This window comes from Staurois parvus, unplaced genomic scaffold, assembly GCF_062004578.1.
Source record: "Staurois parvus isolate SC_StPar_1 unplaced genomic scaffold, SC_StPar_1.0 ptg000102l, whole genome shotgun sequence".
Lineage (NCBI taxonomy): Eukaryota > Metazoa > Chordata > Amphibia > Anura > Ranidae > Staurois > Staurois parvus.
In genome coordinates this window covers 1,152,678-1,441,035 of record NW_028317898.1, presented here as the reverse complement: position 1 = coordinate 1,441,035, position 288,358 = coordinate 1,152,678, and the positions used below count along the sequence as shown (strand labels likewise).

The 288,358-nt window shown below is 44.0% G+C and overlaps 1 protein-coding gene, 4 long non-coding RNA genes, 1 other non-coding gene and 2 pseudogenes across 10 annotated transcripts; 4 read left to right on the top strand and 4 right to left on the bottom strand.

Moving 5' to 3' along the window:
- Positions 1–9,116: 9,116 nt before the first annotated feature.
- Positions 9,117–44,209, bottom strand: LOC149467743 (uncharacterized). The gene is made up of 3 exons (XR_016311848.1): positions 44,034–44,209; positions 31,296–31,368; positions 9,117–9,314 (listed from the first exon to the last, which is right to left on the bottom strand). It is a non-coding gene; the product is annotated as an uncharacterized LOC149467743 (long non-coding RNA).
- Positions 44,210–87,069: 42,860 nt separating this feature from the next.
- On the top strand, positions 87,070–165,308 carry LOC149467739 (uncharacterized). Of its 3 annotated transcripts, XR_016311846.1 has the most exons (7): positions 87,070–87,358; positions 91,622–91,674; positions 110,129–110,205; positions 145,430–145,635; positions 147,575–147,862; positions 162,222–162,299; positions 164,073–165,308. It is a non-coding gene; the product is annotated as an uncharacterized LOC149467739 (long non-coding RNA). The 3 variants fall into 3 exon arrangements; XR_016311847.1 differs by lacking the exon at positions 110,129–110,205 and having other exon boundaries at positions 87,072–87,358; XR_016311845.1 differs by lacking the exons at positions 87,070–87,358; positions 91,622–91,674; positions 110,129–110,205; positions 145,430–145,635; positions 147,575–147,862 and adding an exon at positions 161,587–161,703.
- On the bottom strand, positions 129,450–129,515 carry LOC149467742 (small nucleolar RNA SNORD82). The gene has a single exon (XR_016311870.1). It is a non-coding gene; the product is annotated as a small nucleolar RNA SNORD82 (small nucleolar RNA).
- On the top strand, positions 130,426–130,708 carry LOC149467741 (Nuclear RNase P; annotated as a pseudogene).
- On the bottom strand, positions 150,572–152,499 carry LOC149467740 (uncharacterized). The gene has a single exon (XM_089671256.1). The coding sequence runs from the start codon at positions 152,378–152,380 to the stop codon at positions 150,572–150,574; it is 1,809 nt and encodes a 602-aa protein (XP_089527382.1). The 5' UTR covers positions 152,381–152,499.
- Positions 162,433–256,791, bottom strand: LOC149467738 (uncharacterized). 2 transcript variants are annotated; one of them, XR_016311850.1, is made up of 3 exons: positions 256,461–256,791; positions 187,446–187,518; positions 162,433–162,630 (listed from the first exon to the last, which is right to left on the bottom strand). It is a non-coding gene; the product is annotated as an uncharacterized LOC149467738 (long non-coding RNA). The 2 variants fall into 2 exon arrangements; XR_016311849.1 differs by lacking the exon at positions 256,461–256,791 and adding an exon at positions 199,709–199,794.
- LOC149467737 (uncharacterized) lies at positions 239,463–257,935 on the top strand. Its single transcript, XR_016311851.1, has 3 exons — positions 239,463–239,529; positions 243,825–243,877; positions 257,725–257,935. It is a non-coding gene; the product is annotated as an uncharacterized LOC149467737 (long non-coding RNA).
- Positions 257,936–280,488: 22,553 nt separating this feature from the next.
- On the top strand, positions 280,489–284,330 carry LOC149467736 (uncharacterized; annotated as a pseudogene). Its single transcript, XR_016311844.1, has 4 exons — positions 280,489–280,704; positions 281,567–281,674; positions 282,207–282,284; positions 284,052–284,330. The product of XR_016311844.1 is annotated as an uncharacterized LOC149467736 (transcript).
- The last annotated feature ends 4,028 nt before the right edge of the window (positions 284,331–288,358 follow it).

Sequence of the window (288,358 nt, the reverse complement as noted above, 5' to 3'; positions counted from 1 at the left end):
AATCGCGAACGTTCCTACTGAGTATCTTCAAGTACAAGAAAAAAGAAAAGAAGACGCATTTTCTGCTTTCAAACATGACACTGTGCTAGGAATTCAGTGTGTTTACACAGTTGGCTTTACTTAGCATTTTGTGTCTTCCAATGATCTATATATCTTTGTAGATGGCTTTATTCCATTTGTGCTGCTGCTTGCTTTAGGCTATGGGTGTATGTACTTTTATATGTACTAATATTTGTCCATCCCACCCTTATTTGTGAAATTATTTTGCACAATTAAAGTAAACACCACAAACAAATTACCACACAGAAACTCAATTTATAAAAGTTTTCCTTGTGCTTTTATTAAAGTTGAACTGAAGTCTTCAGCTGAAAACACAGATGAAATAAATATAGGAGAGCTTTTTTACCCACCAAAAGGATTTGTTTTATTTGTCAATCCAGCCCTGCAATTTAAACAGCTCTGCCATACAGCAGAGCCCTAACTAACAAGGAAGGAAAACAAACCTTTCTCTGCTGTAGTTTTACTTTAATGTACAGCTCCCCTTCTCACTTCCGTTTATATCAGTTTATCCTCTGTTCTGTATTTTTAACATACTTAAATAAAATCTGGTCATTGTATGCACCCCTTTCAGTTTGAAATGGTTTTTCTCAACCCTGCAACTGCTACAACTAGTTGCATGCAACTAGTTCTGTTGAAAAACAACAAACCTACTGGCAGGATCACTAGGTGAAAATAAAATAAAACATACATCCATCACATCTAAGAATTGGTAAGCTGCAATATAATAAATGTTTGCTTTTGAGGTTAATAACACTTTAAATACTGAAATATTGGAACTTGGTAAAGTTGATCCAGGGAATATCCGACTGCCTTTCGGGGGATCAGAAAGGAATTTTTTTCCCCAGCAGGAGCAAATTGGATCATGCTTTGCTGGGTTTTTTTGCCTTCCTCTGGATCAACTGTGGGTGTAGGATTATAACTTTTTTTTTCTCTATGGTTGAACTGGATGGACTTTTGTCTTTTTTCAGCCAGACTAACTATGTAACTATGTGTTAGTACAATATTAATGTAGTAGTGCACCAAACATTTCTTTTTTATGTTTATGTTAAAATAATTGCTTTTACATCAGTTCTATATATCAGTTTGAAAGTTTAGCAGTTTACTCATTTTACATAATTAAGCCTTTCAAATTAAGTTTGATAGAAATAGTGGAGAACACTATAATCACGTTCATATACCAGATGACATCTGACCATAGTCATTCCAAATTGTTTGTAGGTTGGCTGTAAAGGGGAAGTAAAAGTACACAGCACCGTTTCTGTTTTATGAAATATATTTAGTGGTCTAGTAGAGTAAGGCTGCTTTCACAGTGATCCATTTTTATTCTGCTTTTGCATTAAAAAAGCAGAAGAAAAACGTGACCATGTAATCCCAGGGAACTCTTCACACTGATCCCGTTGCGGGTCCTCTGCATTTTTTAAAATCCTGCTGGCTGCATTTTTGGTGCAATAAAAAAAGCACCAAAAACACACCTCCTCTTTGAAATGAATGGCAAAAATGTATCAAAAACACATCTGCGTTGTTTTTTGGTGCGGTTTTTGAGTCACATGTCCTTTAAAAAATGCACCGCAGGCACTGTAAAAACACAGCTAAAACGCATATGCGTTTTTGCTATGGATTGCTTTGAAAGTAACCTTAGGCCCTTTTCACATGTACGGACCAGTTGTCCATTTTTCATCCATCTGTTGATAGATAAAAAATGGATATCAATCCATTTCTGTAGAAAAACAGATATAAATGAATGATCATCCGTTTACATCTGCATCCGTCAATATCCTTTTTTTTAATTCTTCAAAACCCTATTTTTGTTCCATTTAAAAAAAAAATAAAAACGGACAAACAATACATTTTTGCATTGGTAGTGGAATGTAATAAACTGATGGAAAAACTGCTGGAAACTTCATCCGTTTTTTATTTGAAAAAACATAACTGAACTAAGGAAACATACAGTCTACATGTGTTAAAGGGGCCTAAGAAGACTGACCAAACTGTACTGGAGTGAGAGAATATATGCCATTTTATCACATTATTACCCCAATGGGTTTTGTTCTGTCTCTCCAATCTAAGCATTGAAAGTGTGATCTCTGTAACTTACAGTTGTGATGAGATAGCGATAACTTCAACCTCAGTTGGATACCACAGTCAGTGACTCAATCAGAATGATATCTTGGAGATCTTGTGACGTTTATTCCATAAACTAAGAGAATCTTACAACAATGAACGTTCGATAGGTCAAAAGATCATACTGTTTCCTGCTCCATGCCATGAGGCTAGAGCTGAAATGCATTTCTGGGAAAGGGGGAGGGCTATCTAATACAGCATTAACTAAACCAAAGGAAAGGGAGGATCAGAGACAAGATATAGAAAACACTTAAAGGCATACGACAGTCAATATGACAGTCATGTGAAACATGACACTCCCCGTCGAAATCTATTATTTCTATTATAATAAACTTTAGTTCAAGTCCAATATAAATAATAAAGATTCTTTCTGGGAACATCTGCAAAACAAGAGGGAAGGGAAGAACAAAGGAAAACAATGCAAACATTTAGCATAATCCTTGCAGATGTTGGTCTCGAAAGTCCATGCTGAGACATGGAAATCCATATTCAGAGGGGAAGGCAGCAACATGCACGATTCCTTCTTACCTCCCTTTAAATCAGGTTGATGACTTGTCTTCCTCTTTGGGCAAAAGAAGTACTATTTCCATTATAGGACTGAAGTAAAGGTGTACAGAACCTTATTTCATGGTGGATATAGCCAAGATGTGTCCAGAAATGTAGTAGTAGGTACTGCACAACTGCCGCAGTCAGCAGGGTTAAGGCTAGGGAACATAGTACCATTGTTCAGTCGTAAAGAAGACATGACTCTCTCTTCTGGTGGCATTCTTTAAGGATGCTTGGGTGTAAGAGCGTGGTATCTGGAGTTGTTCTAATGCTTTTAGAGACGGTTTCCAGGATTCCCACCTTTGTTGTTTCTCCTTGGGTAAGGGGGTATCCCAGTTTGAGCTTTCAGAAGTAAGTTGTCTCAGCAGTATCTTACCCTGAATGGTGAGAGATGTAATGAATAGAGAGAAAACAGGTGGCGCACACACCTAGTGCATTGTCCAAGGTTTATTGTAGGAGTGAAAGAATAATAAAAACATACTCACAGACGAAGCATGTACCTAAAAAGCATAGAAAAATGACATAAATGATGAATGGAAAGTAGGAGCCTTGCTGTTGAGGCATCAACAGCAAGGCTCCTACTTTCCATTCATCATACATCTGCATCAGAGGCTGGTCATCAGCTCTGAGGAAAGGGATTCGTCCCCGAAACGCGTCAGTTTTTGACCGCACTGACAGTGAGAACACCTTGCCTGCCGTTGTGGCCATTGTCATTTTTCTATGCTTTTTAGATACATGCTTCGTCTGTATGTTTTTATTATTCTTTCACTCCTACAATAAACCTTGGATAATGCACTAGGTGTGTGCGCCACCTGTTTTCTCTCTATCTAGTGGCTAATTTCCCCGTCTGAGGAGGGCTGCACCCTCCTTGGTTGTCACTGTCCTGGTACCCTTGGCTTCCCTTTTGGCTGTGCATATCCTGAGGCGCTGGAGAGTACATACGATATCCTGTTAGAGATGTAATGAAACCTAACGGATCATAAATGCTGTTTACTGTAGACAATACTCCTGAGATTTGCAGTGGCAAGCATGTTCTGGGTGACCATTTCAAACCAACCAGAGTGAATCCTGCTATGACCTCAGAAAAATACATTCTTATTGGTTAAACTGAAGACTCTGCACTCTTCACTGAATTACTCTGAATGCACAAATAAACTTTACTTTTTTCTTTCTAACAGTCCTTTAAACACAATTTTTAAAGGAAACCCATACTGAGAGAGGTGCTGGGTATGCAATAGTTGTCTTCTACTTTTGTAAATTCTAGTTCCCTGGCTATCATGCTTGATCTGGTGGCTTTGATATTTTTTTAAGCCACTGACCTGGAACAAGTATGCAAATCAGGATTTTGCTGACTATAACCTGCTACATGCTCAATACTTGTTTTTATGTCAGTGACTTAGAAATGTTGAAAACAGAGACAACTAGACATACAGTAAAGCATTTATGAAAGAGTTCAGCAATGGCAGTCTCTCTTAGAACAGTATTTTTTCATGCCTAGTACTTTAACCGCCTCCCGCCCCCCATATAAGGAAATGACGGGCGCAAGGTGGTTCTCTCGTTCTAGGAGGATGTCATTTGACGTCCTCGCACTCGATCGGTGGTGCGCTGTGTTCCTGGGACACAGCGGATCACCGATCAGCAGAAAGAGCCAATGACTTCGGCTCTGTCATGTGATCAGCTGTGTCCAATCACAGCTGATCGCATGTAAATAAGGAAATGCCAGTTATCGGAATTTCTCTCCTCTTGAGCTGTCACGCTGACAGCTCGAGAGGAGAGGAGAGCCGGTAATCAGCATTCCTCAGAGGGGACATCTACACTGATCATCAGGGCACTGATGATCAGTGCCCTGATGATCAGTGTAGCCCCATCAGTGCCACCTGTCAGTGTCCATCAATGCCACCTGTCAGTGCCCATTAGTGTACATCAATGCCACATATCGGTGCCCATCTGAGCTGCCTTTCAGTGCCACCTATCAGTGCCAGTCAGTTCCTCCTATCAGTGCCTGTCAGTGCTGCCTATCAGTGCCATATATGAGTACTGCCTTTCAGTGCCCATCAGTGATGTATGTGAATGTGCACCAGTGATGCCTATCAATGCCACCTACCAGTGACTCCTGATCAGTGCCGCCTATCAGTGCAGCCTCCTTAGCGCACATCAGTGAAGGAGAAAAATTACTCATTTACAAAATTTTATAACAGAAACTAAGAAAACAATTTCAGTTGATTTTGGTTTGTTTATCAAAAAATAAAAAAAAACCCAGTGGTGATTAAATACCACCAAAAGAAAGCTTTATCTGTCTCCAAAAAATGATACATATTTCATATGGGTACAGTGTTACATGACCGCGCAATTGTCATTCAAAGTGTGACAGAGCTGAAAGCTGAAAATTGGCCTGGGCAGGGTGGGACGTGATGGGTATACACAGAGTAGGATGGGAGGCCTTAGCTGTAGGAAGGGTGTGATAGGTGTAAGCAGGAATAGTAGGGTGGGATATGTGGTGAGTGGTGCTGGCAGGGTATGTTGGGGTGTGATAGGTGTAATGGGGAGTGTTGGGTGGTGTCAGGTCTCTGCAGGGAGTGGATGGCTTTACATTGGTCTGTAGGGTATCAGGTGTAATGGGTGTGTGCAAGGTATGATGAGTGTATACAGGGTATGGTGGGATGCTGAGACACATGATGTTGCTTCCTCTATATTGCAACAGTCAGTATCTGCACGGTTTATTTGTATTTCTGGATAACCCTGAGCTGCATTAGTAAAGGGTTACATGCTGTACAAGGATGTTACTCATATATCTAAATATGCTGTAAGAGAACAATTACAATATTCCTTAATGGTACACAATAAATGCTTAGTGGCCCCCACTCAGGCTAACAAGGTCCGATGAATTGGACTCCACTGACTAGTGAAGGTGCAGGCTGGGGAAAAGTTCGTCCAGACCCAAAGCATGCTGTAGAAATAAGAAAAGTTTGCCCGGAGGCCACACACCTTGCCTGGCATGAATGGTTAGCAGATAAAAGAAGCCTCAACTTGATTCATCCAAGCCATGCCCCCAACATGTTTCACTCCACCCCTGGGGGGGGATGTTACCAGCTAATTACACGGGTTGGCTCAGGTGTGCTCCCGCCGGACTATCTCTTCCTATATCTACAGAATTCTTTAATGGCATTTAAAAAAATAATCTCTATACAGCAAAAGATGAAGACACCCAGTCTATTCTCAACAAAAGCAAATTTCAGGGCAATTTCAACCAGATTTCAACTGTACAGTTAGGTTCATATATATTTGCACACAATTTTATTTTTTTTCAGGTATTTACCAAAACATATTCAAGCTATAGTTATATAATAAGAGCAGGGCCCTCGAACCCCTCGTGTATTGTTTTGTTACTGTATTGTCCCATGTACTGTCCCCCACTACAATGTACAGCACTGAGCAAACCTTTTGGCGCTATATAAATACTGTATAATAATAATCATAATGGAAAGCCCGAAAAATAGAAAAGCCAGATTAGATTTTGCCAAAAAACATCTAAAAAAGCCAGATGGGAGCAGCAACCGGTCCTTTCATAACATGTTACACCCTGAATATAGGTGTAACATGTAGCATGTTACAAAAGGTGAATTTATTCTTTAAGGCCACTTGGCGTATACAACATGCTATATGCAGTAACAGTAATGCATTTAATAAAATTACCTTTTTGCAACGTATCCAAATGACTGGTTTGTGTCTTTGGAAGAGCCAATAACACTTATTGCATTGGGAGCATTTCTCCACCTTCTCTCCCTGCCAGGTCCCTCCACTCACTGCCTATTTGTGCCAGCCAAGTGTTGTTTGTTTATGGTGTCATCTGTTTTCACAAGTTGCCTTGTGTTGATGTAGGTGCTACTGCCATTGATGAAAACTGGTGACTCTTCCTTACCTCCTCCTAGAAACAACAGGAGGAGTTCTTCACTGCCAAATAATAGGATAATGTAGCATTCAACAGTGGGAACAGATCAGCATTGGCAAAACTGTAAAAGGGACCTAACTCCACTATGGAAGCTATTATTATATTAAAAAAATAAAATTTGAGTTACACTACCAGTGACACCAGTTTTGTACCTAAATTCTCAACTCTGCTTACCCACCAGAGCCATTATCAGGAGGTTCCCTGTTCACCTGTGGAATATTCCATTTATACTTTATATACCGTTGAATGCAGCAGAAGTGGTGAGACTTAGTGGAGGGGGGAAAACTGGGATCTGTAAAGAGGAGATTTTGCCCTTGCTGTCAATAAAAAATGTAATAAACCAGCAAGTTGGTTAAATTGACCTTTTATCATCATCAACATTACCATTATCAATGTTTCTGTGATGGCCAGCTCTGCAACAATTATTCTTTCTTTTGTTTTATCTTCAGCTATTCAGTGCTATAGAAAAAGATTGGTCATCTTTGGTTTCACCTGTAAGTGCTGAAGCTGTAATAACTGCATGGAAATACCAGCATCATTTCCTTCTGCCTTTGTAAAGTTCCTCTTTTTGGGTCTATAAAAGAAGATGGCTCCATGTGGCTATCAGTACTCAGCAGCTCTGCATACAGGAGAAGACAAGAGCCCTAAAGGTCAAAGATACCCCAACATCATGTGCTCCATGAAGACCATGCTGTGTATGGCACTCCTTGCAGTTGCAGTAGTCACCGTATCTGCTGGTAAGTGGCGACAGAAGAACACACAGTAAGCAGATAGATAATATGCAGGTGGAAGGATGTATGGTTACATGTGAACTGATTTATGGAACAAGTGGGTCAGTAAAGATTTTTCCTACATAAACTAGTGAGTTTTTTACTTCAGCCTCTAATATGCACAAGGAAACTAAGCAAGGACAATGGGAGGAATCTGTGAGAAAATCTCCCAATTTGTATCACTTTTTATAAAATGACTTAAATGTTTGGCACGGTTTAAGGAGAAAGAAGAGTAGAAGACAATACAGTGTTATAACTATTTATTGGGCAATATTTTCCCTATTTGTTTCTGCATCCCATCTTTTATTAATAGATTTTTTGCAACACTGAATGTATTTAATCATGCAGCCATAAAATGACGATTTTCATATGACTGACTGGTAAAGACTACTCAGGACCTCTTCTGAAGATTTTTATATACAGATCCTTCACCATTTTTTTTTTAAAAGGCAATCTTGCCATTAGTAAAATATTCCCTCTAAATTCTCAATTTGGACCAATTGGCAAAGCCATTATCCACTAACTAAATTGATGTGTCATGTTTTGTAGCAGATTCCTCATTTGAAAGAACAAACAAATATCTTGGGAATCTGGATGTAAGAAAGTGATACCTTTTATAGGCTTGCTGTTGTAGACTAAGGCACAAAAGCAAGCAAGCAACCAACCCAAAAGCTGAATTGGTGGGGATTTCTTCATTTTGGTGGAGATATTCCTTTATGAAATATCAAATGGTATGCATATGAAATGCAGTTTGCTGTCACCTTACATTTTGTTTTAATAACATAGAATTTCACGTGATGGTTAATTCTCTACACTTGTTATTATTTGCAGACACTGATAAATTTAGCACCTGCTGAACCAAGGTCTCCTCAGCTAAATCCAAAGTTCATATAGTGGACTTCCTCCTACAGCAGCTCCTCCTTGTGTTGAAGCATTAAGATTAGAATTTATTTACTATTTGTTACAGGTACTTGTATAGGGTCCTCAATTTACGCAGCGCTTTACATTTATATTGTACATTCACACCAGCCCCTGCCCTGAAAGAGCTTACGCAGGCACAGGGAGAACATGCAAACTCTATGCAGATAGTGTCATGGTTGGGATTCAAACCAACGACCCTAGTGCTGCCAGGCAGGAGTGCTAATTACTTAGCCACTGAGCTGGAAGAGAATGGAAGTGGGGCAAAAATACCCATTATTGGGGATAATTGCACCCCATGTGATTGTACTGGATCCTGGTGATGGGCTGCTGAGGTCCTAAGTGCTGCATTGTGGGGAGGGTAGGTGCTGTGCTTTGTGCTATATTCATACAGTATATTTGTAGAATTAACTTTTAACAAATGTTTACATTGATATGAGCAAAAACTAGCCAGTTTCTGATTATATGCATATCTGCTGTTTATATCTTAATGCTAATAAACACTTATGAAGTGTTCTCAAATACAATGTATTTCTTCCAGGTTTATCACAAAAGAAGGCAAGATTCTTTACTCCAGACCTAACTTGCCCTGGGTTATTCAGAAGGTGAAGGAGATTGGGTAAGTTAAGACGATTTAAACCTCAGATTCAAATGCTTAGATTCCAACTTAAAGTGGAACTGCACTGCATCTGAGCACCACAAACCAAAAATGCTATACAATTCATTTTTAATATTCAAAACAAACTCCTCCATCCATTCATGTCTCCATGCTTTATTTTGCTAAGAAAACATTTTGAAAAACACCTCCTGGCATTTCTGGCAGTGGTCATCTTGAGTAAGGGCAGATGTTTCACATAGCAGTTACTTCCTGGAATCCATCTGTCCTTCGCTCAGGCATTGGCTGAGCTCCTTCCCCTCCTGAAGACTCCTGGGATGCATGACATCATTTCCTTAGGCACGGAAACCAGGAAGTTAATGAAGGAATACAAAAAAAGAAAAGGTTAAAACAAGTAAATATGATATACTTTACTAATGCTAGCAGCATAAGGATTAGAAATAGTCCATGCTGATTGAGAGAGTGAAGTTTCGCTTTAAGTATTTAAAAAGCCTCTTGTACGTGCAGATGATCACAGGGAACGCTCATTTTAGGCCCTCTGTCTTTAACTGGTCTATTTGTAGGCTAATGACTGCTTTTCCAGGGCAAGAGCTTGCCACGCAGATACAGAACTGTCTGAATAAATTATTTATGGTTAGAGGGCATCCAGAAACGTCTGAACAAATGTAGACTCTTGGTAGCCTCCTGGCTTGTCTACATCTACCTAACTTGGCCATTGCCATGAATGGCCAGATTTGTTACACACTGAGTACCTGTAGCCTAGACGAAAGTCAAGTGGTTCATTATGTATGCTAGCCAAAGTGTTGCCCTAATTCATGTCTTACACCAATGCCAAGGCTTCTGTAGTGAGAGAAAATAGAATAGAACAGGGGTGTCTAACCGCATCAGCATGTCTAGCTGCATCAGCATTATGGTTGCCCTCAAAGGGCCAGTTGTACCTGTAAGACTAGATGTGCAGAGCTCCCCACCCTCCCTTACATCAGATGTCAAGAGTCCCCCACCATCAGAAGTCAAGAGTCCCCCACTCTCCTTTGCATTACAGTGCACCCCCCTTACTGCTGCTGCAGGGAATAAACTTGGGGCAGAGCTTGGAAGCAGAAAGGGTAGGGTCTGGAGAAGGACTGGAGTCTGCTGAATGCTGAGACCAGGAGAGGCAGAAACGTGGGAATGCTGCAACTGCACAGAGAGGCACAGCATATGTAGGAGATCTGTCATCCTCTCTACTGTGGACTGCTGAGATGGGAAAGGGGGTACAGAGACGATCCTGTCCATGGCTGCATGGAGAAATGCAGGATCTGGCAAAGAAGGTCTGTACTCCTCTCTGCTGCTGAATGCTGGGACAGGAAAGGGGGTGGGGGGTGGAGATGGCCTGTCCTAAGCTGCAAAGAGAGACACAGGATCTGTAGGAGGAGTTCAATCCTCTTCTTTGCTACTGACTGCTGAGACAGGAGAGGAGGGGATGGAGATGAGCCTGTCCCTGGCTGCACAGAGTGACGGAGGATCTGGCTGAGGGGTTCTGTCTCCCTTCCAGTTACTGACTGCTCAGGCAAGGTGGGGGCAAAGACTAGGGGGGTGCTGCAGCTGACGGCCACATGAAATGACCTGGAGGGATGGATTCGGCACATGTGGAATAGAAGTTGGGGCTTATTTAGACTGTGTCACACACACTGCAATTATAAATATGATTCAAACATGGCCTTTACAAACAAGTCTCCCAAGATGCATTATGTCATATTTATAGTTTAACCTTTGGTTTTTTTTTTTTTAAAGGTAAAGAAAAGAAGCACAACAAAATAAAGAAAATGATGAACCTCAATGACAAAAGCGATGTCTCTAGTTGAACTATGTGGCGTTCAATTAATAGGTATTTAACTTTAATTCTAGTAATATATTTGTGTGATTTAAATGAGTGCAAAATTAATTGTATGTACGTGTAGTTAGAGTTGTGATTTATGAATGTGTATTATTTTTACAATATCATGTACTGTAAAATAGTTTAGCTCTGAAACCACTTATAATGGTCCTCGTGTATAAAAATGTGTATGTCACGCAGAGCAATTTGACATATTTTTCTTTCAGCGGTACTGAAATATGAAAATATTTTTTTTACCATAATTCAGACCCTTGTACTTTCATTTTTTTTTTACTTTTTCTCCTGGTTTAATGTAATTTTTCCTTAGTATTTTGCTCATCATAATTAGCAAATGAATCTGTTAATTTAATTGTGAAATGTATTTAGTTGCAGCAAGATATGAATAGTGCTATGCCTTCCTGAGCATGTCACTTATTAGGGTAATATCCCAACAACCAGACTGCTGTAGTGATGGTAAGAGGATGCCAATACTTTGTAAGCATTGCCGTCCTAGCTCATGGTATGCTGTCCTGCCCTCGGTGCCTCTAGCAGTTAGTAATGTTTCCAATGGAATTGGGAGGGGCCAAAGCGTAATAATTAATTTATCACCTAGCACTTTGCACATTCCCCTCGCCATCATAGCTAAGTTAGTTCAGCATTCTTTAATCACTAATGTAGATCACTTCATATGACACTTTTATGAAGTTGTTTTACATCATTTTACCATTTTGTGTACCGAAACATCTTTATTTTTATTGAAACTACCATTTTGTCTGTTTTAAGACATGAAAAATCAACTGGAGAATCAGCACACAGGAAGTTGATATTGTTACAACCAATTATGATTTTTGTTAATTTGTTATTCTCTCTATTTAACTCCACCATTGATTTTACCCAGCTTAATTACAACTCAAAACAGGTTCAAAGTATCTCTTGACAATAGCCTCTGTATGGCAGTTGTCAGAATTCCCCTTGCATTTATTGTTTAATTCCCCTTGCCTGAATAGTTTAATTGTCAATCTATTGTGATGGGCTGTTTTATAATCCTAGTAAAAATTACAAGGCAGTTGAGAAAGCCAATCACAATTTAGTAAGCAAGATATACACGTGTTGGCAGTCAACATGTATGAATCAATTTGCTGCAACATAGATGCATTCATTTTTTTGCACTGTGGTAAAAAAAAGGTATTGTCATTTGAATGCATGCTGGGATTGTATCTGTACTGCAATGCAAATGTAATTCCTTACTCGATTTTTTGAGTTTGTTTTTGTTAATGAATGTATGTATTTTGTCATATTTATGAAGACAATACCTTATTCACTGGTTCAAGATAAAACTGGATGATTTATTAATACTTTACTTAATACTTCAGTACTTTAATGGAAAGTACAGAGAAAAAAATGATGTTTTGTTATTTCAGTATTTCATTCTATAAGATGAATTGTTATATGCAGTGATGTACTTTGGTTTTGTGTTGCCCTAGGCAAGACTAAAATTGGGCGTCCCCTCCTTCCCCAGAAAGACTAAAATCGGGCAACCCCCACCATCTGAATTTGTCCCACTCCAGCCATGGTATACCATTTGGTGCCAAATTATGGTACCTAAAAATTTCCATAGGCAAAATTTAAAAGCCTTTACAAGTTACCTGTTTAGAGTTACACAGGAGCTCTGGTGCTAGAACTCTCACTCTGATTTTCATGGCAGTACCTCACATGTGTGGTGCAAACTCCATTTACATATGCGTGAGCAGGGTGGATTTGATTTGAATCAAACTGATTTAAATCACGATTTAAATCACTAGTCAGGCTTGATTTAAATCATAGTTTTCTACATAAAGACTAATTCTTGCTGGTATAACTTTAATATGCAAGTAGATGAAGATTTTTAGAATAACAACTTTTCATATTAGTTTTTTTATCCCCAGTTTAATAGGTTAATCATTCATATTTGGACAACTTTTCTGTTGTACTTAGGAAGGAGAAAAATAATCATTACCTTAATAATAACAATTTAAATAGATTTATTCAACTGAAACAATAACATTCCAGCATATGTTATTTGCTTAAACAAACATCCATGTTTGGTAACTAATTTGGCTAAACAAAATATATATATTTTAAGAAATGTAGACTGTCAGCCCCTTCCTCCTCACACTTTCACTTTCTTCTTGTGCAGATCTATTCCACTCCAAACAATCAGAAAAATATTGTTTCTATTCTATTCACTGAACTTCTTGAAATTTAGCACTGAAGGGGTTGATTCTGTATTCATAGGTTTGTAGAAGTTAGGATTAAGGTCTTTTTCTTAACTCTGTTCATGTTATAACATTTTTGCTGTGAAGAAGAGGCATGTGATCTCCGCTGAGTCAAATTCAGTTTTGAGAACTGCAAAAGTAAACCAAGCATCTGTGATAATATCTTGTAGGCAGAGAAACTGCCCAATAATCTTACAAAAACCTCTGTAAGAGCATGACATTGTGAATGGATTCATGGAATTTATTTACCAAAAAAATTAAACATATACAGCCTTATTCTACATAATTAAAAAAATAATCTTTATTTCATGATGGAATAACCTTTGGATGGTAATATATTTTCCCCAAAAAGCATTTTATTTACAAAAATCCGATTTAAATTAAAAAAAATCAGATTTTTTTGATTTTTTAAAAAAAATCATTGATTTTTATCCACCCTGTGCATGAGGAACCTACGTGCCTGTGAGCATGGGGGAACGGGGGTGCTTTCATTTTTTTTTTTATTATTATTATTTATTTACATTTTTTTTGTACACTGTACCTTTTAACTTTTTTTTGATCAACTTTATTTCTTTTACAAGGGATGAACAACATCCCTTGTGATAGCATACGCCATGACAGTTCCTGTTTATGGAGATATCTAAAGTCTATTAGACCCCAAATCTCTCCTCTGGCCTCCCAATGCATGCGATCAGACACAGATCAGTCTGATCGTTTGCATTGGGACTGCATGGTAGAGCCTGGTAAAGGTGTCGGTGGCAGGAGGGGGAGGGACACCCTTCCGCCGCCTGTAAAAGTAATCCAGAGGCTTGTTATTATTATTATACAGTATTTATAAAGCGCCAATAGTTCGCTCAGCGCTGTACATTACAAAGGGGGACAGAACATGTGACAGAACAATACCAGTACAATGTGATACACGAGGGGTTCGAGGGCCCTGCTCTTTCGAGCTTACCCAGACTACTTTTATCTTGTGCAAAATGAGAGAGAGGAGAAGAGAGAGGAGAAGAGAGAGAGGGAGGGAGGGAGCGACAGGGAGAGAGAGGGGGGAAGAAAGGGGGAAACAGGGAGAGAGAGAGGGGGGAGAGGGGGGGGGAGAACAGAGAGGGGAGGAGAGAGAGAGGGGGAGAATCTCTTTGACAAGTAAAGGGGCCCTTACCTGGGGTCTGTGGTGTCTGCGGCTGCACTGATACCTGCCATGCAGCGATGGTCTCCTCTTCTGCACCACCTCTGCACGGTCAGCTGACCTCTAGGCTCCGCCCTCTGGCCCTATGCAGTGAATGGAATAGACAGCCGGCTGGCTGCAGAGAGGCCGGGTAAGCGGAGCATAGCTGCAATGGTCAGCCCAGCTCTGGGCTTCTTGCCGGATCGTAATGATGGCAGTGGGTACAACAGGGAATCAGAGCTCCGGGAAGGCACAGAGAGGGTAAGACAGCTGGCTTGCCATTAACTCAAGATGGCATAAGCCGAGCCCACCTTCCCCTGCTCAAAACTTGCTGAGCCCGCCCCCCTGTCTAAACCCTGCCTTCCACCTGAGCCTGCCTCCCGCCCGAGCCCTGCCAAGCTCTCCTAACCTGCCAAGCCCTGGTCCCTTGTCCCTTCTGCCTGGGGGCAGGGCCGCCCCCTGGAAACTGCCGCCCTAGGCAAACGCCTTGTTTGCCTTGCGGCAGATATGCCCCTGGTTATCTGCAGTAAAACAACACAAGCTTTTGAGGTTTCTGTCCTAACATCCTGCTAGACTAACCTTTTTATTCAATAAACCAACGCAAGAAGCAAAGAAATAAATACAATTGCCAACTGATAACCGATCAGAATCTAGCTTATGTTGGCCCTACTTTAGTCATTTTAATTTTAATGAGTTGAGTTGTTATAGGTTGCTGTGTTTTGTAGTTTATTTCTTGAACTCTTTATTTCTTTTTTGAGACTGCTGGCCTTTATTATAAAACTTTTTAAAGAAATCTTAAGGCTTGCTTTACTCATACAATAAAATACAGAGGGAAGTAATATTCCAGATGTGGTTTTCTGGGCTGGTTGGTACATTCAGAGAGGATCTGTTTTTGCATTCTGAAGCAGAAACACTTACTACTTAGTCACTGGTTATCAGACTTACACACCTGTATAATGACACAGTACAGCTAGCTGCTCTGAGTGTTCTAATATACAGGTCTTAAAACCTCAAAAGATCTTAAATCACTCTCCGCTTTATTTAGGTACAGTAGCTGGTATAAGCAAAATCCCCCTCCACTAAAGCTAGCAATACACATTTAGATTTTTCTCATTCATTCCATAGATTGAATGAGAGAAAAGCAATAGATTTCTACTTCCACACTACATGCCAAGCATTGTATTCAGACAGCCACAGCAACAGCGGCTGTCTGAATACCTGAATAGGGCATGCATCTGATAGGATGCAGTCACTCTTTGAGGGAATATTTTCCACCTAACTCAGTTGATTTGATCAACCTGGGTGGTGTTGTCAGGGCCATTCACAGCCTAAATTTAGACTGATTCAGCCCGTCCATGTATGCCTACCTTAATAATAATAGTCAGCATTTACAGCACTCTTCAGTCTGCACCAAATCAGCACCTCTTTGTTTCCCATTAGAATCAATAGTCCCTGGGTTTTCAAAAGAAGCCCCTCAGGTGCTAGTAATGGTTGTAATAGTAATAAAGTCCAATCATGGGCACTAAGACACTCTATGCAGGCTTTTTACTAACAGTTTCTGGAAATTGGAACTTAAACGGTGGCTATAAAATTAAAAATTAATAATCATCTTTTCTTTCTCCTTAAAATGATTCTAGAGGCTGAAGGTCTTTTTTTAACCTAATGCCTTTACTGCATAAAGGTAAAAATCAACCTTCCGAGTGCAGCTCCCCCCCAACATGCTTACCTAAGTCCAATCTCGATCCAGCACTGAGGCTCTCTCCCTCAGAGACAGTAGCAGGAGCCATTGGCAACTGTCAATCGCAGCCAGTGCGGAGAGAGCAGGGGGCAGAGCCGAGCAACACTCTACTCTGTGTGTCAATGGACACAAAGATGTGTCTTAGGAGTGAGCCTGCATGAGTGCCCCCATAGCATTCGGCTTGCTATGGGGGGCACTTGGCAGAGGGGACCCCAGAAAAGTAGGATTGGGGCTACTCTGTGCAAAATGATTGCACAGAGCAGGTAAGTTGGTGGCATGTTTTTATTTAAAAAAATATAGGTTTCCAGTCACTTTTAAGTGATCACTTTAATTGTTGGCTGGACCTGGGTATACAGCGGGGAATACAATTATTTGATCCCCTGCAGATTTTGTAAGTTTTCCCACTTACAAAGAAATGAAGGGTCTATCATTTTTTATCATAGGTATATTTTAAATGATAGAGACAGAATATCAACCAAAAATCCAGAAAAAAAAATATGCTTTAAATTGAGTTGCAGTTCAGTGAGTAAAATAAGTGTTTGATTCCCTACCAACCAACAATAATTCTGGCTCCTACAGACTGGCTATGCACTCATGTGGGCCACAGATTAGTCCTGTCAATTTAAGAAGGTGCTCCTAAAGACACCTGTGCACAGAATCTCTTTCTTCCATTCAAACCTCACCATCATTATGGGCAAATGACCAAAGAGCTGTCAAAGGACATCAGGGACAAGATTGTAGACCTGCACATGGCTGAAATTGGCTATAAGACCATCAGCAAGAAGCTTGGTGAGAAGGAGACAACTGTTGGAGTGATTATTCGCAAATGGAAGAAATACAAAATAACCATCAATTGCCCTCGGTCTAGAGATCCAAGCAAGATTTCGCCTCATGGGGTAAGGATGATGAGACAAATGAGGGATCAACCCAGAATTACTTGGGAGTAGTTTGTGAATGAGCTCAAGGCAGTTATGACCACAGTCACCAAATAAACCATTGGTAACACAATATGCCTCCATGGATTGAAATCCTGCAGCGCCCGCAAGGTCCCCCTCCTCAAGAAGGCACATGTAAATGTGAAAGTCTGACGTTTGCCAGTAAACATCTAAATGATTCAGAGAAGGAGTGGGAGAAAGTGTTGTGGTCAGATGGGCAGCTGAAAAAGTGTACTTACACGAAACGCGTCAGGAAGGTGCCCCCACACAGTGACCTTAGCCCGCACGGTCCTTATGAACGACCGGTGGCCATCTTGATATTTTATGTAAGTTGTTTACCTGTTTTTATATTACATCCTTTAATAAAAATACTACACTATCGGATACCTCTCTTCTGGGCTTGTTTGTCCTGCGAGCCCCCCCTAAGGTGATTCCTGACATATGAGAGCGGCTTAACATTCCTCTGGTGGCTGATGACGGAATACCTGATGATGAGCTTTCTACCTTTGGACGCATAGTACCTGAATGCTGGTGACCTGGTGACGAGCCACGTTGCAGTGCTCCAGATCCAGATGACCAGGAGTAGGTCCTATTTACTCCAATGCGCAATAATTGCACTATCTGGTTAGTGCAATCAACATTCACTTTCTAAGCCACAGATGTCACGGATTGTTTTTATCATTTTGCAATACGACCGAATAGACTGGCTTTGGCACTATTGTCACTATATGCACCTTTTTTCTTCAGGATATTTGAGATTGCTTTTCATCATTGGTTTCAGCACTAAGTTATGTTGCTCATTTGCACACGTATATCATGTACATTTTATTATCTATTTTATTATCCAATTTTTAGTGCTGCATATTTTATGTTCATGTATTACTGGAGAGGACTGAGTGAGTAATCCTACACCCCCTGGGCCTGATAAGGGGAGAGAGCATTCTGGTGGGAAACCTGACTAGCTCCTCATCTGGGACTGCTTTCATCTAAAGTGGCAGCTTCTTGTATTCTTGCCCAGGGATTCCCTCAGGCAGCTGGGTGAAGAAAAGAATTAATCTTGGGTCTGGGGTGATACACCAGGAGAACTCTCCAAGAAGAGATTTTGCTGTATAGAGACTTGTACATAGTTGCTAAGGAGTTTGTCCTCAAGTTGTAGTTCCTTGGGCATCCCATACACCTCTCAACTCCATCGAAGTTCAAACCCCTTAATAAAACCTAAAAACCAAGCTCAAAGACTGTTTAACTCCAGTGTGCAAGGTCTGAAGAAAATGCGTGTTGCCTGGCTGTGCAGGACTATAGGGGGACCCAAATCTTTAGCAACTCCTAAGAGGGTAGTGCTACATTCTATTACATCACTTCTGAATTTTTATTCAAGAATTTTCGTAACTTTAGTAACCTCTTCACTTTCGATATGATACTAGCATGCAAAAAAAAAAGGACGATCATTCGTTCGATATTTTCAGCGTGTATACAGGGCTTTACTTAGCTCGAAACTAAGATCTAGTGACCTATACAATAAGCAGTCATTCTCTCTAGTCCAAGCGCTTAAAAATACAGGGAATGATTAGTCATCATTAAATGCTTGGGGAGTGTCACATTCAGTGCTTTGCCAATATGTCCCTAAGAGCTCATTCACACCATTGAGGTGTCACAGTGCACATGTCTAAATGTGTGGTGCATTAAGGCAGTCCATTCATTGAAATGGGTGGCCTAACACACCAAACCAAACAAGGTGCTTGACAGACAGGCACTGCCCTTTGACAAGGTGCATCGGGGTGCCATTCAGAATGAATGACTACCTAACACACAATGTGACATTCATTGAGAATTTACAGGTAGTTAATTATTCCATGTAAAATGGGATGCTATTCAAGACTAAATAACTTTCTTTTGCATAATGTGACATGCACCATGCATTTATAAAAGGTTAATGTAGAACTATAGGCACAACTTTTTTTTCATACTGGATGGAGCAAGGGAGGAATAACCTCTGCCAGATTTTTTTTTTCCGACATCTGTGTCCCATTGCAAAGATTTACCTTCACTTCCTGTCCCATAGCTAAACAGGAAGTAAAAGGAAATCCATGCAAATTAAGGGAATTCCTTTGGGACCCCCAGGTAACCAGAACTAGTGTCCCTATTGGAAGATTTCCCCTCTTCTACTTTTCTGGAGACAACCCAAAATTTGGGATTTTCTATTATTTTCACTTTCAATGATAATGATTAACAGCAAAAATAAAGAGGGTGAATCTCTTTAACGGGGGCACAGGCAGCAATAGAAAGTGATAAGTGTTCTAATCCATCTCCACTCTATCTAAAACTAAAGAAAACATTTTGCCTTTAGTTATACTTTAATTAGTCCATATGTTTTAAAACACATGCACTAGGAAGATTCACTGCTTTATTCAGAATGAATGGCACCACATTGCACCAACACAGATAATTGTGCATTACTGAGCGTTAACACAACGCACTAATGTGAATGGGCTCTGAGTGTTGACAAAGAGGTTGCTCTATGAATTTGCACAGTGATACCTGTAACAATTGTGAGCAATAAAGACATGGAAGTTGTACTCAAAAGCCATCGTGTGAAGGTCACATGAGCAGTGTTCCTACTGCCTCCCCCCCCTTTGCAAACTATGGAATTTGTAGCTTAAACTTTTAACAAACTTCAAAAGAACCTCTTTTCTTAATTAAAACACAAAAAAATGCAGTGTCCAGACCTGACCAGAGCTGTAAACAGCTAATTAGTCTTGGCAGGATGTCTATTTCCACAAACCATGAAAAACACTTTCCACTGCCCTATCGTAAAACCATAATAACTCAGTCAAGCCGTCACATGTGACCTTTAAGGCTCTAGGAATACAGAGCATGCCATAAAACGTCTATCCCACAACGTAACAATTCCACATACAATTAATAGAATTCAACAGGAACAGGGCACATTAATTTTAGGTACCGTATTTTTCGCCGTATAAGACGCACCTGACCATAAGACGCACCTAGGTTTTAGAGGCAGAAAACAGGAAAAAAAAATTCTGAACTAATGGACTGCAGACTCAGTACAGGAGATGACCAGAGACTGCGGACAGCACAGGGATGACCAGAGACTGCGGACAGCACAGGGATGACCAGAGACTGCGGACAGCACAGGGATGACCAGAGACTGCGGACAGTACAGGAGTTGACCAGAGACTGCGGACAGCACAGGGATGACCAGAGACTGCGGACAGCACAGGGATGACCAGAGACTGCGGACAGCACAGGGATGACCAGAGACTGCGGACAGCACAGGGATGACCAGAGACTACGGACAGCACAGGGATGACCAGAGACTGCGGACAGCACAGGGATGACCAGAGACTGCGGACAGTACAGATGACTGCTGACCTTTGGGGAGGTGGGGAGCGGGTACCTGAATTTGACAGGTACCCGCTCTTACTTCCGCAGAGTTTTTGTTTGATCTTACCTGTTCCTCGATCCAGCCGCGTGCTGTCTTCCCGGCTTCTGTAATGGCGCTCGGCATGACAGCCGGGTGCCCAGTGCGCATGAGCGAGAAGCACTTGCGCTTTGTGATTCGTCCGGCGGCTTCTGGGATCTGTCATGTGTCCCAGGTACCGCCTTACCATTCACAAAGCGCACCGCTTCTCGCGCATGCGCACTGGGCACCCGGCTGTCATGCCCAGTGCCCACACTACAGAAGCCGGGAAGACAACACGCCGCTGGATAGAGGAACAGGTAAGGTCCCGCTGCAGAGCTGAGCGGCCGGCCCGGTATTCTGACACGGCCGCGGTGGAAATACCGGACCGGCCGCTCCATATTCGCCTTATAAGACGCACTGACATTTCCCCCCCAGTTTTGGGGAAGAAAAAGTGCATCTTATACGGCGAAAAATACGGTATATATTTGAATGGGGAATATCATACTGAACAAATTAAGGTCATAAATGACTATGGTAGCACATAGGGAAGGGGAGAAAGCAGTCTCCTCCCTCCTGGGTGACAAAGGTATGCTGTGCTGTGTTTGGTATCCCTGGGATCTAAATATAATTCTGAATAATAATCTGCCAGTTGCTAGAATACCACCTGCATGTATTGGAAGTTGTTAATATTAGTATGAAACTGTAGTTGGAACTTGGTAATAAATTTGGTGACCTCCTAGCACCCATCCCCTAAACCGGATGATTGGTCAGTTGTTCTCAGGCAACACCTCTTTGATATCATAGAAAAGGGACTGACCAGATCTAGTAGGGGAGCTCTCATTTACCTTCAACCAAGAAACACCCAAGAGAGCCACGGCACGTTATTTGCTTGGACAATTGGACTCTGCTAAAACCAAGGACTTTGCAAGTATTCTGCTTTCTTACCTCCTTTCCTTTTTCTCTGTTACTTTATTGTTCTCTTTATTTCTTTGTAACATCTTTTTATGTAAATAATTTAATTGCACCATTTGACTTCTTCATTAATAAACTCTATTTTGAAAAGTGTTAAAATTATCTCTAAGACTATTAATGCAAACTAAAGAATCCCTGTCTCTTGAAAAGTGCTACTGTATATAATAATCCTCTTAATATACCTGTCTCTGGTGACAGTGTGTGTTACAGACATTTATTGTTCACATTTGTTCTTGCTAACATTGTGAAGGGTTGATAGTCCCAAAGCTATCTGGTGGCAGTTTGGAGTTTGAAGGGTTAATTGCATAATTAACTTAACCCAGTGGCCATCGCTCTGAGGCTGCTGGCACCTAGGTTGTGGTCAGGGGCGGACTGACCATTTGGAAACTCGGGCACTGCCCGAGGGCCCGAGGTCAGTAGGGGGCCCCATGAGATGCCCCTGGTACCTTTTTCATAGGCTTTTTTGAGTTTGGGCAAGGACACAGGGGCCCCATGATACCCCATTTCCCGGGGGCCCCATGAGTTGTCAGTCCGCCTCTGGTTGTGGTCCTGCGAGCTGGAAAATCTTTGTGCAGGGTGCAGCTGAGAGTGGCATTGTTACGCAAGTGACAGCGTGGTGTGAGATCGGCTGGTCCTTTGTCACAAGTTGGTGAGAAGGGCAGGGGTCGGGCACCGCGTTCGTCACAATACTCACTGAATGAGAAGATGATTTTCAGCAGCCTAATACACATACAAAATGGGTGAAAAGCCTTGGTGAAACATATTGCACTGTATAAAGTAGTTCAGAAAATCAGTGCTGGCATTGATGAAAAAAGGAAAGATCGCAATAATTATCAGCCAAACATTTTTACTGTTATTGTGGGTTATGAATTTCAAATAATGCCATGGATTATAAAGTTGTGGGTACCAATGGTATAACAATAGCCATGTTAGCCCATGCTGCTGATATGGGGCCTGGGAGTAAAAGGGGACCTATTAGGGGGGTCCTTAAGTCAAATTCAACATTAAAAATTGGTGTATATGTGAAGATACCACAAACCCAGTACTTTATTATTAAGGATTGCAGAGGTTTCTGTTGACACCGACTCTGTATCCCCTGTGATGTCTCCAGTTAAAAGAGCTGACATCAGACACACAGGAGGAGATTTAAGCATTATTGTTGCTAGTAACAAATCCCCCTTTGCAGGCTGTGCAGTAAGGAGAAACCGGGTCAGCAGGGGCGTCCTAGGGTTGGTGTCACCCGGTGCGATAACACTTGGTGAGATCCCCTCCGACGATCTCCACAGAATGGATCGGATCTGCGGATTGAGCATAATGGTTCGGACTCCAATCCATTATGCTCCCCGATCCGCAGATCCGATCCATCCTGTGGGGATCATCGGCTTTCTTTACAACTTACCTTTTCGTGGAGCGGGTCTGGTGTCACCCCGTATAAGTTGCATGCCGACGATCCCCGCAAGATGGTTTGGATCTGTGGATTGAGCATAATGGATCGGAGTCCTATCCATTATGCTCCCCAATCCTCAGATCCGATCTATCCTGTGGGGATTGTCGACTTGCTTTACAACTTACCTTTTCATGGAGCGGGTCCGGTGTCACCCTATGCGGTAGGTGTCACCTGGTGTGGCGCGCACCCCCCGCACCTGCCTCGGGACGCCACTGCGGGTCAGCACTGTAATTAACTCTTTATGTCTAAAGCAAGCATTCCAGAGTGTCTCCTCAGGAAAAAACTGACAAGATGTGCAGATAAATGACAACCATCCCAATCTATAACTAGCCTTTACAGTAAGGAGCACATGGAAGGTGCTTTGCACATTACAAACAGAAAATTTCCAGCACACTTACCAGCTAGCCTGCAACAAAACCAATTTAGCCCTGTCCAACAGTTTGCACGGAAAGAGAAGCTTTTTTTGCACACACTTGCAAATGTATGTGAAAGCCGCAGTGCCAAACCTCTTCTGAGGTGGTTGCCATTTATCTGCACAAATGAATTTAATGCGGGGACACATTGAATGCTTTCAGCTGCCATTGTGCGCTTGCTGGGTGTCTGATGTGTTCCTGTACCTTTAAGGAGTTGGCTCCCTCCAGGCAAACCTACCCTTCATTTTTTCATTGCTATATTTGTTCCAACTCGGAACCTCAAAATGATGAGTTAAGACCACAGTATACAGGGGAGCCTTGGCAAGGCACTGTGGCTTTCACATATACAGTATTTGCAAATGTGTGTAGTGTGATTTAATACCAACAATTATGCCATAATATAGAATATTATAATGGTCATTAGTGTTGCTACTACAAATCTTGTTTTTTAGATTTGTTTTTTTACTTACTAGTAGGCCTTCTCTTTCAGCACTTGCTTGTTGTGGTGGTGGAAGGGTTACAAGGGCTTAAAATTTACACTGAGGCCCTGAGATCTGAGATACTGAAAAAGACTAGTGAGCTGCTGCATTCAGGATAGTTGGCTGAAAAATGAAAGTTAAAAGTTAAAGCAGAACTCCTAAAAAGAAGTTCCACTTTTATGCCTCCTCCTGCCCTCCTCACCTTTCAGACACTTTCCTTTTTTTAGGGGCTGTGGGGACTTGGTTTTAACACTTCCCCCTTCAGCTTCCCACCCTCTCTGCATGCAACCTTTTGGAATACATCACAGGTCCCAAAAGGCTGCAGGACCATTTCTAGGGCATAGCATGGCACAAGCATGTGTAGTGGGGAGCTGCCTGTAAAGCTGCAGAGTCACACCCGGCTTCCCACAGTTAGCATGGAGGTGCCTGGGGCCCAAAGACTGGTGAAGAACCAGCCAGAGTTTAATAAGCCAGGGACTTACTTAAAGTCAGCAGCTACAGTATTTGTAATTGATGACATTTATTTTTTTTGGTCTGGGACTGAAGGACCTCTTTAATTTTATGTACTGATACCCCTCTTACCTGACAACATCTGTCCACAGAACTGGTCCCTAGTCCTACTACCCCCCTTCAATATAGACATACTTTATTTTAAAGTGAAACTAAAGGCTTGTTTTTTTTGTACATACAGTATATATTTAATAAAATACTTACATGCTCTACTCAGTGGTTTTGCACAGAGCAGCTCTGATCCTCCTCTTCCTGGGTTCCCTGTTGGCACTTCTGGCTCTCCCCACCTGAGAAGTGCCACCACAGCAAGCTGTTTGCTATAGGGGCTCTTGTACAAGCTCGCTCCCCAGCCCCACTCTCTGCGTTCATGAGTGTAGCACTACATCCTCAGGGGCTGCTGAGTTTTGGGTCCCGTAAGCTTTGCACGGTCAGGCAACATGCATTTTTCCCACATCTTCACATGCACAGAGTTAGTAATTCAGTCTTTGAGCTTGTTTTTAATTGTTTTTTATTAAGGACTGAACAACTTGGATAGGGTCTAGGGGTATATTGGATGCCCAAGGAACTGCAAACTTGAGGACAAATGTCTTAACAACGTGTACACTGTACAAAAGCTGTACATCCAAAAATAGCACTGTCTCTGTTAAGGAGCACTGAAGTCCCCTTGGTGTACCTCCTCAGACCCCAGATGAGTCCCCCTCTTGACCCAGCTCCACTGAGGGTATCCCTGGGCAAGATTCCAAGATCTAGCAGCACAGTGGGTAAATGGTTAGTACTTCCGCCTGGCAGTATTAGGGTCGTTGGGGCCAAATCCCAACCACGGCACCACCTGCCTGGGGTTTTCATGTTCTCCCTGTGCCTGCGTGGGTTTCCTCTGGGTACTCCAGTTTCCTGCCACACTACAAAGACATGCTGGTAGGTTAATTGGCTCCTGTTTCTGCTTGTGCCCACCTATTTCCTCTGGATCCTTAAAGAGCATCTACACACTGAAAAATGCTGCTGACCTTTATTTTCCCAATGCAACGCAGGTGTTCAGTGATGTTCAGTGTTATGGTGCATTTTTTAGTGTGTGGAGACACAACATGAGCCCTTTAGAAATTAACTGATGTACCTCTAAAATGCATGCACAAGCTGCCTACTGAGTAACACCACAAATATGTGGCTAAATGGTTAGAACTTCTGCCTGGCAGTACTAGGGTCATTGGTTCAAATCCCAACCACGGCAGCACCTGCCTGGAGTTTGCATGTTCTCCCTGTGCCTGCGTGGGTTTCCTCTGGGTACTCCAGTTTCCTGCCACACTCCAAAGACATGCTGGTAGGTTAATTGGCTCCTGTCTAAATTGGCCTTAGTATGTGTATGTATGAATCTCAGGGATTTTAGATTGTACACTCCTTGAGGGTTAGAGACTGATGTGAGTGTACAATATATATATATATATATGTAAAGCGCTGCGTAAATTGATGGTGCTATATAAGTACTTGCAATAAATAAATAAACTGACTAACTAGTTGGGTCTTGCACCTGACCACTCTCTCCTTTTATCTAGCCCAGGGGGTGTAAAAGTACTCACACTGTCCTGTCAGTTTGATGAGTTAAAGCTGCTTTCAGGCCTTACCCTGGGCTGGCTGCTTCCCAGCTGACAGGTTGTCCTCCCTCGGAGATGGTGGAGTGGAGATACTTTTGTCCAGCAAACAACCTGTAGGTAGGCTCCCCTCCCTGGGGCCCCCTCCCAGGATTCACACTCCCACCTTCCTCTCCATCCATCAAACACACTACTGCTGCACAAACTCTGCCACATTTAAGGGTTGTCCATGGTCACTTTGCCTGGCCTTCTGCCAGGAGATTAGCCAAGTTCCCCTAAACATGCAGACCTAGGCCTCCTCCACCCCTCTTCCAGAAACTTCTATAAGTTTCTGGAATGGTGGGAGGGCTCCAGAAGCCCTGACCTGTAGTGCCTCCCAGCCTGTCCTGAGGTGAACTCACTACCTCACTCCCAGGCTGACTCATCCCAGGCTGCTACCCAGCCTCTGTCTTACAGAAATAACAACCTAGCTACTTAGAGGGCGCTACATCAGACACAGCAGAGCGGGACTCAGCCGAACCCCCCGCTCCCTCCTCACAAGCTGTGATTGACAATGGCTCCCACTGCTGTGTCTCAGCCAATGAGGATGGAGAGGCCCAGGAAAGCTGAGTCTCCTATGCACATCGCTATACAGAGATCGGGCTCAGGTGAACATTAGGGGAGCTGGGAGGCTGCTGCACAATGAAGGGTTTTTAGCTTCATGCATACAATACAAGAAGGTAAAAAACCTTAAGCCTTTAGAACAACTTTAAGATCAACAATAGCAGGGAGGCCACCAGGGTGCTGCATCAAAATTCTACATTCACCATGATCTGCAGTTACACACCTGATAGATACCATTAAAGTCCCGTTTTTCTAAAACTGAGTGAAGTAATATGACATTTAGGTAAATGTGTCATCAAAATATACAGAGAACTTTTGGAGAAAGTGGTGAGCAAAAGTAAAATGTAGTAACTTTTGTGTAACCTTTGAAGAAATCAAATTAACTATTTTAAAAGAGAAGTATGGACTTTGTAAAAAAAAATATACACCCCTCACATTTTGTAAATATTTTTTATATCTTTTTCATGTGACAACACTGAAGAAGTGACACTTTGCTACAATGTAAGTGTACAGCTTGTATAACAGTGTAAATTTGCCCTCCCCTCAAAATAACTCAGCACATAGCCATTAATGTCTAAACTGCTGGCAACAAAAGTGAGTACACCCCTAAGTGAAAATGTCCAAATTGGGCCCAAAGTGTCAATATTTTGTGTGGCCACCATTATTTCACAGCACTGCCTTAACCCTTTTGGATAAGGAGTTAAGCAGAGCTTCACAGGTTGCCACTGGAGTCCTCTTCCACTCCTCCATGACGACATCACGAAGCTGGTGGATGTTAGAGACCTTGCACTCCTCCACCTTCCATTTGAGGATGCCCCACAGATGCTCAATAGGGTGACGTCCTCCCACTCTACTTGCGCATGCACGCCCTCGGGATGGACACAGTGGATCACCGATCACTGTAAAGAGCAGATAACGTCGGCTCTGTCATGTGATCAGCTGTGTTACACTACGCTAACCTACTCAATGCTAGTCATCGTAATTTTAGTGCTAGATGCCTGTTTGTAATAAGCCTCAACCTAGAACCTGCAAAAAAAAGAAGAAAAAAGACCGCACACCTAAAAAACTAACCTCAAATAAAATTTATTATGCACCATAAACAGTAATAGGCCATCGGAGACATGATAATCCTGCATGACAGAGGACTCTACCCCCCGAGATATCAAGAGGGAACCATCAGGGATGGACAAAGGATGGAGTCGGTCCACTGGAACTAACCTGACCCAACCCTCCAACACCCAATCCCTGACCCAAACCACCCCACCAATCCTAACCAACCCCCCAATACCCCCACAAGGAACTCCTCCCCTAGATAGAGGACCCTCACATCCCACCATCGCACTCACAAAAGAGAGAGGAGAAGCTGAGGGAGATAGTACCAGCCCACTGACACCCCCAACCCCCCAAAACCCACTAGATGGAGAGTAAGCCTACTGCACACACCGGGGGTTCCTGGAAGTGCCAACCAAATAGATATATTACACAGCTAAACAACAAACATCAATGCATAAACAGATAGCATTAGAATATATAGCAATATGCAAAGGCCAGTGTGGACATGGCTGTTGGCCAAAGAGGATCACAAGGTATAAAGTCACTGTACAGGGCAAAAGCCTCAAAGTCCATGCAATACGTGGTATAAATAAACTCTTGTGTGACCAGAACCAGATGGATGGAGGCCGTAATGAAGGTAAGGCAATGGAAGGTATTGCATGAGAAAAATGGATGAAACCTGCTGAAATCAATCAGCTGATAGCCAGAGAAGGAATGACAGCCATGGAGTGAGGATGGTCAGCTTGTAACTGGGAGTTCAGTACTATAGTACACAGTAGCCAGCCTATGTGATAGAGGATATTGTAGGAGTAAATAAGCAACATGAACTCGTATGACCAGTCCAGCCCGTGATCTGTACAACTGATATGATTAAAGTAGCATCACAAATCGCTATAACTCACAGTCTGATAGGACCCCTGGGTCCTGTGATTATAAAGGCTGAAATAACAATGGAACGTCCAAGTCCAGCAAAAAATCTGCCTGCACTCCCGTGGATGGTGGCCAGTCCTCAAGTTCAAGCCTAGCAAACGGCTCAAGAATAGATGTATGGCTGTGAAAGGTCTACATATGAACCACAGCATGTGGAGATGGCATGTGGATGTCAGAGAGAGTGGGTAGGCACGTGTCAGCTTACGCATTTTGTCCCGCCCACTTTGGGGACTTCTTCAGAACTATAGCTGTCTGTATCTTTTTTTCTAGAAATATAGACATATAACTATTTTTTTCTAGTCTGTTCTGGTCTGGTCTTAACCAAAAGATGACAAGCCTGCCCACCACGACATGGTAGACTCTTTTAGGGCAGGGCCTACACTAAACTACACTACTCTAACCTACTCCATGCTAGTCATCGTATTTTTAGTGTTAGATGCCTGTATGTAATATGCCTCAACCTAGAACCTGCCATCTTCCTTTCCAGACTTGTTTACAAAGAACAATCCTTTTCATTCACAAAACAGAGAACAGTCTTGAAATGGCTGTTGCTGGTATTATATGACGGGTGATGCAGTGGTCAGCAATGGTAACCTGTAATGGCACATTTCCCCTTCTTTGATGAATTCTGAGCTCTCTTCCACATACATACATCCACATTAGCCTGCAATAAGGCAGGTGAAGTGTACAAGATGGGAGACTCCCCAAGATGTGTCTATTACCTGATTAGACTTGGAAAGACACTGGGGGTATTGTCCCCAATCTCCCACACATATTCATATCTCTAGCATACTGAAATAGAATAAAACAAAGTGTCCACTTTTTCCTTCACGTTTTAATGTACACACCATTGTGTAATGAACCACACTTCACTCTCTGACCAAGCATCAATGTCTGTACAAAACACTAATTGAAAATAATTGACCTTCAGTCTGAAAGGTCTAAAGCAGTTTAACCGCTTGCCGACCCCCCGCAGTGTTTTTACTGCGGCAGGGCGGCACCTGTACGCACAGCGCCATCTTTTAACGTCGCTGTGCAAAACAGGTAGGGGTAGCGCGCGAGGCACGTGCCCGCCCTACCCGTCCCACCGATCATGGCAACGGGTGTCCATCACCGGCTCCCGACGGGTCATTTCCTGCCGGGTGCCGGCGATTACAAGTAATCACTTACAGATAGCATGGCTGCAGTGTTTACATTGCAGCTCTGCTATCTGTCAGTTCCCAGCACCTCAACCTGAGAGAAGACTTTATCTCTCAGGATCAGCGTGTTCCTGTGAAGTACACACCCCCGCCCCCTAGTAAAACACTCCCCTCACACATTTAACCCTTTCTTTACCTAATAAAGGTTAACCCCTTCCTCCCCAGTGCCATTAATACAGTGTCAGTGTTTTTTTTTTTTGGTGTCATTGGGGATGTCAGTGACCCTAGTCAGTTCCCCCCCCCAGTGTCAAAATGTCCACCGCAGTCCCGCCATAAGTCGCTGATTACTGTCATAAATCGCTGATCACCACCATAAGTCTCTGATGGCCGCCATTATTAGTATAATAAAAAAAAAATCCCAGTATCTTTCCCGCCATTTGTAGACGCTATAACTTTCACGTAAACCAATTGATTTACACGTATTAGGATTTTTTTTAAGCAAAGACATGTCGCAGAATACATTTTGGCAGAAATTTATGACTAAATTTGGTTTTTACATTTTTTTTACTGGACATGTTTTATAGCAAAAAGTCCAAAATATTGTTTTTTTTTTTTGTCAAAATAGTCAGCCTTTTTTTTTTTATAGCGCAAAAAAAAAAAACGTACAGGGGATAAAATACCACCGAAAGAAAGCTCAATTTGTGGGAAAAAAAAGATGAAAATTTCATTTATATACCGTATTGCATGACCGTGCAATTGTCCATTAAACTAGCACAGCGCTGTATAGCAAAAAATGGCGTTAATTGCAGTATCTATACCATAGTTTGTAGACGCTATAACTTTCACACAAAGCAATCAATATACTGGGATTTTTTTACCAAAAACATGTAGCAGAATACATTTTGGCCTAAATTTATAACTAACTTTGAGTTTACTATATATTTTTTATAGCTGAAAGTAAAAAACATTGTTTTTCTTCAAAATTTTTGGTCTATTTTTGTTTATAGCGTGAAAAATAAAAAGCGCACAGGTGATCAAATACCACCAAAAGAAAGCTCTATTTGTGTGGAAAAAAAGGAAACAAATTTCGTTTGGGAGCAGCATTGCATGACCGCGCAATTATCAGTTGAATTAGTGCAGCGCCGAGTAGCAAAAAGAGGCCTGCTGACCGGAAGGGGGGTAAATCCTCAGGAGGGCAAGTGGTTAATTATAGTGAAGTTTGTTCACAGAGAACTGCCTTTGTCGCCCTCCTCATCTCACCAGTCCCCAGTTTTACTGACAAAGAAAAATGCTCACAATAGTGTATTACAATAAATAATTGGATGTTAAATTAAAAAAAGTTTTTTTTAGAAATAAAATTCCAAAACATCTGAACAGAGCCCATGGCAGCAACAGGGGAAATGACAACCCTCAGGGTACTGTGGTCAACCCCTGAAGGAGGACACCCCACCCATATTCCACCTATCAGGCCATGCACAACACCCCAGTTATCCCACCAGACCGCACCCAACTGGGAGGAGGTGCAATCAACCCTGAACTTCGTGAACCCAACAGGAAGGCCGAGACTTCCTCAGAGTTATGCGCCACCAACATTCCTGTCCTGCCGCAGTTTCAGAGCTCCCCAAGAATTAGCCTCACTCCATTCCTCCAGATGAAGAGTGTCTACTCTCCGCTTAAAAAACCTGTGCTAATACACTATTACAAGCATTATTTCTATGTTGGTAACACTGAGGACTGATCAGAGGAGAAGAATGACCAAGGCAGTCCTATGACAGCAGACCTAACAGCATGAGGACCCAAAGAGAAAGCTGCCACCCTACCTGGACACCTGATCAACATCCGTGGGTCAGCAGAGAAATCTCCAGAGTCGTGTCGTGGCCAGAGAGTATACCCCTGTAAACATTAGATCAGAGAAATGTTGCCGGCATGAAATAGAAGGAATAAACGTGTAACATTAAAAATGCTGATAACATACAAAGCCACTTTAAAATAGTTTGTACAGATTACTGTCTGCATCTTTTTTTCTCTATAGACATATAACTATTTTTTTCTGGTCTGTCTATATGAAATCTAGGAGTCTTTTAGTTGAATCCCATGGTCAAAAATGAAACTGCCCAGAGACAATACATTCTTTCTCCAGTTTTGACATTTGTAACCAAAAGATGACAAGCCTGCCCACCACGACAAGGTAGACTCTTTCAGGGCAGGACCTACACTAAACTACACTACACTAACCTACTCCATGCTAGTCATCGTATTCTTAGTGTTAGATGCCTGATTGTAATAAGCCTCATCCTAGAACCTTCCATCTTCCTCTCCAGACTTGTTTACTAAGATCTACATAAGAACAACCCTTTTCATTCACAAAACAGAGAACAGACTTGACATGGTTGTTGCTGTTCTCTTATGGTGGGTGATGCAGTGGTCAGCAATGATCACCTGTAATGTCTCTACATATCTCCTTTTCTTTGATCAATGTTTCTTCTCTAAAATACAACGTGAAGGAGAAGAACTGAACAAAACACGGACACGTTGGGGTTGATTTACTAAAGTTAAATAGCATGTGCACTTTGCAAGTTCTATTGCTCGAGAGCTTAGTAAATGAAATAAAGCTGCAGCTGGTAAAGAATACCCAATCACATGCATGAACATGAAAAAGAACAACATTTGTTCTCGCACTTAATGGGGTGATGGATGTCAGCAGTGCTTCCCCGTATTTAGTAAGCTGTGGAGCAACTGCAATTGCAAAGTGGACAGTCTATTGATGAATAATAGAGTCACCCCTTGGTTTTATTTTGTTGTATTACATTTTATGATGCTACAGATTTCCTTATGAATTCACCGAGACACTTTCACTAATGTGTTGATAATGATTTCGGTGGACTCGTTTGGATTATAACACTGTTCAACAAATTTTTATTTTTTGCCAGTTTTGGAAACAAAAGGATCCATTTCTTAATGAATTTCACATTCTGAGTTCAAATATAACAATGAAATTTGTCAATTGGCTCTAGTTTTTCTGTAAACGGAAAGTTTTCTACTATAGGCGTAATGACTACATAATGCACAATAATTATATAGATAGATGTCTTTCCACAAATATAAAGCAAGTGATATTGACTACATAACAAAGCCTAAATGGCATAATATATTGCATAGGATTACCAAGAAAAATTATAGCCATAAGCTAAGTTGAATCATTTTAATACTTAGGATTCTCACTAGTTTTGTCTTCAGTTTGTGTCGGTTTTGCTTCTCTTGGCTTTTCTCTTGTATTCGAGGAAAGGGCTATCTCTTACAACTCCACGTGACTACACGCTTCAGGTTCTTCCTCACTTGACTCAACCACGAAGGATTCTGGTGCTTTAGGAATTGGTAGCCCCTCTCCATGAGGAACTGGACGTATTGCCGATGGAATATTTGGATAGTGCACAGATAACTTTTTCTTCTTATTTAGCCCTTTTACAATTGGAGGCACCATACAAAAGTAACAATTACTAACATGATCTGTTGGCTCTCTCCAAATCATTGGCACAGCGAAAGGCATAGATGCCTTTTTTTGCATTTAACCATTGCTCCAGTGCCGTCCCACAAGAATTGCAGCATATATGTGGTGCCCAGCTCTTGTCCTGGTCTCCTATCTTGCAGCCAAAATACAAGTTGGAGGCTTTCTTAATCATTCCTGTTATCCTCCTTTTTTGTGAGATAAAAGTTATTTCACCGCAGATATAGCAGAAATTATCGGCTTTATTCACACAAGTTCGAGGCATTACTGAGTAGCCTATATAAGCATAAAACGAAATGTAAAGACGCTGTCGAACTAAAATCAGCTACAGATACTGCAGCTTTTATGCAGTGAAGTGATGCAATTAAAGGCTAATATTGCATCATCTCAGTATACATGCAATTTTCTATTGGTCACCAGTATCAATTGCGCAATATGCAGCTGAAGTTGCATCATAATTTTGAATGGCTTACGTCATTAGATGGGTGAATATATCATGGAAACTAGAGCCAATCAACATTTTTTAGGGTCATTTTCGTTTTCAGCACCCCAAAATTATGTAAGATTAGCTAATTTTATGCCCAAAACTTTTTACCTGTTGAACAGTGTAATCTGAAGAATCGTGGCCAGAAAGTTCCCCCTTCACATATCGGATACTTAGTTCCAACATCTTCCAGACATCAGCCTTCTGATAAGAAAACAATGTTATAGGGGGACACAGATTTATACATTGATATTACGGGGGGCTGTGGTAATGTTGGTGACAGGCTGTATCATATAGTTATGTATGATATGTACCATTTCTGTAGATAATAAAAGATTAAAAAAAGTCAGAGGGGCCATGATGTCACCATTGTGTGTGAGTGACTGACAGCTGTTCACACTGTGCGCTAGAGACACAGAGAACCAGTATTCCCTCTTCACACTTCTGTCCCACCAGACATGACCCGGGATCCACTAGTCTGTATTAGACTGTCATTAGGATGAATAAACAGAACCAACACCCCTTATATCAGGTCTCCCCATCACTGCGCCCCATTATATCAGGTCTCCTCATCACTGTGCCCCCTTATATCAGGTCTCCCCATCACTGTGCCCCATTATATCAGGTCTCCCCATCACTGCTCCCCATTGTATCAGGTCTCCCCATCACTGTGCCCCATTATATCAGGTCTCCCCATCACTGTGCCCCATTATATCAGGTCTCCCCATCACTGCGCCCCATTATATCAGGTCTACCCATCACTGTGCCCCATTATATCAGGTCTCCCCATCACTGTGCCCCCTTATATCAGGTCTCCCCATTAGTGTGCCCCATTATATCAGGTCTCCCCATCACTGTGCCCCATTATATCAGGTCTCCTCATCTCTGCGCCCCATTATATCAGGTCTCCCCATCACTGTGCCCCATTATATCGGGTCTCCCCATCGCTGCGCCCCATTATATCGGGTCTCCCCATCGCTGCGCCCCATTATATCGGGTCTCCCCATCGCTGCGCCCCATTATATCGGGTCTCCCCATCACTGCGCCCCATTATATCGGGTCTCCCCATCACTGCACCCCTTATATCGGGTCTCCCCATCACTGCGCCCCATTATATCGGGTCTCCCCATCACTGCGCCCCTTATATCGGGTCTCCCCATCACTGCGCCCCATTATATCAGGTCTCCCCATCACTGCGTCCCATTATCTCAGGTCTCCCCATCACTGCGCCCCATTATATCAGGTCTCCCCATCACTGCGTCCCATTATATCAGGTCTCCTCATCACTGCGCCCCGTTATATCAGGTCTCCCCATCACTGTGCCCCTTATATCAGGTCTCCCCATCACTGTGCTCCATTATATCAGGTCTCCCCATCACTGCGCCCCATTATATCAGAAGTCCTCATTAAGGTCCCCCTTACATCAGACATCCTTATCACAGTCCCCCTTACATGGATTGTCCCCATCGGAGTTCCGTCTTTTATCAGGAGTAATCCACAAAGGCCCTCTTTATATCAGATTCTCCAAGTGTCCCCTTAAATCAGTTGTCCTCATCAGAATTCCCATTTCATGGACTGTCCTTAGTGGAGTGCCCCTTTACATGGGCTGTCTCCATCCGAGTGCCCCCTTACAAGGTCTGTTCCTTTTGGAGTGCCCCTTTACATGGACTGTCCCCATCATGGTGGTTCCTTATATCAGGAGTCCTCATCAAAGTTCCTCTTACACCAGATGTCCCTACAGAGTCTCCCTTACCTGGATTAACCCCATCAGAGTGCCCTTTTATATCAGGGTCCCCAATACAGTTCCTCCTTACATCAGTTGTCCTCATCGGAGTGCCCCCTTATATGGACTATCCTAATCTCAGTACGCACTCACATGGACTGTTCCCATCAGAGAACCCCTTTACATGGATTGTTCCCATCAGAGTGCCCCCTTACATGAACTGTTCCCATCAGAGAGCCCCCTTTAATGGACTGTTCCCATCAGAGTGCCCCTTACGTGGACTGTTCCCATCAGAGTGCCCCCTTACATGACCTGTTCCCATCAGAGTGCCCCCTTATATGGACTGTTCCCATTGGAGAGCCCCCTTACATGGACTGTTCCCATCGGAGAGCCCCCTTACATGGACTGTTCCCATCGGAGTGCCCCCTTACATGGACTGTTCCCATCGGAGTGCCCCCTTACATGGACTGTTCCCATCGGAGTGCCCCCTTACATGGACTGTTCCCATCAAAGTGCCCCCTTACATAGACTGTTCCCATCGGAGTGCCCCCTTACATGAACTGTTCCCATCGGAGTGCCCCCTAACATGCAGTGTTCTCATCGGAGTGCCCCCTTACATGCAGTGTTCCCATCGGAGTCACCACTTACATGGACTGATCCTATCGGAATGCCCCCTTACATGGACTGATACCATCAGAGTGCTCCCTTACATGGACTGATCCCATCGGAGTGCCCCCTTACATGGAATATTCACATCTGGGTGCCCCCTTACATGGACTGTTCCCATCAGAATGCCCCCTTACAAGGACTGTTCCCATCGGAGTGCCCCCTTACTTGGACTGTTCCCATCGGAGTGCCCCCTTACATGGACTGTTCCCATCGGAGTGCCCCCTTACATGGACTGTTCCCATCGGAAAGCCCCCTTACATGCACTGTTCCCATCGGAGAGCCCCCTTACATGGAACGTTCCCATCGGAGTGCCCCCTTACATGGACTGTTCCCATCGGAGTGCCACCTTACATGGACTGTTCCCATCGGAGTGCCCCCTTACATGGACTGTTCCCATTGGAGTGCCCCCTTACATGCAGTGTTCTCATCGGAGTGTCCCCTTAAGTGCAGTGTTCCCATCGGAGTGCCCCCTTACATGGACTGATCCCATCGGAGTGCCCCCTTACATGGACTATTCCCATCTGGGTGCCCCCTTACATGGACTGTTCCCATCAGAATGCCCCCTTACAAGGACTGTTCCCATCGGAATGCCCCCTTACTTGGACTGTTCCCATCAAAGTGCCACCTTACATGGACTGTTCCCATCGGAGTGCCCCCTTACATGCAGTGTTCCCATCGGAGTGCCCCCTTACATGGACTGTTCCCATCGGAGTGCCCCCTTACATGAACTGTTCCCATCAGAGTGCCCCCTAACATGCAGTGTTCTCATCGGAGTGTCCCCTTACATGCAGTGTTCCCATCGGAGTGCCCCCTTACATGGACTGATCCCATCGGAGTGCCCCCTTACATGGACTGATCCCATCGGAGTGCCCCCTTACATGGACTGTTCCCATCGGAGTGCCCCCTCACATGGACTGTTCCCATCGGAGTGCCCCCTCACATGGACTAATCCCATCGGAGTGCCCCCTCACATGGACTGTTCCCATCGGAGTGCCCCCTCACATGGACTGATCCCATCGGAGTGCCCCCTTTACATGGACTGTTCTAATCGGAGTGCCCCATGCATGTATTGTTCTCATCGGAGTGTCCCTTTATGTCACCTGCCCCCCCTTCCCCCCCCGGACTGAACCCATCGGAGTGCCCCCTTACATGGACTGTTCCCATCGGAGTGCCCCCTCACATGGACTGATCCCATAGGAGTGCCCCCTCACATGGACTGTTCCCATCGGAGTGCCCCCTTACATGGACTGTTCCCATCTGGGTGCCCTCTTACATGGACTGTTCCCATCAGAGTGCCCCCTAACATGCAGTGTTCTCATCGGAGTGTCCCCTTACATGCAGTGTTTCCATCGGAGTGCCCTCTTACAAAGACTGTTCCCATCGGAGTGCCCCCTAACATGCAGTGTTCTCATCGGAGTGCCCCCTTACATGCAGTGTTCCCATCGGATTGCCCCTTTACATGCAGTGTTCCCATAGCCCCCCCTTCCCCACCCCGGACTGATCCCATCGGAGTGCCCCCTTACATGGACTGTTCCCATCGGAGTGCCCCCTTACAAGGACTGTTCCCATCGGAGTGCCCCCTTACAAGGACTGTTCCCATCGGAGTGCCCCCTTACATGGACTGTTCCCATCGGAGTGCCCTCTTACAAAGACTGTTCCCATCGTAGTGCCCCCTTACATGGACTGTTCCCATCGGAGTGCCCCCTAACATGCAGTGTTCTCATCGGAGTGCCCCCTTACATGCAGTGTTCCCATCGGATTGCCCCTTTACATGCAGTGTTCCCATTGGAGTGCCCCCTCACATGGACTGTTCCCATCGGAGTGCCCCCTCACATGGACTGATCCCATCGGAGTGCCCCCTCACATGGACTGTTCCCATCGGAGTGCCCCCTCACATGGACTGATCCCATCGGAGTGCCCCCTTTACATGGACTGTTCTCATCGGAGTGCCCCATGCATGTATTGTTCTCATCGGAGTGTCCCTTTATGTCACCGCCCCCCCCCCCCCCCAGTCTGTCCCAGAGATGATTGGACGGTCCTCTCCAGAGTGTCCTTGCTTTCTGAGCAGAGCTTCCTCACAGTCTAGACTCCTCCCCCTTTGGAAACGTCCAAAGGGGGCGCTGCGGTACGATTAGCCAGGAGGCGGGGCTGAGGAGCGCGCGGGTAGGATCGTAGACTACATAGGTTGCTAGGAGACCGACGCTGTGCCTTCCAGGAGATGAGTGGAGGGGAGGGGCCTAGCAGCAAAATGGAGCTCCACTCTAGATAGGACATGTGGCCTGCACTCCATCTTTAGTTCAGGTCTCCTTTTTTTTCTTTTTGTTTATTGAACTTTAATTCAATAAACAACCAACAACCGCAGCTCAATGAAGTGGATGTCACATATGTCCTGTGTAGATTTGTACAGAAACTGACAAGTCTGGCTGCAGAATGGAACTCCATTTTGGAGGTCACATGTTTCCTGTCTAGTGGAGCTCCACTCTTTAGCCTCTGAATATTTGTTAGTTCATTAAAGTTCATTAAAAAAGGGGCGGAGTGCAGGTCATGTGTTTCCTCTCAAATTCTGCAGCCAGCTTGTCTGAATAGAGCCCCGCCTCAGTCTAGTCTCCTCCCTCCAATGATGCAGTAAGAAAGGGGCGGAGCAACTTTGAGCAGCTAGGAGGCGGAGCTGAGGAGCGTGAAAAAGAAATGTGTGTGATCTGTTCTGTAGTGTTTACATCGGTTGCTAGGAGACCGGCGCTGTGCTTGGAGCAGCTGCCTGCACGGTGCTGATGGTGATGGGAACAGTCCATGTAAAGGGGCACTCCGATGGGAACAGTCCATGTAAGGGGGCACTCCGATGGGAACAGTCCATGTAAGGGGGCACTCCGATGGGATCAGTCCATGTAAAGGGGCACTCCGATGGGAACAGTCCATGTAAGGGGGCACTCCGATGGGAACAGTGCATGTAATGGGGCACTCCGATGGGAACAGTCCATGTAAGGGGGCACTCCGATGGGAACAGTCCATGTAAGGGGGCACTCCGATGGGAACAGTACATGTAAGGGGGCACTCCGATGGGATCAGTCCATGTAAGGGGCACTCCGATGGAATCAGTGCATGTAAAGGGGGCACTCCGATGGGAACAGTCCATGTAAGGGGGCACTCCGATGGGAACAGTCCATGTAAGGGGGCACTCCGATGGGAACAGTCCATGTAATGGGGCACTCCGATGGGAACAGTCCATGTAATGGGACACTCCGATGGGATCAGTGCATGTGAGGGGGCACTCCGATGGGATCAGTGCATGTGAGGGGGCACTCCGATGGGATCAGTGCATGTGAGGGGGCACTCCGATGGGATCAGTGCATGTGAGGGGGCAATACGATGGGAACACTGCATGTAAGGGGGCACTCCGATGAGAACACTGCATGTTAGGGGGCACTCCGATGGGAACAGTCCATGTAAGGGGGCACTACGATGGGAACAGTCTTTGTAAGAGGGCACTCCGATGGGAACAGTCCATGTAAGGGGGCACTCCGATGGGAACAGTCCATGTAAAGGGGCACTCCGATGGGATCAGTGCATGTAAGGGGGCACTCCGATGGGAACAGTCCATGTAAGGGGGGCACTCCGATGGGATCAGTGCATGTAAGGGGGCACTCCGATGGGAACAGTCCATGTAAGGGGGCACTCCGATGGGAACAGTCCATGTAAGGGGGTACTCCGATGGGATCAGTGCATGTAAGGGGGAACTCCGATGGGATCAGTGCATGTAAGGGGACACTCCGATGGGAACAGTCCATGTAAAGGGGGCACTTCGATGGGATCAGTGAATGTAAGGGGGCAAGCCGATGGGATCAGTGCATGTAAGGGGACACTACGATGGAAACAGTCCATGTAAAGGGGGCACTCCGATGTGAACAGTCCATGTAAAGGGGGCACTCCGATGGGATCAGTGCATGTAAGGGGACACTTTGATGGGAACAGTCCATGTAAAGGGGCACTCCGATGGGATCAGTGCATGTAAGGGGGCACTCCGATGGGAACAGTCCATGTAAGGGGGGCACTCCGATGGGATCAGTGCATGTAAGGGGGCACTCCCATGGGAACAGTCCATGTAAGGGGGCACTCCAATGGGAACAGTCCATGTAAGGGGGCACTCCCATGGGAACAGTCCATGTAAAGTGGGCACTCCGATGGGATCAGTGCATGTAAGGGGACACTCCAATGGGAACAGTCCATGTAAAGGGGGCACTCCGATGTGAACAGTCCATGTAAAGGGGCACTCCGATGGGAACAGTCAATGTAAAGGGGCACTCCGATGGGATCAATGCATGTAACGGGGCACTCCGATGGGAACAGTCCATGTAAGGGGTAGAGGCGGCTTCATATCGGTCAATCAGATAACAAATGGCTGAGGGTCCGGGCAGTCTGTGTTCTTTATCAGAGGGGTCACCTCTATGCTGCAGATTCAAAGCAGGGAGCCGGCCTCTGCAGATTGCCAGTGACCTCTGACCCCCAGGTCCCATTAAGGGAACCTGCCAACAATACAGCCGCCATTACTAGGTGGTCCAGGATGTAATAGAAAGGTCAAATTGTGGAGGATTGTATGAGCACAGCACACATTGTCAGATCAGATTGGTGGAGATCGCTCTTCAATCATTTCTGACTTTCGCCCCACACCAGGATGGTCAAATGATTGCTTGGGTGGGCGCTAACGATGGCGGATCCTCATACAACTCACCGTTTATGTCTTACAGAGCCCCTCCCCCATGCTGGCAATCTGATTGGACGTGAAGTACCGTCAGCCTCATAGTGGAAGAGCCGTGAGCCGCCAACATGGACACCAAATGCGTAGAGGTGGCGGAACGATGTCGGCAAGTGAAGGGCGAGGGGACGGACATGAAGTATCAGATGATGGGTGCAGTGAGCAGCAGGCGCTGTCAGTACTTCATCCAGAAGACAGGTAGGTGGGTGAGGATGGGAGCAAAGGGGTCCTCACTGGGGGAAGGAATGGTGTGTCACCCATATACAGAGAGGGCTCCCCATACCCATGTATGAGCTGGAAGTGGCAGGAGATCAGTGCTGGTAGTATCCATCACAGACAACACTGACCCATCCTCCCATCCACCACATACTGACCCATCCCTGCGATCCCCACATACTGACCCATCCCTGCGATCCCCACATACTGACCCATCCCTGCGATCCCCACATACTGACCCATCCCTGCAATCCCCACATACTGACCCATCCCTGCAATCCCCACATACTGACCCATCCCTGCAATCCCCACATACTGACCCATCCTCCTATCCACCACATACTGACCCTTCCCTGCAATCCCCACATACTGACCCATCCTCCCATCCACCACATACTGACCCATCCCTGCAATCCCCACATACTGACCCATCCCTGCAATCCCCACATACTGACCCATCCCTGCAATCCCCACATACTGACCCATCCTCCCATCCACCACATACTGACCCATCCCTGCAATCCCCACATACTGACCCTTCCCTGCGATCCCCACATACTGACCCATCCCTGCGATCCCCACATACTGACCCATCCCTGCGATCCCCACATACTGACCCATCCCTGCGATCCCCACATACTGACCCATCCCTGCGATCCCCACATACTGACCCTTCCCTGCGATCCCCACATACTGACCCATCCCTGCGATCCCCACATACTGACCCATCCCTGCGATCCCCACATACTGACCCATCCCTGCAATCCCCACATACTGACCCATCCTCCCATCCACCACATACTGACCCATCCCTGCGATCCCCACATACTGACCCATCCCTGCGATCCCCACATACTGACCCTTCCCTGCGATCCCCACATACTGACCCTTCCCTGCGATCCCCACATACTGACCCATCCCTGCAATCCCCACATACTGACCCATCCCTGCAATCCCCACATACTGACCCTTCCCTGCAATCCCCACATACTGACCCATCCCTGCGATCCCCACATACTGACCCATCCCTGCAATCCCCACATACTGACCCATCCTCCCATCCACCACATACTGACCCATCCCTGCAATCCCCACATACTGACCCATCCTCCCATCCACCACATACTGACCCATCCCTGCGATCCCCACATACTGACCCATCCCTGCGATCCCCACATACTGACCCATCCCTGCGATCCCCACATACTGACCCATCCCTGCGATCCCCACATACTGACCCATCCCTGCAATGCCCACATACTGACCCTTCCCTGCAATCCCCACATACTGACCCATCCCTGCAATCCCCACATACTGACCCATCCCTGCAATCCCCACATACTGACCCATCTCTGCAATCCCAGCACTGATCCTCCTCACCAACCCAACACTGCCTCACTCTCCCATCCACCACATACTGACCCATCCCTGCAATCCCCACATACTGACCCATCCCTGCAATCCCCACATACTGACCCATCCCTGCAATCCCCAAATACTGACCCATCCCTGCAGTCCCCACATACTGACCCATCCCTGCGATCCCCACATACTGACCCTTCCCTGCGATCCCCACATACTGACCCATCCCTGCGATCCCCACATACTGACCCATCCCTGCGATCCCCACATACTGACCCATCCCTGCGATCCCCACATACTGACCCATCCCTGCAATCCCCACATACTGACCCATCCCTGCAATGCCCACATACTGAACCTTCCCTGCAATCCCCACATACTGACCCATCCCTGCAATCCCCACATACTGACCCATCCCTGCAATCCCCACATACTGACCCATCCCTGCAGTCCCCACATACTGACCCATCCCTGCAATGCCCACATACTGAACCTTCCCTGCAATCCCCACATACTGACCCATCCCTGCAATCCCCACATACTGACCCATCCCTGCAGTCCCCACATACTGACCCATCCCTGCAGTCCCAGCATCGACCCTCCGCACAGTAGTGTATTTTACTTTTTTGCTGCCCTAGGCAAGACTAAAATTGAGCACCCCCCATCTACATTTATCTCTCCCCTTGCTGTTTAAGATCCACCTCTTCAGTACAAGAGCATGATGGAGGGCAGTGTGACATGGCAGGGGGGGGTCGTGGGACAGGAGGGGGTCAGCGTGATGGGGGGCAGCAGGACAGGAAGGGGGCAGCAGGAGAGGAGGGGGGCAGCAGGAAGGGGGAGTAGGCCATTGAGACAGGTAGGAGGGTAGCAGGACAAGAGGGAGGCATCATGACAGGGGGAGGGCAGCATGATGGGGGGTAGCATGGTGGGGGCAGAGGGACAGGAGAAGTACAGTGGGACAGGAGGAGGAGCACAGAGGGACAGATGGGGGGCATGGAACAGGATCGGGGCAGCGGGACAGGAAGAGCGCAGTGGAACAGGTGAGGGGCAGTGAGACAGGAGGAGCGCAGAGGGACAGGTGAGGGGCAGCGTGACGGGGGGCATGGGACAGGATCGGGACAGGAGGAGGAGTGCAGAGGGACAGGAGGAGCGCAGAAGGACAGGTGAGGGGTAGTGGGACAGGAGGAGCTCAAAAGGAGAGGTGGGGGCCAGCGTGATACGGGGCATGGAACAGGATCGGGGCAGCGGGACAGGAGGAGCGCAGAGGGACAGGTGAGTGGCAGTGGGACAGGAGGAGCACAGAGGGACAGGTGAGGGGCAGCATGACGGGGCATGGGACAGGATCGGGGCAGCGCGACAGGAGGAGCGCAGAGGGACAGGTGAGGGGCAGTGGGAAAGGAGGAGCGCAGAGGGAAAGGTGAGTGGCAGTGGGACAGGAGGAGCTCAGAGGGACAGGTGGGGGGCAGCGTGACAGGGGGCATGGGACAGGATCGGGGCAGCGGGACAGGAGGAGCGCAGAGGGACAGGTGGGGGGCAGCGTGACAGGAGGCATGGGACAGCATCGGGGCAGTGGGACAGGAGGAGCGCAGAGGGACAGGTGAGGGGTAGTGGGACAGGAGGAGCACAGAGGGACAGGTGAGGGGCAGTGGGGACAGATGGGGGGTAGTGGGACAATGTGGGGGGACAGGAGGGGGGAAGTGGAACAGGTGTGGGAAAGGGTGACAGGAGGGGGCAGCGTTACAGGGGGCAGTGTGACAGAGAGGGGGCAATGGTACGGGGGAGGGAAGTGGTGGGGGGCTGTGTGTCGGGGGGACAGGAGTGGGGAAGCACCAGTCCTCCAAGCTCTTACCTGTCCAGCAGGGGCTCCTCCAGACAGTGTCAGGATCACTCCAGGAGGGACGCTTGTGTCCCATATCCCTCAGGATCTCCGGCGGCGGCTGCAAAAGAGCGGGGGGCTCCTACACCCTGACCTCGTTCTTTTCTTTTTCCTCCTCCGCTGGCACCTTCTGGCCATCCTGCACGTCCCAGCGCACACTGACAGTGGGCCCCGCCCTCACACGCTCCGAGCGCACACCAGGGATCCGCCCACCACTCTTCTCTCCTCTGCAGCCAGTCCCTTAGCCCGGGTGACCCTCCTTGTGTGTCGGCTTGGCTGTACACTCATCCATGGCAGCACTGTTGCTGACACACACAGTGTCCCTTCTGCCTGGGGGGCGTGCCGCCCCCTGTAAACTGCCACCCTAGACAAACGCCTTGTTTGCCTCATGGCAGATACACCCCTGCCTCCTCACCACCCCCCAACACGAACACAGTCCCATCCCTGCAACCAAAATCAGAACATTAACCCTCCTGGAGCCTTTGCCAGGAAATTCCCTCGTAGACATTCCTCACCAGAACACGTAACCTGTATGCATAGCCAAAACTTTTTTTTCTGTTCTTGGTTAAGTGGGAAGGATCGGCGCCCCTGTTGTGTTTTATTGTTTTTTTTTTCGCACTGGGGAGAGTCTCTATTTTTCTTGATGGCTGTTGTCACTGAAGCAGAACATTATGAGAAATGTAAAATTGTAAAGCTGTTCCCAGAAAAGGAATAGAGAAGTCCTCCAATGCAGACATTTGTTCTACTCTATCCAAAAGTGAAAACGATTTGGCTATAGATACAGTTAACTCCATTTAATCCCTCATTATATGTCACTTACTGTTACCAGGACATAGAAGGTGAATCTCCCCAGGGGGAACACAGATCGCAATAACAATTTCATAGGGAATCTAACCCATGACTTGCTTCCATTGTGAGGATCTTTTAAGAGATCAATAGGAAGGATTTTCCCAACAAAGCTTGAATGATGATCCACCAGGCCAGAGAAAACCTATAGCGTTTGGCATGTGTTGGTCCGGCGTTTGCGGAGTGTTTTTTAACGCTCGGAAAATGCCGCATGCGCGGTTTAGCGGCGGTTGCTAGGTGTTTTCCGAGCATTAAAAATGCCCCACAAACGCCTATAATGAAGTTTGAATGGTATTACCGCTCCGCAAACACCCCGCAACCGCACCGCAAATGCCAGTCGCGCGTTTGCGGAGCGGCACCATAGACTAGAATAGGAGGCTTCAACGTCTGTTTTGCCTCGATGCTAATGCTCCCGTTAGAACAGCACCATGTGCTGCAATGTGCAGAATTGTCCGAGGCGTTTGGGAAGCGGTAAAAACGCTTCCCAAACGCCTCTCTTCTGCCTGCACACAACGCTAGTGTGAACGTAGCCTTACTGGCAATTTTTCCACTGACATCCATGTGTGTGAAAAATATTACCAAAGGGATGCTCACATAAGGGGAATTATTTTCCCACTGACACCAATGTAATTATTTTTTTTTTTGCACACTGTCACTGGTATGTTGGTGGGGAATAGTTTTCCCATTGACACCAGTATAAAGGGCATTATTTTACAATCTTTACCAATTTAAAGTAGCAGTAAACTTGTTATATACACGCACGCACACGCACACACGTGTTAAAGGGAGTTCTTCATTGCTGTGCTGTCAGTGTGTGGTGATTTCATGTGATCTTCCTTCCAATGTGAGGTTTCCCATCCACACCAAATAAACCCCTTCCCACCGGCTGTACACTTATGTAGCAACACACTGACACCAGTGAAACAGGAATTATTTTCCCATCTACAGCAACTTGAGAGCATTATATTCCCAGTGACATTGATGTAAGTCACATGTACAAGCAGGCATTATATTTTAACCGACATCAATGTATGAGGAATTATTTTCCCACTGACATCAATGTTAGGCACATTGGGGAGATCCAGATTGCCTTTAAAACATCTGCACATAATTAAGGAAAGCCTCGTAAAGTTCCAAAACATGCAACAGACTTGGGTAGTTCCTATTTTGGGAATTTTCAAATGTAAGAATTACTGACAGTTTGTAGATAACGTAACAGGAGGTAATTAAAACCACCTCCAATTTGGTGTACAGAGACAGGCCAGACCATGTTTGCGCTGCAAAGCTGTTGTGGATGTTACGCTTCCTCCTTAGGGCTTGCTGGTTGCTAGAATGCTGGAGGCTGCTGCTATCCTAGCAACCAAGGATGCATCTCTGGCTCCATTCAGCTGACAACCAGGAGATTCTCCAGGTGACAGCTGATTGTAAATGAAGGGGCTAAGAATGCCGGCTGATGTAATAAACCAAATATGGCTATGGCACTTTTTGAACAATGACATCAGTCAGCATCCCCAGCACCCCAACCCTTTGTTTACATTCAATTGTAGGCTGGGGAACATTACAATCATCAACTGAATGGGGCGAGGGATGCGTAATTATTTGCTAAGGCACTGCCTACTGCACACCTAACAGCATCTTACCAACCAATGGCACTGTGCGGCTCAGGAGCTCAGTATGGACTGAGGACAGGGTGTCCGCAGTTTGTACACTGTGGCCTCATTGCTGCACCCCTCACCATGCCTCTATGTGACACATTGTTGTGCCTGTTTCTTACGTTAACAAAAATGGCAACTGTCCCATTTTATAGCTAGTTTTAAAGGATAAGTTCACCTCAAAAAAAAAAAAAATAAATAATACATGTACATCTTTTTGCAGGTAAGAAAATGTGCATTTATTAGAAAGCATCGCTCCTGCAATCAGCAGATCGCGGGTGCTATGCAGGACTTCTGCAGACTTGTCAGTGTATGTGTGCTTTTACTCCGTACGGGCAAGCAGATACACACTGACGGGAAGAGACAACGAACTATCACAGTGCTCAACAGTGCTGTGGTAATTCACTGAGGACTACAAGCCGAGAGTGTAGTTTCCCATTCACAGAATTCTGTGACTGAATGACACTGCCGGGCGGGTGAGCAATAGGTATCCTGTGCCTATTATGTGGTATAGGTATCCTAATTAAGGAAGCTGCTTACACCAAAAAACGTGTATCTCCTCTCAACTGAAGGATCAACAGTTATTAAAGCTAAAATCAGTGCTACCCATAAATCAGCATAATTAACAATGTGTCTCATTAATAAAATCATACAAGTTAGGCCTCGTTCACACTATACGTGCAGAAAAACTGATGGAAAAGATTTCACTCGCAGAGCACAAGTTTACATCTGTTTTCATACGCATATCAGTGAGTTTTATACAGGGAATAGGGCACATAGAGAACTATTGTTTTCTTTGTACCCTTGCAGAACGTATGCAGAAAAACTCAGAAAGGTATACAGAAACAAATGGCATGAACAAGGCCTTAGGTTCTATGACTATTCGTAACAATGTAACATGACAATATAAATACATGCAATAAAGGAAAAAAATAAATTAAGATTAAAATGATAAAAAAAACTTTAAAATATATATATTAATAATATATTTTTTAATTATTATTTTTATTTTCATTTTTAGTAATTTTTTTTTCTTTATTGCATTTATTCACATTGTAACATTACAGTTTTACAAATAGTCACAGAACTTTATTGTTGTATGATTTTATAAATGAGACACATTGTTAATTATGTTCATTTATGGGTGGTGCTGCACTTGCTTAATTTTGGGGATTTGCTGTTTTTGCCGCCCTTCGTCAGACCCCTGGTCACAATTTTTTCTGGTCTGCCTATATGAAATCTTAGGAGTCTTTTAGTTGAATCCCATGGTCAAAAATGAAACTGCCCAGAGACAATACATTCTTTCTCCAGTTTTGACATTTGTAACCAAAAGATGACAAGCCTGCCCACCACGACAAGGTAGACTCTTTCAGGGCAGGACCTACACTAAACTACACTACGCTAACCTACTCCATGCTAGTCATCGTATTCTTAGTGTTAGATGCCTGATTGTAATAAGCCTCATCCTAGAACCTGCCATCTTCCTCTCCAGACTTGTTTACTAAGATCTACATAAGAACAACCCTTTTCATTCACAAAACAGAGAACAGACTTGAAATGGTTGTTGCTGTTCTCTTATGGTGGGTGATGCAGTGGTCAGCAATGATCACCTGTAATGTCCCGACACATTTCCCCTTCTTTAATCAATGCAGAGCTCTCTTCCACATAGATGCCTTCAGTCTGAAAGGTCTAAAGCCATTTCATTGTAGTGAAGTTTGTTCACAGAGAACTGCCTTTGTCGCCCTCCTCATCCTACCAGTCCTCAGTTTTACTGACATAGAAAAATGCTCACAATAGTGTGTTACAATAAATAATTGGATGTTAAATAAAAAATTAGTTTTTTTTTAGAATTACAATTCCAAAACATCTGAATAGAGCCCATGGCAGCAACAGGGGGAATGACAACCCTCAGGGTACTGTGGTCACCCCCTGAAGGAGGACACCCCACCCATATTCCACCTATCAGGCCATGCACAACACCCCAGTTATCCCACCAGACCACACCCAACTGGGAGGAGGTGCAATCAATCCTGAACTTCGTGAACCCAACAGGAAGGCCGAGACTTCCTCAGAGCTATGCGCCACCAACATTCCTGTCCTGCCACAGTTTCAGAGCTTCCCCGAGAGGTAGCCTCACTCCATTCCTTCAGGCACAGAGTGTCTACACTCCGCCTAAAAAAAAACCTGTGCTAATACACTATTATGAGCATTATTTCTCTGTTTTTTAAGGGTATATTTGCATTTTTAATTATATTAATAAAAGGTAATTTTATTTTGGTTTATTCACATATATTATGGATTGGCAATATGAGATTATTAGTATACAGTATTTGATTAAGGGTTTTGTATATTAAAATATTTTTTATATACATGTACTTATTTTTTATATACATATAATTCTGTATACTAATTTTTATATTAATGGCATCGGGTTGGTATCACCCGTTTTTTTTTGAGGATTAGGGGGTGAGTTTTTTTATTTTTTTATCTAGTGTATTTTTATCAAATTTATAATTATTTAGATTATTAAAGGTTTTTTGAGGCTGTCCAATTTATACTGTCCAATAATGATGTTGGGAGCCATTAAGGGATATATACTATATAGTGCCATTAAGAAGTACTGCCCTGTGATCTATAGGGTCTGTGGAAAACAGGCTTCTTTTCACTGCGAGTCCGACGGTAGGGTTGCCTAGTTACCGTTCGGACTACGCTAGTATGGCAGTGGTTGTCCCGCCCAGCGGTCTGATTGGCAGATCTTCAGCCTATAAAATGGAGTTCTGTCTACCAATCACGCAGTCCTGAAGAAGTCAATTGCATTCCTGTTCAAAATGCATGCTATTCTTTGCTGTGCAATTTGCGTCCTTACATTTTGTATGAACACCAATGGCATAGCAAAGTATCGGTAATTGGTAACGGCGAGTACTTGAGCGACAGTATCGATATCACACTTGCATCCCTAGTTAGGATATGACAGTGCTGTATCTGATGAATGTTAGACAATGTGGCCAGTAGATTAGATCCATCAGCATTTAGAGCCCGGAATTCAAATGTTGGAATTGTGTCCCTGGTGGTGGGTGTTTATTGGCTAGAATAGTTTTCTCACACCTTTATTTCCACAATCTACCTGACTCACTTCACTCCTGATGCTGCTGACAACCGCCAATAATCCAGACGGTACGGCTTTATTCTTTCATGCACAAATCTGAGACCGCAGAACTGAAAGCAAATGCTGCACAAAAAATAGATGACTGGAGTGTTAACTAGTGGATGTGTATTTCTTATTTCTGAAAGATAAAGATCTCATGTAGGGCCAGTTCACACCACAAAACGCACTCTCCATGCATTCCGGATACGTTTTTGCTTACAGTTCACACCACACTCTGTTGTGGTGCAGTTTTGATGCAGTTTGCCATGTTCCAGTATGGTTCTGTTTAGAACAAAATGCAGCATTTTCTCTTTTTTTCCTGCACCAGAAGCTGAAATAGTCTGTGGGATTTGCAGTGTGCATAGAACAGTGCGTATGATCACAACTAGTGCGCATGCTTGTTTCAAACAAACAAGTGGTGGGGGGGGGGGGAGCATAGGTGTGGGAGCTCATGGAGGATGTAACAAGGAAGCAGAAAAACACAGTAAGAAATTATTTCATAAAAAATAGATTATTACAGGGCTATGAACTAGCGGATGTGTTTTTGGATTTTTTTCTGAATAATAAGGATATTGTTTGTTTAGTGTCACAAAATAAAATCCGTCTTCCTCCTTCCCTTTATAGCCGGCCAATCCTCTGCTTTTTTGTAAGATGTTAAAAATGTGATACTAAGCTTTGGAGTAAAAAAAATGTGTTAACCTTAAAAATGTGTTTTTACTGCTTCAAATCTCCATTTGTTTTTTGTGATTGGGCCGTGGGCTGTGTAGTGTGTGTAGAGCAGCGTACATGGCCATAACTAATATTCACTGCTATTTTCACTATGAATAGAAGTCTGGGGGATAGGAGACATTCAGGAGTTTAATGGCGGATGTCACAAGAAGGCAGATACACAGTAAGAAGCAATTTAATGGAAAATAGATTATGGGAGCATTAACTAGTGGATGTTTAATCTATATATATATATATTTTTTTTTTGTGGAAAATAAAGATATCATTTAGTGTCACAAAAAAAACAGGCCCCTCCCCTCCTTATAGCCGGCCAATCACGCTCCTTCCTTGGGAGATGTTAAAGTGACAGTCCTGAGATGGGCTATGGGATTTGCAGTGTGCATAGAACAATGCACATGATCGCAACTAGTGTGCATGCTTGTTTCAAAGAAACCGGTGAGGAGGAAAAGCATAGGTGTGGGAGCTCATGAAGGATTGGGGAAAACCTCCTGCGCTCAATCCTACTAAACTAATAATAAGCTGCTACACCTGCACCTTATTACCGAAAGTGAAAAACCAAAATATAACAAACAATAAGTGTAGCGCTCTGGTGAAAACTAACTAAATCTCAACATAAACAACATGTGATATAATGGTGGAACAAACCGTGAATCTTAATGAGAATGAATGCTAAAACAGTGCAACATCACAGGATATTGTGCATATGGTGGACATGACTAATATTAAGCCCCCTAATACAGGGATATACCCTATAAAACAAGTGCTCTGTGTCAACACACTTTATTCATACCATAGATAAACCGCTGAAATCAGAAAATATATATATATATATACAGCAAGTGAATATAAATGAACACATCACTGAAAGTAATATCTCATAAACAAAACGTGCCACCAGTGTCCACAACAATAAATGCAATCATGCAGGTGAATCTTGTGCGTTTGTAGGCTCTGGTGATGACTCCACACACAGCTAGATTAGCTCCTCACCTCCTTGCTGTGACCCTAAAAGGGCCTAAATGCCTTATGGATCACTCCTGGATCCCCCTTGGGTTAAAGCGTATCCTCTAGGAATATCCTAAATGGCTGTTATTCAGAAAAATCATCTCCCACATGGTCCACAAAGAGAAAAGCCTCCATAGTGTTTTATCATTTATTAACACAGTAATTAAAATAATATACACAGGACACTCACATGATACATCTTCTTCTATACAGCATTTTGAACCTGATGTATGGGTGTACTTGCATGGGTTCTTTAGGGAGTCCAAAGATGGCGTCCGCGCCAAAAATGACGTCACCTATGCCTTGCATCACCTCTCACGTGACTTCCTCAGGGACCCTGACACCATTATGTCACATGTTGTTTATATTGAGATTTAGTTAGTTTTCACCAGAGCGCTACACTTATTGATTGTTCTAGCTCATGAAGGATGTTACAAGGAAGCAGAAAAACACAGTAAGAAATGATTTTATGAAAAATAGATTATTACATTAACTAGCTGATGTGTATTGGATTTTTTTCTGAATAAGGATATTGTTTAGTGTCACAAAAAAAATCTGGCCTCCTCCTTCCCCTTATAGCCAGCCAATCCTCTCCTTTTTTGTTAGATGTTAAAGAAGTGACACTAAACTTTGGTTTAAAAAATGTGTTGTTAACCCAAAAAGTAGTTTTTACTGCTTCAAATCCCAATTTTTGTTTTTTTTGTGAGTGGGCTGTGCAGTGTATGTAGAGCAGTGTACATGGCCATAACTTATATTCACTGCTCTTTCCAAATAAACAGAAGTGAGGGGGATAGGAGACATTTGGGAGTCAATGGCGGATATCACAATGATACACAGTAAGACACAATTTCTTGAAAAATAATTGTTTTTTTTTTTTTTCGTTAAATCAAGATATCATTTAGTTTCAGAAAAAAAAAAATCTGACCTCCTCCCCTAATAGCCAGTCTATCACGTTCTTTTCTTGCAAGATGTTAAAGTGGCACTCCAGTGTGCATAGAACAGGCGTATGATCACAACTAGTGTGCTCATTTCAAACAAACAAGTGGGGGGGGAAAGCATAGGTGTGGGAGCTCATGAAGGATGTTACAAGGAAGCAGAAAGACACAGTAATAAATTGTTTAATGAAAAATAGTTTATTACAGGGCCATTAATTAGTGGATGTGTACAATTATAAACAACAAATTCTCGCACAGTCACAGATGCTACTAAAAATATTCCCTTCTTGTGTCAAATACAAAACTATATATCAGAAAGCAGCTCACACTAACACATACTCATGATGTGCGTGGATTCTAATACATAAAACACTCTCTTTTAGTATGTGAGAGCAAACAAATTATGTTATAAAACAGTGAACATATGTGAAAAAAGTCTCTAAGTATAAAGTTTTCTTCAACTTGAAACAAACTTCACAATTTCATATCTTCATGCAATATAAATCCTCCACCACAAACGCCAGATGTGCCCTCACCAGGGGTTTTTGACCTCACATATAGTTTGTTCAAAAACCGCTTGTGTTCCTTGAGGTGGACATAAATGGTCAGATGTATCCTGAAAATGGAATCTTCCTCCAAAGATTAAAGGGATCGGTGATCTTTCCTCTTCCATTTAGCATACATGTCAAAAAACGAGTAAAACACAATAGTGCGTTATCCTTTAAAACACATTACTTTATTAAAAGCATAAAAAGTGGCCAGTCACATGGTACAGGTGCTAGATCGCACCAGATATATGCACAATTAAAACCTGCAATACTCTTGTATGAGCAATCAAAGGAAACTCCACTCCTGAAATGTAACAATGTGGTTGTAACGATGAAGGGGGGGCTTGGTGACGTCATGAAGCTCGCTGTTCATCGTTACAACCACATTGTTACATTTGAGGAGTGGAGTTTCCTTTGATTGCTCATACAAGAGTATTGCAGGTTTTAATTGCGCATATATCTGGTGCGATCTAGTACCTGTATTATGTGACTGGCCACTTTTTATGCTTTTAGTAAAGTAATGTGTTTTAAAGGATAACGCACTATTGTGCTTTACTCGTTTTTTTATCATGTATGCTGAATGGAGGAGGAAAGATTAAAGGGATCGGTGATCTTTGGAGGAAGATTCCATTTTCAGGATACATCTGACCATTTATGTCCACCTCGAGGGACACATGCGTTTTTTGACCAAACTATATGCGAGATCAAAAACCCTGTTGAGGGCACATCTGGCGTTTGTGGTGGAGGATTGATATTGCATGAAGATATGAAATTGTGAAGTTTGTTTCAAGTTGAAGAAAAACATTATACTTGGAGACTTTTATTCACATAGGTTCACTTTTTCTTTTTTCACATATGTTCACTGTATTATAACATAATTTGTTTGCTATCACATACTAAAAGCGCGGCACTGTATGTTTTATGAACTAGTGGATGTGTATTGGATTTTTCTGAATGATAAGGATATTGTTTAGTGTCACAAAAAAATCCGGCCTCCTCCTTCCCCTTACAGCCGACCAATCCTCTCCTTTTTAGTAAGATGTTAAAGAAGTGACACTAAACTCTGGTTTAAAAAATATATCCAACTCAAATATGTGTTCTTAAGCCAAAAAAAAGTCATTGGTGCTCTCAAACCCTCCAAATCTCCATTTTTACTTTTTTTAATTTGTGATCCAACTTCCTGATATGGGCCCTGGGCGATGGGTGATGGGGCGTGCAATGTGTATAGAGCAGTGTACATGGCTACAACTAATATTCACTGCTGTTTTCAAACAAAGAGAAGTGGGGAAAAGGAGAGGTTTGGGAGTTAATGTAGGATGTCACAAGGAGTTTAATTTTCAAAAAGAAGTTGGAGGTAAGGTGTGGAATCTCATGGAGGATGTTACAAAGAAGTAGAAAAACACAGTAAGAAATTATTTCCAGAAAAATAGATTACAGGGACAGTAACTAGCTGATGTGTTTGGGTTTTTTTTCTGAATAATAGGGATATTGTTTAGTGTCACAAAAATAAAAAAAATCTGGCCTCCTCCACCCCTATAGCCAGCCAATCCTCTCCTTTTTTGTAAGATGTTAACGTTAAGATGTTCTAAAAATGTATACAATAACCCAAAAAAGTGACTTTTTCTGATCCAGATCTCCATTTTTTGTAATCCAACTGCCAGCTGTGGGTGACAGGTGGTGGGTTTTGCAGTTTATATACATAAAATATAATATTATATATAACATTTTCTTTTTTAAACAGAAATGAGAAGAAAAGGAGAGGTTCAAGGGTTAAAGAGGATGTTACATGAAGTCAGAAACACACCATAATATCTTATATTAACTTACCACTATTTTATCTATGTTAAAAACTAAAATCTATTTTTTTTTTTTTTTTGTATTTTTTTTTTTTTTTTTGTAATTTTTTTTTTTTCCAAACAAAGTGAGAAGAAAAGGACAGATTCAGGAGACAGGGAAGATGTCAGAATCAGAAACATACAGTCTAGAGAGAGCTATGGCTAAAAAATGGACTTTTTTTCCCCTTTAAGCCAGTAATTAGGGGGAGGTAAGAGAGATGGGCTGTAAACATAAAAAACCCATAATTGCCTGATGTTACTTACCTCATTCGGCCCTTACCTGATGGTACTTACCTCATTCGGCCCTGGGTCTTTTGGCTCCTTGAGGCTTGCTGTACGCTGCCTTTCTTTTGGGCTCTTTGGCGTTCAGGGCATCCAGGAGACCTTCAGCTACCAGCTCTTTGTATTTAGCCCCTTTGCTTGCTCGGGAAGAGCATCGCTGGGTGCTGGTTGTAGGCTCCTGGGATGCCAAGCTGGTGGTGATGTCCCTCCTCTTCACCTTGAGGGCCTTTCCATCTTCAGCCCTCTTCCCAGATGTCTTTGGGAACCTCACTGGATAGTGGAAGATGGGAGCCATGGTGAAGCTAGTAGCCATGTCCAGAAGCTGTCCCAGGGCCTCAGTCTTCTCAGCCTTTCCTCCCTGCAGGTAAGTCACAGCGGCCATGATGTTCTCCTCTCTGTCCTTCCCGGTGCAGTCCGACGATGCGAATCCCAGAAGCAGAAGAGGGTCCGCTGATCCCCAGTCGAAGTCTCCGGCCATCATAATAGCAGAAATGCTGAAAACTTGCTGAAATCCACAGAAATCCACAGAAATCCTGGAGCTACAGGTGTCTGTGTCCTCTCAGAAGCACAGCTATCAACAGCGATCAACTGTCACTTTTGGTGTGAGGTTGTTTACTCAAATCCCCCCCCCTCCCCCCCCCCCCCTCCAACCGACCTGATGCTTAGAAATTCACCTGTTAGCCCATTTGTTTAACACATAAAACCTTATTTTACCCCAAATACTACCAGAAATATTGTTCTATAGACACACACATTAATATTACCATACATTTAGACTAGGAGCATTTAACCCTTTTTCTGCCAGAGACGTTTTTAGGGGTTTTTTTTACACATATTTTAAAAATGAATTTAAGGTGATTGCTGAAGATTACAGAAAACCCCCAAACATGATATATTTTCTTGCAGCAGAGACCCTGGCAATTCAAATATCAAAAATTATATCAAAAATTAGACAATTTATGTCACATAATATGTGTGCAATGGTTTTTCAAGCTCAAATTTTTAGTAAAAAATGTCACTAGAGTTCATTTTAGGGCACACAAACACAATATATTCCCCAAATGTTTGGTAAAATATAAAAGATGAAGTTGCACCAGGTAAATAGATGCCCAATATGTGAAGCTTTAAAACTGAGCGTGCCCATAATACAAACATGTACTTCAGCACCCTATATTTTCTCCAAGGGGACACATTAAAAGCCCCTCCAGGTCATTAGGTTGGAAGTAACTCTGTATAACAGCCCTAAAATGATTGCTGTCACTCTGGCATGTGCAGCAATGCACAACACGTGTAGCACCAGCAATGTTTTCATATGTGGGTGCCATGACCGGTGTGCTCAGGTTGGTATGTACATAGAGGCGGGGGGGGACCTTTTGGAGGTTTAAGTGCTTGGGTGTACGTTTATTTGTTGACACTTTTTATTGATATCACAGAGAGGACACCGTCTCCTATGTGATGTAATGCCTTTGTGACAGGTGCTGCTTCTTCACACATCAGGAGTCTATTTCAGCAGCAAGCCCACAGACAACTTGTGATACATTGTTACATACAACACACTCCCAGCTCCTGGTGTGTACCCCCCCCCCCCCCGGCAGTGAGAGGGTTAATGATGCCGTAACAGATGTTGGTGTTTCTGGGGGTTGGAGGGGCATTAGGGGCCTCTTACTATATGGCTGATTCATGATTTGGCTGCCTTGTCTTGGCAGTGTGTATTTCCCTCCTGGGATCCAGTTTGTGTTTTTCTGCTCCTGATAGTTGTCTGTGAGTATGGCTGGGGAAGACAGGAATGGAGGGCACTCACACTCTATTAGTTTCACTGCAGGCAGGTGAGATGTCGGGTCTTTTAGACCCCTGTCACCAGCTACTGTGAGCAGGGAAAGGGCCACGCTCGAAATGCGTTGTCATGGTGACAGTGGAAGCCTCCATCTTGTTTGGTCCAGCTTGCACTCCACCTTGATCCCCGGATCCAGTTAACTTCCTTTGTTGATGTCACTTCTGGTGCACCGCATCCGAGCCCACGCAGGTTACCGAGTGACTCCCAGAATCCTAGTGGACCCAGCCGGAGACCCATTGATGGTGGATCCTTACTAGCGGAGTCGCTAGTGGTTATAAAACAGTCCTGTTTGCTGACATGGGCTCACCGCTGACACTCCTGAAGCTCTGTGAGCTTCTATCTCCCTGGAAGGCTTTCCTTTAATGTGCAATGTTGCTGTTTTTATTGAAGTTCATCCTCTCTTGTTCTGACTGGTATATTACCATTGATCAAGCAAGAGAGCACGTGTTTTATCTGCCATAAATATGCTTGTGCCTTGTTATAAACGTTTAGTGCCACAGTGACAGAATTGTTGTTCTGATTTTTGATTTGACATGGTGACTCCTTTATACAAGTCACTTTCCTCGAATCGCTTTTGGGACATTTGGTTTCATGTTTGCTTTTTTCACCACTCTTGGTGATTTTCATGCGAAGCAGCTGAGGACTAGCAGCCACTTTAGACAATCATTCTATGTATACCTCACTGCCCAGCCTTAGCGCTTAAACTTCAGGATATATATCCAAATTTATTCTGCAGAAGGGCAATGACCCCAAACATACATCCAATGTCATTATAACCATCTTTACTGTAAAGAAGAACAAGGAGTCCTGGAAGTGATGGTTTGGCCCCCACAGAGCCCTGATCTCAACCTCATCAAGTCTGTTTGGGATTACATGAAGAGTCAGAAGGATAAATGGCAGCCTACATCCACAGAAGATATGTGGTTAGTTCTCCAATCTGTTTGGAACAACCTACCTGCCGAGTTCCTTCAAAAACTGTACAAGTGTACCTAGAATTGATGCTGTTTTGAAGGCAAAGGATGGTCACACCAAATATTGATTTAATTTGGATTTCTCTTTGGTTCATTTACCTTCCATTTTGTTATTTGATAAAAATAAACTATTAACACTTCTATGCCTGAAAGAATCCATAGTATAAGTAAACCCTCATCTTGTAAAACAGCCCATTCGGTTTGAAATAGAAATGAAAGGCAAAACATTTATGTATACTGTGGGAACTCGCTTCAACGTGGTAGAGCTTTTAAACGCAAACAGCTACTCTCTTTCTTTTTCAAGGGCCTTTTTAGCCCACTTTTATTTAAATGAAAGTTCAAACATAATGCTTCCCACACAGGGGTATCCACCAACAAAATCAGCCTCCTGGCTTACACACAGTTCAATGTCAGTCTCCTGCAGACTCTTCCCAAATTTTAGCCACTAGCACACAGCTAGTCTGGCTTCCACCTGACTCCAAGGCAGAGACCTCCCATCTGACTCCTATCTGCTGGGGTGGAGCCCTGCTGACTCCTAGCTGCCGGGGTGGAGCCCTGCTGACTCCTAGCTGCCGGGGTGGAGCCCAGAACCCTGGTCCTGACTCTCTCTAAAGGCCTGCACACACCTGTGCAATCAGTCTCCTGGCCTATCCCAAACCCTGGTCCCAGGATTGGAGATTTCATCCCTCCCAGATCTCTTTGAAATCTCCAGGCTCCAGATCCCAAAACAGACCTTACAAACAAAGGAGGAAAGTGAAAAGCCACTTTCCTCCGTATCAAACACTTACCCTGGAGCCCCTCAACCTGCCTAGTTGAGAATCCTGGGTGACAGATCGTCACACTGACACAATACATATAGAAAAAGTGAAAATATATCTTCTGTTCTCAGCTTCATATGGAACTCAGGGAGGAGAAACAGCAGCACACTGGTCTTCCCAGTGAAAGGCTGTGAAGGAAGCATGTCAGCACAGTTTAATCCATGGAGGAGAACAGGCTGAGTTGTCAGCAGAACCAGAAAACTGGCCACGCTGTGCTCTCATGCCTGGTGTGGTCAGTTTTTAATAGGAAAGCAGAGGAACTGGCAGGAACACCAACAATTTCACACAAAGCAAGCAATTCAAGGAGAACAGGATACTTTTTTTTTTTGGTACAAGCACGTGCTACAACAGTTGTATGTCAGGAGTATGCAATGTTGGGCTTACATATTTAATTTACAGCATTTTTTACACCGGCCTAAAATGTTTGCACAGCAGTGTGTGTAAATAAGTGTATGTGTACGTGTGTGTGTTTATAAAAATATATTTTAAAAAATTGTACTATCCCCGAAATAAAATTCCCAACAATGTTTTTAATGGTAGTTGGATGTTTTGGATATGTTCTATTGGTGTAAGACTTGTGAATGTTACCCCTCCCTATCCTAAAACAGGACATTCAGAATAAAGGCAGTCGGTTACTTTGGAATTGAATGCATGAATGGATTTCCTTCTCTGAAAACTTTCAGCCAGAGTCTGGAGTGGTTGGGACATTGATATAGATGTAAAGCTGGGTTGGGTGAAGATCTGCTATTTGTGCCTCTAATGATTTTCTCCTTGTTTTTTTTTCACTTTTTTGATCATTCATTTTATCTTGGAGATCCACATCTGTAATAACACATTCACCTGCTATTTATCTTGTTTTTCTAGCTCACCACTTTAGCAGTTAAACAGAGAAAGGGAAATCAACATGGGGGATGAAAGTGAATGGTTGAAACGTCCTGTTGACCAGAAGTGTGAGCACAAGGTAAATTGTGATTTATGATGTTTAAATATGATCCACGTCATCATGCATGCCTAAAGGAGAACTTGAACTCCCTTTCCCACTTCCAGACCGGACACTTTTTTACCCTCGTCCTGTCCAGGCCAATTTTCAGCTTTCAGTGCTATCACAGTTTGAATGACAATTGCGCAGTCATGCAACACTGTACCCATATGAATTTTTTAGCATTTTTTTTAGACAGATAAAGCTTTATTTTGGTGGTATTTATTCACCACTGGGATTTTTATTTTTTTTGCTATGTAAATGAAAAAGTCCAAAAATTTAGAAAAAAAGTGTTTTTCTTATAAAAGTTTGGAAATAAATAGTATTTCAGTATAAATCTTGGCCAAAATGTATTCTGTTATCTTTTTAGAAAAAAAAAATAACCCAAATTAGTTTATAACCAAAAATTAAAAGTTTTAAACATTTTTTTTTTTTTTTACATATTGTCACCCTAGCAGTACAGTGTCACCATGGTGACACTGTACTACATGTGAGGGGTGATGAAGATTTTTTTTTTTTTTTACACTGATTGCTTTTACACCCGTAAAGACTGTAAAAGCAATGATTTCTCCTTCTCACTAGCTGCATTCTTGCAGCCATTGAGAACTACTGTGTGAGCTGTGATTGTTTACAGCTTGTCACAGGGTACAAGGCTGTTGTGAATAGCCTTGTACCATGTGATCTCTGTGATCATTAACAGATTTCACACGTAGTAAGCAATGTCAAAAGTGACATCTTGCTTACTACTCTGCATGTGATCACTGATTGGCCAATCAGTGATCACATGATCGGGACGTCACACAGAGGTCCTGTCCGACGATCAGTGTTTCACTGTGTCCGGAGGCGGATTGCGGTGCTGCGTGCTCCCAGGGAGCGCGCACAAGCAGGGTGCAGGAAGGCTGTTTAAAAACGGCCACCCGACCCTGCACTGCCACTGTCCGGCCGTTTATATACAACAGCCAGATGGGAGGTGGTTATTGGCACTTTTTGGTTAATGGCTGGGAGGTGGCACAGCTTCACTATCATGAGCCCACTAAAGTTGGTTGTCACAGTGGATACATGATTGGGAACCCATCCCACAGGCTGCTTGTCAAAAGCTGTGACTGAGAGCTGTCTTTGACGGCTCAGTTAATGTGCAGTGAGCTTGCTAATTGCTGTTGTGGGTGCATATGTGCCGACGCAGGGTGCTGAGGCCCACTTTTTCTTGCTATTGCAGATATGGGCTACATGGTTGGCAAAAGGTTACGTGAAGGGAGGATGATTATAGTACATGCTCAGTTTTGCTACCAATGTGAACCTCCTTCAGCCCTACTTCGGGATCTTCACTGTGTAGCCCTACCTGGCACTGCAGAGCCTTTGCCTCAGTTTTTACTTGACTAGAAGGATAAAATGTGTCTGACGGAAATCCAATACATCTCACCATCCAAATACCACCGTTCCTACAGTAAAGCATGGAGGTGGTAATATCCTGTTCTGGGGGGCTTCTGTGCAGCAGGGATTGGAGCACTTGTCAGGATAGAAGGAAAGATGGAAGGGGTGAAAAACCATCAAATTCTTGAGGAAAATGTGCTGCCTTCTGCCAGAAAGTTGTCAGTGAGAAGGTTTACCTTCCAACATGATAATGACCCAAAGCACACAGCAAAAATGGCCACACAGTGGTTAGAGGAGAAAAAGGTGAACGTCCTTGCATGGCCTAGTCAGAGCCCAGACTTAAACCCCTTTGAAACTCTGTGGAATGATTTAAGACTGCAGTCCACAAACAGTCACCGTCAAATTAAAGTGAACTTGAGCAGTTCTGCAAAGAAGAACGGGCAAATATTGCCAAGTCTAGATGTGCAAAGTTAGTGGAGACCTATCCCAACAGACTAATGGCTTTAAATATCCGCCCCATAGCAGATATACTGCTACAGGGCAGCTTTGCAAAATCATGTAAATATATGTGATTTTGTAGTTCCAGGTAGGGGGTTTTCGTGTGCGGTGCCCTACCCGTTCTGCTATTGGCTCCTGAGGATGTCAATCACCAGGTCCTGGCTGGTGATTTTTGGCCAGGACTAGGTGATCATCTGCAAAGCTGAGAGGGGAGAGACCTATGTGTAAACAACACAGATCTCTCTCCTGTCAGCATTGACATGCTGCACAGCACAGATCTAGAAAGCAGCAGGTTTGCTTAGTAAAACACAACATAGTACACAAAAAAATCACTCCCTAACCCACAGTTAACCCTTTGATCGCCCCAGATGTTAACTCCTTCCTGCCCAGTGTCATTAGTACAGTGTCAGTGCTTTTGATTAGCCCTGATCACTGTATTAGTGTCACTGGTCAGTGGCAGTTAGTCTCCCCCAGTGTTAGATTGCCCACTGCAGTCCCGCTATAAGTCGCTGATCACCGCCATTACTAGTATATATAAAAAAAAATCATTATACGTATGTGCCGCCATTTTGTAGATGCTATAACTTTCACGTAAACCAATTAATATACACTTATTGGGATTTTTTTTTAGCAAGACATTTAGCAGAATACATTTTGGCCTAAATTTATGATGAAATGTATTTATTTTTTTGTAATTAATATGTTTTATAGCAAAGAGTCAAAAATATTGTTGTTTTGCTTTTTCAAAATTGTCAGTATTTTGTTTTCTTTATAGCACAAAATATGAAAACCGCAGAGGTGATCAAATACCTATTTGTGGGGAAAAAAATGACATAAATTTAATTTATGTTCAGCGTTGCATGACTGCACAATTGCCAGTTAAAATAACGCAGAGCTGTATCGTAAAAAATGGCCTGCTTAGGAAGGGGGGTAAATCTTCTGGAAGGCAAGTGGTTAAAGCAAAATTTGATTCAACAAAACACTGACACAAGCGGGTGATCCTTTTTCCAACTCGGTGAATCTGTTTTTGACTTTTTCAATTCTTTTTCTGACCTGTTGGTGTTCTATCTTTCACTTGGATGTTGTAACAAAAAATCTTTTTACTTTCTATGCCTCGATCACATGGGTGTGCTGCAGTGTATACCTGTGAGAGGGCCATGTATGACCACAGGGGGATGCCCAGGTGTTCAGGTGGGTGCCATGCAGATGCAGGGGTGCAGTCCGAAATGCAGAAGTGTGCGTTTGGGGCTGTACACCCACACAGCTGTCAGATTGAGAGCAGTGGCTGTGTCCATGCAGCTCTGTGTCCCAATTGACATGAATGGGACTGCCCGCATGGGGATGCATGAACACCTGTGGCTAAAAGCGGCAGTACGCCGGTGTGAACGAAGTCTAAATCTTTATTTATTTATTATCGATCCTATTTATTCACATGTGTTATTGAAAGATCGGTCCACCCGTAAAGTTTGGGTTTATGCTAAAGAGAGATCACCTGGCGGTTCTGTGTATCTCTTAAAGTATACCTACAGGCAAAACTTTGTAGTTTTCAATTGGGTGGAGAGGGTTTAGAACACCTGTCAGGTTTTTATTGCTGTCTGTGTCTCCCAGGGGCGGACTGACCATTTGAAAACGCGGGCACTGCCCGAGGGTCCGGGGTCAGTAGGGGGCCCCATGAGATGCCACTGGTACCTTTTTCATAGGCTTTTTTGAGTTTGGGCAAGGACACAGGGGCCCCATGATCCCCTATTGCCCGGGGACACCATGAGTTGTCAGTCCACCCCTGGTGTCCCCTTTAGGGAGATTCACCCTCTCTATTTGCCCGGTTTACTATTATCACCGAAAGTAAAAGAAAATCACAAATTTAGTTTTGTGACCAGAACAGGAATAGAGGGGAAATCTTCCAAGAGGGACACTAGTTTTGATGACAGCCACGGATTCCTTCACTTTGGATGGGTTTCCTTTCACTTCCTTTTTTGGCCATGGGATAGGAAATGAAAGGAAATCTCCCCAATGGGACACAGATGACCAAAATAAAACTGACAAGTGTTAAAACCCTCCTTTCCCCTATTGGAAATTAAAAAAAAAAAGCTTTGCCTTTATTTCTACTTTAAGGGCTCTAAAGATGAGACCTCTGAAGTCCTGGGTCTATACTCTGCAGTGCCCATTATGAGGGGTCCCCACTTTTCTATTTTATACTATGGGAAATGTAACAGAAGGAGCAGGAACACCCATAAAATAAATATACGAGGCCAGGGGCTGATTCATGCAACACGGCTCAACCCACAACAACAATATCACCCTTGGGTGGACTGACCTTATGGGTTATGGCATCTTCAGTCATTTCTACAGGCTTTACTCATCTGTTTATGTCTCCTATATACTTAAAATTGGTCTAAAATGTGTAATTTACTTATCTGCAGCATGTTCTACATTTGCAGTCAAATTTGTGAAACCCCCACTATATGTTTACTATGGGTTCCCAATTACAAAGCAAATCTAAAACTCTTGTTTAAAAAAAAAAAGATCTTACTATTTAGATGTTTGGTCTTTGGGCAGACTGCAAGCTATTCTGAACAATTTTAGCCCTTTCACTGCCAGAACCGTTTTTGCATTTTTTTGCACACGTTTACAAAATCATTTTAGGCCTGAAGATTACACAAAACCCCCAAACATTATACATTTTTTGAAAGCAGACACCCTAAAGAATGAAATAGGGGTAGTTCCAATTTGTTATGTCGCACAATATTACCACAAAGGTCTAGGAAATGCAAAATTTCATGAAGAAACTCACTAAGCTGAATTTTAAGGCAAACAAATGCAACAAATTACAAACAAATTTTTTGTAAAATATAAAAGAGGAGGGTGCGCTGAGTATATAGATACCTAGCATGTCAAACATTAAATTTACATGTACCTGTGAAATGGCGACAAACGTCAGTACCTTATATTTTCTATAGGCAAAACTTCAAAAGCCTCTACAGGTCATCAGTTAAGTGTTACAGAGGGGGCACTCCGATGGGATCAGTCCATGTAAGGGGACACTCCGATGGGATCAGTCCATGTGAGAGGACACTCCGATGGGATCAGTCCATGTGAGAGGACACTCCGATGGGATCAGTCCATGTGAGAGGACACTCCGATGGGATCAGTCCATGTGAGAGTACATTCCGATGGGATCAATCCATGTGAGGGGGCACTCCGATGGGATCAGTCCATGTGAGGGGACACTCAGATGGGATCAGTCCATGTGAGAGGACACTCAGATGGGATCAGTCCATGTGAGAGGACACTCAGATGGGATCAGTCCATGTGAGAGGACACTCCGATGGGATCAGTCCATGTGAGGGGACACTCCGATGGGATCAGTCCATGTGAGGGGGCACTCCGATGGGATCAGTCCATGTGGGAGGACACTCCGATGGGATCAGTCCATGTGGGAGGACACTCCGATGGGATCAGTCCATGTGAGGGGGCACTCCGATGGGATCAGTCCATGTGAGAGTACATTCCGATGGGATCACTCCATGTAAGGGGGCACTCCGATGGGATTAGTCCATGTAAGGGGACACTCTGATGGGATCACTCCATGTAAGGGGATACTCTGATGGGATCAGTCCATGTAAGGGGACACTCTGATGGGATCAGTCCATGTGAGAGGACATTCCGATGGGATCAGTCTATGTAAGGGGACACTCTGATGGGATAAGTCCATGTGTCAGGGATCACCACGGCGCTGGTCCCGGCGCAGGTGCATTGCGCCGCCTTGTGCAGGGACGTGGGCACTAGGTCCAGGCCGGCCGCGGCGTCCGAACTCGCACATGCGCAGTGGGAGCCGCGGGCGTGCGCCTGGCACCAATGACAGCGCAGGGCGCGATATTTAAATGGCCCTGAACTGTCATTGAGTGCCTTCTGGTCTTACCTGCATTCCTGAACCTGTGAACCTGTATCCTGTAAGTTGCTGACCCGGATTGTACCTGACCACGCTGTATTCTCCTGCTCTGACCCTTGGCTTGCCTGACCTCTCTCCTGGATGCCCCCTATTGGATCTGTTCTTCTGTTACTGACCTGGCGTGTGACCCGACTATTTTCTGCTTTGTACCGCACCGTCCCCACGGCTACCGACCCGGCTTGTCTGACCTCGCACCTGCTCAGCCATCCATCCATCCCGTCGGGGTCGCCCGACCTCCTCATATCAGGCTCTCCCCTGTGGGAGCCCCTGGCGAACACCCCTACCACTGACAGGTATACTCAGTAGTCACGACCTGGTCTCAGGGTGCTCCAAGTCCATCCCCACCATCAGGGGCCCTGGTGAACAAGTACTCTGGGGCTTATATTCCGTGCTCTGGGGATGCCTGATCAGTGGAGTGCTAGTGGTGCCGCCAGGCGGTCCCTTACAGTACCAGAAGGCCATGACTGAGCCTAGGAGAGGGGGACGAGTGGAAGACAGTGTTCCGTACTCGTTTTGGGCACTTTGAATATCTAGTCATGCCATTTTGGCTGTGCAATGCCCCAGCCACGTTCCAGCATTTTGTGAGCGATATATTCAGGGACTACCTTGATGTTTTTGTAATCGTCTACTTGGATGACATACTGATCTTTTCACCCTCACTTAAGGCTCACAGGATTCATGTGGCAAAGGTATTAGGGCGGTTGCGCCTGCATGGGCTATATGCCAAAGCTGACAAGTGCAGCTTTGAGCAGCCCAGTATTACTTTTTTGGGTCTGATTATCTCCACCACGGGGGTCGCGATGGACCCTCAGAAGGTCTCAGCAATTCTGGATTGGCCAGTTCCCACAGATAAAAAGGGCATCCAACGTTTTATTGGGTTTTCGAACTTTTACAGAAAGTTTATTAGGAACTTCTCAGGTCTGGTCTCCCCCATAACTCAGTTGACCAAACAAGGAACCCGCTTCAGATGGACACCAGAGGCCCAGGAAGCCTTTGAGGCCCTGAAAAAATTGTTCACCACAGCACCCATTCTCGGCCATCCAGACGCTTCCCTGCCTTACATACTGGAAGTAGATGCGTCTGAGAATGCGGTAGGATCCATCCTGTCCCAGCGAAAAGGCACCCTGTAGCATTCTTTCCAAGGAAGCTTACTCCGGCCGAGAAGAACTATGATATTGGCGATCGAGAACTGTTGGCCATTAAAATGGCATTAGAGGAATGGAGGTACCTGCTGGAAGGAGCCACGCATCCAATCTTGATCTTCAACGATCATAAAAACCTAGAGTATCTGAGAACGGCTAAACGGTTACGCCCGCGACAGGCGAGATGGGCACTCTTTTTCTCCAGGTTCTCCTTTCATATAACATACAGACCTGGTTCCAAGAACACGAAGCCCGACACACTGTCACGCATGTTTGAGGACCCCAAGGAAGAACCAGTACCCAATACCATTCTGTCCTCGGAACTTCTTGGCCCTCCAAACGGAGCTTCGGTCGAAACTCCTGGACGCATCCACAGCAATGTCAGCCCCATCTGGGGCGTCCCTGCAGAACAAGGGAGGACTCCTATGGAAGGAGGGGTTGATCGCGGTACCTGAAGAAGTCCGAACTTTAGTCTTGGGACATTGTCATGATCACCCGATGGCAGGACACTTTGTCCTAACAAAAACCCTGGATCTTCTCCAACGCTCATTTTGGTGGCCGAGCATGGCTAAGGACTGCAAACATTACGTTAAATCCTGCGCCGTCTGTCAAAGAAACAAACCTTCAAGAAACAAGGCTTGGGGACTGCTGCGCCCACTGCCGATACCTGAACGACCATGGCAAAGGATCGCAATGGACTTTATAGTCGAGCTCCCTCCGTCCCAGGGCCACACCGCGATCCTTGTGGTCATCGATCGACTATCTAAGATGGCCCACTTCTTACCCTTGAAAAATACTCCGTCGGCATCCGAGACTGCACGAATCTTCATTCAGGAAATAGTAAGATTACACAGAGTTCCAGAAAACATCGTCTCGGATCGAGGAGTCCAATTCACTTCTAAATTTTGGAGGGCTCTATGCAAGGCATTGGATATCAAACTGTCCCTCTCCTCCGCGTTCCACCCACAGACCAATGGGCAAACAGAGAGGACTAACCAGTTCCTGGAGCAATACCTGCGATGCTACACGTCCTTCCTACAGGATAATTGGCTGACGCTCTTACCCTTGGCAGAATTTGCCTACAACAATGCAAATCATTCAGCAACGGGGCAATCCCCGCTTTTTTTCAAACTATGGATTTTACCCTGTTTTCCTTCCTGATCTGGTCCCCGAGTGTCCAGTTACGGCCACACAAGACGCGCTTACTTTTTTCTCCACCAACAACAAATTAATTCAGGAGGCCATCTCTCGGGCCCAGGAGGATAACAAGAAGGCTTTTGATAAGAAGCGAAGGGGGGACCTGGTGCTGCAACCTGGGGATAAGGTCTGGTTGGCGACAACGAATTTGAAAATGTTGTGTCCTTCAAGGAAATTGGGACCGAAGTTTGTAGGCCCTTTCTGTGTGAAGCGAATGATTAACAAAGTGGCATACGAGCTCATCCTCCCTGAGACGTTCAAGATCCACCCAGTATTCCACGTGTCCCTGTTGAAACCAGTGGTCCCAGATCCCTTTCCAGATCGAGAGTCCAGACCTCTGGAGGCCATAACTGTCGAAGAGCAAGAAGAATTTGAGGTAGAAGCAATCCTGAAGTGCCGAAGGAGGGGGGGTCAGACCCAGTTCTTAATTAAATGGAAGGGCTATGGTCCGGAGGACAATTCCTGGGAACCGGCCCAAAATGTTCATGCACCTAGGCTTGTCCGGGGGTTTCTTCGTGATCACCCGTGGTGGAGAGATCGGGTGGGCATCCAGAGGTTGCCCGTAGGGGGGGCAATGTCAGGGATCACCACGGCGCTAGTACCGGCGCAGGCGCAGTGCGCCGCCTTGTGCAGGGACGCGGGCACTAGGTCCAGGACAGCCGCGGCGTCCGAACTCGCGCATGCGCACTAGTAGCCGCGCACGTGCGCCTGGCACCAATGACAGCGCAGGGCGCGATATTTAAATGGCTCTGAACTGTCATTGAGTGCCTTCTGGTCTTACCTGCATTCCTGAACCTGTGAACCTGTATCCTGTAAGTTGCTGACCCGGATTGTACCTGACCACGCTGTATTCTCCTGCTCTGACCCTTGGCTTGCCTGCCCTCTCTCCCAGATGCCCCCTATTGGATCTGATCTTCTGTTACTGACCTGGCGTGTGACCCGACTATTCTCTGCCCGCTGCTTTGTACCGCACCGTCCCCACGGCTACCGACCCGGCTTGTCTGACCTCGCACCTGCTCAGCCATCCATCCATCCCGTCGAGGTCACCCAACCTCCTCTTATCAGGCTCTCCCCTGTGGGAGCCCCTGGCGAACACCCCTACCACTGACAGGTATACTCAGTAGTCACGACCTGGTCTCAGGGTGCTCCAAGTCCATCCCCACCATCAGGGGCCCTGGTGAACAAGTACTCTGGGGCTTAGATTCCGTGCTCTGGGGACGCCTGATCAGTGCAGTGCTAGTGGTGCCGCCAGGCGGTCCCTTACACCATGTAAGGGGACACTCTGATGGGATCAGTCCATGTAACGGGACATTCCAATGGAATCAGTCCATGTGAGGGGGCACTCCGATGAGAACAGTCCATGCAGAGGGGAAACCCATAGGAACAATGCATGTAAGGGGGCGCTCTGATGGGATCAATCCATGTAAGGGGGCACTCCAAACTACAAAACAATAATAAGCTAATGCAGTTTGATACAACAACAAAAACAACTTACAGGAATCAAAACGATGAATGCGACTCTTTGGTGGTCAAGGCCACCCCTAAGGACCTATATATCTAGTACAGTACCCACCACTGGCCTACATTTTTCTTCTGTTTGTAGACAGAAATAGAGACAATCACTTTGTTGTACACATAAGAGATATTCTTGTCTAAGTAGCCATCCACAATGGTCAAGGTCAACATAAAGAAACTGACAATACAATTCACACCATGTCCGGAGAAGAATCACACAGGAATGCGTGTTGCTTTCCTGTGCAATTCACATACGGTTGTTCAGTGCAGTGCAATTTCATGCCCATTCATTCCCGCACTGTAACCTGATCACATGTTACAAAAGTACCATGCAATCCAATGTGGGAAAAGCACTTTGTTTGCAACCTGCAGTTGGCGTGACATTACATTTTTATTGACACCCACTACAGATGACAAAAGCAGTGCGTTTTACATGAGGTTGAGTCACACAGGAATGCACAGTGCGTTCCTGTGCGATGCAGATGCTGGCATGGTGTGAACCAGCACTAAATGTACATAGAAAAGGAAACTAGAACAGTCATTCTGGACTAATGAGCATTTTTCAGCCTGGGTTCACATACATGCGGTGCAGTATATTGCATGTGATTCACACAGGAACCGCACCGCATTCCTGTGCAAATCACATACGATTTGTGTGCGGTGCGATTGGAGCCATACATTTTGTATGGCTCTAATCGCACCACACCAGAAAGGTGCAGGACCCTTTTTCTGGGTCCACAATAGAATCAGATCACATGGGTATTCACACCTATGCGATCCGATTCTGCACATTGCACCGCATTTTTCAGACCGCTTTCGGGCTGTTGTTAACATACACACATGCAGCTGTTCGCATGAACAGGGTGCGTTTCTGAAGCGGTGCTGAATTCTCACAGAAAACGCAGCAAATTCTGCACTGCATCAGTGTGAGCCAGGGTTCAGTGTCATTATTCACTGAGAAGGGAATCTGAATGTAACGTAAACAGCTGAGAATTTTCTGATTCAGTTTTTATTTTCCTTTAAAGAATTTCCTTTCAGTGCTGCAACTTGTACTCGGCCTCTTAGAAGGCGGAGGGGAGAACTGGAATCCAATGTGTACTGAACTATATATGACAACGTAGCCTTGTCTACAGGTCCATGTGTCAGTGGTCAGTGCAGCAAGATGCTCCCACACAGCTCAGTGCGCAATGTATTGCTGCTTGTGGTTACCTGTCTTATCTATGGAGTGTTGTGCTCAAAGGAAACTCACATTGACTGTAAGTATCACATTGCTGTCTTTATCATTCCTGATGGAGTTTTCTAGGAATCACATTGTAAGGGACAATGTGAAAAGAGCAGTGACTTTTACTCGATTTTCTAAAATTTAGTGAGGTGAAATCAACGTTTGTTGTCCACTATAGCCATGAACAAATTTTTAAGGAATAAGATGGATAATTTGTCTTGAACAAACAAATTTCCACTTATGTGTAGTTTACATTTGATAAATGACATTCATTCCTAAATCAAATGATAAAGTTGTAGTAAACTCCGCTTGGTCAATTGTACCTACAGGTATGCTTATAATAAATCTTACCTGTAGGCAGGGGTGGACTGACAACTCATGGGGCCCCCGGGCAATAGGGGATCATGGGGCCCCTGTGTCCTTGCCCAAACTCAAAAAAGCCTTTGAAAGAAGGAACCAGGGGCATCTCATGGGGCCCCCTACTGACCCCGGGCCCTCAGGCAGTGCCCGAGTTTCCAAATGGTCAGTCCTCCCCTGCCTGTAGGCACAATGAATTTCTCCTAAACATGCGCTATTAACCACTTCCCGTCCGGCCGTTTATATACATGGGCCGGACGGGAGCAGTGTAGGGGTGAGTTGCCGTTCATAAACGCCGCCCCCCATTTTAGCCTGTGCACGCTCCCCGGGAGCACACAGCACCATGATACGGTGCCCGCTCTGTCCGGATCGCACTGATCGCTGTACAGGACCTCTGTGTGAGGTCCAGATCATGTGATCACTGATTGGCCAATCAGCGATCACATGAATAGTAGTTAGCAAGATGTCACTTCTGACATCATTGCTTACTACGTGTGAAATCTGTCAGTGATCTTGGAGGTCACATGGTACAAGGCTATTCACAACAGCCTTGTACCCTGTGACAAGCTGTGACCAATCACAGCTCACAGAGTATTTCTCAATGGCTGCAACTAATTTGGGTTATTTTGTTTTTTACTAAAAAGATAACTGAATAAATTTTGGCCAAGATTTATGAAGAAAGATTAGTTATTTGCAAAATTTCATAAGAAAAACACTTTTTTTCATTTATATAGCAAAAAAAAATAAAAATCCCAGTGGTGAATAAATACCATCAAAATATAGTTTTATCTGTCTCAAAACAATGCTAAAAAATTCATATGGGTACAGTGTTGCTCGACCGCGCAATTGTCATTCAAAGTGTGACAGCACTGAAAGCTGACAATTGGCCTGGACAGGAAGGAAGTGAAAGTGTCCGAACTTGAAGTGGTTAAGGAGATATTCACAATTTCTGCAGTTAATGACATCACCAGCACATGAGCTCTGAACTGAGGGCACACTGAATGTGCTGTCAATCCAGGGTGCTGTGCCGCGATGGTGACTCCTACGTGCTTTAACTAGAGCTCTGCTGAAGTCACAAGACTATTTAAATTAAGTGTATTTAAATATTTAACTTAAGCTTAAGTGTTTGCATTACCTACCATCACTTTACACTAAAATGGACTTTAATAATGAACTAAAATGATACTTTTTAAAATACCGTAAAATGAATGAATGTAACACTGACCATCACTCATGCAGTCTTGGTCTATTTCTTTTAATCACCCAAAGGACTCTCCATGGGGTTTTCAGGAAAACTGAAAAAAAACCAATTTGTTTAGAAGCTATTTAAATTATAGCTAAAAAAGTATTTAAAACCCCCTTTTTTCCCGGTTAGGGATTAGAACATCTGTCAGGTTTTTACTGATATCTGTGCCTACATTAAGAGGGTTTACCCTTTCTATTTCTCCTCATATTTATGGTTATCACTGAAAGGGAAAGAGTTGTCCCCAGAACATAGTAGAGGGGCATATTTTAAAGGGGAAGCCAGTTCTGGTGGCAACCAGGGAATCCCTTAATTTTGGAGATATTTCTTTTCATTCCTGTTTTGGCTATGGGACGGAGTGAAGGGAAATCTCCCCAATTGGACAATGATGGCAAAACAATCTGAAAGGGATTATAACCCTCCCTTACCCTATCCAAAATGTATAAAAACAAATGTTTTGCCTTAATAACTTAGAGCCCCTCCCCCCGAAATGTAAGGTTCGTAGTATTGTGTTAATTGCACTTGGAAACACAATCACTGGATATTTGTATCTTTGTTTTTATTTGTGCAGGTAGAAGCACCCTGTGGTTCCAGTGACGTGGGGTGCAGTTTCAGGATGGGGGGGTTGGAGAATGTGACCATGTGTTATGGTACACCTTAACAGCTTGCCGACCCGCCGCAGTGTTGTTACTGCGGCAGTGCAGCACCAGTGCACACAGAACCGTCTTTTAACATCGCTGTGCAAAACAGGTATGGGCCGTGCGAGAGGCGTCCGTCATTTCCCGCCGGGTGCCGGCGATTACAAGTAATCACTGACAAATAGCAGAGCTGCAATGTAAACAATGCAGCCATGCTATCTGTCAGTTCAGAGCACGCTGAACCTGGGAGAAGACTTTATTTCTCGGGATCAGCGTGTTCCTGTGAAGTACACACCCCGGTCCCCTAGTAAAACACTCCCCTCACACAGTTAACCCTTTCTTTCCCTAATAAAAGTTAACCCCTTCCTCCCCAGTGCCATTAGTACAATGTCAGTGTTTTTTTTTTTTTGCACTGATCACTGTATTGGTGTCACTGATGATGTCAGTGACCCCAAGTCATTTTCCCCCCCAGTGTCAAAATGTCCGCCGCAGTTCCGCCATAAGTCGCTGATCACTGTCATAAATTGCTGATCACTGCCATAAGTCGCTGATTGCCGCCAATTATTAGTATAATAAAAAAAAAATCCCAGTATCTTTCCTGCCATTTGTAGACGCTATAACTTTCACGTAAACCAATTAATTTACACGTATTGGGATTTTATTTAAGCAAAGACATGTCGCAGAATACATTTTGGCAGAAATTTATGACTAAATTTGAGTTTTATATTTTTTACTGGACATGTTTTATAGCAAAAAGTCCAAAATATTGTTTTTTTTTCTCAAAATTGTCAGGCTTTTCTTTTATAGCGCAAAAAATAAAAAATGCACAGGCAATCAAATACCACCGAAAGAAAGCTCAATTTGTGGGAAAAAAAGGATGTAAATTTAATTTATGTACCGTATTACTATATATTTTTTATAGCTGAAAGTAAAAAATATAGTTTTTCTTCAAACGTTTTGGTCTTTGTTTGTTTATAGCGTGAAAAATTAAAAGCGCACAAGTGATCGAATACCACCAAAAGAAAGCTCTATTCGCGTGAAAAGAAGGACGTAAATTATTTTGGATGCAGCATTGCATGACCGCTCATTTATCAGTTGGATTAGTGCAGCGCCGAGTAGCAAAAAGAGGCCTGGTCATTAAGGGGGGTAAATCCTCAGGAGGGCAAGTGGTTAAATATAGTTGTAATATGAAATCTGGTCAGAAAGGTGAACGTAGCCTTTTAGGACTTTATTGAATCCTATTGCTTCCACTGATGTATGGCATATGTCTGCAGCAGCAGAGGGTTTTACACAGTTTCCCAGGTGCTGTAGCATGTATCTTTAACAAGTCGAATTTCAGGTGGAAGCGATCTGGTGGATGTACAGCTGATGGATCACTTTCATGGGCCCCCGTTAATGCACCATCCAATTCCCCTACCACCTCCCACTATGTTTCCCGGGTTCCAGTTTTCCACCTTTGAACCTCTGACTCGCACTGCGTGATCTGCGCTTCATTGGCTTCAGTGAAGGGCAGGGGAGACATCAGGGGTCTAATTGCCAGGTGTCTTTTGCAGGTAACCATCCCTAAATATTTTAAGATGATGAGAAAGATGACGGCATTGAGTGGTTATAAGAATGCGTATGAGTAACTGCTTTTGTATTGGTGGAATGGGAATGCTTTGTTAGTCTTTATTTTATGACCTGGCTGTGTTCTTTCTGTTCGCAGAATCGCTCCATAGACCATCGTGTTGATCTGTATTCTCTGCAGCTCTATTGCTGGGATTATTCTGATCTGTGCCAGTAGTAAGTAAGCTTTTATTTTTCATTTATTGCTGTATAAATACTTGTGTGTTGGCTATAGGCAATACATGGTACACAATCCTTCCATGTCCACATCTTCATTAGTCACTGGCATCCTCTGTTGGCTCTGGCACAGTAATAAACGAGACGGATTTTCGGTGAATCTTCAAACAAAATCATTTTTCTATTGTTTTTGCAAGTAGAAGTGTTAGGACATCTGTTGAGTTTCTATTGACATTTATCAAGGAAATTTCACTTAACCCACAAAGGAAATGAGGAGAGTAAAGCAGGGTATATGCGTATTGAAATTCTTCCTATCCAGCAGGAACTGCCCATATCTCGGTACGTGTGTATCCCTCACTTGTGTGCATGTGGGACTTGGGAAGTTGGTTTTTGGTTTTTTTTTTCCTTTTCTTTTTTTTTCCCATTCAACCAGCTGGTTGCTTCAAAAAAGACTGTGTATACCCAGCTAACGTTTATACTATATGAAAGGCAAGAAAAAAAATCACAGAGGTTCTAACACTTCCCCTTCTATGAATAAAGTGGTTTTATTTGCTGATGCGTACCTAGAGAGATTCCGTTCACTTCCTGTTCCTTTGAACATGTATTGTGGAGGAATCTCCCCTGCAGTGGGCACAGACAGAGATCCTAACTGCATCCCACCTTCTTTGGAAAAAAGTTTTGGCAGGAATAACACTTTTTCCTAGTTTAAAATAGTTAAATAGTAAAAAAAAGATTCTGGTAAATGCCTTTTAACCACTTCAAGTCTGGACACTTTTACCCCCTTCCTGTCCAGGCCAATTTTCAGCTTTCAGTGCTATCACACTTTGAATGACAATTGCGCGGTCATGCAACACTGTACCCATATGAATTTTTTAGCATTTTTTTAAACGAATAAAACTTTTTATTTTGGTGGTGTTTATTCACCACTGGGATTTTTATTTTTTTTGCTATATAAATGAAAAAGTCCAAAATTTTGAAAAAATAAATAATCTTTCTCCATAAATCTTGGCCAAAATTTATTCAGTTATCTTTTTAGTAAAAAAAAAAAATAACCAAAATTAGTTTATAACCAAAAATTATTATAAATTTTCAAAACTTTTTTTTACATTTTTTTTTTTTTAATTTTTTTTTTGTTTTTTTATCAACATACTGTCACCAGAGCAGTAAAAAAAAAAATCTTCATCACCCCCCCCCCCCCCAAGTACTACAGTGTCACTATGGTACTACTGTACTACTTGTGGGGGGTGGTGAAGATTTTTTTTTTTTTACACTGATTGCTTTTTTACCTATAAAGGCTGTAAAAGCAATAAAGGCTGTAAAAGCATTCTTGCAGCCATTGAGAAATACTGTGTGAGCTGTGATCGGTCACAGCTTGTCACATGGTACAAGGCTGTTGTGAATAGCCTTATGCTATGTGACCTCTGTGATCATTAACAGATTTCACACGTAGTAAGCAATGATGTCAGAAGTATACTCAGTGATCACATGATCGGGACCTCACACAGACGTCCCGTACAACTACCGCGGTGCTGCGAGCACACAAGCAGGAAGCGGGGAGGATGATTATAATCCGCCACCCGCCCATGCACTGCTCCCGTCTGGCCATCTATATACATGGGCCGCACGGGAAGTGATTAATTACCTTCCTAGTTCCTGTCTACCTCCCATATCCACACCAGTGAAAATCCCAGTACTTCCAGGTATAAAAACACATGGCTATACCCCCTGCCTTCCCACAATGCATTATTTGCTATCATGAGCGAGTCACCATTCTCAAATCCTGTTACATGGAGGCAATCCTGGCAGACCTGGATTTGCATAGGGTCTGCAGTGCAAAACACAACGGCAAACTGGATCAGAGAGCCATCCTCTGTGTGACCTCCTGTAGGTGGTGGTGGGAAGGAGGTGCAGAGTGGCCACGGTTCTAGAATGACAGGCAAACTTCCCTGAAGGTGGTGGGTTGGCAGGGAGATATTAGAGAGAATATAGAGGGTGTATGGGGCATGGAGGGAGATGCTAGAGAGTATATAGAGGGTGTAGGTGGCACGAAGGGAGATACTAGAGGGGCTATAATCTGTAGCTGGCAGGCAGGGAGACTGTAAAGGGGCCATAGACTGTATGAAGGTTGCAGGGGAGATGCTAGAGGTACTGCAATGGTAAAATATTTACTGGGTATATCTGTCAAAAGACACAGGTAACGTTTGCCTTTTAACTCTTATTTTATTTGTTAAAAAGTGGGATATTTCCAGTAACTGGAGTTGAAAACCCTGTAGTGCAGTCCATGGTTGAAGGTAGAACTGCCTCTTCTGCCTGTCCTTGGATTTTATTTGAAATACCAGAAGCAAAGCCTCTGGAGGTGTTTTCTACATCCTGGGATGTCTGGGGACATTTGACTTTTATCTAATCCCTCCAATGAATAACACATCTCTGCTGTAAAGTTGTATTTATTTTATTATCTATTATTGCTTACTTTTTAAGGATCCTGTATGTCACCATATTTGTGAATTTTGCTTTTGCCTTTTTTGAGAAGCTCTCATCTCTAACTGTAACATCAAACGTGCGTTACCGCAAAGCAGCCTGGGAGCCACCCTGAAGACTGAAGGAAAGTGTGGAATTTGTGAGTTTTCTTATATTTATTACTGACCTTTCTGTACAGGTAATAACCATTACTGTCCGGCTGACCTAGAATTTATACGTATTTTACACCAAAAACAGGCTATTAAGGCCGGTTCTCACATGCCCACATCTGAATCACGCAGGAGCGTGCTGTGCTTTCCTTTGCAGTTAAACCTAGATGCAAAACATACAGCTTTTGCAATCTGCAGCGGGTGTCAATAGAAATTTAATGACACCCCAAGTGTCGGTCGCAAATGCAGTGCGTTTGCCCGCACCAGATTGCATGGTACTTTTGTACCATGTGATCTGGTTACAGTGGGGCTTATTTATTATAGCTGGGGAGTGCAAAATCAGGCTGACTTCTGCATAGAAACCAGTCTGCTTCCAGGTTTTTAGTGGGCGCACAGTTGTGGCATGGGTGCTACAAGGTTCAATCTACGTGCATGTGCAGTGTTCTGTCTCATTTTCTAGTTGCAGCAGCTGAGTTCAGGCATTAAAGTAGTTCTAAATCCTCAAGGGTTTTTAACTTAATGGATTTTATGCATTAAAGTGGAGTTCCTCTCACCCTGTCCAAAAATAAGTCAGCAGCTACAAAGACTATAGCTGCTGACTTTTAAAAAACAGCCACTTACCTGTCCCTCGGTCCCACAGTGTGTCCTCCGCAGCCCATTTCACTGGCCATCCTGTGTTCCAGGTGCCGCCATCTTCAGTGTGGGAACCCGGCTGTGACAGCTTGTGGTTTCACAGCCGGGTACCCGCTGCACATTTGCGAGTAGCGCTGTGCTTCATGAATGGACCTGTAATCTTCTGGGACCTGTCACATGTCCCAAAAGACTACAGGGAGGAAGGACACCTTCCGCTTCCGATCGCCTAGGCGATCGGACTGGAAGTGGGAACTGGTACCTGTCAAATTCGGGTACTGACCCCCCCACAAAGCTGCCAAACCTTAATGAGGAACAGGGGAGCAGTCCTTAAAGCGGGACTTCCCCTTTTAGGTGGAGCTCCGCTTTAAGGTAAAAAACCTTTTGTGTAACAGACTGTCACCTTCCCTTATACTTACCTGATCCCCGTTGTGATCCAGCATTGTGCATAAGAGCTGTGGCTCTCCTTTCTTTGTCCCTCTTCACTGGGCAGATTGGTAGCAGCGGGAGCCATTGACTCTTGCTCCTGTCAGTCAACTCATGTGATGAGGGAGTGTGGGGCCAGGTTCTGCTGTCTGTGCCAATGGACACAGCAGCGGGACTCGAAAGTAAGCCTGTGAGCGCCCCCATGGAAATCTGCTTTCTATTGGGGTCACCAGCAAGAGAGCAGGCTCCTGGAGCACCGGTGGGGAACCCGAGAAGGGAGGATCGGGGCCGCTTTGTGGAATTCTATTGCACAGAGCAGATAAGTATAGACATGTTTGTTTCATTGGGAATTTCATTGGGCCTGTTAGGTCAAAAGAGCATGCGGAAGGTCAGGTAGTGATGTTGGATGAGAAGACCAAGCTCACAATTACCATTACAGTTCATCCTCAAGGTGTTCAGTCAGGGCTCTATAAAGGACACTCCAGGGTGTCTCCACAGCAAACTCATCACACCAGGCCTTCATGGAGCTGACTTTGTACACAGGGCCACAGTCTTTCTGGAACCGAAAGGGCCTTCCTCAAACTGTTATCACAAAGCTGGAAGCACACCATTGTCTAAAATGTCTTTGTATGCTGGAACGTTAAAGCCGAATTAAACTTTTTTTCACTTTCACCCACCAGCAAGCTTCTGTTCACCTAATGTAAACAGGGCTCATATTCTACACAGCGCTCCCATATTTACTATACAATCCTGCTCCGGGTCCGTCCACCTCTCTCTGCCCAAAATCCCAGCTGCTAATCCAGTTCTCCACTGTAAACTTGAGGCATGGAGAAAATCAGATGACTGCATGACCGGTAAACAACATTAACTTTGATTGTAGACTCTTCATAAATGAATTACAATGCAGCAGGATGAACAAGACTACTCTAGCTTGCTTCACGCCAACCAACGCTTACTCATAGAGCGCTGGTTGGCATAAAACATGTTAGGGGTAGTCTTTCATCCTGCTGCACTGTCATTGATTTTACAAAGAGTATACAATAAAGGAGGTCATTGGCTGCTGGATATGTCAATCACTGGTTCCCAACCGGCGATTCCTAGCCGGGACTTGGTGATTGTCGGCAGGGCTGAGAGGGGAGAGATCTGTGTGTAAACACAGATCTCTCTCTTGTCAATATGGACATGCTGCTTTGTATCTCTCTGCACAGCAGAGAGATACAAAGCAGCATGTTTCCCAAGTAAAAAACACAGCATACGTAGTAAAACACACACAGCACACAGTTAACCATTTGATCGCCCCAGATGTTAACCCCTTCCTGCCCAGTGTCATTAGTACAGTGTCAGTGCTTTTTATTAGCACTGTTCACTGTATTAGTGTCACTGGAGATGTCAGTGGCAGTTATTCAGTTCCCACCCGTATCAGAATGCCCACCGAAGTCCCGCTATAAGTCACCTATCGCCGCCATTACTAGCATAAAAAAAATATAAATTCCAGCATATATATACCATCGTTTGTAGATGCTATAACTTCCACGTAAACCAAATATACAGTTATTGGGATTTTATTTAGTAAAGACGTAGCAGAATACATTTTGGCCTAAATTTATGAAGAAATTTTATTTTTTAATTTTTTTTTATTGGGTATGTTTTATAGCAAAAAGTAAAAGATCAAATACCACCGAAAGAAAGCTCAATTTGTGGGGGAAAAAAGGACATACATTTCATTTGGGTGCAGTGTTGCATAACTGCGCAATTGTCAGTTAAAGCAACGCAGCGCCGTATCGTTAAAAATTGCCTGGTCAGGAAGGGGGGTAAATCCCCTGGAGGGCAAGTGGTTAAACAACACGTCATGTTCAATGGGGTCAGACCACAACTGTGTGCCCTCACCTTCACCTAGCAAAAATTTAAAAATATTGCTTTTTTTGTTTTTCTTTAAATTGTCAGTCTTTTTTTTTTTTATAGCGCAAAAATAAAAAAATGCAAATACCACCAAAAAATATCTCTAGCAGCGGTGCGCAAAATCATGTGTGTGTATGTATGTATTTATTTCAGGTACTTATATAGCGTCAATTTACGCAGCGCTTTACATATATATTGTACATGCACATCAGTCCCTAACCCTCAAGGGGCGTACAATCTAAGGTCCCTAACTCACAATCATACATACACATACTAAGGCCAATTTAGACAGGGTCCAATTCACCTACACACGTACATACATATATATATATATATATTGTGTGTGTATATGTATGTGTGACTTTGCATTTCTGGGTAGAGGACGTGCGCCCCTACCCTCGCCACTATTTGCAGCCTCGGCTGTCGATCACTGGGTCCCAGTCAGTGATTACAGCACCCAGTGATCGCCGAGCATTACCGACTGGGGAGAGAACTGTATTGTATGTAAACAATACAGTTCTCTCCCCTGTCAGCTCCTGTACACTGCTTTGTATGGCCAAATAGCGTGATACCGTTATGACTTTCAATCCCAATACCCTAAAACCAGACCACTCACATTTATAAGGATAATAACCAGCATTTTATTGTTATAATAACGATTTTCCATAAATCTTCCAATAAGACCCCACAGCCAGGTAACCCAGCAGGATGACAGACCTCAGAATCAGCTTCCTCCACTAGGCAAGATGGCCCCTGGAACGCACCGTTCAGCGTGCGTTCCACTTCACCGGAAATGACGTCGGACGCCGGGACGGCCAGCCGGAAATACGTCAACGTGTTTCGCCCCACCCACAGGACGCTCTTTACCTTTGCTAGGCCGCTTTTAAAGCAATGGGAGATCCCTCCCCCTCATTACCCTGGAAACAAAATAACAAAAAGACTCTGCCTACCTCTATAGCCTGTCATCCCCCTGTCTACGCACCGTGAGGTCCCTTCACAATTAAGCAAACCAACAATTCAATCAACCTTACCCAAATCATATAAAAACATATTTCTTTTATATTCTCCCTATAATTAGTTATGAATACCAACTTTCATTTATTTTTCCAGTACATAATACTTAATTTAAATAAATGAATAAGAAAAAATATATTAAAAAATATATATATAAATAAATAAAAAATAATAATAAAAATTAAATAACAATTGAAAATAAAAATGAACATAAAATTTAAAATATAAATAAAAATAAAAAAGATAAAATTAAAAATAAAAATAAAAAAAATAAAAATAAATATAAATATTAAAATAAAAATAAATAAAAATAAAATTAAAAATAAAAAATAAATAAAAATAATAATAAAAATAAAATAAATCAGTCTAAATACTAGAAAATATATATTTCATAAAAAATATATAAATATATATTTTGTTTTTTACATCATCTTCTTTACCACAATATTCTTTTAGTTTTAATTTTTAATTTATTATATGTACCCTATAACCATAAGGATAGGAAAAAAAACAAAAAACAAAATTTAAATCCTTAAAAATAAAAATAAAATTAAAATATCCCCTAATCATGAAAACAGCATTCCGGATATTACTACATATAGTCTACCAGTTTGACAAGAAGCACTTTATATCTATATCTGCGTTTAACCCATTAGGATTCAATGTCCCCATCTGATATATCCATTTCGTTTCGTTATGAGAAACACTTTTTACCATATTACCCCCTCTCCAAGGAATCTCTACTCTATCTATCCCACAAAAGTTTAACGATGCCGGATCCCTACTATGGTGTGTTCTAAAATGATACGACAAACTATGATGTTTAAATCCCTTCTTAATGTTTCTAATATGTTCTCCCAACCTAACAGAGAGTTTTCTTGTTGTTCTCCCTATATACTGGAGTTTGCAAGAGCACTCCAGCAAATAGGTGACATGCGTACTATCACATGATATAAATGTATTAATTTTATAGGATGCACCATTATAACAGGATTGAAAATCCTCATAGTATCTTTTATTATCTCCCTTAAGAGATTTACAAGCTATACACCTCCTACATTTGAAAAAACCTACCCTATCAAGAAAAGTTGCCACTTTCCTAGGTACATCTGGAACATTTTTCACAAGCCGTGTTCTTAAAGTCGGTGGCTTTCTATAAATAAATATCGGCTTCACAGGTAGCACTTTTCCCAGGGTTTCATCCCTTTTTAAAATTGTCCAATATTTTTTAATGATATCCTCAACCAATTTGTAGTGCTTTGAATACCCCGTAATAAAAGCCAGATCACCTAGCTTTTTCACATTGTCTTTTTTCTTTAAGAGATCTTCTCTATTCATATTTTTAACCTGCTCCAGTGAAACAGCCAGATTTTCTTCTCCATACCCCTTTTCCCTAAATCTTTGCAACAACAACTCAGATTGTTCCAAAAAAATATATTCATCATCACAGTTACGTTTTATTCTAATCAACTGACTCTTCGGGATGGATCTCAGCCAGTTTCTATGACGACAACTATAATTTGGAATGTACCCATTCCTGTCAACTTGTTTGAAATGTGTTTTAGTACAAAACCTATCAACTTCCTTATATATTGTCAAATCCAAAAAATCCACTGTTTCTTCACTAATATTCTTAGTAAATGATATATTAGTAAGACAAAATTTCTTGAAAAATAGATTGTTTTTTTTTTGTTAAATCAAGATATCATTTAGTTTAACAAAAAAATATCTGACCTCCTCCTCCCCTAATAACCAGTCTATCACGTTCTTTTCTTGCAAGATGTTAAAGTGACACTCCAGTGTGCATAGAACAGGCGTATGATCACAACTAGTGTGCTCATTTCAAACAAACAAGTGGGGGGGGGGGGAGCATAAGTGTGGGAGCTGAAGGATGTTACCAGGAAGGAGAAAAACACAGTAATAAATTGTTTCATGAAAAATAGTTTATTACAGGGCCATTAATTAGTGAATGTGTACAATTATAAACAACAAATTCTCACACAGTCACAAATGCTACTAAAAATATTCCCTTCTTGTGTCAAATACAAAACTATATATCAGAAAGCAGCTCACACTAACACATACTCATGATGTGCGTGGATTCTAATACATAAAACACACAGTGCCGCGCTCTCTTGTAGTATGTGAGAGCAAATTATGTTATAAAACAGTGAACATATGTGAAAAAAAGTATAAAGTTTTTCTTCAACTTGAAACAAACTTCACAATTTCATATCTTCATGCAATATCAATCCTCCACCACGAATGCCAGATGTGCCCTCACCAGGGGTTTTCAACCTCACATATAGTTTGTTCAAAAACCGCTTGTGTTCCTTGAGGTGGACATAAATGGTCAGATGTATCCTGAAAATGGAATCTTCCTCCAAAGATTAAAGGGATCGGTGATCTTTCCTCTTCCATTCAGCATACATGTCAAAAAACGAGTAAAACACAATAGTGCGTTATCCTTTAAAACACATTACTTTATTAAAAGCATAAAAACTGGCCAGTCACATAATACAGGTACTAGATCGCACCAGATATATGCGCATTTAAAACCTGCAATACTCTTGTATGAGCAATTATTATTATTATTATTATTATTATTATTACTACGAGTTTATATAGCGCCAAAGGGTTTGCTCAGCGCTGTACAATAGGGGAGCAATCAAAGGAAACTCCACTCCTCAAATGTAACAATGTGGTTGTAAGGACGAGTTTCCTTTGTTATGCTTTTAATAAAGTAATGTGTTTTAAAGGATAAAGCACTATTGTGTTTTACTTGTTTTTTTATCATGTATCCTGAATTGAGGAGGAAAGATTAAAGGGATCGGTGATCTTTGGAGGAAGATTCCATTTTCAGGATACATCTGACCATTTATGTCCACCTCGAGGGACACATGCGTTTTTTGACCAAACTATATGTGAGGTGAAAAACCCTGTTGAGGGCACATCTGGCGTTTGTGGTGGAGGATTGATATTGCATGAAGATATGAAATTGTGAAGTTTGTTTCAAGTTGAAGAAAAACATTATACTTGGAGACTTTTTTTCACATAGGTTCACTTTTTCTTTTTTCACATATGTTCACTGTTTTATAACATAATTTGTTTGCTATCACATACTAAAAGAAAGCGCGGCACTGTATGTTTTATGAACTAGTGGATGTGTATTGGATTTTATCTGAATGATAAGGATATTGTTTAGTGTCACAAAAAAATCCGGCCTCCTCCTTCCCCTTACAGCCGACCAATCCTCTCCTTTTTAGCAAGATGTTAAAGAAATGACACTAAACTCTGGTTGAAAAAATATATCCAATTCAAATATGTGTTCTTAAGCCAAAAAAAGTCATTAGTGCTCCCAGACCCTCCAAATCTCCATTTTTACTTTTTTTAATTTGTGATCCAACTTCCTGATATGGGCCCTGGGCGATGGGTGATGGGGCGTGCAAAGTGTATAGAGCAGTGTACATGGCTACAACTAATATTCACTGCTGTTTTCAAACAAAGAGAGGTGGGGAAAAGGAGAGGTTTGGGAGTTAATGTAGGATGTCACAAGGAGTTTCATTTTCAAATAGAAGTTGGAGGGAAGGTGTGGAATCTCATGGAGGATGTTACAAGGAAGTAGAAAAACACAGTAAGAAATTACTTCCTGAAAAATAGATTACAGGGACAGTAACTAGCTGATGTGTTTTGGGTTTTTTTTCTGAATAATAGGGATATTGTTTAGTGTCACAAACATAAAAAAAAATCTGGCCTCCTCCACCCCTATAGCCAGCCAATCCTCTCCTTTTTTGTAAGATGTTAAAGTTAAGATGTTCTAAAAAAAAATCTATACAATAACCCAAAAAAGTAACTTTTTCTGCTCCAGATCTCCATTTTTTGTAATCCAACTGCCAGCTGTGGGTGACAGGTGGTGGGTTTCGCAGTTTGTATACATAAAATATAATATTATATATATAATTTTTTTTTTAAACAGAAATGAGCAGAAAAGGAGAGGTTCAAGGGTTAAAGAGGATGTTACATGAAGTCAGAAACACACCATAATATCTTACATTAACTTACCACTATTTTATCTATGTTTAAAAACTAAAATCTAATTTGTTTTTTTTTTGTAATTTTTAAAAAAAAATTTGTAATTTTTAAAAAAATTTTTTCCAAACAAAGTGAGGAGAAAAGGACAGATTCAGGAGACAGGGAAGATGTCAGATAGAATCGGAAACACACAGTCTAGAGGTAGCTATGGGTAATAAGGGACTTTTTTTTTTTACCTTTTAAGCCAGTAATTAGGGGGAGGTAAGAGAAATGGGCTGTAAACATAAAAAACCCATAATTGCCTGATGTTACTTACCTCATTCGGCCCTTACCTGATGTTACTTACCTCATTCGGCCCTGGGTCTTTTGGCTCCTTGAGGCTTGCTGTACGCTGCCTTTCTTTTGGGCTCTTTGGAGTTCAGGGCATCCAGGAGACCTTCAGCTACCAGCTCTTTGTATTTAGCCCCTTTGCTTGCTTGGGAAGAGTATCGCTGGGTGCTGGTTGTAGGCTCCTGGGATGCCAAGCTGGTGGTGATGTCCCTCCTCTTCACCTTGAGGGCCTTTCCATCTTCAGCCCTCTTCCCAGATGTCTTTGTCTACCTGATGTTACTTACCTCATTCGGCCCTGGGTCTTTTGGCTCCTTGAGGCTTGCTGTACGCTGCCTTTCTTTTGGGCTCTTTGGAGTTCAGGGCATCCAGGAGACCTTCAGCTACCAGCTCTTTGTATTTAGCCCCTTTGCTTGCTCGGGAAGAGCATCGCTGGGTGCTGGTTGTAGGCTCCTGGGATGCCAAGCTGGTGGTGATGTCCCTCCTCTTCACCTTGAGGGCCTTTCCATCTTCAGCCCTCTTCCCAGATGTCTTTGGGAACCTCACTGGATAGTGGAAGATGGGAGCCATGGTGAAGCTAGTAGCCATGTCCAGAAGCTGTCCCAGGGCCTCAGTCTTCTCAGCCTTTCCTCCCTGCAGGTAAGTCACAGCGGCCATGATGTCCTCCTCTCTATCCTTCCCGGTGGAGTCCGATGATGCAAATCCCAGAAGCAGAAGAGGGTCTGCTGATCCCCAGTCGAAGTCTTTGGCCATCATGATAGCAGAAACGCTGAAAACTTGCTGAAATCCACAGAAATCCACAGAGATCCTGGAGCTACAGGTGTCTGTGTCCTCTCAGCAGCACAGCTATCAACAGCCTGGTGCAGGTCTACAATTTTGTTTCTGGTGTCCTTCAACAGCTTTTTGGTCTTCACCATAGTGGAGTTTGGAGTGTGACTGTTTGAGGTTGTGGACAGGTGTCTTTTATACTGATAACAAGTTCAAACAGGTGCCATTGATATAGGTAATGAGTGCAGGACAGAGGAGCCTCTTAAAGAAGAAGGTACAGGTCTGTGAGAGACAGAAATCTTTCTTGGTTGTAGGTGACCAAATACTTATTTTCCACCATAATTTGCAAATAAATTCTTTCCAAATCAGCCAATGTGATTGGATTTTTTTTCTCATTTAGTCTCTCATAGTTGAGGTCTACCTATGATGCCAATTACAGGCCTCTTTCAACTTTTTAAGTGGGAGAACTTGCTCAATTGGTGGCTGACTAAATACTTTTTTCCCCCACTGTAATTTACAGCATTTTTTACACCGGCCTAAAATGTTTGCACAGCAGTGTGTGTAAATAAGTGTATGTGTACGTGTGTGTGTTTATAAAAATATATTTAAAAAAATTGTATTATCCCCGGAATAAAATTTGCAACAATGTTTTTAATGGTAGTTGGATGTTTTGGATATGTTCTATTGGTGTAAGACTTGTGAATGTTACCCCTTCCTATCCTAAAACAGGACATTCAGAATAAAGGCAGTCGCTTACTTTGGAATTGAATGCATGAATGGATTTCCTTCTCTGAAAACTTTCAGCCAGAGTCTGGAGTGGTTGGGACATTGATATAGATGTAAAGCTGGGTTGGGTGAAGATCTGCTATTTGTGCCTCTAATGATTTTCTCCTTGTTTTTTTTTCACTTTTTTGATCATTCATTTTATCTTGGAGATCCACATCTGTTATAACACATTCACCTGCTATTTATCTTGTTTTTCTAGCTCACCATTTTAGCACTTAAACAGAGAAAGGGAAATCAACATGGGGGATGAAAGTGAATGGTTGAAACGTCCTGTTGACTAGAAGTGTGAGCACAAGGTAAGTTGTGATTTATGATGTTTAAATATGATCCACGTCATCATGCATGCCTAAAGGAGAACTTGAACTCCCTTTCCCACTTCCAGTCTGGACACTTTTACCCCCGTCCTGTCCAGGCCAATTTTCAGCTTTCAGTGCTATCACACTTTGAATGACAATTGCGCAGTCATGCAACACTGTACTCATATGAATTTTTTAGCATTTTTTTGAGACAGATAAAGCTTTATTTTGGTGGTATTTATTCACCACTGGGATTTTTATTTTTTTTGCTATGTAAATGAAAAAGTCCAAAAATTTAGAAAAACAGTGTTTTTCTTATAAAATTTTGGAAATAAATAGTATTTCAGTATAAATCTTGGCCAAAATGTATTCTGTTATCTTTTTAGTAAAAAAAAAAATAACCCAAATTAGTTTAAAGCTAAAAATTATAAATTTAAACTTTTTTTACTTTTTTTTTTTTTACATACTGTCACCCTAGCAGTACAGTGTCACCATGGTGGGGGGTGATGAAAATTTTTTTTTTTACACTGATTGCCTTTACACCCGTAAAGACTGTAAAAGCAATCATTTCTCCTTCTCACTAGCTGCATTCTTGCAGCCATTAAGAACTACTGTGTGAGCTGTGATTGGTCACAGCTTGTCACAGGGTACAAGGCTGTTGTGAATAGCCTTGTACCATGTGACCTCTGTGATCATTCACAGATTTCACACGTAGTAAGCAATGATGTCAAAAGTGACATCTTGCTTACTATTCTGCATGTGATCACTGACTGGCCAATCAGTGATCACATGATCGGGACCTCACACAGAGGTCCCGTCCGACGATCGGTGTTTCACTGTGTCCGGAGGACACAGCGGGCACTGGATTGTGGTCCTGCGTGCTGCCAGGGAGCGCGCACAAGCAGGGTGCGGGGAGGCTGTTTAAAAACGGCCACCCGACCCTGCACTGCCACTGTCCGGCCGTTTATATACAACAGCCAGATGGGAGGTGGTTAATGGCACTTTTTGGTTAATGGCTGGGAGGTGGCACAGCTTCACTATCATGAGCCCACTAAAGTTGGTTGTCACAGTGGATACATGATTGGGAACCCATCCCACTGGCTCCTTGTCAAAAGCTGTGACTGAGAGCTGTCTTTGACGGCTCAGGTAATGTGCAGTGAGCTTGCTAATTGCTGTTGTGGGTGCATATGTGCCGACGCGGGGTGCTGAGGCCCACTTTTTCTTGCTATTGCATATATGGGCTACATGGTTGGCAAAAGGTTACGTGAAGGGAACCTCCTTCAGCCCTACTTCGGGATCTTCACTGTGTAGCCCTACCTGGCACCGCAGAGCCTTTGCCTCAGTTTTTACTTGACTAGAAGGATAAAATGTGTCTGACGGAAATCCAATACATCTCACCATACAAATACCACCGTTCCTACAGTAAAGCATGGAGGTGGTAATATCCTGTTATGGGGGACTTCTGTGCAGCAGGGATTGGAGCACTTGTCAGGATAGAAGGAAAGATGGATGGGGTGAAAAACCATCACATTCTTGAGGAAAATGTGCTGCCTTCTGCCAGAAAGTTGTCAGTGAGAAGGTTTACCTTCCAACATGATAATGACCCAAAGCACACAGCAAAAATGGGCACACAGTGGTTGGAGGAGAAAAAGGTGAACGTCCTTGCATGGCCTAGTCAGAGCCCAGACTTAAACCCCTTTGAAACTCTGTGGAATGATTTAAGACTGCAGTCCACAAACAGTCACCGTCAAATTAAAGTGAACTTGAGTAGTTCTGCAAAGAAGAGCGGGCAAATATTGGCAAGTCTAGATGTGCAAAGTTAGTGGAGACCTATCCCAACAGACTAATGGCTTTAATTATCCGCTTGCCTGCCGCCCCATAGCAGATACACTACTATCACGTAAATATATGTGATTTTGTAGTTCCAGGTAGGGGGCTTTCGTGTGCGGTGCCCTACCCGTTCTGCTATTGGCTCCTGAGGATGTCAATCACCAGGTCCTGGCTGGTGATTTTTGACCAGGACTAGGTGATCATCTGCAAAGCTGAGAGGGGAGAGACCTATGTGTAAACAACACAGATCTCTCTCCTGTCAGCATTGACATGCTGCACAGCAGAGATCTAGAAAGCAGCAGGTTTGCTTAGTAAAACACAACATAGTACACAAAAAAATCACTCCCATCCCACAGTTAACCCTTTGATCGCCCCAGATGTTAACCCCTTCCTGCCCAGTGTCATTAGTACAGTGTCAGTGCTTTATATTAGCACTGATCACTGTATTAGTGTCACTGGTCAGTGGCAGTTAGTCTCCCCCAGTGTTAGATTGCCCAATGCAGTCCCACAGTTCCGCTATAAGTCGCTGATCACCGCCCTTACCAACATATAAAAAAAATTAATTATACGTATGTGCCGCCATTTTGTAGATGCTATAACTTTCACGTAAACCAATTAATATACACTTATTGGGATTTTTTTTTAGCAAGACATGTAGCAGAATACATTTTGGCCTAAATTTATGATGAAATGTATTTATATTTTTGTAATAATATGTTTTATAGCAAAAAGTCAAAAATATTGTTGTTTTGCTTTTTCAAAATTGTCAGTATTTTGTTTTCTTTATAGCACAAAAAATAAAAACCGCAGAGGTGATCAAATACCTATTTGTGGGGAAAAAAATGACATAAATTTCATTTATGTTCAGCGTTGCATGACTGCACAATTGCCAGTTAAAATAACGCAGCGCTGTATCGTAAAAAATGGCCTGCTTAGGAAGGGGGGTTAATCTTCTGGAAGGCGAGTGATTAAAGCAAAAATTGATTCAACAAAACACTGACACAAGCGGGTGATCCTTTTTCCAACTCGGTGATTCTGTTTTTGACTTTGTCAATTCTTTTTCTGACCTGTTGGTGTTCTATCTTTCACTTGGATGTTGTAACAAAAAATCTTTTTACTTTCTATGCCTCGTTCACATGGGTGTGCTGCAGTGTATACCTGTGAGAGGGCCATGTATGACCACAGGGGGATGCCCAGGTGTTCAGGTGGGTGCCATGCAGATGCGGGGGTGCAGTCCGAAATGCAGAAGTGTGCGTTTGGGGCTGTACACCCTCACAGCTGTCAGATTGAGAGCAGTGGCTGTGTCCATGCAGCTCTGTGTCCCAATTGACATGAATGGGACTGCCCCCATGGGGATGCATGAACACCTGTGGCTAAAAGCGGCAGTACGCCTGTGTGAACGAAGTCTACATCTTTATTTATTTATTATCGATCCTATTTATTCACATGTGTTATTGAAAGATCTTTCCACCCGTAAAGTTTGGGTTTATACTAAAGAGAGATCACCTGGCGGTTCTGTGTATCTCTTAAAGTATACCTACAGGCAAAACTTTGTAGTTTTGAATTGGGTGGAGAGGGTTTAGAACACCTGTCAGGTTTTTATTGCTGTCTGTGTCCCCCAGGGGCGGACTGACCATTTGGAAACTCGGGCACTGCCCGAGGGCCCGGGGTCAGTAGGGGGCCCCCTGAGATGCCTCTGGTACCTTTTTCATAGGCTTTTTTGAGTTTGGGCAAGGACACAGGGGCCCCATGATCCCCTATTGCCCGGGGACACCATGAGTTGTCAGTCCGCCCCTCTGTCCCCTTTAGGGAGATTCACCCTCTCTATTTGACCGGTTTACTATTATCACCGAAAGTAAAAGAAAATTCCAAATTTAGTTTTGTGACCAGAACAGGAACAGAGGGGAAATCTTCCAAGGGGGACACTAGTTTTGATGACAGCCAGGGATTCCTTCACTTTGGATGGGTTTCCTTTCACTTCCTTTTTTGGCCATGGGATAGGAAATGAAAGGAAATCTCCCCAATGGGACACAGATGACCAAAATAAAACTGACAAGTGTTAAAACCCTCCTTTACCCTATTGGAAATTAAAAAAAAAAAGCTTTGCCTTTATTTCTACTTTAAGGGCTCTAAAGATGAGACCTCTGAAGTCCTGGGTCTATACCCTGCAGTGCCCATTATGAGGGGTCTCCACTTTTCTATTTTATACTATGGAAAATGTAACAGAAGGAGCAGGAACACCCATAAAATAAATATACGAGGCCAGGGGCTGATTCATGCAACAAGGCTCAACCCATAACAACAATATCACCCTTGGGTGGACTGACCTTATGGGTTATGGCATCTTCAGTCATTTCTACAGGCTTTACTCATCTGTTTATGTCTCCTATGTACTTAAAATTGGTCTAAAATGTGTAATTTACTTATCTGCAGCATGTCACCCAGAGAATGAGCCACCTAGGGAGGCACTGCTTGCCTTCTGCAAGGTAAGACCCTCTGTCACTATTTTCTGTCTATTACCTGCATGCTTGTAATTAAGAAAAAAGTCTAAGAGACTCATACAGAACTATGACCCTGCTGAGGCCCAGCTTAGTCCCAGATCCAGTACTGGTTGCCTATCTTGTCCTCCATAGCCACCATACTTTAATGTTTTTAGAACTGAATTGCTGACTTGTATACAGTACATACAGTCCCAGTATGCAGATGTTTTAGCTTCGAGGGCCGAAAGGGCAGTGAGCGCCCAGAGACGAATGCTCGTAACGCGGACTGCTTGCAGCGAGGTTGGACAGTGCACCTCTGAAACCTGTCGACACCTAAACACAGAAGCCTCATACACTGGGGCTAATCACCAAGTTTGCATGAGGTCTAAAGTCTAGTTCTACATTTGCAGTCACATTTGTGAAACCCCCACTATATGTTTACTATGGGTTCCCAATGACAAAGCAAATCTAAAACCCTTGTTTAAAACAAAAAATAAATCTTACTATTTTTTAGATGTTTGTTTGGTCTTTGGGCAGACTGCAAGCTATTCTGAACAATTTTAGCCCTTTTGCTGCCAGAACCGTTTTTGCATTTTTTTGAACAAGTTTACAAAATCATTTTAGGCCTGAAGATTACACAAAACCTCCAAACATTATACATTTTTTGAAAGCAGACACCCTAAAGAATGAAATAGGGGTAGTTCAAATTCTTTATGTCGCACAATATTACCACAAAGGTCTAGGAAATGCAAAATTTCCAAGTGAGAGGACACTCTGATGGGATCAGTCCATGTGAGAGTACATTCCGATGGGATCAGTCCATGTGAGAGGACACTCCGATGGGATCAGTCCACGTGAGAGGACACTCCGATGGGATCAGTCCATGTAAGGGGGCACTCCGATGGGATCAGTCCATGTGAGGGGACACTCCGATGGGATCGGTCCATGTGAGAGGACACTCCGATGGGATCAGTCCATGTGAGGGGGCACTCCGATGGGATCAGTCCATGTAAAGGGGCACTCCGATGAGAACAGTCCATGCAGAGGCGCAAACCGATGGGAACAATGCATGTAAGGGGGCACTCCGATGGGATGAGTCCATGTAAAAAGGCACTCCAATCGAAACAGTCCATGTAAGGGGGCACTCCGATGGGATCAGTCCATGTGAGGGGGCACTCCGATGGGATCAGTCCATGTGAAGGGGCACTCCGATGCGATCAGTCCATGTAAGGGGCCACTCCGATGGGATCAGTCCATGTGAGAGGACACTCCGATGGGATCAGTCCATGTGAGAGGACACTCCGATGGGATCAGTCCATTAGAGGGGGCACTCCGATGGGATCAGTCCATGTAAGGGGACACTCTGATGGGATCAGTCCATGTGAGGGGGCACTCCGAAGAGAACAGTCCATGCAGAGGCGCAAACCGATGGGAACAATGCATGTAAGGGGGCACTCCGATGGGATCAGTCCATGCGAGGGGGCACTCCGATGGGATCAGTCCATGTAAGGGGGCACTCTGATGGGATCAGTCCATGTAAGGGGGCACTCTGATGGGATCAGTCCATGTAAGGGGACACTGATGGGATCAGTCCATGTGAGAGGACATTCCGATGGGATCAGTCCATGTAAGGGGGCACTCTGATGGGAACAATCCATGTAAGGGGACACTCTGATGGGATCAGTTCATGTAAGGGGGCACTCTGATGGGATCAGTTCATGTAAGGGGGCACTCTGATGTGATCAGTTCATGTAAGGGGGCACTCTGATGGGATCAGTTCATGTAAGGGGACACTCTGATGGGATCAGTTCATGTAAGGGGGCACTCTGATGTGATCAGTTCATGTAAGGGGGCACTCTGATGGGATCAGTTCATGTAAGGGGACACTCTGATGGGATCAGTCCATGTGAGAGTACATTCCGATGGGATCAGTCCATGTGAGAGGACACTCCGATGGGATCAGTCCACGTGAGAGGACACTCCGATGGGATCAGTCCATGTAAGGGGGCACTCCGATGGGATCAGTCCATGTGAGGGGACACTCCGATGGGATCGGTCCATGTGAGAGGACACTCCGATGGGATCAGTCCATGTGAGGGGGCACTCCGATGGGATCAGTCCATGTAAAGGGGCACTCCGATGAGAACAGTCCATGCAGAGGCGCAAACCGATGGGAACAATGCATGTAAGGGGGCACTCCGATGGAATGAGTCCATGTAAAAAGGCACTCCAATCGAAACAGTCCATGTAAGGGGGCACTCCGATGGGATCAGTCCATGTGAGGGGGCACTCCGATGGGATCAGTCCATGTGAAGGGGCACTCCGATGCGATCAGTCCATGTAAGGGGCCACTCCGATGTGATCAGTCCATGTGAGAGGACACTCCGATGGGATCAGTCCATGTGAGAGGACACTCCGATGGGATCAGTCCATGAGAGGGGGCACTCCGATGGGATCAGTCCATGTAAGGGGACATTCTGATGGGATCAGTCCATGTGAGGGGGCACTCCGAAGAGAACAGTCCATGCAGAGGCGCAAACTGATGGGAACAATGCATGTAAGGGGGCACTCCGATGGGATCAGTCCATGCGAGGGGGCCACTCCGATGGGATCAGTCCATGTAAGGGGGCACTCTGATGGGATCAGTCCATGTAAGGGGGCACTCTGATGGGATCAGTCCATGTAAGGGGGCACTCTGATGGGATCAGTCCATGTAAGGGGACACTGATGGGATCAGTCCATGTGAGAGGACATTCCGATGGGATCAGTCCATGTAAGGGGGCACTCTGATGGGAACAGTCCATGTAAGGGGGCACTCTGATGGGATCAGTTCATGTAAGGGGGCACTCTGATGGGATCAGTTCATGTAAGGGGGCACTCTGATGTGATCAGTTCATGTAAGGGGGCACTCTGATGGGATCAGTTCATGTAAGGGGACACTCTGATGGGATCAGTTCATGTGAGAGGACATTCCGATGGGATCAGTCCATGTAAGGGGGCACTCTGAAGGGAACAGTCCATATAAGGGGACATTCCGATGGGATCAGTCCATGTAAGGGGACACTCCGATGGGATCAGTCCATGTAAGGGGACACTCCGATGGGATCAGTCCATGTAAGGGGACACTCCGATGGGATCAGTCCATGTAAGGGGACACTCTGATGGGATCAGTCCATGTAAGGGGACATTCCGATGGGATCAGTCCATGTTAGGGGGCACTCTGATGGGATCAGTCCATGTTAGGGGGCACTTTGATGGGATCAGTCCATGTGAGATGACACTCCGATGGGATCAGTCCATGTAAGGGGGCACTCCGATGGGATCAGTCCATGTAAGGGGGCACTCCGATGGGATCAGTCCATGTAAGGGGGCACTCCGATGGGATCAATCCATTTAAGGGGGCACTCCGATGAGAACAGTCCATGCAGAAGGGCAAACCGATAGGCACAGTGCATGTAAGGGGGCACTCCGATGGGATCAGTCCATGTAAGGGAGCACTCCGATGGGATCAATCCATGTAAGGGGGCACTCCGATGAGAACAGTCCATGCAGAAGGGCAAACCGATAGGCACAGTGCCTGTAAGGGGGCACTCCAAACTACAAAAAAATAATAATAAGCTAATGCAGTTTGATACAACAACAAAAACAACTTTCAGGAATCAAAACGATGAATGCGACTCTTTGGTTGTCAAGGCCATCCCTAAGGACCTCTGTATTTAGTACAGTACCCACCACTGGCCTACATTTTTCTTCCGTTTGTAGACAGAAATAGAGACAATCACTTTGTTGTACACATAAGAGATATTCTTGTCTAAGTAGCCATCCACAATGGTCAAGGTCAACATAAAGAAATTGACAATACAATTCACACCATGTCCAGAGATGAATCACACAGGAATGCGTGTTGCTTTCCTATGCGATTCACATACGGTTGTTCAGTGCTGTGCAATTTCATTCCCAATCATTCATTCCCGCACTGTAACCTGATCACATGTTACAAAAGTACCATGCAATCCAGTGTGGGAAAAGCACTTAGATTGCAACCTGCAGTTGGCGTGTCATTACATTTTTATTGACATGCACTATAGATCGCAAAAGCAGTGCGTTTTACATGAGGTTGAGTCACACAGGAATGCACAGTGAGTTCCTGTGCGATGCAGATGCTGGCATGGTGTGAACCAGCACTAAATGTACATAGAAAAGGAAACTAGAACAGTCATTCTGGACTAATGAGCATTTTTGAGCCTGGGTTCACATACATGCAGTGCGGTATATTGCATGTGATTCACACAGGAACCGCACTGCATTCCTGTGCAAATCACATACAATTTGTGTGCGGTGCGATTGGAGCCATACATTTTGTATGGCTCTAATCGCGCCGCACCAGAAAGGTGCAGGACCCTTTTTCTGGGTCCACAATAGAATCAGATCACATGAGTATTCACACCTATGCGATCCGATTCTGCACATTATAACACAAAAATCCTTTTGCGCTCTTATGAAGACAAAAACCAATTATATCTGGCATACACCAAATATTCTGCAGCTGCTAACATCCAATCCTATACCGAGCAGAGAATAATAACATACATGTAAATAAATGATGTAGCGCTTAAGCATAAATACAATATATTATAGTGATCACCAAGTGGGATAACTAAATGCTCATTACTGACATAGGCCTAAATGGTGAGGAAATCAGCATGTGCACAGCAAAATGTATAGAGTCCTTAATGCACACACAACACTGCAACCGATACACACAGGAAAGTCCAGTGATCCATGTCACATTCCTCTTAGGCATGCAAGATAGGGGAATGTGTATAAACCCACACACCCTCGAATGTGATCCAAGAATGGCTAGAATGGCCTCTCACCTCCAGCCTGCGACCCTGCAGGGCCACAGCGCATTGAGTAAAATACCACCACAAGGACTAGGGTGCACTCCTCTCGATACTGTATCTTGGGGATATATCTACAGCTTCCACCTCTCCTCTGATGTCCTTGCGGGCCAGTAAGCCAGATGAATCCCAGTTCAGATCCCCATAAAACAAAAAAACATATCCTCCATAGTGCAAACTGTTTATTCAAGTATTAAAAAGAAACAAAGAACACACTCACATGGGCATCTGGATAAGACTATGTCGAAGCTATGCCAAACTAAGCTGCAACCAAACAGTAAATGCCCCGAATACTGGAAACTGTATGCCAAACCCCCCAAAAAAAGAATCCTCATTGTGTATATTGATACCAACCCAGTACCACTTATAAAAAAACAATTTATTATTAAAACCTAAATGGTGTATAAAACACCATATATAGTATGTCATAATACTATGATCAGTCATTGAAACCCAAAATGAGATCAATAGGATATATCTAGGTCAAAAGTATATATATATAGTTCCAACCAACCATAAAAATGGCATTTACATATAAAACACATAAACAATAAAAAACTATAAAAAATAAAATATAAAATTAAAATATCAATAAAACTGATTGACCACCTTTAGGCGTATGCTCATCACCCCTCATATTTACAGATAATATACCAGAAAATATAATAGTACTCAAAATATACGAAAGGTCAAAATTACATGGATAATACAGATATAATGTCAACATTGAAACAATAAATAAATTCAAAAATCGCTGATAAAACAATTTAAATCAAATTCAATATTGAGTCCTTTCGGTACCTGTGTATCCATATTAAAAATCCACTTTGACTCTGTTTGACTCAATATCCTGACCTTGTGACTCCCTCTCCAGTGTCTACGGTATTTCTCCACTCCCCAAAAGGAGAGACTTGCCGGATCTTTATTATGATATTGCAAAAAATGTTTGGAGACACTGTGTTTCGGAAAACCTTTTCGGATGTTTTGGACATGTTCTTTAAGTCTGACCCACAATGGCCTTTTTGTCCGTCCTACGTATTGGAGGCCGCAACCGCATTGCAACACGTATACCACCCCCTCCGTCCTACAGGATATAAAATCCTTAATCTGGAATTCTTTTTGGTTACTGGTGGAGATGAAGGACTTACGTCTGGGGTTAGGGACTTTGATAGCTCGACATGCGTAGCACGTTTTACAAGGGAAAAACCCCTTTTGATCCAAAAACGTACCTTTCTTGTTATTACTAGGTGGATCCAAAACATTATGTACTAATGTGGATCTCAATGTGGGTGCTTTCCTATATATAAATTTTGGGGCTGATGGTAACATTTTACACAATACAGGGTCAGTGAGTAGAATCGACCAGTGTTTTTTAAAAACATTCTCTATTTTCCTATAATTAACCGTAAAATCTAACACAATAGCCAATTGGTTATCAAATTCCGTGGTCTTTTGCTTGTCCACTAGAAGACGACTCCTATCCATATCACCTACTTCGGTGATTTTATTTTGTATAATATCTCGTTGGTATCCTTTATCCACAAACCTCTTTTCCATAATTTCAGCCTGCTTCATGTACTCTTCTTTTACAGTACAATTCCTCCTTAGTCTAATCAGCTGACCTTTTGGGATGTTCAGAAGCCATGGGGGGTAATGGCAACTATCCAATGGGATGTAACCATTACAATCTACTTTCTTAAAGAAAGTTTTTGTACACAACTTCCCCTCATGTGTATAAACACATAGGTCCAAAAAATTTATAGATAGCTGATTAACCTCCCATGAGAATTTGATATTCCGGTTATTACCATTCAGCTGATTAAGAAATGACAATAGGTCATCTTCTGTACCATCCCAGACGATAAAAACATCGTCGATGTATCTTTTGTACAGAATTAATTGTTGTGGGGATTGATGGTATACTGCCTCCTCCTCCCAGTGGGCCATAAAGAGATTGGCCACACTGGGAGCGAATCTAGCCCCCATAGCAACACCCCTGGTTTGCTTATAGAATACATTTTTATACCAAGAATAATTGTGAGATAGGCAATAGTCCAAACATTCTGTAATATATCTCCTCTGCGTCCAATTGAATTGACTAAACTCTCTTAGACCCCAATTGACTGAGTTGACTGCATCCTCATGGTTAATTATTGTATATAAGGCCGATACATCAGCACTCGCAAAAACCAATTGATTACTCCCCTTTATATTATCCAGCACCTGAATGAGATGCTTGGTATCTCTCAAACAGGCTTTAGTATTGCTGACTAAAGGTTGGAGGAAAAAATCCACATACTGTCCCATTCTTGACATTACGGAATCTATCCCATTCACTATGGGCCTCCCTGGTGGATTCTCCGAATCCTTATGAATCTTAGGTATCATATATATGACTGGTATTCTGCATACTTCTGGATTTAAATATTGTGCCTCTTTTTTATTTAATAGTTTCTTATCTTTTCCTTTTTTAATAAGCTTCATAAGGTCTTTTTTGTATACATTAGTCGGATTCTTAGGTAGGGCTAAGTAAGTGGTCACATCACTTAGGTGCGTATCCATTTCTTTTTCGTAGTACTCTTTAGTCAGTATCACTATTCCCCCACCTTTATCCGCCGGCCTGATAATTATATAATTTCTCTTCTTTAGTCTATTAATGCCAATTGACAAGGCTCTATTTTGTGTTCCTTTCGTAAGTTTTAATTTCTTCATGTCCATATCTATCATTTTTTTAAAAACCTCAACCTGACTATTGCTATTCATCTGAGGGTTGAATAAAGATTTGTTTCTCAATCCTGAATGAACAATATCATTGGCAGGCACATTAGATATCGTATTTTTCGCTCCCGGTAATCCCGAGAAGAACTTTTTGATATTTAATTTTCTGGCATATCTAAGAGTGTCAACATAAATATTGAACCCATTACCTGTTTTAGGGGGTGCATATTTGAGTCCCTTATCTAGGACTAATAATTCCTCAGAAGCCCCAACAGAGGAGGGGATGTAGAGGAGGCCGCCAGATCCAAAAGAAAAAGAGAGTCATAGGAAAGGGAGTTTTTAATCTGAGTAAGATCAAATTGACCACTGAGGAATTATTAGTTTGGTATAATAATGTATTCTATAAGCAAACCAGGGGTGTTGCTATGGGGGCTAGATTCGCTCCCAGTGTGGCCAATCTCTTTATGGCCCACTGGGAGGAGGAGGCAGTATACCATCAATCCCCACAACAATTAATTCTGTACAAAAGATACATCGACGATGTTTTTATCGTCTGGGATGGTACAGAAGATGACCTATTGTCATTTCTTAATCAGCTGAATGGTAATATCAAATTCTCATGGGAGGTTAATCAGCTATCTATAAATTTTTTGGACCTATGTGTTTATACACATGAGGGGAAGTTGTGTACAAAAACTTTCTTTAAGAAAGTAGATTGTAATGGTTACATCCCATTGGATAGTTGCCATTACCCCCCATGGCTTCTGAACATCCCAAAAGGTCAGCTGATTAAACTAAGGAGGAATTGTACTGTAAAAGAAGAGTACATGAAGCAGGCTGAAATTATGGAAAAGAGGTTTGTGGATAAAGGATACCAACGAGATATTATACAAAATAAAATCACCGAAGTAGGTGATATGGATAGGAGTCGTCTTCTAGTGGACAAGCAAAAGACCACGGAATTTGATAACCAATTGGCTATTGTGTTAGATTTTACGGTTAATTATAGGAAAATAGAGAATGTTTTTAAAAAACACTGGTCGATTCTACTCACTGACCCTGTATTGTGTAAAATGTTACCATCAGCCCCAAAATTTATATATAGGAAAGCACCCACATTGAGACCCACATTAGTACATAATGTTTTGGATCCACCTAGTAATAACAAGAAAGGTACGTTTTTGGATCAAAAGGGGTTTTTCCCTTGTAAAACGTGCTACGCATGTCGAGCTATCAAAGTCCCTAACCCCAGACGTAAGTCCTTCATCTCCACCAGTAACCAAAAAAGAATTCCAGATTAAGGATTTTATATCCTGTAGGACGGAGGGGGTGGTATACGTGTTGCAATGCGGTTGCGGCCTCCAATACGTAGGACTGACAAAAAGGCCATTGTGGGTCAGACTTAGAGAACATGTCCAAAACATCCGAAAAGGTTTTCCGAAACACAGTGTCTCCAAACATTTTTTGCAATATCATAATAAAGATCCGGCAAGTCTCTCCTTTTGGGGAGTGGAGAAATACCGTAGACACTGGAGAGGGAGTCACAAGGTCAGGGTATTGAGTCAAACAGAGTCAAAGTGGATTTTTAATATGGATACACAGGTACCGAAAGGACTCAATATTGAATTTGATTTAAATTGTTTTATCAGCGATTTTTGAATTTATTTATTGTTTCAATGTTGACATTATATCTGTATTATCCATGTAATTTTGACCTTTCGTATATTTTGAGTACTATTATATTTTCTGGTATATTATCTGTAAATATGAGGGGTGATGAGCATACGCTTAAAGGTGGTCAATCAGTTTTATTGATATTTTAATTTTATATTTTATTTTTTATAGTTTTTTATTGTTTATGTGTTTTATATGTAAATGCCATTTTTATGGTTGGTTGGAACTATATATATATACTTTTGACCTAGATATATCCTATTGATCTCATTTTGGGTTTCAATGACTGATCATAGTATTATGACATACTATATATGGTGTTTTATACACCATTTAGGTTTTAATAATAAATTGTTTTTTTATAAGTGGTACTGGGTTGGTATCAATATACACAATGAGGATTCTTTTTTTGGGGGGTTTGGCATACAGTTTCCAGTATTCGGGGCATTTACTGTTTGGTTGCAGCTTAGTTTGGCATAGCTTCGACATAGTCTTATCCAGTCCCGGGTATTTTATGTCCTGGATCCTGTGTGTTGCGGTTGTTAACAACGGGCTACAGGAATATGGCCGCCGCGATCCCGCCCAATGGACTCTCATTGATGCTAATACAGACCTATTTAAGGAAGTGCGATAGGCCAATCACGTTAGTCCTGATGAAGTCACGAGGTCACGTGACGCAACGCGTCGACGGCTTGACGTGGTGACGCACTTCCGGCGTGGCGCCATCTTGGAACACCTTTTGAGGTCTATGCTTACACCCAGCATATGGGGAAAACGCTGGATGTGACTCTGCCCATGTGAGTGTGTTCTTCGTTTCTTTTTAATACTTGAATAAACAGTTTGCACTATGGAGGATATGTTTTTTTGTTTTATGGGGATCTGAGCTGGGATTCATCTGGCTTACTGGCCCGCAAGGACATCAGAGGAGAGGTGGAAGCTGTAGATATATCCCCAAGATACAGTATCGAGAGGAGTGCACCCTAGTCCTTGTGGTGGTATTTTACTCAATGCGCTGTGGCCCTGCAGGGTCGCAGGCTGGAGGTGAGAGGCCATTCTAGCCATTCTTGGATCACATTCGAGGGTGTGTGGGTTTATACACATTCCCCTATCTTGCATGCCTAAGAGGAATGTGACACGGATCACTGGACTTTCCTGTGTGTATCGGTTGCAGTGTTGTGTGTGCATTAAGGACTCTATACATTTTGCTGTGCACATGCTGATTTCCTCACCATTTAGGCCTATGTCAGTAATGAGCATTTAGTTATCCCACTTGGTGATCACGATTCTGCACATTGCACTGCGTTTTTCAGACCGCTTCCGGGCTGTTGTTAACATACACACACGCAGCGGTTCGCATGAACAGGGTGCGTTTCTGAAGCGGTGCGGAATTCTCACAGAAAACGCAGCAAATTCTGCACTGTATCAGTGTGAGCCAGGGTTCAGTGTCATTATTCACTGAGAAGGGAATCTGAATGTGACGTAAACAGCTGAGAATTTTCTGATTCAGTTTTTATTTTCCTTTAAAGAATTTCCTTTCAGTGCTGCAACTTGTACTCGGCCTCTTAGAAGGCGGAGGGGAGAACTGGAATCCAATGTGTACTGAACTATATATGACAACGTAGCCTTGTCTACAGGTCCATGTGTCAGTGGTCAGTGCAGCAAGATGCTCCCACACAGCTCAGTGCGCAATGTATTGCTGCTTGTGGTTACCTGTCTTATCTATGGAGTGTTGTGTTCAAAGGAAACTCACATTGACTGTAAGTATCACATTGCTGTCTTTATCATTCCTGATGGAAGCGTAAAGAAAAGAACAACTCATTTTTTTTTTCTTTATTTGAGTTTTCTAGGAATCACATTGTAAGGGACAATGTGAAAAGAGCAGTGACTTTTACTCAATTTTCTAAAATTTAGTGAGGTGAAATCAACGTTGGTTGTCAACTATAGCCATGAACAAATTTTTAAGGAATAAGATGGATAATTTGTCTTGAACAAACAAATTTCCACTTATGTGTAGTTTACATTTGATAAATGACATTCATTCCTAAATCAAATGATAAAGTTGTAGTAAACTCCGCTTGGTCAATTGTACCTACAGGTATGCTTATAATAAATCTTACCTGTAGGCAGGGGTGGACTGACAACTCATGGGGCCCCCGGGCAATGGGGGATCATGGGGCCCCTGTGTCCTTGCCCAAACTCAAGCCTCTGAAAAAGGTACCAGGGGCATCTCATGGGGCCCCCTGCTGACCCCGGGCCCTCGGGCAGTGCCCGACTTTCCAAATGGTCAGTCCTCCCCTGCCTGTAGGCACAATGAATTTCTCCTAAACATGCACTTTTAAATACTTCCCGTCCGGCCGTTTATATACATGGGCCGGACGGGAGCAGTGTAGGGGTGAGTTGCCGTTCATGAACGCCGCCCACCATTTTAGCCTGTGCACGCTCCCCGGGAGCGCGCGGCACCGCTATACTCTGGACACAGCGGAATACCGATCGCTGTACAGGACCTCTGTGTGAGGTCCAGATCATGTGATCACTGATTGGCCAATCAGTGGTCACATGAATAGTAGTTAGCAAGATGTCACTTCTGACATCATTGCTTACTACGTGTGAAATCTGTGAATGATCACAGAGGTCACATGGTACAAGGCTATTCACAACAGCCTTGTACCATGTGACAAGCTGTGACCAATCACAGCTCACACAGTATTTCTCAATGGCTGCAACTAATTTGGGTTATTTTGTTTTTTATTAAAAAGATAACTGAATAAATTTTGGCCAAGATTTATGAAAATCCCAGTGGTGAATAATTACTATCAAAATAAAGTTTTATCTGTCTCAAAACAATGCTAAAAAATTCATAAGGGTACAGTGTTGCTCGACCGCGCAATTGTCATTCAAGGTGTGACAGCACTGAAAGCTGACAATTGGCCTGGACAGGAAGGAAGTGAAAGTGTCCGGACTTGACGTGGTTAAGGAGATATTCACAATTTCTGCAGTTAATGACATCACCAGCGCATGAGCTCTGAACTGAGGGCACACTGAATGTGCTGTCAATCCAGGGTGCTGTGCCGCGATGGTGACTCCCGTGTGCATGTGCGGGTGTAACATCCTCATGGCTCAGCCATTCAAATGGCCGGCTGAAGATGGAAGCCCTGTCAGCAGTGACAGAGCACCGCTGGAGGGATCCCTTTTACAGGTAAGTCTGTCATAATGTGCTAGTACAGTATGTGGTACATACTAGCACATTATGCCTTTATCTTGCCGGGGGACTTTTTTTTTAATGATTTCTCTACCGCTGTAAAAGCAAATTAAATATTCATTTAAAGTGTTACTAAACCCAGAAGTGTAAAATCAGTCTGTATATGCAGTAAAGCATGCTTGTTATACTCACTGTGGAACCTAAGGGGTTAATCCTCTGCATTGTGTAAAAATGCTGTTTGAGCCTGACTTCTCTGCCCCTCCTCTTGTTGAAATAACCACCTGATACAGATTGAATCCATAGTCACATGCACATGCTCAGTTTGGTGTGTATTGCTAGAGGTTTTTTTTTTTTTTATCTTTAGAGAATGCATGTGATCAGCACAGGGCCAATCAGCACTGTCCAGACAGAGGGTCAGAACTTTCACATCCTCCTAGAGCAGAAAGAAAACTCCCACGTGCTTTAACTAGAGCTCTGCTGAAGTCACAAGACTGCTATATACTGCTGATAAGGAAATGTATTTAGCAGTTTTATATTTACTAAAATAATTGCATTTCCATGTTGTGTGTACTGTGGGAGACCAGATAAAGTGTTACTAAACCCAGGACCCTGCATTCCCTATAAGTAATAGACCACAAAGGGTGGTTCATGTGGAGACCTGTACATGCATAAACAGTGCCATGTCCTAATTCAAGAGCATTAATACCAAAAAATGGATAGAAGTCCTCACATGGACTTTTTAGGCACTCAGCACTTGCTGATAACTCAAACAATTTTATTGATACATAATTGGAAATCCACTAGTGTATGGCCAGCTTAACTAGAAAGGTTTGAAAGTGTTTATTCATAGGATACACAATGTTCCTAATAGAAGGCTCGTATACACAAGAGTTCACCTGACAGCCACAGGTTCTGTCTTTCTCCAGCTCTACCTGCAACAAGTATAATGAGCTCCCGGCAGGTGCATGAAGGGCTTGTTGAACCTTAAAGGGATTGTGCACACATTTGCTTGAAAACAGAAGCTGATACACAAGACAGAGCATTGCCAAAAGTAGTCATTGGGATCTTCAGGCTCCTTATGCTCCACTCTGTTTTTACAAAGAAGGAGATGGATGGGTGAGCTGTAATTCCCCATCTACCTGGGTCCTCTGGGGCTTTTACACTCAGATACGTAACCCTTGGTGTATGGTTCTTTTTGCTACAACCTAGAAAGTGTTCATTAACACCAGCTGTAGAAACATTGTTTGAAATTTATTTTGGTTAAATATATAAGTTAAGTGTATTTAAATATTTAACTTACCGTATTTTCCGGCGTATAAGACGACTTTTCAACCCCTGAAAATCTTCTGAAAAGTCGGGGGTCGGGGGCCAGCACTGGAAAGGCACACAGGCGACCAATCACCCGCGAGGAGGCGGAGCCGAGCGGCCCTGCGAAAATCGAGCGGCCGAACTGGAAGAAGGAGCAGCTGCTTCTCTCGCCCACTGACACTAACGATGGGGCACTATTCCTCCTCCACACTGACACCAACGATGAGGCACTGTTCCTCCCCCACTGACACCAATGATGAGGCACTGTTCTACCCCACTGACACCAATGATGAGGCGCTGTTCTCCCCCACTGACACCAACGATGAGGCACTGTTCCTCCCCCACTGACACCAACGATGAGGCGCTGTTCTCCCCACTGATACCAATGATGGGGCACTATTCCTCCTCCCCACTGACACCAATGATGGGGCACTATTCCTCCCACTGATACCAACGATGGAGCACTATTCTCCCCACTGATACCAATGATGGGGCACTTTTCCTCCCCCACTGACACCAATGATGGGGCACTATTCTCCCCACTGATACCAATGATGGGGCACTTTTCCTCCCCCACTGACACCAATGATGGGGCACTATTCTTCCCACTGATACCAACGATGGGGCACTATTCTCCCCACTGATACCAATGATGGGGAACTATTCCTTCCCCACTGACACCAATGATGGGGCACTATTCCTCCCACTGATACCAACGATGGGGCACTATTCTCCCCACTGATACCAACGATGGGGCACTATTCCTCCCCCACTGACACCAATGATGGGGCACTATTCCTCCCACTGATACCAACGATGGGGCACTATTCTCCCCACTGATACCAATGATGGGGCACTTTTCCTCCCCCACTGACACCAATGATGGGGCACTATTCCTCCCCCACTGACACCAACGATGGGGCACTATTCCTCCCACTGACACCAATGATGGGGCACTATTCCTCCCACTGATACCAACGATGGGGCACTATTCCTCCCACTGATACCAACGATGGGGCACTATTCCTCCCACTGATACCAACGATGGGGCACTATTCTCCCCCCCACTGACACCAACGATGGGGCACTATTCCTCCTCCCCACTGACACCAACGATGGGGCACTATTCTCCCCACTGACACCAATGATGGGGCACTATTCTCCCCACTGATACCAATGATGGGGCGCAATTCCTCCCACTGACACCAATGATGGGGCGCAATTCCTCCCACTGACACCAATGATGGGGCGCAATTCCTCCCACTGACACCAATGATGGGGCGCAATTCCTGCCACTGATACCAATCATGGGGCGCTATTCCTCCCACTGACACCAATGATGGGGCGCTATTCCTCCCACTGACACCAATGATGGGGCGCTATTCCTCCCACTGACACCAATGATGGGGTGCTATTCCTCCCACTGATACCAATGATGGGCCGCTATTCCTCCCACTGACACCAATGATGGAGCACTATTCCTCCCACTGACACCAATGATGGGACACTATTCCTCCCACTGACACTAATGATGGGACGCTATTCCTCCCACTGACACCAATGATGGGGCGCTATTCCTCCCACTGACACCAATGATGGGGCGCTATTCCTCCCACTGACACCAATGATGGGGTGCTATTCCTCCCACTGATACCAATGATGGGCCGCTATTCCTCCCACTGACACCAATGATGGAGCACTATTCCTCCTTTTTGGCTAGGACCAGGGCAATTTTGCTACAGGCCTCAGGGCCTGGTCTGTGCACAATTTGGCATGGCCACTTTTTTATTTTCTTTATTTATTTAATTTATTTACACTCCCACGTTTTGTCACTTTTTCTTACTTTTGTGTGTGTTTTCCACAGGATGGAGGGTGTGGGTCCTCAGGCCTGCCCTGAAGTCTAGGGGGAGGATGTGTGGCCTTTTGGTTCCTTCCTCCCCTGATCCCTAGGGGGTTTTCTCTTCGGGAGAGCCCCCTGACCAAGTACTGGGTGTCTAGCTTCAGCTGGACACAAGGAACGGTGGTCCACCAGGCCTTTTGGCCAGGAGGACCAAATGGGAACCTTGTCCCTGTCAGGAGCTTCGTGCCCCGGGGGATCAGGGTAGCGGTCCAGCCCCTTTAGGGGTAGGACAAAAGCACACCCCTAAGTGCACTTTTTCGTGTGGTGTTTTGCACTTGCACTTTTTTTGTGAACACTTACGGGTTTTTTTCGTTATAGTTGCACATTTGCAGACTTAAAAAAAAAAAAAAAGTGGTTAGGGATTAGAACACCTGTCAGGTTTTTACTGACATCTGTGCCTACATTAAGAGGGTTTACCCTTTCTATTTATCCTCATGTTTATGGTTATCACTGAAAGGGAAAGAGTTGTCCCCAGAACATAGTAGAGGGGCATATTTTAAAGGGGAAGCCAGTTCTGGTGGCAACCAGGGAATCCCTTAATTTTGGAGATATTTCTTTTCATTCCTGTTTTGGCTATGGGACAGGGAGTGAAGGGAAATCTCCCCAATTGGACAATGATGGCAAAACAATCTGAAAGGGATTATAACCCTCCCTTACCCTATCCAAAATGTATAAAAACAAATGTTTTGCCTTAATAACTTAGAGCCCCTCCCCCCGAAATGTAAGGTGCGTAGTATTGTGTTAATTGCGCTTGGAAACACAATCACTGGATATTTGTATCTTTGTTTTTATTTGTGCAGGTAGAAGCACCCTGTGGTTCCAGTGACGTGGGGTGCAGTTTCAGGATGGGGGGGCTGGAGAATGTGACCATGTGTTATGTTACACCTTAACCGCTTGCCGACCCGCCGCAGTGTTTTTACTGCGGCAGGGCGGCACCTGTGCGCACAGCACCGTCTTTTAACGTCGCTGTGCAAAACAGGTAGGGGGCGCACGCGAGGCGCGTGCCCGCCCTACCGATCGTCACCGGTGTCCGTCACCGGCTCCCGGCGGGTGCAGTAGTCACTGTGAGATAGCAGAACTGCAATGTAAACAATGCAGCCTTGCTATCTGTCAGTTCAGAGCACGCTGAACTTGAGAGAAGACTTTATCTCTGGGGATCAGCGTGTTCCTGTGAAGTACACACCCCCGCCCCCTAGTAAAACTCTCCCCCCACACAGTTAACCCTTTCTTTACCTAATAAAAGTTAACCCCTTCCTCCCCAGTGTTTTTTTTTTTGCACTGATCACTGTATTGGTGTCACTGATGATGTCAGTGACCCCAAGTCAGTTCCCCCCAGTGTCAAAATGTCCGCCGCAGTCCCGCCATAAGTCGCTGATCACTGTCATAAATCTCTGATCACCGCCATAAGTCGCTGATTACCGCCATTATTAGTATAATAAAAAAAAAAATCCCAGTATCTTTCCTGCCATTTGTAGATGCCATAACTTTCACGTAAACCAATTAATTTACACGTATTGGGATTTTTTTTTAAGCAAAGACATTTTGGCAGAAATTTATGACTAAATTTGATTTTACATTTTTTTTACTGAACATGTTTTATAGCAAAAAGTCCAAAATATTGTTTTTTTTCTCAAAATTGTCAGCCTTTTTCTTTTATAGCGCAAAAAATAAAAAATGCACAGGCAATCAAATACCACCGAAAGAAAGCTCAATTTGTGGGAAAAAAAGGATGTAAATTTCATTTATGTACCGTATTGCATGACCGCGCAATTGTCCGCTAAACTAGCACAGCTTTGTATAGCAACAAAATGGCGTAAATTGCAGTATCTATACCATAGTTTGTAGACGCTATAACCTTCACACAAAGCAATCAATATACACTTATTGGTTTTTTTTTTACCAAAAACATGTAGCAGAATACATTTTGGCCTAAATTTGTAACTAACTTTGAGTTTACTATATATTTTTTATAGCTGAAAGTAAAAAATATTGTTTTTCTTCAAAATTTTTGGTCTTTTTTTGTCTTATAGCGTGGAAAATAAAAAGCGCACAGGTGATCAAATACCACCGAAAGAAAGCTCTATTTGTGCGAAAAAAAGGACGTAAATTTTGTTTGGGTGCAGCATTGCATGACCGCGCAATTATGAGTTTAATTAGTGCAGCTCCGAGTAGCAAAAAGAGGCCTGGTCAGGAAGGGGGGTAAATCCTCAGGAGGGCAAGTGGTTAAATATAGTTGTAATATGAAATCTGGTGAGAAAGGTGAACGTAGCCTTTTAGGACTTTATTGAATCCTATTGCTTCCACTGATGTATGGCATATGTCTGCAGCAGCAGAGGGTTTTACACACAGTTTCCCAGGTGCTGTAGCATGTATCTTTAACAAGTCGAATTTCAGGTGGAAGCGATCTGGTGGATGTACAGCTGATGGATCACTTTCATGGGCCCCCGTTAATGCACCATCCAATTCCCCTACCACCTCCCACTATGTTTCCCGGGTTCCAGTTTTCCACCTTTGAACCTCTGACTCGCACTGCGTGATCTGCGCTTCATTGGCTTCAGTGAAGGGCAGGGGAGACATCAGGGATCTAATTGCCAGGTGTCTTTTGCAGGTAACCATCCCTAAATATTTTAAGATGATGAGAAAGATGACGGCATTGAGTGGTTATAAGAATGCGTATGAGTAACTGCTTTTGTATTGGTGGAATGGGAATGCTTTGTTAGTCTTTATTTTATGACCTGGCTGTGTTCTTTCTGTTCGCAGAATCGCTCCATAGACCATCGTGTTGATCTGTATTCTCTGCAGCTCTATTGCTGGGATTATTCTGATCTGTGCCAGTAGTAAGTAAGCTTTTATTTTTCATTTATTGCTGTATAAATACTTGTGTGTTGGCTATAGGCAATACATGGTACACAATCCTTCCATGTCCACATCTCCATTAGTCACTGGCATCCTCTGTGGGCTGTGGGTTCCGGCACAGTAATAAATGAGATGGATTTTAGATGAATCTTCAACAAAATCATTTTTTCTATTGTTTTTGCAAGTGGAAGTGTTAGGACATCTGTTGAGTTTCTATTGACATTTATCAAGGAAATTTCACTTAACCCACATAGGAAATGAGGAGAGTAAAGCAGGGTATATGCGTATTGAAATTCCTCCTGTCCAGCAGGAACTGCCCATATCTCAGTACGTGTGTATCCCTCACTTGTGTGCATGTGGGATTTGGGAAGTTGGTTTTTGGCTTTTGGTTTTCCTTTTGTTTGTTTGTTTTTTCCCATTAAACCAGCTGGTTGCTTAAAAAAAAAATGTGTGTACCCAGCTAACGTTTATACTATATGAAGGGCAAGAGAAAAAAAAATCACAGAGGTTCTAACACTTCCCCTTCTATGAATAAAGTTGTTTTATTTGCTGATGCGTACCTAGAGAGATTCCGTTCACTTCCTGTTCCTTTGAACATGTATTGTGGAGGAATCTCCCCTGCAGTGGGCACAGACAGAGATCCTAACTGCATCCCACCTTCTTTGGAAAAAAGGTTTTGGCAGGAGTAACACTTTTTCCTAGTTTAAAATAGTTAAATAGTAAAAAAAAATTCTGGTAAATGCCTTTTAACCACTTCAAGTCTGGACACTTTTACCCCCTTCCTGTCCAGGCCAATTTTAAGCTTTCAGTGCTATCACACTTTGAATGACAATTGCGCGGTCATGCAACACTGTACCCATATGAATTTTTTAGTTTTTTTTGAGACAAATAAAAATTTATTTTGGTGGTGTTTTTTCACCACTGGGATTTTTATTTTTTTTGCTATATAAATGAAAAAGTCCAAAAATTTTGAAAAAATAAATAATCTTTCTTCATTAATCTTGGCCAAAATGTATTCAGTTTTCTTTTTAGTAAAAAAAAAATAAAAATTATTATACCTTTTTAAAAAACATTTTTTACATTTTTATGTTATTTTTTTATATTTATTATGTATGTTTTTTTTGTTTTTTTTCAACATACTGTCACCCTAGCAGTAAAAAAAAAAATCTTCATCACCCTCCACAAATAGTACAAATAGTACAGTGTCACTATGGTGACACTGTACTACTTGTGGGGGGGGGGGGGGGGTGAAAAATTGAATTTTTTTTTTTTTTTTTACACGGATTGCTTTTACACCCATAAAGGCTGTAAAAGCAATCATTTCTACTCTTCTCTGGCTGCATTCTTGCAGCCATTGAGAAATACTGTGTGAGCTGTGATTGGTCACAGCTTGTCACATGGTACAAGGCTGTTGTGAATAGCCTTGTGCCATGTGACCTCTGTGATCATTCACAGATTTTACACATAGTAAGCAGTGATGTCAAAGTAAGCAATGATGTCAGAAGTGGCCAATCAGTGATCACATGATCGGGACCTCACACAGATGTCCCGTACAAAGATCGCGGTGCTGCGTGCACACAAGCAGGGAGCGGGGAGGACGTTTATAATCGGCCACCCACCCCTGCACTGCTCCCGTCTGGCCATTTATATACATGGGCCGGTACAGGAAGTGGTTAATTACCTTCCTTGTTCCTGTCCACCTCCCATATCCACACCAGTGAAAATCCCAGTACTTCCAGGTATAAAAACACATGGCTATACCCCCTGCCTTCCCACAAGGCATTATTTGCTATCATGAGCGAGTCACCATTCTCAAATCCTGTTACATGGAGGCAATCCTGGCAGACCTGGATTTGCATAGGGTCTGCAGTGCAAAACACAACGGCAAACTGGATCAGAGAGCCATCCTCTGTGTGACCTCCTGTAGGTGGTGGTGGGAAGGAGGTGCAGAGTGGCCCGGGTTTAAAATGACAGGCAAACTTCCCTGAAGGTGGTGGGTTGGCAGGGAGATGCTAGAGAGTATATAGAGGGTGTATGGAGCATGGAGGGAGATGCTAGAGAGTATATAGGGGTGTAGGTGGCACGAAGGGAGATACTAGAGGGGCTATAATCTGTGGGTGGCAGGCAGGGAGACTCTAAAGGGGCTACAGACTGTATGAAGGTTGCAGGGGAGATGCTAGAGGTACTGCAATGGTAAAATATTTACTGGGTATATCTGTCAAAAGACACAGGTAACGTTTGCCTTTTAACTCTTATTTTATTTGATAAAAAGTGGGATATTTCCAGTAACTGGAGTTGAAATCCCTGTAGTGCAGTCCATGGTTGAAGGTAGAACTGCCTCTTCTGCCTGTCCTTGGATTTTATTTGAAATACCAGAAGCAAAGCCTCTGGAGGTGTTTTCTACATCCTGGGATGTCTGGGGACATTTGACTTTTATCTAATCCCTCCAATGAATAACACATCTCTGCTGTAAAGTTGTATTTCTTTATTTTATTATCTATTATTACTTACTTTTTAAGGATCCCGTATGTCACCATATTTGTGAATTTTGCTTTTGCCTTTTTTGAGAAGCCCTCATCTCTAACTGTAACATCAAACGTGCGTTACAGCACTGACCTTTCTGTACAGGTAATAACCATTACTGTCCGGCTGACCTAGAATTTATACATATTATACACCAAAAACAGGCTATTATATTCTCACATGCCCACATCTGAATCACGCAGGAGCGTGCTGTGCTTTCCTTTGCAATTAAACCTAGATGCAAAACATACATCTTTTGCAATCTGCAGCGGGTGTCAATAGAAATTTAATGACACCCCAAGTGCCAGTCGCAAATGAAGTGCGTTTGCGCGCACCAGATTGCATGGTACGTTTGTACCATGTGATCTGGTTACAGTGGGGCTTATTTATTAAAGCTGGGGAGTGCAAAATCAGGCTCACTTCTGCATAAAAACCAGTCTGCTTCCAGGTTTTAATGCCAAACCTTAATTTAACAATCTGAGGTTAGAAGCTGATTGGTTTCTATGCAGAAGTGAGCCTGATTTTGCACTCCCAAGCTTTAGTAAATATACCCCAGTGTGGCACAGTGCAAGGCGACTTTAGCCCATTCACAATTCATGGCCTTGAATTCACACCGCACAGGAATGCAGAGCGCTTTCTTGTGCAATTCAGCTCTGGGCATGGTGTAAACCTGTCATTGTAAGAGTTGTAGAAAATAGGCAGCCCCATAAAATTTAAATCCAAAGCCTAATACCTAATATAACAGTAATCTATCTTTGTCAATAGAAGATATTCGTGATTGAATTTTTATTGTATCATCACAAGAGGGCAGAACTACTTCCTGTTATAATAGGAAGACACAGAAGTGGGAACTAAAAGTCTATCTATTTGTTTCCAGCAGGACAGTGATTACAGTGAACAGATTATTATTTTATTATTATTATTATTATTATACAGTATTTATAAAGCGCCGATAGTTCACTCAGCGCTGTACATTACAAAGGGGGACAGAACCTGTGACAGAACAATACCAATACGTTGCAAAACATGAGGGGATCGAGGGCCCTGCTCTTTCGAGCTTACAATCTAGAAGGGACGGGATAGTGGTACAGGAGGAGATAGCTGTGGGGGATGGAGTGGTAGGAAGAGTGGAGGAGGTCGGTCAAGTTAGCAGGGGGTAGGCTTCCCTGAAGAGATGGGTTTTCAGGGTGCGCCTAAAGGAGAGGAGGTGATAATCTGATGGGTTGGGGAAGGGAGTTCCAGAGGATGGGTGACACCCTGGAGAAGTCCTGGAGGCGGGCATGAGAGGAGGAGACCAGGGAACTAGAGAGAAGGAGGTCTTGTGAGGAGCGGAGTGTGCGTGCTGGGCGGTACTTGGATATTAGGTCGGTGATGTAGTTCGGGGCAGTATGGTGGACAGCTTTGTACGTCAGTGTTAGGATTTTAAATTTGATCCGTTGCGCAATCGGAAGCCAGTGGAGGGATTGGCAGAGGGGGGTGGCGGAAACGGAGCGGTTGGAAAGGTGAATGAGTCTGGCAGCCGTATTCAGGATCGACTGAAGCGGGGATAGCCAGCGGCAAGGCAGGCCAGTGAGGAGGGAGTTGCAGTAGTCGAGTCGTGATATGATGAGGGAGTGGATGAGCTGTTTAGTGGTTTCTGGGGTTAGGAACGTGCGTATTTTGGCGATGTTGCGGAGGTGGAGTCTGCACGAGTTTGTTAAAGATTGGACTTGGGGCTGGAAGGATAGGTTGGAGTCCAGAATGACACCAAGTACAGTGGCCTGCAGGGCGGGTTTGATATTGGCGTTGTTGGATGTGATGGAGAAGTCAATGGGGGGTGGGGTTCGGGCGGGGGGGGAAGACAAGAAACTCGGTTTTGGAGAGATTCAGTTTAAGGAAGTGGAGTGACATCCAATCTGATATGTCGCTCAGTAGGTGTGTGATTCGGGCAGAGACCGAGGGGGTGAGGTGGGGGGTTGAGAGATAGATTTGTGTGTCGTCGGCATAGAAGGGGCCCAAGGACAGAGCCTTGAGGGACCCCAACAGAGAGGGGGAGTGAGGGGGAGGTGGTAGCATTATAGGTAACGCTGAAAGAGCGTTGTGACAGGTAGGATGAGAGCCAGGAGAGAGCAGAATCTCTGAGGCCGAGGGAGTGTAGTATTTTGAGGAGGAGGGGGTGGTCAACTGTGTCGAAGGCCGCAGAGAGGTCAAGGAGTAGGAGCACTGAATAGTGGCCATTAGCTTTGGTGGTTAGAAGGTCGTTGGAGAGTTTGAGTAAGGCGGTTTCGGTGGAGTGTAGGGGACGGAAGCCAGACTGTAGGGGATCGAGGAGGTTGTTGTCGTTGAGGTGAGAGCATAGGCGGGTGTAGACAAGGCGCTCGAGGAGTTTAGATGTAAGTGGGAGCAGGGAGATGGGTCTGAGGTTGTTCGGTTCATTGGGGTCCAGGGAGGGCTTTTTAAGTATGGGGGTGATGTGTGCATGCTTCAGTGGGGAGGGGAAAGTGCCGGAGGAGAGGGAGAGATTAAAGATGTGGGTGAGGGAGCGTAGGATGGAGGGGGAGGGAGGTCGTAGGAATTGTGAGGGGATAGGGTCGAGGGGGCAGGTGGTGAGGCGGGCATCAGAGAGGATCTTGGAGACTTCCTCGATGGTAGTAAGGTCAAAGGTGTGGATTGTTGGGGGAGCTTCAGTATGAGGAATGTAGGGTGGGGTGGAAATGGAGGTCAGAGCAGTGGTGGGGCCGTGGGAGAGGGGTGATGAGGGGGTAGCTGAGTGAGGGGGAACGGGGTTGGAGGGAGTTTGAGCAGTGACGAAGTCCCTGCGGGTAATGTCGAGGGGGAGGGGGGATGAGGGGGTAGCTGTGTGAGAGGGGACGGGTTGAGAGGGCGTGTGAGTTGTGGCAATGTCCTTGCGAATTGTGTCAATCTTGTTTTTGAAGTGATTGGCAATCTCAAGGGCGGTGAGTGAGGTGCTGGGTGGAGGTGGGGGTGGAGAGAGTAGAGAGTTGAAGGTGGAGAAGAGTCGGCGAGGATTGGAGGAGAGGGCCTTGATGAGGGTCAGGAAGTAGGCTTGTTTGGCAGCATGGAGGGAGGAGGTGTAGGTGTGGAAGGCAGATTTGTAGCGGGTGAAGGCTTGTTGAGATTTGGTTTTGCGCCATAGTCGCTTCAGGGCACGACTGTCGTTTGAGGGTTTTGGTGTGATCAGTCTGCCAGGGCTGGAGCGGTCGGGGTCTGATGTTGCGTGTGGTTAAAGGCGCTAGTGAGTCAAGGGCTGTTGAGAGCGCGTTCTTGTAGGCGGTCATAGCCAAGTCGGGGCAGGACAGGGGGAGGATGCGGTCGTGGAGTTGATCAGCTGCAGAGTGGAGGGAGGCAGGGTTAAGGTTGCGGAGGTCACGGCTGGTAGTAATGTGACATTTGGAGGGGTAGGCGTTGGAGGACGAGGAGATAGAGAAGGTAATCAGGTTGTGGTCAGAGAGAGGGAAGGGGTGTTAGTGAGGTTGTGGGGAGCGCAGCGGTTGGAGAAGACAAGATCAAGGATATTACCGTCAGAGTGGGTGGCGGATTGTATGCACTGTGCAAGTGCAAAGGAGGAGGTTAAGTGGAGGAGACGGGCTGTGTCCGGGTTGTCGAGGTTGACAGGGATGTTGAAATCCCCAAGGATGATGGTGGGTAGCTCAGAGGAGAGGAAGAAGGGTAGCCAAGAGGAGAAGTCATCCAGGAAGCGGGGTATGGATCCAGGAGGCCGGTATATCACAGCAATCTTCAGGGCGGTTGGGGAGAATAGTCGGACGCAGTGGGCCTCAAAGGAGAAGAAGGATAGGGAGGGGGGTTTGGGAGGACTCGGAAGGTGCTCAGCAGTGACAGGAGCAGACCAACCCCACCACCTTTACGACCGTTGGGCCTGGGTGAGTGGGTCCAGGTGAGACCTCCGTAGGAGAGTGCAGCAGGGGAGGTAGAGTCAGTGGGCTGGATCCAGGTTTCCGTAATCGCTAGGAGGATGAGGGAGCGGGAAGCAAAGAGGTCGTGGATGGCGGTAAGCTTGTTGCACACCGATCGGGCGTTCAGGAGTGCACATGAAAACGGGGGGAGATTTTAGGGAGCAGGGGGACAGATACTAAGTTGCGGGGGTTGCGGCGGGACGTGGAGGCGGGAGGGTGTTGTGCGGGTGAGGGAGGTGGTGGAGGGCCAGGATTCGGGGAGATGTCCCCCCGCGGTTATGAGGAGGAGAAGGGTGAGAAAGGTGGCATGGGTGCGGGATGTGCAGGAGCGTGAGAAACTGCTAGTGGAGGTGTTCGGGTCAGTGTGAGAGTGGAGTAATAGGAGGAGGTGGTGGGTGCCGTAGAGGGGTGAAGGAAGCAGTGAAGACACAATATAAAATTGTTTGGGAGGGGCAGAGGGATATAGTGAATAGATTTTGGGAATGGAGGAGAGGAAAATGAGAAGGAGGAGTGGAAGAGGCATTTTGGGGAGGTGATGAGAGCAATAGTAGGGAGATGATAGCAATGAGGGGGAGATGTACAAGTTTTGGGGTGGAGCAGAGGGGTAAAGAAATGAGATTTGGGAACAGAGGATAGTAATATGGAAAGGAGTAGAGGGGATGTATTGTATAAAAGGTACTCGGAGTGGGTCTCAGGTATGTAAGAGATGTTTCCCAGGGTGTTTGCTTGCAGTCTGTCCAGCATGCAGTAGAGTTTCCTGCTGTTTTTGTGTCTTCCTGCTGCTTAAGTTCTCCTGCTTTAGTTCAACTGCTGTGTTTAACTGCTTCGCACTCGTTCAAAGCCGCACTCAATCATAAGCAGCACCCCCATCAGTGATCTCCCCCCATGAGCTGATCTAAATTTATAGGGAGATGCTCAAATGAGCATTCAACTCCGCCCTAATTAGAAGCTGATAAGGCTCACATGAATAGTGGGGGATGTTTCTTAGGAACCAGGCTACAGTTGTAAACCTGAGTGCACCTAGGAGGTGAGGACTGGTCAACATATACACAAATATAAATACACCATTTGTTCAGAATTTAACAGGAGTCAATGCGTTTTTCTGGTTAAGAGCGGAGGTAGGAGATAGATGCAGTTACCTGTGAAAGTAGAGAAGGCATAATTAAAGTGCTGTGTTTAACTGCTTCGCACTCATTCAAAGCCGCACTCAATCATAAGCAGCACCCCCATCAGAGACTTGCCCCCCATCAGATAAACAGCGCAATGTTAAAAATATTAAATGTTTAAGTCCCCATAAAACCTTTTTATTTTTAAAATATTCCTAATATCCACCTCTGATTTAAATAAGCTTTTGGTTCAATTTGTTTTCAATATCTGGACAAGTAGATTGTCATGAGGGACAAGTAGATTGGGACACCGATTTAGTCCCTTGGACAAGTAGGTTTTTCAAAAAATGTCCACACCCCTGGAATATGTCCCATAGGAAATCATGTTAAATGGACTGCTGTGCATTTCTGCACAAAGCAAAACACTTAGGTGTGAACCTAGACTAAAGGGTTAAAAACAGGGTGAGGAAGCAACAATGCTGCCTGCTTTAACCCCATTTGCTGTACTGGTCAAGGTTGCAGGGCAATTGCAGAGCAGCCTCATTCACTTGAATGGGTCATGCTTGACAGATGCTACACCCACCAACCATGACCACTTATAACTCCTGCTGCCACATGTGCACACCCCTTGCCATTGCCGCTAAAGGGGGTGCAGTTAGGGCAGGGGGAAAAAAGATAAAAAACAAAAAAAACACTACACCCCAACTGCAGGTTTTCAACTACAAATTTAAATGGACCTTTATCGTTCTGGGCACCCTAGAAGGCTGCTTTCACACTGATGTGCTGTGGTTTACATGCACTGCGGTGCAAAGCATCTGTAACTTTCCTGGGTTAACTGCACTTTTCTATAAACTTCTATTATATCTTGCAGGTCTGGTGTGCTTTCTGAAATCCTGCATTCAGGAGTTTTGGTGTGCTTTCAGAAAGTAGGATTGAATAAAAGTATGTGGCCAAGTGCAGCAAACCCACAGGCAAGCTGCAGGTCCACTGCACCAGTGTGGGTAAACTGCAGTGCATCAGTACAGAAGCAACCCTATACTATTATGCCCAGTATATTGCTTCACAGTGACTTCAAGATCTCTTTCCTGCTGCTGACACCACTCTGGAGACAGCTGGCCAGGGTAAGAGGTGGAGTGCATTTGGTATCACTTCACATTGGACAGAAGCCAGCACACAGGCGGCATTGGCTTATGCAGCTCTGGATCCCTACTACAGCTCCAACTCCACAAGTAGCCCCTCTGCATTGCACTCTGTAAGCAAGTCCAGACTGCCATCTTCCAGTCACCTGGCCGCGATCTATGGGTTGCTGATCCCCAGGTTAATGCATGAGAATAGTGGTGTACCACATTGCAGCCAAATACAAAAAACAAGCTTACACTCTACTCGACTCATTAACAACTTAAACTCCGGAAGATTTTACATCCTGCATGACTAAGCCATTTGATGCTATACTGAATGACACGTTACTGTAACTGGTAAATGCACGGTCAACAACGCTCAGCCCAAGAGAAATTTATATACAATTTTTTGTAAACAAATATTTTTTAGTGGCATTCAATCACCACTGCGTTTTTTTTTTGCAATATAAATCAAAAGACCAAAAGTTTATTTTTTTCCCTTTCTGCTATTATATGCATATCCAATGAAAATAGTAAAAAAAAAAAAAAAAAAAAAGATAACTTTTGGCCAAAATGTATTGTGCTACATGTCTGATGGAAAAGTGTATATTGATAGATTGTAGGTGCTATAACTTTTAAGCAAACCTAGGTTACATATACACACTAACATTTTTATTTATTTTTGTTCCAATGGCAGTGATCAGCAACTTGGGGATTGCAATAGTGTGGCAATCTTGACACTGACACTGGGGGGAACTGACCAACTGCCACTGACATTAATACAGTGATATTATACACTGTCACTGTACTAATGACACTGGATGGAAGGGGGAGGGGTTACCATCTAGGGCGATCAAGGGGTGTGCCCAACTATGTGTAACGTGTGCTTCTTTTACTACTAGATCTCCAAGTTTCTCATCCTGGATGAGAAACAGATAGATCCCTCTGTTGATAGTCAACACAGTTCTGGGCTGTGATTGTACACTGGTGATCAGCAGGTCCCAGCTGGGATTTGCTCACAGGCTCCCGCTGTGTAAAATCACAGAGGGTGCTGGCCAGGGGATGCCATGCACATGCCCAAAACTCAGAAGTAGGCAGCGATGTACGGTTATGTTGCTTTGCCTACAGTGGCTGCCTGTCTGCAGTACATTATGGGTGGGCACCAAGTGGTTAACTGAGGCCAAGTAGGATTGTAGACAAGTTGTCTACAAAGAAAGGTCGATGAAATACCCTTTGGCATGGTTAAAATTGTAAATCCGAACCATTTAGGCAGACCTGTGATACCAGCCTCTTCATTACAGCTACATTATTCTCACCTGCTTATATATGCAGTGGGGCAAAAAAGTAGTCAGCCACCAATTGAGCAAGTTCTCCCACTTAAAAAGATGAGAGAGGCCTGTAATTGGCATCATAGGTAGACCTCAACTATGAGAGACAAAATGAGTAAAACAAAATCCAGACAATCACATTGGCTGATTTGGAAAGAAATTATTTGCAAATTATGGTGGAAAATAAGTATTTGGTCACCTACAAACAAGATTTCTGGCTCACACAGACCTGTACCTTCTTCTTTAAGAGGCTCCTCTGTCCTGCACTCATTACCTGTATCAATGGCACCTGTTTGAACTTGTTATCAGTATAAAAGACACCTGTCCACAACCTCAAACAGTCACACTCCAAACTCCACTATGGTGAAGACCAAAGAGCTGTCGAAGGACACCAGAAACAAAATTGTAGACCTGCACCAGGCTGGGAAGACTGAATCTGCAATAGGCAAGCAGCTTGGTGTGAACAAATCAACTGTGGGAGCAATAATTAGAAAATTAAAGAGATACAAGACCACTGATAATCTCCCTCGATCTGGGGCTCCACGCTAGATCTCACCCCGTGGGGTCAAAATGATCACAAGAACGGTGAGCAAAAATCCCAGGACCACACAGAGGGACCTAGTGAATGACCTGCAGAGAGCTGGGACCAACGTAACAAAGGCTACCATCAGTAACACACTACGTTGTCAGGGACTCAGATCCTGCAGTGCCAGACGTGTCCCCCTGCTTAAGCCAGTACATGTCCGGGCCCGTCTGAAGTTTGCTAGAGAGCATTTGGATGATCCAGAAGAGGATTGGGAGAATATCATATGGTCAGATGAAACCAAAATAGAACTGTTTGGTAGAAACACAACTCGTCGTGTTTGGAGGAGAGTGAATGCCGAGTTGCATCCAAAGAACACCATACCTACTGTGAAGCATGGGGGTGGCAACATCATGCTTTGGGGCTGTTTCTCCGCAAAGGGACCAGGACGACTGATCCATGTACAGGGCAGAAAGAATGGGGCCATGTATCGTGAGATTTTGAGTGCAAACCTCCTTCCATCAGCAAGGGCATTGAAGATGAAACGTGGCTGAGTCTTCCAACATGACAATGATCCCAAACATACCGCCAGGGCAACGAAGGAGTGGCTTCGTAAGAAGCATTTCAAAGTCCTGGAGTGGCCTAGCCAGTCTGCAGATCTCAACCCCCTAGAAAACCTTTGGAGGGAGTTGAAAGTCCGTGTTGCCCAGCGACAGCCCCAAAACATCACTGCTCTAGAGGAGATCTGCATGAAGGAATGGGCCAACATACCAGCAACAATGTGTGCCAACCTTGTGAAGACTTACAGGAAACGTTTGACCTCTGTCATTGCCAACAAAGGATATATAACAAAGTATTGAGATGAACTTTTGATATTGACCAAATACTTATTTTCCACCATAATTTGCAAATAAATTCTTTCCAAATCAGCCAATGAGATTGTCTGGATTTTTTTTTCTCATTTTGTCTCTCATAGTTGAGGTCTACCTATGATGCCAATTACAGGCCTCTCTCATCTTTTTACGTGGGAGAACTTGCACACTTGGTGGCTAAATACTTTTTTGCCCCACTGTAAATCCATCTTATGCACAGGAGACCAGTATCTTCTATGACCTTTACTGTACACAATAGAATTTCAGAAAGACAGATAGGGTATGACCAGAACCCCGATTGTTCTCCAATATATTTAAAAGAAGCTGGCGTAGGTCTCTAGATGCATTGGCATTACCAACAGTCCCAAAAAGTCCTTGCTAGCCTGTAGTCCAAGCAGGCCAAATAATGGAATATTGCAGTCAGTAGAAAATGTAAGCGCTTTATAAGCACTAGTAACATTAAACTGTATAATCAAAAGAAAGCCTGGAGACTGCCTCTAAAGGAATGAAGATATTCTCACATATTAACATGATATACATGTATAGAGAACCATGCCACAGCTGAATATATTCAAGAAACAGAATTCAAAGATCATTTTACTACACATATACAGTTGTGTTCAAAATAATAGCAGTGTGTTGAAAAAAGTGAATAAAGCTCAACATCCTTCTAATAGCTTTTATTTCCATACAAACAAATGCATTGGGAACACAACACATTCAAAATCAAATCAAAACATGAAGAAAAATATATCAAATTTTTGTTGTTCCGCTTAAAAAAAATTGAAGAAAAGTGAATATTAGACGGTTCAAAAAAATAGCAGTGTTTGTATTCTTCTTTACAAGCTCAAACATTCACTATATAAACTGAAAAATGTTTGAAGATTTTGCTTTCCTTTGAATCACTTAATGAATATTTAGTTGTATAAGCACTGTTTCTGAGAACTGCTGTACATCTGTGTTGCATGGAGTCAACCAACTTCTGGCACCTGTGATCAGGTATTCCAGCCCAGGATGATTGGACTACATTCCACAGTTCTTCTCTATTTCTTGGTTTTGCCTCAGAAACTGCATTTTTGATGTCACCCCACAAGTTTTCTATTGGATTAAGATCCGGGGATTGGGCTGGCCACTCCATAACATCAATCTTGTTGGTCTGGAACCAAGATGTTGCACGTTTACTGGTGTGTTTGGGGTCGTTGTCTTGTTGGAACACCCATTTCAAGGGCATTTCCTCTTCAGCATAAAGCAGCATGACCTCTTCAAGTATTCTGATGTATTCACACTAACCCATGATCCCTGGTATGCGATAAATAGGCCCAACACCGTAGTATGAGAAACATCCCCATATCATGATGCTTGCACAACCATGCTTCACTGTCTTCACAGTGTACTGTGGCTTGAATTCAGTGATTCAGTGTTTGGGGGTCGTCTGACAAACGGTCTCCGGCCACTAGACCCAAAAAGAACAATCTTACTTTCATCAGTCCACAAAATGTTGCGCCATTTCTCTTTAGGCCAGTCTATGTGCTCTTTGGCAAATTGTAACCTCTTCAGCACATATCTTTTTTTCAACAGTGGGACTTTGCGGGGGCTTCTTGCAGATAGCTTGGCTTCACATGGCGTCTTCTAATTGTAACAGTACTCACAGGGAACTTTACACCTTCTTTGATCTTCCTGGAGCTGATTGTTGGCTGAGTCCTTGCCATTTTGGCTATTCTTCTATCCATTCGAATGGTAGTTTTTCGCTTTCTTCCACGTCTTTCAGGTTTTGGTTGCCATTTTAAAGCATTTGCGATCATTTTAGCTGAGCAGCCTATCATTTTCTGCACTTCTTTATATGTTTTCCCCTATCCAATCAACTTTTTAATCAAGGTACGCTGTTCTTCTGAACAATGTCTGGAACGACCCATTTTCCTCAGAATTTCAGAGAGAAATGCACTGTAAACAGCATGTACAACATTTGCTGCCTTCCTTCCTTAAATAAGGGCAATAATTGCCACCTGTTTTTCAAAGAATGAATGACCTCACTAATAGAACTCCACAGTGCTATGATTTTGAACCAAAAACAGTGATTGATCAGGTTAGCAATGTCTGACTGCTATTATTTTGAACACAACTGTATGTATTTTGTAGTGCACTGTATTAAATTCTTGTGCAATTCTAAAGTCTGCTACCACACACTGGCAGTAATAAATGGGCAACTCAATGCAATAAAACGCGAGTAAATCCATTTAATCTCATTAAAGTGGTAGTGAACTTGGTTTTTTTTTAACTTTTACCTACAGGTAAGCTTATAAGCCTTCCCTGTAGATGAAATGATATGTCCTAAACGTGCACTGTTTAGAAGATATCCATTTTTAAAGCCGACGCATGCGCTCTGAACGGCATACCCATGCCAATCCTTCGGAGTACTGTGCCGTAGCCCGGGACTCCCACACGCATGAGTGACACCATCATGGCCCGGCCTATCAGACGGAACCTGGAAAGGAAGACCAGGTGAAGACAGAAGCCTCTGCAGCAGTGACAGTGCCCCACCGGAGGGCTTAGTTTTAAGATAAGCTTTACATAATGTGCTAGTATGCAGTGCATATTATGACATTAACTTGCAGGGATCACTTTTCTCCTGCGGTTTACTAACACTTTAAAATGTGCAAATTCTTTTGCAGGCAGTCAAAGACAGCATGGATCTACTTACCCTTTACTAGCACCATCTTTTGAAGTTGGAAGACGGATGTCTTTGGCATTTTCAAAAATCTCTTGCAATTCCTCTGAAGTTGTGCTATAGGGGATGTTCTTAACAAACAGAGTTCGTGCATCTCTCTCTAAGATTAGAAGCGAGTCTTATGAAGTTACACACATTTCATTTAAGTATTAAAAATATTTTCATTAAAATTAAAATTTTGTTCAGATAACCCATCTGGAAAAATAAGCAGCTCCAGGACCACCACCTTGGAGTTCTGCTAGATTCAGTTTAGACCAGCCCCACTTTGAAAATTCAACGATTTTCACTGCAAAATATAATGCAGGTATAGCTCTAGAAAACTACTGAAATGCAACGTTTATTTAAACTCACAGAACAAACCTTTTGTGAAGGGCTAACTGAACACATCAGGCCTACATTTCTACGACTTTGGAACATGCACCACGACGAAGCTACTATTGTCTTCCTCTAGTACTGCAAACTTTACCTATGAGGAAACTGAAGCTATTGTTGAAACAAGGATGCAAATATAGGCTTGACTGAACCCCAACCTTCCTTATCTGCTCACTTTATTAAAACTGGTGAGTAAGTATTAAAAACAGTGTGTCAGCATAACAACCAGGCTGCCAACATCTTTTTGGTCCCCCCAATAACAGCATCACTATAAAGGGAACAAAGAGTGAGCAGTAATTGACTTTAATTTACAGAGAGTTTCACAATCCATGCCTTAAAGTCAATTAGAATGCAAAAGATACACAGGACCTATTCTTGCTATTAGGCTAGATGTGTACATTTAATATATAATCATATTATGAAAATGTAAAAACTAGCCAACGGATCAATTTAAAAACAAAAGTACTATATGGGAGGACAAACAGATCCTATCTTATGTTCTCTGCATTTTTTGTTTTCTCTGCAGGAGTGTTTGCCTTCTCTACTTTCATCGCAAAACAAAGAACCTTCTTTCCATTTAATTTCAGGGCTTTTTCCACTTCCTCCGCAGTAGCAAACTCCACATAGCCAAACCTCCTGCAGTAGAGATGGAAAAGTGAAGGAGCTGCAGCACAACAAACAAACAAGAGATCCCTGTGCTCAAATCCCAACCGCTAGTGCATGCATTTATCTATCAGGTGCTAAAGGGGTGTAACCACATATTAACACTAGAAATTCTGAGGACCCTCTGCACACTGGTATATACCCTTTCCAGCAGACTATGCAATAAATAGGGATATTTAGTTCACACATTGCAATACATGCTTAAGCTGGCCAACTGCGTCAAAGTAATCCCTCTATGGCCAGTCCTACTCTGCTCTGCCTACGCAAATGTTACTGTGGACACAATGCTAGCATAGGGGAAAAGACACAATGGGGGGAGCTACAAGGTTCAGGTCTGGCTACTGACCCACAATACAACAAACAAGATCTACCTGTGCTGAAATCCCAATAGCTAGTACATGCATTTATCCATCAGGTGCTAAAGGGGTGTAATTAATATTAATATGTGGTTACATCCCTTTTAGCACCTGATGGATAAATGCATGTACAAGCTATTGGGATTTAAGCACAGGTATATATATTTTTGGAAAGGGTCAGGGACATTTTTTTTTAACACAAAGTTGAGTTTTCGGTTCTATAGTCTTCAATGGAGACAATGCGGAAAAGCATGTAGTGCATTTTTTTTAATGCATTTTTTTGGTTTAATCTTCCTAGCAACTAGAAAAAAACCGTATGTACAAAAACACACCGCAAAAAGCACTGCAGAAACGCAAACTGCATAGGTGTGAACCTAGCCGTAGACCCAGCAGAAGCATGCAGTTGCAGAGCAAGTGAAGGAGCTGCAGCACAGGGCGCCTATTCAGCACGTTATCTTAACCATTTCAATACCGTGCAATTTTACACCTTCCTGCCCAGGCCAGTTTTCAGGTTTCAGCGCTCTCACACTTTGAATGACAATTGTGCGGTCATACAACATTGTACCCAAACTAAAATTTTATCATTTTCTTCACACAACTAGAGCTTTCTTTTGGTGGTATTTAATCACCGTCAGGGTTTTTATTTTTTGCTAAATTAACAAAAAAAAAACAAAAATTTTTTAAAAAAAAAACATTTTTCTTTGTTTCTGTTATAAAAGTTTACAAATAAATAATTGTTCTTCATAAATTTAGGCCGAGATGTATTCTGCTACATGTCTTTGGTGAAAATAACCCAAATTAGGATGTATTTTTTAGTTTGTAGGAAAGTTATAGAGTTCACAATCTATGGTATAGATCTGAAAATTGATCAATCCTGAAGTACTGACAGCCAATCTAATTTCTTGAGGTCCAAGAATGTCAGAACAGTACAGATATCCCACAAATGACCCCTTTTTGCAGAGTAGACAGTCCGACGTACTTCATAAGAGGCATGGCGAGTTTTTTGAAGTTGTATTTTTATGTCATAATTTTTTGGAAAATGAAAAAATTAAAACAATTATTTTCACTATTTTTTTTTTTACATACTGTCACCAGTGCAGTACAGCGTCATCATATAACTGGCATGACGGTGAACAGCGACACTGACTGGTGAGAGTATGAAAAAAAAATATATATATATTTTTTTTTTTTTTTTATTATATTTAATTTTTTATTACATTTTTTTTATTTTTTTTAAGATTTTTTTTCCATATTTTACTATGACCAAAGTAGTACAATGTTACCATAGTAACACTGTACTACTTTGGGGAAGTAATCAGTATTTTTTTTTTTTTTTACACAATTTGCTTATAGCAAAGAATTACTTTGCTATAAGCAAGCATTTACCTGAATGAAATCGATTCATTCAGTTTTTTTTTTTTTTTTGTGCTTAGCTGTGATTTGGTCACAGCTAATCACATGACATGTGCATGTGATTAGCTGTGACCATTCACAGCTAGGCACTAGTATACAATGGATGGCATCATGAATGAAGCCATCCATTGTATACAACTGTCATGTGACCTGCTGTGATTGGTCACAGCAGGTCACATGGTACCAGCAACGGGAGCCGGTACTCGGATCTGTCATCGGCCGTGTCCAAGGTGCACGGCCCGTGACAGATCCCGCTGCTGCGCCGCTCTGCATTACCGCAAATGGCGTGCACCCGGAATGAAGAGGCACATCTGAAGCCGCCAAACGACCATTGGCCGGGCGGCTAATGGTTAATAAATACTTACTTGGAGGCTCCAATCTGAACATCCTGCACTGGCAAGTTCTTCTTACAAAAAAAACTCCCTCAGAGCATTTTTAAGTTCATCATAATCTATTGCAGAATTCAGATTTGCAACAAATACTGACAAATCTAACAAAAGGAGTAAAAAAAAAAAAAAAGATTTTAACCAGAAATACCAAATACACATTAGCAAATATGGCATGAACTTTGAAATGATGGCCAACATTGAATAGAATTAGCATGTAAAGCAGGAATTTCAGCTTCATTATCTGTCCCAGAGACCCAAGGGAACGCTATTATGCTACTATACGAACACAACTTAAAGCAGAGATATACACACACCGATTTAACAGTTTCACATAAATGACATTCAGAGCATCCCATGAGAACAACTGTCACAGTTACCTGCATCTTTCAACTAAACTGTCAAGCCATTTAATGGTTGGTGTTCTAACCAATCACACGCGCAGCACCATGGCAACTGCAGAACAGAGGCTAAAGCTGGCCATACATTACACAACTTTCCTATTCAATTTCCTTTAGATTTACCTTCAACTAAGACACGCAAGAGCCTTCCTGACTGCATACAAACTGAAAGTTTAGGTTTGACCGCATATGTTTTGGAAAATCTAAAGGAAATTGACACTTGCAGACTTAATACTACTGACAAGAGAAAACTCAACTGAAATGTTCTTGACACTTGTACCCCAGAAGGGCCATTATATTGCCAGGTGAGAATTCTCAGATTTTCTCAACTGGAATGCACACAGCCAACATGGATTTCCTGACATTTTCGTTAATCTCTGCATCTGGATATGCATAGTACACGACAAAGGTCTATAGGTGCCAGAAAACCAAGAGTCCAGCATACATCCAGCGCCCCGAATAACGTTTCCTAAACACATCACTTCCAGAGCCAATTTTTTTAAATTTTGTGCACATTTGTACATAAAAATGCACATGAAACCCTGAAAATATTTTAAGAAGGTAAAAAAAAAATTTTAATGTATGAACTTTTTTTTTTTTTTAAATATTTTTCAGCAAAAAACTAATGAAAACAAATGCTCAATTTCCTGGTAAAGTATAAAAAAAAAAAAAAGTAGTGTCACCATGGTGACACTCCACTCCTAGAGTGACAGTATGTAAAACAACAAATATAAAAAAATAAAATAGTTAAAAAAAAAATGTTTAAAAATTATAATTTTGGTTATAAACTAATTTGGGATTTTTTTTTTACTAGAAAGATAACGGAATACATTTTGGCCAAGATTTATGATGAAATATATATTTGCAAAATTTTATAAGAAAAACACTTTTTTTCAAAATTTTTGGACTTTCATTTACATAGCAAAAAATAAAAATCCCGGTGGTGAATAAATACCACCAAAATAAAGCTTTATCTGTCTAAAAAAAAGGCTAAAAAATTCATATGGGTACAGTGTTGCATGACCGCGCAATTGTCATTCAAAGTGTGATAGCACTGAAAGCTGAAGATTGGCCTGGACCAGGAAGGGGGTAAAAGTGTCCAGACTTGAAGTGGTTAAATATGGCAATGCAGTTAAGTAGAGCAAAAAGGCTTTTTTTTCCCCTTTTTAAATATGTTGGATAGAAGAGGAGAGGGTTCCATTTATTGACCATCTGTGTCAGAGAATTCCCTTCACTTCCTTCAATGTTGCCTCAACATGAAGAGGAGATATCTTTCCAATGTGAAGGATATCCTCTCAGACAGTTGTCACAGGAAAAAGTGCCCCCATTAGAAAAAGGTCTCCTGCATTCATGTTTTGGTGGCAACAAAATGTTGAATCTTTACAACGGGGACACAGACGGCAAAAAAAAAAAAAAAAAAAATCTGACAAAAGGTTTTCTTTCATTACACAAGTAAAAAAAAAATAAAAGTTCCAGTAAAAAGAGATCTCCATTGCATGTTAAAAACAAAGTTATCACATTTATGGCACATCAGCAAACATCAGTCATCAAAGATCAGTATTAAGTCCCAAAATTGTTCATCATTTGTGCCAACAATTCACAAGACAGCAGGCAGCTTACCCTCCTCTTCAGACCCCTCCTTTACAGCTTTCTTCCCTTGAGGCATTTTGGCAGGAGCTTTCTTGGCAACAGGTTTTTTCTCTTCTTCAATTCCATTAACACACCAAAGCAAATTTCAGTGACACCATCTCTCTATTAGATATCTAGTATTGTAAGAGTGGGAGGAGCCATCCACTATGTCCATGTCTCCTTCCCCTGTAATCCCAGGGCGTTGCCATGGAAACAGAGGTGACCCGGAAGTAGAAAAGAGGGCAGCCTGTCACTTCAGGTGTCCTCAACCCACAGAGCGCCGCCTCTTTCTCTATGATTTGCCTCCTGTTCTCCTCCCCCTAGGTGGAGACCCGCCCCTTCCATCACGGCAGATGAGGATTCTGACCCCGCCTCTTCTCCGCCCCCTCAAAGAGTTCTACACCATACTCCTCCCCCCAGGCGGAGTTTCGGTCTTTTCCCCACTCTCATTTAGAGAGGTACCACGCCCCCACATTTATGGAGGTGAAAGCCACCCCCTCTAAAAAGTTCAATGGGAGGACATAGAGATGCCGCCCCAAAGCTTTGTCGCCCCGCCCCCATGCTCTGATGCCACGCCCCCGTTTTCTGAGTGGTAGGTGGCAAAGTCCCCGCCCCTCTCATTTGCATAAACGTTGCAGAGGATTGTGGGTATGTCGGTGTGTGATCCGGGGATGGGGGCTGAGCGGTTGTGTGTAATGTATGAGTACGGTATTCGGTGTAGGAGGTATACATTATTAATAATAATACATCCACACATACATCACAGCAGACACGTCTAGGAATAAAGGGAATGAGATGGACGGGCTCTCCATGATGTGACCCTCACAGATCCTGGAAGGGTTTATATAGAACAGGACACACCATAGTAATTAGGTGAAGGAAGGCTCGCTACCAAGGCTATGTGCACACCTTGGGGGGCTGTGAGGCCAGAACCAATCAGTGGTGAGTCCACCCAGACCACATGACATGAGAAGAGCAACAATCGAACAGTGAAGAAAAAGAAGAGATGTTGTCATGTGGGACATTGGAAGGAGACTCCTGATTGGCTGGCAGAGCAAGTCTGATGTGTGAGATGGAGGCACCCCACTGAAGAGTGAAGAAATGTGTGCGTGTGGGCGCTACCAGAACCCGATTCAGACTACTCTCCCTTCCGTCACCGATTTTTTACTTCACCACAGCATGTGAGGGTGCTGCACGACCCGATTCAGACTACTTTCCCCTCCCCCACCCTCATTATTCATCACGGCATGTGGGTGCGCTACATGACCCGATTCAGACTACTCTCCCCTCCCCCACCATCATTACACTCCACCACGGCATGTGGGGGCGCTACACCACCCGATTCAGACTACTCTCCCCTCCCACACCATCATTACACTCCGCCACGGCATGTGGGGGCGCTACATGACCCAATTCAGACTACTCTCCCACCCTTATTACACTCCGCCACGGCATGTGGGGGCGCTACACCACCCGATTCAGACTACTCTCCCACCCTCATTACACTCCGCCACGGCATGTGGGGGCGCTACATGACCCAATTCAGACTACTCTCCCACCCTCATTACACTCCGCCACGGCTTGTGTGGGCGCCACACGACCCAATTCAGACTACTCTCCCCTCCCCCACCCTCATTATACTCCTCCACAGCCCGTGGGGGTGCCACACGACCCGATTCAGACTACTCTCCCACCCTCATTACACTCCGCCACGGCTTGTGGGGGCGCTACAGAACCCAATTCAGGCTACTCTCCCCTCCCCCACCCTCATTAAACAGCGGTTGCACCATGCATGTGAGGTATTGCCGTGAACGTCAGATCAAGGGCAGTAATTCTAACACTAGACCTCCTCTGTAAATCTAAAATGGTAGCTTTTAAAGGCTTTTAAAGTGTTGCCTATGGATATTAAAAATGTTTGCAGTTTGTCGCCATTGCACGGGGAATGCGCAGTTTTAAAGCATGTCATGTTTGGTATCTGTTTACTCAGAATACCATTTTTAGATCTTTTATATTTTACCAAAGAGTTGGCCAATATATTGTGTTTTTGTGCATTAAAAGTAAAAAAAGTGTATTTTTTTTTTATTTGCATTTGAAAAATCGCTGCGCGAGTACTATGTGCCATAATAAATTGTAGTACCACCATTTTATTCACTAGGTTGTCTGCTTTAAAATAATATATACTGTTTAAATTAATTTCCTAGCAAAAAATACTGATTTTTTTTCATGTGAACAAAAAGTGTCAGAAAAGGTTTGGTCTTCAGGTGGTTAGAAGAGTGAGTGATGTGTGGCATAAACTTCTAATGCTGGGCATAGAATGCCCCCACCCCCCAAAACGACCCCCAAAATGAATTTTTGGAAAGTAGACACCCCAAACTATTTGCTGAGAAGCATATTGAATCAATAGAAGAATTTATTTTTTTATCTCAAGTTTTTGGAAAATGACAAAAAATTTTTTTTTTTTTTTACACAAAATTGTCACTTAAATGATTTACAGCTCACACATGCCATGGGTATATGTGGAATTACTCCCCAAAATACATTTTGCTACTTCTCCCGAGTATGGGGGTACCACAAGTGAGAGAAGTTTTGGCAGTCTAGCCAAGTACAGGACCCCAAAATCCAATAAGCACCTTCAGGCTTTTAAAGGGCTTTATTTCCTCATTACACTTCCAGACTACCTATCACAGTTTCGGAGGTCCTGAAATGCCAGGATAGCACCTAACCCCCCCAAATGACCCCTTTTTGGAAAGTAGACACCCCAAGGAATTTGATAAAAAGCATGGTAAGTATTTTGCAGATCACATTTGTTGCCACAAGTTTTTGGAAAATGAAGAAAAAAAACAATATATTTTTTCTATTCTTTTTTTATACTTCAATATTTTTATTGAAAGATGGGTATAGAACAGTATCCATAGAAATATAGACAACACTCACCGACATGGTGAGATGGAGTACATCAGCATATTCTTAGAACATAGCAGATCACAAGAAATATAGGAAACATATCCCTAGTCAACCACATTGTGTACAAAGGACACCATCACCACCAGACGGGAAACCTTACATCTATCAGTGAATATAGGCAAGGATCTTATAGATTTACCAAAAGTATCAAAGATCAGGTCAGAGAAGGAAAAGAAATAAGGATGAAGACTAGAAAAGTCATAAAAAGGTCTAAGGTAAGAGAGAAAGATTAGAGAGAGAAAAAGGGGGGGGGGGGGGGGTTTGAGCGGTAGCACCATTAACTAACAGAAATATATCTGATCCATAGTTCCCACGTCACCTCAAATCTGGCCACATCATTTAATGGGGCACTCCGATGGGAACAGTCCATGTAAAGGGGGCACTCCGATGGGAACAGTCCATCTAAAGGGGGCACTCCGATGGGAACAGTCCATGTAAAGGGGGCACTCCGATGGGAACAGTCCATGTAAAGGGGGCACTCCGATGGGAACAGTCCATGTAAAGGGGCACTCCGATGGGAACAGTCCATGTAAAGGGGCACTCCGATGGGAACAGTCCATGTAAAGGGGGCACTCCGATGGGAACAGTCCATGTAAAGGGGCACTCCAATGGGAACAGTCCATGTAAAGGGGGCACTCCGATGGGAACAGTCCATGTAAAGGGGCACTCTGATGGGAACAGTCCATGTAATGGGGCACTCTGATGGGAACAGTCCATCTAAAGGGGGCACTCCGATGGGAACAGTCCATGTAAAGGGGCACTCCGATGGGATCAGTGCATGTAAAGGGGGCACTCCGATGGGAACAGTCCATGTAAAGGGGCACTCTGATGGGATCAGTCCATGTAAAGGGGCACTCCGATGGGAACAGTCCATCTAAAGGGGGCACTCCGATGGAAACAGTCCATGTCAAGGGGGCACTCCGATGGGAACAGTCCATGTAAAGGGGCACTCTGATGGGAACAGTCCATGTAAAGGGGCACTCCGATGGGAACAGTCCATGTAAAGGGGGCACTCCGATGGGATCAGTCCATGTAATGGGGCACTCTGATGGGAACAGTCCATGTAATGGGGCACTCTGATGGGATCAGTGCATGTAAAGGGGCACTCCGATGGGAACAGTCCATGTAAAGGGGCACTCCGATGGGAACAGTCCATGTAAAGGGGGCACTCCGATGGGAACAGTTCATGTAAGGGGGCACTCCGATGGGAACAGTCCATGCAGAGAAGCAAACCGATGGGAACAATGCATGTAAGGGGGCACTCCGATGGGAACAGTCCATGTGAGGGGGCACTCCGATGGGAACACTGCATGTAAAGGGGCACTCCGATGGGAACACTGCATGTAAAGGGGCACTCCGATGGGATCAGTCCATGTAAGGGGACACTCCGATGGGATCAGTGCATGTAAAAGGACACTCCGATGGGAACAGTCCATGTAAAGGGGGCACTCCGATGGGAACAGTCCATGTAAAGGGGGCACTCCAATGGGAACAGTCCATGTAAGGGGGCACTCCGATGGGAACAGTCCATGTAAAGTGGGCACTCCGATGGGATCAGTGCATGTAAGGGGGCACTCTGATGGGATCAGTCCATGTAAAGGGGCACTCCGATGGGATCAGTCCATGTAAAGGGGCACTCCGATGGGATCAGTGCATGTAAAGGGGGCACTCCGATGGGAACAGTCCATGTAAAGGGGGTACTCCGATGGGAACAGTTCATGTAAGGGGGCACTCCGATGAGAACTGTCCATGCAGAGGAGCAAACCGATGGGAACAATGCATGTAAGGGGGCACTCCGATGGGAACAGTCCATGTAATGGGGCACTCCGATGGGAAAAGTCCATGTAAAGTGGGCACTCCGAAGGGATCAGTGCATGTAAAGGGGCACTCCGATGGGATCAGTGCATGTAAGGGGGCACTCCGATGGGATCAGTGCATGTAATGGGGCACTCTGATGGGAACAGTCCATGTAATGGGGCACTCCGATGGGAACAGTTCATGTAAGGGGGCACTCCGATGGGATCAGTGCATGTAATGGGGCACTCCGATGGGAACAGTTCATGTAATGGGACACTCTGATGGGAACAGTCCATGTAAGGGGGCACTCCGATGGGAACAGTCCATGTAAAGGGGCACTCCGATGGGAACAGTCCATGTAAAGGGGGCACTCCGATGGGAACAGTTCATGTAAGGGGGCACTCCGATGGGAACAGTCCATGCAGAGAAGCAAACCGATGGGAACAATGCATGTAAGGGGGCACTCCGATGGGAACAGTCCATGTGAGGGGGCACTCCGATGGGAACACTGCATGTAAAGGGGCACTCCGATGGGAACACTGCATGTAAAGGGGCACTCCGATGGGATCAGTCCATGTAAGGGGACACTCCGATGGGATCAGTGCATGTAAAAGGACACTCCGATGGGAACAGTCCATGTAAAGGGGGCACTCCGATGGGAACAGTCCATGTAAAGGGGGCACTCCAATGGGAACAGTCCATGTAAGGGAGCACTCCGATGAGAACAGTCCATGTAAGGGGGCACTCCGATGGGAACAGTCCATGTAAAGTGGGCACTCCGATGGGATCAGTGCATGTAAGGGGGCACTCTGATGGGATCAGTCCATGTAAAGGGGCACTCCGATGGGATCAGTCCATGTAAAGGGGCACTCCGATGGGATCAGTGCATGTAAAGGGGGCACTCCGATAGGAACAGTCCATGTAAAGGGGGCACTCCGATGGGAACAGTTCATGTAAGGGGGCACTCCGATGAGAACTGTCCATGCAGAGGAGCAAACCGATGGGAACAATGCATGTAAGGGGGCACTCCGATGGGAACAGTCCATGTAAGGGGGCACTCCGATGGGAAAAGTCCATGTAAAGTGGGCACTCCGATGGGATCAGTGCATGTAAAGGGGCACTCCGATGGGATCAGTGCATGTAAGGGGGCACTCCAATGGGATCAGTGCATGTAAGGGGGCACTCCGATGGGAACAGTCCATGTAAAGTGGGCACTCCGATGGGATCAGTGCATGTAAGGGGGCACTCTGATGGGATCAGTCCATGTAAAGGGGCACTCCGATGGGATCAGTCCATGTAAAGTGGGCACTCCGATGGGATCAGTGCATGTAAAGGGGGCACTCCGATGGGAACAGTCCATGTAAAGGGGGCACTCCGATGGGAACAGTTCATGTAAGGGAGCACTCCGATGAGAACGGTCCATGCAGAGGAGCAAACCGATGGGAACAATGCATGTAAGGGGGCACTCCGATGGGAACAGTCCATGTAAGAGGGCACTCCGATGGGAACAAACCATGTAAAGTGGGCACTCCGATGGGATCAGTGCATGTAAAGGGGCACTCCGATGGGATCAGTGCATGTAAGGGGGCACTCCGATGGGATCAGTGCATGTAAGGGGGCACTCCGATGGGAACAGTGCATGTAAGGGGGCACTCCGATGGGAACAGTCCATGTAAAGGGGGCACTCCGATGGGAACAGTTCATGTAAGGGGGCACTCCGATGGGAACAGTTCATGTAAGGGGGCACTCCGATGGGATCAGTGCATGTAATGGGGCACTCCGATGGGAACAGTTCATGTAAGGGGGCACTCCGATGGGATCAGTGCATGTAATGGGGCACTCTGATGGGATCAGTCCATGTAAAGGGGGCACTCCGATGGGAACAGTCCATGTAAAGGGGGCACTCCGATGGGAACAGTTCATGTAAGGGGGCACTCCGATGGGAACAGTCCATGCAGAGAAGCAAACCGATGGGAACAATGCATGTAAGGGGGCACTCCGATGGGAACAGTCCATGTGAGGGGGCACTCCGATGGGAACACTGCATGTAAAGGGGCACTCCGATGGGAACACTGCATGTAAAGGGGCACTCCGATGGGATCAGTCCATGTAAGGGGACACTCCGATGGGATCAGTGCATGTAAAAGGACACTCCGATGGGAACAGTCCATGTAAAGGGGGCACTCCGATGGGAACAGTCCATGTAAAGGGGGCACTCCAATGGGAACAGTCCATGTAAGGGAGCACTCCGATGAGAACAGTCCATGTAAGGGGGCACTCCGATGGGAACAGTCCATGTAAAGTGGGCACTCCGATGGGATCAGTGCATGTAAGGGGGCACTCTGATGGGATCAGTCCATGTAAAGGGGCACTCCGATGGGATCAGTCCATGTAAAGGGGCACTCCGATGGGATCAGTGCATGTAAAGGGGGCACTCCGATGGGAACAGTCCATGTAAAGGGGGTACTCCGATGGGAACAGTTCATGTAAGGGGGCACTCCGATGAGAACTGTCCATGCAGAGGAGCAAACCGATGGGAACAATGCATGTAAGGGGGCACTCCGATGGGAACAGTCCATGTAATGGGGCACTCCGATGGGAAAAGTCCATGTAAAGTGGGCACTCCGAAGGGATCAGTGCATGTAAAGGGGCACTCCGATGGGATCAGTGCATGTAAGGGGGCACTCCGATGGGATCAGTGCATGTAATGGGGCACTCTGATGGGAACAGTCCATGTAATGGGGCACTCCGATGGGAACAGTTCATGTAAGGGGGCACTCCGATGGGATCAGTGCATGTAATGGGGCACTCCGATGGGAACAGTTCATGTAATGGGACACTCTGATGGGAACAGTCCATGTAAGGGGGCACTCCGATGGGAACAGTCCATGTAAAGGGGCACTCCGATGGGAACAGTCCATGTAAAGGGGGCACTCCGATGGGAACAGTTCATGTAAGGGGGCACTCCGATGGGAACAGTCCATGCAGAGAAGCAAACCGATGGGAACAATGCATGTAAGGGGGCACTCCGATGGGAACAGTCCATGTGAGGGGGCACTCCGATGGGAACACTGCATGTAAAGGGGCACTCCGATGGGAACACTGCATGTAAAGGGGCACTCCGATGGGATCAGTCCATGTAAGGGGACACTCCGATGGGATCAGTGCATGTAAAAGGACACTCCGATGGGAACAGTCCATGTAAAGGGGGCACTCCGATGGGAACAGTCCATGTAAAGGGGGCACTCCAATGGGAACAGTCCATGTAAGGGAGCACTCCGATGAGAACAGTCCATGTAAGGGGGCACTCCGATGGGAACAGTCCATGTAAAGTGGGCACTCCGATGGGATCAGTGCATGTAAGGGGGCACTCTGATGGGATCAGTCCATGTAAAGGGGCACTCCGATGGGATCAGTCCATGTAAAGGGGCACTCCGATGGGATCAGTGCATGTAAAGGGGGCACTCCGATAGGAACAGTCCATGTAAAGGGGGCACTCCGATGGGAACAGTTCATGTAAGGGGGCACTCCGATGAGAACTGTCCATGCAGAGGAGCAAACCGATGGGAACAATGCATGTAAGGGGGCACTCCGATGGGAACAGTCCATGTAAGGGGGCACTCCGATGGGAAAAGTCCATGTAAAGTGGGCACTCCGATGGGATCAGTGCATGTAAAGGGGCACTCCGATGGGATCAGTGCATGTAAGGGGGCACTCCAATGGGATCAGTGCATGTAAGGGGGCACTCCGATGGGAACAGTCCATGTAAAGTGGGCACTCCGATGGGATCAGTGCATGTAAGGGGGCACTCTGATGGGATCAGTCCATGTAAAGGGGCACTCCGATGGGATCAGTCCATGTAAAGTGGGCACTCCGATGGGATCAGTGCATGTAAAGGGGGCACTCCGATGGGAACAGTCCATGTAAAGGGGGCACTCCGATGGGAACAGTTCATGTAAGGGAGCACTCCGATGAGAACGGTCCATGCAGAGGAGCAAACCGATGGGAACAATGCATGTAAGGGGGCACTCCGATGGGAACAGTCCATGTAAGAGGGCACTCCGATGGGAACAAACCATGTAAAGTGGGCACTCCGATGGGATCAGTGCATGTAAAGGGGCACTCCGATGGGATCAGTGCATGTAAGGGGGCACTCCGATGGGATCAGTGCATGTAAGGGGGCACTCCGATGGGAACAGTGCATGTAAGGGGGCACTCCGATGGGAACAGTCCATGTAAAGGGGGCACTCCGATGGGAACAGTTCATGTAAGGGGGCACTCCGATGGGAACAGTTCATGTAAGGGGGCACTCCGATGGGATCAGTGCATGTAATGGGGCACTCCGATGGGAACAGTTCATGTAAGGGGGCACTCCGATGGGATCAGTGCATGTAATGGGGCACTCTGATGGGATCAGTCCATGTAAAGGGGGCACTCCGATGGGAACAGTCCATGTAAAGGGGGCACTCCGATGGGAACAGTTCATGTAAGGGGGCACTCCGATGGGAACAGTCCATGCAGAGAAGCAAACCGATGGGAACAATGCATGTAAGGGGGCACTCCGATGGGAACAGTCCATGTGAGGGGGCACTCCGATGGGAACACTGCATGTAAAGGGGCACTCCGATGGGAACACTGCATGTAAAGGGGCACTCCGATGGGATCAGTCCATGTAAGGGGACACTCCGATGGGATCAGTGCATGTAAAAGGACACTCCGATGGGAACAGTCCATGTAAAGGGGGCACTCCGATGGGAACAGTCCATGTAAAGGGGGCACTCCAATGGGAACAGTCCATGTAAGGGAGCACTCCGATGAGAACAGTCCATGTAAGGGGGCACTCCGATGGGAACAGTCCATGTAAAGTGGGCACTCCGATGGGATCAGTGCATGTAAGGGGGCACTCTGATGGGATCAGTCCATGTAAAGGGGCACTCCGATGGGATCAGTCCATGTAAAGGGGCACTCCGATGGGATCAGTGCATGTAAAGGGGGCACTCCGATAGGAACAGTCCATGTAAAGGGGGCACTCCGATGGGAACAGTTCATGTAAGGGGGCACTCCGATGAGAACTGTCCATGCAGAGGAGCAAACCGACGGGAACAATGCATGTAAGGGGGCACTCCGATGGGAACAGTCCATGTAAGGGGGCACTCCGATGGGAAAAGTCCATGTAAAGTGGGCACTCTGATGGGATCAGTGCATGTAAAGGGGCACTCCGATGGGATCAGTGCATGTAAGGGGGCACTCCAATGGGATCAGTGCATATAAGGGGGCACTCCGATGGGAACAGTCCATGTAAAGTGGGCACTCCGATGGGATCAGTGCATGTAAGGGGGCACTCTGATGGGATCAGTCCATGTAAAGGGGCACTCCGATGGGATCAGTCCATGTAAAGTGGGCACTCCGATGGGATCAGTGCATGTAAAGGGGGCACTCCGATGGGAACAGTTCATGTAAGGGAGCACTCCGATGAGAACGGTCCATGCAGAGGAGCAAACCGATGGGAACAATGCATGTAAGGGGGCACTCCGATGGGAACAGTCCATGTAAGAGGGCACTCCGATGGGAACAAACCATGTAAAGTGGGCACTCCGATGGGATCAGTGCATGTAAAGGGGCACTCCGATGGGATCAGTGCATGTAAGGGGGCACTCCGATGGGATCAGTGCATGTAAGGGGGCACTCCGATGGGAACAGTCCATGTAAGGGGGCACTCCAATGGGATCAGTGCATTTAAGGGGGCACTCTGATGGGAACAGTCCATGTAAAGGGGGCACTCCGATGGGAACAGTTCATGTAAGGGGGCACTCCGATGGGATCAGTGCATGTAAAGGGGCACTCCGATGCGATCAGTGCATGTAAGGGGGCACTCCGATGGTATCAGTGCATTTAAGGGGGCACTCCGATGGGAACAGTCCATGTAAGGGGGCACTACGATGGGAGCAGTCCATGTAATGGGGCACTCTGATGGGATCAGTCCATGTAAAGGGGCACTCCGATGGGAACAGTCCATGTAAAGGGGGCACTCCGATGGGAACAGTCCATGCAAACAAGCAAACCGATGGGAACAATGCATGGAAGGGGGCACTCCGATGGGAACAGTCCATATAAGGGGGCACTCCGATGGGATCAGTGCATTTAAGGGGGCACTCTGATGGGAACAGTCCATGTAAAGGGAGCACTCCGATGGGAACAGTTCTTGTAAGGGGGCACTCCGATGAGAACAGTCCATGCAAAGGAGCAAACCGATGGGAACAATGCATGTAAGGGGGCACTCCGATGGGAACAGTCCATATAAGGGGGCACTCCGATGGGATCAGTGCATTTAAGGGGGCACTCTGATGGGAACAGTCCATGTAAAGGGGGCACTCTGATGGGAACAGTTCATGTAAGGGGGCACTCCGATGAGAACAGTCCATGCAGAGGAGCAAACCGATGGGAACAGTCCATGTAAGGGGGCACTCCGATGGGAACAGTCCATGTAAAGTGGGCACTCCGATGGGATCAGTGCATGTAAGGGGGCACTCCGATGGGAACAGTCCATGTAATGGGGCACTCTGATGTTATCAGTCCATGTAAAGGGGCACTCCGATGGGAACAGTCCATGTAAAGGGGGCACTCCGATGGGAACAGTCCATGTAAAGGGGGCACTCCGATGGGATCAGTGCATGTAAAGGGGGCACTCCGATTGGAACAGTTCATGTAAGGGGACACTCCGATGAGAACTGTCCATGCAGAGGAGCAAACCGATGGGAACAATGCATGTAAGGGGGCACTCCGATGGGAACAGTCCATGTAAGGGGGCACTCCGATGGGAAAAGTCCATATAAAGTGGGCACTCCGATGGGATCAGTGCATGTAAAGGGGCACTCCGATGGGATCAGTGCATGTAAGGGGGCACTCCAATGGGATCAGTGCATGTAAGGGGGCACTCCGATGGGAACAGTCCATGTAAAGTGGGCACTCCGATGGGATCAGTGCATGTAAGGGGGCACTCTGATGGGATCAGTCCATGTAAAGGGGCACTCCGATGGGATCAGTCCATGTAAAGTGGGCACTCCGATGGGATCAGTGCATGTAAAGGGTGCACTCCGATGGGAACAGTCCATGTAAAGGGGGCACTCCGATGGGAACAGTTCATGTAAGGGAGCACTCCGATGAGAACGGTCCATGCAGAGGAGCAAACCGATGGGAACAATGCATGTAAGGGGGCACTCCGATGGGAACAGTCCATGTAAGAGGGCACTCCGATGGGAACAAACCATGTATAGTGGGCACTCCGATGGGATCAGTGCATGTAAAGGGGCACTCCGATGGGATCAGTGCATGTAAGGGGGCACTCCGATGGGATCAGTGCATGTAAGGGGGCACTCCGATGGGAACAGTGCATGTAAGGGGGCACTACGATGGGAAAAGTGCATGTAAGGGGGCACTCCGATGGGAACAGTCCATGTAAAGGGGGCACTCCGATGGGAACAGTCCATGTAAAGGGGCACTCCGATGGGAACAGTTCATGTAAGGGGGCACTCCGATGGGAACAGTTCATGTAAGGGGGCACTCCGATGAGAACAGTCCATGCAGAGGAGCAAACCGATGGGAACAATGCATGTAAGGGGGCACTCCGATGGGAACAGTCCATGTAAGGGGGTACTCCGATGGGATCAGTGCATTTAAGGGGGCACTCTGATGGGAACAGTCCATGTAAAGGGGGCACTCCGATGGGAACAGTTCATGTAAGGGGGCACTCCGATGCGATCAGTGCATGTAAGGGGGCACTCCGATGGTATCAGTGCATTTAAGGGGGCACTCCGATGGGAACAGTCCATGTAAGGGGGCACTCCGATGGGAGCAGTCCATGTAATGGGGCACTCTGATGGGATCAGCCCATGTAAAGGGGCACTCCGATGGGAACAGTCCATGTAAAGGGGGCACTCCGATGGGAAAAGTCCATTTAAAGGGGGCACTCCGATGGGAACAGTTCATGTAAGGGGGCACTCCGATGGGAACAGTCCATGCAGACAAGTAAACCGATGGGAACAATGCATGGAAGGGGGCACTCCGATGGGAACAGTCCATATAAGGGGGCACTCCGATGGGATCAGTGCATGTAAGGGGGCACTCCGATAGGATCAGTCCATGTAAGGGGGCACTCTGATGGGATCAGTGCATGTAAGGGGGCACTCCGATGGTATCAGTGCATTTAAGGGGGCACTCCGATGGGAACAGTCCATGTAAAGGGGTCACTCCGATGGGAACAGTTCATGTAAGGGGGCACTCCGATGAGAACAGTCCCTGCAGAGGAGCAAAACGATGGGAACAATGCATGTAAGGGGGCACTCCGATGGGAACAGTCCATGTAAGGGGGCACTCCGATGGGAACAGTCCATATAAGGGGGCACTCCGATGGGAACAGTCCATGTAAAGTGGGCACTTCAATGAGAACAGTCCATGTAAGGGGGCACTTCGAAGGGATCAGTCCATGTAAGGGGGCACTCCGATGGGATCAGTGCATGTAAGGGGGCACTCCGATGGGAACAGTCCATGTAAGGGGGCACTCCGATGGGAACAGTCCATGTAAAGGGGCACTCCGATGGGATCAGTCCATGTATGGGGATACTCCGATGGGATCAGTCCATGTAAAGGGGCACTCCGATGGGATCAGTGCATGTAAAGGGGCACTCCGATGGGATCAGTGCATGTAAGGGGGCACTCCGATGGGATCAGTGCATGTAAGGGGGCAATCCGATGGGATCAGTGCATGTAATGGGGCACGCCGATGGGATCAGTGCATTTAAGGGGGCACTCCGATGGGAACAGTCCATGTAAAGGGGGCACTCCGATGGGAACAGTCCATGTAAGGGGGCTCTCCGATGGGAACAGTCCATGTAAGGAGGCACTCCGATGAGAACAGTCCATGCAGAGGAGCAAACCGATGGGAACAATGCATGTAAGGGGGCACTCCGATGGGAGCAGTCAATGTAAAGGGGCAATCCGATTGGATCAGTCCATGTAAGGGGACACTGATGGGATCAGTGCATATAAGGGGGCACTCCAATGGGATCAGTGCATGTAAGGGGGCACTCCGATGGGATCAGTGCATGTAAGGGGGCACTCCGATGGGATCAGTGCATGTAAAGGGGCACTCCGATGGGATCAGTGCATGTAAGGGGGCACTCCGATGGGATCAGTGCATGTAAGGGGGCACTCCGATGGGATCAGTGCATGTAATGGGGCACGCCGATGGGATCAGTGCATTTAAGGGGGCACTCCGATGGGAACAGTCCATGTAAAGGGGGCACTCCGATGGGAACAGTCCATGTAAGGGGGCTCTCCGATGGGAACAGTCCATGTAAGGAGGCACTCCGATGAGAACAGTCCATGCAGAGGAGCAAACCGATGGGAACAATGCATGTAAGGGGGCACTCCGATGGGAACCGTCCATGTAAGGGGGCACACCGATGGGATCAGTGCATGTAAGGGGGCACTCCGATGGGATCAGTGCATATAAGGGGGCACTCCAATGGGATCAGTGCATGTAAGGGGGCACTCCGATGGGATCAGTGCATGTAAGGGGGCACTCCGATGGGAACAGTCCATGTAAAGGGGCACTCCGATAGGATCAGTCCATGTAAGGGGGGCACTCCGATGGGAGCAGTCCATGTAAGGGGGGCACTCTGATGGGAGCAGTCTATGTAAGGGGGGCACTCCGATGGGAGCAGTCCATGTAAGGGGGGCACTCCGATGGGAGCAGTCCATGTAAAGGGGCACTCCGATGGGAGCAGTCCATGTAATGGGGCAATCCAATTGGATCAGTCCATGTGAGGGGACACTCCGATGGGATCAGTGCATGTAAGGGGGCACTCTGATGGAAACAGTCTATGTAAAGGGGCAATCCGATTGGATCAGTCCATGTAAGGGGACACTGATGGGATCAGTGCATGTAAAGGGGCACTCCGATGGGATCAGTGCATATAAAGGGGGCAATTCGATGGGAACAGTCCATGTAAAGGGGGCACTCCGATGGGATCAGTGCATGTAAGGGGGCACTCCGATGGGAACAGTTAATGTAAGGGGGGCACTCCGATGGGATCAGTCCATGTAAGGGGGGCACTCCGATGGGAGCAGTCCATGTAAAGGGGCACTCCAATGGGAGCAGTCCATGTAAAGGGGCACTCCGATAGGATCAGTCCATGTGAGGGGACAGTCCGATGGGATCAGTGCATGTAAAGGGGCACTCCGATGGGATCAGTGCATGTAAGGGGGCACTCCGATGGGATCAGTGCATGTAAGGGGGCACTCCGATGTGAACAGTCCATGTAAAGGGGCACTCCTATGGGAACAGTCCATGTAAAGGGGCACTCCGATGGGAACAGTCCATGTAAAGGGGCACTCCGATGGGATCAGTGCATGTAAGGGGACACTCCGATGGGAACAGTCCATGTAATGGGGCACTCCGATGGGATCAGTGCATTTAAGGGGCACTCCGATGGGATCAGTGCATTTAAGGGGGCACTCCGATGGGATCAGTCCATGTAAAGGGGGCACTGCGATGGGAACAGTCCATGTAAGGGGGCACTCCGATGGGAACAGTCCATGTAAGGGGGCACTCCCATGGGAACAGTCCATGCAGAGGAGCAAACCAATGGGAACAATGCATGTAAGGGGGCACTCCGATGGGATGAGTCCATGTAAAAAGGCACTTCAATCGGAACAGTCCATGTAAGGGGTAGAGGCGGCTTCATGTCGGTCAATCAGATAACAAATGGCTGACGGTCCTGCAGTCTGTGTTCTTTATCAGAAGGGTCACCTCTATGCTGCAGATTCAAAACAGGGAGCCGGCCTGTTCAGATTGCCAGTGACCTCTGACCCCCTAGGTCCCATTAAGGGAACCTGCCTACAATACAGCCGCCATTACTAGGTGGTCCAGGATGTAATAGAAAGGTCAAATTGTGGAGGATTGTATGAGCACAGCACACATTGTCAGATCAGATTGGTGGAGATCGCTCTTCAATCATATCTGACTTTCGCCCCACACCATGATGGTCACATGATTGCTTGGGTGGGCGCTAACGATGGCGGATCCTCATACAACTCACTGTTTATGTCTTACAGAGCCCCTCCCCCATTCTGGCAATCTGATTGGATGTGAAGTACCGTCAGCCTCATGGTGGAAGAGCCGTGAGCCGCCAACATGGACACCAAATGCGTAAAGGTGGCAGAACGATGTCGGCAAGTGAAGGGCGAGGGGACGGACATGAAGTATCAGATGATGGGTGCAGTGAGCAGCAGGCGCTGTCAGTACTTCATCCAGAAGACAGGTAGGTGGGTGAGGATGGGAGCAAAGGGGTCCTCACTGGGGGAAGGAATGGTGTGTCACCCATATACAGAGAGGGCTCCCCATACCCATGTATGAGCTGGAAGTGGCAGGAGATCAGTGCTGGTAGTATCCATCACAGACAACACTGACCCATCCTCCCATCCACCACATACTGACCCATCCCTGCGATCCCCACATACTGACCCATCCCTGCGATCCCCACATACTGACCCATCCCTGCAATCCCCACATACTGACCCATCCCTGCAATCCCCACATACTGACCCTTCCCTGCAATCCCTACATACTGACCCATCCCTGCAATCCCCACATACTGACCCATCCCTGCAATCCCCACATACTGACCCATCCCTGCAATTCCCACATACTGACCCATCCCTGCAATCCCCACATACTGACCCATCCCTGCGATCCCCACATACTGACCCATCCCTGCGATCCCCACATACTGACCCTTCCCTGCAACCCCCACATACTGACCCATCCCTGCAACCCCCACATACTGACCCATCCCTGCAACCCCCACATACTGACCCTTCCCTGCAATCCCCACATACTGACCCATCCCTGCAATCCCCACATACTGACCCATCCCTGCAATCCCCACATACTGACCCATCCCTGCAATCCCTACATACTGACCCATCCCTGCAACCCCCACATACTGACCCTTCCCTGCAATCCCCTTATACTGACCCATCCCTGCAATCCCCACATACTGACCCATCCCTGCAATCCCCACATACTGACCCATCCCTGCAATCCCCACATACTGACCCATCCCTGCAATCCCTACATACTGACCCATCCCTGCGATCCCCACATACTGACCCATCCTCCCATCCACCACACACTGACCCATCCCTGCGATCCCCACATACTGACCCTTCCCTGCAATCCCCACATACAGACCCATCCCTGCAATCCCCACATACTGACCCTTCCCTGCAATCCCTACATACTGACCCATCCCTGCAATCCCCACATACTGACCCATCCTCCCATCCGCCACACACTGACCCATCCCTGCAGTCCCAGCATCGACCCTCCGCATAGTAGTGTATTTTACTTTTTTGCTGCCCTAGGCAAGACTAAAATCGACCACCCCCATCTACATTTATCTCTCCTTTTGCTGTTTAAGATCCACCTCTTCAGTACAGGAGCATGATGGAGGGCAGTGTGACATGGCAGGGGGAGGTCGTGGGACAGGAGGGGGTCAGCGTGATGGGGGCAGCAGGACAGGAAGGAGGCAGCAGGAGAGGAGGGGGGCAGCAGGAAGGGGGAGATTAGGACAGGAGTAGGCCATCGAGACAGGTAGGAGGGTAGCAGGACAAGAGGGAGGCATCATGACAGGGGGAGGGTGTCATCTGTTTTCACAAGTTGCCTTGTGTTGATGTAGGTGCTACTGCCATTGATGAAAACTGGTGACTCTTCCTTACCTCCTCCTAGAAACAACAGGAGGAGTTCTTCACTGCCAAATAATAGGATAATGTAGCATTCAACAGTGGGAACAGATCAGCATTGGCAAAACTGTAAAAGGGACCTAACTCCACTATGGAAGCTATTATTATATTTAAAAAAATAAATTTTGAGTTACACTACCAGTGACACCAGTTTTGTACCTAAATTCTCAACTCTGCTTACCCACCAGAGCCATTATCAGGAGGTTCCCTGTTCACCTGTGAAATATTCCATTTATACTTTATGTACCGTTGAATGCAGCAGAAGTGGTGAGACTTAGTGGAGGGGGGAAAACTGGGATCTGTAAAGAGGAGATTTTGCCCTTGCTGTCAATAAAAAATGTAATAAACCATCAAGTTGGTTAAATTGACCTTTTCTCATCATCAACATTATCATTATCAATGTTTCTGTGATGGCCAGCTCTGCAACAATTATTCTTTCTTTTCTTTTATCTTCAGCTATTCAGTGCTATAGAAAAAGATTTGTCATCTTTGGTTTCACCTGTAAGTGCTGAAGCTGCAATCACTGCATGGAAATACCAGCATCATTTCCTTCTGCCTTTGTAAAGTTCCTCTTTTTGGGTCTATAAAAGATGATGGCTCCATGTGGCTATCAGTACTCAGCAGCTCTGCATACAGGAGAAGACAAGAGCCCTAAAGGTCAAAGATACCCCAACATCATGTGCTCCACGAAGACCATGCTGTGTATGGCACTCCTTGCAGTTGCAGTAGTCACCGTATCTGCTGGTAAGTGGCGACAGAAGAACACATAGTAAGCAGATAGATAATATGCAGGTGGAAGGATGTATGGTTACATGTGAACTGATTTATGGAACAAGTGGGTCAGTAAAGATTTTTCCTACATAAACTAGTGAGTTTTTTACTTCAGCCTCTAATATACACAAGGAAACTAAGCAAGGACAATGGGAGGAATCTGTGAGAAAATCTCCCAATTTGTATCACTTTTTATAAAATGACTTAAATGTTTGGCACGGTTTAAGGAGAAAGAAGAGTAGAAGACAATACAGTGTTATAACTATTTATTGGGCAATATTTTCCCTGTTTGTTTCTGCATCCCATCTTTTATCAATAGATTTTTTGCAACACTGAATGTATTTAACCTCTTGCCGACCGCGCATAGCCGAATGACGGCTTCACCGCGGCCGGCCAGTTCTGAGTGGACGTCATATGACGTCCTCCCAGAACGCGCTCTCCTGCGCGCCCCAGGGGGCGCGCACCCGGCGATCTCCGTGATCGCTGTGTCCTACGGACACAGCTGATCACGTGATGTGGTGAAAGGCCGATCCCACCGGCCTTTTACCACGTGATCAGCGGTGTCCAATGACACGCTGATCACAGGGAAATGCAAGTGCCGGTTCTCGGCTGCACTTTCCTCACGTTGTCAGATCGTGAGGAAAGTACTGCCGAGAACCGGCAGTTGTCAGAGCGGGGATCGGCACCGATCATCAGGGCACTGATGATCAGTGCCCTGATGATCGGTGCCCAGCAGTGACACCCGCAAGTTCCGCCCAGCAGTGCGCCCACTAGCCCCGCCCACCCGTTCCCAGCAGTGCCCCCACCTGTGCCCAGCAGTGCCCCCACCTGTGCCCAGCAGTGCACCCACCTGTGCCACTCTGCAGTGCCACCTACCTGTGCCCAGAAGTGCCACCTACATGTGCCCAGCAGTGCCACCCACCTGTGCCCACCCACCTGTGCCCACCAGTGCCACCCACCAGTGCCACCCACCTGTGCCCACCCACCAGTGCTGCCCACCAGTGCCACCCACCAGTGCAGCCCAGCAGTGCTGCCAGTCAGTGCCACCAGTCAGTGCCCAGGGGTTGTGCCAGTCAGTGCCGCCAGTCAGTGCCCAGAAGTGATGCCAGTCAGTGCCGTCTATCACTACCCATCATCAGTGTCACCTATCAGTGCCGCCTATCAGTGCTGCATATCAGTGCCGCCTATCCGTGACCCCTAATTAGTGCTGTCTATCAGTGCCGCCTATCCGTGCCACCTCATTAGTACTGCCTATCAGTGCCCTTTAGTGCTGCCTATCAGTGCCCATCAGTGCCGCCTCATCAACGCAAATCAGTGAAGGAGAAAAAATACCTGTTTGAAAAATTTTATAAAAGATACAAATAAACTTTTTTTTTTTTTTCAAATTTTTTGCACTTTTTTAAATTTATAGCGCAAAAAGTAAAGCGCCCAGTGGCGATTAAATACCACCAAAAGAAAGCTCTATTTGTGAGAAAAAAATGATCAAAATTTCATATGGGTACAATGTTGCATGACCGCGCAATTGTCAATCAAAGTGCGGCAGCGCTGAAAGCTGAAAATTGGCCTGGTAAGGAAGGGGGTATAAGTGCCTGGTAGGCAAGTGGTTAATCATGCAGCCATAAAATGACGATTTTCATATGACTTGAAAGGTTGTCGCTAGCCCCTGGCTATCTGTCTTGATCAGTCTGTTTGAAGGTATGGACGTCCAGAAGACTAACTTCACCTTAGTAATAGACAAGTGCACACAGTGTAGGTGAAATTAATCTACATTTTTTATTAGCGGGAAGAGGATTAATATAACAAAAAAGAAAGGTGGGGGGCACAGAGTATCTGGGAAAAACTTAATTCTCAGTAATTGATTGGCTGAATACAAATACAAGCATTTACGTCAATCCTGAATAATGATGAGAAACAAAATTTTACTTTCCCAGGAATAAGGAATGTCTATAATATTACATAAAAACTTATCTGCTACATACAATAGAATCTGGCTAGATACTTTTCAAGGCTGTGAACATGATCTTTCTCAGGCATTGTAATTAGTTATAAGTAACAAACAATTATTTTCTCATGGGACAGAAATATTTGACATTTAATTGTATCATAACAGAAACAGGTGCTTGTTAATACAAAGAAATAGTTGGATACTTTCACCGTCTCTACCAAGGCTAAGCTAAGATAAAAGATAGAAGAATTTTGTGAGTATAGTTCTGTAATACATAACTGACAGCATATTTTCATTAACTCATTCTGGTTATAATACAAAACAATTAATCAACATGGAATATAAAATGGAGTGGGAAAAACAAAATGACAGACCTAAAAGACATACATTTCCCTTCAATCCCCTCTTATAATCATTATTTACATATATGATTTTAATTTCCCCTTATACAACATAGTTCTTTTTCTGCTTCTCTCTGTATTTGGCTAGATAACTATTGTACTCTTTGGGTTTTGGGTTCAGTGGGGCAGTTTGTTCTTGGATTTCTTCCTCGTACATAGTCATATCTATACCTTTGTTCATAAGCTTCTTTATACAGGGAATCACACAGCACACTATCAGGGCTATAAGTATCAGGGTGACTACAATAATCACTGCTATTTGTACTAGCATCTGCTTCCATCCCTTGAGCCATCCAAAATATTGATCCCATGGATCAGTGATCCCTGAATTCCTTTTCAACTCTTCCGACAAATCAGACAGTTTTTTATAGCCATAGCGACCTTGCCATTTGGCCCAGAGTTGTCTGGGATGTAGGTACAACAAGTACCTGTTCCTTTTATCATTGCACACACACCACCCTTTTCTGCAAGCATCATATCTAAGACCATACGATTTTGAAAGGTCATGGTGGAATCAGCCTGCAACTGCTCCGCTATCCCCTTCAATGCATCCCTGGTGTAGTTGACAAACCTCTGCTGATTGTAATATATATAATTTATCCAATCAACATTCTTGTTGACGGTGATGATTGGAATGATTGACTCAAAACCTTCTTTGACCTGGTCCCTGGCCTTAAACTCATCTGGGACCCCTCTTGGAACCCCTATGGCGTCTATATACACATGTGGGTCAAAACTACCCATCGGGGCCTCCCTCTTGTACCTCTGAGTACCTCCTGTTACATCTTCAGGGATCTCAGAAGGAATTTCACTAAAAATATGCAGGGGCATAATAGCTTTGGCCAAAGCACACTCACCAGACCACTCCTTCTCCAATCTAGACCTGATCTTACCATCACCACAAATCCAGTAGATATCACCTAAAGATTGTGTCTGATTCTGTAAAAGCCTAGATGAGATGTTGCTGTATGTGTGACAAAAACCTTTTGTAAAATTTCCAAAACTTCTTTTCCTTGCCACTCCTCTATAGCAGGTATAATTCCCTGGGTAAATTTGCAAACCTTTGCCTGGTTTGGGGTTTTTTGTAACTATGGGATAGTTTGCTTTCCAGGTTTCACAGGAAGCATTCTTGTCATGTGTTCCTGTAAAAAGACTTAGAAAACATTCTTCAACATCTTCAGGAAGGTTTAGTGGCACTGTTCCCACATGGGGTCTGGCTGCTCCACAGACATAACAATTAGACTTGTTGTACTGCAGGGCACTGTACCTCATCCATTCTAACCAAAGATTTACATCTGAAAATCCCGTCTCCGCTGCTACGGTATCTTCGAAAGAAGGATCAGCAATGGCAATCATATCCCTAATTGTACTGATACGTGGCCTCAGGGGATTATAATCATTGTTATTATGCATGTCTTGTATCCTAAATTTCCCCCTTGTGCCTGATATACCTCCTCCCCAGTATAACCCAAATACATACATTCCCGAATCACTAGGGCTGGGATTTTCTATGGTAAGCGTATATTTGGCATTGGGCTTGGTAAGAGTCATTCTGTTTATGAGGGATTTTCCGTTCTTGTCCTTCTTATTTATGGCTGTGTCAGGTTTGTATCCCCAGTCAGTTCCTATGTTCCATCCCACTGCTCCCCAATAATCACAGTTACTCCCCCAATAATCATCAGTTACACAAATGTAACCTATTCCCTCCCTCTTATGCGCCCTTTTCCTGCTACTCTCTTCATCCCCTTTTTCTGTTAGGTCGTCATAGGTGAAAGAAAAGGTAGCAACATAGGTATTAGAAGAGTCAAACCACAATGTAATAATCTTCCCCTCTCTGGTTATAGCAACCTTTGGTTTCTGTGCTGGTACATTGGTTTGTCTTTTGGTCCTAGTGTGTATTGGGTGTGCGTTTTCTGAGGTGTTTTTATCAAATGTGTGTTTTTCTGAGGTGTTTTTATCAAATGTGTGTTTTTCTGAGGTGTTTTTATCATTGTTGTTGTGACCACATATAACCTGAACAGCACCCAAATCCTCTGGGGAGTATATGCAGTTAGTCACTATCCATATTGGGGTAAACACTAAAAATGTAATCAGTCCCAGGAGAATCCATAGTTTGCCAGAGTCCTTGGCTAATAGAATGCTCATCTTGATTATTTTCAGAGGCTTTGTTACCGGCTTCACTCACTCTTCGAGGATTTGTATCACCTGCTTCACCTCCTTTAATAAACAGCACCTTGTCCTGTTCGAGGTCAGGGCTTTCTGCCCCCGTTCGTACCTCCTTTCCTTGATTGTCCTGTTCGAGGTCAGGGCTTTCTGCCCCCGTTAGTACCTCCTTTCCTGTTTCCCTTGGGTCTGGTCCTGGGCCTTTCTCGACCAGCTTCGCTCTGGAAGCATGGATCCAGGTGGGGCTATGTTCAGTGAGGACTGCTGTTCTGGTTACTGCTACGACCGTAGTTTCTGGTCCATAGGCGAAATCCTGCTGTTTCTTGTTTCTCGTCAGTTGTTTTACGACAATACGATCTCCGGCCTGGAACGGGTGGGTATTTTCCTGTGGAAAAGACGGGAGCTTGCGGATAACATCGTTCTCAGTTTTTATCAATATTTCAATAAGCTTCCTTACATATTCATCTCTGATATTATCATAGTTGTCTCCTGTCATGAATATATCCCTGGCCCAGGGGGTAGGGAATGGTCTTCCCATAAGGATTTCAAAAGGTGAGTATCCTGTAGTCTTGTTTGGTGTCATCCTAATTTCTGCCAATATAGCTGGGAGATACCTTTTCCAGTCATTATATGTGCCTCCTGTTGCCTTCCTTAACTTATCCTTGATAGTCCTATTCATCCTTTCCACTATCCCTGAACTCTGTGGGTGATATGGGATGTGAAATTTCCACTCAATCCTCAAAGATCTGGCCAGCTCCTTGCAGATCTGGGAGGTGAAAGCTGGACCCTGATCTGAATCGATCTGTAATGGCACTCCCCATCTAGGTATTATTTCCCGTGTGAGCAATCTAGCCACTGTTTTGGCATCTTCTCTTTTTGTGGGGTACATTTCTGGCCATCGGGAAAACACATCTGTGACTACACAAGCTGGTTGTTGTCCTCCCTTTGGTTGGGGTATGTGTGTAAAGTCAATTTGAAGATGTGTAAAAGGTGTTGTGGGGTAAGGCAGGTGTTGATGCATGGCTTTATTTGGGTTGTTTGGGTTACTCCTGATACATGTGATGCATCTTTTCACATAATCTTGTACTAACTCCGCCACTTCTGTGATATAAAAATCTTTTTGGAGTTGTTTTAGGGTTGCCTTCCATCCTATATGTCCTATCCCATGGTATTGTGCAATGTATATCGGGGCGCTACACCGTGGGATGCATGGTTTCCCCTCTTTGCAGATTAATCCAGTCTTTGGATTCTTCTGTAAAATAGGATAGCACCAGTCTTTGAGCTCCTCTGTGGAAGCTGACTGCTGCAAGGTTGTGATCAATTGGGAATCATCTGGGAGGATGGGGCATAGAGTGGGCATCTGTAGTAAAGCAAGTTGCTGTTGAGCCGCCTTTTTTGCTTCATAATCTGCTAGAGCGTTACCTTTTGTTATATCATCGTCCCCTTTGGTATGTGCTCTGCAGTGTATGACAGCAAGTTCCTTGGGAAGTGTGAGAGCCTTGAGCAAATTGGCTATTAGTTGGGAATAGGCAATCTTTTTCCCATCAGCTCCTATGTAGCCTCTGAGAGACCATAATACACCATGGTCATATACTGTTCCATAGGCATATTTGGAATCCGTGTAAATAGTGACAGACTGGTCTTTGTACAGTTCACATGCTCTAGTGAGAGCAATCAATTCAGCAGCCTGGGCTGATTGAAAAGTGATTGGTTTTGCTTCTATAACGGTGTTAGGGAGTTTAACTACAGCATAGCCAGCATGGTAAGTGTTATCGTTGGGCCTAGTGCAGGAGCCATCTACGAAAACAACATCAGCATTTGGGATTGGAAACTTTGATAAATCCAGTCTGGGTGAAGTATTAGCCTCAATGGATTTGAGGCAGTCATGAGCCCCGGGTTCCAGATCGTTTGACGATTTGAGACCCAACAGTGCGTTTAGGATCATTGCTGGACCTGAGTTGTTTGCGCTATACTTGATATGCAACATGGGGTTGCTCATCAAAATGACCTCATATCCGCTGAGTCGTTGGGCAGACATGTGTTGTGTGTGTATACCCTTAAGAAGAGTAACTACATCGTGTGAAGTATGAAGTTCGGTGGGGTGGCCTAATGTGAGAACAGTTGACATTTCCACTATCATAGCACATGTCGCTAACGTGAGGGGAGTCCCTGGACTTGGAGAGGCATGACCTTTGAAAAATAAGCTACAGGCCGTAGCTTGCCACCGTGTTCTTGTGCCAGCACGCCCGCCATGGTTTTACAATTTTCTCTAGCACAGCGTTTTTCAACCACTGTGCCGCGGCACACTAGTGTGCCGTGAGATATTGTCTGGTGTGCCGTGGGAAAAATTGCAATTTCATCCGTAACATAGACCTTTTAATCCAGCCCGCGGAGCGTGATACTGTCAGGATGATCTGTCCCCCTCGACGTATCTGCGCATGTGCCGGAGATCGCCGATCGGCTGCTAATGCCTGAAACTGGCACATGCGCAGATACGTCGAGGGGGACAGATCCTCATAGGAGACAGATTTTCATGCTACACCGGAACGGCGCGGGAAGACGGCGAGAGGAACGCACGGAGCAAAGGTAAGTGAATTGACACAGGGGGGGCTTGGGGACTTAATATGGGGGATGAATTAATATGGGGGATGAATTACTATGGGGGATGAATTACTATGGGGGATGAATTACTATGGGGGATGAATTACTATATGGGGGATGAATTACTATGGGGGATGAATTACTATATGGGGGATGAATTACTATGGGGGATGAATTACTATGGGGGATGAATTACTATGGGGGATGAATTACTATGAGGGATGAATTACTATATGGGGGATGAATTACTATGGGGGATGAATTACTATGGGGGATGAATTACTATATGGGGGATGAATTACTATATGGGGGATGAATTACTATGGGGGATGAATTACTATGGGGGATGATTTACTATGGGGGATGAATTACTATATGGGGGATGAATTACTATATGGGGGATGAATTACTATGGGGGGTGAATTACTATATGGGGGATGAATTACTATATGGGGGATGAATTACTATATGGGATTAATTACTAAATGGGGGATGAATTACTATGGGGGATGAATTACTATATGGGGGATTAATTACTATAGGGGGGATGAATTACTATATGGGGGATGAATTACTATAGGGGGGATGAATTACTATATGGGGGGTGAATTACTATGGGGGATGAATTACTATATGGGGGATGAATTACTATATGGGGGATGAATTACTATGGGGGATTAATTACTATATTATTATTATTATTATTACTACGAGTTTATATAGTGCCAAAGGGTTTGCTCAGCGCTGTACAATAGGGGGGGACAATACATGGCACAGTACAACAAAGACAGACAGCGTACGAGGGGTAAGAGGGCCCTACTCTTACGAGCTTACAATCTAGGAGGGAGGGGGTAAAGGTACTATATGGGGGATTAATTACTATATGGGGGATGAATTACTATGGAGGATGAATTACTATGGGGGATGAATTACTATATGGGGGATGAATTACTATGGGGGGATGAATTACTATATGGGGGATGAATTACTATGGGGGATGAATTACTATGGGGGATGAATTACTATATGGGGGATGAATTACTATGGGGGATGAATTACTATATGGGGGATTAATTACTATGGGGGATGAATTACTATGGGGGATGAATTACTATATGGGGGATTAATTACTATGCTTACTATGGGGGAATATTACTATACTTACTATGGATGACACATACACATCATTCATCTACTCTTGGTCCGGCCCCCGGGTCCAATTATAAAATACTTTATTATTTCATAATAAAGTAATTATAAAATAATTTCTTTGTGTTTGATTCCTATTCAAGAGAATTACTTTATATATAGTCAATATAGGCACAGAGGTAAATTTTTTTAACATTTTCTAATGGTGGTGTGCCTCGTGATTTTTTTCATGAAAAAAGTGTGCCTTTGCACAAAAAAGGTTGAAAAACACTGCTCTAGCATACGCATGAAATACAAGTTTGTAGTCTGGGAGTCCTAAACCTGGACTGACAATCATAGACCTTTTTAAAGTTTGAAAAGCTTGTAACATTTCATTAGACCAGTGTATGGTGTCTGGGGCATCTTTCAGGGTGGCTTGTCTTAAAATGTTGTCATAATAGGAGCAGTCAGCGATCCACTGCCTACAGTAGTTTATCATTCCAAGAAAGGACAGCATTTCCTTCTTAGTTTGTGGGGTGACCAGGCCCAAGATGGCATGGATGCGCTCAGGACTGATTCTCCTTTGACCTTTTGTGAAGACACAGCCCAAATACTGTACTTGTCCCTTACACCACTGCAACTTTTGCTTAGACACTTTGTGACCACACTTCCATAACCATAACATCAGTGATTCACTATCTGATTGGCAGGACTCCCATGACTTACTACAGACCATCAAGTCATCGACGTACTGTAGTACTACCGAACCTTGGGGGGGTTGCCAGGGCCTTAGAGTGGACTGTAAAACAATGCTATATACCACGGGACTGTCCACAAAGCCTTGTGGAATTCTGCACCAGGTCAGTTGGCGCCGCTCATCAAGGGAAAAAGCAAAAATGGGTCTTGTCTCCTTGTCAACTGGGACACTGAAAAAGGCGTTTTTAAGATCAATTACAGTAAATACTGCTGCGTCATGTGGTATGCGAGTGAGAAGGGCATTTAGATCTGGTACTATGGGGGCTATAGGCTGCACCAGGCCATTAACCGCTCTCAGATCTTGTACAAATCGGTATGTACCATTGGGTTTCTTTACCGGGTTCACAGGGGTATTATAGGGAGAGATAATCTCTTCTAGAATACCTTCCTGTAAGAACCTCTCAACCATTGGGGTGATACCTTCAATTTTCTCTTGTGACAGGGAATATTGTTTTTGAAACACTGGGGCCACATTTGGTTTTAAGGTGACCCTGTATGGGGTACAGGAGATTAGACCCGTGTCAAACTCTTCTGTAGCCCATAATTCTTCTGGGAGATCCTGGAAAGCCAAGATCTCGGGTAGGGCTTCCTGATGTTTGCCTCTGGGGATTGAGATGGGTAATAGTGGAGATTCTGCCTGTAATCCTCCACCATGTGGGGAGACTGAAATGGAAAGACTTAATTTGTCAAAGAGGTCTCTCCCTAGTAGATTTACAGGACACCCTGGTATGATCCTGAACACATGTTTGGTTACCACATCTCCTGCATCTGTTGTAATGATGAGTGGTCTTGTGCAGTAAGTTTTTGTTGGTATCCCATTTATACCCACAGAAGGCTCCGACTTTCCTCTAGGACCATCATAGTGTTCTTCAGATATCACACTAGTGGTTGCCCCAGAATCAACGAGAAATGGAATGGAGGATCCATTGATGTTGAGAACAATCAAGGGAGCCTCCCTCCAACTGTCAGTGATCTGAGGAAAAGTCGGGATGCCAGCCTCCGGGCCCCTTCAGAAACGTGAGGTTTGGTGGTTATTCCAATCTATGGGGAACTGGGGTGGTGCTGGCTTTTGTGTGATTGTTGCGCTTTCATTCCTAGGTTGTTGTTTCTTTTTGGGTTGTGGACAGTTTCTGGCCCAATGTCCTGGCCTGCCACAGTTATAGCAAACCTGTGGGTCTTGGACCGGTGAGAAATCTAAGTTGTGGTGAGTTTGGGGTTGTTGGTATTTATTAGGGGCGCTTCTACCTGTCTGTCCTCCCCTTCTACCTCTTCCATGGGGATGGTTTCCTCTCTGTGGTGCGAGGATATTTTCGTAGTTATGTGTAGAGGGCGTTGTTTTCTTGATGTCAAAGCATCCTGCAGCTTCTCTATCATAAAGTTGTTTCTGAAAATCATCTAGTGTATCGGACGTCCATGAGGGAATCATTTGCCTTATTGGGACCGTCAAGTGTGGCAGGGTATTACTGATCCATGTTGAAATCAGGAGGCTGGCATTATTAGTCTTCTCCAGTCCCGCTTCCTGAGTCCAACAGGCATCAAATCTCCTCCAGAATTCAGTAAGGGTCTCAGAGCCCTTCTGTTTACAGGCTATAGCAGTGGAAAGGGAGGATCTGGTTTTAAAGATCTCCGTCATATGATCAATAATCTCCTGCCACATGGTTTCTTGTCCCTCTGGGGTGTTAAGGGCATAGGTGAAGGCTGTGGGATAGGGAACAATGGGATTAGCATTGGGGTCACCCGTTTGAATGTTGTTAATGGAGGGTACCTTTGTCCAATCCCATCCAGAGTGTGTCCCTACAACTCCGTCTATGATTAACCGCATGTCCTCCTGAGTGTAATTTCTCCCCCTACATGCTTTCTTTAAGTAAGTAATGGTGCCCTGTGGTGCCGTGTTTGGTTTGGGACAGTGTTTCACTATTTTATTAATGTCCTCGATTTCGATTGGTTTCTTTAAGAGTTGCTCCCCAACCGTCATAAATGGCAGGTGTGTTGCTTCATTACTCTTGCTAGTATTCCTACCTGTCCTTCTATCTTTAAAACAGACCGTCTTGGGGTGGCTTTGGACTGCGTGGAGTCAGGTTGTGTCTCATGTCTCGAGGGAGGAGGACCTTCCTCCTCGTCAGATTCCTGTTCTGGGTGGTCATGAGTTGTTGTGTCTGCTATGACGGGTGAACCGTCTGCTCCGGGAACGTCTTGTCTTTGGTCAGGCACCGTGGGAACAGTGGGTGGTGGGGGTAATAGGGTGGCACTAGTCATCATAAGTTCATCTATGTCCTTTTGTGATAAAGAGGGATAGATGTGTTTATATGGAGGAGGTTTGTTGGGCTTAATATTTGCTGTCAATTTATTTTGTAGTTCGTGAAACTTAACCTGACTATTTTTGTTTTTCACTTTCTGTCCCTTATCAGTTGTCTCATACCAGTGTGGAGCATATGTTAACCAATTTAGTCCTCCTTCTTCCATATAATTATGGTCCCATTGAGGGTCGGGACCAAAATATGGCCATGCCTCTTCATCTCCTAAACACAGCCCCTTTACCATATCCATATGGAAGGAATCATTTGCCCCGTTCGTAGGGAAAGGACTACAACTTCCCATGGACTCAGTCCACCCGGAAAGATTTTCTACAAAAGGGTTAATGAGGAAATAGTCCGTGCCACAGACACGAGCTATGTAGTCCTTGCATGTCTCTTCAGCTTGAGGAGGGGGGTGGGAAATTGATTTAGATTTACCACCTCCCATATTGGTCCTACAAAATTGTTAAATGACTTAATAAAAAATCGTAAATCTGCTAAAGTTCGCCCAATAAAATCGTTATGTATTAAAAAGGAAAAATTATGTTTATAAAGGTACTGTCTTTTACAGTACTGTTTTGGATTATCTATGGTAGGAGACGCTTGGTGTATGTTGTAAGGGTCAACGGAAATGTGTCTGATTATGTGTTCTCCTACATCTACCCCGGTATGTTGGATCAATACACCACACATATGTGAGATCTAGTGGAATGCTCACAGTGCTCAGCTGCCACCGCAGTTTTCACTTTGGTGCACCTTCCATAAACGTGAGCTAGTCACAGTGGTACTTCAGCCGTGCTGACAGTATGGAGCGGGTCGAGTGACACGTGACCACTTATCACTCTCAACAAAGGATAGACAGTAAGAACTTAAATATTGACTCTATTTCAATAACTTCGACCCGTTCACTTACCAACCGGGTTCACTTATTTGCATAAATAAATTATTTTATACTCTATGCATTTGATAATAGAAGCAAAGAAAAGAAAGTTGGTTACCCTCAACAGACTAGTTAAGACTCTGTAATTAACCTAGACCCTGTCTAGGTATTTTAAATGTAGACCCCGTCTACAGAAATCACCTTTCCTTATCTGAGTCTCCCTGAGACTCAATGGAGTATTCCCAGAATACTCCTGTCAGTTCAGAGATCGAGAGTTTAGTCAGAGCCCACGGACAGCCGGACAGACAGACAGATTTTGTTTATCTTACCGGGTGACCGCAAACGGGTTGACCTCCCGATCTCGGTGGGACCTCCAATTGAAAGGTTGTCGCTAGCCCCTGGCTATCTGTCTTGATCAGTCTGTTTGAAGGTATGGACGTCCAGAAGACTAACTTCACCTTAGTAATAGACAAGTGCACACAGTGTAGGTGAAATTAATCTACATTTTTTATTAGCGGGAAGAGGATTACTATAACAAAAAAGAAAGGTGGGGGGCACAGAGTATCTGGGAAAAACTTAATTCTCAGTAATTGATTGGCTGAATACAAATACAAGCATTTACGTCAATCCTGAATAATGATGAGAAACAAAATTTAACTTTCCCAGGAATAAGGAATGTCTATAATATTACATAAAAACTTATCTGCTACATACAATAGAATCTGGCTAGATACTTTTCAAGGCTGTGAACATGATCTTTCTCAGGCATTGTAATTAGTTATAAGTAACAAACAATTATTTTCTCATGGGACAGAAATATTTGACATTTAATTGTATCATAACAGAAACAGGTGCTTGTTAATACAAAGAAATAGTTGGATACTTTCACTGTCTCTACCAAGGCTAAGCTAAGATTAAAGATAGAAGAATTTTGTGAGTATAGTTCTGTAATACATAACTGACAGCATATTTTCATTAACTCATTCTGGTTATAATACAAAACAATTAATCAACATGGAATATAAAATGGAGTGGGAAAAACAAAATGACAGACCTAAAAGACATACATTTCCCTTCATGACTGACTGGTAAAGACTACTCAGGACCTCTTCTGAAGATTTTTATATACAGATCCTTCACCATTTTATTTTAAAAGGCAATCTTGCCATTAGTAAAATATTCCCTCTAAATCCTCAATTTGGACCAATTGGCAAAGCCATTATCCACTAGCTAAATTGATGTGTCATGTTATGTAGCAGATTCCTCATTTAAAAGAACAAACAAATATATTGGGAATCTAGATGTAAGAAAGTGATACCTTTTATAGGCTTGCTGTTCTAGACTAAGGCACAAAAGCAAACAACCAACCAACCCAAAAGCTGAATTGGTGGGGATTTCTTCATTTTGGTGGAGATATTCCTTTATGAAATATCAAATGGTATGTATATGAAATGCAGTTTGCTGTCACCTTACATTTTGTTTTAATAACATAGAATTTCCCGTGATGGTTAATTCTCTACACTTGTTATTATTTGCAGACACTGATAAATTTAGCACCTGCTGCACCAAGGTCTCCTCAGCTAAATCCAAAGTTCCTATAGTGGACTTCCTCCTACAGCAGCTCCTCCTTGTGTTGAAGCTGTGATGTAAGTATTAAGATTAGAATTTATTTACTATTTGTTACAGGTACTTGTATAGGGTCCTCAATTTACGCAGCGCTTTACATTTATATTGTACATTCACAGCAGTCCCTGCCCTGAAAGAGCTTACGCAGGCACAGGGAGAACATGCAAACTCTATGCAGATAGTGTCTTGGTTGGGATTCAAACCAACGACCCTAGTGCTGCCAGGCAGGAGTGCTAATTACTTAGCCACTGAGCTGGAAGAGAATGGAAGTGGGGCAAAAATACCCATTATTGGGGATAATTGCACCCCATGTGATTGTACTGGATCCTGGTGATGGGCTGCTGAGGTCCTAAGTGCTGCATTGTGGGGAGGGTAGGTGCTGTGCTTTGTGCTATATTCATACAGTATATTTGTAGAATTAACTTTTAACAAATGTTTACATTGATATGAGTTTCTGATTATATGCATATCTGCTGTTTATATCTTAATGCTAATAAACACTTATGAAGTGTTCTCAAATACTATGTATTTCTTCCAGGTTTATCACAAAAGAAGGCAAGATTCTTTACTCCAGACCTAACTTGCCCTGGGTTATTCAGAAGGTGAAGGAGATTGGGTAAGTTAAGACGATTTAAACCTCAGATTCAAATGCTTAGATTCCAACTTAAAGTGGAACTGCACTGCATCTGAGCACCACAAACCAAAAATGCTATACAATTCATTTTTAATATTCAAAACAAACTCCTCCATCCATTCATGTCTCCATGCTTTATTTTGCTAAGAAAACATTTTGAAAAACACCTCCTGGCATTTCTGGCAGTGGTCATCTTGAGTAAGGGCAGATGTTTCACATAGCAGTTACTTCCTGGAATCCATCTGTCCTTCGCTCAGGCATTGGCTGAGCTCCTTCCCCTCCTGAAGACTCCTGGGATGCATGACATCATTTCCTTAGGCACGGAAACCAGGAAGTTAATGAAGGAATGCAAAAAAAGAAAAGGTTAAAACAAGTAAATATGATATACTTTACTAATGCTAGCAGCATAAGGATTAGAAATAGTCCATGCTGATTGAGAGAATGAAGTTTCGTTTTAAGTATTTAAAAAGCCTCTTGTACGTGCAGATGATCACAGGGAAAGCGCATTTTAGGCCCTCTGTCATTAACTGGTCTATTTGTAGGCTAATGACTGCTTTTCCAGGGCAAGAGCTTGCCACGCAGATACAGAACTGTCTGAATAAATTATTTATGGTTAGAGGGCATCCAGAAACATCTGAACAAATGTAGACTCTTGGTAGCCTCCTGGCTTGTCTACATCTACCTAACTTGGCTATTGCCATGAATGGCCAGATTTGTTACACACTGAGTACCTGTAGCCTAGATGAAAATCAAGTGGTTCAATATGTATGCTAGCCAAAGTGTTGCCCTAATTCATGTCTTACACCAATGCCAAGGCTTCTGTAGTGAGAGAAAATAGAATAGAACAGGGGTGTCTAACCGCATCAGCATGTCTAGCTGCATCACTATTATGGTTGTCCTCAAAGGGCCAGTTGTACCTGTAAGACTAGATGTGCAGAGCTCCCCACCCTCCCTTACATCAGATGTCAAGAGCCCCCCGCCATCAGAAGTCAAGAGTCCCCCACTCTCCATTGCATTACAGTGCACCCCCCTTACTGCTGCTGCAGGGAATAAACTTGGGGCAGAGCTTGGAAGCAGAAAGGGTAGGGTCTGGAGAAGGACTGGAGTCTGCTGAATGCTGAGACCAGGGGAGGCAGAAACGAGGGAATGCTGCAACTGCACAGAGAGGCACAGCATATGTAGGAGTTCTGTCATCCTCTCTACTGTGGACTGCTGAGATGGGAAAGGGGGTACAGAGACGATCCTGTCCATGGCTGCATGGAGAAATGCAGGATCTGGCAAAGAAGGTCTGTACTCCTCTCTGCTGCTGAATGCTGGGACAGGAAAGGGGGTGGGGGGTGGAGATGGCCTGTCCTAAGCTGCAAAGAGAGACACAGGATCTGTAGGAGGAGTTCAATCCTCTTCTTTGCCACTGACTGCTGAGACAGGAGAGGAGGGGATGGAGATGAGCCTGTCCCTGGCTGCACAGAGTGACGGAGGATCTGGCTGAGGAGTTCTGTCTCCCTTCCAGTTGCTGACTGCTCAGGCAAGGTGGGGGCAAAGACTAGGGGGGTGCTGCAGCTGACGGCCACATGAAATGACCTGGAGGGATGGATTCGGCACATGTGGAATAGAAGTTGGGGCTTATTTAGACTGTGTCACACACACTGCAATTATAAATATGATTCAAACATGGCCTTTACAAACAAGTCTCCCAAGATGCATTATGTCATATTTATAGTTTAACCTTTGTTTTTTTTTAGTTTTTTTTTAAAGGTAAAGAAAAGAAGCACAACAAAATAAAGAAAATGATGACCATGACAGAAACACTGGGTATTCCCATGCTAATTAGTATGAAAAAAACTAAGGAGAACCTCAATGACAAAAGCGATGTCTCTAGTTGAACTATGTGGAGTTCAATTAATAGGTATTTAACTTTAATTCTAGTAATATATTTGTGTGATTTAAATGAGTGCAAAATTAATTGTATGTACGTGTAGTTAGAGTTGTGATTTATGAATGTGTATTATTTTTACAGTATCATGTACTGTAAAATAGTTTAGCTCTGAAACCACTTATAATGGTCCTTGTGTATAAAAATGTGTTTGTCACCCAGAGCAATTTGACATATTTTTCTTTCAGCGGCACTGAAATATGAAAATATATTTTTTTACCATAATTCAGACCCTTGTACTTTCATTCTTTTTTTACTTTTTCTCCTGGTTTAATGTAATTTTTCCTGAGTATTTTGCTCATCATAATTAGCAAATGAATCTGTTAATTTAATTGTGAAATGTATTTAGTTGCAGCAAGATATGAATAGTGCTATGCCTTCCTGAGCATGTCACTTATTAGGGTAATATCCCAACAACCAGACTGCTGTAGTGATGGTAAGAGGATGCCAATACTTTGTAAGCATTGCCGTCCTAGCTCATGGTATGCTGTCCTGCCCTCGGTGCCTCTAGCAGTTAGTAATGTTTCCAATGGAATTGGGAGGGGCCAAAGCGTAATAATTCATTTATCACCTAGCACTTTGCACATTCCCCTCGCCATCATAGCTAAGTTAGTACAGCATTCTTTAATCACTTCATATGACACTTTAATGAAGTTGTTTTACATCATTTTACCATTTTGTGTACTGAAACATCTTTATTTTTATTGAAACTACTTTTTTGTCTGTTTTAAGACATGAAAAATCAACTGGAGAATCAGCACACAGGAAGTTGATATTGTTACAACCAATTATGATTTTTGTTAATTTGTTATTCTCTCTATTTAACTCCACCATTGATTTTACCCAGCTTAATTACAACTCAAAACAGGTTCAAAGTATCTCTTGACAATAGCCTCTGTATGGCAGTTGTCAGAATTCCCCTTGCATTTATTGTTTAATTCCCCTTGCCTGAATAGTTTAATTGTCAATCTATTGTGATGGGCTGTTTTATAATCCTAGTAAAAATTACAAGGCAGTTGAGAAAGCCAATCACAATTTAGTAAGCAAGATATACACGTGTTGGCAGTCAACATGTATGAGTCAATTTGCTGCAACGTAGATGCATTCATTTTTTTGCACTGTGGTAAAAAAAAGGTATTGTCATTTGAATGCATGCTGGGATTGTATCTGTACTGCAATGCAAATGTAATTCCTTACTCGATTTTTTGAGTTTGTTTTTGTTAATGAATGTATGTATTTTGTCATGTTTATAAAGACAATACCTTATTCACTGGTTCAAGATCAAACTGGATGATTTTTTAATACTTTACTTAATACTTCAGTACTTTAATGGAAAGTACAGAGAAAAAAATGATGTTTTGTTATTTCAGTATTTCATTCTATAAGATGAATTGTTATATGCAGTGATGTACTTTGGTTTTGTGTTGCCCTAGGCAAGACTAAAATTGGGCGTCCCATCCTTCCCCAGAAAGACTAAAATCGGGCAACCCCCACCATCTGAATTTGTCCCACTCCAGCCATGGTATACCATTTGGTGCCAAATTATGGTACCTAAAAATCTCCATAGGCAAAATTTAAAAGCCTTTACAAGTTACCTGTTTAGAGTAACACAGGAGGTCTGGTGCTAGAACTCTCACTTTGACTTTCATGGCAGTACCTCACATGTGTGGTGCGAACTCCATTTACATATGCGTGAGGGACCTATGTGCCTGTGAGCATGGGGGAACGGGGGTGCTTTCATTTTTTTTTTAATTTTATTTTTTCTTTATTTACATTTTTTTTGTACACTGTACATTTTTAACTTTTTTTTGATCAACTTTATTTCTATTACAAGGGATGAACAACATCCCTTGTGATAGCATACGCCATGACAGTTCCTGTTTATGGAGAGATCTATGGTCTATTAGACCCCAAATCTCTCCTCTGGCCTCCCAATGCATGCGATCAGACACAGATCAGTCTGATCGTTTGCATTGGGACTGCATGGTAGAGCCTGGTAAAGGCGTCGGTGGCAGGAGGGGGAGGGACACAGGGAGAGAGAGGGGGGAAGAAAGGGGGAGACAGGGAGAGAGAGTGGGGGAGAGAAGAGAGGGGGGGGAGAACATAGAGGGGGGGAGAACAGAGAGGGGGGAGAAGAGAGAGGGGAGGAGAGAGAGAGGGGGAGACTCTCTTTGACAAGTAAAGGGGCCCTTATCTGTGGTCCGTGGTGTCTGCGGCTGCACTGATACCTGCCTTGCAGCGATGGTCTCCTCTTCTGCACCCCCTCTGCACGGTCAGTTGACCTCTAGGCTCCGCCCTCCGGCCCTATGCAGTGAATGGAATAGACAGCCGGCTGGCTGCAGAGAGGCCGGGTAAGCGGAGCATAGCTGCAATGGTCAGTCCGGCTCTGGGCTTCTTGCCGGATCTTAATGATGGCAGTGGGTAAAACAGGGAATCAGAGCTCCGGGAAGGCACAGAGAGGGTAAGACAGCTGGCTTGCCATTAACTCAAGATGGCATAAGCCGAGCCCACCTTCCCCTGCTCAAAACTTGCTGAGCCCACCCCTGTCTAAACCCTGCCTTCCACCTGAGCCTGCCTCCCGCCCGAGCCCTGCCAAGCTCTCCTAACCTGCCAAGCCCTGGTCCCTTGTCCCTTCTGCCTGGGGGCAGGGCCGCCCCCCTGAAAATTGCCGCCCTAGGCAAACGCCTTGTTTGCCTTGCAGCAGATACGCCCCTGGTTATCTGCAGTAAAACAACACAAGCTTTTGAGGTTTCTGTCCTAACATCCTGCTAGACTAACCTTTTTATTCAATAAACCAACGCAAGAAGCAAAGAAATAAATACAATTGCCAACTGATAACCGATCAGAATCTAGCTTATGTTGGCCCTACGTTAGTCATTTTAATGAGTTGAGTTGTTATAGGTTGCTGTGTTTTGTAGTTTATTTCTTGAACTCTTTTTCTTTTTTGAGACTGTTGGCCTTTATTATAAAACTTTTTAAAGAAATCTTAAGGCTTGCTTTACTCATACAATAAAATACAGAGGGAAGTAATATTCCAGATGTGGTTTTCTGGGCTGGTTGCTACATTCAGAGAGGATCTGTTTTTGCATTCTGAAGCAGAAACACTTACTATTTAGTCACTGGTTATCAGACTTACACACCTGTACAATGACACAGTACAGCTAGCTGCTCTGAGTGTTCTAATATACAGGTCTTAAAACCTCAAAAGATCTTTAATCACTCTCTGCTTTATTTAGGTACAGTAGCTGGTATAAGCAAAATCCCCCTCCACTAAAGCTAGCAATACACATTTAGATTTTTCTCATTCATTCCATAGATTGAATGAGAGAAAAGCAATCGATTTCTACTTCCACACTACATGCCAAGCATAGTATTCAGACAGCCACAGCAACCACGGCTGTCTGAATACCTGAATAGGGCATGCATCTGATAGGATGCAGTCACTCTTTGAGGGAATATTTTCCACCTAACTCAGTTGATTTGATCAACCTGGGTGGTGTTGTCAGGGCCATTCACAGCCTAAATTTAGACTGATTCAGCCCGTCCATGTATGCCTACCTTAATAATAATAGTCAGCATTTACAGCACTCTTCAGTCTGCACCAAATCAGCACCTCTTTGTTTCCCATTAGAATCAATAGTCCCTGGGTTTTCAAAAGAAGCCCCTCAGGTGCTAGTAATGGTTGCAATAGTAATAAAGTCCAATCATGGGCACTAAGACACTCTATGCAGGCTTTTTACTAACAGTTTCTGGAAATTGGAACTTAAACGGTGGCTATAAAATTTAAAATTAATAATCATCTTTTCTTTCTCCTTAAAATGATTCTAGAGGCTGAAGGTCTTTTTTTAACCTAATGCCTTTACTGCATAAAGGTAAAAATCAACCTTCTGAGTGCAGCTCCCCCCCAACATGCTTACCTAAGTCCAATCTCGATCCAGCACTGAGGCTCTCTCCGTCAGAGACAGTAGCAGGAGCCATTGGCAACTGTCAATCGCAGCCAGTGCGGAGAGAGCAGGGGGCAGAGCCGAGCAACACTCTACTCTGTGTGTCAATGGACACACAGATGTGTCTTAGGAGTGAGCCTGCATGAGTGCCCCCATAGCATTCGACTTGCTATGGGGGGCACTTGGCAGAGGGGACCCCAGAAAAGTAGGATTGGGGCTACTCTGTGCAAAATGATTGAACAGAGCAGGTAAGTTGGTGGCATGTTTTTATTTAAAAAAATATAGGTTTCCAGTCACTTTTAAGTGATCACTTTAATTGTTGGCTGGACCTGGGTATACAGCGGGGAATACAATTATTTGATCCCCTGCAGATTTTGTAAGTTTTCCCACTTACAAAGAAATGAAGGGTCTATCATTTTTTATCATAGGTATATTTTAAATGATAGAGACAGAATATCAACCAAAAATCCAGAAAAAAAAATATGCTTTAAATTGAGTTGCAGTTCAGTGAGTAAAATAAGTGTTTGATTCCCTACCAACCAACAATAATTCTGGCTCCTACAGACTGGCTATGTGCTCATGTGGGCCACAGATTAGTCCTGTCAATTTAAGAAGGTGCTCCTAAAGACACCTGTGCACAGAATCTCTTTCTTCCATTCAAACCTCACCATCATTATGGGCAAATGACCAAAGAGCTGTCAAAGGACATCAGGGACAAGATTGTAGACCTGCACATGGCTGAAATTGGCTATAAGACCATCAGCAAGAAGCTTGGTGAGAAGGAGACAACTGTTGGAGTGATTATTCGCAAATGGAAGAAATACAAAATAACCATCAACAGCCCTCGGTCTAGAGATCCAGTCACCAAATAAACCATTGGTAACACAATATGCCTCCATGGATTGAAATCCTGCAGCGCCCGCAAGGTCCCCTCCTCAAGAAGGCACATGTAAATGTGAAAGTCTGACATTTGCCAGTAAACATCTAAATGATTCAGAGAAGGAGTGGGAGAAAGTTTTGTGGTCAGATGGGCACCTGAAAAAGTGTACTTACACGAAACGTGTCAGGGAGGTGCCCGCACACAGTGACCTTAGCCCGCACGGTCCTTATGAACGACCGGTGGCCATCTTGATATTTTATGTAAGTTGTTTACCTGTTTTTATATTACATCCTTTAATAAAAATACTACACTATCGGATACCTCTCTTCTGGACTTTCAATCAAAAGCTCCTAAATAACCACAAAACACTACTTCCTCCCTAGAAAGTAAATAATCAATTTTGTTACTTTTTGTGATAAACTTCTAAATACACCCAATTTATCTAAAAAAATACACATAATCCAATAAACCCACATAATCCAATAAAGTGATAATCAAATCTAAATCTAGAATAATAAACCACCCAAACAATATATAATCAGAAATAATCAAAAATGAAAAATAAAATGAAATAAATGTCCAAGTCCCCAAAAAAAGTTCTTTTATGTGTCCAGTGAAGCAAAACGATTCCAAAAACTCCTTGATATCCTCAAAGAAAAAGAAAAAATCATAGTGTAATACCCTAAATATGAGTATATATACACTTCACTCTGTGCAAACTCAAATCACATCAAAAAAACAGTGAAAAAACAATAAAATAAAATATAAATAAACGTGAGAAATCGTGATCACTCCAATCACAAGTGAATAGTGATACTAGGTACCAGTACCCTTAATACTCCAGCCCAAATTGATGCTAAATACCATTACCCTCTTGTAATATATTCAGGCATATACTGTTACACAGGAAAGGTATTTCTCCATCCTTCTTATCCCGGGGTGTTCCTCATATAGACAAAGAAAAGCTCTTTCAGGCAGATTCCATAAAAGGTACAAATTTTAATCCACACTTACATGTAAAAAAACGATATCCAGCTCCCAGCACTGAACATTTCAATCTCAGGTTGAAAACCAATTGTTTCCAACCGACAAAATGGCCGCGGCGACACTTCCGGTTAGCGTGCGTGCGTGATGACGTCACTCCCCTAACGCGTTTCGTCACTTCCGGACTTCATCTGAAGGGATACAGACGTCTCATTGGTCTCTCCTTATATTCCACTGTCTTTCAATGGGATGAGGCCGAATCCGCCATATTGAATGAGGGAAACATCGCAAAAACCCCATATAACCTACTGCAGACCCACAATACCCGGAAATAAAGCTAGCAACTATAAACTTATGTCACCTACGATAAAACCATATACTCCCAACCTTTCTAAACATAGAATCAATAGGTGATCTACTCGCATGTAGATAGTATATACTCACTACCTCTAAATATAATTAACATATTTATTATAGTATAATGTTATCCACCCTATCCCACTCCATCTCTCAATACAACAAAACAAATAAGATACAGCAAACAACATGGTATAACATTCTATACATCTCCTATTCTTATATATATTTTAAATAAATTCACAATGTTATGTATATCCAAGTGCCTAATGCTCCCTCTAGTGGTCATACTGTATTAATACTACTGATCCTATAATATGATTTAAAACCAATTACATTTAATAAAACTAATAAGTATAAAACCAATCTATATATTAATTAATTATCAATATATTAACGATATATGTCCCTATTAATATAGCCACCGCTCTACTTATTTCAATGGAATATATAATCCATATAAATTAAAATTAGAATAAAAATAAAAATATAAAATAATCAAATTAAAATATGTAAGTATATATATATACATATACACATCTACAAATAGAAACTACTGCAAATTTCAAATACAATATTTTAAAAATTTTTTAGAAGAATTACGAACATTTAATTCAATTCATGCTCCATATTTTATCTATCTGAAATAAAACAATTCAAGTCTAGCTCTATATTCAGTCCCTTTGGTTTCAATGTGTTCATCCTAAAAATCCAAAAAGTTTAATTTTGTGACAATTTCTTCACTCTATTACCCCCTCTCCAATGCCCTTCCACAGTATCAATTCCACAGAATTTTAACTGACTGGGGTCCGAATTGTGGAATTCCTTAAAATGTTTAGAGACACTGTGATCCTTCTTCCCTTTTATTATATTTCTAACATGTTCTTCAAGCCTTTTCCGTAAATTCCTTTTTGTTCTCCCTATATACTGGAATTGACAGGGACATTCCAGCATATATGTAACGTATCTCGTATCACACGTAATAAATTGTTTAATAATAAATTCTTCACCCGTAGAGCAAGATTTAAAAGAAGGAATCTTCCTATTCTTAATTTTAGTAATTTTACACATTCTGCATTTTCTGCACGGATAGAATCCTTTTAAATCAAACATATTACCCATTTTCTTTGGTGGGGATATTATTCCTTTCACCAAGGTGCTCCTTAGATTGTTTGTTTTTCTATAGATAAAACTCGGTTTTTTTGGTAAAACTGGGCCTAACACATTATCCTTCTGTAGTATTGGCCAATGTCTAATTAGGACCTTCTCAATTTCTTTAAACTGGCAATTAAAATGTGAATAAAACGCATATTCCCTTCTAGTATTATTCTCCTCTTTTATTTTTAGTTTCTCTTTAATTTTCCCATCACCTAAGTAATTCTGACTAATTTTAAATCACTATCGAATCACTATCCCAGCTCCACAGAAAAGGTCACCAGAAACCGCTACCAGGTATCACCATCAGGGTCATCTATCCTCCAAAAGGGCACTGTGAATGATGACACTCACACAGAGTGCCCAATGAGAGACCACATAGTGTGATATTGCTTAAGGTACCTTTTATTCAAGGATATTAGGTGCAAATGGTAAAAAACAAACTTTCAAAAAGTTCCAAAAAGTTACTGACCATGTATTCAGGGTATGCTGTGGTTAGATGTCCAATTGCTGTTGCCCGCCTGACGCGTTTCGTGCATTGCACATAGTCATAGGGATAAGGGCTTACAGCCAGGACATCTGTACTGGTGCTATTTATATTCTGCAGTGAAAAAACGATTGTGGAGCTGGGATAGTGATTCGTATGGCAACCTGACCCGAGATCTGATGACCTTTCTATAACCTGATGACGCAGGATATAATATTGTGCATTTTTAAACGCACATCTGGTGAGTGCGTTTTTTACCCATTCGTGTGGCTTGCACTTGTTGTCACTCCCGGATCAGGACGTCCACACACTTTGGAACTGTGATCTCCGATTCATCCACACGATTATTATTTTGAACTATATATCACGATTAATCACCTTGAGGTGATATCACCTATCCACATTCATTTGAAATTGCATGGCAATATGTTTATTATTATGTATTACTGTTTAGCGCTGCACCAACCTATTTGAACATATATATTATTGGAGGTTTTCTTTTGGTTACCTTTCGGTGTATCAGCTGCTTATCCATTTGTATACATATACATTTATGTGTGTATGTATGTATGTATATATATATTTACATATATACATATATATACACCTTTTTGTTCTTTTGGTAGCGCTCACTAAAATCTCTTTTATTGCATACTGTATATAATAATCCTCTTAATATACCTGTCTCTGGTGACAGTGTGTGTTACAGACATTTATTGTTCACGTTTGTTCTTGCTAACATTGTGAAGGGTTGATAGTCCCAAAGCTATCTGGTGGCAGTTTGGAGTTTGAAGGGTTAATTGCATAATTAACTTAAACCAGTGGCCATCGCTCTGAGGCTGCTGGCACCTAGGTTGTGGTCAGGGGCGGACTGACCATTTGGAAACTCGGGCACTGCCCGAGGGCCCGAGGTCAGTAGGGGGCCCCATGAGATGCCCCTGGTACCTTTTTCATAGGCTTTTTTGAGTTTGGGCAAGGACACAGGGGCCCCATGATACCCCATTTCCCAGGGGCCCCATGAGTTGTCAGTCCGCCTCTGGTTGTGGTCCTGCGAGCTGGAAAATCTTTGTGCAGGGTACAGCTGAGAGTGGCATTGTTACGCAAGTGACAGCGCTGTGTGAGATCGGCTGGTCCTTTGTCACAAGTTGGTGAGAAGGGCAGGGGTCGGGCACCACGTTCGTCACAATACTCACTGAATGAGAAGATGATTTTCAGCAGCCTAATACACATACAAAATGGGTGAAAAGCCTTGGTGAAACATATTGCACTGTATAAAGTAGTTCAGAAAATCAGTGCTGGCATTGATGAAAAAAGGAAAGATCGCAATAATTACACTGTTCAACAAATTTTTATTTTTTGCCAGTTTTGGAAACAAAAGGATCCATTTCTTAATGAATTTCACATTCTGAGTTCAAATATAACAATGAAATTTGTCAATTGGCTCTAGTTTTTCTGTAAACAGAAAGTTTTCTACTATAGGCGTAATGACTACATAATGCACAATAATTATATAGATAGATGTCTTTCCACAAATATAAAGCAAGTGATATTGACTACATAACAAAGCCTAAATGGCATAATATATTGCATAGGATTACCAAGAAAAATGATAGCCATAAGCTAAGTTGAATCATTTTAATACTTAGGATTCTCACTAGTTTTGTCTTCAGTTTGTGTCGGTTTTGCTTCTCTTGGCTTTTCTCTTGTATTCGAGGAAAGGGCTATCTCTTACAACTGTCCAGCAATAGTCAGCAAGCATTGATGGGCTCCATTTACCTTGATATCTTCTTTCCATAGCTGCAATGTCTTGATGGAAGCGCTCTCCGTGTTCATCACTCACTGCTCCACAGTTTGGTGGGAAAAAATCCAGATGCGAATGTAGAAAATGAATTTTTGGAGACATGTTGCAACCCAGATTTCTGAAAGTCTGGATGAGTTTTTCTACCACTTTCTTGTAGTCTGGTGTTTTATTGTTTCCAAGAAAATTTGATGTCACTGATACAAATGCTGTCCAGGCAGCCTTTTCCTTTCCACGCAACAGAGAAAGAAACTCATCATCATGAATAAGTTTACGAATCTGTGGCCCAACAAAGACTCCTTCATTTATTTTTGCAGCACTAAGTGCTGGAAATTTGCTAATCAGGTACTTGAAACCTGCTTTATTCTTGTCCATTGCCTTAGCAAAGTTTTTCATTAATCCCAACTTGATGTGTAATGGAGGTAATAAGATCTTATTGCTGTCTACAAGTGCTGGATAGTTAACATTTTTTTCTCCAGGCTGCAATGACTGGCGTAATGGCCAGTCTCTTTTGGCATAGTGCATTTCTCTCGCACGACTGTCCCACTCACAGAGGAAGCAGCAGTACTTAGTATATCCACCTTGAAGTCCAAGTAGGATAGCAATCACCTTCAAGTCACCACAAATCGACCATTGATGTTCATCATAGTTGATGCACCTTAAAAGCTCTTACAAGTTGTAGGCTTTCTTAATCATTCCTGTTATCCTCCTTTTTTGTGAGATAAAAGTTATTTCACCGCAGATATAGCAGAAATTATCTGCTTTATTCACACAAGTTCGAGGCATTACTGAGTAGCCTATATAAGCATAAAACGAAATGTAAAGACGCTGTCGAACTACAATCAGCTACAGATACTGCAGCTTTTATGCAGTGAAGTGATGCAATTAAAGGCTAATATTGCATCATCTCAGTATACATGCAATTTTCTATTGGTCACCAGTATCAATTGCGCAATATGCAGCTGAAGTTGCATCATAATTTTGAATGGCTTACGTCATTAGATGGGTGAATATATCATGGAAACTAGAGCCAATCAACATTTTTTTGGGTCATTTTCGTTTTTAGCACCCCAAAATTATGTAAGATTAGCTAATTTTATGCCCAAAACTTTTTACCTGTTGAACAGTGTTATCAGCCAAACATTTTTACTGTTTTTGTGGGTTATGAATTTCAAATAATGCCATGGATTATAAAGTTGTGGGTACCAATGGTATAACAATAGCCATGTTAGCCCATGCTGCTGATATGGGGCCTGGGAGTAAAAGGGGACCTATTAGGGGGGTCCTTAAGTCAAATTCAACATTAAAAATTGGTGTATATGTGAAGATACCACAAACCCAGTACTTTATTATTAAGGATTGCAGAGGTTTCTGTTGACACCGACTCTGTATCCCCTGTGATGTCTCCAGTTAAAAGAGCTGACATCAGACACACAGGAGGAGATTTAAGCATTATTGTTGCTAGTAACAAATCCCCCTTTGCAGGCTGTCCAGTAAGGAGAAACCGGGTCAGCAGGGGCGTCCTAGGGTTGGTGTCACCCGGTGCGATAACACTTGGTGAGATCCCCTCCGACGATCTCCACAGAATGGATCGGATCTGCGGATTGAGCATAATGGTTCGGACTCCAATCCATTATGCTCCCCAATCCACAGATCCGATCCATCCTGTGGGGATCATCGGCTTTCTTTACAACTTACCTTTTCGTGGAGCGGGTCTGGTGTCACCCCGTATAAGTTGCATGCCGACGATCCCCGCAAGATGGTTTGGATCTGTGGATTGAGCATAATGGATCGGAGTCCTATCCATTATGCTCCCCAATCCTCAGATCCGATCCATCCTGTGGGGATTGTCGACTTGCTTTACAAGTTACCTTTTCGTGGAGCAGGTCCGGTGTCACCCCATGCGGTAGGTGTCACCTGGTGTGGCGCGCACCCCCCGCACCTGCCTCGGGATGCCACTGCGGGTCAGCACTGTAATTAACTCTTTATGTCTAAAGCAAGCATTCCAGAGTGTCTCCTCAGGAAAAAACTGTCAAGATGTGCAGATGAATGACAACCATCCCAATCTATAACTAGCCTTTACAGTAAGGAGCACATGGAAGGTGCTTTGCACATTACAAACAGAAAATTTCCAGCACACTTACCAGCTAGCCTGCAACAAAACCAATTTAGCCCTGTCTAACAGTTTGCACGGAAAGAGAAGCTTTTTTTGCACACACTTGCAAATGTATGTGAAAGCCGCAGTGCCAAACCTCTTCTGAGGTGGTTGCCATTTATCTGCACAATTGAATTTAATGCGGGGACACATTGAATGCTTTCAGCTGCCATTGTGCGCTTGCTGGGTGTCTGATGTGTTCCTGTACCTTTAAGGAGTTGGCTCCCTCCAGGCAAACCTACCCTTTATTCTTTCATTGCTATATTTGTTCCAACTCGGAACCTCAAAATGGTGAGTTAAGACCACAGTATACAGAGGAGCCTTGGCAAGGCACTGTGGCTTTCACATATACAGTATTTGCAAATGTGTGTAGTGTGATTTAATACCAACAATTATGCCATAATATAGAATATTATAATGGTCATTAGTGTTGCTACTACAAATCTTGTTTTTTAGATTTTTTTTTTACTTACTAGTAGGCCTTCTCTTTCAGCACTTGCTTGTTGTGGTGGTGGAAGGGTTACAAGGGCTTAAAATTTACACTGAGGACCTGAGCTCTGAGATACTGAAAAAGACTAGTGAGCTGCTGCATTCAGGATAGTTGGCTGAAAAATGAAAGTTAAAAGTTAAAGCAGAACTTAACTCCTAAAAATAAGTTCCACTTTTATGCCTCCTCCTGCCCTCCTCACCTTTCAGACACTTTCCTTTTTTTAGGGGCTTTGGGGACTTGGTTTTAACACTTCTCGCTTCAGCTTCCCACCCTCTCTGCATGCAACCTTTTGGAATACATCACAGGTCCCAAAAGGCTGCAGGACCATTTCTAGGGCATAGCATGGCACAAGCATGTGTAGTGGGGAGCTGCCTGCAAAGCTGCAGAGTCACACCCGGCTTCCCACAGTTAGCATGGAGGTGCATGGGGCCCAAAGACTGGTGAAGAACCAGCCAGGGGTTAATAAGCCAGGGACTTACTTAAAGTCAGCAGCTACAGTATTTGTAATTGATGACATTTATTTTTTTTGGTCTGGGACTGAAGGACCTCTTTAATTTTATGTACTGATACCCCTCGTACCTGACAACTTCTGTCCACAGAACTGGTCCCTAGTCCTACTACCCCCCTTCAATATAAACATGCTTTATTTTAAAGTGGAACTAAAGGCTTGTTTTTTTTGTACATACAGTCAGGTCCATAAATATTGGGACATCGACACAATTCTAACATTTTTGGCTCTATACACCACCACAATGGATTTGAAATGAAACGAACAAGATGTGCTTTAACTGCAGACTGTCAGCTTTGATTTGAGGGTATTTACATCCAAATCAGGTGAACGGTGTAGGAGTTACAACAGTTTGCATATGTGCCTCCCACTTGTTAAGGGACCAAAAGTAATGGGACAGAATAATAATCATAAATCAAACTTTCACTTTTTAAGACTTGGTTGCAAATCCTTTGCAGTCAATTACAGCCTGAAGTCTGGAACGCATAGACATCACCAGACGCTGGGTTTCATCCCTGGTGATACTCTACCAGGCCTCTACTGCAACTGTCTTCAGTTCCTGCTTGTTCTTGCGGCATTTTCCCTTCAGTTTTGTCTTCGGCAAGTGAAATGCATGCTCAATCGGATTCAGGTCAGGTGATTGACTTGGCCATTGCATAACATTCCACTTCTTTCCCTTAAACTCTTTGGTTGCTTTTGCAGTATGCTTTGGGTCATTGTCCATCTGCACTGTGAAGCGGCGTCCAATGAATTCTGAAGCATTTGGCTGAATATGAGCAGATAATATTGCCCGAAACACTTCAGAATTCATCCTGCTGCTTTTGTCAGCAGTCACATCATCAATAAATACAAGAGAACCAGTTCCATTGGCAGCCATACATGCCCACGCCATGACACTACCACCACCATGCTTCACTGATGAGGTGGTATGCTTAGGATCATGAGCAGTTCCTTTCCTTCTCCATACTCTTCTCTTCCCATCACTCTGGTACAAGTTGATCTTGGTCTCATCTGTCCATAGGATGTTGTTCCAGAACTGTGAAGGCTTTTTTAGATGTCGTTTGGCAAACTCTAATCTGGCGTTCCTGTTTTTGAGGCTCACCAATGGTTTACATCTTGTGGTGAACCCTCAGTATTCACTCTAGTGAAGTCTTCTCTTGACTGTTGACTTTGACACACATACACCTTCCTCCTGGAGAGTGTTCTTGATCTGGCCAACTATTGTGAAGGATGTTTTCTTCACCAGGGAAAGAATTCTTCGGTCATCCACCACAGTTGTTTTCCGTGGTCTTCCGGGTCTTTTGGTGTTGCTGAGCTCACCGGTGTGTTTCTTCTTTTTAAGAATGTTCCAAACAGTTGTTTTTGCTATCTCTCTGATGGGTTTGTTTTGTTTTTTCAGCCTAATGATGGCTTGCTTCACTGATAGTGACAGCTCTTTGGATCTCATCTTGAGAGTTGACAGCAACAGATTCCAAATGTAAATAGCACAATTGAAATGAACTCTGGACCTTTTATTCGCTCATTGTAACTGGGATAATGAGGGAATAACACACACCTGGCCATATAACAGCTGAGAAGCCAATTCTCCCATTACTTTTGGTCCCTTAACAAGTGGGAGGCACATATGCAAACTGTTATAATTCCTACACCGTTCACCTGATTTGGATGTAAATACCCTCAAATTTAAGCTGACAGTCTGCAGTTAAAGCACATCTTATTCTTTTCATTTCAAATCCATTGCGGTGGTGTATAGAGCCAAAAATGTTAGAATTGTGTCGATGTCCCAATATTTATGGACCTGACTATATATATTTAATAAAATACTTACATGCTCTACTCAGTGGTTTTGCACAGAGCAGCTCTGATCCTCCTCTTCCTGGGTTCCCTGTCGGCACTTCTGGCTCTCCCCACCTGAGAAGTGCCACCACAGCAAGCTGTTTGCTATAGGGGCTCTTGTACAAGCTCGCTCCCCAGCCCCACTCTCTTCGTTCATGAGTGTAGCACTACATCCTCAGGGGATGCTGAGTTTTGGGTCCCGTAAGCTTTGCACGGTCAGGCAACATGCATTTTTCCCACATCTTCACATGCACGGAGTTAGTAATTCAGACTTTGAGCTTGTTTTTAATTGTTTTTTATTAAGGACTGAACAACTTGGATGGGGTCTAGGGGTATATTGGATGCCCAAGGAACTGCAAACTTGAGGACAAATGTCTTAACAACGTGTACACTGTACAAAAGCTGTACATCCAAAAATAGCACTGTCTCTGTTAAGGAGCACTGAAGTCCCCTTGGTGTACCTCCTCAGACCCCAGATGAGTCCCCCTCTTGACCCAGCTCCACTGAGGGTTTTCCTGGGCAAGATTCCAAGATCTAGCAGCACAGTGGGTAAATGGTTAGTACTTCCACCTGGCAGTATTAGGGTCGTTGGGGCCAAATCCCAACCATGGCACCACCTGCCTGGAGTTTTCATGTTCTGCCTGTGCCTGCGTGGGTTTCCTCTGGGTACTCCAGTTTCCTGCCACACTCCAAAGACATGCTGGTAGGTTAATTGGCTCCTGTCTCTGCTTGTGCCCACCTATTTCCTCTGGATCCTTAAAGAGCATCTACACACTGAAAAATGCTGCTGACCTTTATTTTCCCAATGCAACGCAGGTGTTCAGTGGTGTATGTGTTATGGTGCATTTTTTAGTGTGTGGAGACACAACATGAGTCTCTTTAGAAATTAACTGATGTACCTCTAAAATGCATGCACAAGCTGCCTACTGAGTAACACCACAAATATGTGGCTAAATGGTTAGAACTTCTGCCTGGCAGTACTAGGGTCATTGGTTCAAATCCCAACCACGGCACCACCTGCCTGGAGTTTGCATGTTCTCCCTGTGCCTGTGTGGGTTTACTCTGGGTACTCCAGTTTCCTGCCACACTCCAAAAACATGCTGGTAGGTTAATTGGCTCCTGTCTAAATTGGCCTTAGTACGTGTATGTATGAATCTCAGGGATTTTAGATTGTACACTCCTTGAGGGTTAGAGACTAATGTGAGTGTACAATATATATATATATATATATGTAAAGCGCTGCGTACATTGGTGGTGCTATATAAGTACTTGCAATGAATAAATAAACTAACTAGTTGGGTCTTGCACCTGACCACTCTCTCCCTTTATCTAGCCCAGGGGGTATAAAAGTACTCACACTGTCCTGTCAGTTTGATGAGTTAAAGCTGCTTTCAGGCCTTACCCTGGGCTGGCTGCTTCCCAGCTGACAGGTTGTCCTCCCTCGGAGATGGTGGAGTGGAAATACTTTTGTCCAGCAAATGGCCTGTAGGTAGGCTCCCCTCCCTGGGGCCCCCTCCCAGGATTCACACTCCCACCTTCCTCTCCATCCATCAAACACACTACTGCTGCACAAACTCTGCCACATTTAAGGGTTGTCCATGGTCACTTTGCCTTGCCTTCTGCCAAGGGATTAGCCAAGTTCCCCTAAACATGCAGACCTAGGCCTCCTCCACCCCTCTTCCAGAAAATTCTATAAGTTTCTGGAATGGTGGGAGGGCTCCAGAAGCCCTGACCTGTAATACCTCCCAGCCTGTCCTGAGGTGAACTCACTACCTCACTCCCAGGCTGACTCATCCCAGGCTGCTACCCAGCCTCTGTCTTACAGAAATAACCTAGCTACCTAGAGGGGGCTACATCAGACACAGCAGAGCGGGACTCAGCCGAACCCCCCGCTCCCTCCTCACAAGCTGTGATTGACAATGGCTCCCACTGCTGTGTCTCAGCCAATGAGGATGGAGAGGCCCAGGAAAGCTGAGTCTCCTATGCACATCGCTATACAGAGATCGGGCTTAGGTGAATATTAGGGGAGCTGGGAGGCTGCTGCACAATGAAGGGTTTTTAGCTTCATGCATACAATACAAGAAGGTAAAAAAACCTTAAGCCTTTAGAACAACTTTAAGATCAACAATAGCAGGGAGGCCACCAGGGTGCTGCATCAAAATTCTGCATTGGGGCACCATGATCTGCAGTTACACACCTGATAGATACCATTAAAGTCCCGTTTTTCTAAAACTGATTGAAGTAATATGACATTTAGGTAAATGTGTCATCAAAATATACAGAGAACTTTTGGAGAAAGTGGTGAGCAAAAGTAAAATGTAGTAACTTTTGTGTAACCTTTGAAGAAATCAAATTAACTATTTTAAAAGAGAAGTATGGACTTTGTAAAAAAAAATATACACCCCTCACATTTTGTAAATATTTTTTATATCTTTTTCATGTGACAACACTGAAGAAGTGACACTTTGCTACAATGTAAGTGTACAGCTTGTATAACAGTGTAAATTTGCCATCCCCTCAAAATAACTCAGCACATAGCCATTAATGTCTAAACTGGTGGCAACAAACGTGAGTACACCCCTAAGTGAAAATGTCCAAATTGGGCCCAAAGTGTCAACATTTTGTGTGGCCACCATTATTTCACAGCACTGCCTTAACCCTTTTGGATAAGGAGTTAAGCAGAGCTTCACAGGTTGCCACTGGAGTCCTCTTCCATTCCTCCATGACGACATCACCAAGCTGGTGGTTGTTAGAGACCTTGCACTCCTCCACCTTCCATTTGAGGATGCCCCACAGATGCTCAATAGGGTGACGTCCTCCCACTCTACTTGCGCATGCGCACCCTCGGGATGGACACAGTGGATCACCGATCACTGTAAAGAGCAGATAACGTCGGCTCTGTCATGTGATCAGCTGTGTTACACTACTCTAACCTACTCAATGCTAGTCATCGTAATTTTAGTGCTAGATGCCTGTTTGTAATAAGCCTCAACCCAGAACCTGCAAAAAAAAGATGAAAAAAGGCCGCACACCTAAAAAACTAACCTCAAAAGAAATTTATTATGCACCATAAACAGTAATAGGCCATCGGAGACATGATAATCCTGCATGACAGAGGACTCTACCCCCCGAGATATCAAGAGGGAACCATCAGGGATGGACAAAGGATGGAGTCGGTCCACTGGGACTAACCTGACCCAACCCTCCAACACCCAACCCCTGACCCAAACCACCCCACCAATCCTAACCAACTCCCCAATACCCCCACAAGGAACTCCTCCCCTAGATAGAGGACCCTCACATCCCACCATCCCACTCACAAAAGAGAGAGGAGGAGCTGAGGGAGATAGTACCAACCCACTGACACCCCCAACCCCCCAAAACCCACTAGATGGAGAGTAAGCCTACTGCACACACCGGGGGTTCCTGGAAGTGCCAACCAAATAGATATATTACACAGCTAAACAACAAACATCAATGCATAAACATATAGCATTAGAATATATAGCAATATGCAAAGGCCAGTGTGGACATGGCCGTTGGCCAAAGAGGATCACAAGGTATAAAGTCACTGTACAGGGCAAAAGCCTCAAAGTCCATGCAATACGTGGTATAAATAAACTCTTGTGTGACCAGAACCAGATGGATGGAGGTAGAGATGAGCGAATCAAACCAGGCGAAGTGGAATTCGTTTCGAATTTCAGGAAAAATTCGATTCGTGCCGAATCCAAATATTAGCCAACTTCGGATGCACGAATCGATTTTTCCCCGATCGTCCGATTTTCATCCCTTCTACAGCCGGCAAAAAGTGTCCCTGCAGAGCTCCGCTATTTCTGACAGTTCTCTGACAGTTCCTTCACATTTACAGCGGTTGAAACATTGTATCTATTTGTTTCCATTTAGGATACAGATGTTTTTATTCGGAAACAAATAGATACAATGTTTCGACCGCTGTAAATGTGAAGGAACTGTCAGAGAACTGTCAGAAATAGCGGAGCTCTGCAGATACACTTTTTGCCGGCTTGGAATTCTTCTTATTTTCATCCTACTTCTTCTTCTTCATCCTCATCCTCTTCTTCTGAGGATGAGGATGAGGATGAAGAAGAAGAAGAAGAAGTAGGATGAAAATAAGAAGAATTCCAAGCCGGCAAAAAGTGTTTCTGCAGAGCTCCGCTATTTCTGACAGTTCTCTGACAGTTCATTCACATTTACAGCGGTTGAAACATTGTATCTATTTGTTTCCATAAATGAAAACAAATAGATACAATGTTTCAACCGCTGTAAATGTGAATGAACTGTCAGAGAACTGTCAGAAATAGCGGAATTTCTGACAGTTCTCTGACAGTTCATTCACATTTACAGCGGTTGAAACATTGTATCTATTTGTTTCCACAAATGGAAACAAATAGATACAATGTTTCAACCGCTGTAAATGTGAATGAACTGTCAGAGAACTGTCAGAAATGGCGGAGCTCTGCAGATACACTTTTTGCCGGCTTGGAATTCTCCTTCTTCTCATCCTTCTTCTTCTTCTCATTCTTCTCCTTCTTCTCATCCTTCTTCTTCTTCTCATCCTTCTTCTTCTTCTCATCCTTCTTCTTCTTCTCATCCTTCTCCTTCTTCTCATCCTTCTTCTTCTTCTCATCCTTCTTCTTCTTCTCATCCTTCTCCTTCTTCTCATCCTTCTTCTCATCCTTCTCCTTCTTCTCATCCTTCTCCTTCTTCTCATCCTTCTCCTTCTTCTCATCCTTCTCCTTCTCCTTCTTCTCATCCTTCTCCTTCTCCTTCTTCTCATCCTTCTCCTTCTCCTTCTTCTCATCCTTCTCCTTCTCCTTCTTCTCATCCTTCTCCTTCTTCTCATCCTTCTCCTTCTCCTTCTCCTCATCCTTCTCCTTCTTCTCATCCTTCTCCTTCTCCTTCTCCTTCTTCTTCTCCTTCTCCTTCTTCTCATCCTTCTCCTTCTTCTCATCCTTCTCCTTCTCCTTCTTCTCATCCTTCTCCTTCTCCTTCTTCTTCTCCTTCTCCTTCTTCTCATCCTTCTCCTTCTTCTCATCCTTCTCCTTCTTCTCATCCTTCTCCTTCTTCTCATCCTTCTCCTTCTCATCCTTCTCCTTCTTCTCATCCTTCTCCTTCCTCATCTCCAAGGGCATTTAAATTAAAGGTACAGTGTTCTGCACTAATATAAAGGCTCTCTGAAGCCTAGAAACCCTTTTTATAAGTTAAATTCGCAGCGAATAAATTCGCATCGAATTGAATTTATTCCACAAATTCGGCGAATCAGCCGAATCGAATTTTTGAATAATTCGCTCATCTCTAGATGGAGGCCGTAATGAAGGTAAGGCAATGGAAGGTATTGCATGAGAAAAATGGATGAAACTGCTGCAGCCTGCTGAAATCAATCAGCTGATAGCCAGGGAAGGAATGACAGCCATGGAGTGAGGATGGTCAGCTTGTAACTGGGAGTTCAGTACTATAGTACACAGTAGCCAACCTATGTGATAGAGGATATTGTAGGAGTAAATAAGCAACATGAACTTGTATGACCAGTCCAGCCCGTGATCTGTACAACTGATATGATTAAAGTAGCATCACAAATCGCTATAACTCACAGTCTGATAGGACCCCTGGGTCCTGTGATGATAAAGCTGAAATAACAATGGAACGTCCAAGTCCAGCAAAAAATCTGCCTGCACTCCCGTGGATGGTGGCCAGTCCTCAAGTTCAAGCCTAGCAAACGGCTCAAGAATAGATGTATGGCTGTGAAAGGTCTACATATGAACTACAGCATGTGGAGATGGCATGTGGATGTCAGAGAGAGTGGGTAGGCACGTGTCATCTTACGCATTTTGTCCCGCCCACTTCGGGGACTTCTTCAGAACTATAGCTGTCTGTATCTTTTTTTCTAGAAATATAGACATATAACTATTTTTTTCTAGTCTGTTCTGGTCTGGTCTTAACCAAAAGATGACAAGCCTGCCCACCACGACAAGGTAGACTCTTTTAGGGCAGGGCCTACACTAAACTACACTACTCTAACCTACTCCATGCTAGTCATTGTATTTTTAGTGTTAGATGCCTGTATGTAATATGCCTCATCCTAGAACCTGCCATCTTCCTTTCCAGACTTGATTACCGAGATCTACAAAAGAACAATCCTTTTCATTCACAAAACGGAGAACAAATTTAAAATGGCTGTTGCTGGTATTATATGATGGGTGATGCAGTGGTCAGCAATGGTCACCTGTAATGGCACATTTCCCCTTCTTTGATCAATTCTGAGCTTTCTTCCACATACATACATCCACATTAGCCTGCAATAAGGCAGGTGAAGTGTACAAGATGGGAGACTCCCCAAGATGTGTCTATTACCTGATTAAACTTGGAAAGACACTGGGGGTATTGTCCCCAATCTCCCACACATATTCATATCTCTAGCATACTGAAATAGAATAAAACAAAGAGTCCACTTTTTCCTTCACGTTTTAATGTACACACCATTGTGTAATGAACCACACTTCACTCTCTGACCAAGCATCAATGTCTGTACAAAACACTAATTGAAAATAATTGACCTTCAGTCTGAAAGGTCTAAAGCAGTTTAACCGCTTGCCGACCCCCCGCAGTGTTTTTACTGCGGCAGGGCGGAACCTGTACGCACAGCGCCATCTTTTAACGTCGCTGTGCAAAACAGGTAGGGGTAGCGCGCGAGGCACGTGCCCGCCCTACCCGTCCCACCGATCGTGGCAGCGGGTGTCCATCACCGGCTCCCGACGGGTCATTTCCCGCCAGGTGCCGGCGATTACAAGTAATCACTTACAGATAGCACGGCTGCAGTGTTTACATTGCAGCTCTGCTATCTGTCAGTTCCCAGCACCTCAACCTGAGAGAAGACTTTATCTCTCGGGATCAGCGTGTTCCTGTGAAGTACACACCCCCGCCCCCTAGTAAAACACTCCCCTCACACATTTAACCCTTTCTTTACCTAATAAAGGTTAACCCCTTCCTCCCCAGTGCCATTAATACAGTGTCAGTGTTTTTTTTTTTGGTGTCACTGGGGATGTCAGTGACCCTAGTCAGTTCCCCCCCCAGTGTCAAAATGTCCACCGCAGTCCCGCCATAAGTCGCTGATTACTGTCATAAATCGCTGATCACCACCATAAGTCGCTGATGGCCGCCATTATTAGTATAATATAAAAAAAATCCCAGTATCTTTCCCGCCATTTGTAGACGCTATAACTTTCACGTAAACCAATTCATTTACACGTATTGGGATTTTTTTTAAGCAAAGACATGTCGCAGAATACATTTTGGCAGAAATTTATGACTAAATTTGGTTTTTACATTTTTTTTACTGGACATGTTTTATAGCAAAAAGTCCAAAATATTGTTTTTTTTTTTTTTGTCAAAATAGTCAGCCTTTTTTTTTTTATAGCGCAAAAAATAAAAAACGTACAGGGGATAAAATACCACCGAAAGAAAGCTCAATTTGTGGGAAAAAAAAGATGAAAATTTCATTTATATACCGTATTGCATGACCGTGCAATTGTCCATTAAACTAGCACAGCGCTGTATAGCAAAAAATGGCGTTAATTGCAGTATCTATACCATAGTTTGTAGACGCTATAACTTTCACACAAAGCAATCAATATACTGGGATTTTTTTACCAAAAACATGAAGCAGAATACATTTTGCCCTAAATTTATAACTAACTTTGAGTTTACTATATATTTTTTATAGCTGAAAGTAAAAAACATTGTTTTTCTTCAAAATTTTTGGTCTATTTTTGTTTATAGCGTGAAAAATAAAAAGCGCACAGGTGATCAAATACCACCAAAAGAAAGCTCTATTTGTGTGGAAAAAAAGGACGCAAATTTCGTTTGGGAGCAGCATTGCATGACCGCGCAATTATCAGTTGAATTAGTGCAGCGCTGAGTAGCAAAAAGAGGCCTGCTGACCGGAAGGGGGGTAAATCCTCAGGAGGGCAAGTGGTTAATTGTAGTAAAGTTTGTTCACAGAGAACTGCCTTTGTCACCCTCCTCATCTCACCAGTCCCCAGTTTTACTGACATAGAAAAATGCTCACAATAGTGTATTACAATAAATAATTGGATGTTAAATTAAAAAAAGTTTTTTGTAGAAATAAAATTCCAAAACATCTGAACAAAGCCCATGGCAGCAACAGGGGAAATGACAACCCTCAGGGTACTGTGGTCAACCCCTGAAGGAGGACACCCCACCCATATTCCACCTATCAGGCCATGCACAACACCCCAGTTATCCCACCAGACCGCACCCAACTGGGAGGAGGTGCAATCAACCCTGAACTTCGTGAACCCAACAGGAAGGCTTCCTGAGAGCTATGCACCACCAACATTCCTGTCCTGCCGCAGTTTCAGAGCTCCCCAAGAATTAGCCTCACTCCATTCCTCCAGATGAAGAGTGTCTACTCTCCGCTTAAAAAACCTGTGCTAATACACTATTACAAGCATTATTTCTATGTTGGTAACACTGAGGACTGATCAGAGGAGAAGAATGACCAAGGCAGTCCTATGACAGCAGACCTAACAGCATGAGGACCCAAAGAGAAATCCACCACCCTACCTGGACACCTGATCAACATCCGTGGGTCAGCAGAGAAATCTCCAGAGTCGTGTCGTGGCCAGAGAGTATACCCCTGTAAACATTAGATCAGAGAAATGTTGCCGGCATGAAATAGAAGGAATAAACGTGTAACATTAAAAATGCTGATAACATACAAAGCCACTTTAAAATAGTTTGTACAGATTACTGTCTGCATCATTTTTTCTCTATAGACATATAACTATTTTTTTCTGGTCTGTCTATATGAAATCTAGGAGTCTTTTAGTTGAATCCCATGGTCAAAAATGAAACTGCCCAGAGACAATACATTCTTTCTCCAGTTTTGACATTTGTAACCAAAAGATGACAAGCCTGCCCACCACGACAAGGTAGACTCTTTCAGGGCAGGACCTACACTAAACTACACTACGCTAACCTACTCCATGCTAGTCATCGTATTCTTAGTGTTAGATGCCTGATTGTAATAAGCCTCATCCTAGAACCTTCCATCTTCCTCTCCAGACTTGTTTACTAAGATCTACATAAGAACAACCCTTTTCATTCACAAAACAGAGAACAGACTTGACATGGTTGTTGCTGTTCTCTTATGGTGGGTGATGCAGTGGTCAGCAATGATCACCTGTAATGTCTCTATATATCTCCTTAGCTTTGATCGATATTTCTTCTCTAAAATACAACGTGAAGGAGAAGAACTGAACAAAACACGGACACTTTGGGGTTGATTTACTAAAGTTAAATAGCATGTGCACTTTGCAAGTTCTATTGCTCCAGAGCTTAGTAAATGAAATAAAGCTGCAGCTGGTAAAGAATACCCAATCACATGCATGAACATGAAAAAAAACAACACTTGTTCTCGCACTCAATGGGGTGATGGATGTCAGCAGTGCTTCCCCGTATTTAGTAAGCTGTGGAGCAACTGCAATTGCAAAGTGGACAGTCTATTGATGAATAATAGAGTCACCCCTTGGTTTTATTTTGTTGTATTACATTTTATGATGCTACAGATTTCCTTATGAATTCACCGAGACACTTTCACTAATGTGTTGATAATGATTTCGGTGGACTCGTTTGGATTATAATCTGAAGAATCGTGGCCAGAAAGTTCCCCCTTCACATATTGGATACTTAGTTCCAACATCTTCCAGACATCAGCCTTCTGATAAGAAAAATTTTTTATAGGGGGACACAGATTTATACATTGATATTACGGGGGGCTGTGGTAATGTTGGTGACAGGCTGTATCATATAGTTATGTATGATATGTATCATTTCTGTAGATAATAAAAGATTAAAAAAAGCCAGAGGGGCGTGATGTCACCATTGTGTGTGAGTGACTGACAGCTGTTCACTGCGCCCCATTATATCAGGTCTCCCCATCACTGTGCCCCATTATATCAGGTCTCCCCATCACTGTGCCCCCTTATATCAGGTCTCCCCATCCCTGTGCCCCCTTATATCAGGTCTCCCCATTAGTGTGCCCCATTATATCAGGTCTCCCCATCACTGCTCCCCATTGTATCGGGTTTCCTCATCGCTGCGCCCCATTATATCGGGTCTCCCCATCGCTGCGCCCCATTATATCGGGTCTCCCCATCACTACGCCCCATTATATCGGGTCTCCCCATCACTGCGCCCCATTATATCGGGTCTCCCCATCACTGCGCCCCTTATATCGGGTCTCCCCATCACTGCGCCCCATTATATCGGGTCTCCCCATCACTGCGCCCCTTGTATAGGGTCTCCCCATCACTGCGCCCCATTATATCAGGTGTCCCCATCACTGCGCCCCTTCTATCAGGTCTCCCCATCACTGCGCACCATTATATCAGGTCTCCCCATCACTGCGCCCCTTGTATAGGGTCTCCCCATCACTCCGCCCCATTATATCAGGTGTCCCCATCACTGCGCCCCTTATATCAGGTCTCCCATCACTGCGCACCATTATATCAGGTCTCCCCATCACTGTGCCCCATTATATAAGGTCTCCCCATCATTGTGTCCCATTATATCAGGTCTCCTCATCACTGTCCCCATTATATCAGGTCTCCCCATCACTGTGCCCGTTATATCAGGTCTCCCCATCACTGTGCCCCGTTATATCAGGTTTCCCCTCACTGTGCCCCCTTATATAAGGTCTCCCCATCACTGTGTCCCGTTATATCAGGTCTCCTCATCACTGTGCCCCATTATATCAGGTCTCCCCATCACTGTGCCCCATTATATCGGGTCTCCTCATCACTGTGCCCCTTATATCAGGTCTCCCCATCACTGTGCCCCTTATATCAGGTCTCCCCATCACTGTGTCCCATTATATCAGGTCTCCCCATCACTGTGCCCCATTATATAAGGTCTCCCCATCACTGTGTCCCGTTATATCAGGTCTCCCCATCACTGTGCCCCATTATATAAGGTCTCCCCATCACTGTGTCCCGTTATATCAGGTCTCCCCATCACTGTGCCCCATTATATCGGGTCTCCTCATCACTGTGCCCCTTATATCAGGTCTCCCCATCACTGTGCCCCTTATATCAGGTCTCCCCATCACTGCACCCCATTATATCAGAAGTCCTCATTAAGGTCCCCCTTACATCAGAAATCCTTATCACAGTCCCCCTTACATGCATTGTCCCCATCGGAGTTCCGTCTTTTATCAGGAGTAATCCACAAAGGCCCTCTTTATATCAGATTCTCCAAGTGACCCCTTACATCAGTTATCCTCATCAGAATTTCCATTTCATGGACTGTCCTTAGTGGAGTGCCCCTTTACATGGGCTGTCTCCATCATGGTGGTTCCTTATATCAGGAGTCCTGATCAAAGTTCCTCTTACACCAGATGTCCCTACAGAGTCTCCCTTACCTGGATTAACCCCATCAGAGTGCCCTTTTATATCAGGGTCCCCAATACAGTTCCTCCTTACATCAGTTGTCCTCATCGGAGTGCCCCCTTATATGGACTATCCTAATCTCAGTACCCACTCACATGGACTGTTCCCATCAGAGAACCCCTTTACATGGATTGTTCCCATCAGAGTGCCCCCTTACATGAACTGTTCCCATCAGAGAGAACCCTTTAATGGACTGTTCCCATCAGAGTGCCCCTTACGTGGACTGTTCCCATCGGAGTGCCCCCTTACATGACCTGTTCCCATCAGAGTGCCCCCTTATATGGACTGTTCCCATCGGAGTGCCCCCTTACATGAACTGTTCCCATCGGAGTGCCCCCTAACATGCAGTGTTCTCATCGGAGTGCCCCCTTACATGCAGTGTTCCCATCGGAGTCACCCCTTACATGGACTGATACCATCAGAGTGCTCCCTTACATGGACTGATCCCATCGGAGTGCCCCCTTACATGGACTATTCCCATCTGGGTGCCCCCTTACATGGACTGTTCCCAACAGAATGCCCCCTTACAAGGACTGTTCCCATCAGAGTACCCCCTTACTTGGACTGTTCCCATCGGAGTGCCCCCTTACATGGACTGTTCCCATCAGAGAGCCCCCTTACATGGACTGTTCCCATCGGAGTGCCCCCTTACATGGACTGTTCCCATCGGAGTGCCCCCTTACGTGGACTGTTCCCATCGGAGTGCCCCCTTACATGACCTGTTCCCATCAGAGAGCCCCCTTTAATGGACTGTTCCCATCAGAGTGCCCCTTACGTGGACTGTTCCCATCGGAGTGCCCCCTTACATGACCTGTTCCCATCAGAGTGCCCCCTTATATGGACTGTTCCCATCGGAGAGCCCCCTTACATGGACTGTTCCCATCGGAGTGGCCCCTTACATGGACTGTTCCCATCGGAGTGCCCCCTTACATGGACTGTTCCCATCGGAGTGCCCCCTTACATGGACTGTTCCCATCAAAGTGCCCCCTTACATAGACTGTTCCCATCGGAGTGCCCCCTTACATGAACTGTTTCCATCGGAGTGCCCCCTAACATGCAGTGTTCTCATCGGAGTGCCCCCTTACATGGACTGTTCCCATCGGAGTGCCCCCTTACATGGACTGTTCCCATCGGAGTGCCCCCTTACGTGGACTGTTCCCATCGGAGTGCCCCCTTACATGACCTGTTCCCATCAGAGAGCCCCCTTTAATGGACTGTTCCCATCAGAGTGCCCCTTACGTGGACTGTTCCCATCGGAATGCCCCCTTACATGGACTGATCCCATCGGAGTGCCCCCTTACATGGACTATTCCCATCTGGGTGCCCCCTTACATGGACTGTTCCCATCAGAATGCCCCCTTACAAGGACTGTTCCCATCAGAGTACCCCCTTACTTGGACTGTTCCCATCGGAGTGCCCCCTTACATGGACTGTTCCCATCGGAGAGCCCCCTTACATGGACTGTTCCCATCGGAGTGCCCCCTTACATGGACTGTTCCCATCGGAGTGCCCCCTTACATGGACTGTTCCCATCGGAGTGCCCCCTTACATGGGCTGTTCCCATCAAAGTGCCCCCTTACATAGACTGTTCCCATCGGAGTGCCCCCTTACATGAACTGTTCCCATCGGAGTGCCCCCTAACATGCAGTGTTCTCATCGGAGTGCCCCCTTACATGCAGTGTTCCCATCGGAGTCACCCCTTACATGGACTGATCCCATCGGAATGCCCCCTTACATGGACTGATACCAACAGAGTGCTCCCTTACATGGACTGATCCCATCGAAGTGCCCCCTTACATGGACTATTCCCATCTGGGTGCCCCCTTACATGGACTGTTCCCATCAGAATGCCCCCTTACTTGGACTGTTCCCATCGGAGTGCCCCCTTACATGGACTGTTCCCATCGGAGTGCCCCCTTACATGGACTGTTCCCATCGGAGAGCCCCCTTACATGCACTGTTCCCATCGGAGAGCCCCCTTACATGGAACGTTCCCATCGGAGTGCCCCCTTACATGGACTGTTCCCATCGGAGTGCCACCTTACATGGACTGTTCCCATCGGAGTGCCCCCTTACATGGACTGTTCCCATCGGAGAGCCCCCTTACATGCACTGTTCCCATCGGAGAGCCCCCTTACATGGAACGTTCCCATCGGAGTGCCCCCTTACATGGACTGTTCCCATCGGAGTGCCACCTTACATGGACTGTTCCCATCGGAGTGCCCCTATACATGGACTGTTCCCATTGGAGTGCCCCCTTACATGCAGTGTTCTCATCGGAGTGCCCCCTTACATGGACTGTTCCCATCAAAGTGCCCCCTTACATGAACTGTTCCCATCGGAGTGCCCCCTTAAAGGCAGTGTTCCCATCGGAGTGCCCCCTTACATGGACTGTTCCCATCGGAGTGCCCTCTTACATGAACTGTTTCCATCAGAGTGCCCCCTAACATGCAGTGTTCTCATCGGAGTGTCCCCTTACATGCAGTGTTCCCATCGGAGTGCCCCCTTACTTGGACTGATCCCATCGGAGTGCCCCCTTACATGGACTGATCCCACCGGAGTGCCCCCTTACATGGACTGTTCCCATTGGAGTGCTCCCTCACATGGACTGTTCCCATCGGAGTGCCCCTTTACATGGACTGATCCCATCGGAGTGCCCCCTCACATGGACTGTTCCCATCGGAGTGTCCCCTCACATGGACTGTTCTCATCGGAGTGTACCTTTATGTCACCTGCCCCCCATCGCCCCCCCCAGACTGATCCCATCGGAGTGCCCCCTTACATGGACTGTTCCCATCGGAGTGCCCCCTCACATGGACTGATCCCATCGGAGTGCCCCCTCACATGGACTGTTCCCATCGGAGTGCCCCCTTACAAGGACTGTTCCCATCGGAGTGCCCCCTTACATGGACTGTTCCCATCGGAGTGCCCTCTTACAAAGACTGTTCCCATCGTAGTGCCCCCTTACATGGACTGTTCCCATTGGAGTGCCCCCTAACATGCAGTGTTCTCATCGGAGTGTCCCCTTACATGCAGTGTTCCCATCGGAGTGCCCCCTTACATGGACTGATCCCATCGGAGTGCCCCCTTACATGGACTGATCCCATCGGAGTGCCCCCTTACATGGACTGTTCCCATCGGAGTGCCCCCTCACATGGACTGATCCCATCGGAGTGCCCCCTCACATGGACTGTTCCCATCGGAGTGCCCCCTCACATGGACTGATCCCATCGGAGTGCCCCCTCACATGGACTGATCCCATCGGAGTGCCCCCTTACATGGACTGTTCCCATCTGGGTGCCCTCTTACATGGACTGTTCCAATCGGAGTGCCCCCTTACATGGACTGTTCCCATCGGAGTGCCCCCTTACAAGGACTGTTCCCATCGGAGTGCCCCCTTACATGGACTGTTCCCATCGGAGTGCCCCCTAACATGCAGTGTTCTCATCGGAGTGCCCCCTTACATGCAGTGTTCCCATCGGAGTGCCCCCTTACATGGACTGATCCCATCGGAGTGCCCCCTAACATGTACTGTTCCCATCGGAGTGCCCCCTCACATGGACTGATCCCATCGGAGTGCCCCCTCACATGGACTGTTCCCATCGGAGTGCCCCCTCACATGGACTGATCCCATCGGAGTGCCCCCTTTACATGGACTGTTCTCATCGGAGTGCCCCATGCATGTATTGTTCTCATCGGAGTGTCCCTTTATGTCACCTGCCCCCCCCCCCCCCCCCACCGTCTGTCCCAGAGATGATTGGACGGTCCTCTCCAGAGTGTCCTTGCTTTCTGAGCAGAGCTTCCTCACAGTCTAGACTCCTCCTCCTTTGGAGGCGGGGCTGAGGAGCGCGCGGGTAGGATCGTAGACTACATAGGTTGCTAGGAGACCGACACTGTGCCTTCCAGGAGATGAGTCGAGGGGAGGGGCCTAGCAGCAAAATGGAGCTCCAATCTAGATAGGACATGTGGCCTGCACTCCATCTTTAGTTCAGGTCTCCTTTTTTTTTCTTTTTGTTTATTGAACTTTAATTCAATAAACAACCAACAATCGCAGCTCAATGAAGTGGATGTCACATATTTCCTGTGTAGATTTGTACAGAAACTGAGAAGTCTGGCTGCAGAATGGAACTCCATTTTGGAGGTCACATGTTTCCTGTCAAGTGGAGCTCCACTCTGTAGCTTCTGAATATTTGTTAGTTCATTAAAAAAGGGGCGGAGTGGAGGTCATGTGTCTCCTCTCAAATTCTGCAGCCAGACTTGTCTGAATAGAGCCCCGCCTCAGTCTAGTCTCCTCCCTCCAATGATGCAGTAAGAAAGGGACGAAGCAACTTTGAGCAGCTAGGAGGCGGAGCTGAGGAGCGTGAAAAAGTAATGTATGTGATCTGTTCTGTAGTGTTTACATCGGTTGCTAGGAGACTGGCGCTGTGCTTGGAGCAGCTGCCTGCACGGTGCTGATGGTGATGGGATCAGTCCATGTAAAGGGGCACTCCGATGGGATCAGTGCATGTAAGGGGGCACTCCGATGGGAACAGTCCATGTAAGGGGGCACTCCGATGGGATCAGTGCACGTAAGGGGGCACTCCGATGGGAGCAGTCCACGTAAGGGGGCACTCCGATCGGAACAGTCCATGTAAAGGGGCACTCCGATGGGAACAGTCCATGTAATGGGTCACTCCGATGGGATCAGTGCATGTGAGGGGGCACTCCGATGGGATCAGTGCATGTGAGGGGGCACTCCGATGGGATCATTGCATGTGAGGGGACACTCCGATGGGAACAGTCCATGTAAAGGGGCACTCCGATGGGAACAGTCCATGTAATGGGGCACTCCGATGGGATCAGTGCATGTGAGGGGGCACTCCGATGGGATCAGTGCATGTGAGGGGGCACTCCGATGGGATCAGTGCATGTGAGGGGGCACTCCGATGGGATCAGTGCATGTGAGGGGGCACTCCGATGGGAACAGTCCATGTAAAGGGGCACTCCGATGGGAACAGTCCATGTAAAGGGACACTCCGATGGGAACAGTCCATGTAAAGGGGCACTCCGATGGGATCAGTGCATGTAAGGGGGCACTCCGATGGGAACAGTCCATGTAAGGGGGGCACTCCGATGGAATCAGTGCATGTAAGGGGGCACTCCGATGGGAACAGTCCATGTAAGGGGGCACTCCGATGGGAACAGTCCATGTAAGGGTGCACTCCCATGGGAACAGTCCATGTAAAGTGGGCACTCCGATGGGATCAGTGCATGTAAGGGGGCACTCCGATGGGATCAGTGCATGTAAGGGGACACTCCGATGGGAACAGTCCATGTAAAGGGGGCACTCCGATGTGATCAGTGCATGTAAGGGGGCAAGCCGATGGGATCAGTGCATGTAAGGGGACACTCCGATGGAAACAGTCCAAGTAAAGGGGGCACTCCGATGTGAACAGTCCATGTAAAGGGGCACTCCGATGGGAACAGTCCATGTAAAGGGGGCACTCCGATGGGATCAGTGCATGTAAGGGGACACTTTGATGGGAACAGTCCATGTAAGGGGGGCACTCCGATGGGATAAGTGCATGTAAGGGGGCACTCCCATGGGAACAGTCCATGTAAGGGGGCACTCCGATGGGAACAGTCCATGTAAGGGGGCACTCCCATGGGAACAGTCCATGTAAAGTGGGCACTCTGATGGGATCAGTGCATGTAAGGGGGCTCTCCGATGAGAACAGTCCATGCAAAGGAGCAAACCGATGGGAACAATGCATGTAATGGGGCACTCCGATGGGAACAGTCCATGTAAGGGGGGCACTCCGATGGGAACAGTCCATGTAGAAGGGCACTCCGATGGGAACAGTCCATGTAAAGGGGCACTCCGATGGGATCAATGCATGTAACGGGGCACTCCGATGGGAACAGTCCATGTAAAGGGGGCACTCCGATGGGAACAGTCCATGTAAGGGGGCTCTCCGATGAGAACAGTCCATGCAAAGGAGCAAACCGATGGGAACAATGCATGTAAGGGGGCACTCCGATGGGAACAGTCCATGTAAGGGGTAGAGGCGGCTTCATATCGGTCAATCAGATAACAAATGGCTGAGGGTCCGGGCAGTCTGTGTTCTTTATCAGAGGGGTCACCTCTATGCTGCAGATTCAAAGCAGGGAGCCGGCCTCTGCAGATTGCCAGTGACCTCTGACCCCCAGGTCCCATTAAGGGAACCTGCCTACAATACAGCCGCCATTACTAGGTGGTCCTGGATGTAATAGAAAGGTCAAATTGTGGAGGATTGTATGAGCACAGCACACATTGTCAGATCAGATTGGTGGAGATCGCTCTTCAATCATGTCTGACTTTCGCCCCACACCATGATGGTCACATGATTGCTTGGGTGGGCGCTAACGATGGCGGATCCTCATACAACTCACTGTTTATGTCTTACAGAGCCCCTCCCCCATACTGGGAATCTGATTGGACGTGAAGTACAGTCAGCCTCATAGTGGAAGAGCCGTGAGCCGCCAACATGGACACCAAATGCGTAAAGGTGGCGGAACGATGTCGGCAAGTGAAGGGCGAGGGGACGGATATGAAGTATCAGATGATGGGTGCAGTGAGCAGCAGGCGCTGTCAGTACTTCATCCAGAAGACAGGTAGGTGGGTGAGGATGGGAGCAAAGGGGTCCTCACTGGGGAAGGAATGGTGTGTCACCCATATACAGAGAGGGCTCCCCATACCCATGTATGAGCTGGAAGTGGGAGGAGATCAGTGCTGGTAGTATCCATCACAGACAACACTGACCCATCCTCCCATCCACCACATACTGACCCATCCCTGCAATCCCCACATACTGACCCATCCCTGCAATCCCCACATACTGACCCATCCCTGCGATCCCCACATACTGACCCATCCCTGCAATCCCCACATACTGACCCATCCCTGCAATCCCCACATACTGACCCATCCTCCCATCCACCACATACTGACCCATCCCTGCAATCCCCACATACTGACCCATCCTCCCATCCACCACATACTGACCCATCCCTGCAATCCCCACATACTGACCCATCCCTGCAATCCCCACATACTGACCCATCCCTGCAATCCCCACATACTGACCCATCCCTGCAATCCCCACATACTGACCCATCCCTGCAATCCCCACATACTGATCCATCCCTGCAATCCCCACATACTGACCCTTCCCTGCAATCCCCACATACTGACCCTTCCCTGCAATCCCCACATACTGACCCATCCTCCCATCCACCACATACTGACCCATCTTTGCAATCCCCACATACTGACCCATCCCTGCAATTCCCACATACTGACCCATCCCTGCAATCCCCACATACTGACCCATCCCTGCGATCCCCACATACTGACCCATCCCTGCGATCCCCACATACTGACCCATCCCTGCGACCCCCACATACTGACCCATCCCTGCAACCCCCAACATACTGACCCTTCCCTGCAATCCCCACATACTGACCCATCCCTGCAATCCCCACATACTGACCCATCCCTGCAATCCCCACATACTGACCCATCCCTGCAGTCCCCACATACTGACCCATCCCTGCAGTCCCCACATACTGACCCATCCCTGCAGTCCCCACATACTGACCCATCCCTGCAATCCCCACATACTGACCCATCCCTGCAATCCCCCCATACTGACCCATCCCTGCAATCCCCACATACTGACCCATCCCTGCAATCCCCACATACTGACCCATCCCTGCAGTCCCCACATACTGACCCATCCCTGCAGTCCCCACATACTGACCCATCCCTGCAGTCCCCACATACTGACCCATCCCTGCAGTCCCCACATACTGACCCATCCCTGCAATCCCCACATACTGACCCATCCCTGCAATCTCCACATACTGACCCATCCCTGCGATCCCCACATACTGACCCATCCCTGCGATCCCCACATACTGACCCAGCCCTGCAGTCCCCACATACTGACCCATCCCTGCAATCCCCACATACTGACCCATCCCTGCAATCCCCACATACTGACCCATCCCTGCAGTCCCCACATACTGACCCATCCCTGCAGTCCCCACATACTGACCCATCCCTGCAGTCCCCACATACTGACCCATCCCTGCAGTCCCAGCATCGACCCTCCGCACAGTAGTGTATTTTACTTTTTTGCTGCCCTAGGCAAGACTAAAATTGAGCACCCCCCATCTACATTTATCTCTCCCCTTGCTGTTTAAGATCCACCTCTTCAGTACAGGAGCATGATGGAGGGCAGTGTGACATGGCAGGGGGGGGTCGTGGGACAGGAGGGGGTCAGCGTGATGGGGGGCAGCAGGACAGGAAGGGGGCAGCAGGAGAGGAGGGGGGCAGCAGGAAGGGGGAGTATGCCATCGAGACAGGTAGGAGGGTAGCAGGACAAGAGGGAGGCATCATGACAGGGGGAGGGCAGCATGATGGGGGGTAGCATGATGGGTGGGGAGACAGGTGGGGGCAGAGGGACAGGAGAAGTGCAGTGGGACAGGAGGAGGAGCACAGAGGGACAGATGGGGGGCATGGGACAGGATCGGGGCAGCGGGACAGGAAGAGCGCAGAGCAACAGGTGAGGGGCAGTGAGACAGGAGGAGCGCAGAGGGACAGGTGAGGGGCAGCGTGACGGGGGGCATGGGACAGGATCGGGACAGGAGGAGGAGTGCAGAGGGACAGGAGGAGCGCAGAAGGACAGGTGAGGGGTAGTGGGACAGGAGGAGCTCAAAAGGAGAGGTGGGAGCCAGCGTGATACGGGGCATGGAACAGGAGGAGCGCAGAGGGACAGGTGAGTGGCAGTGGGACAGGAGGAGTACAGAGGGACAGGTGAGGGGCAGCATGACGGGGCATGGGACAGGATCGGGGCAGCGTGACAGGAGGAGCGTAGAGGGACAGGTGAGGGGCAGTGGGAAAGGAGGAGCGCAGAGGGAAAGGTGAGTGGCAGTGGGACAGGAGGAGCTCAGAGGGACAGGTGGGGGGCAGCGTGACAGGGGGCATGGGACAGGATCGGGGCAGCGGGACAGGAGGAGCGCAGAGGGACAGGTGGGGGGCAGCGTGACAGGAGGCATGGGACAGCATCGGGGCAGTGGGACAGGAGAAGCGCAGAGGGACAGGTGAGGGGTAGTGGGACAGGAGGAGCACAGAGGGACAAGTGAGGGGCAGTGGGGACAGATGGGGGGTAGTGGGACAATGTGGGGGGACAGGAGGGGGGAAGTGGAACAGGTGTGGGAAAGGGTGACAGGAGGGGGCAGCGTGACAGGGGGCAGTGTGACAGAGAGGGGGCAATGGTACGGGGGAGGGAAGTGGTGGGGGGCTGTGTGTCGGGGGGACAGGAGTGGGGAAGCACCAGTCCTCCAAGCTCTTACCTGTCCAGCAGGGGCTCCTCCAGACAGTGTCAGGATCACTCCAGGAGGGACGCTTGTGTCCCATATCCCTCAGGATCTCCGGCGGCGGCTGCAAAAGAGCGGGGGGCCCCTACACCCTGACCTCGTTCTTTTCTTTTTCCTCCTCCGCCGTCACCTTCTGGCCATTCTGCACGTCCCAGCGTACACTGACAGTGGGCCCCGCCCTCACACGCTCTGGGCGCACACCAGGGATCCGCCCACCACTCTTCTCTCCTCTGCAGCCGGTCCCTTAGCCCGGGTGACCCTCCTTGTGTGTCGGCTTGGCTGTACACTCACAAATGGCAGCCCTGTTGCTGACACACACAGTGTCCCTTCTGCCTGGGGGGCGTGCCGCCCCCTGTAAACTGCCACCCTAGACAAACGCCTTGTTTGCCTCATGGCAGATACACCCCTGCCTCCTCACCACCCCCCAACACTAACACAGTCCCATCCCTGCAACCAAAATCAGAACATTGACCCTCCTGGAGCCTTTTGCCAGGAAATTCCCTCGTAGACATTCCTCACCAGAACACGTAACCTGTATGCATAGCCAAAACTTTTTTTTCTGTTCTTGGTTAAGTGGGAAGGATCGGCGCCCCTGTTGTGTTTTATTGTTTTTTTTTTCGCACTGGGGAGAGTCTCTATTTTTCTTGATGGCTGTTGTCACTGAAGCAGAACATTATGAGAAATGTAAAATTGTAAAGTTGTTCCCAGAAAAGGAATAGAGAAGTCCTCCAATGCAGACATTTGTTCTACTCTATCCAAAAGTGAAAACGATTTGGCTATAGATACAGTTAACTCCATTTAATCCCTCATTATATGTCACTTACTGTTACCTGGATATAGAAGGTGAATCTCCCCAGGGGGAACACAGATCGCAATAACAATTTCATAGGGAATCTAACCCATGACTTGCTTCCATTGTGAGGATGTTTTAAGAGATCAATAGGAAGGATTTTCCCAACAAAGCTTGAATGATGATCCACCAGGCCAGAGAAAACCTGGTGTTTGGTGACAGGTGCATCAGTTTGTCCCGAGATTGAACCGATTTGTCCCAGGATGAACTAGCAAAAGAAAAGAGAAATCATTTTCCTAATGACACCAGTGTAATGGAAATTATTTTTGACTCCAATTTAAGGCTCGTTCACACTTGACTGTTTTACCAACGCTTGCCAAATGCCCCTATAGCGTTTGGCATGTGTTGGTCCGGCGTTTGCGGAGCGTTTTTTAACGCTCGGAAAATGCCGCATGCGCGGTTTAGCGGCGGTTGCTAGGTGTTTTCCGAGCATTAAAAATGCCCCACAAACGCCTATAATGAAGTTTGAATGGTATTACCGCTCCGCAAACACCCCGCAACCGCACCGCAAACGCCAGTCGCGCGTTTGCGGAGCGGCACCATAGACTAGAATAGGAGGCTTCAACGCCTCCTGACTCGACCAGAGGCGTCTGTTTTGCCTCGATGCTAATGCTCCCGTTAGAACAGCACCATGTGCTGCAATGTGCAGAATTGTCCGAGGCGTTTGGGAAGAGGTAAAAATGCTTTCCAAACGCCTCTCTTCCGCCTGCACACAACGCTAGTGTGAACGTAGCCTTACTGGCAATTTTTCCACTGACATCCACGTATGTGAAAAATATTACCAAAGGGATGCTCACATAAGGGGAATTATTTTCCCACTGACACCAATGTAATTATTTTTTTTTTTGCACACTGTCACTGGTATGTTGGTGGGGAATAGTTTTCCCATTGACACCAGTATAAAGGGCATTATTTTACAATCTTTACCAATTTAAAGTAGCAGGAAAATTGTTATATACACGCACACACACGCACACGCACATGCACACACGTGAAAAGGGAGTTCTTCATTGCTGTGCTGTCAGTGTGTGGTGATTTCATGTGGTCTTCCTTCCAATGTGAGGTTTCCCATCCACACCAAATAAACCCCTTCCCACCGGCTGTACACTTATGTAGCAACACACTGACACCAGTGAAACAGGAATTATTTTCCCATCTACAGCAACTTGAGAGCATTATATTCCCAGTGACATCGATGTAAGTCACATGTACAAGCAGGCATTATATTTTAACCGACATCAATGTATGAGGAATTATTTTCCCACTGACATCAATGTTAGGCACATTGGGGAGATCCAGATTGCCTTTAAAACATCTGCACATAATTAAGTAAGCCTCGTAAAGTTCCAAAACATGCAACAAACTTGGGTAGTTCCTATTTTGGGAATTTTCAAATGTAAGAATTACTGACAGTTTGTAGATAACGTATCAGGAGGTAATTAAAACCACCTCCAATTTGGTGTACAGAGACAGGCCAGACCATGTTTGCCCTGCAAAGCTGTTGTGAATGTTACGCTTCCTCCTTAGGGCTTGCTGGTTGCTAGAATGCTGGAGGCTGCTGCTATCCTAGCAACCAAGGATGCATCTCTGGCTCCATTCAGCTGACAACCAGGAGATTCTCCAGGTGACAGCTGATTGTAAATGAAGGGGCTAAGAATGCCGGCTGATGTAATAAACCAAATATGGCTATGGCACTTTTTGAACAATGACATCAGTCAGCATCCCCAGCACCCCAACCCTTTGTTTACATTCAATTGTAGGCTGGGGAACATTCCAATCATCAGCTGAATGGGGCGAGGGATGCGTAATTATTTGCTAAGGCACTGCCTACTGCACACCTAACAGCATCTTACCAACTAATGGCACTGTGCGGCTCAGGAGCTCAGTATGGACTGAGGAGAGGGTGTCCGCAGTTTGTACACTGTGGCCTCATTGCTGCACCCCTCACCATGCCTCTATGTGACACATTGTTGTGCCTGTTTCTTACGTTTACAAAAATGGCAACTGTCCCATTTTATAGCTAGTTTTAAAGAATAAGTTCACCTCTAAAAAAATAAAATAAATAAATAATACATGCACATCTTTTTGTAGGTAAGAAAATTTGCATTTATTAGAAAGCATTGCTCCTGCAATCAGCAGATCGCAGGTGCTATGCAGGACTTCTGCAGACTTGTCAGTGTATGTGTGCTTTTACTCCGTACGGGCAAGCAGATACACACTGACGGGAAGAGACAACGAACTATCACAGTGCTCAACAGTGCTGTGGTAATTCACTGAGGACTACAAGCCGAGAGTGTAGTTTCCCATTCACAGAATTCTGTGACTGAATGACACTGCCGGGCGGGTGAGCAATAGGTATCCTGTGCCTATTATGTGGTATAGGTATCCTAATTAAGGAAGCTGCTTACACCAAAAAACGTGTATCTCCTCTCAACTGAAGGATCAACAGTTATTAAAGCTAAAATTATTATTATTATTATACAGTATTTATAAAGCGCCAATAGTTTGCTCAGCGCTGTACATTACAAAGGGGGACAGAACATGTGACAGAACAATACCAATACAATGTGATACACGAGGGGTTCGAGGGCCCTGCTCTTTCGAGCTTACAATCCTAATTAAGGAAGCTGCTTACACCAAAAAACGTGTATCTCCTCTCAACTGAAAGATCAACAGTTATTAAAGCTAAAATCAGTGCTACCCATAAATCAGCATAATTAACAATGTGTCTCATTAATAAAATCATACAAGTTAGGCCTCGTTCACACTATACGTGCAGAAAAACTGATGGGAAAGATTTCCCTCGCAGAGCACAAATTTACATCTGTTTTCATACGCATATCAGTGAGTTTTATACAGGGAATAGGGCACATTGAGAACTATTGTTTTCTTTGTACCCTTGCAGAACGTATGCAGAAAAACTCAGAAAGGTATATAGAAAAAAATGGCACGAACAAGGCCTTAGGTTCTATGACTATTCGTTACAATGTAACATGACAATATAAATACATGCAATAAAGGAAAAAAATAAATTAAGATTAAAATGATAAAAAAACTTAAAAATATATATATTAATAATATATATTTTAATTATTATTTTTATTTTCATTTTTAGTAATTTTTTTATATTTTTTTTTTTTTTTATTGCATTTATTCACATTGTTGCATTACAGTTTTACAAATAGTCACAGAACTTTATTGTTGCATGATTTTATAAATGAGACACATTGTTAATTATGTTCATTTATGGGTGGTGCTGCACTTGCTTAATTTTGGGGATTTGCTGTTTTTGCCGCCCTTCGTCAGACCCCTGGTCACACTTTTTTCTGATCTGCCTATATGAAATCTTAGGAGTCTTTTAGTTGAATCCCATGGTCAAAAATGAAACTGCCCAGAGACAATACATTCTTTCTCCAGTTTTGACATTTGTAACCAAAAGATGACAAGCCTGCCCACCACGACAAGGTAGACTCTTTCAGGGCAGGACCTACACTAAACTACACTACGCTAACCTACTCCATGCTAGTCATCGTATTCTTAGTGTTAGATGCCTGATTGTAATAAGCCTCATCCTAGAACCTTCCATCTTCCTCTCCAGACTTGTTTACTAAGATCTACATAAGAACAACCCTTTTCATTCACAAAACAGAGAACAGACTTGAAATGGTTGTTGCTGTTCTCTTATGGTGGGTGATGCAGTGGTCAGCAATGATCACCTGTAATGTCCCGACACATTTCCCCTTCTTTAATCAATGCAGAGCTCTCTTCCACATAGATGCCTTCAGTCTGAAAGGTCTAAAGCCATTTAATTGTAGTGAAGTTTATTCACAGAGAACTGCCTTTGTCGCCCTCCTCATCCTACCAGTCCTCAGTTTTACTGACATAGAAAAATGCTCACAATAGTGTGTTACAATAAATAATTGGATGTTAAATAAATAAATTAGGTTTTTTTTAGAATTACAATTCCAAAACATCTGAATAGAGCCCATGGCAGCAACAGGGGGAATGAAAACCCTCAGTGTACTGTGGTCACCCCCTGAAGGAGGACACCCCACCCACATTCCACCTATCAGGCCATGCACAACACCCCAGTTATCCCACCAGACCGCACCCAACTGGGAGGAGGTGCAATCAATCCTGAACTTTGTGAACCCAACAGGAAGGCCGAGACTTCCTCAGAGCTATGCACCACCAACATTCCTGTCCTGCCGCAGTTTCAGAACTTCCCCGAGAGGTAGCCTCACTCCATTCCTTCAGGCACAGAGTGTCTACACTCCGCCTAAAAAAAAACCTGTGCTAATACACTATTATGAGCATTATTTATTAATTATATTAATAAAAGGTAATTTTATTTTGGTTTATTCACATATATTATGGATTGGCAATATGAGATTATTAGTATACAGTATTTGATTAAGGGTTTTGTATATTAAAATATTTTTTATATACATGTACTTATTTTTTATATACATATAATTCTGTATACTAATTTTTATATTAATTGCATCAGGTTGGTATCACCCGTTTTTTTTGAGGATTAGGGGGTGAGTTTTTTTATTTTTTTATCTAGTGTATTTTTATCAAATTTATAATTATTTAGATTATTAAAGGTTTTTTGAGGCTGTCCAATTTATACTGTCCAATAATGATGTTGGGAGCCATTAAGGGATATATACTATATAGTGCCATTAAGAAGTACTGCCTTGTGATCTATACGGTCTGTGGAAAGGCTTCTTTTCACTGCGAGTCCGACGGTAGGGTTGCCTAGTTACCATTCGGACTACACTAGTATGGCAGTGGTTGTCCCGCCCAGCGGTCTGATTGGCAGACCTTCAGCCTATAAAATGGAGTACTGTCTACCAATAACGCAGTCCTGAAGAAGTCAATCGCATTCCTGTTCAAAATGCATGCTATTCTTTGCGGTGCAATTTGCGTCCATACATTTTGTATGGACGCCAATGGCATAGCAAAGTATCGGTAATTGGTAACGGCGAGTACTTGAGCGACAGTATCGATATCACACTTGCATCCCTAGTTAGGATATGACAGTGCTGTATCTGATGAATGTTAGACAATGTGGCCAGTAGATTAGATCCATCAGCATTTAGAGCCCGAAATTCAAATGTTGGAATTGTGTCCCTGGTGGTGGGTGTTTATTGGCTAGAATAGTTTTCTCACACCTTTATTTCCACAATCTACCTGACTCACTTACCTCACTCCTGATGCTGCTGACAACCGCCAATAATCCAGACGGTACGGCTTTATTCTTTCATGCACAAATCTGAGGCCGCAGAACTGAAAGCAAATGCTGCACAAAAAATAGATGACTGGAGTGTTAACTAGTGGATGTGTATTTCTTATTTCTGAAAGATAAAGATCTCGTGTAGGGCCAGTTCACACCACAAAACGCACTCTGGATGCATTCCGGACACGTTTTTGCTTACAGTTCACACCACACTCTGTTGTGGTGCAGTTTTGATGCAGTTTGCCATGTTCCAGTATGGTTCTGTTTAGAACAAAATGCAGCATTTTCTCTTTTTTTCCTGCACCAGAAGCTGAAATAGTCTGTGGGATTTGCAGTGTGCATAGAACAGTGCGTATGATCACAACTAGTGCGCATGCTTGTTTCAAACAAACAAGTGGGGGGGAGCATAGGTATGGGAGCTCATGGAGGATGTAACAAGGAAGCAGAAAAACACAGTAAGAAATGATGTAATAAAAAATAGATTATTACAGGGCTATGAACTAGAGGATGTGTTTTTGGATTTTTTCTGAATAATAAGGATATTGTTTGTTTAGTGTCACAAAATAAAATCCGTCCTCCTCCTTCCCTTTATAGCCGGCCAATCCTCTCCTTTTTTGTAAGATGTTAAAAATGTGATACTAAGCTTTGGAGTAAAAAAATGTGTTAACCTTAAAAATGTATTTTTACTGTTTCAAATCTCCATTTGTTTTTTGTGATTGGGCCGTGGGCTGTGTAGTGTGTGTAGAGCAGCGTACATGGCCATAACTAATATTCACTGCTATTTTCACATGAATAGAAGTCTGGGGGATAGGAGACATTCAGGAGTTAATGGCGGATGTCACAAGAAGGCAGATACACAGTAAGAAGCAATTTAATGGAAAATAGATTATGGGAGCATTAACTAGTGGATGTTTAATCTATATATATATATTTTTTGTGGAAAATAAAGATATCATTTAGTGTCACAAAAAAACAGGCCCCTCCCCTCCTTATAGTCGGCCAATCACGCTCCTTCCTTGGGAGATGTTAAAGTGACACTCCTGAGATGGGCTATGGGATTTGCAGTGTGCATAGAACAATGCACATGATCGCAACTAGTGTGCATGCTTGTTGCAAAGAAACAGGTGAGGAGGAAAAGCATAGGTGTGGGAGCTCATGAAGGATTGGGGAAAACCTCCTGCACTCAATCCTACTAAACTAAAAATAAGCTGCTACACCTGCACCTTATTACCGAAAGTGAAAAACCAAAATATAACAATAAGTGCAGCGCTCTGGTGAAAACAAACTAAATCTCAACATAAACGACATGTGACATAATGGTGGAACAAACCGTGAATCTTAATGAGAATGAATGCTAAAACAGTGCAACATCACAGGATATTGTGCATATGGTGGAAATGACTAATATTAAGCCCCCTAATACAGGGATATACCCTATAAAACAAGTGCTCTGTGTCAACACACTTTATTCATACCATAAATAAACCGCTGAAATCAGAAAATATATATATATATATACAGCAAGTGAATATAAATGAACACATCACTGAAAGTAATATCTCATAAACAAAACGTGCCACCAGTGTCCACAACAATAAATGCAATCATGCAGGTGAATCTTGTGCGTTTGTAGGCTCTGGTGATGACTCCACACAGCTAGATTAGCTCCTCACCTCCTTGCTGTGACCCTAAAAGGGCCTAAATGCCTTATGGATCACTCCTGGATCCCCCTTGGGTTAAAGTGTATCCTCTAGGAATATCCTAAATGGCTGTTATTCAGAAAAATCATCTCCCACATGGTCCACAAAGAGAAAATCCTCCATAGTGTATTATCATTTATTAACACAGTAATTAAAATAATATACACAGGACACTCACATGATATATCTTCTTCTATACAGCATTTTGAACCTCATGTATGGGTGTACTTGCATGGGTTCTTTAGGGAGTCCAAAGATGGCGTCCGCACCGAAAATGACGTCACCTACGCCTTGCATCACCTCTCATGTGACTTCCTCAGGGACCCTGACACCATTATGTCACATGTTGTTTATGTTGAGATTTAGTTAGTTGTCACCAGAGCGCTACACTTATTGATTGTTATAGCTCATGAAGGATGTTACAAGGAAGCAGAAAAACACAGTAAGAAATGATTTTATGAAAAATAGATTGTTACATTAACTAGCTGATGTGTATTGGATTTTTTTCTGAATAAGGATATTGTTTAGTGTCACAAAAAAAATCTGGCCTCCTCCTTCCCCTTATAGCCAGCCAATCCTCTCCTTTTTTGTTAGATGTTAAAGAAGTGACACTAAACTTTGGTTTAAAAAATGTGTTGTTAACCCAAAAAGTAGTTTTTACTGCTTCAAATCCCAATTTTTGTTTTTTCTGTGAGTGGGAAGTGCAGTGTATGTAGAGCAGTGTACATGGCCATAACTAATATTCACTGCTCTTTCTAAATAAACAGAAGTGAGGGGGATAGGAGACATTTGGGAGTTAATGGCGGATATCACAATGATACACAGTAAGACACAATTTCTTGAAAAATAATTTTTTTTTTTTTTGTTAAATCAAGATATCATTTAGTTTCAGGAAAAAAAAATCTGACCTCCTCCCCTAATAGCCAGACTATCGCGTTCTTTTCTTGCAAGATGTTAAAGTGGCACTCCAGTGTGCATAGAACAGGCGTATGATCACAACTAGTGTGCTCATTTCAAACAAACAAGTGGGGGGGAAAGCATAGGTGTGGGAGCTCATGAAGGATGTTACAAGGAAGCAGAAAAACACAGTAATAAATTGTTTAATGAAAAATAGTTTATTACAGGGCCATTAATTAGTGGATGTGTACAATTATAAACAACAAATTCTCGCACAGTCACAAATGCTACTAAAAATATTCCCTTCTTGTGTCAAATACAAAACTATATATCAGAAAGCAGTTCACACTAACACATACTCATGATGTGCGTGGATTCTAATACATAAAACACACAGTGCCGCGCTCTCTTTTAGTATGTGAGAGCAAACAAATTATGTTATAAAACAGTGAACATATGTGAAAAAGTCTCTAAGTATAAAGTTTTTCTTCAACTTGAAACAAACTTCACAATTTCATATCTTCATGCAATATAAATCCTCCACCACAAACGCCAGATGTGCCCTCACCAGGGGTTTTTGACCTCACATATAGTTTGTTCAAAAAACGCTTGTGTTCCTTGAGGTGGACATAAATGGTCAGATGTATCCTGAAAAAGGTATCTTCCTCCAAAGATTAAAGGGATCGGTGATCTTTCCTCTTCCATTTAGCATACATGTAAAAAAACGAGTAAAACACAATAGTGCGTTATCCTTTAAAACACATGACTTTACTAAAAGCATAAAAAGTGGCCAGTCACATAGTACAGGTACTAGATCGCACCAGATATATGCGCATTTAAAACCTGCAATACTCTTGTATGAGCAAGCAAAGGAAACTCCACTCCTGAAATGTAACAATGTGGTTGTAACGATGAAGGGGGGGCTTGGTGACGTCATGAAGCTCGCTGTTCATCGTTACAACCACATTGTTACATTTGAGGAGTGGAGTTTCCTTTGATTGCTCATACAAGAGTATTGCAGGTTTTAATTGCGCATATATCTGGTGCGATCTAGCACCTGTACTATGTGACTGGCCACTTTTTATGCTTTTAGTAAAGTAATGTGTTTTAAAGGATAACGCACTATTGTGTTTTACTCGTTTTTTTATCATGTATGCTGAATGGAGGAGGAAAGATTAAAGGGATCGGTGATCTTTGGAGGAAGATTCCATTTTCAGGATACATCTGACCATTTATGTCCACCTCGAGGGACACATGCGTTTTTTGACCAAACTATATGTGAGATCAAAAACCCTGTTGAGGGCACATCTGGCGTTTGTGGTGGAGGATTGATATTGCATGAAGATATGAAATTGTGAAGTTTGTTTCAAGTTGAAGAAAAACATTATACTTGGAGACTTTTATTCACATAGGTTCACTTTTTCTTTTTTCACATATGTTCACTGTATTATAACATAATTTGTTTGCTATCACATACTAAAAGCGCGGCACTGTATGTTTTATGAACTAGTGGATGTGTATTGGATTTTTCTGAATGATAAGGATATTGTTTAGTGTCACAAAAAAATCCGGCCTCCTCCTTCCCCTTACAGCCGACCAATCCTCTCCTTTTTAGTAAGATGTTAAAGAAGTGACACTAAACTCTGGTTTAAAAAACATATCCAACTCAAATATGTGTTCTTAAGCCAAAAAAAATCATTGGTGCTCTCAGACCCTCCAAATCTCCATTTTTACTTTTTTTAATTTGTGATCCAACTTCCTGATATGGGCCCTGGGCGATGGGTGATGGGGCGTGCAATGTGTATAGAGCAGTGTACATGGCTACAACTAATATTCACTGCTGTTTTCAAACAAAGAGAAGTGGGGAAAAGGAGAGGTTTAGGAGTTAATGTAGGATGTCACAAGGAGTTTAATTTTCAAAAAGAAGTTGGAGGGAAGGTGTGGAATCTCATGAAGGATGTTACAAGGAACTAGAAAAACACAGTAAGAAATGATTTCCTGAAAAATAGATTACAGGGACAGTAACTAGCGGATGTGTTTGGTTTTTTTTTCTGAATAATAGGGATATTGTTTAGTGTCACAAAAATAAAAAAAAAATCTGGCCTCCTCCACCCCTATAGCCAGCCAATCCTCTCCTTTTTTGTAAGATGTTAACGTTAAGATGTTCTAAAAATGTATACAATAACCCAATAACTTTTTCTGATCCAGATCTCCGTTTTTTTGTAATCCAACTGCCAGCTGTGGGTGACAGGTGGTGGGTTTTGCAGTTTGTATACATAAAATATAATATTATATATAACATTTTCTTTTTTAAACAGAAATGAGAAAAAAAGGAGAGGTTCAAGGGTTAAAGAGGATGTTACATGAAGTCAGAAACACACCATAATATCTTATATTAACTTACCACTATTTTATCTATGTTTAAAAACTAAAATCTATTTTTTTTTTTTTTTGTAATTTTTTTTTTTTTTTTGTAATTTTTTTTTTTTTCCAAACAAAGTGAGGAGAAAAGGACAGATTCAGGAGACAGGGAAGATGTCAGAATCAGAAACACACAGTCTAGAGAGAGCTATGGCTAAAAAATGGACTTTTTTTTCCCCTTTAAGCTAGTAATTAGGGGGAGGTAAGAGAGATGGGCTGTAAACACAAAAAACCCATAATTGCCTGATGTTACTTACCTCATTCGGCCCTTACCTGATGTTACTTACCTCATTCGGCCCTGGGTCTTTTGGCTCCTTGAGGCTTGCTGTACGCTGCCTTTCTTTTGGGCTCTTTGGAGTTCAGGGCATCCAGGAGACCTTCAGCTACCAGCTCTTTGTATTTAGCCCCTTTGCTTGCTCGGGAAGAGCATCGCTGGGTGCTGGTTGTAGGCTCCTGGGATGCCAAGCTGGTGGTGATGTCCCTCCTCTTCACCTTGAGGGCCTTTCCATCTTCAGCCCTCTTCCCAGATGTCTTTGGGAACCTCACTGGATAGTGGAAGATGGGAGCCATGGTGAAGCTAGTAGCCATGTCCAGAAGCTGTCCCAGGGCCTCAGTCTTCTCAGCCTTTCCTCCCTGCAGGTAAGTGACAGCGGCCATGATGTTCTCCTCTCTGTCCTTCCCGGTGCAGTCCGACGATGCGAATCCCAGAAGCAGAAGAGGGTCCGCTGATCCCCAGTTGAAGTCCTCAGCCATCATGATAGCAGAAACGCTGAAATCCACAGAAATCTACAGAAATCCTGGAGCTACAGGTGTCTGTGTCCTCTCAGAAGCACAGCTATCAACAGCGATCAACTGTCACTTTTGGTGTGAGGTTGTTTACTCAAATCCCCCCCCCCTCCCCCCCCCCCCCTCCAACCGACCTGATGCTTAGAAATTCACCTGTTAGCCCATTTGTTTAACACATAAAACCTTATTTTACCCCAAATACTACCAGAAATATTGTTCTATAGACACACACATTAATATTACCATACATTTAGACTAGGCGTGTTTAACCCTTTTTCTGCCAGAGACGTTTTTAGGGTTTTTTTTACACATATTTTAAAAATGAATTAAAGGTGATTACTGAAGATTACAGAAAACCCCCAAACATGATATATTTTCTTGCAGCAGAGACCCTGGCAATTCAAATATCAAAAATTATATCAAAAATTAGACAATTTATGTCACATAATATGTGTGCAATGGTTTTTCAAGCTCAAATTTTTAGTAAAAAATGTCACTAGAGTTCATTTTAGGGCACACAAACACAATATATTCCCCAAATGTTTGGTAAAATATAAAAGATGAAGTTGCACCAGGTAAATAGATGCCCAGTATGTGAAGCTTTAAAACTGAGCGTGCCCATAATACAGACATGTACTTCAGCACCCTATATTTTCTCCAAGGGGACACATTAAAAGCCCCTCCAGGTCATTAGGTTGGAAGTAACTCTGTATAACAGCCCTAAAATGATTGCTGTCACTCTGGCATGTGCAGCAATGCACAACACGTGTAGCACCAGCAATGTTTTCATATGTGGGTGCCATGACCGGTGTGCTCAGGTTGGTATGTACATAGAGGCGGGGGGGGGGGACCTTTTGGAGGTTTAAGTGCTTGGGTGTACGTTTATTTGTTGACACTTTTTATTGATATCACAGAGAGGACACCGTCTCCTATGTGATGTAATGCCTTTGTGACAGGTGCTGCTTCTTCACACATCAGGAGTCTATTTCAGCAGCAAGCCGACAGACAACTTGTGATACATTGTTACATACAACACACTCCCAGCTCCTGGTGTGTACCCCCCCCCCGGCAGTGAGAGGGTTAATGATGCCGTAACAGATGTTGGTGTTTCTGGGGGTTGGAGGGGCATTGGGGGCCTCTTACTATATGGCTGATTCATGATTTGGCTGCCTTGTCTTGGCAGTGTGTATTTCCCTCCTGGGATCCAGTTTGTGTTTTTCTGCTCCTGATAGTTGTCTGTGAGTATGGCTGGGGAAGACAGGAATGGAGGGCACTCACACTCTATTAGTTTCACTGCAGGCAGGTGAGATGTCGGGTCTTTTAGACCCCTGTCACCAGTTACTGTGAGCAGGGAAAGGGCCACGCTCGAAATGCGTTGTCATGGTGACAGTGGAAGCCTCCATCTTGTTTGGTCCAGCTTGCACTCCACCTTGATCCCCGGATCCGGTTAACTTCCTTTGTTGACGTCACTTCTGGTGCACCGCATCCGAGCCCACGCAGGTTACCGAGTGACTCCCAGAATCCTAGTGGACCCAGCCGGAGACCCATTGATGGTGGATCCTTACTAGCGGAGTCACTAGTGGTTATAAAACAGTCCTGTTTGCTGACATGGGCTCACCGCTGACACTCCTGAAGCTCTGTGAGCGTCTATCTCCCTGGAAGGCTTTCCTTTAATGTGCAATGTTGCTGTTTTTATTGAAGTTCATCCTCTCTTGTTCTGACTGGTATATTACCATTGATCAAGCAAGAGAGCACGTGTTTTATCTGCCATAAATATGCTTGTGCCTTGTTATAAACGTTTAGTGCCACAGTGACAGAATTGTTGTTCTGATTTTTGATTTGACATGGTGACTCCTTTATACAAGTCACTTTCCTCGAATCGCTTTTGGGACATTTGGTTTCATGTTTGCTTTTTTCACCACTCTTGGTGATTTTCATGCGAAGCAGCTGAGGACTAGCAGCCACTTTAGACAATCATTCTATGTATACCTCACTGCCCAGCCTTAGCGCCTAAACTTCAGGATATATATCCAAATTTATTCTGCAGAAGGGCAATGACCCCAAACATACATCCAATGTCATTATAACCATCTTTACTGTAAAGAAGAACAAGGAGTCCTGGAAGTGATGGTTTGGCCCCCACAGAGCCCTGATCTCAACCTCATCAAGTCTGTTTGGGATTACATGAAGAGTCAGAAGGATAAAGGGCAGCCTACATCCACAGAGGATATGTGGTTAGTTCTCCAATCTGTTTGGAACAACCTACCTGCCGAGTTCCTTCAAAAACTGTACAAGTGTACCTAGAATTGATGCTGTTTTGAAGGCAAAGGATGGTCACACCAAATATTGATTTAATTTGGATTTCTCTTTGGTTCATTTACCTTCCATTTTGTTATTTGATAAAAATAAACTATTAACACTTCTATGCCTGAAAGAATCCATAGTATAAGTAAACCCTCTTCTTGTAAAACAGCCCATTCGGTTTGAAATATGAATGAAAGGCAAAACATTTATGTATACATATAGAAAAAGTGAAAATATTTCTTCTGTTCTCAGCTGCATAAGGAACTCAGGGAAGAAAAACAGCAGGACACTGGTCTTCCCAGTGAAAGGCTGTGAAGGAAGCATGTCAGCACAGTTTAATCCATGGAAGAGTGCAGGCTGAGTTGCCAGCAGAACCAGAAAACTGGCCACGCTGTGCTCTCATGCCTGGTGTGGTCAGTTTTTAATAGGAAAGCAGAGGAACTGGCAGGAACACCAACAATTTCACACAAAGCAAGCAATTCAAGGAGAACAGGATACTTTTTTTTTTTGGTACAAGCACGTGGTACAACAGTTGTATGTCAGGAGTATGCAATGTTGGGCTTACATATTTAATTTATAGCATTTTTTACACCGGCCTAAAATGTTTGCACAGCAGTGTGTGTAAATAAGTGTATGTGTACGTGTGTGTGTTTATAAAAATATATTTTAAAAAATTGTATTATCCCCGAAATAAAATTTGCAACAATGTTTTTAATGGTAGTTGGATGTTTTGGATATGTTCTATTGGTGTAAGACTTGTGAATGTTACCCCTCCCTATCCTAAAACAGGACATTCAGAATAAAGGCAGTCGCTTACTTTGGAATTGAATGCATGAATGGATTTCCTTCTCTGAAAACTTTCAGCCAGAGTCTGGAGTGGTTGGGACATTGATATAGATGTAAAGCTGGGTTGGGTGAAGATCTGCTGACTATTTGTGCCTCTAATGATTTTCTCCTTGTTTTTTTTTCACTTTTTTGATCATTCATTTTATCTTGGAGATCCACATCTGTAATAACACATTCACCTGCTATTTATCTTGTTTTTCTAGCTCACCATTTTAGCACTTAAACAGAGAAAGGGAAATCAACATGGGGGATGACAGTGAATGGTTGAAACGTCCTGTTGACCAGGTGGTGATTTATGATGTTTAAATATGATCCACGTCATCATGCATGCCTAAAGGAGAACTTGAACTCCCTTTCCCACTTCCAGTCTGGACACTTTTACCCCCGTCCTGTCCAGGCCAATTTTCAGCTTTCAGTGCTATCACAGTTTGAATGACAATTGCGCAGTCTTGCAACACTGTACCCATATGAATTTTTTAGCATTTTTTTGAGACAGATAAAGCTTTATTTTGGTGGTATTTATTCACCACTGGGATTTTTATTTTTTTTGCTATGTAAATGAAAAAGTCCAAAAATTTAGAAAAAAAGTGTTTTTCTTATAAAATTTTGAAAATAAATAGTATTTCAGTATAAATCTTGGCCAAAATTTATTCTGTTATCTTTTTAGTAAAAAAAAAAAATAACCCAAATTAGTTTATAACCAAAAATTATAAGTTTTAAACATTTTTTTTTTTTTTTTTACATATTGTCACCCTAGCAGTACAGTGTCACCATGGTTACACTGTACTACATGTGAGGGGTGATGAAGGTTTTATTTTTTTATTTTTTTTTTTTTACACTGATTGCTTTTACACCCGTAAAGACTGTAAAAGCAATGATTTCTCCTTCTCACTAGCTGCATTCTTGCAGCCATTGAGAACTACTGTGTGAGCTGTGATTGGTCACAGTTTGTCACAGGGTACAAGGCTGCTGTGAATAGCCTTGTACCATGTGATCTCTGTGATCATTAACAGATTTCACACGTAGTAAGCAATGTCAAAAGTGACATCTTGCTTACTACTCTGCATGTGATCACTGATTGGCCAATTGACACCATGAGTTGTCAGTCCACCCCTGGTGTCCCCTTTAGGGAGATTCACCCTCTCTATTTGCCCGGTTTACTATTATCACCGAAAGTAAAAGAAAATTCCAAATTTAGTTTTGTGACCAGAACAGGAATAGAGGGGAAATCTTCCAAGAGGGACACTAGTTTTGATGACAGCCAGGGATTCCTTCACTTTGGATGGGTTTCCTTTCACTTCCTTTTTTGGCCATGGGATAGGAAATGAAAGGAATTCTCCCCAATGGAACACAAGTGTTAAAACCCTCCTTTCCCCTATTGGAAATTAAAAAAAAAAAAGCTTTGCCTTTATTTCTACTTTAAGAGCTCTAAAGATGAGACCTGTGAAGTCCTGGGTCTATACCCTGCAGTGCCCATTATGAGGGGTCTCCACTTTTCTATTTTATACTATGGAAAATGTAACAGAAGGAGCAGGAACACCCATAAAATAAATATACGAGGCCAGGGGCTGATTCATGCAACAAGGCTCAACCCACAACAACAATATCACCCTTGGGTGGACTGACCTTATGGGTTATGGCATCTTCAGTCATTTCTACAGGCTTTACTCATCTGTTTATGTCTCCTATGTACTTAAAATTGGTCTAAAATGTGTAATTTACTTATCCGCAGCATGTTCTACATTTGCAGTCAAATTTGTGAAACCCCCACTATATGTTTACTATGGGTTCCCAATTACAAAGCAAATCTAAAACTCTTCTTTAAAAAAAAAAAGATCTTACTATTTAGATGTTTGGTCTTTGGGCAGACTGCAAGCTATTCTGAACAATTTTAGCCCTTTCACTGCCAGAACCGTTTTTGCATTTTTTTGCACACGTTTACAAAATCATTTTAGGCCTGAAGATTACACAAAACCCCCAAACATTATACATTTTTTGAAAGCAGACACCCTAAAGAATGAAATAGGGGTAGTTCCAATTTGTTATGTCGCACAATATTACCACAAAGGTCTAGGAAATGCAAAATTTCATGAAGAAACTCACTAAACTGAATTTTAAGGCAAACAAATGCAACAAATTACAAACAAATTTTTTGTAAAATATAAAAGAGGAGGGTGCGCTGAGTATATAGATACCTAGCATGTCAAACATTAAATTTACATGTACCTGTGAAATGGCGACAAACGTCAGTACCTTATATTTTCTATAGGCAACACTTCAAAAGCCTCTACAGGTCATCAGTTAAGTGTTACAGAGGGGGCACTCCGATGGGATCAGTCCATGTGAGAGGACACTCCGATGGGATCAGTCCATGTGAGAGGACACTCCGATGGGATCAGTCCATGTGAGAGTACATTCTGATGGGATCAGTCCATGTGAGAGTACATTCTGATGGGATCAGTCCATGTGAGGGGGCACTCCGATGGGATCAGTCCATGTAAGGGGACACTCCGATGGGATCAGTCCATGTAAGGGGACACTCCGATGGGATCAGTCCATGTGAGAGGACACTCCGATGGGATCAGTCCATGTGAGAGGACACTCCGATGGGATCAGTCCATGTGAGGGGACACTCCGATGGGATCAGTCCATGTGAGGGGGCACTCCAATGGGATCAGTCCATGTGGGAGGACACTCCGATGGGATCAGTCCATGTGAGGGGGCACTCCGATGGGATCAGTCCATGTGAGAGTACATTCCGATGGGATCAGTCCATGTAAGGGGGCACTCCGATGGGATCAGTGCATGTAAGGGGATACTCTGATGGGATCACTCCATGTAAGGGGACACTCTGATGGGATCAGTCCATGTAAGGGGACACTCTGATGGGATCAGTCCATGTGAGAGGACATTCCGATGGGATCAGTCTATGTAAGGGGACACTCTGATGGGATCAGTCCATGTGTCAGGGATCGTCCCGGCGCAGGTGCATTGCGCCGCCTTGTGCAGGGACGTGGGCACTAGGTCCAGGCCGGCCGCAGCGTCCGAACTCGCACATGCGCAGTAGGAGCCGCGGGCGTGCGCCTGGCACCAATGACAGCGCAGGGCGCGATATTTAAACGGCCCTGAACTGTCATTGAGTGCCTTCTGGTCTTACCTGCATTCCTGAACCTGTGAACCTGTATCCTGTAAGTTGCTGACCCGGATTGTACCTGACCACGCTGTATTCTCCTGCTCTGACCCTTGGCTTGTCTGACCTCTCTCCTGGATGCCCCCTATTGGATCTGATCTTCTGTTACTGACCTGGCGTGTGACCCGACTATTTTCTGCTTTGTACCGCACTGTCCCCACGGCTACCGACCCGGCTTGTCTGACCTCGCACCTGCTCAGCCATCCATCCATCCCGTCGGGGTCGCCCGACCTCCTCATATCAGGCTCTCCCCTGTGGGAGCCCCTGGCGAATACCCCTACCACTGACAGGTATACTCAGTAGTCACGACCTGGTCTCAGGGTGCTCCAAGTCCATCCCCACCATCAGGGGCCCTGGTGAACAAGTACTCTGGGGCTTAGATTCCGTGCTCTGGGGATGCCTGATCAGTGGAGTGCTAGTGGTGCCGCCAGGCGGTCCCTTACAGTACCAGAAGGCCATGACTGAGCCTAGGAGAGGGGGACGAGTGGAAGACAGTGTTCCGTACTCGTTTTGGGCACTTTGAATATCTAGTCATGCCATTTTGGCTGTGCAATGCCCCAGCCACGTTCCAGCATTTTGTGAGCGATATATTCAGGGACTACCTTGATGTTTTTGTAATCGTCTACTTGGATGACATACTGATCTTTTCACCCTCACTTAAGGCTCACAGGATTCATGTGGCAAAGGTATTAGGGTGGTTGCGCCTGCATGGGCTATATGCCAAAGCTGACAAGTGCAGCTTTGAGCAGTCCAGTATTACTTTTTTGGGTCTGATTATCTCCACCACGGGGGTCGCGATGGACCCTCAGAAGGTCTCAGCAATTCTGGATTGGCCAGTTCCCACAGATAAAAAGGGCATCCAACGTTTTATTGGGTTTTCGAACTTTTACAGAAAGTTTATTAGGAACTTCTCAGGTCTGGTCTCCCCCATAACTCAGTTGACCAAACAAGGAACCCGCTTCAGATGGACACCAGAGGCCCAGGAAGCCTTTGAGGCCCTGAAAAAATTGTTCACCACAGCACCCATTCTCGGCCATCCAGACGCTTCCCTGCCTTACATACTGGAAGTAGATGCGTCTGAGAATGCGGTAGGATCCATCCTGTCCCAGCGAAAAGCCACCATGGAACTCCTACACCCTGTAGCATTCTTTTCAAGGAAGCTTACTCCGGCCGAGAAGAACTATGATATTGGCGATCGAGAACTGTTGGCCATTAAAATGGCATTAGAGGAATGGAGGTACCTGCTGGAAGGAGCCACGCATCCAATCTTGATCTTCAACGATCATAAAAACCTAGAGTATCTGAGAACGGCCAAACGGTTACGCCCGCGACAGGCGAGATGGGCACTCTTTTTCTCCAGGTTCTCCTTTCATATAACATACAGACCTGGTTCCAAGAACACGAAGCCCGACACACTGTCACGCATGTTTGAGGACCCCAAGGAAGAACCAGTACCCGATACCATTCTGTCCACAGGGAACTTCTTGGCCCTCCAAACGGAGCTTCGGTCGAAACTCCTGGACGCATCCACGGCAATGTCAGCCCCATCTGGGGTGTCCCTGCAAAACAAGGGAGGACTCCTATGGAAGGAGGGGTTGATCGCGGTACCTGAAGAAGTCCGAACTTTAGTCTTGGGATATTGTCATGATCACCCGATGGCAGGACACTTTGTCCTAACAAAAACCCTGGATCTTCTCCAACGCTCATTTTGGTGGCCGAGCATGGCTAAGGACTGCAAACATTACGTTAAATCCTGCGCCGTCTGTCAAAGAAACAAACCTTCAAGAAACAAGGCTTGGGGACTGCTGCGCCCACTGCCGGTACCTGAACGACCATGGCAAAGGATCGCAATGAACTTTATAGTCGAGCTCCCTCCGTCCCAGGGCCACACCGCGATTCTTGTGGTCATCGATCAACTATCTAAGATGGCCCACTTCTTACCCTTGAAGAATACTCCGTCGGCATCCGAGACTGCACGAATCTTCATTCAGGAAATAGTAAGATTACACAGAGTTCCAGAAGACATCGTCTCGGATCGAGGAGTCCAATTCACTTCTAAATTTTGGAGGGCTCTATGCAAGGCATTGGATATCAAACTGTCCCTCTCCTCCGCGTTCCACCCACAGACCAATGGGCAAACAGAGAGGACTAACCAGTTCCTGGAGCAATACCTGCGATGCTACACGTCCTTCCTACAGGATAATTGGCTGACGCTCTTAACCTTGGCAGAATTTGCTTACAACAATGCAAATCATTCAGCAATGGGGCAATCCCCGCTTTTTTTCAAACTATGGATTTCACCCTGTTTTCCTTCCTGATCTGGTCCCCGAGTGTCCAGTTCCGGCCACACAAGACGCGCTTACTTTTTTCTCCACCAACAACAAATTACTTCAGGAGGCCATCTCTCGGGCCCAGGAGGATAACAAGAAGGCTTTTGATAAGAAGCAAAGGGGGGACCTTGTGCTGCAACCTGGGGATAAGGTCTGGTTGGCGACAACGAATTTGAAAATGTTGTGTCCTTCAAGGAAATTGGGACCGAAGTTTGTAGGCCCTTTCTGTGTGAAGCGAATGATTAACAAAGTGGCATACGAGCTCATCCTCCCTGAGACGTTCAAGATCCACCCAGTATTCCACGTGTCCCTGCTGAAACCAGTGGTCCCAGATCCCTTTCCAGATCGAGAGTCCAGACCTCTGGAGGCCATAACTGTCGAAGAGCAAGAAGAATTTGAGGTAGAAGCAATCCTGAAGTGCCGAAGGAGGGGGGGTCAGACCCAGTTCTTAATTAAATGGAAGGGCTATGGTCCGGAGGACAATTCCTGGGAACCGGCCCAAAATGTTCATGCACCTAGGCTTGTCCGGGGGTTTCTTCGTGATCACCCGTGGTGGAGAGATCGGGTGGGCATCCAGAGGTTGCCCGTAGGGGGGGCCAATGTCAGGGATCACCACGGCGCTAGTCCCGGCGCAGGCGCAGTGCGCCGCCTTGTGCAGGGACGCGGGCACTAGGTCCAGGCCAGCCGCGGCGTCCAAACTCGCGCATGCGCACTAGTAGCCGCGGGCGCGCGCCTGGCACCAATGACAGCGCAGGGCGCGATATTTAAATGGCTCTGAACTGTCATTGAGTGCCTTCTGGTCTTACCTGCATTCCTGAACCTGTGAACCTGTATCCTGTAAGTTGCTGACCCGGATTGTACCTGACCACACTGTATTCTCCTGCTCTGACCCTTGGCTTGCCTGACCTCTCTCCCAGATGCCCCCTATTGGATCTGATCTTCTGTTACTGACCTGGCGTGTGACCCGACTATTCTCTGCCCGCTGCTTTGTACCGCACTGTCCCCACGGCTACCGACCCGGCTTGTCTGACCTGCTCAGCCATCCATCCATCCCGTCGAGGTCACCCGACCTCCTCTTATCAGGCTCTCCCCTGTGGGAGCCCCTGGCGAACACCCCTACCACTGACAGGTTTACTCAGTAGTCACGACCTGGTCTCAGGGTGCTCCAAGTCCATCCCCACCATCAGGGGCCCTGGTGAACAAGTACTCTGGGGCTTAGATTCCGTGCTCTGGGGACGCCTGATCAGTGCAGTGCTAGTGGTGCCGCCAGGCGGTCCCTTACACCATGTAAGGGGACACTCTGATGGGATCAGTCCATGTAACGGGACATTCCAATGGAATCAGTCCATGTGAGGGGGCACGCCGATGGGATCAGTCCGTGTGAGGGGGCACTCCGATGGGATCAGTCCATGTGAGAGGACACTCCGATGGGATCAGTCCATGTAAGGGGGCACTCTAATGGGATCAATCCATGTAAGGGGGCACTCCGATGAGAACAGTCCATGCAGAGGGGAAACCCATAGGAACAATGCATGTAAGGGGGCGCTCTGATGGGATCAATCCATGTAAGGGGGCACTCCAAACTACAAAACAATAATAAGCTAATGCAGTTTGATACCACAACAAAAACAACTTACAGGAAGCAAAACGATGAATGCGACTCTTTGTTGGTCAAGGCCACCCCTAAGGACCTATATATCTAGTACAGTACCCACCACTGGCCTACATTTTTCTTATGTTTTTAGACAGAAATAGAGACAATCACTTTGTTGTACACATAAGAGATATTCTTGTCTAAGTAGCCATCCACAATGGTCAAGGTCAACATAAAGAAACTGACAATACAATTCACACCATGTCCGAAGAAGAATCGCACAGGAATGCGTGTTGCTTTCCTGTGCAATTCACATACGGTTGTTCAGTGCAGTGCAATTTCATGCCCATTCATTCCCGCACTGTAACCTGATCACAGGTTACAAAAGTACCATGCAATCCAATGTGGGAAAAGCACTTTGTTTGCAACCTGCAGTTGGCGTGTCATTACATTTTTATTGACGCCCACTATAGATGACAAAAGCAGTGCGTTTTACATGATGTGGAGTCACACAGGAATGCACAGTGCGTTCCTGTGCGATGCAGAGGCTGGCATGGTGTGAACCAGCACTAAATGTACATAGAAAAGGAAACTAGAACAGTCATTCTGGACTAATGAGCATTTTTGAGCCTGGGTTCACATACATGCGGTGCGGTATATTGCATGTGATTCACACAGGAACCGCACCGCATTCCTGTGCAAATCACATACAATTTGTGTGCGGTGCGATTGGAGCCATACATTTTGTATGGCTCTAATCGCGCCGCACCAGAAAGGTGCAGGACCCTTTTTCTGGGTCCACAATAGAATCAGATCACATGAGTATTCACACCTATGCGATCCGATTCTGCACATTGCACTGCGTTTTTCAGACCGCTTCCGGGCTGTTGTTAACATACACACATGCAGCGGTTCGCATGAACAGGGTGCGTTTCTGAAGCGGTGCGGAATTCTCACAGAAAACGCAGCAAATTTTGCACTGTATCAGTGTGAGCCAGGGTTCAGTGTCATTATTCACTGAGAAGGGAATCTGAATGTGACGTAAACAGCTGAGAATTTTCTGATTCAGTTTTTATTTTCCTTTAAAGAATTTCCTTTCAGTGCTGCAACTTGTACTCGGCCTCTTAGAAGGCGGAGGGGAGAACTGGAATCCAATGTGTACTGAACTATATATGACAACGTAGCCTTGTCTACAGGTCCATGTGTCAGTGGTCAGTGCAGCAAGATGCTCCCACACAGCTCAGTGCGCAATGTATTGCTGCTTGTGGTTACCTGTCTTATCTATGGAGTGTTGTGTTCAAAGGAAACTCACATTGACTGTAAGTATCACATTGCTGTCTTTATCATTCCTCATGGAAGCGTAAAGAAAAGAACAACTCTTTTTTCTTTATTTGAGTTTTCTAGGAATCACATTGTAAGGGACAATGTGAAAAGAGCAGTGACTTTTACTCGATTTTCTAAAATTTAGTGAGGTGAAATCAACGTCTGTTGTCCACTATAGCCATGAACAAATTTTTAAGGAATAAGATGGATAATTTGTCTTGAACAAACAAATTTCCACTTATGTGTAGTTTACATTTGATAAATGACATTCATTCCTAAATCAAATGATAAAGTTGTAGTAAACTCCGCTTGGTCAATTGTACCTACAGGTATGCTTATAATAAATCTTACCTGTAGGCAGGGGTGGACTGACAACTCATGGGGCCCCCGGGCAATAGGGGATCATGGGGCCCCTGTGTCCTTGCCCAAACTCAAAAAAGCCTATGTAAGAAGGAACCAGGGGCATCTCATGGGGCCCCCTACTGACCCCGGGCCCTCAGGCAGTGCCCAAGTTTCCAAATGGTCAGTCCTCCCCTGCCTGTAGGCACAATGAATTTCTCCTAAACATGCGCTATTAACCACTTCCCGTCCGGCCGTTTATATACATGTGCTGGACGGGAGCAGTGTAGGGGTGAGTTGCCATTCATAAACGCCGCCTGCCATTTTAGCCTGTGCACGCTCCCCAGGAGCGCGTGGCACCACGATGCGGTGCCCGCTCTGTCCGGATCGCACTGATCGCTGTACAGGACCTCTGTGTGAGGTCCAGATCATGTGATCACTGATTGGCCAATCAGCGATCACATGAATAGTAGTTAGCAAGATGTCACTTCTGACATCATTGCTTACGTGTGAAATCTGTCAATGATCTTGGAGGTCACATGGTACAAGGCTATTCACAACAGCCTTGTACCCTGTGACAAGCTGTGACCAATCACAGCTCACACAGTATTTCTCAATGGCTGCAACTAATTTGGGTTATTTTGTTTTTTACTAAAAAGATAACTGAATACATTTTGGCCAAGATTTATGAAGAAAGATTATTTATTTGCAAAATTTCATAAGAAAAACACTTTTTTTCATTTATATAGCAAAAAAAATATAAAAATCCCAGTGGTGAATAAATACCATCAAAATACAGTTTTATCTGTCTGAAAACAATACAAAAAAATTCATATGGGTACAGTGTTGCTCGACCGCGCAATTGTCATTCAAAGTGTGACAGCACTGAAAGCTGACAATTGGCCTGGACAGGAAGGAAGTGAAAGTGTCCGAACTTGAAGTGGTTAAGGAGATATTCACAATTTCTGCAGTTAATGACGTCACCAGCACATGAGCTCTGAACTGAGGGCACACTGAATGTGCTGTCAATCCAGGGTGCTGTGCCGCGATGGTGACTCCTACGTGCTTTAACTAGAGCTCTGCTGAAGTCACAAGACTATTTAAATTAAGTGTATTTAAATATTTAACTTAAGCTTAAGTGTTTGCATTACCTACCATCACTTTACACTAAAATGGACTTTAATGATGAACTAAAATGATACTTTTTAAAATAATGTAAAATGAATGAATGTAACACTGACCATCACTCATGCAGTCTTGGTCTATTTCTTTTAATCACCCAGAGGACTCTCCATGGGTTTTCAGGAAAACTGAAAAAAAACCTATTTGTTTAGAAGCTATTTAAATTATAACTAAAAAAGTATTTAAAACCCCCTTTTTTCCCGGTTAGGGATTAGAACACCTGTCAGGTTTTTACTGACATCTGTGCCTACATTAAGAGGGTTTACCCTTTCTATTTCTCCTCATATTTATGGTTATCACTGAAAGGGAAAGAGTTGTCCCCAGAACATAGTAGAGGGGGCATATTTTAAAGGGGAAGCCAGTTCTGGTGGCAACCAGGGAATCCCTTAATTTTGGAGATATTTCTTTTCATTCCTGTTTTGGCTATGGGACAGGGAGCGAAGGGAAATCTCCCCAATTGGACAATGATGGCAAAACAATCTGAAAGGGATTATAACCCTCCCTTACCCTATCCAAAATGTATAAAAACAAATGTTTTGCCTTAATAACTTAGAGCCCCTCCCCCCGAAATGTAAGGTGCGTAGTATTGTGTTAATTGCACTTGGAAACACAATCACTGGATATTTGTATCTTTGTTTTTATTTGTGCAGGTAGAAGCACCCTGTGGTTCCAGTGACGTGGGGTGGAGTTTCAGGATGGGGGGGTTGGAGAATGTGACGATGTGTTATGGTACACCTTAACAGCTTGCAGTCCCGCCGCAGTGTTGTTACTGCGGCAGTGCAGCACCAGTGCACACAGCACCGTCTTTTAACATCGCTGTGCAAAACAGGTATGGGCCGTGCGAGAGGCGTCCGTCATTTCCCGCCGGGTGCCGGCGATTACAAGTAATCACTGACAAATAGCAGAGCTGCAATGTAAACAATGCAGCCATGCTATCTGTCAGTTCAGAGCACGCTGAACCTGAGAGAAGACTTTATTTCTCGGGATCAGCGTGTTCCTGTGAAGTACACACCCCGGCCACCTAGTAAAACACTCCCCTCACACAGTTAACCCTTTCTTTCCCTAATAAAAGTTAACCCCTTCCTCCCCAGCGCCATTAGTACAATGTCAGTGTTTTTTTTTTTGCACTGATCACTGTATTGGTGTCACTGATGATGTCAGTGACCCCAAGCCAGTTTCCCCCCCAGTGTCAAAATGTCCGCCGCAGTTCCGCCATAAGTCGCTGATTGCCGCTATTATTAGTATAATAAAAAAAAAAATCCCAGTATCTTTCCCGCCATTTGTAGATGCTATAACTTTCACGTAAACCAATTAATTTACACGTATTGGGATTTTTTTTAACCAAAGACATGTCGCAGAATACATTTTGGCAGAAATTTATGACTAAATTTGAGTTTTATATTTTTTTTACTGGACATGTTTTATAGCAAAAAGTCCAAAATATTGTTTTTTTTCTCAAAATTGTCAGGCTTTTCTTTTATAGCGCAAAAAATAAAAAATGCACAGGCAATCAAATACCACCGAAAGAAAGCTCAATTTGTGGGAAAAAAGGATGTAAATTTAATTTATGTACCGTATTACTATATATTTTTTATAGCTGAAAGTAAAAAATATAGTTTTTCTTCAAACGTTTTGGTCTTTGTTTGTTTATAGCGTGAAAAATTAAAAGCGCACAAGTGATCGAATACCACCGAAAGAAAGCTCTATTCGTGTGAAAAGAAGGACGTAAATTTTGTTTGGGTGCAGCATTGCATGACCGCACAATTATCAGTTGAATTAGTGCAGCGCCGAGTAGCAAAAAGAGGCCTGGTCATTAGGGGGGGTAAATCCTCAGGAGGGCAAGGGGTTAAATATAGTTGTAATATGAAATCTGGTCAGAAAGGTGAACGTAGCCTTTTAGGACTTTATTGAATCCTATTGCTTCCACTGATGTATGGCATATGTCTGAGCAGCAGAGGGTTTTACACAGTTTCCCAGGTGCTGTAGCATGTATCTTTAACAAGTCGAATTTCAGGTGGAAGCGATCTGGTGGATGTACAGCTGATGGATCACTTTCATGGGCCCCCGTTAATGCACCATCCAATTCCCCTACCACCTCCCACTATGTTTCCCGGGTTCCAGTTTTCCACCTTTGAACCTCAGACTCGCAATGCGTGATCTGCGCTTCATTGGCTTCAGTGAAGGGCAGGGGAGACATCAGGGGTCTAATTGCCAGGTGTCTTTTGCAGGTAACCATCCCTAAATATTTTAAGATGATGAGAACGATGACGGCATTGAGTGGTTATAAGAATGTGTATGAGTAACTGCTTTTGTATTGGTGGAATGGGAATGCTTTGTTAGTCTTTATTTTATGACCTGGCTGTGTTCTTTCTGTTCACTGAATCGCTCCATAGACCATCGTGTTGATCTGTATTCTCTGCAGCTCTATTGCTGGGATTATTCTGATCTGTGCCAGTAGTAAGTAAGCTTTTATTTTTCATTTTATGCTGTATAAATACTTGTGTGTTGGCTATTCACTGGCATCCTCTGTGGGCTGTGGGTTCCGGCACAGTAATAAATGAGACAGATTTTAGGTGAATCTTCAAACAAATCATTTTTTCTATTGTTTTTGCAAGTAGAAGTGTTAGGACATCTGTTGAGTTTCTATTGACATTTATCAAGGAAATTTCACTTAACCCACAAAAGAAATGAGAGTAAAGCAGGGTATATGTGTATTGAAATTCATCCTGTCCAGCAGGAACTGCCCATATCTCAGTACGTGTGTATCCCTCACTTGTGTGCATGCTGGTATTTGGGAAGTTGGTTTTTGTTTTTTTTTTTTTCCTTTTGTTTTTTTTTTCCCATTCAACCAGCTGGTTGCTTGAAAAAAGACTGTGTATACCCAGCTAATGTTTACACTATATGAAAGGCAAGAAAAAAAATCACAGAGGTTCTAACACTTCCCCTTCTATGAATAAAGTGGTTTTATTTGCTGATGCGTACCTAGAGAGATTCTGTTCACTTCCTGTTCCTTTGAACTTGTAGGGAGGAGGAATCTCCCCTGCAGTGGGCACAGAGATCCTAACTGCATCCCACCTTCTTTGGAAAAACGTTTTGGCAGGAGTAACACTTTTTCCTAGTTTAAAATAGTTAAATAGTAAAAAAAGATTCTGGTAAATGCCTTTTAACCACTTCAAGTCTGGACACTTTTACCCCCTTCCTGTCCAGGCCAATTTTCAGCTTTCAGTGCTATCACACTTTGAATGACAATTGCGCGATCATGCAACACTGTACCCATATGAATTTTTTAGCATTTTTTTAAACGAATAAAACTTTTTATTTTGGTGGTGTTTATTCACCACTGGGATTTTTATTTTTTTTGTTATATAAATGAAAAAGTCCAAAATTTTGAAAAAATAAATAATCTTTCTCCATAAATCTTGGCCAAAATGTATTCAGTTATCTTTTTAGTAAAACAAAAATAACCAAAATTAGTTTATAACCAAAAATTATTATAATTTTTCAAAACATTTTTTTACATTTTTCTTTTTTTTTTTATATTTTTTAAATTTTGTTTTGTTTTTTTTATCAACATACTGTCACCAGAGCAGTAAAAAAAACATCTTCATCACCCCCCCCCCCCCCCCCACAAGTAGTACAGTGTCACTATGGTACTACTGTACTACTTGTGGGGAGTGGTGAAGATTTTTTTTTTTTTTTTTTTACACTGATTGCTTTTTTACCCATAAAGGCTGTAAAAGCAATAATTTCTACTTCTCTCTGGCTGCATTCTTGCAGCCATTGAGAAATACTGTGTGAGCTGGGGTCGGTCACAGCTTGTCACATGGTACAAGGCTGTTGTGAATAGCCTTATGCTATGTGACCTCTGTGATCATTAACAGATTTCACACGTAGTAAGCAATGATGTCAGAAGTATACTCAGTGATCACATGATCGGGACCTCACACAGACCTCCCGTACAACTACCGCGGTGCTGCGCGCACACAAGCAGGGAGCGGGGAGGACGATTATAATCCGCCACCCGCCCCTGCACTGCTCCCGTCTGGCCATCTATATACATGGGCCGCACGGGAAGTGATTAATTACCTTCCTAGTTCCTGTCTACCTCCCATATCCACACCAGTGAAAATCCCAGTACTTCCAGGTATAAAAACACATTGCTATACCCCCTGCCTTCCCACAATGCATTATTTGCTATCATGAGCGAGTCACCAGTCTCAAATCCTGTTACATGGAGGCAATCCTGGCAGACCTGTATTTGCATAGGGTCTGCAGTGCAAAACACAACGGCAAACTGGATCAGAGAGCCATCCTCTGTGTGACCTCCTGTAGGTGGTGGTGGGAAGGAGGTGCAGAGTGGTCACGGTTCTAGAATGACAGGCAAACTTCCCTGAAGGTGGTGGGTTGGCAGGGAGATACTAGAGAGTATATAGAGGGTGTATGGGGCATGGAGGGAGATGCTAGAGAGTATATAGGGGTGTAGGTGGCATGAAGGGAGATACTAGAGCAGCTATAATCTGTAGCTGGCAGGCAGGGAGACTGTAAAGGGGCTATAGACTGTATGAAGGTTGCAGGGGAGCTGCTAGAGGTACTGCAATGGTAAAATATTTACTGGGTATATCTGTCAAAAGACACAGGTAACGTTTGCCTTTTAACTCTTATTTTATTTGATAAAAAGTGGGATATTTCCAGTAACTGGAGTTGAAAACCCTGTAGTGCAGTCCATGGTTGAAGGTAGAACTGCCTCTTCTGCCTGTCCTTGGATTTTAATTTGAAATACCAGAAGCAAAGCCTCTGGAGGTGTTTTCTACATCCTGGGAAGTCTGGGGACATTTGACTTTTATCTAATCCCTCCAATGAATAACACATCTCTGCTGTAAAGTTGTATTTATTTTATTATCTATTATTGCTTACTTTTTAAGGATCCTGTATGTCACCATATTTGTGAATTTTGCTTTTGCCTTTTTTGAGAAGCTCTCATCTCTAACTGTAACATCAAAGGTACGTTACCGCAAAGCAGCCTGGGAGTCACCCTGAAGACTGAAGGAAAGTGTGGAATTTGTGAGTTTTCTTATATTTATTACTGACCTTTCTGTACAGGTAATAACCATTACTGTCCGGCTGACCTAGAATTTATACGTATTATACACCAAAAACAGGCTATTAAGGCCAGTTCTCACATGCCCACATCTGAATCACGCAGGAGCGTGCTGTGCTTTCCTTTGCAGTTAAACCTAGATGCAAAACATACAGCTTTTGCAATCTGCAGCGGGTGTCAATAGAAATTTAATGACACCCCAAGTGTCGGTCGCAAATGCAGTGCGTTTGCCCGCACCAGATTGCATGGTACTTTTGTACCATGTGATCTGGTTACAGTGGGGCTTATTTATTAAAGCTGGGGAGTGCAAAATCAGGCTGACTTGTGCATAGAAACCAGTCTGCTTCCAGGTTTTTAGTGGGCGCACAGTTGTGGCATGGGTGCTACAAGGTTCAATCTACGTGCATGTGCAGTGTTCTGTCTCATTTTCTAGTTGCAGCAGCTGAGTTCAGGCATTAAAGTAGTTCTAAATCCTCAAGGGTTTTTAACTTAATGGATTGTATGCATTAAAGCGGATTTCCACTCACCCTGTCCAAAAATAAGTCAGCAGCTACAAAGACTATAGCTGCTGACTTTTAAAAAACAGCCACTTACCTGTCCCTCGGTCCCACAGTGTGTCCTCCGCAGCCCATTTCACTGGCCATCCTGTGTTCCAGGTGCCGCCATCTTCAGTGTGGTAACCCTGCTGTGACAGCTTGTGGTTTCACAGCCGGGTACCCGCTGCACATTTGCGAGTAGCGCTGTGCTTCATGAATGGACCTGTAATCTTCTGGGAGCTGTCACGTGTCCCAAAAGACTACAGGGAGGAAGGACACCTTCCGCTTCCGATCGCCTAGGCCAGGGGTAGGCAACCTGCGGCTCTTCAGCTGTTGCAGGACTACAAGTTCCATCATGTCTCTGCAAGTCATAGCTGTAAATGTCAGTTTTGTAATGTTGCAATGCCTCATGGGAAATGTAGTTCCACAACAGCTAGAGAGCCGCAGGTTGCCTACCCCTGGCCTAGGCGATCGGACCGGAAGTGGGAACTGGTACCTGTCAAATTCAGGTACTGACCCCCCCCCACAAAGCTGCCAAACCTTAATGAGGAACAGGGGAGCAGTCCTTAAAGCGGGACTTCCCCTTTTAGGTGGAGCTCCGCTTTAAGGTAAAAAACCTTTTGTGTAACAGACTGTCACCTTCCCTTATACTTACCTGATCCCCGTTGTGATCCAGCATTGTGCATAAGAGCTGTGGCTCTCCTTTCTTTGTCCCTCTTCACTGGGCAGATTGGTAGCAGCGGGAGCCATTGACTCTTGCTCCTGTCAGTCAACTCATGTGATGAGGGAGTGTGGGGTGGGGCCAGGTTCTGCTGTCTGTGTCAATGGACACAGCAGCGGGACTCGAGAGTAAGCCCGTATGTGCGCCCCCATGGAAATCTGCTTTCTATTGAGGTCACCAGCAAGAGAGCAGACTCCTGGAGCACCGGCGGGGGACCCGAGAAGCAATTGTCAGTTAAAGCAACGCAGCGCTGTATCATGAAAAATTGCCTGTCAGGAAGGGGGGTAAATCCCCTGGAGGGCAAGTGGTTAAACCACACGTCATGTTCAGTGGGGTCAGACCACAACTGTGTGCCCTCACCCTCACCTAGCAAAAAGTAAAAAATATTGCTTTTTTTTGTTTTTCTTTAAATTGTCAGTCTTTTTTTTTTTTTTATAGCGCAAAAATAAAAAAATGCAAATACCACCAAAAAATATCTCTAGCAGCGGTGCGCAAAATCATGTGTGTGTATGTATGTATTTATTTCAGGTACTTATATAGCGTTGTCAATTTACGCAGCGCTTTACACATATATTTTACATTCACATCAGTCCCTAACCCTCAAGGGGCGTACAATCTAAGGTCCCTAACTCACAATCATACATACACATACTAAGGTCAAATTAGACAGGGTCCAATTCACCTACACACGTACAGACATATATACATATATATTGTGTGTGTATATGTATGTGTGATTTTGCATTTCCGGGTAGAGGACGTGCGCCCCTACCCTCGCCACTATTTGCAGCCTCGGCTGTCAATCACTGGGTCCCAGTCAGTGATTACAGCACCCAGTGATCGCCGAGCATTACCGACTGGGGAGAGAACTGTATTGTATGTAAACAATACAGTTCTCTCCCCTGTCAGCTCCTGTACACTGCTTTGTATGGCCAAATAGCGTGATACCGTTATGACTTTCAATCCCAATACCCTTAAACCAGACCACTCACATTTATAAGGATAATAACCAGCATTTTATTGTTGTTGTTTCCATAAATCTTCCAATAAGACCCCACAGCCAGGTAACCCAGCAGGATGACAGACCTCAGAATCAGCTTCCTCCACTAGGCAAGATGGCCCCTGGAACGCACCACTCAGCGTGCGTTCCACTTCACCGGAAATGACGTCGGACGCCGGGACGGCCAGCCGGAAATACGTCAACGCGTTTCGCCCCACCCACAGGACGCTCTTTACCTTTGCTAGGCCGCTTTTAAAGCAATGGGAGATCCCTCCCCCTCATTACCCTGGAAACAAAATAACAAAAAGACTCTGCCTACCTCTATAGCCTGTCATCCCCCTGTCTACGCACCGTGAGGTCCCTTCACAATTAAGCAAACCAACAATTCAATCAACCTTACCCAAATCATATAAAAACATATTTCTTTTATATTCTCCCTATAATTAGTTATGAATACCAACTGTAATTTATTTTTCCAGTACATAATAATTAATTTAAATAAATGAATAAGAAAAAATATAAAAATATATAAAAAATATATATATAAATAAATAAAAAATAATAATAAAAATTAAATAACAATTGAAAATAAAAATGAACATAAAATTTAAAATATAAATATAAATAAAAATAAAAAAGATAAAATTAAAAATAAAAATAAAAAAATAAATATAAATATTAAAATAAAAATAAATAAAATAAAAAATAAATAAAAATAATAATAAAAATAAAATAAAATAAATCAGTCTAAATACTAGAAAATATATATTTCATAAAAAATATATAAATATATATTTTGTTTTTTACATCATCTTCTTTACCACAATATTCTTTTAGTTTTAATTTTTAATTTATTATATGTACCCTATAACCATAAGGATAGGAAAAAAAAGAAATACCAAAATTTAAATCCTTAAAAATAAAAATAAAATTAAAATATCCCCTAATCATGAAAACAGCATTCCGGATATTACTACCTATGGTCTACCAGTTTGACAAGAAGCACTTTATATTTATATCTGCGTTTAACCCATTAGGATTCAATGTCCCCATCTGATATATCCATTTCGTTTCGTTTTGAGAAACACTTTTTACCATATTACCCCCTCTCCAAGGAATCTCTACTCTATCTATCCCACAAAAGTTTAACGATGCCGGATCCCTACTATGGTGTGTCCTAAAATGATACGACAAACTATGATGTTTAAATCCCTTCTTAATGTTTCTAATATGTTCTCCCAACCTAACAGAGAGTTTTCTTGTTGTTCTCCCTATATACTGGAGTTTGCAAGAGCACTCCAGCAAATAGGTGACATGCGTACTATCACATGATATAAATGTATTAATTTTATAGGATGCACCATTATAACAGGATTGAAAATCCTCATAGTATCTTTTATTATCTCCCTTAAGAGATTTACAAGCTATACACCTCCTACATTTGAAAAAACCTACCCTATCAAGAAAAGTTGCCACTTTCCTAGGTACATCTGGAACATTTTTCACAAGCCGTGTTTTTAAAGTCGGTGGCTTTCTATAAATAAATATCGGCTTCACAGGTAGCACTTTTCCCAGGGTTTCATCCCTTTTTAAAATTGTCCAATATTTTTTAATGATGTCCTCAACCAATTTGTAGTGCTTTGAATACCCCGTAATAAAAGCCAGATCACCTAGCTTTTTCACATGGTCTTTTTTCTTTAAGAGATCTTCTCTATTCATATTTTTAACCTGCTCCAGTGAAACAGCCAGATTTTCTTCTCCATACCCCTTTTCCCTAAATCTTTGCAACAACAACTCAGATTGTTCCAAAAAAATATATTCATCATCACAGTTACGTTTTATTCTAATCGACTGACTCTTCGGGATGGATCTCAGCCAGTTTCTATGACGACAACTATAATTTGGAATGTACCCATTCCTGTCAACTTGTTTGAAATGTGTTTTAGTACAAAACCTATCAACTTCCTTATATATTGTCAAATCCAAAAAATCCACTGTTTCTTCACTAATATTCTTAGTAAATGATATATTAGAAAGACAAAATTTCTTGAAAAATAGATTGTTTTTTTTTGTTAAATCAAGATATCATTTAGTTTAACAAAAAAATATCTGACCTCCTCCTCCCCTAATAGCCAGGCTATCACGTTCTTTTCTTGCAAGATGTTGAAGTGACACTCCAGTGTGCATAGAACAGGCGTATGATCACAACTAGTGTGCTCATTTCAAACAAACAAGTGGGGGGGGGAAGCATAAGTGTGGGAGCTCATGAAGGATGTTACCAGGAAGGAGAAAAACACAGTAATAAATTGTTTCATGAAAAATAGTTTATTACAGGGCCATTAATTAGTGGATGTGTACAATTATAAACAACAAATTCTCACACAGTCACAAATGCTACTAAAAATATTCCCTTCTTGTGTCAAATACAAAACTATATATCAGAAAGCAGTTCACACTAACACATACTCATGATGTGCGTGGATTCTAATACATAAAACACACAGTGCCGCGCTCTCTTGTAGTATGTGAGAGCAAATTATGTTATAAAACAGTGAACATATGTGAAAAAAAGTATAAAGTTTTTCTTCAACTTGAAACAAACTTCACAATTTCATATCTTCATGCAATATAAATCCTCTACCACGAATGCCAGATATGCCCTCACCAGGGGTTTTCGACCTCACATATAGTTTGTTCAAAAACCGCTTGTGTTCCTTGAGGTGGACATAAATGGTCAGATGTATCCTGAAAATGGAATCTTCCTCCAAAGATTAAAGGGATCGGTGATCTTTCCTCTTCCATTCAGCATACATGTCAAAAAACGAGTAAAACACAATAGTGCGTTATCCTTTAAAACACATTACTTTATTAAAAGCATAAAAACTGGCTAGTCACATAGTACAGGTACTAGATCGCACCAGATATATGCGCATTTAAAACCTGCAATACTCTTGTATGAGCAAGCAAAGGAAACTCCACTCCTCAAATGTAACAATGTGGTTGTAAGGACGAGTTTCCTTTGTTATGCTTTTAATAAAGTAATGTGTTTTAAAGGATAAAGCACTATTGTGTTTTAATTGTTTTTTTATCATGTATGCTGAATGGAGGAGGAAAGATTAAAGGGATCGGTGATCTTTGGAGGAAGATTCCATTTTCAGGATACATCTGACCATTTATGTCCACCTCGAGGGACACATGCGTTTTTTGACCAAACTATATGTGAGGGCACATCTGGCATTTGTGGTGGAGGATTGATATTGCATGAAGATATGAAATTGTGAAGTTTGTTTCAAGTTGAAGATAAACATTATACTTGGAGACTTTTTTTCATATAGGTTCACTTTTTCTTTTTTCACATATGTTCACTGTTTTATAACATAATTTGTTTGCTATCACATACTAAAAGCGCGGCACTGTATGTTTTATGAACTAGAGGATGTGTATTGGATTTTTTCTGAATGATAAGGATATTGTTTAGTGTCACAAAAAAATCCGGCCTCCTCCTTCCCCTTACAGCCGACCAATCCTCTCCTTTTTAGTAAGATGTTAAAGAAGTGACACTAAACTCTGGTTTAAATAATATATCCAACTCAAATATGTGTTCTTAAGCCAAAAAAAGTCATTAGTGCTCTCAGACCCTCCAAATCTCCATTTTTACTTTTTTTAACCACTTGCCTACCGGGCACTTATACCCCCTTCCTTACCAGGCCAATTTTCAGCTTTCAGCGCTGCCGCACTTTGATTGACAATTGCGCGGTCATGCAACATTGTACCCATATGAAATTTTGATCATTTTTTCCTCACAAATAGAGCTTTCTTTTGGTGGTATTTACTCCCCACTGGGCGCTTTACTTTTTGCGCTATAAATAAAAAAGTGCAAAAAATTAAAAAAAAAAAAAGTTTCTTTGTTTCTATTATAAAATTTTTCAAACAGGCATTTTTTCTCCTTCACTGATGTGCGTTGATGAGGCAGCACTGATGGGCACTGATAGGCGGCACTGATGGGCACTGATAGGCAGCACTAAAGGGCACTGATAGGCAGTACTAATGAGGTGTCACGTATAGGCGGCACTGATAGACAGCACTAATGAGGTGTCACGGATAGGCGGCACTAATATGCAGCACTGATAGGTGACACTGATGATGGGTACTGATAGACGGCACTGACTGGCATCACTGATGGGCACTGACTGGCGGCACTGACTGGCACAACCCCTGGGCACTGACTGGTGGCACTGACTGGCAGCACTGCTGGGCTGCACTGGTGGGTGGCACTGGTGGGCAGCACTGGTGGGTGGGCACAGCTGGGTGGCACTGGTGGGCACAGGTGGGTGGGCACAGGTGGGTGGCACTGCTGGGCACATGTAGGTGGCACTTCTGGGCACAGGTAGGTGGCACTGCGGAGTGGCACAGGTGGGTGCACTGCTGGGCACGGGTGGGTGCACTGCTGGGCACGGGTGGGAGGAGCTAGTGGGCGCACTGCTAGGCGGAACTTGCGGGTGGCACTGCTGGGCACCGATCATCAGGGCACTGATCATCAGTGCCCTGATGATCGGTGTCGATCCCCGCTCTGACAACTGCCGGTTCTCGGCAGTACTTTCCTCACGATCTGACAGCGGGAGGAAAGTGCAGCCGAGAACCGGCACTTGCATTTCCCTCTGATCAGCATGTCATTGGACACCGCTGATCAGGTGGTAAAAGGCCGCTGTGATTGGCCTTTTACCACATCACGTGATCAGCTGTGTCCGTAGGACACAGCGATCACGGAGATTGCCGGGTGCGCGCCCCAGAGCGCGTTCTGGGAGGACGTCATATGACGTCCACCCAGAACTGGCCGGCCGCGGTGAAGCCGTCATTCGGCTATGCGCGGTCGGCAAGAGGTTAATTTGTGGTCCAACTTCCTGATATGGACCCTGGGCGATGGGTGATGAGGCGTGCAATGTGTATAGAGCAGTGTACATGGCTACAACTAATATTCACTGCTGTTTTCAAACAAAGAGAAGTGGGGGAAAAGGAGAGGTTTGGGAGTTAATGTAGGATGTCACAAGGAGTTTCATTTTCAAATAGAAGTTGGAGGGAAGGTGTGGAATCTCATGGAGGATGTTACAAGGAAGTAGAAAAACACAGTAAGAAATGATTTCCTGAAAAATAGATTACAGGGACAGTAACTAGCTGATGTGTTTTGTTTTTTTTTTCTGAATAATAGGGATATTGTTTAGTGTCACAAACATAAAAAAAAAAATCTGGCCTCCTCCACCCCTATAGCCAGCCAATCCTCTCCTTTTTTGTAAGATGTTAACGTTAAGATGTTCTAAAAATGTATACAATAACCCAAAAAAGTAACTTTTTCTGCTCCAGATCTCCATTTTTTGTAATCCAACTGCCAGCTGTGGGTGACAGGTGGTGGGTTTTGCAGTTTGTATACATAAAATATAATATTATATATATAATTTTTTTTTTTAAACAGAAATTAGAAGAAAAGGAGAGGTTCAAGGGTTAAAGAGGATGTTACATGAAGTCAGAAACACACCATAATATCTTATATTAACTTACCACTATTTTATCTATGTTTAAAAACTAAAATCTAATTATTTTTTTTTTTGTAATTTTTAAAAAAATTTTTGTAGTTTTTAAAAAAAAATTTTCCCGAACAAAGTGAGGAGAAAAGGACAGATTCAGGAGACAGGGAAGATGTCAGATAGAATCGGAAACACACAGTCTAGAGGTAGCTATGGGTAATAAGGGACTTTTTTTTTTACCTTTTAAGCCAGTAATTAGGGGGAGGTAAGAGAGATGGGCTGTAAACATAAAAAAACCATACTTGCCTGATGTTACTTACCTCATTCGGCCCTTACCTGATGTTACTTACCTCATTCGGCCCTGGGTCTTTTGGCTCCTTGAGGCTTGCTGTACGCTGCCTTTCTTTTGGGCTCTTTGGAGTTCAGGGCATCCAGGAGACCTTCAGCTACCAGCTCTTTGTATTTAGCCCCTTTGCTTGCTCGGGAAGAGCATCGCTGGGTGCTGGTTGTAGGCTCCTGGGATGCCAAGCTGGTGGTGATGTCCCTCCTCTTCACCTTGAGGGCCTTTCCATCTTCAGCCCTCTTCCCAGATGTCTTTGGGAACCTCACTGGATAGTGGAAGATGGGAGCCATGGTGAAGGTAGTAGCCATGTCCAGAAGCTGTCCCAGGGCCTCAGTCTTCTCAGCCTTTCCTCCCTGCAGGTGAGTCACAGCGGCCATGATATCCTCCTCTCTATCCTTCCCGGTGGAGTCCGATGATGCAAATCCCAGAAGCAGAAGAGGGTCCGCTGATCCCCAGTCGAAGTCTTTGGCCATCATGATAGCAGAAACGCTGAAAACTTGCTGAAATCCACAGAAATCCACAGAAATCCTGGAGCTACAGGTGTCTGTGTCCTCTCAGCAGCACAGCTATCAACAGCCTGGTGCAGGTCTACAATTTTGTTTCTGGTGTCCTTCGACAGCTTTTTGGTCTTCACCATAGTGGAGTTTGGAGTGTGACTGTTTGAGGTTGTGGACAGGTGTCTTTTATACTGATAACAAGTTCAAACAGGTGCCATTGATATAGGTAATGAGTGCAGGACAGAGGAGCCTCTTAAAGAAGAAGGTACAGGTCTGTGAGAGACAGAAATCTTGCTTGGTTGTAGGTGACCAAATACTTATTTTCCACCATAATTTGCAAATAAATTCTTTCCAAATCAGCCAATGTGATTGTCTGGATTTGTTTTCTCATTTAGTCTCTCATAGTTGAGGTCTACCTATGATGCCAATTACAGGCCTCTTTCACCTTTTTAAGTGGGAGAACTTGCTCAATTGGTGGCTGACTAAATACTTTTTTCCCCCACTGTAATTTACAGCATTTTTTACACCGGCCTAAAATGTTTGCACAGCAGTGTGTGTAAATAAGTGTATGTGTACGTGTGTGTGTTTATAAAAATATATTTAAAAAATTGTACTATCCCCGAAATAAAATTTGCAACAATGTTTTTAATGGTAGTTGGATGTTTTGGATATGTTCTATTGGTGTAAGACTTGTGAATGTTACCCCTCCCTATCCTAAAACAGGACATTCAGAATAAAGGCAGTCGCTCACTTTGGAATTGAATGCATGAATGGATTTCCTTCTCTGAAAACTTTCAGCCAGAGTCTGGAGTGGTTGGGACATTGATATAGATGTAAAGCTGGGTTGGGTGAAGATCTGCTATTTGTGCCTCTAATGATTTTCTCCTTGTTTTTTTTTCACTTTTTTGATCATTCATTTTATCTTGGAGATCCACATCTGTTATAACACATTCACCTGCTATTTATCTTGTTTTTCTAGCTCACCATTTTAGCACTTAAACAAAGAAAGGGAAATCAACATGGGGGATGAAAGTAAATGGTTGAAACGTCCTGTTGACTAGAAGTGTGAGCACAAGGTAAGTTGTGATTTATGATGTTTAAATATGATCCACGTCATCATGCATGCCTAAAGGAGAACTTGAACTCCCTTTCCCACTTCCAGTCTGGACACTTTTACCCCCGTCCTGTCCAGGCCAATTTTCAGCTTTCAGTGCTATCACACTTTGAATGACAATTGCGCAGTCATGCGACACTGTACTCATATGAATTTTTTAGCATTTTTTTTGAGACAGATAAAGCTTTATTTTGGTGGTATTTATTCACCACTGGGATTTTTATTTTTTTTGCTATGTAAATGAAAAAGTCCAAAAATTTAGAAAAACAGTGTTTTTCTTATAAAATTTTGGAAATAAATAGTATTTCAGTATAAATCTTGGCCAAAATGTATTCTGTTATCTTTTTAGTAAAAAAAAAAATAACCCAAATTAGTTTAAAGCTAAAAATTATAAATTTAAACTTTTTTTACTTTTTTTTTTTTACATACTGTCACCCTAGCAGTACAGTGTCACCATGGTGACACTGTACTACTTGTGGGGGGTGATGAAAAATTTTTTTTTTACACTGATTGCTTTTACACCCGTAAAGACTGTAAAAGCAATCATTTCTCCTTCTCACTAGCTGCATTCTTGCAGCCATTAAGAACTACTGTGTGAGCTGTGATTGGTCACAGCTTGTCACAGGGTACAAGGCTGTTGTGAATAGCCTTGTACCATGTGACCTCTGTGATCATTCACAGATTTCACACGTAGTAAGCAATGTCAAAAGTGACATCTTGCTTACTATGCTGCATGTGATCACTGACTGGCCAATCAGTGATCACATGATCGGGACCTCACACAGAGGTCCCGTCCGACGATCGGTGTTTCACTGTGTCCGGAGGACACAGCGGGCACCGGATTGTGGTCCTGCGTGCTGCCAGGGAGTGCGCACAAGCAGGGTGCGGGGAGGCTGTTTAAAAACGGCCACCCGACCCTGCACTGCCACTGTCCGGCCGTTTATATACAACAGCCAGATGGGAGGTGGTTAATGGCACTTTTTGGTCAATGGCTGGGAGGTGGCACAGCTTCACTATCATGAGCCCACTAAAGTTGGTTGTCACAGTGGATACATGATTGGGAACCCATCCCACTGGCTCCTTGTCAAAAGCTGTGACTGAGAGCTGTCTTTGACGGCTCAGGTAATGTGCAGTGAGCTTGCTAATTGCTGTTGTGGGTGCATATGTGCCGACGCAGGGTGCTGAGGCCCACTTTTTCTTGCTATTGCATATATGGGCTACATGGTTGGCAAAAGGTTACGTGAAGGGAACCTCCTTCAGCCCTACTTCGGGATCTTCACTGTGTAGCCCTACCTGGCACCGCAGAGCCTTTGCCTCAGTTTTTACTTGACTAGAAGGATAAAATGTGTCTGACGGAAATCCAATACATCTCACCATACAAATACCACCGTTCCTACAGTAAAGCATGGAGGTGGTAATATCCTGTTATGGGGGACTTCTGTGCAGCAGGGATTGGAGCACTTGTCAGGATAGAAGGAAAGATGGATGGGGTGAAAAACCATCAAATTCTTGAGGAAAATGTGCTGCCTTCTGCCAGAAAGTTGTCAGTGAGAAGGTTTACCTTCCAACATGATAATGACCCAAAGCACACAGCAAAAATGGGCACACAGTGGTTGGAGGAGAAAAAGGTGAACGTCCTTGCATGGCCTAGTCAGAGCCCAGACTTAAACCCCTTTGAAACTCTGTGGAATGATTTAAGACTGCAGTCCACAAACAGTCACTGTCAAATTAAAGTGAACTTGAGCAGTTCTGCAAAGAAGAGCGGGCAAATATTGGCAAGTCTAGATGTGCAAAGTTAGTGGAGACCTATCCCAACAGACTAATGGCTTTAATTATCCGCTTGCCTGCCGCCCCATAGCAGATACACTGCTACAGGGCAGCTTTGCAAAATCACGTAAATATATGTGATTTTGTAGTTCCAGGTAGGGGGCTTTCGTGTGCGGTGCCCTACCCGTTCTGCTATTGGCTCCTGAGGATGTCAATCACCAGGTCCTGGCTGGTGATTTTTGGCCAGGACTAGGTGATCATCTGCAAAGCTGAGAGGGGAGAGACCTATGTGTAAACAACACAGATCTCTCTCCTGTCAGCATTGACATGCTGCACAGCAGAGATCTAGAAAGCAGCAGGTTTGCTTAGTAAAACACAACACAGTACACAAAAAAATCACTCCCATCCCACAGTTAACCCTTTGATCGCCCCAGATGTTAACCCCTTCCTGCCCAGTGTCATTAGTACAGTGTCAGTGCTTTTGATTAGCCCTAATCACTGTATTAGTGTCACTGGTCAGTGGCAGTTAGTCTCCCCCAGTGTTAGATTGCCCACTGCAGTCCCACAGTTCCGCTATAAGTCGCTGATCACCGCCCTTACCAACATATAAAAAAAATTCATTATACGTATGTGCCACCATTTTGTAGATGCTATAACTTTCACGTAAACCAATTAATATACACTTATTGGGATTTTTTTTTAGCAAGACATGTAGCAGAATACATTTTGGCCTAAATTTATGATGAAATGTATTTATTTTTTTGTAATTAATATGTTTTATAGCAAAAAGTCAAAAATATTGTTGTTTTGCTTTATCAAAATTGTTAGTATTTTGTTTTCTTTATAGCACAAAAAATAAAAACCGCAGAGGTGATCAAATACCTATTTGTGGGGAAAAAAATGACATAAATTTCATTTATGTTCAGCGTTGCATGACTGCACAATTGCCAGTTAAAATAACGCAGAGCTGTATCGTAAAAAATGGCCTGCTTAGGAAGGGGGGTTAATCTTCTGGAAGGCAAGTGGTTAAAGCAAAAATTGATTCAACAAAACACTGACACAAGCGGGTGATCCTTTTTCCAACTCGGTGATTCTGTTTTTGACTTTTTCAATTCTTTTTCTGACCTGTTGGTGTTCTATCTTTCACTTGGATATTGTAACAAAAAATCTTTTTACTTTCTATGCCTCGATCACATGGGTGTGCTGCAGTGTATACCTGTGAGAGGGCCATGTATGACCACAGGGGGATGCACAGGTGTTCAGGTGGGTGCCATGCAGATGCGGGGGTGCAGTCCGAAATGCAGAAGTGTGCGTTTGGGGCTGTACACCCACACAGCTGTCAGATTGAGAGCAGTGGCTGTGTCCATGCAGCTCTGTGTCCCAATTGACATGAATGGGACTGCCCCCATGGGGATGCATGAACACCTGTGGCTAAAAGCGGCAGTACGCCTGTGTGAACGAAGTCTAAATCTTTATTTATTTATTATCGATCCTATTTATTCACATGTGTTATTGAAAGATCGGTCCACCCGTAAAGTTTGGGTTTATGCTAAAGAGAGATCACCTGGCGGTTCTGTGTATCTCTTAAAGTATACCTACAGGCAAAACTTTGTAGTTTTGAATTGGGTGGAGAGGGTTTAGAACACCTGTCAGGTTTTTATTGCTGTCTGTGTCCCCAGGGGCGGACTGACCATTTGGAAACTCGGGCACTGCCCGAGGGCCCGGGGTCAGTAGGGGGTCCCATGGGATGCCTCTGGTACCTTTTTCATAGGCTTTTTTGAGTTTGGGCAAGGACACAGGGGCCTTATGATCCCCTATTGCCCGGGGACACCATGAGTTGTCAGTCCGCCCCTCTGTCCCCTTTAAGGAGATTCACCCTCTCTATTTGCCCGGTTTACTATTATCACCGCAAGTAAAAGAAAATCCCAAATTTAGTTTTGTGACCAGAACAGGAATAGAGGGGAAATCTTCCAAGGGGGACACTAGTTTTGATGACAGCCAGGGATTCCTTCACTTTGGATGGGTTTCCTTTCACTTCCTTTTTTGGCCATGGGATAGGAAATGAAAGGAAATCTCCCCAATGGGACACAGATGACCAAAATAAAACTGACAAGTGTTAAAACCCTCCTTTACCCTATTGGAAATTAAAAAAAAAAAGCTTTGCCTTTATTTCTACTTTAAGGGCTCTAAAGATGAGACCTGTGAAGTCCTGGGTCTATACCCTGCAGTGCCCATTATGAGGGGTCTCCACTTTTCTATTTTATACTATGGAAAATGTAACAGAAGGAGCAGGAACACCCATAAAATAAATATACGAGGCCAGGGGCTGATTCATGCAACAAGGCTCAACCCATAACAACAATATCACCCTTGGGTGGACTGACCTTATGGGTTATGGCATCTTCAGTCATTTCTACAGGCTTTACTCATCTGTTTATGTCTCCTATGTACTTAAAATTGGTCTAAAATGTGTAATTTACTTATCTGCAGCATGTCACCCAGAGAATGAGCCACCTAGGGAGGCACTGCTTGCCTTCTGCAAGGTAAGACCCTCTGTCCCTATTTTCTGTCTATTACCTGCATGCTTGCAATTAAGAAAAAAGTCTAAGAGACTCATACAGAACTATGACCCTGCTGAGGCCCAGCTTAGTCCCAGATCCAATACTGGTTGCCTATCTTGTCCTCCATAGCCACCATACTTTAATAGACAATATAGAAAATATATGCGAGCGCACTCGTAGAGAAAATATAGCAGCTGTACACCAGGTAACCATAAAACCTCTAAAACAAAGTAAATCAAGAAAGTGCAGCGCTAGAAAACACACTATAGATGTTAGGATAATTAAATGGATAAACAGTTCATATGGTGATTTCAAGTGACATCAGGTGCTCTCCTATAGTTGTATTCTTCTGGTGGTAAGGTGCTGTGAGATAAAGTGCAGAAAGAATGCACACTCACCAGAACGCACAGTAAATGAGCGTTTTATATATATATATTTTTTCCTGAGGTCATCTGCTGATCAAGGTGTTCTCTGGGGTCCGATATCCTTCCTTCAAAGGTCCTCGATTAGTGTCAAGGTGGTCCAGTATCTCCCTCAGATAGTAGCCTATGGACTGCTCTGTGGTAATAGGAAAAGCTCCTTCTCCAATGGTCAGGTGGATGGCTGTGGATTGATACTCCCCAAGGGAGTCAAAGCAGAGACATCTCCATAGTGTAGTAGATTGATACTTTATTGAGGCAAAACGATGGTATATAGTATAAAATATATATGCAAGCAATTTCATGGACTAACCGTCCAGTGTTAAAGATGGCCGCCGGAGCTCCACGATGCTCCGGCGGCGTGACGTCACGGTGTTGCTGGCTCCTCCCCTCAGAGGAGCCAGCAACGCCGTGACGTCACGCCGCCGGAGTATCGTGGAGCTCCGGCGGCCATCTCTAACACTGGACGGTTAGTCCATGAAATTGCTTGCATATATATTTTATACTATATACCCTCGTTTTGCCTCAATAAAGTATCAATCTACTACACTATGGAGATGTCTCTGCTTTGACTCCCTTGGGGAGTATCAATCCACAGCCATCCACCTGACCATTGGAGAAGGAGCTTTTCCTATTACCACAGAGCAGTCCATAGGCTACTATCTGAGGGAGATACTGGACCACCTTGACACTAATCGAGGACCTTTGAAGGAAGGATATCGGACCCCAGAGAACACCTTGATCAGCAGATGACCTCAGGAAAAAATATATATATATAAAACGCTCATTTACTGTGCGTTCTGGTGAGTGTGCATTCTTTCTGCACTTTATCTCACAGCACCTTACCACCAGAAGAATACAACTATAGGAGAGCACCTGATGTCACTTGAAATCACCATATGAACTGTTTATCCATTTAATTATCCTAACATCTATAGTGTGTTTTCTAGCGCTGCACTTTCTTGATTTACACCATACTTTAATGTTTTTAGAACTGAATTGCTGACTTGTATACAGTACATACAGTCCCAGTATGCAGATGTTTTAGCTTTGAGGGCCGAAAGGGCAGTGAGCGCCCAGAGACGAATGCTCGTAACGCGGACTGCTTGCAGCGAGGTTGGACAGTGCACCTCTGAAACCTGTCGACACCTAAACACAGAAGCCTCATACACTGGGGCTAATCACCAAGTTTGCATGAGGTCTAAAGTCTAGTTCTACATTTGCAGTCAGATTTTTGAAACACCCACTATATGTTTACTATGGGTATCCAATTACAAAGCAAATCTAAAACTCTTGTTTAAAAAAAAAATAATCTTACTATTTTTTAGATGTTTGTTTGGTCTTTGGGCAGACTGCAAGCTATTCTGAACAATTTTAGCCCTTTCACTGCCAGAACCGTTTTTGCATTTTTTTTAACAAGTTTACAAAATCATTTTAGGCCTGAAGATTACACAAAACCCCCAAACATTATACATTTTTTGAAAGCAGACACCCTAAAGAATGAAATAGGGGTAGTTCAAATTCTTTATGTTGCACAATATTACCACAAAGGTCTATGAAATGCAAAATTTCATGAAGAAACCCACTAAACTGAATTTTAAGGCAAACAAATGCAACAAATTACAAACAAATCTTTTGTAAAATATAAAAGAGGAGGGTGCGCTGAGTATATAGATACCTAGCATGTCAAACATTAAATTTACATGCACCTGTGAAATGGCGACAAACGTCAGTACCTTATATTTTCTATAGGCAAAACTTCAAAAGCCTCTACAGGTCATCAGTTTAGTGTTACAGAGGGGGCACTCCGATGGGATCAGTCCATGTAAGGGGGCACTCCGATGGGATCAATCCATATGAGGGGGCACTCCGATTGGATCAGTCCATGCGAGGGGGAACTCCGATGGGATCAGTCCATGTGAGAGTACATTCCGATGGGATCAGTCCATGTGAGAGTACATTCCGATGGGATCAGTCCATGTGAGAGTACATTCCGATGGGATCAGTCCATGTGAGGGGGCATTCTGATGGGATCAGTCCATGTAAGGGGACACTCTGATGGGATCAGTCCTTGTAAGGGGACACTCCGATGAGAACAGTCCATGTGAGGGGGCAATCCGATGAGAACAGTCCATGTGAAGGGGCACTCCGATGGGATCAGTCCATGTGAGAGGACACTCCAATGGGATCAGTCCATGTGATAGGACACTCCGAAGGGATCAGTCCATGTGAGAGGACACTCTGATGGGATCAGTTCATGTGAGAGGACACTCTGATGGGATCAGTCCATGTGAGGGGACACTCTGATGGGATCAGTCCATGTGAGGGGACACTCTGATGGGATCAGTCCATGTGAGGGGACACTCTGATGGGATCAGTCCATGTGAGGGGACACTCTGATGGGATCAGTCCATGTGAGGGGACACTCTGATGGGATCAGTCCATGTGAGAGGACATTCCTATGGGATCAGTCCATGTAAGGGGGCACTCTGATGGGAACAGTCCATGTAAGGGGACACTCTGATGGGATAAGTCCATGTAAGGGGATCACCACGGCGCTGGTCCCAGCGCAGGCGCATTGCGCCACCTTGTGCAGGGATGCAGGCACTAGGTCCAGGCGTCCAAACTCGCGCATGCGCACTAGGAGCCACGGGCACGTGCCTGGCACCAATGACAGCGCAGGGCGCGATATTTAAACGGCCCTGAACTGTCATTGAGTGCCTTCTGGTCTTACCTGCATTCCTGAACCTGTGAACCTGTATCCTGTAAGTTGCTGACCCGGGTTGTACCTGACCACGCTGTATTCTCCTGCTCTGACCCTTGGCTTGCCTGACCTCTCTCCTGGATGCCCCCTTTTGGATCTGATCTTCTGTTACTGACCTGGCGTGTGACCCGACTATTTTCTGCTTTGTACCGCACCGTCCCCACGGCTACCGACCCGGCTTGTCTGACCTCGCACCTGATCAGCCATCCATCCATCCCGTCGGGGTCGCCCGACCTCCTCATATCAGGCTCTCCCCTGTGGGAGCCCCTGGCGAACACCCCTACCACGGACAGGTATACTCAGTAGTCACGACCTGGTCTCAGGGTGCTCCAAGTCCATCCCCACCATCAGGGGCCCTGGTGAACAAGTACTCTGGGGCTTAGATTCCGTGCTCTGGGGACACCTGATCAGTGGAGTGCTAGTGGCGCCGCCAGGCTGTCCCTTACAGTACCAGAAGGCCATGACTAAGCCTAGGGGAGGGGGACGAGTGAAAGACAGTGTTCCGTACTCGTTTTGGGCACTTTGAATATCTGGTCATGCCATTTTGGCTGTGCAATGCCCCAGCCACGTTCCAGCATTTTGTGAGCGATCTATTCAGGGACTACCTTGATGTTTTTGTAATCGTCTATTTGGATGACATACTGATATTTTCACCCTCACTTAAGGCTCACAGGATTCATGTGGCAAAGGTTTTAGGGCGGTTGCGCCTGCATGGGCTATATGCCAAAGCTGACAAGTGCAGCTTTGAGCAGCCCAGTATTACTTTTTTGGGTCTGATTATCTCCACCACGGGGGTTGCGATGGACCCTCAGAAGGTCTCAGCAATTCTGGATTGGCCAGTTCCCACAGATAAAAAGGGCATCCAACGTTTTATTGGGTTTGCAAACTTTTACAGAAAGTTTATTAGGAACTTCTCAGGTCTGGTCTCCCCCATAACTCAGTTGACCAAACAAGGAACCCGCTTCAGATGGACACCAGAGGCCCAGGAAGCCTTTGAGGCCCTGAATAAATTGTTCACCACAGCACCCATTCTCGGCCATCCAGACGCTTCCCTGCCTTACATACTGGAAGTAGATGCATCTGAGAATGCGGTAGGATCCATCCTGTCCCAGCAAAAAGGCACCAAGGAACTCCTACACCCTGTAGCATTCTTTTCAAGGAAGCTTACTCCGGCCGAGAAGAACTATGATATTGGCGATCGAGAACTGTTGGCCATTAAAACGGCATTAGAGGAATGGAGGTACCTGCTGGAAGGAGCCACGCATCCAATCTTGATCTTCACCGATCATAAAAACCTAGAGTATCTGAGAACGGCCAAACGGTTACGCCCGCGACAGGCGAGATGGGCAGTCTTTTTCTCCAGGTTCTCCTTTCATATAACATACAGACCTGGTTCCAAGAACACGAAGCCCGACGCACTGTCACGCATGTTTGAGGACCCCAAGGAAGAACCAGTACCCGATACCATTCTGTCCTCAGGGAACTTCTTGGCCCTCCAAACGGAGCTTTGGTCGAAACTCCTGGACGCATCTACGACAATGTCAGCCCCATCTGGGGTGTCCCTGCAGAACAAGGGAGGACTCCTATGGAAGGAGGGGTTGATCGCGGTACCTGAAGAAGTCTGAACTTTAGTCTTCGGACATTGTCATGATCACTCGATGGCAGGACACTTTGTCCTAACAAAAACCCTGGATCTTCTCCAACGCTCATTTTGGTGGCCGAGCATGGCTAAGGACTGCAAACATTACGTTAAATCCTGCGCCGTCTGTCAAAGAAACAAACCTTCAAGAAACAAGGCTTGGGGACTGCTGCGCCCACTGCCGATACCTGAACGACCATGGCAAAGGATCGCAATGGACTTTATAGTCGAGCTCCCTCCGTCCCAGGGCCACGCCGTGATCCTTGTGGTCATCGATCGACTATCTAAGATGGCCCACTTCTTACCCTTGAAGAATACTCCGTCGGCATCCGAAACTGCACGAATCTTCATTCAGGATATAGTAAGATTACACGGAGTTCCAGAAGACATCGTCTCGGATCGAGGAGTCCAATTCACTTCTCAATTTTGGAGGGCTCTATGCAAGGCATTGGATATCAAACTGTCCCTCTCCTCCACGTTCCACCCACAGACCAATGGGCAAACAGAGAGGACTAACCAGACCCTGGAGCAATACCTGCAATGCTACACGTCCTTCCTACAGGATAATTGGCTGACGCTCTTACCCTTGGCAGAATTTGCCTACAACAATGCAAATCATTCAGCAACGGGGCAATCCCCGTTTTTTTTCAAACTATGGATTTCACCCTGTTTTCCTTCCTGATCTGGTCCCCGAGTGTCCAGTTCCGGCCACACAAGACGCGCTTACTTTTTTCTCCACCAACAACAAATTACTTCAGGAGGCCATCTCTCGGGCCCAGGAGGATAACAAGAAGGCTTTTGATAAGAAGCGAAGGGGGGACCTGGTGCTGCAACCTGGGGATAAGGTCTGGTTGGCGACAACGAATTTGAAAATGTTGTGTCCTTCAAGGAAATTGGGACCGAAGTTTGTAGGCCCTTTCTGTGTGAAGCGAATGATTAACAAAGTGGCATACGAGCTCATCCTCCCTGAGACGTTTAAGATCCACCCAGTATTCCACGTGTCCCTGCTGAAACCAGTGGTCCCAGATCCCTTTCCAGATCGAGAGTCCAGACCTCTGGAGGCCATAACTATCGAAGAGCAAGAAGAATTTGAGGTAGAAGCAATCCTGAAGTGCCGAAGGAGGGGGGGTCAGACCCAGTTCCTAATTAAATGGAAGGGCTATGGTCCAGAGGACAATTCCTGGGAAGCGGCCCAAAATGTTCATGCACCTAGGCTTGTCCGGGGGTTTCTTCGTGATCACCCGTGGTGGAGAGATCGGGTGGGCATCCGGAGGTTGCCCGTAGGGGGGGGCAATGTCAGGGATCACCGCAGCGCTGGTCCCGGCGCAGGCGCAGTGCGCCGCCTTGTGCAGGGACGTGGGCACTAGGTCCAGGCTGGCCGCGGCGTTTGAGCTTGCACATGCGCACTAGGAGCCGCGGGTGCGCGCCTGGCACCAATGACAGCGCAGGGCGCAATATTTAAACGGCCCTGAACTGTCATTGAGTGCCTTCTGGTCTTACCTGCATTCCTGAACCTGTGAACCTGTATCCTGTAAGTTGCTGACCCGGATTGTACCTGACCACGCTGTATTCTCCTGCTCTGACCCTTGGCTTGCCTGACCTCTCTCCCAGATGCCCCCTATTGGATCTGATCTTCTGTTACTGACCTGGCGTGTGACCCGACTATTCTCTGCCCGCTGCTTTGTACCGCACCGTCCCCACGGCTACCGACCCGGCTTGTCTGACCTCGCACCTGATCAGCCATCCATCCATCCCGTCGGGGTCGCCCAACCTCCTCTTATCAGGCTCTCCCCTGTGGGAGCCCCTGGCGAACACCCCTACCACTGACAGGTATACTCAGTAGTCAGAACCTGGTCTCAGGGTGCTCAAAGTCCATCCCCACCATCAGGGGCCCTGGTGAACAAGTACTCTGGGGCTTATATTCCGTGCTCTGGGGACGCCTGATCAGTGGAGTGCTAGTGGTGCTGCCAGGCGGTCCCTTACACCATGTAAGGGGACACTCTGATGGGATCAGTCCATGTAACGGGACATTCCAATGGGATCAGTCCATGTTTGGGGGCACTCCGATGGGATCAGTCCGTGTGAGGGGGCACTCCGATGGGATCAGTCCATGTGAGAGGACACTCTGATGGGATCAGTCCATGTGAGAGGACACTCTGATGGGATCAGTCCATGTAAGGGGGCACTCCAAGCTCAGTGCGCAATGTATTGCTGCTTGTGGTTACCTGTCTTATCTATGGAGTGTTGTGCTCAAAGGAAACTCACATTGACTGTAAGTATCACATTGCTGTCTTTATCATTCCTCATGGAAGTGTAAAGAAAAGTACAACTCTTTTTTCTTTAAATGTAAAAAAATGGTAATTGAGCGCTGGGAACATCAAAATAAAGCAGCTAGCATAGGAGGTAACCTTTGGAACCCAATAAGAACATGTAAAAAAAGTATGCAGTGCTAATAAAGCTAATAAGAACAAATGGAAAATCAAAACATAAGTTGCACAATAGCATAAGTGAAAAAACTCAATCCATATTACATGGTGAGATAAAGTGATAGGTGCAATTGTCCAAGTAATCTATGGTCAGAGATAATCGTGACTCTTGTGATCTTATAGTTGTACAAATAATGCACTAACCAGAGCAATTAAGACCCGCTCCTGGTGCTCTGGACTTGTGATATTAGGAGGATGTCATCTACAGGTTGGCCACAAGATGTCATCAATCCAGGTATATTCGTAAGTCATCCACCACAACACAAACTCTTTTTTCTTTATTTGAGTTTTCTAGGAATCACATTGTAAGGGACAATGTGAAAAGAGCAGTGACATTTACTCGATTTTCTAAAATTTAGTGAGGTGAAATCAACGTCTGTTGTCCACTATAGCCATGAACAAATTTTTAAGGAATAAGATGGATAATTTGTCTTGAACAAACAAATTTCCACTTATGTGTAGTTTACATTTGATAAATGACATTCATTCCTAAATCAAATGATAAAGTTGTAGTAAACTCCGCTTGGTCAATTGTACCTACAGGTATGCTTATAATAAATCTTACCTGTTGGCAGGGGCGGACTGACAACTCATGGGGCCCCCGGGCAATAGGGGATCATGGGGCCCCTGTGTGCTTGCCCAAACTCAAAAAAGCCTATGAAAGAAGGAACCAGGGGCATCTCATGGGGCCCCCTACTGACCCCGGGCCCTCAGGCAGTGCCCAAGTTTCCAAATGGTCAGTCCTCCCCTGCCTGTAGGCACAATGAATTTCTCCTAAACATGCGCTATTAACCACTTCCCGTCCGGCCGTTTATATACATGTGCTGGACGGGAGCAGTGTAGGGGTGAGTTGCCGTTCATAAACGCCGCCCGCCATTTTAGCCTGTGCACGCTCCCCAGGAGTGCGTGGCACCACGATACGGTGCCCGCTGTGTCCGGAGGGCACAGCGGAACACTGATCGCTGTACAGGACCTCTGTGTGAGGTCCAGATCATATGATCACTGATTGGCCAATCAGTGATCACATGAATAGTAGTTAGCAAGATGTCACTTCTGACATCATTGCTTACTACGTGTGAAATCTGTGAATGATCGCAGAGGTCACATGGTACAAGGCTATTCACAACAGCCTTGTACCATGTGACAAGCTGTGACCAATCACAGCTCACACAGTATTTCTCAATGGCTGCAACTAATTTGGGTTATTTTGTTTTTTACTAAAAAGATAACTGAATACATTTTGGCCAAGATTTATGAAGAAAGATTAGTTATTTGCAAAATTTTATAAAAAAAACACTTTTTTTCATTTATATAGCAAAAAAAATAAAAATGCCAGTGGTGAATAAATACCATCAAAATAAAGTTTTATCTGTCTCAAAACAATGCTAAAAAATTCATATGGTTACAGTGTTGTTCGACCGCGCAATTGTCATTCAAAGTGTGACAGCACTGAAAGCTGACAATTAGCCTGGACAGGAAGGAAGTGAAAGTGTCCGGACTTGAAGTGGTTATGGAGATATTCACAATTTCTGCAGTTAATGACATCACCAGCACATGAGCTCTGAACTGAGGGCACATTGAATGTGCTGTCAATCCAGGGTGCTGTGCTGCGATGGTGACTCCCGTGTGCATGTGCGGGTGTAACATCCTCATGGCTCAGCCATTCAAATGGCCGGCTGAAGATGGAAGCCCTGTCAGCAGTGACAGAGCACCGCTGGAGGGATCCCTTTACAGGTACGTCTGTCATAATGTGCTAGTACAGTATGTGGTACATACTAGCACATTATGCCTTTATCTTGCCGGGGGACTTTTTTTTAATGATTTCTCTACCGTTGTAAAATCAAATTAAATATTCATTTAAAGTGTTACTAAACCCAGAAGAGTAAAATCAGTCTGTATATGCAGTGTTACTAAACCCAGGACCCTGCATTCCCTATAAGTAATAGACCACAAAGGGTGGTTCATGTGGAGACCTGTACATGTATAAACAGTGCCATGTCCTAATTCAATAGCATTAATACCAAAAAATGGATAGAAGTCCTCACATGGACTTTTTAGGCACTCAGCACTTGCTGATAACTCAAACAATTTTATTGATACATAATTGGAAATCCACTAGTGTATGGCCAGCTTAACTAGAAAGGTGTGAAAGTGTTTATTCATAGGATACACAATGTTCCTAATAGAAGGCTCATATACACAAGAGTTCACCTGACAGCCACAGGTTCTGTCTTTCTCCAGCTCTACCTGCAACAAGTATAATGAGCTCCCGGCAGGTGCATGAAGGGCTTGTTGAACCTTAAAGGGATTGTGCACACATTTGCTTGAAAACAGAAGCTGATACACAAGACAGAGCATTGCCAAAAGTAGTCATTGGGATCTTCAGGCTCCTTATGCTCCACTCTGTTTTTACAAAGAAGGAGATGGATGGGTGAGCTGTAATTCCCCATCTACCTGGGTCCTCTGGGGCTTTTACACTCAGATACGTAACCCTTGGTGTATGGTTCTTTTTGCTACAACCTAGAAAGTGTTCATTAACACCAGCTGTAGAAACATTGTTTGAAATTTATTTTGGTTAAATATATAAGTTAAGTGTATTTAAATATTTAACTTAAGCTTAAGTGTTTGCATTACCTACCATCACTTTACACTAAAATGGACTTTAATAATGAACTAAAATGATACTTTTTAAAATACCGTAAAATGAATGACTGTAAAACTGACCATCACTCATGCAGTCTTGGTCTATTTCTATTATTCACCCAAAGGACTCTCCATGGGGTTTTCAGGAAAACTGAAAAAAAAACAATTTGTTTAGAATCTATTTAAATTATAGCTAAAAAAGTATTTAAAACCTCCTTTTTTTCCGTTATAGTGGTTAGGGATTAGAACACCTGTCAGGTTTTTACTGATATCTGTGCCTACATTAAGAGGGTTTACCCTTTCTATTTCTCCTCATGTTTATGGTTATCACTGAAAGGGAAAGAGTTGTCCCCAGAACATAATAGAGGGGGCATATTTTAAAGGGGAAACCAGTTCTGGTGGCAACCAGGGAATTCCTTAATTTTGGAGATAATTCTTTTCATTCTTGTTTTGGCTATGGGACAGGGAGTGAAGGGAAATCTCCCCAATTGGAAAATGATGGCAAAACAATCTGAAAGGGATTATAACCCTCCCTTACCCTATCCAAAATGTATAAAAAAAAATGTTTTGCCTTAATAACTTAGAGCCCCTCCCCCCAAAATGTTAGGTGCGTAGTATTGTGTTAATTGCACTTGGAAACACAATCACTGGATATTTGTATCTTTGTTTTTTTTGTGCAGGTAGAAGCACCCTGTGGTTCTGGTGAGGTGGGGTGCAGTTTCAGGATGGGGGGCGGGAGAATGTGACCATGTGTTATGTTACACCTTAACCGCTTGCCGACCCGCTGCAGTGTTTTTACTACAGCAGGGCAGCACCTGTACGCATAGCACCGTCTTTTAACGTCGCTGTGCAAAACAGGTATGGGGCGTGCGCGAGGCATGTGCCCGCTCTACCCGTCCCGCCGATCGTGGCAGCGGGTGTCTGTCACCGGCTCCCGGCGGGTCATTTCCAAGTAATCACTGACAGATAGCAGAGCTGCAATGTAAACAATGCAGCCGTGCTATCTGTCAGTTCAGAGCACACTGAACCTGAGAGAAGACTTTATCTCTGGGGATCAGCGTGTTCCTGTGAAGTACACTAGAAATTCTGAGGATCCTCTGCACACTGGTATATTCCCTTTCAAGCAGACTATGCAATAAATAGGGATATTTAGTTCACACATTGCAATACATGCTTAAGCTGGCCAACTGCGTCAAAGTAATCCCTCTATGGCCAGTCCTACTCTGCTCTGCCTACGCAAATGCTACTGTGGACACAATGCTAGCATAGGGGAAAAGACACAATGGGGAGAGCTACAAGGTTCAGGTCTGGCTACTGACCCAACAATACAACAAACAAGAGATCCCCGTGTGGTTACACCCCTTTAGCACCTGATGGATAAATGAATGCACTAGCTGTTGGGATTTGAGCACAGGGATCTCTTGTTTGTTTCCTCTGAAACACTCCCCTCACACAGTTAACCCTTTCTTTACCTAATAAAAGTTAACCCCTTCCTCCCCAGTGCCATTAGTACAGTGTCAGTGTTTTTTTTTGCACTGATCACTGTATTGGTGTCACTGGGGATGTCAGTGACCCCAAGTCAGTTCCCCCCAGTGTCAAAATGTCCGCCGCAGTCCCGCCATAAGTCGCTGATCACTGTCATAAATCGCTGATCACTGCCATAAGTCACTGATTGCCGCCATTATTAGTATAATAATAAAAAAATCCCAGTATCTTTCCTGCCATTTGTAAACGCTATCATTTTCACGTAAACCAATTAATTTACACGTATTGGGATTTTTTTTAAGCAAAGACATGTCGCAGAATACATTTTGGCAGAAATTCATGACTAAATTTAATTTTTATATTTTTTTTACTGGACATGTTTTATAGCAAAAAGTCCAAAATATTGTTTTTTTTCTCAAAATTTTCAGGCTTTTTCTTTTATAGCGCAAAAAATAAAAAACGCACAGGCAATCAAAGACCACCGAAAGAAAGCTCAATTTGTGGGGAAAAAAAGGATGTAAATTTCATTTATGTACCGTATTGCATGACCGGGCAATTTTCCACTAAACTAGCACAGCGCCGTATAGCAAAAAAATGGCGTAAATTGCAGTATCTATACCATAGTTTGTAGACGCTATAACCTTCACACAAAGCAATCAATATACACTTATTGGGATTTTTTTTACCAAAACCATGTAGCATGTGGCAGGGGCAGCACCCTTTGGTGCCTAGTGCGCTGTGGCATTAGAAAAATGATGCAATTGCTGTTTCTTTGTTTGATTAGACTGACTTTACTCTGTAATTCCTCCAATGCCGCTCTATGGATGCAGTAGGTTTAAAGAACACACCGAATACTTTAGTTAACTTCTTTAATAACTTCAATCTTCTTTATATAACACTGCTTACAATGGCTTATTTCTTTCATATTACAATGGTTTAATTCGTATTACATTGGGTTGATTCAAAAGCTTATCTCGATAGATTTGTTAGATTCGATTGGATTATGATTACTCTACACTGACTTGATTCGTAAGTTCGGTGGAACTACAAGTAAACACACACAACAATTTTTAGACACAGATCTACCTGCACTGTAAACAACAGAGGAACACACAAGTGCATTAAATACCTATTTGGCCTTCTCTGTTTCCATAAAGCTTCTCTGATTGGTACTGTGTCTGTTTCCTCTTCTGTCTGGTGAGCATGTGTCTGTAGAATATTCTAGCAGGGAGTTTTACACAGGCATAAATGTAAAACTGGCTGGGATTGGTTAAGGCTCTGTACAGTGTGAGGCTGTCTGTGATTGGCTCAGCTCTATACTAACTCTTAAAGGCATATTTTCCTTTTCTGCTTCTGCTAACACAATGAATATATAAATGTCATATAACAATCAAAGACATAAATCACAGCAATGATTCTGCTTTTGGCTTTAACATATGCACATATACACTGTACTGAGGTTATTGGCAGGTTTGGTATACACGTATATGTGAACCATATTAGCAACCTAGGACTGGTCTTAGCTGGCCAGCTACATAGCAGAATACATTTTGGCCTAAATTTATAACTAACTTTGAGTTTACTATATATTTTTTATAGCTGAAAGTAAAAAAATATAGTTTTTCTTCAAATTTTTTGGTCTTTTTTTGTTTATAGTGTGAAAAATAAAAAGCGCACAGGTGATCAAATACCACCGAAAGAAAGTTCTATTTGTGTGAAAAAATGGACGTAAATTTCGTTTGGGTGCAGCATTGCATGACCGCACAATTATGAGTTGAATTAGTGAAGCGCTAAGTAGCAAAAAGAGGCCTGGTCAGGAAGGGGGGTAAATCCTCAGGAGGGCAAGTGGTTAAATATAGTTGGAATATGAAATCTGGTCAGAAAGGTGAACGTAGCCTTTTAGGACTTTATTGAATCCTATTGCTTCCACTGATGTATGGCATATGTCTGCAGCAGCAGAGCGTTTTACACACAGTTTCCCAGGTGCTGTAGAATGTATCTTTAACAGGCCGATTTTCAGCTGTCAGGTGGAAGCGATCTGGTGGATGTACAGCTGATGGATCACTTTCATGGGCCCCCGTTAATGCACCATCCAATTCCCCTACCACCTCCCACTATGTTTCCCGGGTTCCAATTTTCCATCTTTGAACCTCAGACTCGTACTGCGTGATCTGCGCTTCATTGGCTTCAGTGAAGGGCAGGGGAGACATCAGGGGTCTAATTGCCAAGTGTCTTTTGCAGGTAACCATCCCTAAATATTTTAAGATGATGAGAAAGATGACGGCATTGAGTGGTTATAAGAATGTGTATGAGTAACTGCTTTTGTATTGGTGGAATGGGAATGCTTTGTTAGTCTTTATTTTATGACCTGGCTGTGTTCTTTCTGTTCGCAGAATCGCTCCATAGACCATCGTGTTGATCTGTATTCTCTGCAGCTCTATTGCTGGGATTATTCTGATCTGTGCCAGTAGTAAGTAAGCTTTTATTTTTCATTTATTGCTGTATAAATACTTGCTGTGTGTTGGCTATAGGCAATACATGGTACACAATCCTTCCATGTCCACATCTCCATTATTCACTGGCATCCTCTGTGGGCTGTGGGTTCCGGCACAGTAATAAATGAGATGGATTTTAGGTGAATCTTCAAACAAAATCATTTTTTCTATTGTTTTTGCAAGTGGAAGTGTTAGGACAAATGAGGAGAGTAAAGCAGGGTATATGCGTATTGAAATTCGTCCTGTCCAGCAGGAACTGCCCATATCTCAGTACGTGTGTATCCCTCACTTGTGTGGATGCTGGGAATTTGGAAGTTGTTTTTTGGTTTTTCTTTTGTTTTGTTTTTTCCCATTCAACCAGCTGGTTGCTTGAAGAAAGACTGTGTATACCCAGCTAACGTTTATACTATATGAAGGGCAAGAAAAAAAAAATCACAGAGGTTCTAACACTTCCCCTTCTAATAATAAAGTGGTTTTATTTGCTGATGCCTACCTAGAGAGATTCCGTTCACTTCCTGTTCCTTTGAACATGTAGGGAGGAGGAATCTCCCCTGCAGTGGGCACAGAGATCCTAACTGCATCCCACCTTCTTTGGAAAAAAGTTTTGGCAGGAGTAACACTTTTTCCTAGTTTAAAATAGTTAAATAGTAAAAACAATTCTGGTAAATGCCTTTTAAGCACTTCAAGTCTGGACACTTTTACCCCCTTCCTGTCCAGGCCAATTTTCAGCTTTCAGTGCTATCACACTTTGAATGACAATTGCGCTGTCATGCAACACTGTACCCATATGAATTTTTTAGCATTTGTTGAGATGAATAAAACTTTATTTTGGTGGTGTTTATTCACCACTGGGATTTTTATTTTTTTTTGCTATATAAATGAAAAAGTCCAAAAAGTTTGAAAAAATAATCTTTCTTCATAAATCTTGGCCAAAATTTATTGTTATCTTTTTATTAAAAAAAAAATAACCCAAATTAGTTTATAACCAAAAATTATAATTTTTCAAAACATTTTTTTACATTTTTATTTTCTTATATTATTATTTGTTTTTTTGTTTTTTTTTCAACATACTGTCACCAGAGCAATAAAAAAAAAAATCTTCATCACCCCCCACAAGTAGTACAGTGTCACTATGGTACTACTGTACTACTTCTGGGGGGTGGTGATTTTTTTTTTTTTACACTGATTGCTTTTACACCCATAAAGGCTATAAAAGCAATAATTTCTACTTCTCTCTGGCTGCATTCTTGCAGTCATTGAGAAATACTGTGTGAGCTGTGATTGGTCACAGCTTGTCACATGGTACAAGGCTGTTGTGAATAGCCTTGTACCATGTGACCTCTGTGATCATTCAAAGATTTCACATGTAGTAAGCAATGATGTCAGAAGTGACATCTTGCTTACTACTCTTCATGTGATCACTGATTGGCCTCACACAGAAGTCCCGTACAACGATCGCGGTGCTGCTTGCACACAAGCAGGGAGTGGGGAGGACGTTTATAATCGGCCACCCGCCTCTGCACTGCTCCCGTCTGGCCGTTTATATACATGGACCGGACGGGAAGTGGTTATATACCTTCATTGTTCCTGTCCACCTCCCATATCCACACCAGTGAAAATCCAGTACTTCCAGGTATAAAAACACATGACTATACCCCCTGCCTTCCCACAATGCATTATTTGTTATCATGAGCGAGTCACCATCCTCAAATCCTGTTACATGGAGGCAATCCTGGCAGACCTGAATTTGCATATTGTCTGCAATGCATAACACAACGGCAAACTGGATCAGAAAGCCATCCTCTGTGTGACGCGGAGGTACGCAGTGACGTCATTTCCGGCGTGGGGGCCATCTTGAGACACCCGGAACCATGCACATACACCCATAATATGGGTAAATGCTTGATGTCGCTGTAGGATATGTGAGTAGGATTTCTTTTTCTTATCTACCTAATAAATACGGATTTACACTATGGAGGATCTTTATTTGTTTCCATCATGATCCTATGTGGGTGAACCATTGATACAAGTACCAGGGGAGTGAAGTACGCAGGAGGATAAAGGCCTGTGGATATCCAGGAGGGTCCATTGGAGGTGACGAGATTGTTCCTGGGAAAGATTTATTTTCCCTAAAGCGAGCTGGCCTTTGTGGTCACTATTGGGAGGTGAGGGGCCACCTTGGAAGTTTTTGAATTCACAAGTTGGGGGCACTGGATTCACATCATTTACACACGAGTTATTGCTGTGGAGCACGGAGTTACTTATTTTTATTATTGGGACATTGTGTGGATATATGTGTTGTGTGTATATATATGTTATATATATATACATAGATTATATTGTTTCACTGAGTGTTTAATACACATGCATGAATTTTTGTTATTCACTTAATATGACCCTAGTGCTGGGGTTAATATTTATATTTGTGAGCACCAATTATTGATACACTTGTTTCACTATGTATTGATAATTATGAATTAGTCCTATTTAATATTGATTTAGTATTTATTTAGCGCTGCACTATTATTTTTTGTTCATCCTCTGTGTGACCTCCTGTAGGTGGTGGTGGGAAGGAGGTGCAGAGTGGCCACGGTTCTAGAATGACAGGCAAACTTCCCTGAAGGTGGTGGGTTGGCAGGGAGATACTAGAGAGAATATAGAGGGAGATACTAGAGCAGCTATCATCTGTAGCTGGCAGGCAGGGAGACTGTAAAGGGGCTATAGACTGTAGGTGGTGGTGGGAAGGAGGTGCAGAGTGGCCACGGTTCTAGAATGACAGGCAAACTTCCCTGAAGGTGGTGGGTTGGCAGGGAGATACTAGAGAGAATATAGAGGGAGATACTAGAGCAGCTATCATCTGTAGCTGGCAGGCAGGGAGACTGTAAAGGGGCTATAGACTGTAGGTGGTGGTGGGAAGGAGGTGCAGAGTGGCCACGGTTCTAGAATGACAGGCAAACTTCCCTGAAGGTGGTGGGTTGGCAGGGAGATACTAGAGAGAATATAGAGGGAGATACTAGAGCAGCTATCATCTGTAGCTGGCAGGCAGGGAGACTGTAAAGGGGCTATAGACTGTATGAAGGTTGCAGGGGAGATGCTAGAGGTACTGCAATGGTAAAATATTTACTGGGTATATCTGTCAAAAGACACAGGTAACGTTTGCCTTTTAGCTCTTATTTTATTTGATAAAAAGTGGGATATTTCCAGTAACTGGATTTGAAAACCCTGTAGTGCAGTTCATGGTTGAAGGTAGAACTGCCTCTTCTGCCTGTCCTTGGATTTTATTTGAAATACCAGAAGCAAAGCCTCTGGAGGTGTTTTCTACATCCTGGGATGTCTGGGGACATTTGACTTTTATCTAATCCCTCCAATGAATAACACATCTCTGCTGTAAAGTTGTATTTATTTTATTATCTATTATTGCTTACTTTTTAAGGATCCTGTATGTCACCATATTTGTGAATTTTGCTTTTGCCTTTTTTGAGAAGCCCTCATCTCTAACTGTAACATCAAAGGTACGTTACCGCAAAGCAGCCTGGGAGCCACCCTGAAGACTGAAGGAAAGTGTGGAATTTGTGAGTTTTCTTATATTTATTACTGACCTTTCTGTACAGGTAATAACCATTACTGTCCGGCTGACCTAGAATTTATACGTATTTTACACCAAAAACAGGCTATTAAGGCCGGTTCTCACATGCCCACATCTGAATCACGCAGGAACGTGCTGTGCTTTCCTTTGCAGTTAAACCTAGATGCAAAACATACAGCTTTTGCAATCTGCAGCGGGTGTCAATAGAAATTTAATGACATCCCAAGTGTCGGTCGCAAATGCAGTGCGTTTGCCCGCACCAGATTGCATGGTACTTTTGTACCATGTGATCTGGTTACAGTGGGGCTTATTTATTAAAGCTGGGGAGTGCAAAATCAGGCTCACTTGTGCATAGAAACCAGTCTGCTTCCAGGTTTTTAGTGGGCGCACAGTTGTGGCATGGGTGCTACAAGGTTCAATCTACGTACATGTGCAGTGTTCTGTCTCATTTTCTAGTTGCAGCAGCTGAGTTCAGGCATTAAAGTAGTTCTAAATCCTCAAGGGTTTTTAACTTAATGGATTTTATGCATTAAAGCGGAGTTCCACTCACCCTGTCCAAAAATAAGTCAGCAGCTACAAAGACTATAGCTGCTGACTTTTAAAAAACAGCCACTTACCTGTCCCTCGGTCCCACAGTGTGTCCTCCGCAGCCCATTTCACCAGCCGTCCTGTGTTCCAGGTGCCAGCATCTTCAGTGTGGGCACCCAGCTGTGATAGCCTGCGGTTTCACAGAAGGGTACCCTCTGCACATGCGCGAGTAGCACTGCGCTTCATGAATGGTCCTGTAATCTTCTGGGACCTGTCATGTGTCCCAAAAGACTACAGGGAGGGAGGACACCTTCCGCTTCCGATCGCCTAGAAGTGGGAACTGGTACCTGTGAAATTTGGGTACCGCCCCCCCCCCCCCAAGGTGCCAATCCTTAATGGGGAGCAGGGGAGCAGTCATTTTGGGTGGAGCTCCGCTTTAAGGTAAAAAACCTTTTGTGTAACAGACTATCACCTTCCCTTATACTTACTTGATCCCCGTCATGATCCAGCATTGTGCATAAGAGCTGCGGCTCTCCTTTCTTTGTCCCTCTTCACTGGGCAGATTGGTAGCAGCTGTGAAAAAGCTGAAGTTAAAGAGAGGATGGCTTCTACAAATGGATAATGATCCTAAACACACCTCAAAATCCACGGGGGATTACATCAAGAGGCGTAAACTGAAGGTTTTGCCATGGCCTTCACAATCTCCTGACCTCAACATAATTGAAAATCTATGGATAGACCTTAAAAGAGCAGTGCGTGACAGACAGCCCAGAAATCTCAAAGAACTGGAAGACTTTTGTAATGAAGAATGGGCAAAGATACCTCAAACAAGAATTGAAAGACTCTTGGCTGGCTACAAAAAGCGTTTACAAGCTGTGATACTTGCCAAAGGGGGCAGTACAAGATATTAACTCTGCAGGGTGCCAAAACTTTTGAAGACGCCATTTTTTTGTTTTCTGTTATTTTGAAAGTGTAAATGATGGAAATAAAATCTAACTTTTGTTGACATATTATAAGAATGTCTAATCTGTAATTTGATGCCTTTTTGGAGATTTTTCCATCTTTCCTTGGCTTCTTTATGCACATTAATACAAATTTTTAGCTGGGGGGCCCAAACCTTCGATTCCCACTGTATATTGTGTGTGTGTATATGTATGTGTGATTTTGCATTTCCGGGTAGAGGACGTGCGCCCCTACCCTCGCCACTATTCGTAGCCTCGGCTGTCAATCACCGGGTCCCGATCAGTGATTACTTGCCAGCACCCATTGATTGTCGAGCATTACTGACTGGGGAGAGAACTGTATTGTATGTAAACAATACAGTTCTCTCCCCTGTCAGCTCCTGTACACTGCTTTGTATGGCTCTACATAGCAGAGCAATACAAAGCAGTGTGCTTACAGTGGAAAGCACACACACAGTTTACAGTGAAACAGCACACAGTTAACCCTTTGATTTCCCCAGATGTTAACCCCTTCCTGCCCAGTGTCATTAGGACAGTGTCAGTGCATTTATTAGTACTGATCACTGTATTGGTGTCACTGGGAATGTCCATGACATCACGTCAGTTCCCCCCAGTGTCAGAATGTCCCCCGCAGACCCTCTATAAGTTGCTGATTGCCGCCATCACTAGTAAGAAAAAAAAAATCTCAATGTATATATACCGCCATTTGTAAACGCTATAACTTTTATTTAAACCAATTAATTTGCACTTATTGGAATTTATTTTAGCAAAGACATTTTGGCCTAAACTTATGATGAAATTTGATTTTTTTTAAACATTTTTTTACTAGACATGTTTCATAGCAAAAAGTTTTTTTCCTCCAAATTGTCTGGTTTTTTTTTTTCTTTTTTTTATAGCGCAAAAAATAAAAAACGCACAGGCGATCAAATACCACCGAAAGAAAGCTCTATTAATGGGGGGAAATGTAATTTGGGTGCAGCGTTGCATGACTGCGCAATTGCCAGTTACAGTAACCCAAAAAATAGCCTGGTCAGGAAGGGGGGTAAATCCTCTGGAGGGCAAGTGGTTATGGTTTGTGTGCAGAGAGGTAATGGACATACAAACTGCAGCAATATTTCATTTTTTTTATCTTGAAAGTTTTTTTTTTTTTCTGTTTTGTTTTTTTGTCCTCCAGACAAACTGCTAAAGATGATTTGTATTTGTCGGGTGCAGAAGTTTATGCAGCCCTGCCAGACAGTGGAGTTAGGTTGTTGTGTTGACACTCATGTACTACAACATAGCCATACAGCTTTGTCACCTCTCCACTGCAAGCCTGTGATTGGACAGAGGAAGGGCAACGGTAGGCCGATGAGTTCATCTCTTTGTTCTCGCCTTCTGTCAGCAAGATCCTTTGTCGGCACACTCCTGATTGGCCACTAATGCTACCCCTCACTTTCCCAGCCTGTGATCTACTGTACAGGGGTTTGCAGGAGGATGGTGCCAAGTAAAATGCCAGTACTTTTACTAGTATTTATAACATATTTTAATTACTTTTGATTATAACATAACTGCATTATTTGGTGTTTTTATATCTGCGTTCAAGTTTCTAGAAGAGAGATTGGAAACCTGTGAACCATAAGTTGTCCACAGATGGATCGAAGTTCAGCATGGACCAGCAGAATTTCGATCCATCTACTGTATGGGCTGGCTGGTGGTATAGAAGTCGTCACTCGATTGACTTCTGTACCACCAGCCTGTTGTGTTTTATTTGCTCGATCAGTGACACGGGCAACACTGATCATTGTATTCTGACAGTGGGAAAGTCTCCCCACTGTCAGAATAAAACTGGCTCCATGAGAGCGAATCCCCCATCAACACAAACTGTATTAACAGGGGAATCCAGTTATTTTTTTCGTTCAGCCTGCTAGTTGAACGAAAAAAAAAAGCATAATCTACGGCCATGCATAATTACCACTGCAGCGCTGTCTCCATGCTCCATAAAGAATATTTTCAGATGAATGGTGCTGACCAATCGGATGCTGTCTAGCCCCTACTGTCATCGCTGCAAGGAGAGGAGAGGAACTCACAGAGATTTCAAATCTTCAGACCTGTGAAGCTGCTTTCTCTCCTCTCTATGCAGGGATGTCAGTATGGGCTAGACGCCATCTGATTGGTCAGCATCGTTCAGGTAACGGTGCTGACCAATCAAAATCTCTCTAGCCCGAATTGTCATACCTGCAAGGAGAGGAGAGAAAGCAGCTTCACAGGTCTGAAGATTTGAAATCTCCACGGTTTCCTCTCCTCTCCTACCATCTGCCACCATAGTATACATCCCCACACGCCCACTCTCCCATTCTCCACTGTGGGAAATCTCCCCGCTCCAGTGTGAACTCAGGATACGACTGCCTGGGTTCACACAAGAGCAGTGGGGAAACCACATGCGATTTGGACAGGAATCGCATTCCTGTTCAAATTGCATGCTATTCTTTTCAGTGCAATTTGCGTCCTTACATTTTGTATGGACGCCAATGGCATAGCAAAGTATCGGTAATTGGTAACGGCGAGTACTTGACCGACAGTATTGATATCACACTTGCATCCCTAGTTAGGATATGACAGTGTTGTATCTGGTGAATGTTAGACAATGTGGCCAGTAGATTAGATCCATCAGCATTTAGAGCCCAAAATTCAAATGTTGGAATTGTGTCCCTGGTGGTGGGTGTTTATTGGCTAGAATAGTTTTCTCACACCTTTATTTATAATGCTGACATTTTGACATTTGCTGTGTACAATGGTTGCACCATCTAAATCATTTTAAGACCGTTATTTCCATGTTCTGGGTTGCTTGCAAGATTCCAGATTGGACATCGAGTGGATGAGATATTTGCACAATCTACCTGACTCACTTCACTCCTGATGCTGCTGACAACCGCCAATAATCCAGACGGTACGGCTTTATTCTTTCATGCACAAATCTGAGACCGCAGAACTGAAAGCAAATGCTGCACAAAAAATAGATGACTGGAGTGTTAACTAGTGGATGTGTATTTCTTATTTCTGAAAGATAAAGATCTCGTGTAGGGCCAGTTCACACCACAAAACGCACTCTGGATGCATTCCGGACACGTTTTTGCTTACAGTTCACACCACACTCTGTTGTGGTGCAGTTTTGATGCAGTTTGCCATGTTCCAGTATGGTTCTGTTTAGAACAAAATGCAGCATTTTCTCTTTTTTTCCTGCACCAGAAGCTGAAATAGTCTGTGGGATTTGCAGTGTGCATAGCACAGTGCGTATGATCACAACTAGTGCGCATGCTTGTTTCAAACAAACAAGTGGGGGGGGAGCATAGGTATGGGAGCTCATGGAAGATGTAATAAGGAAGCAGAAAAACACAGTAAGAAATTATTTCATAAAAAATAGGTTATTACAGGGCTATGAACTAGAGGATGTGTTTTTGGATTTTTTCTGAATAATAAGGATATAGTGTCACAAAATAAAATCCGTCTTCCTCCTTCCCTTTATAGCCGGCCAATCCTCTACTTTTTTGTAAGATGTTAAAATTCTGATACTAAGCTTTGGTGTAAAAAAATGTGTTAACCTTAAAAATGTGTTTTTTACTGCTTCAAATCTCCATTTGTTTTTTGTGATTGGGCCGTGGGCTGTGTAGTGTGTGTAGAGCAGCGTACATGGCCATAACTAATATTCACTGCTATTTTCACATGAATAGAAGTCTGGGGGATAGGAGACATTCAGGAGTTAATGGCGGATGTCACAAGAAGGCAGATACACAGTAAGAAGCAATTTAATGGAAAATAGATTATGGGAGCATTAACTAGTGGATGTTTAATCTATAAATATTTTTTTTTTGGTGCAAAATAAAGGTATCATTTAGTGTCACAAAAAAAACAGGCTCCTCCCCTCCTTATAGCCGGCCAATCACGCTCCTTCCTTGCGAGATGTTAAAGTGACACTCCTGAGATGGGCTATGGGATTTGCAGTGTGCATAGAACAATGCACATGATCGCAACTAGTGTGCATGCTTGTTTCAAAGAAACAGGTGAGGAGGAAAAGCATAGGTGTGGGAGCTCATGAAGGATTGGGAAAAACCTCCTGCGCTCAATCCTACTAAACTAAAAATAAGCTGCTACACCTGCACCTTATTACCGAAAGTGAAAAACCAAAATATAACAATCAATAAGTGTAGCTCTCTGGTGAAAACAAACTAAATCTCAACATAAACAACATGTGACATAATGGTGGAACAAACCGTGAATCTTAATGAGAATGAATGCTAAAACAGTGCAACATCACAGGATATTGTGCATATGGTGGAAATGACTAATATTAAGCCCCCTAATACAGGGGATATACCCTATAAAACAAGTGCTCTGTGTATTGTTGTGGACACTGGTGGCACATTTTGTTTATATTACTTTCAGTGATGTGTTCATTTATATTCACTTGCTGTATATATATATATTTTTTCTGATTTCAGCGGTTTATTCATGGTATGAATAGAGTGTGTTGACACAGAGCACTTGTTTTATAGGGTATATCCCCTGTATTAGGGGGCTTAATATTAGTCATTTCCACCATATGCACAATATCGTGTGATGTTGCACTGTTTTAGCATTCATTCTCATTAAGATTCACGGTTTGTTCCACCATTATGTCACATGTTGTTTATGTTGAGATTTAGTTAGTTTTCACCAGAGCGCTACACTTATTGATTGTTCTAGCTCATGAAGGATGTTACAAGGAAGCAGAAAAACACAGTAAGAAATGATTTTATGAAAAATAGATTATTACATTAACTAGCTGATGTGTATTGGATTTTTTTCTGAATAAGGATATTGTTTAGTGTCACAAAAAAAGTCTGGCCTCCTCCTTCCCCTTATAGCCAGCCAATCCTCTCCTTTTTTGTTAGATGTTAAAGAAGTGACACTAAACTTTGGTTTAAAAAATGTGTTGTTAACCCAAAAAGTAGTTTTTACTGCTTCAAATCCCAATTTTTGTTTTTTTTGTGAGTGGGCTGTGCAGTGTATGTAGAGCAGTGTACATGGCCATAACTTATATTCACTGCTCTTTCCAAATAAACAGAAGTGAGGGGGATAGGAGACATTTGGGAGTTAATGGCGGATATCACAATGATACACAGTAAGACACAATTTCTTGAAAAATAGATTTTGTTTTTTTTGTTAAATCAAGATATCATTTAGTTTCCCAAAAACAAAATCTGGCCTCCTCCTCCCCTAATAGCCAGTCTATCACATTCTTTTCTTGCAAGATGTTAAAGTGGCACTCCAGTGTGCATAGAACAGGCGTATGATCACAACTAGTGTGCTCATTTCAAACAAACAAGTGGGGGGGGGAAGCATAGGTGTGGATGAAGGATGTTACAAGGAAGCAGAAAAACACAGTAATAAATTGTTTCATGAAAAATAGTTTATTACAGGGCCATTAATTAGTGGATGTGTACAATTATAAACAACAAATTCTCGCACAGTCACAAATGCTACTAAAAATATTCCCTTCTTGTGTCAAATACAAAACTATATATCAGAAAGCAGCTCACACTAACACATACTCATGATGTGCGTGGATTCTAATACATAAAACACACAGTGCCGCGCTCTCTTTTAGTATGTGAGAGCAAACAAATTATGTTATAAAACAGTGAACATATGTGAAAAAAAGTCTCTAAGTATAAAGTTTTTCTTCAACTTGAAACAAACTTCACAATTTCATATCTTCATGCAATATAAATCCTCCACTACAAATTCCAGATGTGGCCTCACCAGGGGTTTTTGACCTCACATATAGTTTGTTCAAAAAATGCTTGTGTTCCTTGAGGTGGACATAAATGGTCAGATGTATCCTGAAAATGGAATCTTCCTCCAAAGATTAACTACTTCAGCCCCAGCCACTGCATTAGTACGTTTGCAGGGCAGCACGGCTGGGCAAAACCACGTTTTAAAACGTGGTTTTACAAAACAGGTAGGGGGCGTGCGCGAGGCATGCGCCCACCCTTCCTGTCCCACGGGTGTCAGCAGCGGGTCTCCGCCGCCGGGTCACGGCCGGTCATTACTGGCCGTTTCCCCGCGATTAGCGGTGATCGCTGACAGAGAGCAGGGCTGCATTGTTTATACACAGCCCTGCTATCTGTCAGTTGCCTGTCAGCTCCTGACAAGCTGAAGAGGGAGAGAAGAGTTTCTCTCTCCCGATCAGCCTGTCCCCGTCCAGCACACACCCCCGCCCCCTAGCAAAACACTCTCCTCACACAGTTAACCCTAAAAAATGTTAACCCCTTCCTCCCCAGTGCCATTAGTACAGTGTCAGTGGGTTTTTTTTTTCACTGATCACTGTATTGGTGTCACTGGGGGTCAGTGACCCCAAGTCAGTTCCCCCCCAGTGTCAAAATGTCCGCCGCAGTCCTGCCATAAGTCGCTGATCACCGCCATATGTCGAAAATCCCCGCCATTATTAGTATAAAAAAAATTAAAAATCCCAGTATCTTTCCCGCCATTTGTAAACGCTATAACTTTCATGTAAACCAATTAATTTACACGTATTGGGATTTTTTTTTAGCAGAGACATGTCGCAGAATGCATTTTGGATGAAATTTGTGCCAAAATTTGTTTTTTTAATTTTTTTTACTGGACATGTTTTATAGCAAAAAGTCCAAAATATTGGTTTTTTTTCTCAAAATTGTCAGCCTTTTTTTTTATAGTGCAAAAAATTAAAAATGCACAGGCGATCAAATACCACCGAAAGAAAGCTAAATTTGTGGGAAAAAAAGGATGTAAATTTAATTTGGGTGCAGTGTTGCATGACCGCGCAATTGTCCGTTAAAGTAACGCAGCGCCGTAACACAAACCTCTTGTGTAACCGCTTCCTGACCACCTTATAGTAGAAATACTGCTACAGGGCGGCATGGGTACGCAAAACCACATATATATATATATATATATATATATATATATACGTGATTCGCGCTCCCGTGGTTTTCACACCCCTCCCAGATAGCGTCAGATTGCCCGTCAGTACACCAGTCATCACATTTAACCCCTTGATTGCCATGAGCACGCTCATGTGCAATAAACCTCCATTGCTAGTATAGTGTCTGAACGGGTCTATATCTTTGATCAGGTCAGCACTATACCAGCGTTTACAAAAACGCAGCGTTAACGGGATCAGCCCCGGCACCTGCCAACACCTGCGTTTAGCCCCTACGCTTACCCCCCCTTCTCCCCCAGCAAGTGCAGTGTCAGTAGGTCACTGTCACTTGATACATTGCACACAAAACCGCAGTGTTCGCAGATCAGGCCTGATCTCTGTTAGCACTTGCCGGTAAATTTTGATGACTCTCATATGCAGCAGAGTGCCAGTACTAGTGCCGCTCTACCTTTTGGTGAACTGTCGAGTACCAGCGGTCTAGTACATCCTGGTCTTTCACATATCTCCTTGATTTTTGGAGCTGTTTTTCACGGAATATCTTTATGCGTTGATTGTGGATCAAAGCAGTTTATATGCACAACAATTTATTGCCGCCAACCCAAATTCAAACCTTGCCAGACCATTCGCATGGAAACTCATTACGGTTTTCAAATTTAAATTTTTTTTGGGCCTAACCCTCAACCTGGGCATTACTAAAAGAAATGAATTGCGGTTGTATTGGTCCGCAGACCCGATTCATCATATACTGTGTTCTCTGCTGCCATGGCCAGGCATAGATATGAGAGTATAATGTGTTTTATGCATTTCAGCGACAATACACTCTGTCATCCTCGGGGTAACCCTGAATTTGACCGGCTCCACAAAATTCAGCCCCTCGCAAATCACCTTAACTTATAATTTGCAGATGTCTATACTCCCCAGCAAAACATCTGCGTTGAGGAGTCCCCAATTAATTTTTCTGGCCGCCTTGCATTCAAACAATTTCTTCCCTGCAAGCGTGCCAGATATGGGGTCAAGATGTAGAAGACCTGTGGGAGGACAACAGGCTATACTTATAAGTTTTGGATTTACGAGGGAAAAGATAGTCATGTGGAGCCCCCCGGATGCCCAGACTACATGGGGAGCAGTGGCAAGATAGTTTGGGACTTGGTGTCATCCTTTTTCCATATGGGGTACCACTTATACGTGGACAATTTTTATTCAAGTGTGCCACTATTTAGACATTTATTCAATCTTGGAATTGGCACTTGTGGCAAAGTGTGACCTAATGTGTGCCCACCATTAGAAGTGGGTGGATGAGGGTGGTATATTCTAATGGTGGGCATACCGCACACTTTTTCTGGCAGAGATTTCTTCTTATTTTTTCATTCAGTCCACAGGCTGCGTACAAAAAAAAAGAACATAGCATATATAACCAACAAGGACCAGCGATGTACTGGACCAGCGAAGTACTGATACATCACTGGATTTGAATGGTTATACCAGGATGATGCCTACAGCTGCAGGCATCATCCTGGTATTGTTTTTTTCAGCCAGTGATTGGCTTTCATGTAAAAGCAATCCTAGTGGCTAATTAGCTGCAAGATTGCTTTTACAAGCAGTGGGAGATGATGCCGCCCCCCTCCCCCGCTGCCTTCCACGGACTTCTCAGGCAGTCCCGTGCCATCAGGGGAACCTGAGAATGCAGTCGGTGTTTCTGCCAGCTGACCATAGACTTGATTGGAGACCAGAATGGTGCCAATCATCTCTATAGTCTAAGAATGCGGAAGCTACAAGCATTTCATCACTTCAGTTTCGCAGGATATAAACCGCGCCATTTGTAAATTGGGAAAACATCTGATCATACCGATTTTGGTTTGATTAGATAATGTAAGGGCAGAGGAGATATCTAGAGTCTGATAGACCCCAGATTTCTCAAAAAAGAATATGACAATGCTCATTGAAGTTATAGGGGATATTTGCATTCCCTGTTATAGCATTAAAAGTGATAAAAAAAAAAAAAATGAAAGGTACAATGTAAAAATAATAAAAAAAAAATCAAAATAACTAAAAAAAAAAAATTGCCCCTCCCATGCCCGCACACCTGTGTGCACAAGCCTTGACCCTGTGCCGTTATGTAAACAGCAGTTGCACCATGCATGTGAGGTATTGCCGTGAACGTCAGATCAAGGGCAGTAATTCTAACACTAGACCTCCTCTGTAAATCTAAAATGGTGGCTTTTAAAGGCTTTTAAAGCGCTGCCTATGGATATTAAAAATGTTTGCAGTTTGTCGCCATTGAACGTGGCATGCGCAGTTTTAAAGCATGTCATGTTTGGTATCTATTTATTCGGCATACCGTTATCTTTTATATTTTACCAAACAATTGGCCAATATATTGTGTTTTTGTGCATTAAAAGTAAAAAAAGTGTTTTTTTGTTTTTTTTTAAATTGCTTTTGAAAAATCGCTGCGCGAGTACTATGTGCCATAAAAAATTGTAGTACCCACCATTTTCTTCACTAGGGTGTCTGCTTTAAAAAATATATAATGTTTGGGGGTTTAAATTAATTTCCTAGCAAAAAATACAGATTTTTTTCATGTGAACAAAAAGGCTTGGTCTTCAGGTGATTAGAAGAGTTAATGATGTGTGGCATAAACTTCTACTGCTGGGCATAAAACGCCTCCACCCCCAAAAATGACCCCTTTTTGGAAAGTAGTCACCCCAAAATATTTGCTGAGAGGCATGTTGAATCAATAGAAGAATTTATTTTTTTACCACAAGTTTTTGGAAAATGACAAAAATAAATATATATTTTTTTTTTACACAAAATTGTCACTTAAATGATTTACTGCTCACACATGCCATGGTTATGTGTGGAATTACTCCCCAAAATACATTCTGCTACTTCTCCCGAGTATGGGGGTACCACATGTAAGAGACTTTTTGGCAGTCTAGCCAAGTACAGGACCCCAAAATCCAATAAGCACCTTCAGGCTTTTAAAGGGCTTTATTTCCTCATTACACTTCCAGACTACCGTCACAGTTTCGGAGGCCATGAAATGCCAGGATAGCACCTAACCCCCCCCAAATTACTCCTTTTTGGAAAGTAGACGCCCCAAGGAATTTGATAAAAAGCACGGTAAGTATTTTGCAGATCTCATTTGTTGCCACAAGTTTTTGAAAAATGAAGAAAAAAATCAAAAACTAATTTTTTTTCTATTTTTTTTTCTATTTCAAAACCTTGTGAGAAAAAATGAGATCTGCAAAATACTCACCATGCCTCTTTTTAAATTCCTCGGGGTGTCTACTTTCCAGAAAGGGGTCATTTGGGGGGGGTTGGGGCTATCCTGGCATGTCAGAGCCTTCGAAACTGTGATAGGTAGGTTAGGAAGTGTAATGAGGAAGTTACACACCTTCAGGCTTTCAAAGTGGTCATTGGATATCAGGCTCCTGTATGTGGCTAGGCTCCCAAAAAGTCTCACACATGTGGTATCCCCATACTCAGTAGACGTAGAAGAATGTATTTTGGGGTGTAATTCCACATATACCCATGGCTTGTGCGAGAAATAAATCATTTAAATGACAACTTTGTGTAAAAAAAAAAAAAAAAGTTTTTGTCATATTCCAGAAACTTGTGGAAAAAAAATAAATCTTCCATGGACTCAATATGCCTCTCAGCAGATAGCTTAGGGTGTCTAATTTCCGAAAAGGGGTCATTTGAGGGTGTTTGTACTATCCTGGTATTTTAGCACCTCAAGAAATGTGATGGGCAGTCAGAAAGTAAAAGCTGTGTAAATTCCATTATCTATACCATAGTTTGTAGACGCTATAACTTTCACAAAAAGCAATCAATATACACTTATTGGGATTTTTTTACCAAAAACATGTAGCAGAATACATTTTGGCTTAAATTTATAACTAACTTTGAGTTTACTATATATTTTTTTATAGCTGAAAGTAAAAAATATAATTTTTCTTCAAAATATTTGGGTTTTTTTTGTTTATAGCGTGAAAAATAAAAAGCGCACGGGTGATCAAATACCACCAAAAGAAAGCTCTATTTATCTGAAAAAAGGACGTAAATTTCGTTTAGGTGCAGCATTGCATGACCGCGCAATTATCAGTTGAATTAGTGCAGCGCCGAGTAGCAAAAAGAGGCCTGGTCATTAAGGGGGTAAATCCTCAGCGTAGGAGAATAAGATGAAGAGCCAGCAACTCGTTCTCCCGCGTTTCGGCAAATGGCTATGAAAAAAGGCTTTTTACCGAAATACGTAAGCTGCTGTAACTTGCACACTGTAACCTTTATGAATAAAGTACTTTTATCAGGAGAACTAGTTGCCGGCTCTTCATCTTATTGTATACTCCTAAACGTTTCTTGCAGTCCTGCTGCAACTCACAAAACATGAGAAATAACCTTCTTCAACAAGAGTGCTAGTTGTGTGCAGTAACTCATAGCAAACCAACCAGAGTGAATCCTGCTATGACCTCAGAAAAACACATTCTTATTGGTTAAACTGAAGACTCTGCACTCTTCACTGAATTACTCTGAATGCACAAATAAACTTTACTTTTTTCTTTCTAACAGTCCTTTAAACACAATTTTTAAAGGAAACCCATACTGAGAGAGGTGCTGGGTATGCAATAGTTGTCTTCTACTTTTGTAAATTCTAGTTCCCTGGCTATCATGCTTGATCTAGTGGCTTTGATACTTTTTTAAGCCACTGACCTGGAACAAGTGTGCAAATCAGGATTTTGCTGACTATAACCGGCTACATGTTCAATACTTGTTTTTATGTCAGTGACTTAGAAATGTTGAAAACAGAGACAACTAGACATACAGTAAAGCATTTATGAAAGAGTTCAGCAATGGCAGTCTCTCTTAGAACAGTATTTTTCATGCCTAGTACTTTAACCGCCTCCCGCCCCCCATATAAGGAAATGACGGGCGCAAGGTGGTTCTCTCGTTCTGGGAGGATGTCATTTGATGTCCTCGCACTCGATCGGTGGTGCTCTGTGTTCCTGGGACACAGTGGATCACCGATCAGCGGAAAGAGCCAATGACTTCGGCTCTGTCATGTGATCAGATGTGTCCAATCACAGCTGATCGCATGTAAATAAGGAAATGCCGGTTATCTGAATTTCTCTCTTCTCGAGCTGTCACGCTGACAGCTCGAGAAGAGAGGAGAGCCAGTAATCAGCATTCCTCAGAGGTGACATCTACACTGATCATCAGGGCACTGATGATCAGTGCCCTGATGATCAGTGTAGCCCCATCAGTGCCACCTGTCAGTGTCCATCAATGCCACCTGTCAGTGCCCATTAGTGCACATCAATGCCACATATCGGTGCCCATCTGAGCTGCCTTTCAGTGCCACCTATCAGTGCCAGTCAGTGCCGCCTATGAGTGCTGCCAGTCAGTGCTGCCTATCAGTGCCAGTCAGTGCTGCCTATAAGTGCCAGTCAGTGCCGCCTATCAGTGCCATATATGAGTACTGCCTTTCAGTGCCCATCAGTGATGTATGTGAATGTGCACCGGTGATGCCTATCAATGCCACCTACCAGTGCCTTCTGATCAGTGCCGCCTATCAGTGCAGCCTCCTTAGCGCACATCAGTGAAGGAGAAAAATTACTCATTTACAAAATTTTATAACAGAAACTAAGAAAAAAATTTCAGTTGATTTTGGTTTGTTTATCAAAAAATAAAAAAACCCAGTGGTGATTAAATACCACCAAAAGAAAGCTTTATCTGTCTCCAAAAAATGATACATATTTCATATGGGTACAGTGTTGCATGACCGCGCAATTGTCATTCAAAGTGTGACAGCGCTGAAAGCTGAAAATTGGCCTGTGCAGGAAGGGGGTGAAAGTGCTTGGTAGGCAAGTGGTTAAAAAATAAGTTCACCTTTCATAACATGTTACACGTTAGCCCCATAGTTAGGATGTAACATGTAATATGTTACGATCTGACTGGCCCCCACTCCCTCCCAATCCCCGCTTTGACATCTATTGGGGGATCTTCTCACCACCGTACGGGCAAGCAGATATTCTGACAGATCTGTAGGAGACCTGCATGGCATCAGCGATCTACTGATCACCGGTGCAATGCTTTACAGGCTCCTGCAGACAAAAATGATAAATTCAATAAATGCAATAAATTTTTTTACCTGTACAAAAATGTGCATTTATTATCTTTTACTAAAAAGTGAGCTTACCCTTTAAAGTGATTTTTTATGGCAGGGTAGCCAACAAACACAACACCTACAGTATTTCAATGTAGTTCAAAAAGCGTATAATTAGAGAGTTCCCAGTAGATGGCAGTACATGGCTTTGTATTTCTACTAATACCTGGGCAAAGTGTGTAATTCTATCAGACAGCTCATTTGTGTTGAAGAGTGAAACGAAACAGAAGTCACTTTTACTTTTTAAATTCATATGTTCATGCTCAGTAATTAACGGTGGAAATAAAAGCTTCTTATGCTGTAAATTTTTAGCAAAACTTTTACTCTTAAAGAACACCAGCATGGAGCGAATTCTATACTTGGCCACTGCCGACCTGCTTTAGAAAATGCTGGTTTCCTGCCTATCTGGTTGGCTTCAGTTACTTACTGAATACATATAAGATTTGTTAACAACGGCTGCTTTCTAGTCCCATTCACTTAAACACCCTATTATGGGAGAAGTGTGGGGGCCGCAGTGACAATGCTTATTGCCTGGCTGTGTCTGACATCAATTCTCTTTGAGCCACATTAGTGGGAGTTGGAGTACCTATTTGTAAAGGGGATGTAACTGCAGTAACAGTCTCTCATATTATGCCCCAGTCTCTGTCTCCTGCAGCCACGCTTCAGTTTCAAATCCACACCTGTGGCATGAATGTTGTCTTTGACCATCTGCAGTATGCACCTATTTGTAATGTCAGGGTTCAGAGTTGAGACCCCCTATACCTAGTAAGTTGACCACCGTTGGTCTACAGGCACCGGAGGACCAAAAAGGCAAGATAATATTGCATATATTTATTCAGGGATGGGGCGTCAAGGATGGAGGCAGATGATCAGAGACCTCTCATTACAAGTTCATACTTTTACCTTGTAAATTCACAGGGGAAAGAATATTTCTTCAATTTATTGCTTTGTAGATTTTGTTAAACAATTGCATGTACCTTCTATTTCAAATATTTTTTTAATTTTGTATTTTCTATATTACTCACTCAGTTTGTACGGAGCCCAAGGGGTTGATGGCAATAAAGCTTGAGACACATTTTTTCCCAGGTTTTAGAGTGGAACACTGCTGGGACAAGTTCTTTCAGTGCCCAGGGCAGAGATGCCAAACTGCACTCCCCCGGGTGGAGTAGGCGGTGGGGCTATTAGCAGTGCATTAGTGGTGTACTTAGGTTTTGTGCTGCCCTAAGCAACACAAAAATCGTGCGCCCCCCACAATGAGAGAGAGGTTGCATGGTGACAATAGCAACTAGGTGTAAAGGGTGGTGACAATGAAGGAGGGGTGTATGCAGTGTATTATGGGACGTGATGGGTATACACAGAGTAGGATGGGAGGCCTTAGCTGTAGGAAGGGTGTGATAGGTGTAAGCAGGAATAGTAGGGTGGGATATGTGGTGAGTGGTGCTGGCAGGGTATGTTGGGGTGTGATAGGTGTAATGGGGAGTGTTGGGTGGTGTCAGGTCTCTGCAGGGAGTGGATGGCTTTACATTGGTCTGTAGGGTATCAGGTGTAATGGGTGTGTGCAAGGTATGATGAGTGTAGACAGGGTATGGTGGGATGTAATGAAGTGTATGTTAGTCTCCAGGGTATCAGTTGTGCCTGTACACAATAGAGGGGTGTGATGGGTGGTGAGAAATTGCAGGCTGGGTGTACACAGGGTGTGATGGGGGTTGGATGGATCTCACCAGCTCCTCTGGGGTGCAGCTCTCTCTCTTCTCACAGCAGCAGCAACAGCACTCGTCTTCCCTGTAAGCCGCCATCTTCCTGCACCTCCCCAGACAGCCGCCTGTCATGTCCAGCAGCCTTCTCTCAGTGATCCCTGTATACCAACTGAAATGTCCATCCCACCACTGGTCGCATGACTACCAATGTGTGATGTGGGCATGTCTGAAGGATCGAGTCTGGGCAGTTAATGGTGGTGAGGGAGGTGAGATGAACTCAGTACAGCAGGTCCCATGGCCGGCTCTCTATTGTTCCACTGGACAGCACACAGCTGTCAGTGATGGAGCAGAGCTCATGCAGTGTCTCACTGTGTCCCCATCCTCACGTGTGACCCCTCTTCTCTGGGGGGGTGGCACCTCCCCCCTGAAAAATGCCGCCCAAGGCAAACACCTTGTTTGTCTCGTGGTAAATACTCCCCTGCAGTGCATACAGCACCAAGCCGTAACATGTAATGCTTGTGGCATGCACTAAAATAGTGATAGTTGAACTGAAGAGTTTAATTGAGTTGCACATTCTGTTATGCAGTAAAATGTGAGCAAAGGAAGAAATACACTGGCCTCATTGTGATAACAAATTCCCCTGTGTTGTTTGGGTCACCAGAAGGAAAAAGTGTCCCTGTGTTGGTAGTATTAGTGGAAGAAAAAAATGCCCCTATGTCTGTGGTGTCACTGGAAGCAAAATTTGATGCTGCGTCAGTGAGGGTAGAGAAAAATTGCTGCTGCGTGATTTTTGGTATGGAAAAAGGGATGAAGGAAGAAAGGAGAGCTGAGAGGTTGGGGAGGTGGGACTCTATGGGTGCAATTAACTAAACGATCCCATTCCTAGACAGTCTGCCTCCATTGGCCTTGTCTGTTGGTCCAACCTTAAGCCTAGACAGCCTCCCTGCAGCATTAACCCCTCGCAGTCCTCATTTGTCTGCAGGATGCTGAGACACATGATGTTGCTTCCTCTATATTGCAACAGTCAGTATCTGCACGGTTTATTTGTATTTCTGGATAACCCTGAGCTGCATTAGTAAAGGGTTACATGCTGTACAAGGATGTTGCTCATATATCTAAATATGCTGTAAGAGAACAATTACAATATTCCTTAATGGTACATAATAAATGCTTAGTGGCCCCCACTCAGGCTAACAAGGTCCGATGAATTGGATTCCACTGACTAGTGAAGGTGCAGGCTGGGGAAAAGTTCGTCCAGACCCAAAGCATGCTGTAGAAATAAGAAAAGTTTGCCCGGAGGCCACACACCTTGCCTGGCATGAATGGTTAGCAGATAAAAGAAGCCTCAACTTGATTCATCCAAGCCATGCCCCAACATGTTTCACTCCACCCCTGGGAGGGGGATGTTACCAGCTAATTACACAGGTTGGTTCAGGTGTGCTCCCGCCGGACTATCTCTTCCTATATCTACAGAATTCTTTAATGGCATTTAAAAAAATAATTTCTATACAGCAAAAGATGAAGACACCCAGTCTATTCTCAACAAAAGCAAATTTCAGGGCAATTTCAACCAGATTTCAACTGTACAGTTAGGTTCATATATATTTGCACACAATTTTATTTTTTTTCAGGTATTTACCAAAACATATTCAAGCTATAGTTATATAATAAGAGCAGGGCCCTCGAACCCCTCGTGTATTGTTTTGTTACTGTATTGTCCCATGTACTGTCCCCCACTACAATGTACAGCGCTGAGCAAACCTTTTGGCGCTATATAAATACTGTATAATAATAATCCTAATGGAAAGCCCAAAAAATAGAAAAGCCAGATTAGACTTTGCCAAAAAACATCTAAAAAAGCCAGATGGGAGCAGCGACCGGTCCTTTCATAACATGTTACACCCTGAATATAGGTGTAACATGTAGCATGTTACAAAAGGTGAATTTATTCTTAAGGCCACTTGGCGTATACAACATTCTATATGCAGTAACAGTAATGCATTTAATAAAATTACCTTTTTGCAACGTATCCAAATGACTGGTTTCTGTCTTTGGAAGAGCCAATAACACTTTTTGCATTGGGAGCATTTCTCCACCTTCTCTCCCTGCCAGGTCCCTCCACTCACTGCCTATTTGTGCCAGTCAAGTGTTGTTTTTTCATGGTGTCATCTGTTTTCACAAGTTGCCTTGTGCTGATGTAGGTGCTACTGCCATTGATGAAAACTGGTGACTCTTCCTTACCTCCTCCTAGAAACAACAGGAGGAGTTCTTCACTGCCAAATAATAGCATAATGTAGCATTCAACAGTGGGAACAGATCAGCATTGGCAAAACTGTAAAAAGGGACCTAACTCCACTATGGAAGCTATTATTATATTCAAAAAATAAAATTTGAGTTACACTACCAGTGACACCAGTTTTGTACCTAAATTCTCAACTCTGCTTACCCACCAGAGCCATTATTAGGAGGTTCCCTGTTCACCTGTGGAATATTCCATTTATACTTTATATACCGTTGAATGCAGCAGAAGTGGTGAGACTTAGTGGAGGGGGGAAAACTGGGATCTGTAAAGAGGAGATTTTGCCCTTGCTGTCAATAAAAAATGTAATAAACCAGCAAGTTGGTTAAATTGACCTTTTCTCATCATCAACATTACCATTATCAATGTTTCTGTGATGGCCAGCTCTGCAACAATTATTCTTTCTTTTCTTTTATCTTCAGCTATTCAGTGCTATAGAAAAAGATTGGTCATCTTTGGTTTCACCTGTAAGTGCTGAAGCTGCAATCACTGCATGGAAATACCAGCATCATTTCCTTCTGCCTTTGTAAAGTTCCTCTTTTTGGTCTATAAAAGAAGATGGCTCCATGTGGCTATCAGTACTCAGCAGCTCTGCATACAGGAGAAGACAAGAGCCCTAAAGGTCAAAGATACCCCAACATCATGTGCTCCACGAAGACCATGCTGTGTATGGCACTCCTTGCAGTTGCAGTAGTCACCGTATCTGCTGGTAAGTGGCGACAGAAGAACACATAGTAAGCAGATAGATAATATGCAGGTGGAAGGATGTATGGTTACATGTGAACTGATTTATGGAACAAGTGGGTCAGTAAAGATTTTTCCTACATAAACTAGTGAGTTTTTTACTTCAGCCTCTAATATACACAAGGAAACGAAGCAAGGACAATGGGAGGAATCTGTGAGAAAATCTCCCAATTTGTATCGCTTTTTATAAAATGACTTAAATGTTTGGCACGGTTTAAGGAGAAAGAAGAGTAGAAGACAATACAGTGTTATAACTATTTATTGGGCAATATTTTCCCTGTTTGTTTCTGCATCCCATCTTTTATTAATAGATTTTTTGCAACACTGAATGTATTTAATCATGCAGCCATAAAATGACGATTTTCATATGACTGACTGGTAAAGACTACTCAGGACCTCTTCTGAAGATTTTTATATACAGATACTTCACCATTTTTTTTTAAAAGGCAATCTTGCCATTAGTAAAATATTCCCTCTAAATTCTCAATTTGGACCAATTGGCAAAGCCATTATCCACTAGCTAAAGTGATGTGTCATGTTATGTAGCAGATTCCTCATTTGAAAGAACAAACAAATATCTTGGGAATCTGGATGTAAGAAAGTGATAGCTTTTATAGGCTTGCTGTTCTAGACTAAGGCACAAAAGCAAACAACCAACTACCCAAAAGATGAATTGGTGGGGATTTCTTCATTTTGGTGGAGATATTCCTTTATGAAATATCAAATGGTATGTATATGAAATGCATTTTGCTGTCACCTTACATTTTGTTTTAATAGCATAGAATTTCACGTGATGGTTAATTCTCTACACTTGTTATTATTTGCAGACACTGATAAATTTAGCACCTGCTGCACCAAGGTCTCCTCAGCTAAATCCAAAGTTCCTATAGTGGACTTCCTCCTACAGCAGCTCCTCCTTGTGTTGAAGCTGTGATGTAAGTATTAAGATTAGAATTTATTTACTATTTGTTACAGGTACTTGTATAGGGTCCTCAATTTACGCAGCGCTTTACATTTATATTGTACATTCACATCAGTCCCTGCCCTGAAAGAGCTTACGCAGGCACAGGGAGAACATGCAAACTCTATGCAGATAGTGTCATGGTTGGGATTCAAACCAACGACCCTAGTGCTGCCAGGCAGGAGTGCTAATTACTTAGCCACTGAGCTGGAAGAGAATGGAAGTGGGGCAAAAATACACATTATTGGGGATAATTGCACCCCATGTGATTGTACTGGATCCTGGTGATGGGCTGCTGAGGTCCTAAGTGCTGCATTGTGGGGAGGGTAGGTGCTGTGCTTTGTGCTATATTCATACAGTATATTTGTAGAATTAACTTTTAACAAATGTTTACATTGATATGAGCAAAAACTAGCCAGTTTCTGATTATATGCATATCTGCTGTTTATATCTTAATGCTAATAAACACTTATGAAGTGTTCTCAAATACTATGTATTTCTTCCAGGTTTATCACAAAAGAAGGCAAGATTCTTTACTCCAGACCTAACTTGCCCTGGGTTATTCAGAAGGTGAAGGAGATTGGGTAAGTTAAGACGATTTAAACCTCAGATTCAAATGCTTAGATTCCAACTTAAAGTGGAACTGCACTGCATCTGAGCACCACAAACCAAAAATGCTATACAATTCATTTTTAATATTCAAAACAAACTCCTCCATCCATTCATGCCTCCATGCTTTATTTTGCTAAGAAAACATTTTGAAAAACACCTCCTGGCATTTCTGGCAGTGGTCATCTTGAGTAAGGGCAGATGTTTCATATAGCAGTTACTTCCTGGAATCCATCTGTCCTTAGCTCAGGCATTGGCTGAGCTCCTTCCCCTCCTGAAAACTCCTGGGATGCGTGACATCATTTCCTTAGGCACGTAAACCAGGAAGTTAATGAAGGAATACAAAAAAAAGAAAAGGTTAGAACAAGTAAATATGATATACTTTACTAATGCTAGCAGCATAAGGATTAGAAATAGTCCATGCTGATTGAGAGAGTAAAGTTTCGCTTTAAGTATTTAAAAAGCCTCTTGTACGTGCAGATGATCACAGGGAAAGCTCATTTTAGGCCCTCTGTCTTTAACTGGTCTATTTGTAGGCTAATGACTGCTTTTCCAGGGCAAGAGCTTGCCACGCAGATACAGAACTGTCTGAATAAATTATTTATGGTTAGAGGGCATCCAGAAACATCTGAACAAATGTAGACTCTTGGTAGCCTCCTGGCTTGTCTACATCTACCTAACTTGGCCATTGCCATGAATGGCCAGATTTGTTACACACTGAGTACCTGTAGCCTAGACGAAAATGAAGTGGTTCAATATGTATGCTAGCCAAAGTGTTGCCCTAATTCATGTCTTACACCAATGCCAAGGCTTCTGTAGTGAGAGAAAATAGAATAGAACAGGCGTGTCTAACCGCATCAACATGTCTAGCTGCATCAGCATTATGGTTGCCCTCAAAGGGCCAGTTGTACCTGTAAGACTAGATGTGCAGAGCTCCCCACCCTCCCTTACATCAGATATCAAGAGTCCCCCACCATCAGAAGTCAAGAGTCCCCCACTCTCCTTTGCATTACAGTGCACCCCCCTTACTGCTGCTGCAGGGAATAAACTTGGGGCAGAGCTTGGAAGCAGAAAGGGTAGGGTCTGGAGAAGGACTGGAGTCTGCTGAATGCTGAGACCAGGGGAGGCAGAAACGAGGGAATGCTGCAACTGCACAGAGAGGCACAGCATATGTAGGAGATCTGTCATCCTCTCTACTGTGGACTGCTGAGATGGGAAAGGGGGTACAGAGACGATCCTGTCCATGGCTGCATGGAGAAATGCAGGATCTGGCAAAGAAGGTCTGTACTCCTCTCTGCTGCTGAATGCTGGGACAGGAAGGGGGTGGGGGGTGGAGATGGCCTGTCCTAAGCTGCAAAGAGAGACACAGGATCTGTAGGAGGAGTTCAATCCTCTTCTTTGCCACTGACTGCTGAGACAGGAGAGGAGGGGATGGAGATGAGCCTGTCCCTGGCTGCACAGAGTGATGGAGGATCTGGCTGAGGAGTTCTGTCTCCCTTCCAGTTACTGACTGCTCAGGCAAGGTGGGGGCAAAGACTAGGGGGGTGCTGCAGCTGACGGCCACATGAAATGACCTGGAGGGATGGATTTGGCACATGTGGAATAGAAGTTGGGGCTTATTTAGACTGTGTCAAACGCACTGCAATTATAAATATGATTCAAACATGGCCTTTACAAACAAGTCTCCCAAGATGCATTATGTCATATTTATAGTTTAACCTTTGTTTTTTTGTTTTTTAAAGGTAAAGAAAAGAAGCACAACAAAATAAAGAAAATGATGAACCTTAATGACAAAAGCGATGTCTCTAGTTGAACTATGTGGCGTTCAATTAATAGGTATTTACCTTTAATTCTAGTAATATATTTGTGTGATTTAAATGAGTGCAAAATTAATTGTATGTACGTGTAGTTAGAGTTGTGATTTATGAATGTGTATTATTTTTACAGTATCATGTACTGTAAAATAGTTTAGCTCTGAAACCACTTATAATGGTCCTCGTGTATAAAAATGTGTATGTCACCCAGAGCAATTTGACATATTTTTCTTTCAGCGGCACTGAAATATAAAAATATTTTTTTTTTTCATATTTCAGACCCTTGTACTTTTATTTATTTTTTTTACTTTTTCTCCTGGTTTAATGTAATTTTTCCTGAGTATTTTGCTCATCATAATTAGCAAATTAATATGTTAATTTAATTGTGAAATGTATTTAGTTGCAGCAAGATATGAATAGTGCTATGCCTTCCTGAGCATGTCACTTATTAGGGTAATATCCCAACAACCAGACTGCTGTAGTGATGGTAAGAGGATGCCAATACTTTGTAAGCATTGCCGTCCTAGCTCATGGTATGCTGTCCTGCCCTCTGTGCCTCTAGCAGTTAGTAATGTTTCCAATGGAATTGGGAGGGGCCAAAGCGTAATAATTCATTTATCACCTAGCACTTTGCACATTCCCCTCGCCATCATAGCTAAGTTAGTTCAGCATTCTTTAATCACCAATGTAGATCACTTCATATGACACTTTTATGAAGTTGTTTTACATCATTTTACCATTTTGTGTACTGAAACATCTTTATTTTTATTGAAACTACCATTTTGTCTGTTTTAAGACATGAAAAATCAACTGGAGAATCAGCACACAGGAAGTTGATATTGTTACAACCAATTATGATTTTTGTTAATTTGTTATTCTCTCTATTTAACTCCACCATTGATTTTACCCAGCTTAATTACAACTCAAAACAGGTTCAAAGTATCTCTTGACAATAGCCTCTGTATGGCAGTTGTCAGAATTCCCCTTGCATTTATTGTTTAATTCCCCTTGCCTGAATAGTTTAATTGTCAATCTATTGTGATGGGCTGTTTTATAATCCTAGTAAAAATTACAAGGCAGTTGAGAAAGCCAATCACAATTTAGTAAGCAAGATATACACGTGTTGGCAGTCAACATGTATGAATCAATTTGCTGCAACGTAGATGCATTCATTTTTTTGCACTGTGGTAAAAAAAAGGTATTGTCATTTGAATGCATGCTGGGATTGTAACTGTACTGCAATGCAAATGTAATTCCTTACTCGATTTTTTGAGTTTGTTTTTGTTAATGAATGTATGTATTTTGTCATATTTATGAAGACAATACCTTATTCACTGGTTCAAGATAAAACTGGATGATTTATTAATACTTTACTTAATACTTCAGTACTTTAATGGAAAGTACAGAGAAAAAAATGATGTTTTGTTATTTCAGTATTTCATTCTATAAGATGAATTGTTATATGCAGTGATGTACTTTGGTTTTGTGTTGCCCTAGGCAAGACTAAAATTGGGCGTCCCCTCCTTCCCCAGAAAGACTAAAATTGGGCAACCCCCACCATCTGAATTTGTCCCACTCCAGCCATGGTATACCATTTGGTGCCAAATCATGGTACCTAAAAATTTCCATAGGCAAAATTTAAAAGCCTTTACAAGTTACCTGTTTAGAGTTACACAGGAGGTCTGGTGCTAGAACTCTCACTTTGACTTTCATGGCAGTACCTCACATGTGTGGTGCGAACTCCATTTACATATGCGTGAGCAGGGTGGATTTGATTTGAATCAAACTGATTTAAATCACTAGTCAGTAAGGCTTGATTTAAATCATAGTTTTCTACATAAAGACTAATTCTTGCTGGTATAACTTTAATATGCAAGTAGATGAAGATTTTTAGAATAACAACTTTTCATATTAGTTTTTTTATCCCCAGTTTAATAGGTTAATCATTCATATTTGGACAACTTTTCTGTTGTACTTAGGAAGGAGAAAAATAATCATTACCTTAATAATAACAATTTAAATAGATTTATTCAACTGAAACAATAACATTCCAGCATATGTTATTTGCTTAAACAAACATCCATGTTTGGTAACTAATTTGGCTAAACAAAATATATATATTTTAAGAAATGTAGACTGTCAGCCCCTTCCTCCTCACACTTTCACTTTCTTCTTGTGCAGATCTATTCCACTCCAAACAATCAGAAAAATATTGTTTCTATTCTATTCACTGAACTTCTTGAAATTTAGCACTGAAGGGGTTGATTCTGTATTCATAGGTTTGTAGAAGTTAGGATTAAGGTCTTTTTCTTAACTCTGTTCATGTTATAACATTTTTGCTGTGAAGAAGAGGCATGTGATCTCCGCTGAGTCAAATTCAGTTTTGAGAACTGCAAAAGTAAACCAAGCATCTGTGATAATATCTTGTAGGCAGAGAAACTGCCCAATAATCTTACAAAAACCTCTGTAAGAGCATGACATTGTGAATGGATTCATGGAATTTATTTACCAAAAAAATTAAACATATACAGCCTTATTCTACATAATTAAAAAAATAATCTTTATTTCATGATGGAATAACCTTTGGATGGTAATATATTTTCCCCAAAAAGCATTTTATTTACAAAAATCCGATTTAAATTAAAAAAAATCAGATTTTTTTGATTTTTTAAAAAAAATCATTGATTTTTATCCACCCTGTGCATGAGGAACCTACGTGCCTGTGAGCATGGGGGAACGGGGGTGCTTTCATTTTTTTTTTTATTATTATTATTTATTTACATTTTTTTTGTACACTGTACCTTTTAACTTTTTTTTGATCAACTTTATTTCTTTTACAAGGGATGAACAACATCCCTTGTGATAGCATACGCCATGACAGTTCCTGTTTATGGAGATATCTAAAGTCTATTAGACCCCAAATCTCTCCTCTGGCCTCCCAATGCATGCGATCAGACACAGATCAGTCTGATCGTTTGCATTGGGACTGCATGGTAGAGCCTGGTAAAGGTGTCGGTGGCAGGAGGGGGAGGGACACCCTTCCGCCGCCTGTAAAAGTAATCCAGAGGCTTGTTATTATTATTATACAGTATTTATAAAGCGCCAATAGTTCGCTCAGCGCTGTACATTACAAAGGGGGACAGAACATGTGACAGAACAATACCAGTACAATGTGATACACGAGGGGTTCGAGGGCCCTGCTCTTTCGAGCTTACCCAGACTACTTTTATCTTGTGCAAAATGAGAGAGAGGAGAAGAGAGAGGAGAAGAGAGAGAGGGAGGGAGGGAGCGACAGGGAGAGAGAGGGGGGAAGAAAGGGGGAAACAGGGAGAGAGAGAGGGGGGAGAGAGGGGGGAGAACAGAGAGGGGAGGAGAGAGAGAGGGGGAGACTCTCTTTGACAAGTAAAGGGGCCCTTACCTGGGGTCTGTGGTGTCTGCGGCTGCACTGATACCTGCCATGCAGCGATGGTCTCCTCTTCTGCACCACCTCTGCACGGTCAGCTGACCTCTAGGCTCCGCCCTCTGGCCCTATGCAGTGAATGGAATAGACAGCCGGCTGGCTGCAGAGAGGCCGGGTAAGCGGAGCATAGCTGCAATGGTCAGCCCAGCTCTGGGCTTCTTGCCGGATCGTAATGATGGCAGTGGGTACAACAGGGAATCAGAGCTCCGGGAAGGCACAGAGAGGGTAAGACAGCTGGCTTGCCATTAACTCAAGATGGCATAAGCCGAGCCCACCTTCCCCTGCTCAAAACTTGCTGAGCCCGCCCCCCTGTCTAAACCCTGCCTTCCACCTGAGCCTGCCTCCCGCCCGAGCCCTGCCAAGCTCTCCTAACCTGCCAAGCCCTGGTCCCTTGTCCCTTCTGCCTGGGGGCAGGGCCGCCCCCTGGAAACTGCCGCCCTAGGCAAACGCCTTGTTTGCCTTGCGGCAGATATGCCCCTGGTTATCTGCAGTAAAACAACACAAACTTTTGAGGTTTCTGTCCTAACATCCTGCTAGACTAACCTTTTTATTCAATAAACCAACGCAAGAAGCAAAGAAATAAATACAATTGCCAACTGATAACCGATCAGAATCTAGCTTATGTTGGCCCTACTTTAGTCATTTTAATTTTAATGAGTTGAGTTGTTATAGGTTGCTGTGTTTTGTAGTTTATTTCTTGAACTCTTTATTTCTTTTTTTAGACTGCTGGCCTTTATTATAAAACTTTTTAAAGAAATCTTAAGGCTTGCTTTAC

What these genes read in the sequence shown, in the direction of transcription:
- LOC149467740 (XM_089671256.1), bottom strand. Translation starts at nt 152,380, where the DNA reads ATGAGCATTCTATTAGCCAAGGACTCTGGCAAACTATGGATTCTCCTG.